Source organism: Chionomys nivalis, chromosome 9, assembly GCF_950005125.1.
Source record: "Chionomys nivalis chromosome 9, mChiNiv1.1, whole genome shotgun sequence".
NCBI classification, from domain to species: domain Eukaryota; kingdom Metazoa; phylum Chordata; class Mammalia; order Rodentia; family Cricetidae; genus Chionomys; species Chionomys nivalis.
The window spans coordinates 64,561,457-64,849,814 of NC_080094.1; the positions used below are offsets into that span (position 1 = coordinate 64,561,457).

Sequence of the window (288,358 nt, forward strand, 5' to 3'; positions counted from 1 at the left end):
GCCAAAATTTTGAATCTTAGCAGTTTGGAAGGAAGGGAGGGAGGGAGGGAGGGAGGGAGGGAGGGAGGGAAGGAGGGAGGGAGGGAGGGAAGGAGGGAGGGAGGGAGGAAAGAAGGGGATGCATGTGGAGATCTCGCCACCCCCAACCCTTGAAACACAAACCTCCATTCTATGAAGCCCCCCTTCCCCATGTAGCTATGCTTTTCCTTGACTGGCAGGAGAGATTTGGTCTTCTGACTTGCTGACCCCCATACTGTTCCTTCCTTAATAACCCTTTGGGTCTGGCCGGGCTTTTGCTCAGGGTGGTCCCGCTGCAGGGCTGGGCTGCTTGGGAAAGTTGAACTTGTCAAAAATCAGTCAGATTCTCCTTGGCAACTGCAAAGGTAAGCTGTCACCAGGGCTGTCAACAGTCACAGCAGAAAGAGCTGTTTATTCGCCACAAACCTCCGTGAGTCACGGTCTGAACACTCCACAAACCTCCTCTGGCAAGTCAGACCCTGCCCCAGTCTCCTAGGAGAGTGCTTCCCACCCAGAGCAGCTTCAACACAACAGACTCTCCGTGTGGCTCTCTCATCTTTGAACTGCACAAGTGGCCATAATATTAATGATTCTGAGTCATCGTTGAGGGCTGTCCATGTAGAATGTGTATGCAGAGAGGAGAAGGAGGGTGGTACCTGCTGAATACTAGGCAAGAAGTAAGTCTTTCCTGGCTGTGGCTCTTCCTCACTATATACCTTTGAATAGGAACCCATGCCTCAAATAATGAGGCTTCGTGGCTTTCCACCTCTTGGTGACCCATCTTTTAATACACTCTTGTTTGCTGGTATAGTCAGAGCCCAGAGAAGTGTACCACATTCAGCTGGATCTTCCGGGGATTGAAGGTGAGAAAGAAAGCTCAGATTGTTTTTTAATTTTAATCATGAGCTTTAAATCTGACTTTCCCTCTTCCTCTTACACCTTTTCATAGGCCTGATATACACACTAACTGTGACTATCCTGTTTCACATAAGAAAATCCCAAGCCTTGGTTAGCACAATTCATGGAAAGTGTCCCTTCCTGCTGACCTTTGTGCATGTGATCATAGTTCAAATTTTACTCCTTCCAGGAAGTCTTCCATGTTTGCATTAAAGAGTGCCTCATTTATACCACCAGCAACTTCCTGGATGAGACAGTTTATCATACTGCTAGTTCTACCTACTCTGTGAGACAGTAGTGTCTACTGATGCAGGGGCTATCTCAGGCCATCTATGTCTAGAATGTTCTCTGTCATGTGCTAGACACCAAAAGTAATATATGGAGTGAGTGGGGTTAATTAAGGAGTTGTCATCTACAGCCCTCCATGACTGAGTTGATCTCCAAACAGGCCCCCAGAGCCATGGAGAGGGGAGGACAGGACAGAGCAGGACCCCTGGAGAAGCAAGGACAAGGCAGAGCAGGGCCACTGGAGAGGAAAGGACAGGACAGAAGAGGGTATGTTTCTGATGTTTTCTCCATCTCTAGCCCAAGACTTTGAGACTATGGACTCTTATGTTTGCTATCCAATAAAAAGGAATCCTGACTTCCTACCTCATGTGGCCTCCTGGAAGAACTCATAAAACCTTGAGAAGGCATCTAGAAAAGCCTTGGGACACACAGCCTATCTTCAGAACACCAAGATAAATATAGAAGAACATGGGTAAGTGTCAAAGCAGAAGACTTCTTGGTGGACAAGCACACTATTCCGTGAAAGTAAAGTCTCAATGTTCTATTCTGAAATACTACTGGTTGTCTACAGTTGGGTCATGTTTGAGACGTACCCACAAGCTCACCCTTGACATTCTAATACTGATTGGAGAAGCCCCTCTAAAGGGACCAGAAAATGAACTCACAAGATATTCAGTGAGGAAGAAAAAAACATGAGGACCTGAGTTCAGATCCTGAAAACCCACATAAAGGCCAGGCATAGTTGTGTAAACCTATAAGCTTAATCCTAAAGGAGGCAGAAAAAATTGGATCTCTAGATCCCTGTAAGGCCTAAGTGCCCCAGGGTTTCTTCTTTTGGCTACTTAACTGAGACTTAGTTATTCCATATTCATGAGCCCCAATTTCTCCATCAGTGAGGTAGGAAAAGCAGTTCCCTGTATTCTAGGACTGTTACAGAGATGAAGAGATTGAATACCCACAGCTTCTAGCCCACATTACTTGTCTAATATAAAACACTATCATTTAATCATTTAACCAAGAACCAGTTAATTCTCCTTCCTGTACAATGTAGAATTCCTACCTGAATTCCTGCCAGTCTGGTGTGGCAAGAGCACCACAAGTTTTATCTGGATGTCTTCCAAATGCCGTAAACATTACCTGATTGTAAATCATCTGAGACTCATATACGCAGTACCATCTTCTCCATCAGTTCAGGTCACATGACTCTACCTTGGCAATTTGTGCCTCTTTAATATTTTGTCATTCAATTCTTCTTGGCTCTTACTGGACTTCATGTTATGATTCTCTGACATATGATTGCAGGGGGCCCTGTAGACTCCCCATATTTGTCTACTGGCTCCCCAGAAATTGTGCTTCTTGGATAGATGCTCTCATAAGGTCCTTAACTTCCCAGCTGAGTCTGTCAAACTTCTAAAGTTCAGGTGCTGAGTCAGACAAAAGTGGTGCCTGGGAAAAGTGAGTGGTACCCACTGGCCCCATGCTCCATGTCCCAAAGAATAAACCTATCTCAAACCAGTCTCATTTAATGGGCACCAAACATTTAATTTCTTAGATCTGTGATAAAAAGAGAGAGGAAGAAACTTGCTTAGCGCCATACACTACGCATCTTGTGTAACCCAAACACAAAGCTCACATCCTTAAGATGCCTGTTTTTCTTTAAAGGGGATTGAGATAGTCCAACCAGGAACTAAGTGCTCAAGCTTGGACTCAATCCGATCTGTCTCCAAGTTCAGAGTTTGTGTGCTTTCATTTTCCAATGCTAGTCATAAAAAATGCAAAGTCCACCTTCTGGGGAAACCATTACCATAGACACATACTATCACCCTTTGGTAGGTACCGTACCCTTCTCCTATCCTCTGAAGACTTGTTAAGATCCTGGTCAGCTGGCAAACAGCTTTCTTTTTCTTAGGGCCCTCCATAGGACAGTTCTTCTAAACCTGTGGGTTGAGATCCCTGGGAGTCAAGCGACCCTTTCACAGGATCACCTAAGACCATTGGAAAACACAGATATTTACATCACGATTCATAACAGCAGCAACAAAAATAATTTTATGCTTTGGGGTCACCACAAACTGTATTAAAGGATCACAGCATTAGGAAGGTTGAAAACCACTTCAAGGCAGGAGAATACAACATACCCATTAGATCTGGCTCCCAAGCCAAGCAGCCTATGTTCAAATCCCAGGTCTGCCATTGTTAGCTAGATGTTCTCAGGCTAAATGTTTAGATTTTGTGGCTCCAGTGAAAACTGGCAGGTCATAGACGGGCTGGCACAGCAAGGGCTAGATAAGCTTTGGCTACCATAGTTGAAAGTTGGATTTATAAAAGAATGGGCAAGGATTTCTTTTGTCTCATTGGGCAGATAAGGAAACTGTGACTGAAAATGGCTGATATTTTGCTAGGGTCACAGCCTCTTCAGTGACAAGGTCAGAAGGCCAGGATTAGCTAGAGGTGGGGATGTCTCCAGCCTCTTCATCCAGTGCCCTGGTGTCTCCTGCTTACTGATCTACATGGCAGGAGAAACATATAAGTTGCTGATCCAAGGCCTGATGTCCCCTGTTCTGTGGCACTGTCAAAAGAACCACGAAGATGGCATCCCAAAGCTCCATTTATTTGTAAACCCGCAATGCTATCCTCTCCACTTAAAAGCTACTAAAGAATTCACTGGTTAAAAGGTGTTTCAGACTCTGTCAGAGATGCAAGTTCTTGACATCTTGCCTCCATATGCCTCTGAAAACCTGCTCAGCATCCCCTAATCCCTAATGAGGTGTGTTCATCTGTGGTCCTTTCTTCTAGGGTTTCCATCATTGGGTGTGGGGATTCTCCCAAAGCTCACTCTTTGAAACCGTCTCCTGCCCTGAGTCATGTCAAAATCAGAGGAAGGAGTGCTGCCAAAAGCTTCAACTTTTACATAAACTCTTAATCAGCCCTCAGGGTCACCACAGTGGACGCATCAGTTACACTGATGTCCTGGCAAAGGACCAGGGCCTCAAACTATGCTACGTTGCCTCAGAAATGCAAGGGGGCCTTGGAAAAATCATGATCTCTGGCTGTTTACTTGAGCTGTGGGAACTGGTTCCAAATTCTCCCTTCTTAAGAGTTTGATCCTGGACAGTATTTGTGTTTATTTGTTCATTTTGGTAAATTTGTGTTGGCTTGTTATGATGGAGGTAAGTGCTGGAGATACGTTTATGAGTGAAATGGATGATCGACACACAGCAATAAAAATAAAGGATGCAAAATGAGTGTAGTGGGGGATAGCAACCTCATCTTAGACTGGGGGTCTCTCTTGTGTTTACATCTCTTTAGTTTCTTCCCAACTCTCCCACTTCTTCTAGCATTTTATCATTCAGGTTGCTGACATACATTATCTCTGTCAATCTTCACCCCAACCCTATCAAGGATGTCCATGATCATGCCCACTTTACATTGAGAAGGATGAGGCTCAGAGAATACAGATGATGTGTCCATCGCCACACAGATGCCATGAGCTTTGATTTCAAGATGCAAGTTTTTCAGCAACTCAGCATTGCAAGTTCCCTGCAGAAGCCGGACTCTGTGCGCTGTTGCTCTCACTATCATCTGACTCAAGAGCATTAGAGATGTGTAGAATTAGGACTGACTCCTGAAATCTCAATGTCCCATGCTCCGCTCCTTCCTGTTCCAAATCATAGCTGACACACTTACGTATCTCCTACTGTACTCCAGGTTTGGTTCCAGCACTTTACACTTCTAAAGTCTTTACCAAAAAGCATGAGGTCACTGTTTTATTGTCTTTCTCTTCATTTAATGACATGAATACTGAGTTATAAAGTTGATTAAGCACTTGGCCCAGGAGACACAGTACTAACTGGCCCAGAGATGCAACTAGACCAGACAGGCTAAGGTCCAGAGACGCTAATCATTACGTCACTCATGTAATCTTACTGTTTCATGGGCCTCCTTTGCATTTCTTTTAAACATTATACCTTCGTTTACACAATCACCAGTTTAATGTCCTCCCCATTATATCCTCTAACCATCTGTTCTCATTCCCCAGGCCTTTGATTAGAATCAGTTGCCTCTGTTGCCATGTTTCCATCACCCTGTGCTCCATTTCCCAGCGTTCTGCACATAAATCCTCAGTTTCACCTGTTAGGTTCAGGCCATCTCCAGAAGTTGACAGGGGTGGTGTTCAAGATTCCCAGGGTAGGGGCTGGAGAGATGGCTCAGTGGTTAAGAGCACGGGCTGCTCTTCCAGAGGTCCTGAGTTCAATTCCCAGCAACCATATGGTGGCTCACAACCATCTGTAATGAGATCTGGCACCCTCTTCGGGCGTGTGGGCATACATGCAGGCAGAATGTTGTATACATAATAAATAAATAAATACATAAATAAATGTTTTAAAAAAATTAAAAAAAAAATAAAAATAAAGATTCCCAGGGTATTGCCGCATAGTGAAACGTGGAACTTGTTAGAGGTGCTACTAAGATGAAATGCTGATATATCTATATCTATTTATCTATATACACACATATGCATGTATATTCATACCCCTGTATCTTTCTCTGTCTCTCTATTTCTCTGTCCCTGTCCCCCTGCTCTGCGTGTGTGTGTGTGTGTATGTGTGCACGTGAGTGTGTGTGACACATACTTGACAAGTGCTCTGCCACTGAGGTACATTCCAAACCCTTCCCATTTTGTTTTCAAGCATGAAAGAAATACGACAGACAAAGACAACGGATTGGCAGTAGATGTTCAGGAAGAATAGAGGAAAGTGGAAATTCTGATTCTTTCTTTCAAATATAGTTTTGGGAGAAAGAATCTAAAATTGTCCTAGGAAATTTAGGGCCTTTAGTATCAGAGCCCTGGACTCCTGTACATGTCATTTGCCTGACTCTTGGAGAAAGCAGAAGGCCCGCAGCTGCAGGCCCAGGAGACTGGAAAATGGAGTCCCACACGGAAGCTGGTACGGAATGTGATTGTTCCTGAGCAGCGGGGACAGTGGCTGCTCTGGGCACTTCAGGAAGTATTTGCTTTAAGAGGCTCTTCCAGCTATTGTTGTGAAGGCCAAGCATGCTGGGCTGGCACCAGGACAGGTGCCCTCTCCAGGCCAAAGTTCTGCCAGGAGTGTTTGGAGGTATTAGGGGCAATAAGACTGAGAGGCAACCAGTGGGAAGAAAGGGAAGGATATAAGAACCAGGATAGAGTTTCCGGCTTGATCTCTTGTCTTCATCTTTAATTCTAGGAAGTACTGCCTCTAGGTTTAGTTCTGTTTCTTCCTGCTTTGGGCTGCACTGATTGAAGAGAAGCCAGATGCTTCTGGCGGTCGCCTGGCTGGGCCAGCAGGATTTATCCAATGCCACTAGGAGCAAGGGCTTGTGAGTCCCAGATCCTGGGCATGAATGCTGCCCTCGCCTTGATGTGTTCCCTTGAGCTTCCTCTTCCTTTTCCATAAAGAAGGCCAATAACCAGCGACCATGAGGGAGAGATAAGCTAAGATTGATGGCCCTGTCCAGAAGACAATGGCAGTGGGAAAATACTAGCTTCCTCCCTTCTCCTAAGCAGCTGGACCAGGGAGGGGCAGGTGTGGGGAGGCACTTGGGCAGTCCATATCACATTTCCCTGGGTTCCTCCCTGCTGAGCCTGCTCCAGCCTGAATTCTCCTGACAGCTGCCCCGCTTCACTGCCTGGCCTTGCCCACGACTCCTAATGGAACAAAGAAAGCCTCCGCTTTGCTCTGGGGAGAAATAAATATGAAGGATGATGCAATATATGTCTCCTAATGCCACAGGCCACAGAGGCAGGCCAGGCTGGCATCCTAAACCCGTGCCAAGAATGCAAGCCAATTCTCTTCTACCCCATGAATCCAAGCAACTTTAGAGCAGCCTCTCCACCTGACTGCAGCTCTGTCTCCTCCCTGTCATGTGACTTAGATCACTAGTTCTGATACTGAGGTGCAAAACCGGCCAGAGGCAAGGAGTGAGTTCTTAAGTACTGGCCTCTAACAAAATGACTTTTAGGAGTAGCGGGTATTTGTACAGAACAAAGTACCACTTTATTTTCATTTTTAAAACATTATTGTGTGTTCGTTTGTATGTGGGGGTGGAGTGGGGAGGGTGCATATCTTCATGTATGTAGGGATGTACACGTATGGAGGCCAGAAGAGAGCACTGAATGTCCTCCTTTGTCACTTTCCGTCTCTCTGGGATAGGGCTCTCCTTGAACCTGGATAGGCGGGAAGACAGTAAGTCCCAGCAATCCTCCTGTTTCTGCTCACCTTCAGAGCTCAGATTACAAGCATGCTCAGAACACATAGCTTACTTACTATGCAGGCCCCAGCATCCAAATTCCCGTCTTCACGATTGTACGGCAAGTGCTGTTAAGCAAAGAACTTTCCTTCCAGCCCTTGCCAGGCGTCGTTATAAAATTAGCTAAACTAAGTGTCCCAAGCACATTTTGAGGAGAGTGTTGTTCACATCTCCATTTTACAAAGGATAAAACTGAGTCTCCACGTTTAGTCACTGGATAGAGACCACAAAATTAACGAGCTGTGGGTCAAATCGAAACTGACTTCCGTTCTAGCATCTTCAATTTTCTCTGTAGTACAACTAGCTCTCAAATCAAAGGACACTTGCAGCCTGGATTCTCTCAGAGAGACACCGCCAAAGAATTTCCCACAGCAAATTCACCTTCAAAAACCACTCTGAGTTTGAAGAGCCACACTGGACTCAGAGTGTTCTCTGAAGGGAAAGAAAGCAGAAAGCATGTATGCAGCCAGTCTTCTCTCAGCTGAATTCAAATCATTCTGGAATGTTCTGTGGCCCTCTTGGGCCCTCAGAGGGCTCATTTGCAAAAGAAGACGAGAAAATTGATTTGACTTTAGAGGAGGTCCCTTCCAGCCCTGGCATTCCAGGATCCCAGGGAACGGCTACATTCACAGAGCGTGTCCTTGGCACTGGCTGGTGTGCTACATTTTTCTATAATCACAGCCAGCATTGGCTGAGCCCTGGCTGTTTGCCAGGCCCTGCTCTAAGGGCCATGTTCCCCCTGTTCATCTCAGTCTACCCACGGAACAGCACTAAGGGAAAAGTCATATTATTCTCTTCTGCTCCCGGGGCTCTACGGCACAGATTGGGGGGTCGGAATACGCTCAGAGTCACCGTATTAGTGAGACATGCTCAGGCCTTGAATTCGGTTTTGTCTGACTCCAGCAACACCTGCTTTTGGTTACCGTGCCACTCACAGTGTGTCCTCCATGTCAGGCAAGGACGTTTGCCAGGAGCAAGCAACGTTGGGTTTTGAATCCCCACTAGCTGTCCATCTGCAGTGGCCTTTTTCCTTCTTCATTCCGATCATCTGTCACAGAGCGTGACTTAAATAGGTCAGGCAGGAGGTGGTCCCCCAGCTGCTGGATGGGGTTACAGTCATGCTCTACCTACAGTCCTTCCTGTTGGCTTCATGGCAACATAATCAATGTCCTATGTATGCGAATAAGCTTCCTCATTGGGAGCAAGGCCCATAGGGTTAAGCGGTGGCCGACCAGCTATGAGTATTTTCTCTGGGGGTGGAAAGCCAATTTCATGTATTCGGAGTCAACAGGTTGGGAAACTTGAGAACCATAAGGACATCAGGGGAAATTCCATGAGTGGTTGCCTGCAAGGAAAGGACAATATGTCGCAGATTGCACTCAGCAAATACTTAGGATCTGCTTCACACTCCCCTCCTTCCCGACTCCAATCCAAGGAAACCAAGAGGCCTTAGGAGGTACCCTAAGGCTTCCCGTGGTGGAGGACTAGGGAAGGCCTGAAGGCTCCAGGACTGTTTGTCTCCGAAGGGAACCTTGTAATGGCTGACTAAGCTTGCCAGGGCAGGTCCCCCTGGCTCAGACACAAATCCCACTAATCCCACGGGCTGACTACAAATGGGTCAACGAGGGAGATTCGCTCAGCCAGAGGGAAGGGGTCCAGCAAGACTTTCAGGGCAAGCTGCTGAAGCGGGGCTCTCAGAGCAGTCATCCGGGGCAGGCGGCTTGAAGTGCAAGAAACTTCCAATAAAAATGCCTTTCCATGAGCTCACTCACCGCAAGTCACCACATTGCCCGGTCACTCCCCGAAAACAATTTCTGCCATTCATTCGCGGCCTCTTCATTCTATCAAGTGAAACTGAAGGGGGGGGAGGGAGTAATTTCTGGAATAAAACCACAAGTGTCCTCAGTTAGAAAACAATGGAAGTATGTTAAGAATTCCGCTCCCCGACCCCCCACCCCCCAGAAACTAGTCTTGACTCCTTCCTCTGTGTATTTGGTGGAACGGGACACTAAATTATTGCTGGTTGCATTGCAGTATATCTGTCTGTCACTTGGTAAATGCTTGCTGGCCTTCACTCACACTCATGGAGCTGTGTTTCTGGGCGCAGTGGGAATCTTCAGTCCAAAGGCACTAACTGGAAACTTCAGATTAGCCATTCTGTGCCATCAAGATGCTTCCAGGGCCTTGGTGTTCCCCCCTAAAATGGGACAAGTGCTAGCACCACCTACCTACCTCAAAGTATTGCTATGTGATCCAGAGGAGATATTTATACAAGATACCTGGGACAAGGGAGGGGGGTCTTCCCCTCCCTTCTCACACAAAGCAATGGAAATATTGTAATGAAGAACAATGCAAACCTGAAAAAGTTGGTTGCCCAAACCTCCTTCTGCTTAAAATAATTGCAGCTCTTTCCTAACCCCACCACTTACCCACATATGCCCCAGATTCTCACACTGAGGTTCCCTGTACTGAAGGCTTTTCCTTCCCGAAACCTACCCAAGGTGTCTGAACATCATCAAGGACAAAGTTGTGTGGTCACCTTGTCAAGTGCCTGAGCCCACACACCAAATCACCATGTGACTCAGTGCCACTGAACTCAATAGTGGTGCCCTCGTAGCTGGATGCCATAGAAAGATTTATTTATTTATTTAGCTGTTTACTTATTTAATGGGCACTGGTGTTTTGACTGTATATATGCAATGGGAGGGAGGGTTCAGATACTCTGTAACGAGAGTTACAGATAGTTGTGAGCTGCCATGTGGGTGCTGAGAATTGAACTTGGGCCCTCTGGAAGAGCAGCCAGTGCTCTTAACCACTGAACCATCTCTCCAGCCCCTCAAGTACAGACTTTAACTTTTATTCTATTATAAAAATTCAAAGATTTATAAGTACCATAGTTTTAAGTTCTTAATTGCATAGTCAAACACATATGTGCTATAGTGTTTTAAAGGGACCTGGTAAGAAATATCTATTGTACCAGTGAAAAAAAAAAAAAAAAAAAAAAAAAAACCTGCAAATTATCTATCAGCCAGATAGAAAAAAAAAAAAAAAACAGAAAGATTGGAGGAAGAAATACCAATATAATTCAATTACTAACATTTAAAAATTAAGAATTAATGAGATTTGGGAGAAAAGAAACTTAGAAACTTTAGATGGCTCAGGTTTCAAAGTGTCCTTCTCTGGATGACCACAATATATCCTTTCTCCTTCTGCCCACTCTCACCTCCCACACTAAGAAATCTGTTAGAATGACATCTTCTAGCAAAAGTGACTAGGATTCAGGCTCTGATCACACAACCTCATTTTAAACTGTGGCTTTATGAGGACTCATTAAAATCATTCATTTAAAATATGTACCCCAGTACCTGGGACATAGTAAAATGACAATACTCTATTGTTTTTTTTTAATGTCATGGTCACTATAGGTTTATAGATCATTTGCATTCCTAAGAAGCAGCAGACTGTTTTTGCAAGCTTGTCATCAAGAAAGAAAAAAAAAGAGGATTAAAAAACCTATAAAATTTAGAAAGGAAACTTTCTAAGATTTTTTTTTTTAAGAAAAAAAGTAAAACACATGAATTGGTTAGATTTTGTTAAATTTTTCTTCAGTCTTCATCACACCCTTTGGGTTAAATGTTTGCTTCCCTGAAGTGGAACAGACCAGCTGAGTGTTAATGCTGCCCACTGACCAGAACTTACTCCAAATCAATCAGACTTTCAAAGCCAACCAAGTGTTTGTTATATTGCGGCTTCTCATATACCTAGTAAGAAAATAATTCTCAGCAGAGTGGGCAAAGAAAGTGGAGGCTGAGTTAGGCGTTCATGCCTGTGATCCCAGGATCTAGGAGGCAGAGGCAGGAGGATCGAGAGCCAGGGTCATTCTTAACTACATAGTAAGTGCTGGCTCTTGGACCTCGTCTCATGTAAATAACTGAGAGGATGTTGGGCATTAGAAAAGCAGTAGTGTCCCTGGCAGAACTAATAAAGCAACAGCAAAGGAACCGGTTTGGGAGGGAAGGCAGTCATCAGTATAATGGCATCAGCAGCTCACTCAGCAAACACAGCAGCGTTTTGGGTCCTATTGCTGCCTGTGAGTCCAGCTGGCATTCACACTAGCCTGAAACCCCCTTTGGAAGGGTGCCAGACATCTTGTTTAAATTCTGCTGAGTACAGGGAGGGACGGTGGTATCCCCTGTGTGTTTGAGATGCTGCTTCTCCTGGGTCCAGCCCTCAGGGAGGCATCATTCCAAAGCACTAAAGTAAACATGCCTGAGCCTCTCACAGGCCTCCCAAGCATGGAGCCTGGGAGCAACACTGAAGTGAGCTAAGCCTCTAAGCAGCGGGCTGGACAACAAAGGGCTTCATTGAAGCCTCATCAGCTGAGGAATTAGCTATAACTAACTTCTCTTTCGGGTTTGCTAGAGCACTAAGCACACATTGCTTCAGTGACTAGAGAAGAAGGCAAATGTGGCTTTTGTTTGTTTGCCTGTTTGTTTTTAAACTAATGTGGTCATTTCTGAGTTGGGGGATTATACGTGATTTGAGTGGCTTCCTCTTGCGTTTGTGTGTTTTAAATTTTACTACACTATCCCAGCCCCCACTTTGAACACATAATGCATTAGGGTTTAAAAGCAAAGAAACACAAGCATTATGAAAAACCAAACACTAACTCCGTGCGACTGAGTTTTAACCCCCTCAGCCTGTGTGTCACCTATCACAATGTGTTAAGTAAATCCTGCCAGGAGGGGTGGCTGTCCTCCCAGGGTGGGGGTGTGGCTGTCCTTCCAGGGGCATCAGACCCAGGTAATTCAAATCAACTGCACCCCTAAATGAACCAGAACACTGTCTAAAAGTTACTGATGTGTTCAACTGGTTCACCTTATAATTGATTAGTAAATGGTGAGGGTTTGGATGTGCTTCCCCCAACCCAAATTCATGCTGTCAGCTAGTTCAGGCTCTTTCGAGAAACCTTAGAGGGCTGTTGACTTACATGTGAATGTGAACGAGCTTCCCAGTGGTAAAACTGCTGCCAGGAAAGACTAGACTTGGCCAAAGTCAACGTTTTCATTTTTATGTTTGTTTGCTTGCTTGCTTGCTTCCCTCCATATAGAAAGGGAGAGACAGACAGACAGACAGACAGACAGACAGACAGACAGACAGACTGAGCAAAAAGAGAGGGCTGAGAGGATGAGTTTTAAAAATAGTGCTGACAATTAATCTTCTGACAATACCTAACAAAAAGAAATTCGAAATGGCTCTTTCTACTTCTCCCCATTTCCACGTGAGACAGCAAGTCCCAGAAAGTTTGTTCAGAAATTTGCCCTTTTAGGGCATTTGGTGATAGAAACAAGACTGATAGTCACGTTTCCCGATTCTGAGCCTGGCCTACTGACAGCTCTATCTCTTTTGTCTTTGTGTACAAAGAGTTTTGTGTGCCCTGCCCAGTTCCTCACAAAGGCCTGCACGTTTAAAGGATTAAAGATTTGGATAACTACTTGAGAATATTCCTTCAAAGATATTTCCCTCAGAAGAGGAGGATCAAAGAAGGTTGGTGGCCAGAGGAGGCTGCGCCCATTACAGCATCTTCACCTGGCATCCAGAAAAGCTGACTCAGAGCCACTGAAGTCACAAAGAAGATTTTGTTGAAAGTGCATTGAAGTGGCCACCTTTGGGGACACTTTATAAATTAAATCACCAGTGATTCTGTTTCTTCCTGTCTTGTATCTCTCCCTGGGTTGATGCTGTCATCCCCTTTACACACACATAGGTCCCTATGTAGCCCAAACTCAAACTCTCGGAGCAAGTCAAAGCTCCCTATCCCTGGGCTTCATCTCCCTGACCTGACAAAGAAAAGGCCTAGTTACTAAACAAACCTCTTTGAATCCTTCCACCTTGGACAGTGTTTCTCAAAAGGTGGACCAGAGCAATTTGCATCGGAAATGCCCTTCCTGGCCAGTAGTGGAAATTAACTTAGTACTTATTGATGTTTAAACCCAGAAGCAAGGAAATCCTAGTTAGTGAGTCTTACATTTAAAAAGGATTGCTGAAAAAAGCAAAAGCAAAACTCCACAGAAGTCAAACCTCACATAAAGAAGAATATGAAACAGAGAGGCCGTACTTACATAATCTTAAAATAGTCGTTATTAGGATCTTTACAGGAGGCATTTGCAGCCCCTTACCTGGAATGACAAGATCACTGAATGACAGAAAGAAAAGTGGGAGGGGGGATATCTGAGCAAGTGACGGGGCTGATGAGACCAAGAATTCCCGGGAGCAGGAGTTTTTAAAGTTCCATCAGCTCCATGGTCGAGAAAATATACCAAAATATGCTCCAGCCCTGAAATTTAGCTTAAAACAATAGTTCTCCAGCAGACTCTGCCTAGCTCACCCACAGTCTGATACTAACATAAAGGCCAGCAGGATGCTGTAACTGTTCTGGAATGACAAGGTCTTCCCCCATTCTCTTTGCCCTGAAAGCAACCAGTTGGGTCTCACATCCACCACGGGGAGTGTTTTCAACGCCTGCTGTGCCCCGTTTCCATTCATTCATTTGGGTTCTTAGTGCCATCCTAGCTCCCAGGGTAATTTCCCAGCCACTTGATCAGGAAGATATCACAGTCCTTTGGAGAGCATAGGCAAGAAAAATCTCTGGTCAGAAAAAAAAATAGACAAAAATCATAGTTTTGTGAGTTGGACAGACCTGGGACTAAGCCTTGCCCATCACTTGCTTGCTCTAGGATGTTAGGCTTGCATTGTCAAAAAGGGCATCTATTTATCTTTAAATTAATTAAACTATTAATTCCATTCTTCCATCACACCACAGATACTCATCATGTCAGACTACACAGAATGTATAAATGTTTCTACCAGAAGTCTAGACAAGCTTCCAATAAGTCATTATAACCCATCCTCTTCCTTTCTTTGTACCACCCAACGACTTCATTATTCCAGGTCCCAAAGGCTTGTGAACAAATAGGTATCAAACTTCAGTGTAAACCTCAATTTTCTCACCTGTAAAGTGAGTGTATCACTGTATCTCACCGAATTAACATATGGATCACAGGCGCCTGCGAAGGCAAATACTCGGCACAAAAATAGATGATTAGAAATATCTCAATAAATGTGCACAAAATCTTATATGTGACCTTTGCTAGCATATACCCATCTTCCTCTAGACTAGAGGTTCTCAAGTCCTAAGAGCGTGAGTAAGTCTGGAGGGCTCATGAAACCCCAGGGATTCTGATTCAGTAGAGCTTGGGGCAGGCCTGTGGGACTCCAGTTTTTGCAGGTCCTGTAGCCAAGGCCCTGGGAGCCAAACTTCAAGAACTGCTTCTCCAGGCAACTCCCTCAACCCCCTGCTATCTCTCTGGGAAGGAAGGATCTGTGTGCTTAAATGTTATTCTTTCCTGTTAACTTACTCCCCTGGCTCTGAGTATGATAATACGTCTAGCCTCCTGGGGCAGCACTGGGTACCAATTTTCCAGCCCTAACTGATGAGATGGGCCAACAGCTTCCTCCCAACTCACATTAAGCTTATGGCCCCTTTCTCTGTTTGCCCCCTCCGAAATTTTGCTTGTTGTTTATGCTCTGTAGTGCAACAGTCACTTGTCAACGCTACCCTATTTCACAACTACAGGAAATAGCCTCCTGGTGACACCCAAGGGACATAAATGTTTAATGACACACACAGAAGCAAACAACACTAAATCACATAGTAAAGAAGTTGTCCCTTTTTGATTCTGCCTGCATGCTGCTGAGGAGAGGTTCTCTCTCAGGCTGACGTATCTTTCATCCCTTTGCTCAGAGCCTGAGTCGATAATGCCATTTTCATCATCTTCACCACCATCATCATCAGAGCAATGGCAGCTTCATTCCATATGGGGCATTCTGTGTGCCTGGCAGTGTTTTAAATCTTTAAAAGTATTTATAGACATAGGTTGACTTAATGTTCAAGACTCTATGAAGAGACAAATCATTATTCCTAAGCTACATACAAAGAAATGGATGCACAGAAAGCTAACGTTACTTATAATCACACCACTGTGAAGTGGAAGAACCAGAATTCACATCTATGTAGAGTCTCAGGATATGTGTCCTCTCTCCCCAGGTTTTGTCTGTCTTTCTGTCTTCTGACTTTCTGTTACAGGGGTAGCAATGAACCTAAGACCTCAGGTCTTCGAACACTGAGTTCTCCCTGGAGCCCCTGTTTTGCTTTTCCTTTTGTAACAGGCTCTCTCTTAGTTGCCCATGCTGGCTTTCAACTGGCTCTGTAGATTAGGCAAGTTTTGAACCTATGAACCTCCCACCTCAGCCTCCTGAGCAGCTGGAATAGCAAACTGTGCCCATCAGGTGCATGCTCTCACCAATGATAGCACTGAAATGTCTCAGCATCATTTGTGTATTCTTGTCTTATATTTTGGTATCTTAGCTTGCACTGCAATGAAAATAACAACACAAACATCGACCAAGACAATAGAAATATATTTCTCCAGAGTTTTTGAGGCAGAGAAGTAAAAAAAAAAAAAGTTTGAATGCATTAATCATAAACTCTAAGTCACTGATAGTCCATTGGTGTTGCATTTAGAAAAGAAACCAAAGCTTTTCACTTTGGTCTCCTTCAACCAAGACTGAGTCCAAACTGTCTGTTGTATGACTGAATCTGTGCCTGCCTGAAGCTGTCCTGTGAAGTTGTCCCTTTGTCTGTCTCTGTCCCTGTCTGTCTGTCTGTCTGTCTGTGTGAGTCTCACTGCTGTGTCTGTCTCTAATAAAAGGTTTTGCTTTCTCTTTGAACAGCACATAGAGCATCACATGGGGAAGGAATGAAGGATACTTTACAGAAGATTTTTTAACAGTTTTACAAAGTATAAAGCCACCAACCCCAACTGACCCCAGATGACCCATATATCAAACAGTATTACAAACATCTTTGTTTAGCAAGCAATATTTATAGCTAGAGCTGATATGCACATACAAGCCACTTTCAGCCCATTTGTCGTTTCAAGCTAATGATTATCATAAAACATGAATTACTCCCGGGTCTGCGGATGGAGACGTATACAATTTAAGATTACAGTTTGCTTCATTTTATGTTGTAAACGTTCATTACATGGGAAATCGATGGCAAGTAAGGTTGGTTGTTACATTGTTCTCTAAAGGAAGGTTAAACAAGCAAGCTGAGGGCACAGTCAGTTAGCAATCTCAAACGACTTTTTCATTTTGTTTTTATTAACTCTGGCTATGAGGTCAACAAAATTTTCAGCCTTTTGAATGTAAGAGACATTTTTATTATGTTGCCATTGCCACATTGGCTCATAGTGAAGAGACAAGCCAATAATTGTTGGGAGTCTCTCTTATAAAGTCAATAAATCCAGTCAGGAAGACTCCATCATTACACTTCTCTTTTCTAGGGTCACCAATTCCAGTCAGGAAGACTCTATCATGACAGTTCTCTCTTATAGGGTCACTATCGTCAGGGAGCCTCCACCATCACACTTCCCTCTTATAAGGTCACCTATTCCAGTCAGGAAGAATCCGACACCATATTTCTCTCTTTAGGGTCACTATCCAGACAGGAAGACTCCATCATCAAACTTCTTCTAGGGTTACCAATTCCAGTCAAGGAGACTCGACACTTCTCTCTTATGGGGTCACTATCCAGTCAGGAGATATCACCATCATCACTTCATCACTTTCTAGAGCCTCTTCCTCCTACTATCATCACCTGGGGTTAAAATTTCCACCTATGAAACTGGGAGGTACGGCCTATTCAGACTTTAACAGCAAATACATGCATTTTCTATCTACCTGGTGGTAAAAGGGGGTTTTGTGTTTCTATTTTCTTATTAAACCCGAACTATGGTGTGTGTGTGTGTGTGTGTGTGTGTGTGTGTGTGTGTGTGTGTGTGTGTTGTGGTTGTTGTTGCTGCTGCTGCTGTTTTGCATCTGGGGTAGTTCATGGATTCACCAGTCTTACCATCATTAAATTTTAAACTAAGAAGTTATTCATGAACTGATCTCAGATTTACATCCAAGATAGGATTCCCTAAGTGTAGTGCCTAAACACATTAGTCAGGGGTTTATAAAGGATGAAACATAAAGTTATATTTACATGCAAGCAGAAGGTTACATAATGTTTTTGCAAAGTCTTGATTATCTCAAGCAAAACAAGCTTTTGTTTACAGAAGTATAAACAATGGTTAGCCTTGTGACCTATTATCTTGCATAAACAACAGTTTTGTTAAAGTTGTACAAGACTAGGTGATGGAAATACAATCGTGTTTTATAGTTCTTTTAAGCACAGTAATTTTTAACCTTTTAAACACAAAGTTAGCCACCAACATAACGTTTGCAGTCAGTGAGAGACAGCCGGCTGTAACCATGGAAAGGAGTACCCAGCACAAGCTGTAATCTCGTCAGACCAGCTATGAGAGGGGAAGCCAGCCAGTTTCTGCTCTGCCCTCCAGCCTCCATCATGGAGGCACCTGCTGCAGATAGAATCCTACTGGGGTGCCATCCGTACAAAGCAGCCTCAGAGCAGCAACCCCCTCAAAGCAGAAATGAGTTTTGAGCCGCCATCAGGGCATAAGCAGCACAATAGCAGAGGCAATGTGGCCCCAGAGGGGATGCTTCTAGTCAGAGCTCATGACACATTTGCTACTTTGAACTGCACAGGCCAAATGGGGGAAGCAGTTCAGACTAAAGGGAATGCAGAAAAGACAACTGGACCCTGGACCTCTAACGTTTCACTTCCAGCTTATCTAGGCGAGTGAGTCATCCGATTTCACAGCCCTCCCGGGACTTGAGTCACACATGTGCTGCAGGAGTTGCCCCGCTGGTGCCTGCAAAGTGCTTCAAGCTGTAATTATATCCTCCACCTCCTCAGAATGTCTAGACTAGATTGCAAGAACTGAGAAAAACATGACTGCAGATTTCTGGAGCCCTCACACCAGTGAGAATTCCTTAGTGGGACTCTCTTCCCTGCGTACACAGGAGCAAGTCCCCAGAAGTCACAACAGTCTCAGCATGGAGACTGAAGACAAAAATGGGAATTTCCTCTTCAGAGGAAAGAGTCTCGTCAAACATCAACAATAGAAACACCAAGGAATGCTGCCAGAGATCTCCAGGGAAAGTTTTTCAGTGACTTATCATTGCGCTAGTCGTGATTACACTTCATCTTTATAACACATTTGCCATGTGCACTCTACTACGGCAAACCTGTCGCATGCTTTATTGCATCTCGCCTCCATATCTGTGTGATGAGAATGAACACATTTCTCAACTCCAGGTGACTGGACTTTTGGGAAGCATCTGGCGCCATCTTAGGTGCTTACATTAAGGTCGGGTACCACAGAGATTCTCATGTACTCTTCTGGGTCCCCAAGACTCAGATGTTAACATTAAGAAGTTGTTTTCCCTTTCTGTTATATTTACATTTGGACTGATAGTGACAAGGAAAGATAGGAAAGCCGCCAGCACCAGAGCACGATCAAGGCCATGTCAAAAACCGCACCAGTGGTATCTATGTCTTCATTGCCACCAACCTGCGGCAGACAAAAGTGGCACCTTTCATAAGCATATATTTTACGAAAGGGAGTAATTATCCTTTATATTGCTTTTCAACCCTTGAATACCTGACTTTCTATCATTCTGTGTGAGGAAATGAGAAGTTCATAATGCGTCTTGATGCCTGTCTAAGGAAAGGCACCTGACTGAGCATTGTAGCTGCAATTAGACTTACTCGGCAGAGATTACCATTAGTACTCGCCAGAACAGATGGGCGTCCACGGCACTCAGACCCAGGTACTATGCAGGCTGTATGATTATTAGCTTCGAAGCACAAACTGCCTCACAGTGTTGAATATAGCATGAATTTTCCACTGTGCTGACTTCTGATTCTATATTACAGATAACGTTCAAGAAATTTGCATTCAAAAAGTTGGGGAGTTCAATCTGTAAACTGCTTGTTGCAAAAGCCTGAGGACCTGAATTTGATCTCCAGCACCTACAGAAAAGTTAGACATGGTGACTTTATATTCTTGTCATCTCAGTGCTATGTAGCCATGCTAGCTTAGTGAAGGCAAAAAATTCTGGGTTGTCTCAAAAAATAAACAAAAAGCAAAAATAAGGTGGAAAGCAACTGAGAAAGACTCAACGCTGACTTTTGGCCTCCAAATACACATACATCTATGTGCGCAGACACGTACACAGACGCACACACAGATACATACACACATATACAGATATACACACAGACACACACGTACAGAGACACACACATACACAGACACGTACACAGACACACACACAGAGACACACACAGAGACACAACATACACATAAACACACACACACACATGTACACACACATATACACACAGAGGCACATACACACAGACACACACACATATACAGACACACACAGAGACACACACACATATACAGACACACACACATGTATACACACACATACACACTCAGATAGACACACATGTACACAGACACACACACAAGAAAACCTATTAACATATACCCCTTTTTTCTACAAACACGTATCTAGATGAAACTAATTATTTTAACCACAACTAAACCAATATACAGGAACGGGTTAAGTTCTAAATGAACTAGGAGAACATGCCTTCCACTAAGTTATCTGTCAAAGAGATTCACAAAATGTCACTTTTCTAGCTATGCTATTTAAAGAAATGTAAATGTTTATCATAAAAAATATTAATTCCAACTGAAGGCTATTGTTGAGCATTCAAGAGGCTGGACAGGATAATTGCCAAAAGTTTGGGGCCAGCTGCAAAACTGTTACAACCAGACTAGATCACAAAGTAAGATCCTGTCTCTCAAACTACCAAGCTCCAGTTGAGACATCTGCAACAATCACAATGGCAAAGACTCAAAGAGCAGCTCAGAAAGGGGGCAGAGAGCCAAAGGACCAAGACAGTGTCTCCCAGACACAGTAAGGACATTACTCCCGTGAACTCCCAACGATATGGTTGCCTGAAAAAGATCACATCTGTTGACATGTCAAAATGGATAGGGATAAATTTTTAAAAGCTCACCTCTAGATGAAAAGCTACCAGCAGACAATGACTGCAGAGGAAGGGAGAATCAGTTTTCTTCAATGATGAGTCTCCTCATAAGTTGTCCAATTCTAAGTGGTCAGCCCTAAACCCATGTACATAGAGGCAACACTAGTTAAACTAAATTGTAAGCATATGAGTATGTATATGTGTGAAACAATAATAATTGTAAGAGAAAACATGAATTTGAGAGGGGTGGTATTGGGATGGGAGGAATTGGAGTATGGAGAGAAATGGAAATGATATAAACACAGTATACTCTTACGTAAAGTTCTCAAAAAATAAATTAAAAATGTCAATTATATAATCAATTTATTATTTTAAATAAGTTTTCTCAGTTATAACTTCTAGTACAATAAATAGCTATTTATAGAATCCATATTTTAAGATGTAAAGTAAAAATAAAATTTTGGGAGGGATTCTCAATAGTTTTTTAAGAGTACAAAATGGTGCTAGAGTCAAAATCTTCTGAGAAGTGCCATTGTACTGAAGCCTCGGCAGGGCAATGGAACTCCAGAACTCAGAGCTTGTTGGGGTCCTAGAAAATCTGTAAGGCAAATGGGTAGAAAAACAGTTACTGACTTCAGAACTAGCAAAAAAATTACAAGAATTAAAATTAATAAATATCTAATTAAATGCCTGCAAAAGGTCACCAGCATGCCGATGTTATTAACTGTCTTAGTTAGCATTCATAAAGATTTCACTATGTCTACTGCAATTTAATGGTTCATTTTTGTCACTTCACAGATCTCCTAAAATACTTATTGGTTATAGAGAACTCATAAACCAATCACAAAATTAAATGAAAGTTTACATAAAGCCAAATAAATTATAAAATAAGAATATGAAAATCCTTATAAAGTTTAAAGGTGAGGGTTTTTAGTGTGGTGCCTGGGCACAGTTAATGTGTTTGACGTGCTGCAGAGAGAGGCCTCCAGATGACAGGATACGGAATCCTGTGAAGGCCAAACCTTAAATACAGCATCACTTTTCCTTTGAGTTGTACTCATCCTAAGAAGCATTTTGATAAAAATAAACATCTTAACTATGGGAAAAAAAAAAAAAACATCTTCAACAAGCCAAACACACTGCCCTGACCTTTGACAGAACAGGAGTAGGAAAGAAAAGCACAAAGACAATGCCATAAAGTGCTCAGTACAGACAGAAAGCCCTAGCGGGGAGAGAAAGCAGACGCTGTTGTTCAGGTACAAGCAATGACACAGCAGGTCAGGCCCAGGGTGCCTCACACCCAAACTCTCATCCTTCTGAGAGCAAAGCAGGGCAAATTATTTCACTAGGGGCATTGTATTGTGTCAGGGACAGAGAAAGTCTCAGGGGAAAGGCATGCTTCCCAAAGGCTGAGTGGTCAAGGCAGAGTAACCCAGCCTGTCCCACCGCTGTTTGTCGGTCATGGGTGTCTCCCGTACCTCAGGAGCACGCTCCCTGACTGACCAATAGTGCCCAGAATTGCAGAAACCTTTCTCAACTTCCTCATTTGAAAAGTGTAGGCTTCAATTTTCCCCGCCCCAGTGACCAAGGAGAAGCAATGCTGGCCCGCACTTAGCTTTATGGTATCAGACTTGGAGACAATACGTCTGCCTCTCTGCAGAGATCTTCTACCATATTGAAACAGCTTACTTTCCTCTTCACCTGACATTGCTATAGTTGCTGCTATAAGTGCATTCTCCTTTTTTTTTGGTTTTTCGAGACAGGGTTTCTCTGTGGTTTTGGAGCCTGTCCTGGAACTAGCTCTTGTAGACCAGGCTGGTCTCGAACTCACAGAGATCCGCCTGCCTCTGCCTCCCAAGTGCTGGGATTAAAGGCATGCGCCACCACCGCCCAGCTTCTCCTTTTTTTTAACATTATTTTTATTTCATGTCATGCATCTCGATCCCACAACTTTCTCCAACCCTTTATATCTGCTTTCTGCCCTTGCAACCCCAACTCCCATAATAAAATAAAATTTAAGAGAAAAATAGAAGACAGGAAAAGGAAAGGAAAAAAATGAAAAATCTCACCATGTAAGCCGTAGTGTGACACAGTGAGTCACACAGCAAATCCTTTTGTCCATATAGCTTTGCTTGCAAGTGTTCATTGCAAAGAGTCATTGGTTTGGTTCGAGGCCTCTGTTTCTTCTATACTATGGATACTGGGCCCTCACTGGAACTCGTCTTAGATAACATGTTGTTGTCCTGTGTTGTGGTGATTCTGCAGCTTTGGGCCTGCAGGACAGGCCACTTCATGTGCTCCCCCAAATCATAGATGAAGTAGATGTCGCGGATGAGGTAGATGTTGGGGGGGGCCAACTCATACCCCTAGTTCTGGGCCTGGGTAGTTGCAGGGTTGGTCAGTCCTTTCTCCTCCATCCTCACGACCAGCGTGAACTCTCCAGCATTACCCCAGCTAGTTCACCTCTAAGCAATGAGCAAAGGGTGGATCCAATTCTCCTGCTTTCACATCCTCAGGCTCAGCATTCCCATACCAGGACCATCAAGGTCAGCTCTACCTGCTACCCAGGAGAGGTTAGGTGCAGCTGGTGAAGGGCAGGGATAGCTCTTCTGCTCTTATGACTTCAGGGCCAGCTTCCCAGCAGTCACAGGTGACTAGAGGGCATCTCTCCCCTGCCCACACCACCATATGGCAGACAGGGGTGAAGTCAGATCTCCAGTACTCATGTTCTCACCTGCTTCACCAGTACCCTACAATAGGGTCAGCTCTGCTGTGCGGCCCAGATGAGGTGCAAGGCCAACTTTCCCAAGCGTTGCAGCTGGTAAAGGGGAGGATCCCTTGCCAGCTGGAGGTGGTATGCGTGAGGAAGGAGGGTATCATTTCTTCACTCCCTTCACAACACCACAGACTAGGGAGGGAGTACTAGCTATGCCCTCTCACACCTTCAGGGCTGGCTCACCCTGTCTACAGAGTCAACTCACTGTACTTCCCAGGAGAGGTGCAGGGTCTGTTCTCCCAAGTGTTGTAGCTGGCGAGGGGTAAGTCAAGTCCCCCACCTTCTGCAGCCAGTGAGGGTTTGGTCAGGTCCTCCACCATCTGCAGCTGGTGATGTGGTGAGAGGAAGGCATCTTTCCTTCACCCATGCCACTACATAGCATATAAGAGGGGCACGGCCTTCTCTCTCATTCTCTTGCCCTAAGGACCATCTCACCCATACACCTGTGAACAGGGTCAGCTCTATTGTGCTGCCCAGGTGAGTTGTAGGGCCCTCTTTCCTGAGTGATTCTACCAGGACCAGTTAGTTCTCCCTAGTGTTACAGCCAGTAAGGGGAGGGGCCAATTCTGTATAGCCCTATCCATTCTGCATCAAGAGCTATCAATAGCAACAGAGACAGCACAGGGGCTGCATCAGAGACATAAAACCAAATATGAGCCCCAGAAGCAGCCCTGGCTCAGACATTACCATGACTTGGGGTAGCAATCAAGCCACCTACCTCAGTCTGCTCCTCACCTCTTTCTTCTCTTCAGAGATGCCCCTGTTCTACAAACCATTCTGTATCTCTCTCCCATACCACACCACACATTTGCTCACCATAATAGTGACTGCCTGGTGCCTCAATGTGCTGGGTTGACCCATGTTTTCTCCTCAGAACCTGGCGTGAATCACTCCTAGACCTGCCTATGGCTCTCCTTGTCCCGCTCAGTCTATCATAGTGCCGAGCAGGACCATGCTTCTTCATCACAAACAGATTATAATAGTGACCAACTGCCAGGCGCCCCTGGCATGCGTAGGCTCGTGGTTGGTGCAGAGGTGTTGCTGGAGTCTTCTCGCCAGCTAGAAACCTTGGGCTGCATTTGGTTGAGTTCTGCATACCCCAGTCACATGGCTTGGAGTGGAGGTGTTCCATTCTTTTTATTTTTAACAATTTAAAGAACATAAGTAAAGCCAGTAATCAATTGTCCATAAATGGCAATTTCTTAGCTGACCACTAGTTATATAGTTCTCTGATTTTTCCTGAATCAAAGTTAGGATTTTCAAGAGAAGACAGGCTGAGCAGTGGTGGCTCACACTTTAATCTTAGCACTCAGGAAGCATTGACAGGTGGATCTCTGTGAGTTCAAGGTCAGTCTGGTCTACAGAATGAATTCCAGGGCTTCATAGAGAAACCGTATCTCAGAAAATCAGAGAGAGAGAGAGAGAAAGGGGGGGGGGAGATTTGCTTTCATTCTCTGGAACAACCTAGTTTATTAAATTAACAAATAATAAAAATAGAAAATGAACAAAAACCATGAATGTTAAATATGGAATATAAATTTGAAACATTTCATTCAGTATATCAATGCTTTAAGCACATGCACACAGAGACATTGCAGCAACACAATGCAGTAAAATTATGCAGTTGATGATAAAATTTCAGCCCAGTACAGAAGCCATGTGACTGAGAAGGTGACAAAGTGATGAGACTCTATAATGTGTAGAAGTCATTTTGAATCAAGTCCACTTGTACTTAAAATAAGATCACCTGGAGATTTAAAAAAAAAAGTCTATAACTAGGCCTGAGGCCCAGTTATCCTCCTTTAGACACCTCTTCCTTCTAACACCACCAACAGGTTCCAATTTATCTAGCCTTTGTTCTTTGTATGAATAGCTGCATTTTCCCATGCAAATATCCAGGCTTCCAACCAAAGCAAAGGAAGTCCACAGTCTTCTAGGAGCAATTTTTATTCTTGTGACATGCATGTAACATACTATTCTAACTTCTGGTATTTGATGAATACAAATGTAGATGATAGAGAATAGACGATAAACAGACAGATAGATGGATAGACAGACAGACAGACAGACAGACAGACAAACAGACAGAAGATAGACAGATATCCTAGAGGCTTTTTATCTACTCCAAGCCTGCACTATCACATATAAAGAACTACACATATTTTCTTTGCTTTCTCTCCGAACCTCTTTGAGTAAGTATGCTACCTTTTCCTACTTTACCCTCCTCAACAAGTGAACATGAATTTCCTAGCAAGTGCTTTTTTCATACCTGCTTGGGCAGACGACTTCCTCTTTGTTATTTCAGTTGGTCCAGTTGTGACTACAGCATCATATGCACTTACTCTGAACATTTAACCTTTGATCACGAAAAACAAAGCAAGAGATTTGGATGATGTCTCTGGCAAGACTCCTCTCCCATCTGCTTCTGGTTCAGTGCTGGCCTTTGACAGCGCTGTGTCTGATGCCATGACTCCGTGTGGGTGTGGAGACTGCTCTGGTCTCTCTGAAGCTGAATGAATCCGAGGAGAGCTGATTTTTGCTTCAAATGAAGAAAAGTGTTTTTATACTCTGACATCATGTAGACATAAACTTATCACCAACTTCTCCAGGGTAGGTGAATCTCATTTGACATTAGGGAAGCCTGCTTATGAGACATGAAAGTCTTTTAAATCCTGAGTTTGCTCCAAGAAGACAACAAAGGTTTCAAAGATAAATGATGCTGGGGTCTTCAGATCTCCTTTGGGGATGTCCTTTGAAAGATCTTAACCAGCCTCCCATTTCTCTATTTCATTCCCTTTAACTGAAGTCATCATTTCTTGCCTACAAAACAATGGCTTAATTGATCTCCCTCCTTTGCTGTCCCTTGCTGTCATTGTTCAACTTACTTCTGGCTGGATGTTTTTAAAGTACAGTATTCTTATTAATCTAGTGTAATCTCTTTGAAATACAGACTTAAGCAAGATTAAATACCTTTGTCACATACCTCCAACAATCCCTCATTGTTTATAGGAAGCAAATAAGTTTGCTAACAAACACCTACAGCTACCCAGCCTCAAGGTCCACACTAAACTTTTCACATTCTCTGTGTTGCCCTGAACAAGTGATGTTCTCTGGCCTGTTAGCCATGAAAGCAGACATCAGGACCAAGGGGAGCAGGTGAAAAACAGATCTGGATGAGGTAAACTATGGGAACTAACAGAATCTACAAACACAACACCCCCGCCTCCTGATTAGGGCAAAGCAGGTATAAATTTGACTTATTGTGATAGCTTTTACTCAGGCAAACTTAAACATCCCAAAAGTCTCCTGGGCTCCTGGCCACTCCTGTGTCTTTGCACAGCTCATTACCTCACAGAGTTCAGCTTTTAACACTGTTTCCTTCTGAACTCTTTTTCCGGATAATGAGTTGCCATCACTGCCTAGCATGATGACTTTCCAGGTTCCTTTTTAAGACTAAAACTTCCTTGTTGAGTGAGTACACGGAAAAAATGCTTAGAGTAAACCTGTGTTCTGTGCACCCAAGATCTCTTTTTCCTTTATCAGAAATAGCAGCTACCTTTAAGGAACTTCTTTCTGTAAGATTTTACTGTAGTTAATTTGTTTTGCTTCTGAGATGAGATTTCATTATTGAGTCTATCCTGGCCACGAACTTGGGATGGTCTTACCTCAGCCTCCTGAGATTACTGATGTATGTCAACAAGGATTTTTCCTTTATACTTGTCCTCTATCCTTTATAACCAAGACAATTCTGCTAAACCAGTTTAGTCGATCCTATTTAGGTTAAGGTCTCTGACCTAAGATCAACCAGTTAACATATTTTGCTCAGGGATGAATAGGGTTCAAGAATGATGAAAACCATCTCAAGTGGCGTATCTATAGAGGAGTCACCAGGGCACTGTTTCCCAAAACACTTACCCTTCTTTGTAAGCTTTTGCTTTGCAGCCAACAATCCTAAAACTCAGTAGCACTAACCTATCTCAAGAGTCTGATAATGACCATGTTAGTCTTCTGTACACATGGCAACCTTCCTGGACATCAGAGGTGTGCACGTAAATCTACAACAGGCTCAGTGAACAGGAGGCTTATTGGGCTAGAGTTCCTTGAGCTGGGATTTGCTGTTCTTCACGACATCTCTTCTTCCATACTTCTCAGCTGAATGTATTCACGTTCAGCTGGGCAAATTTCCAGACGAGAAAGTAGAAACTCACAAGGCTCACTGAAGCCCAGGTTCTAACTTGTCCCTTCATGGTATACATGCATTCCTTTGAAAGAAGCAAGTCACAGGATCATTCCACATTTACGGAAGATAAAAACTAGTCTTTCTTACTTGATAAGAAGCTATGAAAGCATGCTGCAAAGAATGTGGACACAGACAGGTAGAAAAGTATAGGCAAGTCCTTGAAGTACTGTAGCCTTGCTATTAAGTTCTCAGTTAATTTTCCTATAATTTCATTAAAATTAAATTTAGTCTAAGCCAGTTTCTGTTGTTTGCAGTTGAAGAACTTCAATTTGAACCTGTTTTGGAACTAATGAATGATTTAATAGAATAGTTGGAGAAATGGCCCAGTGGGTAAGATCATCACACCCTTCCCTTGCAGAGGACCTGGGCTCCTTTCCCATCACCCATGCCAGATGGTTCACTACACCTGTAACTCCATCTCCAGAGGACCCAGCACCTTCTGACCTCACTTGCACTTATGTGCACATATCCATACACAGACATACACTCATATACAGAACTAAAATAAACTTAATCTTTTGAAAGGAATGTTTTGGTGAGTCAAATTTAATTCAAGCACAGTGTTGAAGGCGGTACAGCTTGCACTGACTGATTGCAATTGACATAGCATGCTCTTTTCCTATTCCTGAGTTACACCTACAGCCACAGCCTGCATTAGCTTGAAATGCTGCTAAGAGCTAGGCCTAGGACAAAAAGCCATTCAGTTTTAACTGCTCTCTGGTCACTGGTTAAGCTGGATTTGTATTTATAGTCTGGAACAGTCCTCAGGGGTGTACTAATAGAGCCATATGCTATACTCCAGATTTACTTAAATATAAAATGTATTTTAAAGATAAGGAGCCATTTTAGAAACAGAAAATTTTAAAGCTGAATGAACCTCAAGATATGGTCCATTGTTTTCCAATTTGAGCCTTTCACACCCCAACTCTCACTAACTACCCCCCTTGCAAAAAAACTTCACTGCCTTTTCCAGAAGACTTTTAAGAAAATAGTAAGTACATGACCAACAAAGCTAATGCAGAAATGACATATCTAACATGTTTCCACATAGAAAATTTGCAATTTTAGAAGAAAAATAATGTCCTTAGAAAAATCTTTTATGAGTCTAATCACATAAAATACATGAAGCATTTTTAGGGAGGTAGAAGCAGCTTTGTTTCCTTGGTGGAAACAGTGGTATAGACAATAAAAATTGAACCTAGTTATACACATGTTTAATATGTATTCTATCGGCAACTTGTCATATATTGCTTATACTTGTTAAAAGCAGACTCTGGGGATGAAGAGGATTCTCTTGTTTTGAAGGCCAGCATATTTATTTCAAAACTTCCTGTCCTGGGCACCTAGCTCAGTGATGATGACAAAGGAGAACAGCAAACATCTAAGGGTATTTTAAAAACAAAGCAGAAACAAAAAACAAAAACAAAACAACATCAACCAAAAAATCAAACGTCGTATTTGAGAACTGCCAGAAAGTAAAACCATTCATAGCCAAGATTCCTATTGTTCCCTCCCATGGTATAAAAAGCCGTAGCAGAAAACCTCAAACCAGAAGCTGATGCATAGAGATGTTGTGTCCAGGAATCTCACCATCAGTCACTCCAGCGTGATGGTTTCGGTGGGGCTCCCCAACTCATGGTACTTTTGCTTGTACTCTCAACTGTGCTACTCCAATCATTGCTACTGGATATTGCAAATGCCCACCTTGATAATGTTTTGCAACCTATCTGCCTATGTGTATCTTGCTGTCTGCTAATTGCTCATTTTTCTCACTTGCTATATTCTTAACAAACTCACTCATTCAAATCTGAAACCATAGCTATCAAAGGTCACATTGCAGAAAACAAGATGGCATTGTATTCTCATGACAGTTACACTTCCTTGGTCTTTTCATGGTATGATTCCCTCAGCCTACAGAAAGTTCCAGATGCTAATCATTATGGTGATTTACCACAAAGAACTACTTCTGAAAGCAAGAAAGTCCTCAGTGTTTTACAGCCCCAGAAGACTCCACATTGGAGTTTCATGAAGTGCCCTCAACTCAAGCACCACTCCTTCCATTCCACCAACATTTCTCACCATTTGTAACCGCCAAACCATCACTCAAAGTGCGGAGATTCCCATCTTTGTGGGTGAGACAAGAAGGAGCCATATCTGCTCTCACCACAGCTCAGGCCTGGGCCATGTGCCAGGACAAGCAGATAGCATCTCCAGGGCTGAGACGATGGTGTGATGATCCCTGTGCGGGAGGCCTCCCAGGGAGGCAGAGCGCTGACATTACTGGGAAAATGAAAACAGTTCAGTAGAGAATAGTTATCTTAGAAATGATCTGCCTGAATTTGAGAGCAGTAAAAGGATTTTATTTCCAACACCCTTTCCAAGACAAAGGGTATTTTCTGTTAATCCTATAATCTTATAGTTCTGCTTCTTGAATGAGAGATTCCCAATTCAAGCAGAAAGGATCTCAACTCCAGCTCTATAAAAAGACCAAGTATGGGAAACAGCCCTTGGAGAAACCAGTTATGAAGTTTTCCTTCAAAATAAGAGCAGAGAATGCTTCTCGAAAGTTCTGCTCTAAGAAACACCCAGCCAGAAGTGAAGCTTCTAATATCTGATCATTTTCTTCCTGTTAATGTTGTGCTGACGTAAGAAACTGGGTAGTTAATAATGAACAGAATTGTATTTCTCAGGTGTCCGAAGGTTGCAGATCCCAGGACCAAGGAAACGGCATGTGGTGAAGGTCTTCTTGCTTCATCAGCCCAAAGTGGAATAAAGGTCAAGGGGTGTACATGCAAAGGAGAGGCAGAAGGTCTATCAGTCATCCCAGCATTCAAGAGGCAGAGACAGGAAAAGTGAGAGTTCAAGGCCCGTCTGTACTACGTAATGAGCTTGGGGCAAATATAGGCTGTATATAGGCTATATAGTGAGACCTGGAAAGAATAAAAAAGGACAAAAAGAAGGACTGGAAGAAGGAAAGAAAATAAAGAAAAGCCCAGTTGATAAAGTATTAGCTGAAACACGGAGGGCGTGCGTTCTGATCTGTAGTATCCACGTAAGAGGCAGACACAGCAGCGCTTGTCTGTAGTCGCACACTTGGAAAGTGGCAATGGAGGACCCCGGGGCCTGGCTGGGGAACCAGTGTAGCCAAAGCAGCAGGCTCCAGGTGCAGTGAGAAAGCTTGCTCTGAAAACTAAAGCAGATAGAAATAACGGAGATACCCGTTATTGACCTCTATTCTCCACACATGAGTGCGTGGGTTAATACACTCCCATAAACGTGTGTGTATACACACACATGCCACAGACACACACACACACACACACGAAAGTGAGGAAGGAAGAAAGGAGAGAGGGAAAGAGGGAGAAAGGAAGAGAAAGGGTAGATTAAGGGAAGGATGGCATAGGGAAGAAAGAGAAGGAAGAACTAGGGGAGCAGGGAGAGAAAAAAACCTAAATGGTAGCACTATAGAGTTGTCAAAATTTTATAGACTGAAACTGGAAAGATGGCTCAGCAGTTGAGAGCACCTGTTGCTTTTCCAGAGGACCTGGGCTTCCACCCCCTAGACAGCTGCTAAAATCGTCTGCAATTCCAGTTTCAAGGGATCTTCTTCCGGCCTCCTAGGCCATCAGGCATGCACATGGTGCACAGACATACATGTAGACAAAACATGCACACACATAACAGAAAATAAAAATAATTTGTAAAACTCCATACAGTACTTCAGTACAAAGACAAAAGCTTAATATGCGCAAAGTAAAATCAGGAGAATCCCGGATGGAATGCAGAATGAGACAAAGGAACTAAATGACGCTCGAGCACAGGGAACAAAGTTCCCTAAAAAAGTTAAGAGATGAGCAGAAATCGGGAGACTAAGTGAAAAGGGAGCTGCACACAGCACTGGACTCGGATCGATCAAGCTGTTTCCCATGGGACTAAATGTTAGCAGTTCTGCAACCATGGCACTGCAATTCACAGTCAAGTAAGTAGGTGGTAGGATTCAGGTTTCTTTTTTCTTTTTCTTTTTTCTATTATTTTACATCCCTAATTCAGTTTCCCTTCCCTCCTCTCCTCCCACTCCCTCCCCCTACCTCCCCTCCCCCACTCGATCCCCTCCTCTATTGTTTCTGTTCAGAAAGGGGCAGGCCTCCCCTGAACGTCAACAAAGCCTACCATATCAAGTTGCAGTTGCAATAAGACTAAGCACCTCCCCATGTATTAAGGCTGAACAAGGTAATCCAGTATGAGGAATAAGTCCCCAGGATCCAGACAGAGCCTTAGAGGCAGCGCCTGCTCCCATTGTTAGAGTCCTGCAGGTAGACCAAACTACAAAGCTGTCACATATATGTAGGGGACTTAGGTCAGTCTCATGCAGGTTCCCTGGTTCCGACTCAGATTCAGGATTCTTACTGTGAGTAGTAGATGTACCAATAAAGAGAGAGAGACTTGATTAGAATTTGAAGAGGAATTAATGGATATTCTTATAATGTAAATATTAATAATTTTTTTGTGTTTTAGTACACGTTTCTGTTCTCACGTACCGAAGATGCCAAGAAGAAATAACATGCTAGAAGTGATGAGAACGCTAGACCATGGTTACTAACACCTATCTCAGAGCCGGGGATTCCTTAGAAATGGTTGATTATATAATATGACCAAAATTATACAAGATGAGTCTAATGGATATTGTTGTTCCAGAAGCTAAATGGAATAAATACCAAAAAAAAAAAATAGATAAAGCTATGCTCAGGGAATGTAGGAACCATGTGATAGCACTCCTAGGAACAATGTCAGCAATAATAAAGAATGGTGCTGCATTATAACTTAATGTATTGAATGAATATAAAGGGTATTTGCTAATGCAAGTGATCAAATACAAAGCAATTCCATATAATCCATGTAGCTATCCCTTCAAAGAGGAAGACATGAAGCCATCATTTCTAAAGTTGGTCTTACAAAAGTTATAATGTGGCCACATAACCTTCGATCTGTCCTGCCTATAGGATTTGCTGGGGTAAGGATGACCTAGAGACTGAGGGAGTGGCCAACCAATGATTGGTCTAGATTAAAACCCGTGCCAACCAGGAGAGTAAGCCACCCATGACACTGCCTGGAGTGCCAGAACCCACAGGCTGGATGACCCAGAGATCTAGGATAGAGCCAAACGTGAGGAGGGGGAAAATGTTAATGTAATGACGCCTAATGATATTCTGCTATACTCATAGATTGGTGCCTAGCCCAATTGTCATCAGAGTGCTTTCATCCAGCAACTGATGGAAACAGATGAATTTCCATAGCCAAATAATAAACAGAGCTCAGGGAATCCTGCAGAAGGATTGTAGGATCCAGAAGGGTCAAGAACACTGCAGGAAAACTCACAGAATCAACTAACCTGAGCTCATAGGGACTCGCAAAGACTGAACTGACTGACCTAGGCACTCTGCATATATGTTACAATTTTGTAGCTCAGTCCTCTTATGGAACACCTAAGAATATGAACAGGGGCTGTCTCCGACTCTTTTATGGGCTTTTGGGACCCTATTCCTCATAATGGGTCACCTTTCCCAGCCTTGATACATGGAGGAGTAGCTCAGGTGTTTAGTCTTCCTGCAACTTAATATGCCATGTCTTGTTGATATTCATGGGAGACCTGCCTTTTTCTAAACAGAAATGGAGGGGGAGTGGATTGAGAGTTGGAGTTAGAAACAGAGGGGTTGGGGTGAGGGACTGGGAGGAGAGAAAGGAGGGAAATTGTAGCTGGGATGTAATGTATGTATGTATGTATGACATTGCCATTACCCAATGGAATATGAAGCTGCCATTCCTAGAATTTATGCAATGTTAAGAAGAAAATGACCACCAAGGAAAACCAATGGTCTTCATCACTCCTAGATGAGGTTAAAGAAGTAGAAAAATTTAGATGATAAATCTCTGGGAATTCATCTCTTCATGCTCTTGAGGGAGTAACAAATTTTAAGTAAGAGTGGTCACTTCCAGGCACAGACTGTTAAATAGAAGAACACAGCAGTTGATGAGATCTCCACCACTGTCTGCCCTGTCTACAAACAGGAGTTCCTGGAGCTAGTCCCTCTTGAACATGAGAACAGGCTTTATACACAGACTTTATACAGAGCTGTTAAAAAGGTCGGCTTCTGCAGAATAGCCATGAATGGGAGAGTCTGGATGATCTGGGGCAAGTTCTGATACTTAAGGCCTGAGCTACTCCTCCAGGTTTCCTCAGGACAACTAGACAGAGATTTCTTGGAATTATTTATGAGGTAACCAAAAGGTCAGCCAGAGTTCTCAGTTCTGAAAGCCATCCATTCCTCTCCTTTTACTGGGATAACAATATCATATGCTGTTTCCAAGAGGCTGCTTGCACACACTCATGTCTAGTGCCAACCGCCTGGGTGAAGGATGGGGCACAGGGAATGATTCAGAAACAAATAATCATTATGATGATGACTATGTAATAGCATGCACCCTAACAGGCCAAGCACTATGTTACAAGTAGTGACTGACTTAATCCTTAGAATACTTCATTGAGATTAACTTTCATTCATCCCCATTTTCCCTCCAAGAAGCTGAAAATTATAATGCCTTACTTAAGGTCAAGAAGGACATGATCCATGAAATTCAGGAGACAAAGTCAATATCTAGTTGTTTCATATTTGCTATGCAACCTTGGACACCTAATTTTACCTCTTTTTCAATTGGTTGTTGAGTAAATGATGAAGTCCACTTGACTCTCCCAGTCTCTTGCTCCATGAAGTATCTTCCGTAAATTTAGAGATAACAAGGATTCACATATGTCTAAAATTTGCCAAAATATCTTCAATGTGTTGGTGAGATTTTGTGTTACTATGAGAATACACCTGATGTAAACATTAAAGAGAAACGTTACTTAGGGGTCATTGTTAATGTTCATTTATCATAGAAAGAAGGGCGTGGCAGATCAGGGTAACTTACATCATGGTAGCTAGGAAGCAAAAAAGGGGATAGGAGAAGGGACCAAAACAATATACAACTTGCAAGGACGCAGCATCAATGACCTGGATCCTGGGGTTGGTCCTGCTTCCTGCTTGTACTCCTCAATAAGGCCATCCCATCATGAATACATTAAAAGATTGATCCTTGATCAGTTCTTAAAGCCCTCAGGATCCAATCATCTGTTGGCTGACAACCAAGTCCACAATTCATGAGCCTTTAAGGAACACCTCATATTCAAAACAATGCTAAATGCCATCTTAAATGTAGGAACTGATTTTTATCCTCACAGTTTGAAATGAGGGCTTATTATTTCTCTCAGTTTTACTGACAAGAAAACAGATCCTTAAAGAAATTTAATTAAATTATTGAAGGACACTCAAGGAAATGAGGCAGCTGCAATCTGAACAGTTCCATTCGCCCACCTATGCTGTTTGCACTATTCTGCTCTATCCAGTCAACACTACATCAGGTTCAACATGATCTCAGTTCCTTCTAGATAACTTTTGTTTTCATTTTAATGGAAGCCTCTCCCCAAAAGTTCTCTGTAAGTGATATAAATTCCAGGCTGATGAGTCTCAGTTGGATTAAACAGACCTTTTCATCACTAATATTGGATTCCATGGTAACAAGTACATTGGAAAGCAGGGAGCCCTTCCCAAGAAGCTGTAATACATTTCAAAGGAAAGGAAGTGTTGTGGCAGATGGGGAGGAAGAAAAGGAAGGCACAAGAAGCTTGAAAGCCTAAGATGAAAACATTTGGCATCTGGAAACAAACCTATGATTTACCCGATTGACCTTGCCCAGGGCTGAGCCTCTATCACTTAGACAATGTCTTTTGAGCTTCGGGGTGATTTGGGACAAGAACAAAGAGGTGAAATAGATTCCAGGCCTGGAGTTGCAGTGATTCAGGTTGAAGGGGTGGTTATATTAAGAAGAATTATAAGACATCCCATGCTCAGAGGGGGGTAAAGTCTTTGGCCATTAGTAATATCTGCTCCACCTTAGGGAATCAGAAGAGCCGTACATATATCCAGAGTTTGTCATTCTTGCTTAAGGGATGTCACAACCTGGTCATGTTCTGCAGGGAAGAGTTAACAGTTAACTGGGCTCGTGTCTTAATATCAAGCCAAGATGTCCCCATGGCATCCTGCTTTCCTTTTTGAAAACAAGGGAAGAACGCCATTGACAGCAAGAAAAGACCTAATTTGAATTTATTTGGTTTTAAATATTTTGAAAAGAGAGACAGGCCTCTCTCTTTTGTTCTTTAGAGAGACCTAAAACCCGAAGAGAGCCAGGCCAGCTGGAGAAAGCGATGGGGGAGTTCCAGCCAATTGGCCTTCCTCTGTGACAAGGCCATTTTTTTCTCACCCTCAAAACTTTAAAAACACTCAAGTCAACAGGACTTCAGAAAAAGAGGGAAAGCAGAACGCCAAACTTCAAAAGTTGAAGGAGCAGAATCTGGAATTTCAACCCCAAGCCAGACCCCTGACTGGTTTAACTGCTGCCATTATCTCTTTACAGGGCCCACAGTGGGCTTTCCTGACCACCAGGAATGAGACTCCAAGGGTCTGGCCCACCCCCTCTGCCATCTTGCTCTGCCTTGCCAAGCAGGCTTGTCCACTGTCTCCAGGTCTCTAGCCTTCCACCTCCAAACACTCTGAGTGGGTCCACTTTCCATGGCCAGACTATTAAAAGAAAAGCGCTCCTACTGTTTCCTTTAATGGGCAGCTTTTACAGGGTGCCAAATGCCCTTAAAGGAGCCCAGAAGCCCACAGAAATGCCCTAAGTTTCAAAAACCTCAGCCTAACCCAGAGACAGCAGAAGACACAGAGATCCAGATCCAGTGCAATTAGTCTCCAGGAAATCAGCTTGATCCCGTCCATTAGGAAAGGCTTGGAATGCTGGAATTGCCATTCATGTTGACCCCAGGCTCCACTAAATCCTTGCAGAAATGGACCCGCTCTGCAAGGCAGTGCCTCTTGATTGGGCGGGACATCTCTACCCTTTGTCTTCTAAGATACTGTCTGTTAAATGGAAAGACTTGTTCTATTGGGTTCTTTGGTGGATTTAGGTGCAGAAAGAAAAAAAAGAAAGACCGCGAGGGGTGCACCCACACACGGAGACAATGGGCATGTTCTATCGGGAACTCACCAAGGCCAACTGGCCCAGGTTTGAAAAAGCGTGGGATAAAACCGGACTCACAGAACATAGCGGACAATGAGGACTATCGAGAACTCAAGAACAATGGCAATGGGTTTTTGATCCTATTGCACGTAATGGCTTTGTGGGAGCCTAGGCAGTTTGGATGCTCACCTTACTAGACCTGGATGGAGGTGGGTGGTCCTTGGACTTCCCACAGGGCAGGGAACCCTGATTGCTCTTTAGGCTGAAGAGGGAGGGAGACTTGATGGGGGAGGGGGAGGGAAATGGGAGACGGTGGCGGGGAAGAGGCAGAAATCTTTAAGAAATAAAAAAAGACGGAAAGTGAAAATGAAGTGGCCAGGGAAGGGGATAGACAGCCTGAGGCAAAGACAAAGTTCTCCCACAAAGTGTGAGGCTAGGGAATCTGGAAATTGGTACCTGATGCTCCCATGAAAGTCCTTTGTTCTTTGTTGTGTCTCTGTCTCTCAACTTTTACTGAGCTCTTGCTTTGGCTTCTTCTCCATCCACCAGTTCTTGTGATCTCCACTGATCGAATGCAAATGTGACAAAGAGTTGGGTAGAGTTGGGTGACAGCAGTCAACGGCCAGAGAGACCATTGTGCAATCTTGCATTTTTTAAAAAAACTTTACACTATTACTTGAAGTCCCCAGAATGAATGGTTTTCCTAAGGGCATTTTCCTGTCTGGCCCATTTTGATGAATTCTTAAGGGAAGTTACAATAGTATATCTTTGTTCCTTACCAGAAAGTCTTTGGCTAGAGAGCAATCCTATGATCTTTTGGGCAGTTCACAAGGTCTCCACCCAGGACCAGAAAAAGGACTCAGACCTCTTTCTTTTAACCAGGAATCAAAGTCCTGCTGCTTCTGGACCTGGTTTTATAACAGAAGAGTCCATCCTTGACTACCTTCAAACTGTCTAGTATCTGACTAGCTACATAACACATGGCTCAATTTTTCAGTAAATTTTACAATGTATGTATATGTAGGGAGTATGTGGCAAGAGAAAGAATGCTTTGACTGTGTAGGACTTTTGTGCAGACACAGAAAAGACAAGTTTCTAGGTAAGTGTGGAAAAGGCAAAGTTTTGAGTGTTAAGATTCGCAGGGTTGAGGACAAGATGACCCTGGGTAACTCTTAAGAACTGACCAGACCATCCAATGACTTCCACACATTACTCTAAATGGAAACGGGACTGAACTGTCAGCTCTCCTCTCTTCAATTTTTCCTTGATTTCTGAATATTAAAATGTTTTTTAAAAGTAGTAAAGAATTCACATTTCAGATTTAAACATAAATGGTTCTGAATTCTAGATCTACTTTAGTGGCTATGAGAGTTTAAGCTTCCATGGCCTAATCTATAAAATGAAAATGGCGGAAAAAAGTATGTTTTTGGTGTCAAAGAAACACACAAACCATTTTGTAGTAAAGGTGTGTCAAGAGTCAAACCAGACAGCAAGCAGCCTGGGTGGTGACTGTGTCCCTTCCCTGTTGGGTGGGGTCGAACCTCACAATCTTCTGAGACTCGCTAGCTTTAAGGGAATATGTGCAAAGGAAATGGAGAAAAAGGAGTGGGGTCAATCACTTCGGGTCATCACATTCCTGGGATACAGAGGAGCCTTTACGCAAACAAAAGTTTTACCATGTTGGAGACAGTAAATGATTTATATAAGAGTTTTACAAGGTGGGGAAGACTCATGGAATTTTGGCCTTTGGAGGACTAGCTAGCTTTGATATGAAAAATGAAAGCATTCTTTTCACAAGAATCAATAAATTATCTCTTTTTTTTGAGGCATGGATTCATTAATTAGTACAGACTGTCCTCAAATTCAAGATACCCCTGCTTCAGATTTCCCCGTTGCTGGGATTACAGGCACGCCCAGGTATTTTAATGGTCTTTCTTTATAAAGCATTATAATGTATACCAGTCATGCTAAATGACTGACTCCTACTTGAACTTACAAGGTGCTAAAACAAGAATGAAAGTCTGGTTCTTCTGCTTTGTTCCACAGCTCTCTCCTCCACACAAATGTGTTAATCCCTCAGTTCATCTTCACAACTGGTGATCATTACCTGCTGTGTAAATTTTCCTCAGGGAGACACGAGCAACTATGTATTCACCCCAGAGGGACACCAACAAAACCCAAAGGAACAATTTCATCCAAGTCCACTTTGGACAGCCAGTGACTAACTGGGGCTACTTTCCAGAGCATACGCATCTTACGAGCAGCTAGACCAGTGACGTGAAGCCACCCTCTGAGAACACTGGAAGGCATATATACCCACTAAGGGGGCGTGGGGGCTCTCCTGTTCTTGTGAACCTACTCAAGAATGCTCCTTTCTTCAGTGAAGGAATATTAATAGGTCTCATCTTGGGAGCATCTCTTGGAAGTAGTTATGCTGCTCTGATTTTGAGATACCAGCAGCCCCGTAGCGATCCAAGGACAGAACTCACAATGCTATCTTATCTTACACCCCTCCAAGGTTGAAAGCACAGAGACTAGTTGTCCAGGAGCCATAGTCACCTTGGGTTCAAGGTAGAACAAAGTAGAACAGATAACCACACAAATAAGGGGGATTATCTTGGATGGTGAGGTTGTACCATCCAAGATTAAGGGAATCAGATCACTCCCCATCATCAACAGGGACTTATTGGTCTACCTTTTAGAACCAGGACTAAGACTGTGAGCCATCAGACAATATTTGGACCAAGACTCTTGTTCATTTGCTCCAATGCTTTCTCTAAAGTTTACATTATTCACTTGAAGATGTACTTGCATGTCTGAGCGTCTTTGCACAGTATCAGAATTTATTCCATAAAAATAAATTTGTACTGTTTGGCAGTTTTAGGGACAACAACTTGTCATATAATGTAGTAACCTTGGTAACCTGACATAGATGCATGCTAATTTTTCTTTCTTTCAAAATCTAATTGCCAATATTAATTCATATCACAGAGCACACATTAACCATATCTACATATTTAAATGTATGTATATGCATTACAAAAGGAATATAAGTCAATGTGGCTGCAGCAAAATGTAAGAGGATTTGGAGGTGGGTTGGGTGTATGTTAGTAAGATAATAAACCACACCAGAGCTGAAAAGGTGGTAGTGATGGCATTGCTAGAGTTAGGGATTGAGAGAGAACCTACAGAGTTCAGCTGAGAGGTGAAAGGCAAAACCATATTCCAAGAGCAGGAAAATGGCTCCAGATCAGGAAATGAAAGTCGGGTCAAAATGGGTAAACAGGTGGCTAGGCAGGCAGTATATGTCTAGCAGAGCCACACCCATGATGCAGGGACAGTCAGAAAATTCACAGTTTACTGATTCATGACACACAACCAGATATCAGATAAGCAAGTGCTACCCATTCCTTGGTCTGGCATGTCTGTTAAGACCTTGGGCTTGGTTTCACTGAGTTGATTATTGCCTGATCTTAACAAAGTTGCCAGATACCTTTATCATCTGGTCTCAGCATGGTCACTGGATACCTTTATCTGTTCCTCTTTGTTTCTTTGTCCTTAATGATGTGCTTCTATATGACATGTGTACTGATGTACTGGAGTTGTGCACTCTTAATGAGCCACACTGATGGAGCCGCCTTTCTCTGCTTTTCGCCGTTGCTCATCTTTTAACTGGTGAACTGGGATACACGGCCAAGCCTAGACCTTGAGGATTCCCAGACTCAAAACTTTGCCCTAGAACTCCCTCAAAAGAATCAATAGGATGTTTTTTATTGAACTGTCTAATGTGGTGACTCCCACAAGTGTTAGTTCTTGATCATCTTTTCTTTGTCTGTTTATCAAGACAGGGTTTCTCTACGTAGCATTAGAGCCTGTCCTGGAACTTGCTCTGCAGACCAGGCTGGCCTTGAACACACAGAGAACTGCCTGCCTCTGCCTCCTGAGTGCTGGGATTTAAGGCATGCACCACCACCACCAGGCTCTTGATCTTGATCATCCTTTATGGTGGTGGTGGCCACTCTGATAATGGAAATGCCTGATTGTTTAGCTCCTGAAGTTGAAGGAAATGATAAAAGGAACTGATTACACAGTTCCTCAAGAAAAATTCTAGAAGTCTTTACTGATCTTTACCCTAGAAGTGAGGTTGTCAGTGAGCTGTGGAGAATGTTTCCTGTCACAATCAGCCTACGTGTGCTGATGTGCGAGTCCCTACACACTGACAAAGCGCGGTGGGACTAGTAAAAGCAGTGAGTTTGGTGAGTTGGACCTGTCCACATCCTTACTAAAATCATTGAAGGCTTAGCATCTCTCCCGTGCCACCTAACTGACTATGGTCCCAAGTGAGTTCTTTTTCTATGTGGAAGATTATAGAGATACATGCACATACACATAAGCTCATTTTCTGCAATTTGGATCTAATCAGTTCCTAATTTTTTTATCTTTGGTGTGCTTCCTTTACATCAACATTATTTTCCGAACCTCTGAACGATCTCCTGCTGCAGCGCTACCGCTGCCTGTGCTTCCTTCTGATCCGGCTGTCTTCTCACAGCCTGGAGTGACTAGTGACAAAGACACAGTCCCAGGTTATCTTTCTCTGGTATCCATCATCTTATTTTCAGTCTGAAAAATAACACCTCTACTAAGCTGTAGAAACCAAGAAGAATTTATTTCTCTCAAAACAAGTTTCCAGCGAGTCTGCCCCGATAGATTAGATAAATCCAACTTAATCACTGGCATTGTCTGCTTGTCTCTCCTCACACCGCAGTTGGGTTCTTAAAGGGGGTTAATGTGAAACGGAGGTAATCCAGTTTCCCTTTCTCTATCCAACCTTCAGGAAAGAGCCCTGCCTTAGAAAAGAATGAGAATTGTTTAGCTAATCGCAGGATTTCACATCTTTCCAAGCAATGAGGAAGATGAAAATCGTCATTTCTAGAACTAAAGCTTGAAGGCTTCGGATAGATGCATACATAGACAGATAGATGAGAATGGCAAGCATTCTTTGAGAAAAAACCTGAAACACCATATTCCACGGCATGATTGGCATGGCACTGGATCAACATTTCAGTGTCTCACGTCCCTTCTGAGAGATTAGTCTCTTCAGACACGAAAGCAGACAACACTCCATCATCACTCCAGTGCTTCATCATGTTTTTGTTTGCTCTTAATCTTACCATTTTGTTCTCTCCCTTGAAGCTATGTGGGAACCCTCACTTTACAGAACAATGTAAATAGATGTAGCTTCCAGATAGATCTGTTCCCTAAACTCCATCATACCTACACTGTTCATTTGTTTTAATGATTCCATGAGAAACTGTATTCACAAGGGGATCTAATGTTTGTTATATGCAGAGCACATTAGGTCTGTCAACTTATTTCATTCTGAAGTAATCAATCGCCCAATAATCTCATTGTCAGTTTTATTTTAAAAAATTAAAACACAGAATTACAAAACAAGTCAAGTTTTCATGGTCACACATTGAAACACTCTGGTACTGCAATGGACTGAACACCTAGGCAACTCACCCCCAATTTATGTGTCAAAACTCTAAACCCCAAAATAGCAGTAATGCAACATGAATGCTTTGGGTGCTGATCACTAGTTCATGAAAGCATGGCTGTAAAATGACATGAGGGCCCTTATAAACAAATGAATAACATCCTTTCCTCTTCTACCACTCAAGGACACAGCAAGAAGGTACTTTTAGTCATTAAATTTACCAGCATCTATTTTTTTTTTCGAGACAGGTTTGTGTGTGTGTGTGTGTAACAGTCCTTCCTGTCCCGAAAATCACTTTGTAGACCAGGCTGGCCTCAAAAAATCACAGAGATCCGCCTGCCTCTGACTCCTGAGTGCTGGGGTTAAAGGTGTGCATCACCACTACTTGGCTGAATTTTCCAACATCTGTATCTCGGCTTTGCTGGACTCATGTGAGAATAAGTTTCTGCAATTTATTAGCCACATAGTTTAAAGTATGTTCGTTGTAGTAATAAGAAGAACCTTAGATAGGGAGGCAGGGATATATTCAAAGTAGGAACAGAGAATACCAATAAAAGTGTGGCTAGAGGCTGGGAAATAATATGGTTGCAGGGCACTTGCCTTGCTTCCTTGAAGATTTGGGTTTGATCTCTAGCACTATGGAAAAAAAATATGGACTTTTAAAAATTGAAAATAAAGTATATATAGAATCAAGAAAATAAGAATAACAGATTGAGGGACTCCACCAAAGAAGTATTATCCCCTTCCAACCAGTTAAGACAAAGACAAAGACAGACATAGTTAAAACCAGATGAGGACTATGCATGCATGAGAGATGGTCCTGACAGAGACAGTCAGCCACAGGCCAAACCACAACAAGACAGGAAAGGAGGAGATTGTTGTCCTGACTTCCCTTACTTACTTTCCTGTCAGTACTTGCTTTGATCACACACGAATGGAAGTCAAGAGAGTTTGGGAAACACAGACATAGAGAGACAGATAAATCTGACACCACACAAGGAAGAGCTATGGAGGAGAGCTGAAGGAAGAAAAACCACAAACGTTTAACCTATAGTCTTAACCACTAGCTGCAATGCCTCCTATATTAGGCAGGATTCTGTACTGATAGAACTTATAGAATATAGGAAATGTATTAGAACGACTTACAGGCTGCGATCCAACTAATTCAACAATGACTGGCTATGAATGGAAAGTTCAAGAATCCGGCAGTTGTTCAGTCCATGAGGCTGGATGTCTTAGATGGTCTTCAACATACTCTGAAATTCCAAACTAGTGGGCTCTAATGTCCGAGAAGGAAGAACTTGCTATCAAGATGAAAACAAGCAGGTAAAGGGCAAAAGCTTCTTTCTTCCATCTCCTTATAAAGCTGCCAGAAGTTACGGCCCAGATTAAAGGTGTGTGTCTTTCCTCAAGATCCAATTAGAAGTGGACCTTCCTACTTGAAATTAGCAAAAGTCCCTCACTGGAATGTCTTCAAATTTTGGATTTTAGTTAATTACAGATGTCCCCAAGTTGGCAACCAAGAATAGCCACCGCACCTCTTGAAGGTTTGAAGCAGCCGTTAGCTTTTCTCCTTCATGTCTGCACAGCTCAGAATGCTTCAGCTACCTCTAAAGTAATACACTTTTCTCTGAAACTCAAAACCTCACCAGGAATTGTCACTGCACAAGAGACAGGACTAGTTCACCTCAGCATTCCCATTGGACAGAGAACTATATTCCAAAGTAATTCCTTCTGGAGGGGCGGGCAGCAGGCCATCTCTCTCCTCACCCTCCACATACAGCAATCCTGAGACTCTTCACCATACATTTGCTTCATTGTCTAATTCAAAGAACCTTCTTTATTTCTAAAGTGGGGCATAGTTTGCTCTCCCATGCCCCTGAGGTTTCCCTCCATATCTAAGTGGGCTTGCTTTTTGTTTTGTGGTTGTTGTTTTTGTTTGGTTGATTGGTTTCGGGTTTTTTTTGTTGTTTTTGTTTTTGTTTTTTGAGACAGGGTTTCTTTGTGTAACAGCCCTGCCTGTCCTGGAAGTAGCTCTTATAGACCAGGCTGGCCTCAAACTCACAGAGTTCCTCATGCCTCTGCCTCCCGAGTGTTGGGATTAAAGGCATGCACCACCACGGCCCAGTAGGGCTGTTAAAGGCTAGACTCACAACCAAAAATATAAGGATTGTTTAAGTGACATTTTAGCAAAAGCATTCTTGCCACAAAAAGCTCTCACATCACCTACTAAGGAAATATGTGTTCTTTAGCATTGTATATCTGCATATATAGCGAGATAGAACACTCACACAAAAGAAGATTCATCAAACAGAAGTCATTATCAGCAGTAGCATTGTCACTTGCTTAAAGCAGGGGAAACAGAAAGCTTCCAGGGACTATGCAGGGTGGAAAAAACAAAGATCCTGTCTTGGGAGAGAGAGAGAGAGAGAGAGAGAGAGAGAGAGAGAGAGAGAGAGAGAGAGAGAGAGAGAGAGAGAGAGAAAGGGAGGGAGGGAGGGAGGGAGGGAGGAGAGAGAGAGAGAGAGAGAGAGAGAGAGAGAGAGAGAGAGAGAGAGAGAGAGAGAGAGAGAGAGAGAGAGAGAGAATGCTGCCAAGAGAACAAACCACAGGGCTTTGCAGAAGATGCACGGCTACCTCTGACACCAAAAGATGTCTCTCAGTTCAACATCTCCACCTGGGCTTTTGCCAACATCATCTGGAGTGGTCTTCACTAGAATAACCCTCTTAGGCACCTCCAGCCATAAGGCAGTTTCTGTCTTGACAGCTTGCAGATGTTCCTCTTTTCCCAAGACATGTCCTGATGTATATTATTTTTCCACAATGTTGGATTTCATGCTACGAGAATTATGTTCCTGGCTTTCGGTTAACATGATATAAGAAACTTGAATAACCGTGACCAATGGAGGAATAATCTTTTGTTTCTTAACCTTTAAACAGACATTTCTGATGTTGCCCATTAGTTTCCCACTCTTTCAGAGATTTGTCTAAACTAGAATGCACTTTAAGGTCCCAATCACAACAAGCCCAAGCTTGTTCTCATTGCCTTGTTTTCAGATGATTCTATAATCAATCAAACACATCGCACTGAGAATATACCTGAAGCTGTACACATTTGGTTGTAGGGTTTTAAACCATTTAAAATTAATTATTGTTATATTTTTTTAAGACAAGGTATAGGTTGGCCTTAAATTCACTGTATAGGCGAGGATGTTCTTGAACTTCTGATCTTCGTGTCTCCTTCTCCCAAGAGTTGAATTATAACCATGTGCTATCTGCTACCATGCCCAGTTTGTTCAACAGTGGATCTCAGACCCAGGGATTTGTACATGCTAGGCAAGTGGTCTACCAACTGAGCCGTATACTTAGCCCATGTTAAACTATTTTTATAGAATATGTGCTAAGTGTGTGTGTGTGTTTTGATATATGTAACATATCCATCACCTTCCCCCTTATATTATTATATCTCCATCCATTTCTTTGCTTCAGATAGTAAACTTTGATGCAAACTAAATAGGTAAAAGTACTTGGGAATGGCAATATTACCATGAACTGATGCTAAAGCTAGAGGCAAATTGTCATGAAATCAGTGACCAATGTTTACTGTAGAAAAAATAGATACTCCTATCCCTATAAGAATTTTCACAAATCTATTTTAAAATGACTCATGGACCTGCCTCTCTCTCGCCACCTCATATTGTCATCCAAATATGACTTCTCACCATGTGCCTGTTCTGCCATATCTACCAAAATCCTCTATGGTGTGAACTACCTTCAGCTGTCCCTTTCTTAAAGGGGAGTGCTCTGTCACTCTTCCTCAATCACAAACTTGGCAGAGAGAGAGAGAGAGAGAGAGAGAGAGAGAGAGAGAGAGAGAGAGAGAGAGAGAGAGAGAGAGAGGAAGCGCCCAAAGGGGAACCTAACACCAATAGGAACTGGGAGTTGAACAATTTAGGTGCATTCCTAATGAACTCTCAGCTGGTCTACAGTGGGATGGAGTTTTAGATGACTACAGAATTGATCATTGTCTTTCACATCAATAGGTTTTGCCTCCATTCCTTCCACCTTAATGTGCCTTTTTTTTCCACTTATGCTCCCTTAATTCCTATACAAAATGAGTTGCCTACACCCAAGCCTTCATCTCAGACTCAGTTTTGTAGAGGAATCATGCCTGAGAGCTTCCTAATTTCCCCAGCTATCACTTTAATCTTCTATAATTTGTTCTACAGAAACCAGAATAAGTCTTCAAAGTTACAGATCACAGTATGGCATTTCTAGCTCAAAATCTCCTAGTAGCTTCCATTACATTTAGAATAAAACTCCAAGTCTTCTGATGGAAGTACTAAGCAGGCCTCACCCCCAGTTTACTCTTGAGATCAGACAAAATAGAACATGTTCAGGGGAGTAGTATATCTAGAGACAAAAACAAAAGCCCTTCAACAGTTCCCAGAATTCTCTATGATCTGGCTGTTACCTGCCACTATTTCATTTTCTCTGCATACTAACTACCTTGTGGTGTTACCCCACACTTTTGTTTCTCTTTTTCCAGGTCATCTACCCTATTGGAATGCATACCCTACTATAGCAGAGGTTTTCCATAGTATGTGCCACTATATCTCCAGTACCAAGTTCAGGACTTGGTATTAGGCAAATATCCAAAAATATCGTTCAACTAGGCAATGACCACTGCAATTTAATTGTGCACATGGCTATACTATTGAAACTAACATTACATCAGACAGGATGGAGGAATTTTGTCAACTTCTTCACTTGAGAACTTTTTTGATATATTTATCTCAAAATTGAGAAAAATGTGATAAAAGTGAGTAAAACATGATCATCTTAGAGAATATTTTTAAAGGCCATTCATTTTAGTCAAAAACTAAGTACAATGAAGACTGAATTTGCCAAGGGATGTTTAGCATTATAACTATGGGTTTAAAGCTACAAAAATACCAGTGGTTATTTAAATGCCTGCAGGCAAAATTACTCCATTGTGTGAGTCTAAATGGTACCGCTCCAAATTTTTTATCCCCTCTTTGAAATAACTATTTTTGGTGTGAGCTATATAAAGGAACTTCTCAGGAAGGCAGCTACCACGCTACAGCACAGAGCACACCAACCCCACAAAGGAGAGACAAATTGGCATCTTGCCGAGAAAAACATTCCCCTTGACCTAGCAAGTGAAATCCTATAGAGAACAAATGCCAAAATGTCCTCAGAGAAAGAGAACTTTAGAGAAAAGTCTGCCATTGAAGATATAATTACTAAAATTAAGAGTATCTAACAACACAGGTAGATAATTGTGTGTAGATGGCAATGATCAAGGTACCCTGCTCTCATGTACATCCCAAATCTGTCACTCGGTAGCTATATGAACCAAAAAGTAAGACAGTTAACATTTAAGTTAAATTTTCTTGAGGGCCAAGAACTGTCTCATTCATTATATATTACTTAAAGTCTACCACATTGTTTGGCACAAAAAAAGTGCCCAGTCAATGCCTGCTAAATTAGTACTGAGAGAACCATGATTTGTACTTTCCAAAGGATAGGAAAACTTTTAGCAAGAATCATTATGCAGTATTTCCTTCCTCGGCTAGTATCTTATTTGTATTTCATAACTAAATTATCATGTGATTTTCATGTCCAATATGACTATTGTTATATATCAATGGGAATATGAGTACTGGCACTTGAATCCAGATCCTCATTCATGCTAGGAAAATATAGTAGTGTTGAACCCTTCCTTTTATTTTTGAGGCATAGTCTCAGTAAATTGTCTAAGCTAAATATGAGTTCATACTGTATGCCAGACTGTGTTGTTAGAAGTTTCTATCCTGCCCGATCCTGCAACCATCCAGTTGCAAAGAAAACACACAGAGGCATACATTAGTAATAAACTGGTTGGCCTAACTAGCTCAGGCTTCTTTTTTAACTAATTTCTACATCTTAACCCATAATCCTTATCTGTGTCAGCCACATGGCTTGGTTTCTTTTATCAGTGAGGCATTCTCATCTTTCTTCCTCTGCTTCTGGGTTACGACTGCAAGACTGAGTCTTTCCTCTTCCAAGAATTCTCCTGTTCTCGTCACCCTGCCTATACTTCCTGCCTGATCGCCCTGCCTATACTTCCTGCCTGGCTATTGGCCAATCAGCATTTTATTAAAACAATACAATACAAGTGACAGCTGAAGAGCTCAAAAGCTAACTAGCAAAAATGATCAATGGCCTCAAAGGGGATACAAACAAGCAGACAAATGAATCAAAGAATCAATACAGTACCTTAGGGGAAATTCAGAAACAAAGAAGAAGAAAGCTACCAAAATGGAAATGGTCCACAGTGATGAGACCAAGCTTACAAATCCCTAAAGTAGAAGAAAAAAGTGAGATTAAAAATAAAAGTCATTGAGAATTTGTTTAATGAAATTATAGCAGAAAAATCCACAACTCTAGAGAAGGAGATGGGTATAAACACACAGGCGATATTTAGAAGTCCAAAAAGACAAAAAAAAAAAAAAAAAAAAAAAAAAAAAAAAAAAAGAACCTCTTAACAGCATCTCATGCACAAGATGCTAAAACTACAAAGCAAAGAAACAATAGAAAAAGCTAAAGAAGAGTATGGCATCCTATGACTCAAACCCTAAGTCAGAATCTCCAGAACCTAACCATCTACCTGACTGCCAGATACCCTATTATCTTCTACTACCTTGGAATTGCATGGCTTTTTGTAACTTTGACCACAGGAAGGGAGCCCCTGAATCTACCTGCCACCTCAGCTGACAAAGTATTTTAGGACTGCATTGTATTCTGTGCCTTGAACCAGCCCAGCCTCCACCCCAAACACCTCAACCTGAAGACAGTGTGGCAGTCTCTATGCTGCCTTCAGGGAGCACTGTCCTTGCTTGGTGGTACCCAAGACCCTGCCACTTAAGGACCACTGAAGAATCTAGTAAACCCTTTACACACTTCTGAAGATCAGCAGCAAGATCTTCTAACACTACAGAAGTTTAGTTCCTGAATTCAGAAATTGCACCCATCCCTAGCTGAGCTGGGACCACCTCCAACACCCATGCACACATCAACAGAGAGTTGTACAAGGACCATGTATCTGGCTTATAGCCTCTCAATCAATAAAAACCCAAATACCTATGCAATAAAAGTGAGACCAGATAGCAATACCAGGAAACAATGCTGAGAAACTAGTTCCAGATGCCTAAGTCTGACAATAAAAATACAAGCAGCATGAATAAATAAGATACTATCTTTCCTCCAGAAATTAGTACCTCCATTATAACATTCCATAACAAAAACCACTTTTGATACACAAGACAATTGTTTCAAAATAACAAGTATAAATTTGTTCAAGAAACTTAAGGAGGAAATGAGCAAGTTCCAGAATGAAGGTGATAAAATAAGAAAGACCAAACTGAAATAATACTTGAACAGAAAAACTCAATCAGCAAAATAAAAAAATTCAGTGCAAAGCTTCACCAAAATAATGGACAAAATTGAATAAAAAAAAACTAAACGCTTTGAAGACAAGGTAGAGGAGTTAATCATTTAGTCAGAGAACGAGTTAAGTATAAAATCAGCCAGAAATGAGCCACATAGGGATTCTGGAACTCCATACAGGATCAAATCTATGAGTCATAGGAAAAGGGGTCCTTTTAGGGAATAGAGACAAAATTCAGTAATACAAAGGGGAAAATGGAGATAGTGTAACAGAAAAGAGTAGATGGAGTGGGGATGGAAAGGCAAGAGAGGTGAAAGGATACAAGGAGAGATAAATGAATACTAATGGTCATTTGAAAAGTCATATGGAAACCTACTATTGTAGGAGCTTCCTAAAACATATTTTTCCTAAAATATATAATATATATCTATATATACATATGAAATGAATTTGAATGGAGCTACCTTATAACAGAAGGATGGTCTACCAAATAAAATGTAGGATGTATAACCTCTTTTGTAGTTAATAACCAGTGGGGTTTGATAGACCCCTAAATATTATAAGTTATACTTATTGTTCTTAGTTACCCCCCCCCAGAATTTAATGGTAAGACCCTGTTGCTAAAGATACCACATACTTGAATGATGAAACATAAAGAAATCAATCTGGTGCTAACCTATAAGCTTTGTAGTTCTAGAAATGCCTTGTGGTTAGCTTTCAGGTACTAAAAGGTACCATGCCCACTACCAAAGAAGAAAAATAGTTATCAGTTTTACCCAGATAAGAACCCTGTAAGCTACAATAACAACTTCTGGCAAGACAGGCCGTCTGGTGTGTGAATATGGTACAAATGTTATGGGAGTAACCATTCACTTCAGATTGAATTTAAAGCCCTACTTTGAGATTCCATCTCAAGTAAGTTAGAATGGCTATCATTGAGAAAACAAGTAACAAATCCTGGTACAAATGTGGAGAATGAGGAACATTAATACCTTTGTAAACTACTCTAGTCATAGTTGGAATCACAATGGGAATTCCTCTAAAATATTAAAAACAGAACTCATGTGTTTAGTTTATACCACTCCTAGGCATGTAACCATGTAACTAAATGAGTCAATAAAACACAGAAATATGCCTATGATATAAGTAGCAATTCTAGCACAATAGGAGTTACTTGATATTTTTCATAGATGAAATATTTTTCCTGCATGAACATCTTGCCACAATTATTTACTGTAATAACTTTATGGCTAATAAGAAGGCTATATAGTTTGAAGGGATAAATAAAATTAAACAACTGGGTTTACATTTTGCCTCTGGAAGAGCATAGCAACAAACATTTACTACAGCTGTGTAGTGTAGTGTATCCAGACCTATATAAGCAAACAGACTACAGCAATGTATAGGAGGGAGAACGAACACTAGAAGTAACGTGAAATTGTTGGCATTCCACAGTAGTAATAACAACAATTATTCCTGAAATACTATTATTTAGCAAATTACTTTTGTTAAAAAAAAAAAAACAGATCGCCTATGTTTACATGTATAACTTCATTTAATCCTCATAGCTCTTCTATGCAGAAAATATTATCAATCCACTTTTACAGATAAGAAAACTAAGACTTACAGAGACAATGACTATTCAAAATTACTCAATAAATTATAAAGATGGTATTCAAATATGTGTCCTAATAGATCTAATCATCAGTCTTCACTGTCTGTATTTTCAACAGTTTCTCAGATATATGTACAGAGGAACAAAAAGAGAATGTACGAGTAGATGCTGAAGATCTGAAGGAAACAGCACAGTGAGTTGCTATCTGAGATCTAGTATTACAAAGAACCAGTCTCACCCTGTGAAAGGCTGCAAATGAATTATTCTTCTGCATTCAGGCATATTCTCATGTATCTCCCTCACCTTGGTCTCCTTGATATCACCTGAGGTCCTGCCATGACTCCTTTGGCTTTCCTGATGTCATCATTTACCATCACTTCTTCTGACTGAACACCTAAGTTTGGGTCAGTGACTGAAGTTCAGGTTTTAGGGATAAAGTTTGAGAACAATGATAAAATGTTGTGTCTTATATGCTAGCTCCAGATGTCAAGTATTAGGACTAGGAACTTTGTTCGATTCTGAATCTGTGAGTTCTTCAAAGGTATATAAATTTTCATGATTTCCTCCTGTGCTTATTGGGGAAATGCAAAAAGAGAGTAAGTTATCTTAGACATACTATAAAAAGTCAGACCAATTTTGAGTACATATTTGCAATCAAATTCCGCAACCCTGAGGTCCTCAAGCATTCTGATTAAGTAGAATTTTCCTGAAATTTGGTCTAGATACAAAGCTGGCCATCTTTACAAGAAGCAGGAAGGGAAACAGCAAGGCTGGAAAGAATCAAGTAGGAAAGACAATAAAGTGCAATAGGAATTCAGAAGAGACACAGTGACTAGCTGGGTGGCCTGTCCCTAATAAATATCACTGGGAACTGGAAAACTGCCTAGGAGTGGGAAGTGAGGACCATGAAGAATAACTGAATAAAGAAACAGGGGAAGAATGTTAAGCTCTTCTCCACGTGGGATCTTGACTATATGGGGTGTATTTCTTTTAAAAATGGAGTAAGTGACTGCTTATAGACAATCAGTCCCGTCCATCTTCCTGGACTTCCTAAGAAAAAACTCCTGAAGTTCCATGACAGTGAGTTAAATGCCCACCAGTAAGTCCCTTTTCCTGGAATTTAAAGACCATGGGTTAGCTTCCAGTGACAAACACAGGAAGAGGAACAAAGGCATGCCACAGAAATGCCTCTGACAATTCTGTTTTGTCTCCTATTAAATAGAGGAGACTTTTTTAGACTGAATAAAGATTGATGTCTTCCTTCTTTACATTTTATGAAGTTTTCTATTCTCAATATTACCTGAAGAGTATGTTAAAACAGAAATCAAGAAAAGGCAATGTTCCTATAAGCCAGGAGAATTTAAAAATGTAAAGTTAGAAGCTGTGGTGGAGACACTGTGACATCAAGATGTCTAAGGAAGGAAAAATGGCAAAGTCAGAAAGGAAATTTAGAAAAATACACTATATATATATATATATATATATATATATATATATATATATATATATCACATTTCTAACTTTTTCCACTCAGCAATTGAAAGCAGTGCCTGCTCTTCCAAAGGTTCTGAGTTCAATTCCCAGCAACCACAAAGTAGCTGACAACTATCTGTAATGAGATCTGGAGCCCTCTTGAGGAAGAGACCTGGTCAGTTGTCGTCATCAACTTAGACCATAAAACCCAATATGGAGAAGTTCAACAGAACTGCCATATACGGGCTGCCCATGCATGTTTCAGTATTGCCAAGGCATAAATTTCATTCTTTTCATTTTCTGAGAATAAGTTTCGTTGAAAAGTAGTACTGTAAATCTTTGCTTCCTGTTGCTTTGTCCAAATTTGATAGGTTAGCTTTTGTTTTATCTATTATATTTTATTTTGCTATGCTTGGTTGTTATCTCTTAGAAGATATCTCTTTTCTAATGAGAGACAGAAAAGGGGTAGATCTGGAGAGGAGGAGAGATGGGGACCAACTAAGGGGAGTAGAGGTCAAAAACTGTAATCAAAATGTATGAGAAAAGAATCTATTTCCAATAAAAGTGGTATTATTAAAAAGAAAGAAACCACAAAAACAAAACAAGATTCAAATATAATTCTAAGGCCTCTGACTGGTTACTACCGAAGGGAGTCAGGGCTTAGCTCATTGATGGATCACTTGTCTTGCACATACAAGATACTGAGTTCAATTTCTAGAACCACAAAAAAAAAAAAAAAGAGGGATCTGATTGCTTCAATCCATGAAAGATTGCATGTTTCTTATCACTTATCAATCAAGTCTTGACTTCTATTTCTGTGGAAAAATCAAGGTTCCTGAATAGAAACTACTTTTGCCAGAGGAATGTAAGTATTCTTATGAATATGTGTTTTTATTGTAAATATGAAATGGTATATACTAAAATAGAGAAGAAGATGGCATTGTACACTTTCCAATTGTCATATAATTACTGTAGAATGAGCTTCGGGCTGCGATCCTGCCACCCGGCTCCTGGCTGCCTGGCTAGTTTATGCCCAGAAATAATTACACAGAAACTGTATTCTTTCAAACACTGCTTGGCCCATTAGTTTTAGCCTCTTAATGGCTAATTCTCACATCTCGCCTAGCCCATAGTTAGTAATCTGTGCAGCACCAGTCTTACAGGGAAAGATTCAGCATGTCTGACCTGGCGGCTTGCTTCATCGCGTCTGCCCCAGAGAGGAGCAGCATGGCGTCAGGCTCACTTCCCTTCTTCTCAGCATTCTGTTCTGTTTACTCCACCCACCTATGTTCTAACCTATCAGGCCAAGCAGTTTCTTTATTAATTAACCAATGACCTTCCTTTATCAAATTACATTGTAGAATCATGAGTCTCTGCTTCTAGTCTTCATGAACACCATATAAAGTGACCCCAACTATCACGTATTATGATTTGCAAGTTTACTTTTAAAATAACTTGACTATATGAAAGAGTCAGGATTTCCAGTTGAAAATGTAATCTAGACAGCTCTAAAAATCTTCCTTTACTGGCTGATGCATTCAGCTCTTTCCTCTCATTTTAATGCAAGCATCTCTGTAATTTTTTTTCACAGATTCACAGAAAGGATTCTCCCTAGGAGCATTCAGCATATTTGCTTGTGAATTGCATGTGAGCTTACCTTGCATGTTTATCAGAGGAGATGGGTTCATAACCACTGTTAGACTATGAAAACAAAATCTGTGGGATAAGCTGAAAGAATAGTGAAATGCATCAAATAAGATGCCATTTCTGATGGTAAAAAGGAAAGACTGTGTTCTCAGCCCTGGCAAGGTTCAGGCAGAGCCAGGGCAACTACAACTGTGACTAGAAACGAGTGATTCCAATCTTCAAGGCTCTGTGAAAGACAGAAGAAATTCTGGAAAAAAACACAGGCATGTGAACAAAGTCCCTTGTGAGTTCAAAACCTGTTTTCCATTGGTTCACATGCACAGGCCGGATTTTTCTAAAATTTTTAGCATCGAAAGACACTAGGTTGGACCAAATTCCTCCACTGAGTTAATTACTGACTGGCCACAGGGGGATTGAAATAAAACAGGAGCATGTGGAAGGCATCAAGCTTACAACGTGAACATGAGCAGCGCTAATGGGAGCAGTTCACTGCCAGGCACCATCCCCATAATGCTACAAATTAGCGAGAGTCTCAGGAATCCCAGCTCTGCAGCTGCTGCACAGATGTATGCTGAGCACTGGGACAGGAGCAGGAAAGGAAGGGGGAGCAGAAAGAAGATCTGTAACAAACCCGGCATCTTGGCATGTAAGGAAGAGGCTACCATTCCGGTCCCAAAGGAATCACCAGAACAGTCTTTTCAGGATGCAGATGTGGCCACATCCTCACTCTCACTCCAGGCCCTGAACTCCACAGTGGTTTAGCATTGCTTCCAGGAAGAAGAACAAACTCTCTAGGGAAGAGACCTCATGTAAAGTTTGCATATGTCATGGCTTGCTCTGGATAGTGGAAGTTTATGTGTATTTTGGTAGTTCCTCATAGTTCCTTGTTTTACTCAACAAGTATTCCAGTGTCGATAATAAATTAGAAAGTCCCACATGTCCTCGTGTTTTTTCTGTGGCTCCCTCTTCACCTCCTACCATTTAAGTCCCATTGACCTTTTTTTCCCTCCAGTCTCCACCATCCTCTCTCTAGCTGTCTTTTCAGCAGCCTCTCACTGTAGCAGATTCCCCACCAATCCTCCTCCTTCGGGTCCTTATGGAAAGGGCTCTTCAAATGCTGTTCCTTAACTTTGAGGCTGTTCCTCTCCTCCACAGTGCTGACTGGGGTAGGTTCTCCTTAGGTCTGGTTTGGTCTTTACATTCATTTAGATGAGTGTTTGATTAATATTAAACTGCTTTTAACATTTGAATGAAGGCAGTGACAATCTCCTCTTTGCCATTAAAGATTCAGTTGCCAGGTTTCAATTTAAGATATGAATTAATTTATGGTAAAAGAATAAATAACTAATTACTGGCTACTTCTGCCAAACACACACACAGACACACACACACAGCCTTTATTAACATTGATAGGAAATAGAAGGAGGTAGCATCAGTAAGAGCTTTAGTACACACTTATTTATAATATATATATTGAAGTGAATATAGACTTGTATACCTATAATACCAATTAATAATGTTTTTAATACCAATTAAATGTTTTTTCTTTCCTTGGGATTATATTTTCAGCATGTTTCTTATTTTTTTTATAAATATTTATTTATTTATTATTTATACAGTTAGCCAGAAGAGGGTACCAGACCTCATTACAGATGGTTGTGGGCCACCATGTGGTTGCTGGAAATTGAACTCAAGACCTTTGGAAGAGCGGGCAATGCTCTTAACCGCTGAGCCATCTCTCCAGCCCTTCAGCATGTTTCTAAAACATCCATTTTGTACTTTCAGAATACTCCAAGGAGAGTCTATTGAATTAGATTTCCTTACCAAATACTAAATCTCAACTCTTAGACAGATACTTAGACTTCCAGAAAAAAACAACATCTAATATGAAATCTGATGAAGATTTTGGATACAAGTTGGAAAAGAATGTCACAGTCAAGAATTGGATGTAACTTTATTTATAGAGACCAGACTTGCAGTGTGTCTCCGAAACTGCCCATGAAGGCAGGTTCAAATACCTCTGAGCTCCAGCAGAAAAAAATGGAAGAAAGAGGCTGTTGTTGAAGGCTGCTTGTTCGTTTCCTGGACTCCCAGACTCCCAAAATGATCACACAGAAACTATATTATTTGCAATAATATTTGACCAATAGCTTAAGTGTATTGCAGCTAGCTCTTACATCTAGAATTAATCCATTTCCATTATTTTATATTTTACCATGAGGCTCATGGCCTACCGGCAAAGTTCCAGCTGGCAGCTCACGTCATTCCTCTCTGGTGGCTACACAGTATCTCACTGTCTCCACCTTCTTTCTCCCAGCATTCAGTTTAGTTTTCCCCACCTAGCTCTATTCCACCCTATTACAGTCCAAAATAGTTTTTTTTTTAATTCATCAACCAATAAAAGCAACACACATACAGAAGGACTTCTGACACCAAGAGGCAAGCTTCAAGGTGACCATTTTGAAGTACAAAGCCTGTGGTTATGTGAAAGTATGCATAAAAAAATCAACCTCTAGAAACAAACGCAACCCCACCTCTAGAGTGTGTGGCCCTTTATCTTATAAAGTGCCTTCTCAAAACTCATCAGTGAAAGATTTTCCAAAATGGGAACATTTATTCTTTCTTTTTCTTTTTTTTTTCTTTTTTTTATTGAAAAAAAAATTTTCCACCTCCTCCCCGCCTCCCGTTTCCCTCCCCCTCCTCCCGCCCCTCTCCCCCTCCCCCCACTCCTCTTCTCCTCCCTCTCTAGTCCCAGGAGCAGTCAGGGTTCCCTGCCCTGTGGAAAGTCCAAGGTCCTCCCCCCTCCATCCAGATCTAGGAAGTTGAACATCCAAACTGTCTAGGCTCCCACAAAGCCAGAACCTGAAGTAGGATCAACACCCCGTGCCATTGTCCTTGGCCTCTTGTCAGCTCTCATTGTCCGCCATGTTCAGAGAGTCCGGTTTTATCCCATGCTTTTTCAGTCACAGTCCAGCTGGCCTTGGTGAGCTCCCCATAGATCGGTCCGACTGTCTCAGTGGGTGGGTGCACCCCTCGTGGTCCTGACTTCGTTGTACATGTTCTCCCTTCTTCTGCTCCTCATTAGGACCTTGGGAGCTCAGTCCGGTGCTCCAGTGTGGGTCTCTGTCTCTATCTCCATCCATTGCTAGATGAAGGTTCTATGGTGATATGCAAGATATTCATCAGTATGGCTATAGGATAGGTTCATTTCAGGTTCCCTATCCTCAGGTGCCCAAGAAACTCATATCTTAGTTAAGGGAACCACCTAATTTCTCATTTTGATAGCAAGGCTAAAGTGGGTTAAACAGGTTGAAAAGTTGAATCTGAGCTCATAGAGCTCATGAGTTACAAAGGTTTTAGAGAAAATATCTCTGCAAAATAAGCTTGGTGGAAAAATAAACACCTTTTCCCTGGGGCAACATCACAGTAGGCTCCATTCAATTATTCCCATCTCCCAGAGACCACAAGTTATATTCCTGGTCATTCAGGGCCTGTTCCAGGACTGACAAAACCTGGTGTTGATATTTCTTTAGAAGCAGCACAATGAAGATGCTGTGACTTCCAGGTGGGAAAGGACAGAAAGTATTCCTGAGTTTCACTTTATCACACAAGGACCAGACACAGAAGACCAGAACTTGTATAATCTGCTCTAAGGCAGTTAGAAGACATCAGGGTGGATAGAGAACACATAAGCTGGAGATTCTGATAAAACTGTGCTTTCAGGGATCACGATTTTCCCATTCTTAACCATCTGTGTCAAATTTAATTTCAATTTCAGAATGCCGATGTAATAATTTCATGTAAAAGTGGCTTAGCTCTTTATTGTACTTATAAAGTGGGGTTCTACTTCTGGCCTTGGGTGCCACACCACTTTAAGTATTTTCTTCTTTGCTCTCACAATCAATCAAGAGACACAATGAAAAAAATTAAAATTCATAGAAATGTATACTGGTATAAGTTCAAAGGTGTAAAAAATGTAATCTGGACCTGGCGGGAGGCAGAGTGATGGAAACAGCAACTAAGGAGAAGTTGGGCATCAGATGAGAATGTTGGGGCGTGAACTTTTAAACGGCAGCAGTCTGCTAGTGTTAAATGTATGCCAGGTTCCTTAGGCATTCAGGAAATTCTTTCTTACTTGGATGAGTAGCCTGGAAATATCTGTTGGGAGGGAGGATATTTGTAAATTGTTGATGAAAATGTATACCACTTTAGTGATCATGGAAAACAGTGTAAGGGCTCCTCAAAAGCTAGAAACGTAACTACCTAATAATGCATCAGTCCAAATATTGGCCATTGAAATCACAATTACATGTTTAGTGCATCTCAATTCACAACAGCTAAGACATAGATTCAGTCAACATGTACATCAACAGATGAATAGGTACAGGCATAGACACATGATGGATCTCTATATTAGGCATAAAAAGAATGGAACTCTGCCATTTTCAGCAACATACACAGAACTGGAAGACATTGTGCTCTATAGAATAATTCAGACACAGAAAGACAAATACCCCATATTCTCCCTTCTACAATGGCTAAAGCTAGAAAGTCAATTTCAGAGATGTAGACAACAGAAGAGTAGTTACGAGAGCCTGGAAAATAGAAAAGAAGTGAGAATCCAAATAGGGCCAGCTAGTGGCTGTGAGAGGCAACTGGATAGCGCAATGGGATAACTAGTTGACAAGCCATTGAAATTTTCAAAACAGCTAGTAGGAGAATATTTCTTACAAATGTACAATAAGCATTGAGATGGTGACTGTGCCAATAACTATGTGCTGATAACATGTATACACCTGTTGATGCGTTACATTATACCCCATAAACACAAGCAATGCTATGTGTCACTTATAAATACAAAGATGGGGCTAGTGGTGCAGGCCATTAATCCCAGCACTCAAGAGTCGAAGGCAGGGAGATCTCTATGAGTTCAAAGGCAGCCTGGTCTAATCTACATAGTGAGTGCCAGACCAATCAGGGCTACACAGTGAGCCACTGTCTCAAACAAGCTATAAATATAATTTGAAATCCAAAGTGATCAAAATAATCTCAAATATCCAGTTTCAGGGGTATTGACTGAATGAGCACCTTCTTTCTGGCCCATGACCTTAGCAACAAACAGAATCAGGGATATTTATCTCCTTTATTAGATTCGCTTTTACTCATTCTCTAAGAGATGTCAACTTGCCCCCGTGGAAAGTGTCACAGTCAGTATGAGTACAAGTTATTGTTAAAAGTAAGACATTTTTCAAAGTAAAATTGGCAGCATTATCATTTTTTTCTGAGGGGAACCATCCCAAGATCTCCAGCCCTTGCTCCCTTCTCTGTGAACAAATGCTTTCTCAGTGGAGAGCTTCCAACTCACTCCGAATTTCCCAGAAAAGGAAAACAAGCCAAACGATGCTCTTTCCTCAGGCAACTGAAACCAACACATCCTTGGACTGGCGTCTGACAACATGCATCAGGTCCTGAAACCACAAACCACATCACCTACCATTACTTGAAAAACAAGAAGAGACCAGATATTTACCAGGACAGGCAGACATTGGCCCCATGACTAAGTACATTAGGGAAAGCCACTACCGCCCATCCAGACTTCCCATGTGTTTTCCAAGGGAGGGCAAAGCCTGCTGTAACTATGCTGACGGGAAGTATCTGTAGATAACTGGGTTCTGTGACAAGCTTTCTTTCTTCACATTTTTACTATTTTTTTTAATTATGTAGTGTCTATTGGGTTTGTGCAAATGAGCACTGAGGCCAGAGGAGGCCAGAGGTCTAAAATCTCCATGGAGTTGGAGTCCTAAACAGTTATGAACCACCCAACATGGGTGCTGGGAATTAAACTCCAGTCTTCAAGACCAGTACATGGTGAGGCATCTCTTCAGGACCCTGTCAGATTTTGCCAAAGGGTTGTTTGAGTGAAGAAGATCAAAGTAGCAGTAAGATTTTTTTCCCCTTTCATGATTGTCTATAGGAACTTTAGAAATCCTGCTAAAAGGCAGATTCTGTTTCAAGGGGTGCTAACAATCTCTGGACATTCTGACATTGTGGCCTGCAGGATTATATAAGCCACTGCAAATAAGTCAGGGACATCCCCAAAGCAAGTGCCAACAGGATTTAAGATGGACCTGTCAGGTGTGCACCTCCAGCCTTTCTCTCACCTACACAGGGGTATTTCATAGGAAGCAACAGACCCTGACACAGGGGATCAAGGGAGGAAGCGCAAAAAAATCTCAGCAGCAGGCAAGGTACACAGAAGACCAAACAAAGTCTAGATTGTTCCAGGAAAAGAAGCCAGGACTTTAACAATGTTTAATATTACACAGGATCAGGCACAGCATCACACACACACACACAAAAAGATAGTTATCACCATGGCTCAAATTTAGTTTCTGCACACATAAGTCAGCGGCTCAGAAAAAGTTGAATTAATGAGAAGGGACCAAAGGAGCTAGCTAACACAGCTGTGGGGAAACAAACACCCAGCCTACACACTACTTAATAAATCACCACCCTACCCCACCCCCAACTAGAGCCTCAAATGTGTGTTATCATCAGTCTAGTTCTGTAGACTGAGATTTTCTGGGTTGTTCTCAGTTGTAATCATGACTGTATTAGCACTCATGTGTCAGTCTGATGGCCCAATGGTCTGATCGCTTCAAGTACTGAAAGTTGACCATGAGCGTGGACAGAATCTTGACTGCTCTTCTAGTTGATTTCACATAACTTCTTCAGTTAGGCAAAGTGGCAAAAACAAAACAAAACCAAGTCATTCCAAAGGTCCAAGTGGGGGTAGATGACCTTGACCTTGTATTTCCTGTTCTAGATTGGCCTCTTGTTGAGATTCAGCTTCTATTGCTAATGAAACTAGTTCTCAGGAAAACTAGGCTTGACGGCAGGTGCCTATAATCCCAGCTTTCATGAGCAGAATCAGCAGAGTCAAAAGTTCAAGTTCATCCTCCCACATAAAAGGTAATGTCAGCCTGGGACACATGAGACTTAGTCTCAAAAATAAATCAATTATCTTTTTTTTTTGAAAGGGAGAGTTCTAAAGTTGCCCTGTGGATCTTCATGAGGAAGCACACAATACCTGTCAATCCTTTTAGGATCTTAACAGCTATTTATGATCAAGTATATAGATAAAAATCACTCATTAATACTTCAAATTTACATTCTTCTGAGATCACTTTGTCAACAGTAAAAAGTACCTTCAGAAGGAGCAAATGGGAGAGTCAGTCAATAGTGACTCTAAGGCCATGAAGATGATAGGAAAGACCACGTAGTAAAAAGTAGAGATTCTTATTAGGTGTCTCACCTTATTATCCACTGGAAAATTAAGTAAATTTAAAAGGAATACATCCTCTTTCACCAATGCTGTTCAATTAGTACAGAAAGATTTCTATTATTAAGAAAAGGACAGTGATGCAAGGTAGTGCTGGTGCAAGCCATTAATTTCAGTACTCCAGAGGCAGAGGCAGGCGGATCTCTGTGAGTTCAAGGCCAGCCTGGTCTACAAAGCAAACGCCAAGACAGCTTGGACTATTACACAGAAAAACCCTGTCTCGAAAAACAAACAGCAACAAAAAAAAAAAAAAGAAAGAAAGAAGAGGACAAGGAAAACACCTTAGCCCTTTGTTATTAACAGAAAATTTATTTATAACAAAACCAGACTACAAAAGTAAAAATTTTGTTTGCTCAAATGCCTGGTTTCTTTCTTCTCTTCTTTTTTTATATCTTTTATTTCTCTTTCTCCTTGAATATGGAAATAATTTGAGCTTTCATAGCAACAACAGTGGCAATAATAACAGGCAGCAAGCCAAGTGTCACAGAATTGTAAGCACTGTGATAAAAATTACGTTCATGCAAGAATCTTTTGACTTGCAGACTATGTAACTCAGTGCAGCAGCAATGGTCAGTTCTTCACAAGGGTGTTGGGCTGCATCTAACAATAACTCAGACCCTAACTGTAGCAGAGCTACTAAGAGTGGCTTTTTAGATAGAGAATAGAGAGGGGGGAGAGTATGAGGCACCTCTCCTGGATGCTCGTTTTCTCAGGGTTTCAGTTTTAAACAGAGGGATGCTTCTCAAGTTTGAATGGGGAAACTCAGCACCATGGGCATTGCTAGATTGCAGAATCTGTCGGTAGTTCAGAGTAGTTCAGGGTAGGAGGGAAGCTGAGGTCCTGGGCTTCTAAACTCCAAGCCAATGCATTACCTATGCTGTCAGACTGTGTGTGGACCACATCTGGAGAGCGAAGCTCTAGACTCCACTAGAGCCTCTGTCTCTGCCTTTAAAATAAGTTGATCCTCTGTACATTTTCCCTATGTGTGATAGTTTCTCCATGCTGCACTGTAAATACATCAAGAGATGTGGTCACTGGCTCCATAAATCCTAATAAGTTGACAGTGTTTCCCAGGAACTTTAAAAGGAATGAGATCACGCCTTGACCACACAGGGCATTTGTGGGAACTCACTGCAAGTACTGCCACTGCCACATGTGGAGATATGGAGAGAGAGAGGGAGAGAGAGAGAGAGAGAGAGAGAGAGAGAGTTAGTTCTGTGTGCAATGAGCAACATTTGGAGGTCCACCAAGAAGTGATACTCTTAACTGTCTAGGAGGAGCCAAGCTTTTACCACAGGGATGAAGTCTGGGTGGCCCTTTGGGTTTCTAGTTTGCATAAGCAGCAAAAGAAAAAAGTAGCTTTATGATAATTAACTTGCACAACATCCTTTCAAGGGAGGCATTATTAGAGCCATGTAATAGGTGGAGAAATTAGAGACATGGGGAAATTATTTTGCTCATATATAAGGCCACCCAAAGTGTCAGGGATGAAAATCAGGTTAAGAACAAAGGAGAAGCATAGAGATGTCTGCCCTTGGCACAAACCAGGAAAGACTTTATAGTGAATGTTCATGCACGAGTACAAGAACCATATTAAACACAAAAGGTTAAAAAGGTATAAAAGAACTCTAGGTAAAGCAGCTTGCTATCTAGTATAATTTGTTATATAATTTGAACATTCACTTAACACAAGCACTTTTCACGTGCGTTTTTCCTTGAATGCCTTTTAGTAGCATGTCTAGATATGGCAATCTCCCTATGCCTCTCATCTGTGAAAAACTAGGGTAGTGGTAAGACTTCTAAAGAATTTAGTGAGATAGACAGATGGAGAGAACTTTAGCAGAAGCCAGCATGTATGAGCATTGTGTGTGCTAGTCCCTATTCTCTATACAGACAGTGCAAATACGTGGTCTTGTCACGACACAAACTTAGCCGTGGCTGGAACCTCAGTCCTCATTTTCCTGTTCTTGTGATATTGAATGGTACTGACATCAAGAGCAAGTTTTACAACAGAATCCCTGTGTGAATCCCGAAGATAAGTCTCAGGCCTCTGTATGGCTCTGTACAGGCATGCCCTTCTAACTTTCCCATAATAAATCTTCATAATCATGTAAATGACATGCCCACTTTCTTGGACTATTCTTTAACGGTCATAATTTTCCTTGCACTCAGCAAGAAGGTGGTATCTTAACACATCCATTTTATGGGTGGAAAAGTTAGACTCTCTGAAGTAATTCCTTTAAGGTCATACTGATTAATAATAACAGTTATTATTAGTAGTACCAACATCTTAAAAATCTAGTATTGGGCCAAACATGTGAAACTGCTGATATTTTAACATTTTTAACTTATTAAGAAAAAGTATTTTTAGGCAGAGTTGGTAGTACAAGCCTGTAATCCTAGCCCCGAGGAAGCCGCAAAAAAAAAAAAAAAAAAAAAAAAAAAAAGGAACAAAAGCATGTTTATATTGTACAAACTAAATGTTAAATGCATTATGTCATTTAATCCTCAATAAATTTACATTTTTTTTCAAGAAGGAGAATGAAGGCTCAGAACTAAAGATATTTGCCAAAGTCAGACTGGGGTGCTTAAAGTCAAACCAAGGTTTATAAGACTCTCAAATTCATACCAGCAGTGACTCTACCATGCATAGCAAGTTACCAGGAAGTGGCACTGTTCTCGGGCTCTCTCATGTGACACTCTCAGAAAAAAATCCACTCATGCTATGCTCCTTCTTCTTGATAGCTGCTTGAGGGAGAGAAACCGCCCCCATAGGAAAGATGAGAAATGAAGGACCCACACAGTAGTTTCTCTTCTTGTTGTTAAGACAAAGTACCTATCCCCAAATAAGGTAAGAGCAGAAAGACTTTCTTTTGGCTCACAAGAAAAGAAGGGACGTCAACAGGATCATGAGATTGCTGCTTACACTGGTCTGCACTCAGGAAGGAGTCAGCAAACATCAAGTGGGGCTGAGCTATAAAACTTTGAGGGTCCATCCCCAGTAACACAGTTCCTCCAATGAGGTTCTAACTACTGAAATTATAGCAACCATCCAAGCCAGCAGCACCAACTAGGTACCAAGTGTTCAAGCATGAGCCTGAAAGGGCAGACCATATACAAACCAAAGCACTCAGAAAGGTCACGACTTAGTGAAAACCACACATCTGCTGAGCCTTGAAGTTGGTATTTAAGACCAAGTTATTAAACTTCACTTTGTGCCCTTGACAATTACATCAGTGGGTCCCAGATCTCACGGGACTCCCTTAGAACTTCCAAAGTCAGGGCGACTTCCCAGCACAAATTAGTCATGGCTTCTTGAAGGGGAATGACAGCTTTTGGGAGTTTCTGGCAATCCCCAGCTGTCTCCACATGCAGAGAAGCCTGGGACCATAGTACACATTGTCCCTCTTCCCGTCGCAGCCTACTGTCTCTTCCACCGCTTACATCAACAGGCTTGAAGCCCCTAGCCCTCGGGTCCCTTCTGCCAGTTAAGCCCAATGTAGTGATTGTATAGTGTTCTAGAGAGTAGAGGCTTGTTCCCTTGACACACGTTCTGCAGAGAGCTCAGAGCAGCAGCCAAAATAAGTCACTTCCGTGGAATAGTCAATAACAGAAGGTTCTTGAAAACAGCCTTAGGATGAGAAACACTTCATCAGCCTTCATAAGTTTGTTCGCCAAGATGGAACACTAACCGAGAGCTGAGGTTGCCTGGAGAGCCAGGAGCACGGTTCTAGTCAGGCTTAGACCTCATCTGTTACTCACATTCAAAACGGGTCAAGGCCAAACCGCTTGATGAAAACTGGGAGGGTAGCATTGCCTGTGTGTCCATTCATCAGCAGTTCCGAAATTTCATCTTTACAAACTTCACTTATTTTTTAAAATGAGTTTATTTTTTTTATTCCTATAAAGCAAACCCAACAAAAAAAAAAATAACAGAAACCAAACGCCAGGGAAAGGAAGCCAAGGCAAATACATGTAAGCCCTGAAATAACAGGAGATACAGTGGTCACATCTGACCTTCTGAACGCTGCTCTGAACTGGAGAAAAATCAGCCCTTTTGCTGCTGCCTGGGAGTATGTGGTGATAGCTCAGTTGTAATATGGGAGACTAGAAACTGACAGCAGACACCTTTTCAAACTGTGGAGACTCAACCAAAGCACCAGAAACAATATCATCTCGAGCAATGGTGTTTTTTGTAATGACTGCACATCTGTGATCAGTGTACCCTCAGAGTCAGCTGATTTGTATATGTCAGACCTTGAATACCTAAGACCTTCATAGCTTTAAAATCTGATTACACCAATATGTGGGGGCAGTCTAGCACAGAACCTAGCAGTCTGCAAGATAGATGCATGGAAAAGTCCAGGTGGAAGAGTCAAATGATGACCCAGGGCTCAAAGAGAGAACAGAAAAAGTTCCAGGTTTTCATGATAACCACGTTAGTCCCCAGCACTAAGGCAACATCAGATCTGCTGATGGCACTCCTATGAGGCGTTGATAGCTGCAGTTTTGAGAAATCAAAACAATTCACCGGAGTTTGCTCCAGGTTAACGCCATCAAGAAAAGACAACAAGCTATGAAAATCATGCAAGTAAAGGTCTCGAGGAAGACATGTTCACCTGAAGTTAATTGTGAAATTAATATTTTGTTCATAAGAATATAATATTCGGGGGTAGCTCTTAAGAGCACGTACTTGATCTTCCAAAGGACCCAAGTTCAGTTCGTAGCACCCATTCATACTACACCAATCCCAACTCTAGTTCCAGGGATCTAATGCCTTGTTCTGCCCTCAACAGGCACATGCACATACTCACACACATACACATAATTAAAGGTGATAAGTGTTTCAAAAACCGAAAGACTTATTTTTGTGTTGTCATGAACTAATATCCTCTTCCTTTAGTTGCTGCATACTGGAAGATATTCTTTCTCTCTCAAAGAGAAAAAAACATTGTAAATAGTTTTATTATAGCTATAATTTAGTACAATAAAATAAATAAAATAGTAAAATAAATAATAAAAGGACATACCTTTTACATAGTAATAATATATATTATCTATAGTAATTCTATATGTATGTAATTATGTATATATATCACTATGCTTTCTATGTGTTCAGGAAGGGTAAAGCTAACCCCCCATTCCATGAGTCTTATTTCTCATAGTGATTGCTATCCTTGTATAAGAAGTTCATTTTTCTTTATTAAGACTTTTTAAATAAATTAAATGTATGTGAGAATAGTATGTATGAGCGCAGGTACTCACAAAGCTAAAAGGAGGCGTTGGATCTTCTGGAGCTGGAGTTACACATGGTTGTGAGTCATCAAACAAGGATGCTGAGAACTTAGGTCCTCTTAAGAGCGATACATATTCTCAATTACTGAGTCATCTCTCCAGCCCTGATTTTATTTTCTTAATGGAGTTTGTTTATTCATCATTTCATTTATTCTTCTCTTGCTTAATAATATTTAAAAAAAATACTCCCAAGAATAAGAAAAAAGTCCTTTGTTGGCTTTTCATTAAGATTTGATTATTAATTCTCATTCAAATTTTGAAATTTATCTAGGTTAACATGTGATAGTCATTTTTCTTCAAATGAATTTCTAGCATCCCTTATTCCCAATGAGATCATTCTTCCCCACAATGGGAATACAATATTTGTTGTATGCCACTTTTACATATTTAGGTGGGTTATTTTTTGTTTGTTTGTTCTATTCTGAACACCACATCCATACATGTATGAAGTCTGATTTCAGAGCTCCAGCACACATGAGAACATAACACAGCAGCACATATCTGTAACCTCAGAGCCAGGAACTGAGACAAATGAATCCCAGGGCCTCACTAGCCATACCCAGTCTATGGTGAGCTGTAGGTTCAGAGAGAGACCCTGTCTTAAACACAAGGTAAAGAGTCAGTGAGATGGCTCTCAAGGTAAAGGCACTTGCCACTAACTTGAATTCAGTCCCTGGGTCTTACATTCTGGAAGGAGAGAACTGACCCAAAAATTCTCTCTCTCCCTTCCCCCTCCTCTCTCTCTCTCTCTCTCTCTCTCTCTCTCTCTCTCTCTCTCTCTCTCTCACACACACACACACACACACATACACAAAATTAATTGGTTAATTAATTATTTGACTAACAATAAAGGAAGAAACCTTTATTGAAGTGTTTCTCTGGCCTCCACATGTGCACACTTAGACAGGCAAGTGTATCTGAAGGGCACTAGCAAGCCTGAGCATGGCAAGAATGAGGTTGACAGGCCTTTGGTGTGGGAGAATTATCTGTATCCTGTCAATCATGTATTTTAATAAAACGCTGATTGGCCAGGTGAAGTAGAGGCGGGAAGATGAGAACAGGAGAATTCCGGAAAGGAGGAAGCCCATTCCTCCCAGTCAAGCCCAGACCATCGAGAAGCAAGATGTAACCTGCTGGGCTGAAAGGTACTGAGCCACGTGGCTAACATAGATAAGAATAATGGGTTAACATAAGCTACAAGAGCTAATAAGAACACTGAGCTAATGGGCCAATCAGTTTATAATTAATGCAGACTCTGTGTGATTTTCTTTGGGGCTTGCAGGCTGTGGGGTACTAGGCAGGATAGAAACCCCAACAAGCAGGCCCCTCATGTTACAGGCCTCGCCCTTCGCCTACTTCCCTCTCCTTTGTAAACCACAGATTACATCCCTAAAGCTAGTCACTAAGGTCTGTTTCCTGATTTGGACACTTTCTTATGCCAGACTCATTCCTAAGATTGATTACCAAGATCCAGCAATCAAATACCCACTTTTGACTACCCTAATTATCATACCCAATCCAAACAAACCTAGACATCCTAACATGGGGTTTCCTTTTTTTCCCCTTTATAAACTGTCATTTGCCTATGAACCCGGTGTCTCCTCTCTATCTGGAGGCAGTCCTTTGTCCCTCTAGGACAAATATCCCCTCCCACTTTCCTTCATTTCTTTTCCTTTCTCCCTAGTCTTCTGATCCAATATCTACTTAGTCATGAATCCTCTTTTCTTGGCACAGGATATTGTGTAAACATTTCTGGAGGCAAACTCTTTACTATGCCTCTGGCCCCACTGAGATGACACCTCTTACAGGAGGCTCGTGGATGCCTGCAGGCTGACTAGCACCCTTCCACAGCCTCGTCATGTGCACCTGTGAACTCACGTTACTGAACTCAAGGCTCTCTCCTCAGCTGTGAGCTTTTTGGAATAGAAGTAGTTTCATTTCTCACACATCTCAGTCATACTGCGTAGATCACGGTTCATAGGAACATAAAGTAAACCCTTTCTGAATGAACTGAATGTTTGCATGAGTGAATGGTAATTACCTCGGCAATGAATAGGGTTAGGTTAAATACAGAACAAAACAAGAATGAAAATATTTCTTTACTGTTGTTGCTTGACCACATCTTACTTTATAGGCTAGTCTAGCTTAGAATTCACCATGTGGTCCAGGTTGATCTGGAACTCATGGTAATCCCCCGCTTCAGTCTCTGAGTAATGATATTACAAGTTGTCATGACAAGTTTTACTAATCTTGAAAAATACTAATTTATTCTGTCTGTGACCTAAGAAAACCTAACAGTCTCTGTAGGGGTTTGGATTTTTTCAGAATAATGTGTATATCTACTTCAAGATTGCTGAAGAGTCACAGGATGGGTGTGAACACATTCTCTGCTCAACACTGTCTTGGCTGAGGTGATCTGTTGCCTCACGGGTCCAGTCTAACTACTTGTCTTCCTCCAGTCATGAGGACCATTTCATTTTGCCCCAGGCCCAAGCATTGCTCTCCTTTGCTGGGATGGTGCATCGACCAGATGTCCCTTCCTCTGTGGGTGGCCACTCTGGGAAACTAAAATTTTGCAAATTAATATGTTTATCATGATTGCAGCTTTCTGGTGTCTTTTTATTCTTTTTTCTCCAAAAGGGAATGATTTCCTTTCATTCATTGGGATGTTCTTATTAACAACAACAACAACAATAAAATCCAGGCATAGTACAGATCCACCTGCCAGTAACTAACACTGTAGAGAAACTTCATGTTTCATTCAGTGAAGGTGACAGAGCAGCCTGCGTCCTCAGAAACAACACAGTGTTGTCTTCGTTCCTGGCTCCCATTAAACAACGCCATGCTTCATGCATCAAAATGTTGCTGGATCCATTCCCCTCCAGAAAGAAAGAAACAGCACAGTATTCAGGAATACAGTTCTTTTTAATTAGCCCAGATGGGATTTATTAGTACCCCTCCTCCAGTTCCATAATAAATCCTTATAATTAAATAACAGATACTTGTTATTCTTCTGCATGCAGAAGCTGGGGGAAGCTGCTCTCGGCACAGAAAAGTGGAAGAGCGGAGAGCAGAGAGGAAAAGACGAGCAGGGCACTTGGGCTTTCTTGCTTCCGTAAGTCTAGATGGACTTATCTGGACTTAACGTACAGAGTGGACACACCATAGCTAGCCTGATGAGACTGCCTGATCTTGGGTTTTCTTCTCGTTGATTGGCTAGACAAAGAAGGCTGCAGAGGCCTCAATTAGAATCTGTTACCCCTAGACATATTACCTGGAGCGTGGTAAAAAGATGCAGTAACTAATTACAAGTAATAAGAGCCGCTGTTATTAGTGTTTATAGAGAATAGTACTGGACTATGTAATGAGAGAAAGGTGGGTGTGATATAGAGTTGTACTATGGGACCCACAGATCAAAAGGGTTTCCAGTCCATGACCTCATGATGACACCCACTCCTCCAAACTATAAACCATTACCTAATGGCCATCTGGAGATAAGTGCTTGGCAGAATTTAAAAATATTGATGCTGAGGCTGGCAGATAAGCTCTATGGATCTTGCACCTTATGAAGAATTCATTAAAGAGCACATACCCTATTAACAGCCAAGGTCACACTAGATAAATTCAGCTGCCAAGAGGATCAGACAGAAAACAACAGCAAAGTATTGATGATGGAAAAGGCCCAGGAAAAGCAATATGCAGTTCAAGACAGATGACCGTTACAGAGGAGGATTGCAAGTTTAAGGCCTGCCTGCATTGCAGAATTTCAATACCAGCCTAGGCAACTTCAGGAAATACTGTTTCAAAAACTTAAAACAAAACCAAAAGTAAATGATCAAAAATAAAAGTTTCTGAAATACAACTCAGTGGAATGCTCACAGAGCACACACAAGTGCCCTATATCCTATCCTTTAATTGATGATAGAAAGAAAGAAAGAAAGAAAGAAAGAAAGAAAGAAAGAAAGAAAGAAAGAAAGAAAGAAAGAAAGAAAGAGAAAGAGAGGAGGCAAGGAGTATGCAGGGCCAGTCTTATCAGTAGTGACTGACTTCACCTGGTTTAAACAATGGCCGATCATGCAGTTTGGACCTTTCTTCCTCACATCCAGAGTTTAATGGTACTCTCCTGCATGAGGATGGCTAGAAACACAGAGAAGCCTGTACCTTGGGCTCAGGCATCATTTCCCTAATGGTGTGCATCAAGTGTCTGAAATCCATTCATGAAAGTAGAATTGCCTCTAGAGAATAAGACTGACCTAGTGAGCAAAACTCTGAAAACCCTGACTACACAAACACAACCTGCTCAGTGAGTTAGTGTTCCTTATCTGCATATGATTTCAGCGCTGACCCGTTGGTAAGGCAAGACTATTCCCCTCATTGTCAGCATTTCTTAGTTGCCTATAAGTTCTTAGTCTATGATTGAGGCCCCTGAGATTTCCCCCTGTCCATATCAGTGTGTCTACCAGTGTTGTGTTCGTTCAAGTCTTGTTTGGGCAGGATGCACAAAATTGTTCAAAAACTCTTAATATAAAATTCCTCCCAAGTACGTTTCAAGGAGAGACAACTTTGTAAAATGCAAGTAGGGAAGAGGAAAGGGGGTTTAATGAGTTTAAAGTTAATTTCTAATCTGATCTTCAAGTCCATAAACCAGAAGTCATGACCTCCAAAACTGCATGGTTTAACTAAGAAAACAGACATTGTGTAAATAATTAGCAAATCTAAAGTTACATGAGAGCCAAGTTGGTGGTCTGAAAGTGGTGTAGCAACTCTAAAATGCAAGATAGACTACTCAAGAAAAACAAGAAATTCCTCCATACCAGAAAAAAAGGCTCATCTTTACCCAAAAGCAAAAATGGGACTGGTTTCCCGGTGATAAGGGGGAAGACAAAAATACATGATTTAGAGTCAAAATGGGGCAAGTCAATGACAAGATGATTGCCTAGAAAGAGAAAAACAAGAAGGGAGTAAGGGAGGAGGAGGGAGGAAGGGTGGGAGGAAGGGAGTCAGGGAGGGAGGGAGGGGGAAAGAGGGAAGAAGAAGCAAAAAACACTGGCTGACAGAATTTCATCCAATCCTTAGCATGGTCCTGCTTGAAGGCTGTACCTGAGCATGCTCACCAACAATAAAACCCTCAAACTGCTTCACAGTTTCTTTGGTGTGTGTGGGGGTGGTCTGCTGAATTCTGTTTGTTGTATATATGTGTTTTACAGGTCTGCCTTCACTATTTTCATTTCTAATAAATTAGACTTCAAAGATATGGCTAGCCAATCATTACTTAATTCAGAAGTTTGAATTTGTGACCTCGTGATTTTCCATGAGCCCTAAAATCATGGCATGTTTATTCTCAATTTCTAAGTCCCAGGTGATCAGATTAGAAAAAGTACTCCTCATCATACTAAAATTATGCATCAGTCTGAAACAGGAAATAAAGATTAAATCACTTGAAACCTGCTAGTCCTGATCCAAAGACTAACTACCTTGGCATCTGGGAGAGCCTTAGCAATACAGGATCTCAGCTCCATCTCTAACACGACATCCATACCTACAAAATCTGGGCCTGAATTTTAAGAAGATCCCAGGGATCCCCATATATATGAAAATACGTTAAGTCCCGACATTGGCAACAATATCTTATTGCTTCCCTTCAGACTTTCACTGTTCAATAGCTTTACAAATACATGCAGATGAAAAGGTGAATGATGGAGGAAGGTCATTGGCTAATAAAGAAACTGCCTTGGCCCATCTGATAGGGCAGAATTTAGATAGGCAGAGTAAACAGAACAGAATGCTGGGAGAAAGAAGAAGTGAGCTCAGAAATCATGCAGCTCCTCTCAGAGGCAGATGCAATGAAGCTCCGACCCAGGATGGAGGTAGGCTAGAATCTTCCCAGTAAGTGCACCTTGGGGTACTACACACATTATTAGAAATGGGCTAGTCCAGGTGCGAGAGTTAGCTGAGAAGAGGCTAGATATAATGGGCCAAGCAGTGTTTAAAAGAATACAGTTTGTGTGTTGTTATTTCGGAGCATAAGCTAGCCAGGCGACCAGGAGCTGGGGCGGCAGGAACACAGCCCGAAGCTCCCTACAACAGGTGAGTAAATGTAAGAGCTTAGTGCTCCTGCCACAAGTCTCCATCCGTGATGTGGGGATGCGGTCTAGTCATTGGGGTTCCAGTCTACACACAGAAAGCTCAGGAGATATTCTCTCTCTCTCTCCTTCCCTCCTTCCCTCTCCCTCCCTCCTTCTCTCCCTCCTTTCTTGTCTCCCTCCCTCCCTCCCTCTCTCTCCCCCCCCGTGTGTGTGTGTGTGTGTGTATGTGTGTTTGTGTTCGTGTGTGTAAAAATGGAGTAGATGTGTGTCTATCTGAATCAAAGAGAAAAAAGTGATACCTCAAAATGGCGTGAGTATCACCCTCCCAGCCCGTCAAAGTCAGTGAGATTCTGATTGCCTAACAAGTCTGGTGTCTTTCACCTCTTCCTTCAAACTATCCTGGTACCTGGTAAAGTAACAGTAACCCCTCTTTAAGTTACTCCTCCATCAGACTATCCTGGTACCCTGCGATGTAACTCTCTGTTAAGGAGCTAAAAGTCTCGTCACTTTGGGTCTAACATGCCAGTTAAGAACCTCATGGGGGCACCACCAAAAAAGGCAAAGTGGAAGTTTGAAAATGTACTTTCTCTTTTTGCTGGGTACAGAATTCCTGAAACATTGCCACAGACCGTCGAATTAACCATGAATAGTTTCAGCAAAGAAAGTAACTTTTTTCTCATCCACTAACTTTCTGCAAAGTTCCATTTTCTAGTCTTATGCTAAAATTGATCCTCCGGGCTGATGAAATGGCTCAGCGGGTAAAGGAGCTTGCTGCCAAACCTGACCACCTCAATTTGATCCCTGGACTTCACATGCTGGGAGGAGAGAACCAACCCCAACAAACTGTTCTCTAACCCACACATGCGTTCCACAGTTCATGGGCACATACACTAAATAAAAAGTAATAAAAATATTTAAATTTATTTTCCCCAAACCAAATTCAAATTGACCATTAAAAGTTGGAAGAAAGAAGCCAAATGGCAAAGTTTTTTTTCTACTAAAAAAAAAGTATTAATGTGTGACTGGAGAAATGGATCCCTGGTTAAGAATGTGTACCGCTCTCACAGAGGACCTGAGTTCTATTCTCAGAACCCACACTGGGAAACTCATAATTGTCTGTAACTCCAGCTCTTTGGGGAATCTATTGCCTTTGATCTCAGTTGGCACTGCTCACCACACACATGCACGCACGCATGCACACGCACACACACACACGTGCATATATCGAGGGCAGAGGAAGACTTTGTGAAGTCCATTCTCTCTGTCTTCATGTGGGTTCCAAGGACTGAACTAAGGTGGTGAGGCTTGCTTGGCAAGTGCCTTTGTCTGCTGAAACACCTCAGTAGTTCTAAAACAGATTTTGTTTGAAGAAAGTGGTTGGAAATCAGTGTGGCAGTTTCTCAGAAAATTGGGAGTCAACCTACCTCAAGATCCAGCAATGCCACTCTTGGGAATATACCCAAAAGATGCCCAATCATACTACAAAAGCATTTGTTCAACTATGTTCATAGTAGCATTAATTGTAATAACCAGAACCTGGAAACAACCTAGATGCCTGTCAACTGAAGAATGGATAAAGTGTGGAACATCTACACATTAGAGTACTACTCAGTGGTAAAAATCAATAACATCTTGAATTTTGCATGTAAATGGATGGAAGTAGAAAACACTATTCTAAGTGAGATAACCCAGACCCAAAAATATGAATATGGTATATATTCACTCATTAGTGGATTCTAGCCATAAGCAAAGGACATTGAGCCTATAGTTCATAATCCTAAAAAAGCTAAGTAATAAGTTGAATCCAAAGAAAAACATATATAGAACCATCTGGAAATTGGAAGCAGACAAAATTACCTGGCAAAAGTTGGGAGCATGGGGATGGGAGGAGAGGGGGAGGGAGAGGGGAGAAGGGGAGGGTTGGGGACAGCTTGGGGGAGTGGGATGGTTGAGATGGAGGAAAGATGGATATGGAAGCAGGGAAGGAGATATCTTAATTGAGGGAGCCATCTTGGGATTGGTAAGAAGCCTGACACTGGAAGGGTTCCCAGGAGTCCACGGGGATGACCCCAGCTAGGACCCTGGGCAGTGGAGGAGAGGGTACCTGAACTGGCCTTGTCCCATAGTCAGAATGATGACTATCTTGAATATCACCATAGAACCTTCATCTAGTGATGGATGGAGACAGAGACTCACATCGAAGCACTGGACTGAGCTCCCAAGGTCCAGTTGAAGAGCAGAAGGAGGGAGAATCTGAGCAAGGAAGTCAGAACCATGAGGGGTTCACCCACTGAGACAGTTTGCCTGAGCTAATGGGAGCTCACCAACTCCAGATGGACTGGAAATGAACAAGTATAGGATCACACTAGTCCCTCTGAATGTGGTTGACAGTTGGGGCAGACTGAGGGGCACTGGGATTTGTCTCTACTGCATGTACTGCCTTTTGGGATCCTATTCTCTTTGGATGCATACCTTACTTGGCCTGGATGTAGTGGGGAGGACCTTGGACTTCCCACAGGGCAGGGTGCTTTGACCTCTCTTAGGACTGGAGAGGGTGGGGGGGGCATGGGAGGGAAGTGGGAGGAGGGGAGGAAGTGGGAATTTTGATTGGTATTATTTTTAAAGTAATAAAAAAAAGTAATTGTAAAAAAAAAAAGGATGCCAAAGTGAAACCTAACTGAGTATAGTAATGAAAATTATCATTTTAAAAAGGAAGAAGAATTCTGTGGGCTAATGGGGGAGGGGTGCCACAATAAAAATTATAGCCATATTTGCTTTTACAGATTTTTGACTGAATTCTAAAAATCTAAGTGCCTTTTTAATAAAATGTATTTTTCTTTTTAAAGAAGTGATTCCTCGTAACGCCTCAAGCTGTTGAGAACTGATACCGTTGGTTTATCTCTCCCCTGAATCCTAAAGCTCCCTCTAGTGACCATGAACATATGCCAACAATAGGTCTGGACATTAAACACCTTCTACAGCTTCCTGCCTTAAATAACACCTCGCTTCTCTGGCATTTCCACAAATGTCAGCTCGTTTGACACAGGTCTTATGAACTGCCATTTCCCCTGGAGTACAGCAAACAGAGGTTGGAATGGGTCTGGTTCCGCACGGGTACTTGGCTAGTGGCAAGGAAACTGGCGCTAGAAGCCAGGCCTTCTGGAGTCCGCCATGCTGCACGCTCTGTTAGAACTAGAAGCCAGGCCTTCTGGAGTCCGCCATGCTGCACGCTCTGTTAGAACTAGAAGCCAGGCCTTCTGGAGTCCGCCATGCTGCGCTCTCTGTTAGAACTAGAAGCCAAGCCTTCTGGAGTCCGCCATGCTGCGCTCTCTGTTAGAACTAGAAGCCAAGCCTTCTGGAGTCCGCCAAGCTGCACGCTCTGTTAGAACTAGAAGCCAGGTCTTCTGGAGTCCGCCATGCTGCACTGCTCCGTTTTCCACATGCATTGTGTAAGGTCACCCGTGGATATTCTCACAGACACTGCGATCCTTTCTCCTTAATGGGAGCCCTTCTAAGAGAGTTACAGGAGTGATTCTTGACTTTCAAGACAAGGAATTATGGACCTCTACTTACAAATGATTCTATGCAGTATCAGGAATTTCAGGACCATGTAGGACTCCAAGGATCCCCTGCCCCAAGTTAAGATTCCTTCAACATTTCAATGCAATCTTGGGATACTGAGAACTTAAGGATGATGAAATTTGAAGTTCTTCACTCTTTCCCTTAATTAGAATGTTTTCCAAGCTCATTATTCAGACCACTTAAAATGATTAAGCAAATTAGTATGTATTTGTTAAGAGTTAAGAAAAAGTGAGTGGATGTTGCCATCAAAGAAACCAACATTCCCACAGGCATGTCTAGGATTAGGGGCAGACTAAAATATTTCAAGAAAAGTAGCAATTTGAAAGCATTTTTTTCAAATACAAGAGCATACAATAGTCTGGCTGGCTGGTGCTATCTAACTGAAACAGCAACATCTCAAACACAAAAGGGCTTTATTCAGTGAGGAAACAGTGTTGTCTTTAAATTCTTAGCTCTTTTCAACCTGCTGTTTCCCACAGTTCTGTAAAAGGCAGAATTAACAGGCAAGGCTCACCAGTTCACCTAAATGTCTGCCCCCACAAGCCTAAACCCCATTTTAGTTTTTCATAAGGGGGGGGCAGGTTTTTGCCACGTAGCCCAGATTGGCCTCCAATTTGTTGTCCTATTATCTCTGATTCCTGAGTGCTGAGATCATAGGTGTGCCTTCTTCCTAAGTCTTTCCATGTAGAGTCCAGGAGAGGAGGGGCAGTGTCTATACTACTCATTCGCATTCCTAACAGCCAAAAATGTCTCTGGCAGCCGTACACATCCAACAAATTTTTTTTTTTTTTTGATTTTTCGAGACAGGGTTTCTCCGTAGCTTTTGGTTCCTGTCCTGGAACTAGCTCTTGTAGACCAGGCTGGCCTCGAACTCACAGAGATCCACCTGTCTCTGCCTCCCGAGTGCTGGGATTAAAGGCGTGAGCCACCACCACCTGGCTCCAACAAATATTTAATGGCTGAATGTGTAAATGGCCTTTAAGGGGTCAGCTTCTCTGGGAGACTGCTCATTTCCTTTCCTGTAGTCAGGCAGTGGCCCCTGATTACCTAAGGCATTCCCCTAGAATCCTCCACATAGGTTGTTAACCTCAGGATACAGATCAGTGGTTCTCAACCTTCTTAATGCGGTGGTCCTTTAATACAGTTCTTCATGCTGAGATGAGCCTCAACCATAAAATTATTATTATTATTATCATTATTATTATTATTTTGGTTTTTCAAGAAAGGGTTTCTCTGTGTAGTTTTGGTGCCTGTCCTGAAACTAGCTCTTGTAGACCAGACTGGCCTCAAACTCAGATATCTGCCTGCCTCTGTCTGCCTCCTGAGTGCTGGAATTAAAGGAATGCGCCACCACCACTCGAATCATAAAATTATTTTCATTTCCACCTCATAACTGTAATTTTGCTATTGTTGTGAATCCTAATGTAAACAGCTGTGTTTTCCAATGGTCTTAGGCAACCCCTGTGGAAGGGGGTCATTTGACCCCCAAAAGGGACCACGACCCACAGATTGAGAACCATTGATACAAATACTTGGTCATGTTTATAAAAAGGTCTGTTCTCAAGCCAGAGAGATGGTTCAGCAGATAAAGGTGATAGTTATGCAATCCTAAGGACCTGAGTTCAATCCCCAGTATCTACATGAAAAGTTAAATATGGTGGCATACGTCTCTAATCCCTCCCCGCACTCTATAGAAAGCTGGGAGGTGAAAGCAGAACTTCCCAGGCACTCAAGGGCTGAGAGGACCACGCAGATGCCATAACAAGAGGCTCAGTCTTCTGTTGGCCTCAATTTTAGTTTCCTGAGACAGCAAGAAGTTTCTGAAAAAGACACGAACAAAGGACAATCTCTAACATCCTCAACAGCAAGGACAAAGAGGCAAGGTTGCCCAAGTCATAACCAAACAATGATAACCAAAGCTCAAGATGATATCCAAATAAGGACAAAGCCTGGGACTTGTCCAGGGCTGCCCCAAAATGGAGAACTAGAGCCCTGAGCGGATGCGCTCAAGGACATATTTGTGTGGTCATTTTGATAGATGCTGAGTTTTTCTTTTTATAAAATCCAGTATCTCTTCATATTCACCTGAGTTAACCCATAATAGAATAAATATGCCTCAATATAGTAGAGGCAATATAGGACAAACCTGCAGCCAGTATTGTGTAATTTGAATTTCCCCTGAAATCAGGAGTAAGAGAAGAGTATCCACTTTCTCCACTCTTATTCAATGTAGTATTAGAATATTTATCTAGAACAAAATGCAACAGAAGCAAATAACAGGAGAACAAATCTCCCAAGCACCGGGATTCCGAACATACACCATTCTGGCTGGCTCTTTATGATTTTAGGGATTAGATTCATGGCCTCATGCTTACAAGGCAAGCACTTAATAAACTGAGCAATCTTCCCCGTCCCTACACCTTGGAGTTTTGTTCAGATATAAAGATATAAAGAAAATGGAATTATTTCACTTATTGGAATATGGATATAACTAGAGGCCAGTTTATTGAATGAAATAAACCAGGCACAAAAAGACAAATACTGTATCTTTTCTCTCCTTTGTAGAACCATGTTGCGTATAGACATATATAACCAGATTCACATGAAAACAGAAGGGATACCCCTTGAAGGGGAGAGAAGAAACCAGCAGAAGGGCAAAATGGAAGGAGAGGGAAATGTCAGGTCTTGGGGAATGAGAATGGAGGGTCTAGGGGGACGATGAATGTCACTGAAGTACATTGTAGCATGAGTAACAAAAACCCAGAGACAGACCATGGGGTTCAATCTGAAGATCATTAAAGCAAAGCAGCCAAGCCACTAGAGAGCTTTTAACTCTGTGAAATCTTCAGACTAAAAGAGAGTGAGTTTCTGTCTCATCCTGCCTTATATTCCTCTCTAGTGCTAAACACGCAAGGCATGCACCACCACCACCTGCCTCTATAGTTAACTGGTGTGGCCGCTGGGATTAAAGGTATGTGCCACCACTCCCTGGCCTGTATGGCTGACTGTTGTGGGTGTTTTACATTCTGGTCTTCAGACAAGCTTTATTTATTAAAATACAAATGAAATATCACTACGGTACATGATATACTTCAAACAAACTGTCTTCATGAAACTCATTCCATTGGCATGATATGATGCAGAATATTCCTCTACACTGTGTAAAGATGTGTCACTGTGATTGGTTTAATAAAGAGCTGAATGGCCAGTAGCTAGACTGGTGAAGGTTAGGTCAGACTTCTGGGAACAGACAGGTTTTGGGGGAGAAGAAGGGAGGAGTTGTTAACCAGATGTAGAAGAAGCAGAGCGTGTAGGAGGAGAGGTAAAAGCCATGAACTACATGGCAGCACATAGATTAAAATAAATGGGTTCATTTAAATTATAGAGTTAGTGGGACAAGCCTTAGCTAAGTCCAAGCTTTCATAATTAATAAGTTCTCTGTGTTGTATTTCATGAGCTGTCAAGCCAAAGAAAAGTCCAACTACACATGGTGGCAAAATGTCCGGCCACATACTTCCATATAAGGCCTAAGAAAGTTTATTTGGGACATTGAGTGAAACACAGCATCCTGGTAACTGTGGTCTTTCAGGTAGGCTCAAAGGTATACAGAGAGACAGCTACCAACTGCTGCCTGCTGGCTTGAACCACCCACCAACACCAGGTACTGGTGCCATGTACTAGGCTGAGCCATGTGGCAGCTGACACAGCAGTTTAAGATTGTCTCATGTGGTCAAGGAATGCTACAGGTGCTCAGTAAAGACAAATCCAAGCAGAAAAGAAACCTCTAAAAAGGTTACAGTATATATAAAAAATGTGTGTAGGCTTAAGAAAAGTGTGTAGGCTTAAAAAATGGATATAGACAGTCATAGAAAAAGATAGTTTATAAATAAGAAGATAAAGCCTTTAAAGAGAGAATAAGATACTATTAAAGGGATAAGCCACATAAAGTTAGAAAATACAGAAAGTCTGGATCCTATACAGTGTCTTGTTGACTTTAAGCTTTTTGATTGCTGATGTGTCTATGACAGTTGCTAAGGGACATGGAATCATAAGAATTGCTGAATTAAATCAGCCTAGATACTTTAGGAATACCTTAACTTTAAAATGAAATTTTAAAAATGCATAATGTTGGGGAATAAGTTATGCTTTTTTTCCCATAGGAAATGAAAAGCTGGGATTTTTTTCAAAGTTAAAGAGAATCAGGTTTGATCAAGGGAGACCTCTTGAAAATCTTGACTACAGTTATAACCTAAAAAATCCTACAAAACTGCTCAAACATAAAAAAATCTATTTTGACTGGCTTTTGTATATTGCACAGTTCATTCTTGGTTAATGCAGGTATGTATGTTACTTTTAAAAGTTTGTATATTTCCAGAGCAAGAGAAACAGATACCAATGAAAACAGGCAGCCCAGATGACCCAGCCTCTCAGAGTGCCTCTGTTGACATTTTCTCAGAGTTCTGCATCTAAAACAGCTTCAAGCTTCCTGGTGGCTGAGATGGTCTAGTCTTACAGACTATTCTAGCTAGGACTGCAGATAAGCCTTATGCTTTTTCCATTGCACAGAATCTGAACAACAAATGTTATGGATAGCTCCCCCAAGACTTGACCATTATTCTAATTTTCTCAGTGTCTCCTAAAGATGCCATCACCTCAGACAGCAGAAACCAGTTTAGACAACATGGCTCCCACATTCCCAAGAGGTAGGGTCAGTAGTTTTTGGGAATTCAATAGGTTATGAATGTTTGTTATTGTTTAGGGGCTTGGTCATGGTCAGGGAGAAAGCTAAACAAAGGGGATCTCTTTCTAAAGAGATAAAGGGGATAGTGTATAAAAATAGATTGGATAAAATGGTGCACTGTTGAGCCTACTTTTGAATAACCCAGTAGTCTCAAATATTTTATATTGTTATGTATTTTTGTATACTGCTATAAATTTAAGTTTATTTTTGTTATACTATATATATGTCCCCATTCTTGTTTAAGTTATAGTACCTATGCAGCTCATTTAAAATATAAAATTTAAGTTCTTGACATCTATTTAGGATAAAAAAATACAAGCTAATAGTCATCTATAACATTGAAGTTCATAGTCATGCTAGGTAAGTTTTCAAAATTATACAGACATATATTTTACGTAGGTGATATTCAAACACTTAAGACCTACAGAATAGAGCATTTTAAGTGTTATGATAACATAAGGCTTTTCATGATAATGAGATAGACACATCTGTTCCTGGCAGCACCAATCCACTTCAAAAAAGGATGATGGACATCAAAGAACCTCCATATGAAGTTTGCTCTCTCTGTGGTAAAGAGACTACCCTTGCCTCAACTGCTGACAGTATGCTGTCCAAACTGGACAAACAGGACATCAAAGAAAGTTTCTGCCAAACTTTGCCAATACAGAGTAGCACAGTCCTTCAAGGATCTTGTTTCACAGTCTGTCAGATACTCTAGGCCTGTAGGCCAAATATGGATTCCCTAATGTTACAGAGGAATCTTGGGATGACTGTCCAAGCAGCCCGATGTCTCTGTCATTTCTTAGTTTTGGAAGTCACGTGCTCTGCAGTTCCTGTTTACTCAGGTAACCCCAGTTCTTTCATGGGGTTGAAGACTAGATAGTTACAGTTTCCCTTAGTCATGATAGAAAGTAAATTAGATGTGAAATTTTGGACTCATCAAGAGAGGATAGACAATGGGGTATTTTCTCTGAATTTGTCAAATACAAATGGATTGGATGTTGTAAATGTAATTCTTACCTGATAATTGTTCTTACTGTTCATAGTTTTATTGTATTAGAGTTAAAACCTTTCCTTTTTGCTTATACAAAAAGGGGGAAATGTTGTGGAATATTTCTTTACACTGTGTGAAGATATGTCACTGTGATTGGTTTAATGCAGAGCTGAACATCCAATAGGTAGGCAGGAAGCAGTTAGTTGGGGCAGAGCGGTCTTGGGGAAGAGAAAGAAGGAGTCACCAGATGGATGCAGAGAAAGCATGACATGTAGGAGAAGAGGTAAAAGCCACAAGCCATGTGGCAGCACATAATAAAATAAATGTGTTAATTTAAGTTATAAGAGTTAGTGGGACAAGCCTAAGACAAGGCCAATCTTTTGTTATTAGTGTTTCTGTATTATTGGGTTTTTGTGTGTGTGTGTGTGAGCTGGTGGCCCAAAGGAAAGTCTGACCACACCAATAAATATACAACACTAAAACTAAAATATAAAATACAAGAGCTGACTTTGTGCTTTTCTGACTTCACAAATCACTTGCTCTCTATGAGAGACCATTTCATATACTTAACTCTTGTCTTTTAAATCCCAATTCTTGTATTAACTCACCCAGCCAGTTTGCCTTGATGTCTAACCATCCCTCCTCTCTGCACTTCTAGACAAAACCATGTGCTAAATAAATGAAAATACATGTTGAGAAAATAAATAAGTGAAACATAATAGTTAAAAAAATTTTCAAAAAAGCATATTTTATTTTACAACTGACAAGTCAAAATGTATTTAAACAGTTTCTGGCAGATAAAAAATTTCTAATCCAATGAACAGGCAAACAGTAGAGAAGATGACTGAATGGCACGAACTATGCAAAGTTTCTCAAGGTTCTTGGAATATAGTAAAGCTCCTGCTAATTTTAGTTCTCACAGCAATTGATATTATTAATGTATTACAGAACTCCTCTGGTGGTGAGAAGAACAAATGCCAAGACAACTTAAGACATGACAATGACAGGAAATTTGACACATATGTGACTACCAGGGAGTTTCCTTCCTGAGGATGAGTTCACCGCATACTTTCCCTGCATCACAGACGCTGCCTGGCACTGGAAGATAGCTGTTCACTGGGCTAGAGAAACATGGCTCGCAAAGCTATGGCATCTTCCAACTGAAGATCCAAAAGTCTGAGTCTACTCCAAAAACTCCCTCATTTCAGCTTTGGTGCTTTTGTGCACTTTACATAAGTACATGTCTAAGTGGGGTGATGACGGACATGGGAGGAGTACACATAGAGTTTCAAACAACAGACACATTGTCTAGAGTTTTCCTTGGTATGAGAGCAAAGGAATGACGGATAGCAGCTTTACACACACCGCATGTTGGCACAGTAATTATCTTAATGATTGATCTTGGGTTCTTCGTTAATGCCCAAGATTTTTTTTTACAGGGCAGTAAACCTTTTTGGCTTCTACATACTGTTTCCAAATATTTCTTGGCTTTTGAATTTCTTTTTTAGAATCATGTGTTTTTAAAACCTTATTTTTGCATAGTTTTCTCCTCCTTCTTCCCCCTCTTGTGTGTGTGTGTATGTGTGTGTGTTATTAAAACTATAAGAAATGCCCAAATAAAAGATAGGAAAAAAGAATACGGGTCTTAGAGAATAGTTATGTTTTAAATGTACACTCATGTGGCAATTATTCATGAACAAAAGGACAGATATAAAAATCTGCCAAAGGAAAACAGTCCCCAAATAGAATCAAGATCCTTTACTGGCTCAATTCATGTAAGTGACAGTGGCTGATCACACACAAGTGTGTAGGCATACGCGTAGATATGGTTATCTGTTACTCACTGTGTTTTACTGAGCTGTGCACTCTTGCTTTGCCCCATTGATGAGAGACAGTGGTGACTGCCAGAGATAAAATAAGATTTGCTAAAAGGTGCTATATTTCTCTCTGATTTCATCTTGATAGATAGATTTCTATCGCCCAGGTATCCGGTGTTTTCTATATCCATGTCCAAAGGTTATCCTTGTGAGTAACTGTGAAAGACCATGACTCTGCTATGTCCAAGCACTTCCCTCCCTGGCTGCTGCTGACAGTGACTGTTATCAGGTGCCTTTAGACATTGGGTGTTATGCTAGGCCCATGGAAACCCAGTTCTGCTATTAACTAGCAAAATAATTTCTCTGTGCTAATGTTTTCATGTTGCCAAAAAATACTGATAATAGAAAATGCCTATGTAATAGGGTGATCATAACAAGTAGTACCAAGTGCTTTAAGTAAAAGAGGTATGTATTAAATAACAAGTGTACAGTGTTCAGACATCTAGGGAGCTTGCATGGGACCTTCTGTATGTGGGTGACAGTTATGTAGCTTGATCTATTTACAGGACTCCTAGTAGTGGGATCAGGATCTGTCCCTGGCACTTGGGCTGGCTTTCGGGAACCTATTCCCCATGCTGGGTTGCCTCACCCAGCCTTGATGCAGGGGGCAGAGGGAGCTTGATCCTACCTCAACTTGATGTGCCATGCTTATTGATGCCCATGAAAGGCCTGCCCCTTTCTGAGGAGACAGAGGAGGAGTGGATGGGGGAAAGGGTAGAGGGGAGGCAATTGGATGCAAAATAAATAAAAATTTTAATTAGTAAAAAAGTGTCCAGTGTCACTATTACTTATAACTATTTAAGTCAACCACCTTTTGATGTAGGAATAGTGATTCTATTTTATGGATGGGAGGCTATCTAGCTTCAAACTCCCATGAAACGTGCTGTTCCTCAGTAAATGATGGGTCAGTGAGAGTCTGATCCGTTCCTCTTTGCTTCTGAAGCTCTTTACTGTTACACTGCCTCTTCAGTCTGATACATTTTCATTCTTACTCTGGATAGAATGACCTGCATGTCTATGTCTCTGTTTTCTCATCTGTAGTACTGGCACAATACCAGTGCCTAACTCCTGCGTCTATGAGTGTCACTTAATAAATATTCTGAGGTCTGTCCTATTGACATTCCTTTCTGAACTTAGCACCACCTTCAGACTTTCTACACAAGAAAAACAAAGGTTTTGGCCGCACAGTAAAGGCATGACCAGCTTTAACCTCATCTTTTACACGGTGACAGGAACGTTATATTGAAGGTCCTTTTAATCTTTTTAACATTTTACTTCTAACTCTCTCTTTGAACCTCTCTTGGAAAACTCTTACCATCTTTATGTAAGAACAACAGACTCAAACCACCTGAAATAACAGAAGTGGGGATTTTTAAAGGGAGATCTGTTTGTTCTGGAATACCATGAAAGCAGTCAGCTAATTCGGCAGATTAATAGCTTCAAAGCAGTTCAATTGGACCAACTCAAAGCCAAAACAGTCCTCACGGTCAGCATGCTAATGTTAACTAACGGTTGCCCTGACCAGTACATCATAAAGCTGCCTAAAATACAAGAGTGAAGTGGGGCCGAAGTTTGTACGCGGCTGTTCCGTGTTTGATTGTCTCAGCAGTTGTGTTAGGACTTGATGATCTGCAGCCCAGCTCAGGTTGTTAGTCCCGGCCAACTCTTTCTTCCCCCTCCTCATTGGAGAATTTCAAATGCTTTTCTGAAATTCAGAGGACTAAATAGGAATCCTGTAAAAATACTCTTGTCAGAACTAGCAGAATCTCTGCTTCTACAGGAATTTAAACTCCGAGACATGACTCAAAGGGCCCACTTATACACAGCATCATCAGCATTAGATTGAAAACATGAGTGGAGGTGACCAGTGACCCAGATAATCCACAAATAGTTGATTCTGGGATGTATCCTGGTATTTGCATTTGATCCTAGATATATCTAGAGTTCTTGGAATTGAGAGCTGAACCAAAACAATGAGCTCACGCTGTTTAACTCAAAGAACCAGGAAACACAGTTTTGATTCCCTCTCTACCTTGAACTTGACCTCACCTCTACCCGCTTCCATGTCCATTCAGAGTTGAGTTGCCCTATTCCAGACCACCAACTTAAGTAGCCTGGGTTTTTTGTTCTATTTTGTTCTGTTTGTTTGTTTGGTTTCGTTAGCCTTCAAACTTTGTAGCACACAGGAGAGGGAAATTTGCAATCAAGAGAGGAAAGGTCATTTCTCATGGCCCACTAATATGGCTGCATAGTGTATAAAGGGAGAATCAGACAGAGAGGGGTGATCTTTGTTGGGCTTCTGTCTTTGCTTTTCTTTCTTTGCATACTGATTGTGAGGGCTACACTAGTGAAGGTTCCACAAGATGGTGAGGCACTCAACCTATGGCTTGTTACACATTTAATTTTATTAAATTAAAGGATTACTCCATTGTCTTATCTTGAGGTTAAAAGCAACACTGCTCTGTTATGTCACAAGATCAATTGTCAGTACATAAATGCAAGTTAGATAGGATCTAGGATCCCATAAGAAAATGTTCTAAGTGTCTTTTCTGGAGAAAACACAAATGATTCATGATCCAATGACAAACTATAAAAGGTTACTTGCTGATGTTGTTGTCGCTGTTGACAAAGTCTCACGTGTACTGGAATCTCTGTCACAGAGGATGTCCTTGGACCCCTATGATCCTTCTCTCTCTACCTGCAGAGTTCTGGGGTGATAATTATTTGCCACTGGGCTTGAACACAGGGTTTGATGCGTTGTTGGCAAGCACTCTACCAACTCACCTGCATCCGTATCTCTAAAGCACTGTTTTTAAAACTTTTTTTTTTGATTTTTAGAGTGTATGTTTCTATGTGTGTGTACACATGGACACAGATGGATGCCTGGATAAGTCAGAGGGTCACTTGTGGGAGTTGATTCTCCTACTGTTTGGGTCACAAGAATCAAACTCAGGTTGTCAGACTTGGCGGTCAATGCCTTTTCTATTAAGCTATCTCACTGATTCCCTAAGGATTATTTTCAAGAGTGTGTGGGTGTTTCTGAAGGCCCTCGGATCTCTTGAAGCAGAAGTTATGAGCGGCAGGGACACATGGGCACTGGGATCTAAACTCTGGCTGTGTGGAAAACCATGAAACACGCTTAACTTTGGCTATCTCTCTGGCTTCAGTTACCAAGATCTTAACTCTTTATTATCAAAACTATATATTAGTAACATTTATTTGTATACTAATAGCAAAAATCTAACTTTCCAAAGATCAATTTAAATTACTATTTATTAACATGCAATTAATTTTTCTATTTTCATCCATACAGCTTATGTTGACAATTTAATGTATCCAGATCATTTCAAATTGAGCTGACATAGTGGGTAAAAGTTCTTGCTGTATAAGTGTAAGAACCTGAGTTCAACTCCCCAGCACCCATATAAAAAGCTAAGCAAAGCCGGGCGGTGGTGGCGCACGCCTTTAATCCCAGCACTCGGGAGGCAGAGGCAGGCGGATCTCTGTGAGTTCGAGACCAGCCTGGTCTACAAGAGCTAGTTCCAGGATAGGCTCCAAAACCACAGAGAAACCCTGTCTCAAAAAACCAAAAAAAAAAAAAGCTAAGCAAGTGTGGTGGTTTGAATAAAAATGGACCCTAGGGGCTCATGTATTTGCATGCTTAGTCCTCACTGGACAAACTGGGAATGATTAGGAGGTGGGCCTTGTCTGAGTAGGGGTGGCCTTGTTGGAGGAAGTGTGCCACTGGAGGTGGGCTTTGAGGTCTTTAAAAGCCCAAGCCAGGCCTAGAGTCTTTCTCTTCCTGCTGCCTACAGATCAGGATGTAAGCTCTCAGCATCTTCTCCAGCATCATGCCTTCATGCTGCCGTGCTTCCCACCACGATGATAATGGATTAACCCTCTGAAACTGTAAACAAGCCCCCAGTTAAATGCTTCTTTTTATACTAGTTGCCTTGGTCATAGTGTCTCTTCACAGCAGAGAACACTAACTAAGACAGCATGGTTGCATATGCCTGAAACCCTAGCATTGGGGAACAGATACAGGCAGATCATTGGCTAGCTAGATTAGCCTAAAAACAGCAGACTTTCAGCACAATTAGTCTGTAAAAGGGAATAAAGCAAAGAGCAACAGAAGACAACATCTGATGTTAATCTCAGGCCTCTGATGTGCATACATGGACAAGCACAACTACACACTCATGTGCACGCACCATACACATACAAGCACATAATTTCTTAAAGAGTATCCCTTTCTTAAGCAATACTTGTCATTCTCAAAAATTTAGAATATAGGACTCCATGATAGCTTTTTTAAAAATGCAGACTTCTCAGTTCTAATTATCACGGTATTAGAATATAAGTTCAGGGATGGTGTTTAGGGCCCCACACTTTAAAGCAACACCACAGGCAATTCTGATGTAGGTGTTTTGCAACATGTGTTTAGAATCACAAATGCACAGTAATAGATTGATTAGGAATTAAAAAGTATGTTAGTTGTTCTACCACAAAACTTGCATTTTCAAATTATTGTCTTACCAAACCTGATTATAACAACTGTATTAAAAATAATACCAAATACTTTAAAACTTTTTAAACTTTATAATGTCAAGAAATTAGGTACACTGTAAACTGGTATTTTCTGATTTGGTGAGCCACTAATGTGAATATTTACTGCACACATGTTACTGTTTTTTTTTTTTCTAAACGGAATCATTTTTAAAAATGGGAACAAAATCAGATTCTGTTCAGTGGGTTTTGTAATCTAGCTGGGGAGACAAGCTATAACCATACAGAAGTAAATGAATGAGAAAAAGAAATTGAAGGAGTGACTGATGAGGGATGGAGAAAAGGGGAAAGCAAGGGGGGCAAGACTTTGAGGTAGGGGTACAAAAGACCGGAGAAGTGTATCTACATCTGAGTGACCAGATTCCTGAGCTGCCACAAGCACGTGTGTCTGAGTCCAGAGATGCTAATTATAATTCAATCAAATGTATCTAGAAAATTATCACTTAGCATAAAAGGGAAAAGTGCATTCCCAGTTTTGGATCTCAAAGTACCTAATCTTTTAATGTTAAGTGGAGAAAAATAAATTTTACCCACAGTCAATATTTATCAGAAAATGACTAAAATTGGGGTGAGAAATAAAAAAAAAAAACTAGCACTGAAGCACAGTGTTAATAAAAGTTATATGCAGGTTTTTAATAATTACTTCAAGTCTGTCTGCGAGAAAGTGCAGGAAATGAGGGGAGATGAATATGCCCAAGCCTGTACCAAAACAGCAGAGCTGGTGGGGCAGGAGACATCAGTGGGCTGAGCATGGGAAGGGGGCAAGCAAAGGCCATGCTAAGAACTGTTGGGAAAGAGCTCTCTAAACCCTCAAAAGCTGATACTTGTTCACTGTGTCGGCTACTTTTGAGTTACTATGATGATTAGCTATACACTGAAATACTATTCAGTTAGAGAAGACTGACCTTCTCATGTTACGACAAGGATCACCCGTGAAGACAGGGTGCTAAGTGAAAAATCTGGGGGCCAGAGGTTGCCTACTGCCTGATTCCATGAAACATCCCGAACTGTAAGCAGAAAGAAAGTTAGTGGTGTGGGGCTGGACTTGGGGAGCAAGAGGAGGGGACTTCGTGTGGAGCTTTTTTAGGTGTTGAAAAGTTTGGAACTAGGGAGGAATGTGGTGAGTTATGAAGTATCATTGCCTTGTTCACATGTAAATGGTTGTTTTGTTTAATTATTTTTAGGAGCTCAATCCATAAACAATAATACAAGCAATTATAGCAAAGTAGAAAAGTCATTGGAATAGTTTATCTGCTCCTTCACTGAGTGCTGGTCGGGGTGGGGGTGTTGTACATGTGGATGTCAGAGGACAACTTTGGGTGCTGGTCCTCACCTTCTCCCTCTGTTGAAGGACAATCTCTTATATGCTGGGTGTAAACACCAGGCTGTCTGTCCCTGTGAGTTTCTGGGGCTCTCTTATCTCTGCTTCTCATCTTGCTATAGGAGAGATGAGAGATGGAATGACAGCTGTGAACTACCCTGTCCCACTTTACATGGGTCTGGGGATCTAAATTCAGGTCCTCATACATCTACTGCCAGGGTGTCACCCACTAAACCAACTTTTCGACCCTTGAGTCAGATCTCATAAGCTAAAAGACAATAGAAATGCAACCCCAGGGTTCTGTGTAAAAATCCACTATTTTGAATATTACCAGTTAATACAAAAAATTTCAAGTTGTGTCAGTGGGAACATATTCCAAGGTTAAATGCAGCCCAGAGGTCCCAACGTCTAAGCTCTGGCAATCACCAATAGTTTTTGTGGTCTAGAGCTCATTTACATTGTTTATGATCTCATATTTTTAGATATGGAGTAAATAAACTAAACTTGATTTTACATGAAAACACACTCATGTGCTGGGCTTGTATTATGGGATATTTGTACACTTTGTGAAGATGTACTTGTGGTGATTGGTACAATAAAAAGCTTACCAACCAATAGCTAGGCAGGAGGTATAGGTGGAACTTCCAGACAGAGAGAGAGAAAAAAAAACTGAGAGGAGGAACCTAGGCTCAGGGATGTGGCCAGCAGACTCAGAACAAGTTGGACCTGATATACTAAGAAAAGGTAACTGAGCCACATGGCAGAAAGTAGATTTAAAATATGGGTTAATTAAGCCAAAAAGCTAGTTGGGCAAAGGCCTAAGTCAAGTCCAAACTTTCATAATTAATAATAAGTCTCCAGCTCATTATTTTTGAGCTGGCAGTCCAGAGATAGATGGACAAGAAAGCTTACCATGAACTTTAGTTTATTTTTGTTTTGGCAGTGTTGGGAGCAAACCAAAGTCAACCTCCGAACACGTCCATTTCCATTCTCTCTACCATCACAGAAAAATCATTTCAAAGCTTAACCAAGAAAAAAAGATCATATAAATGGATCCAAAATAAGTTTACACTATATCTCAGACAAACGTGGTAATTTCTAAATTATCAACCAGTGTTTTGAACTTCCTGTAATACATTACTACTCTTTTCAAGAGCTAAGATTGACTAAAGCTATCTACAAATCTGCATCCTTCTCTCAGAAAAACTTAAATCACCATTTTCTTATTTTTGAAGCTAGAACATTTTCATTACTTTCCAAAAATTCTTTAATTTGAAAAGGGAATAAATGAAGAACAATAAGAAACAGAAGCCAGAGTAAGACAGGTGGATGAGGTGAATCAATTGTCAGCCACCGTTATTGAGGGAGGCAGCTCATAAGTCACTGTGGACGGGCACAGTGGCAAACAACCCCAAGTTAGTAACTTGGTTAGTCCATAGGCAGGAATCCAGGATGTGTTCAGGCCGAAAACATTTGGAAGCACAAGGGAATACTTCTTATTGCTCTTTAGGAGGGGAAAAGAAAACCAAGGGTTTTTTTTTTTCCTAATGTCTTCATGAGTTTAGGCCTGCTAAGACCTGAGCAGGGAGACAGCTCTTATCTGTCAAGTATGTCACTGTCCTCATGACCCGAGCTAGCTTCAATATCTGACAGTGAAATCATGTACTGATATAAAGGTGAGGGGATAGGAGAGTGTGTGAAATTGAATGCTCACATGCAGTTTTCTGAGAATACTGTCTAACTATCAAGACTTGGTGATTTTCTAAAAGCTGTGCTCTCAAAAATTCAAGTCACTCAAGTGTAGGTTATGGCTGAGAGGCTGAATGTTTCCCTAAATATCTCTAGCCTGATTCCAAGAGGGTTAGAATCCTCTCCAGTGGATGCTCCTTCTTGGAGCAGAGTCACAGCAGAGAGGAACTATATCACACGGTGCCTTATCTAAGCCTCTTCTGGAGAATTCACCTAGTTTTTGTTTTGTTTTGTCTTGTTCTATGAGACAAGTTCTCCGTAACTCAGGCTGGCCATGAACTTGCAATGTTCTTACTTCCTCTGAGTCAGGTATTGTAGGTATGTATCACCAAGACAAGCTGCTCCCTGCTTCTTAAAACACCCCTTTCACTAGGTTTTTTTTTTTTATTTTATTTATTTATTTTTCTTTTTGAACTGTGCTGCTCATTCTTCTGTGTTCTTAACCACTTCTCATCATTTCTTGTTTCCTAGACACTGGTCTAAAGATAGGTCTTCTCACTTTTGTTTGTTTTTTCATAATCTTTCCCTTGGATCTTGAACTACATTTCCTTTTCTCTTTTTGTCTTTATGGTCTATGGTTTTACATGTTTACATAACAAATTTGAGCTGTTCTTACCCACTCTCCTTCCTTCCCTACTGAAACCCTTCTTCCCAGTGTTTCCACTCTACTTTTATGCTTCTCATGTGTGTGATGCAGTAGGTTTAGATAGTTTCTCGATGGAACACAGGTGAAAGGTTGTTTACTAGCACAAGGGCAGCGTATCAGTGGCTACACCACTGAAGAAAATATCACTGCCACTCCCCTACCCCCAGATCTCAACTGGCAGTAGTCCTCCGGGACAGGAAGGGCCTTATGGGTGGGTCCCTCTCCCACCTACAATAAGATGTTGATGTGCAGAAAACTATATTGGATACATTTTATTAAGTTCAAAATCAGCAGTACCAGGGCACTGTGCTGTGTTGTACTACACCGCCATTTAAAGCATGACGGGATCTTTCCATTTGGATGGCATCCTCCTCACACGCACATGCATACACCACTTTTATGATTAAATAAAATTATGTCAAAGTCTCTTCTAGTCTAAGACAATGCTGATGTCATAGAATTGACGTTAGGATCACAGTTACCAGATGCTGGACCAAATACGTAATCGATAAAGGGTATTGTGCTACTTAGGAATTGTAGTTGGTATTGTGTAGGTGGTGACTATAGATCACAATAATGTAATTTTAAGATTTTGAATAGATTTTGAATGTTTTCCTCAAAAAGATAGTGTTTGATGCAATAGAAATATCTACTAAAACTGGTGTCGTGTTGCTCTTGGTGGTGTTGCATCTGTTCTTACCTTGTCTACTCATCTTTCCCTCTAATTGGTGTGGTTGGGGCTGTCTTTGACTCTGGTGATTAATCTTCTAGGTGCCAGTGAATCCAAGGCTCAGGTGGTTGTTTCTCATAGTACAGTCAGTGCCATGGTTCTAGTTACCCTGTTGGTCACTTCGTGTTCCTGGAGGTGGCTCAGCACTCCTGGGTTTTGCTCAGCTCTCATGGAATTTGCTGTCTTGGACCTGCTCTTGTCTAGGTTGCAGGCTCAGACCTGTTTCTGTAAATGTCCCTGGTCTGGATGTGCTCCTACGGAGGTCCCTGGCTTGGGGTTGGTCCTGCAAATGTCTCTGGCTCAGGCCTACTCCCTCTGAGGTCCTAGACTCAGGCCTGGACCCACAGAGGTTTCTGGTTTTTGCCTACTTCCTCAGAGGTCCCAGATCCACGCCCAGACCCACAGAGGTCCCACCCGGCTCAGGCCTAGTTCCTTGGAGGTCCCAGACTCACTTTCAGACCCACAAGCGTCCTGGCTCAGGTTTACTCTTTTGGAGGTCCCAGATTCATGCCAGAACAGGCAGCAGTCTCTGGCATGCTACAGTCCACTGACCCAGAGAGGCTAAGTAACAAGAAAGGTCCAAGGAGGGCCATAAAAATCTTCCTGGGAAGGGTAAATTGATTTCACAGGTGGGCTGGGGGAGAGTGGTGTAGGGAGCAAGAGAGATCCAGTTTTGGGTTGAGGGAGAGAGAAAATACTGGGAGAAACAGCTGGAATTGGGGACATTTGGGGGGTAAGGTGGAAACCTAGTGCAATGGAAACTCCATGGATTCCACGAGAGTAATCGTAGCAAAGACTCCTAGTAGTGAGGAACATAGAGCCTAAACTGGCCATCTTCTGTAGCCAGGCAAGGCCTCAAGTGGGAGGACTGGTACACCACCCCAGTCACAAAACCTTTCACCTACAGTTTGTTCTGGGAATTTGTCCTCAAAGAAACCAGAGAGACTTCACCCAGTAGCTGTTGGGAACGGATGCAGAGTCTCATAGCCAAACATTAGGCAGAGCCTGGGGAGTCCTGCAAAAGAGGAGGATGGATTGGAGGAACCGGAGTGCTCAGCGATACCACAAGAACACAGCCCACAGAATCAACTGCAAAGAACTCATGAATCAGGGAACCTGTAGGGGTCTGACCCGGGTCCTCTACATATGTTACGGCTGAATAGCTTGATGTTCTTGTGGGACTCCTCACAGTGGGAGCAGTGACTGTCTCTGACTCTTTTGCCTGCTTGTGGGACCCTTTTCCTTCTCCAGAGTTGCATTTGATATCATGGTATGTACCTGGTCTTATTGTAGCTTGTTATGCTGTATTTGGTTGATATCCCTGGAAGCCTGCTCTTTTCTGAGGGTAAGTGTGTGTGTGTGGGGGGGGTCTGGGATGAGGAGAGGAGAAGGAAGAAGGGGGAAGAGGTGGGGAACTGCCATCTGGATGCAATATATGAGGGGAAAAATCAAAAAATTATACATTTAATCAAATATTATTTAAAAGTGTTCAGCTTTGCCAAGCTTTGTCTAAATATTATATAGTAGCTAAAACAATCAGGCTAGTGAAACTGACCTCGGTGTCTCTTAATCATATTTGGAGGCCTATACTTATGGAGTCAAGAGGGATCAAGAGAGACAGTCTTTGCACCTTCCCCTCTGTGGTGGTTTGAGTGGGTATGGCCCCCATAGGCTCATTTATCTGAATGTTTAGTCATCAGGGAGTGGCACTATTTGAGAAGGATTAGGAGGTGTGTCCTTGTTGGAGGAAGTGTGTCATTGGAGGTGAGCTCTGAGATTTCAGGGACCCAAACCAGGTCCAGTTTCCCTCTCACCTTTCTTCCTTTCCCACCACCCTCTCTGCCTGACACCTTCAGTTTAAGACGTAGAACTCTCAGCTCCTTCTCTAGCACCATGTCTGCTTGTGTACCACCATGCTCCCCTTTATGAGGATGATGAACCACTGGCTTGGTTGACTGATGTGCTTGCTGTACAAATATGAGCATCTGAGTATGGATTCCCAACACTCAAATAGAAAGTCAGGCAAGATGGCATGATCCCAGTGGTGGAAAACAGAGACAAGAGAGGGCCGCAAGCCTCACTGGGCCTGGCCAGTTCAATTGGTGAGCTCCCGGATCCAATTTCAAAATGATTTGATAAGGTGGAGGATCAATGAGATGGCTGAGAGTAAAGGCATTTGCTGTCAAGGCTGTTGGAGCCAATTCTGGTTTATCCTAGAGTCCACATCATTAAAGGAGAGAAGTGACCTCTACAGGTTGTCCTCTGACCTCCATTCACATTTGTGGCTGTATGTGTGTGTGAGCACGCACACATACACACATGTACATATATACACACATATATACAAGATTTAAAAATAATAAAATAAATAAAGCCTAAAGAAACCACAAATAATAGTTCAGAATATAGATATCCCTACTCCCATCCTAGGCACTGAGGAGACCATAGCTTATACACTACCTAGAAAGAAAACTGGCAAAGTGAGTTTGTGTAATTAGCTATGATACTCACAAACACCTTCTTAGGACAGCCAGGCTTCTACCGCAAATGAACACCCTTAGGAGGAAAGGATCTCGGCTGTCTGAACGTCGCCAGCAAAACGTGAAGTCCAGCATCAACCAACAGCTCCCATGCCTAGACACTTCTGTCCAGCTCTTCCATTATTCCATTTGGGTACAGATTTGCACTGAGAGCATCAAGTGAGGCAGGATTAACAAATCTTTGAGGAAAATCTCCAAAAACAAAAATAAGAATGGGGAAAGAAGAAGGGTGGTTCCAGAGGAAACAGAAATAGAGAAATAAAAAGGTAATTTTAGGGGGCTGGAGAGATGGCTCAGTGGTTAAGAGCACTGACTGCTCTTCCAGAGGTCCTGAGTTCAATTCCCAGCAACCACATGGTGGCTCACAGCCATCTATAATGAGACCTGGTGCCCCCTTCTGACTTGTGGGCACACATGGAAAGAATCCTGTACACATAATAAATAAATAAATAAATAAATAAATAAATAAATAAATATTTTAATTAAAAAAAAGTAATTTTAGCTAATGTCCTTAGAGAAGGTATGTCCACAAAGTAAGTAGAATACAAAAAAGAAACAGAAAAAAATGCCTAGAATTTAAAATAAGGATCCATCAGAATTACTCAAGAATTAGAATGACCAAGTAGTCTCGCACACCAGGGTAGAGGATGGGACAGTGAATGCCTGGGTTTTCTTCTACTTTATTAGAGGCTCATGTTTTAGGATCTTTGCTGGCTACTTAATGTCAGCTCCTTTTTACTGCCTAAATTCTTCCTTGGGAACCTGGTCAAGTTCCTTGTTGATGTTGGTATTGCAAATTTAGCAATATCTACGACAGATTTCTTAAAGACCTCCCTAACTCCCAAATCAATTCCTACTTCTTACCATGTCTACGACAGATTTCTTAAAGACCTCCCTAACTCCCAAATCCATTCCTACTTCTTACCATGTAGCTGTTGCCACCTTAATCCAACCATTATGACATATTTGGTAGATAATGCCAAAATCTCTCAAATGTGTTTTCCTGCGTCTGTGCTTTGTCCTACTACAGGCCAACCTCCCCACAACAGCCAAAATAATCACAAAGTATAGACGAGATCTTGCCAACACCTTGCATAATCTTCCAGAGACTTCCCATTACAATTGAATATAATTAAGCTTCTGATTCAGTGACTAATCGCTACGTAACTTCTTGAAAAGTAGTATGATTGATACTAAAGAGTTAGAGCTAATAGCTAATCTTGTCTGGAAATAGGTTTATAAATGTATCTAAAATGTCTAGGAAGTCAGTGTAGCCATAAGAATATTGCCACCATGGAAAATTATCCATCTTCCATATTCTCTATAAATGTTGGTTCAAATAGAATGATCAGGACTCTAAAGCTTTTGACCTAATAGAACTGAATCTTAATTATCTGTCCCAAATCTATGATGACACAAATACTCTTCAAAGATGTTACTGGTATTTCCTTACCAAGTACTACTATCAACCACCAGAAACTTGATACTACAAATCTAGCAAAAATCGATATATTTCAAATAGAAATCATATTTAAATAAATTTTCATTTCTTGATCATCCCCTGAAAATAGACATCTAAAACAAATGGAGATTTTGAGAACTTATCAGAAAGTTCTGAGTTTTACTTAACATATAAGGTGGCTAATATTACAAATAATCTAAAGTTAATACTAATTTCAAAGCTAGCAATCCAATTATAATTAGTATATGAAAAGGGTTTTATATAGTGTGACAAAATATTATCAGTGCCTCGACAGTATGAAAGCATCAGTCTCAAAGCTATAGCACAAAACAGTATTTTAATTTTCTCTCAACAACTCCAACCCTTATTTTTGTGTTGTAGAGAAGTCTTTCAGTTAGTTTTTAAAAAAATATCCGCACAAGGGACCAGTGAGATGACCTGCTGGTAAAGGCGCTGCCGTGCGAGCCTGGCGACCTGAGCCCAGGCCTCGGGGCCCACACAGCCCCCAGTCGTCCTCTCGTCCCCACACCCGTGTCGCAGCACACGCATGCCCACAGTATGAACACACCTATAAAAATAAACAAATGTAAACAGAAAGGAAAAGCTTAAAAATACCTTCATGGAAAACTGTACTAAAAACCATTAACAGACATTGTAAACACTAAAGTATATTACTCTTGGTTTCTACCACATTGAAGTAAGCTTTAAAAGTGTTTGTTTGAACAAATTAATCTCATGTTCATAGGTATAAATCACAAGCAAATAACAAAGAGTACAAAAGAACACAAGAAAAACTGTTGGTTTATTGATATTACAGTTAGTTTTAATAAAAAGTAAAATACAATCATTAGAACAACCATAACGACTTATAAAAACCAAAAAGTAAAAACTATCTTTAGCACTAAGTATTCCATATACAAATTAAAAATTTGGTACCTGTCAATTATCACATCAAATGTTGACTTACTGTTTGAGAAGTGCTAAGCAAAACTGTTCTGAGTTTCCTAAGAAGCTCCAGGTAGAAAGATATGCTATGTCCCCATGCTCTATCTCTGTATCTGGCACAGAGTTCCAAGGCAAAGGTTGTTCTTAGCTTTATGAACCACCAGAGACGATGATGTGAGTGGCTGGCTCGTCACAGGTCGTTTACTCTTCTTTCCCGTTCCACTCTTAGCTTCTTTTGGAGGGGGCATATGAATTGGTTTCCATGGAATTGGGTTATAAAAAGTTGGTTCTGGGTAGGAATTTCCACTGTAAAAACCTATAATCATTAAGAAACGAGAATAAACAATAAATAAAATTCTTAGATCAAAGAAATCAATTATTTTTAATTGCTAAAAATATTAAAATGGCAACAGGGCAAAGTATCATTGATACATCGATATTCTAACTTAAAACTAGAAGCCTGAAATGTTTTAAAAGAAATAATATTGTTCTAATATAGTACTGTGTAAACAGAGACTCCGCTTTCATTTCCTGGCCACCCAGACCCGAATAATCACACAGAAACTATATTAATTACTACACTGCTTCACTCAGGTGCATTCCTAGCTAGCTCTTACATCTTAAATTAATCCATTTCTATCAATCTGTGTATCACCACAAGGCTGTGGCTTACCAGTAAGGTTCTAGTATCTTTCTCCTTCGGCAGCTACATGGCGATTCCTTGACTCTGCCTACCCTCTCTCTATATCTCTGTTCAGATTTCCCGCCTGGCTTTACTCTGCTAAGCCACTGGCCAAAACAGCTTTATGCATCAACCAACAAAAGCAACACATACACAGAAGGACATCCCACATCACCACTGTAGCAAACATTAAAAATTGTGAGCATTTGAATAATACTGTGAAAACGTACCTAAATAAAAATGTCTACAAAAGTTTTACTATGTAATTTCTTTTATAACTCTTAAAACCTTTAGGCAAAGACAGAAACAAACAAAAACCTTTATGCTTTTAATTCAGTCTTGGAAATGGCTAATTGTGTGATAGCTTCCTTTATCAGATACTAAAGTTTATATATTAAAAAAAAAAGACTTTATTTCATGTAAGTGCCCACAATAGCTCAAGATTCCTACTTAGAACCACTCAGCTTGTACATTACTGTCAAATTAGGATTCTGACCACTAGTTGGCATTCATTCTGCTAATGCACGCCAAGTGTTTACAGAATGGTGACATCTGACAGCCCATGATGGGGTGCAGGGAGAACACATCGGAAATTGCCTCCGAGTCCTCCACTCACTGTGGAGACAGAAATTTTTCTACTGTGTAATTTGTAACAATGATATGGACACAAAGAATGGAGATGGGAGAAACACAGTGTTTGCTGAAAAACAAGCTGCGTGTGAAAATTAAGCTCATTCAAATTCAAAAGCATTGAGATAATAATCCATTATTTTGGTAATTAACTTCTAGTCAATATCTCCATTCTCACTTTACTATCTGGTCATTAGGTTAAAATAATTGCTTATCACCCTTTTTCCAAACAATTTTTTTTTTAATTTCAAGGCATATGTCATGCCAGTGCTCAGTATCCATACTAGATGATCCTGTGACATCTAGAGAGGCCTAGCCCTGACAGCAGGAATGTGTCTTTCAGACGCTCCCAGTCCTCTTTGACTGCAAAGATATGTCAACACACACTTCACCAAGACAGTCAAAACAAAGTCTGCAGTATGTTCTAGTGTGTGAACAAAACAGAATGGGAGTATTTAATAATAAATCACTTAAACAAGTGAAGGCAGCTGTCAGCAAGGTATGAATTTCCAACATGAAGCACAAAGAAAAACATGCATTGCCATTATAATCAGACCAAGTCAAAGGGCAAACTGGGTACATTTGGTCATGTGCTGTCTAGTATTCTGCTCTTCAAAATAAATGCACTGGACCCTGGAAGCTCTGCTTTAGATACTGGTAGAAAGAGAAACAGCAAAATGACCCTGTGAACAACCTCAGTTGAGGTTCGATGATCCAATAAATAAGATAATTTATTTTGGAGTCCTGGGGTCTGAGCGCAGAGTCAGGCATATGCTAAAGTACTGAGCTACATTGCCAAGCATGAGAAATTTTGTTTGCTAACATTAGAAACGATTGCTTTAAAATGTAGGTTTGTGGCTGGCCAGTGGTGGCACACAACTTTAATCCCAGCACTCGGGAGGATCTCTGAGTGTTTGAGGCCAGCCAGTCTAGTCTACAGAGTAAGTTCAAAGAGCTACAAAGAAAAATCTTGTCTCAATCCCATCACCTCCAAAAGTCTGCAAACTGTAATGATGGCTGCTGGGGAAAGGGTTATACAAGCAAAAGAATAAAACCACAACCCCTTTGCACACCTTGAAAAAAAATAAAACCAAACTGGGCCGGAGGCTTTAATGTCAAACCTGAAACTTTCAAAACTGCAGAAGAAAATGTCTACAACACATCAGGGTACAAGCCCAGGCAAGGACTTTCCGAAAATGATGCAGCAGCACAGGAAACAATCCCAAGAATCAACAATTGGGATGACACAAAATTAAGACACGTCAGCAGAGCACAGGAAACAATTACCAGAGCGAAGAAACAACAAGCGGAGTGGGGAAGCCTTTGCCAACAACACAGTTTTACATAAAATACACAATCTTAGTCTAAAAAGAATTACAAAATGAAACACCCAAAAAACAAAACATCCCATCAATAAATGGGCTGATGAAATGAAAAGGGCATTCTCTAAGTATAAATAGCCACAGGGATTTGACAGAGCTGCCAGCCAGGCTTGCTAGTATACATCTTAATTACAGCACTTGGGAGGCAGAGGTGGGTCATCTCTGTGAGTTCTAGGCTCACAATGAGACTTTGTCTCAAAAATGTACAGTTTTTAAGTTCTCAGCATCCTTAGTTTTGAAGCAATTAAGATCACTTTGAGGTCTATCTTACATTAGTCAGAATGGCTGTCATCAAGAAAACAAATTCTGGCAAGGGAGTGGGGAAAGAGGAGCCCTCTGAGGGAGGCAATGTAAACTGATACAGTCACTTCAGAAAGCAGATTGGAGGCTTCTAAAAAGGAGAGAGAGACAGAGACAGAGAGACAGGGAGAGAAAGATAAAGAGAAGGAGACAGAGAGAGAGAGAGAGAAATAGAACTTCCATATGATCCAGCTCTGGAGTATATACCCAAAGGATTTAAAGTCAGAATACCATAGAGAGACCTGTACATCATGTTTATTTTTGCATGAATCACAATAGCTGGGAAATGGAATCAGCTTAGATGCCCATCAAACGATGAATGGATAAAGAAAATGTGGTTCATATGCATAATGGAAATTTTATTCCAGCAGAAAGAAAAATGAAATCATGACCCTTTGAGGAAAATAGCTTGTTTCACTTAATATGACTTCCAGTTTTATCCAAGCTATCTTTAAATCCTTAAATGTGAAGCCTAGATTTAGAACTCTGTAGATGTACATGCTGTGTACACATCCTGAGAGGTGATCACGAGAGGGAAGGAATACATCAGGGGTGGGAGAAAGACAAAACAGTAGAACACTTGTAACACAGAAGAAAGAAGGAACCAGGAGCAAGGCGGGAAGAAGACCAGCGGGAACTGGGTATATGTGTGTGAGTACCTGTGAGCCCAGGACTCAGGAAGGTGAGACAGGAAGACTGGAGTCTGGGCAGCAAAGGAAGATTGTTTCAAAGAAACACAAACAAACAAAATGTAAAATAAAGTGTAAGTATGCGGTTTTGCAACTGTTGCCTTTAAGAAATATATTTATATATGAAATGCAGAGAATAATAAATTTACAGCACTTCTTTAGCAACACACAGTTACAATATTCTAGAAAATACTTTTACACATTTCTATTTCTATCAAAGGAAAAAAAACATTTATATAGCATTTCCTTCTGCAACCATACTTATGCAATCCACACAACATAAAAACTAACCTGTAAGCTTCCCACTGGCATAACCATAGCTCTTTGCAGCTGGACGAGGTTTATTTTTTGCATTTTTCAGCCATTCCTTAAACTTCTTTTCTGCTATTTCCTTTTTCTCTTGTAATTCTGCTTGCCGTTGCTTTTCTTTTTCCTTAAAATGACAAGACCAAAGAATTCCCTGGGGTATTCTGTAACTAAATATTCTAGCCCAGTCTTAACTGTTTGTTTGTCTTCCCCTCGGTTGCTTTCTGCCCCAATGACACACTGGCCATAAAACTGAACTATGTTTCTATAATCAAAGAGCAAAAGTAAACATGATCAAGGAAGGCATTAAAGTGTCTCCCAGTGAACAACAATAAGATAGCAAATCCATAAAACAAAACAATGCCAGTCTGTTTTAGAGGAACTTACAGGCAGTAAAACGTCTACTATAAACTGTCAAAAATGGTTAAAAAAGCAGTAATAAAAATTTTGAGCCTGGCTGATGAATATCCACAGGCTTATTAATAATTTTCAAAGAATATCACAAATGCATATTCATTTTTGAAGCTTAAACATAAAATAACAGAAGGCTAGTTTGTGTATTTTATACTGAAACAGTGTTAACTAATTATACTTTTGTTTCTAAAGTACACATTTAAATACCAAAGTATGCATTCTGACTGGTCACTTTAATTAAAAATACCTTCTCTTTTTTCTTTTTCTCACATTCTTCAGCATTCTTTTTCTTCAACCATTCTTGGTATTTTGCTTTTGCTTTTTCTTGCAAATGTTCTTTCTCCAGTTTCTTTGCTGCTTTTTCTTCCATTTCTTTATTAATTTTTTGTTCCCTTTCTTTCCTTTCCTTAATAAAAATGAAGGAATTTTAATTGAAGTATTTATAATTACTTTTATAGAAGGAAGGCTCCTCAGAGCTTGGAACAGTGACTGATAGGTACTCAAGAAAGACTAGCTGCATTACCACATAAAAGCGACAATCTACTGAATTTTAGCATGTTTTCATGGGCATCCCTTGCACTCTGAATATGAATCACACATGCACACATTTCCTCAACAGTCTGCCAGTGCAAATACTTGTATAAATCATCACTGTTAGCAAGTTACAGAGAAAAAATCCACATTGCTTGTTTGGCTCCACAATCCCTACATAGATTCAAAGTCAATAGTCAGTTCACACCCATCATCCCAACATTTAGGAAGCAAGGGTAAGACTAACATGAACTTGTAAGTCTCGGCTACAAAGTTAAGTTCTAGGCCAAGCTGGGCTAGAAAGTGAGATAGAGAAAGTAGGGGAGGGAAAGAGAGGAGAGTTTGGCAAATGAAGGCATAAAAGTCAAATCTGGTCTACAAGCCCCCTACAATTGTTTTATTGAAAACGTTGCTAACACAGACAAATCAAAACAAACAAATAAGCAATCACCAGAGTGAAGAGACAGCCTGCATAATGAGGAAAAACAAATTTTGCCAACTGCACATCAGAACAGCTTCAAATCTAGAATCTTTAAAGAAGCGCAAAAGTGAAAAATTAAAGAATAAATCCAATCAATAAAGGGGCTGATGAACTCAACAGACAGTTCTCAACAGAACAAATAAAAGTGGTCAATAAAGACCTGAAAACAGTTTTAAGCATCCTTAGCCATTAGGTCAATGAATTAAAACTTATTTGAGATTATTTTATTCTCGTCAATATGGCTGTCATCAAGAAAACAAATACTAGCAAGGATGTGGGGAAAGATGAACCTTCCCATTCTGATGGTGGTAATGTAAATTAGTACAGCCACTATGGAAATCAGCTTGGAGGGCTCTTAAAAAACTAAAAACATAACTAATATGACCCAGACCTCTAGCTGCTGGGTATATACCCAGAAGACTAAGTTAAAATACCTTAGAGATACTTGTACATTCATGTGTATTGTTTCACTACTCACAATAGCTGGAAAATGAGACTAGCTTAGATGTTTCTCAAATCATGAATAGGTAAAATGTGGTTCATAGAAACAGTGGAAATTTTATTCTGGCATAAAGAAAAGAAAAATGAAATATAACATTTCCAGAAGATAGAATTGGAAGTTACAAGCTAGATTTAGAAAGGCATCTATCACACGACAACTCTTATAACTCTAGATGTAAAATCAAGTAGGTAGGTGTGTGTGTGTGTGTGTGTGTGTGTGTGTGTGTTTGGTGAAACTAGAAAAGGGATCATGAGGTGGGAGAAATAATCTACAGGAGGAAGACGAGAAAGAGCAATGACTACATCTGACACGAAACAGAAGTGGATAATATAAAGAAAGCAAAACAACAGACTGATGTGGGATTCACCTCTGTATACTGTGGATACCACCGGTAAATAAAGAAACTGCTTTGGGCCTATAGCAGAGCTATAGGGGAACAGAGCAAGGCAGGGAAAACTAAACTGAATGCTCTGAGAAAGAAGGCCGAGTCAGAGAGAAGCCATGGAGCCACCACAAGAGACAGACATGAGCTGTTAGCTGAAACCTTGCTGGTAGGCCACAAGCCTCATGGGAAAATATAAAATAGTAGAAATGGGTTAATACTAGATGTAAGAGCTAGCAATATGTTTAAGTGATTGGCCAAGTGGTGATTTAAATAATATTGTTTCTGTGTGATTACTTAGGGGGTCTGGGCAGCCAGGAAACGAATAAGCAGCCTCCTACAACACCAGAGGAGAGGCTTAGAAGTAGAGGGAGAAGTTAGGCAATGGGAATACATTAAAACAAAAATACATTGACTCTACATATGAAAATACTGTCATGAGACACATTATTTTGTATGCTAGCTTTAAAAATTAAATACAAAAACCAGGGGCTAGATAGATGGTTCAGAGGTTAAGAGCAGTGGCTGGTCTTCCAAAGATCCTGAGTTCAATTCCTAGCAACCATATGGTGGCTCACAAATGATCTATAATGAGATCTGCTAGCATCTTCCAGTATGTAGGTATACATGCATGCAGAATACTGTATACATAATAAATAAATAAATCTTAAAAAACAAAAACAAACCATAAACATTAAAATTTGGATCTGGAGTCATGGCTTAGTGGTCAAGAGCACTAGCTATTCCTCAAGAGGACTCAGATTCAATTTCAGAACCCACATGGTAGCACACAACTGTCTATATAAGTTTTAGGAGATTCAATTCTTTCTGCTGGCATCTGTGGGCACCAAGCATGCATGTGGTGTACAGACCTATATATGTGTGTGTGTATATATTAATTTTTAAAGAACAATTAAACAGTAAAAAGTATTTTCAGCACATATATCCGCCAAGGGACTTGTGCCCGGATAAAAAGTTCCAGGGCCAGAGATCTCTCTCAAAGCCCTATACTGGCTGGCATATCCATGTTAAATTACCAGTACTATAAAAACAAAATCTAGAGACAGCTGTGGCGGCACAGATGTGAACAGCAGTAGCTGCTCAGAAGAGAAAGAGAACTGCTTGGGTGCAGGAGTTCAAAGAATACGTGGACGGTATGACAACCCCATCTCAAACAGACATGAAATCCTATTTTTATATCTTTAGAAAGAGGATGAGGCTGGGATTAAGTCTAGACATTTATGCATGCTAAGTAGAAGCTAGGTCACTGAGCCAAATTTTTGCATGAATAACAACTTCTTAATACATTCCAAAAACAGGCAAAAGATACACAAAACAAAACAAAAGCCAACTACAAAAGAGACAGCCAAACAGCGCTACTGACCCATTTTGCTCCTCTGCATTTCTGTGCTGCTGTCACAATTCCCAGCATGGCTACATTTAAGGTAGCTGGACTGAACTCAAGTCATAATGGTGGAATCTGTATCCTCCAGTATTAGTGTCCTTATACGAAAAGGAAGCGATATGGGAGTATCCCATGCAAGGAACAAAACACAACTGTTTTTTGTTTTTTTTTTTTTTCTGCAAACCAAACATTATGAATAGTCAAACCTGTATATCCTTTCTTCTAGATTTTAGGCTCCCAAGCTTTAAGAAACTTAACTTCTATGTTTAAAAAACACCTAACTAGACTAGTAAAATAAGTCTCCCAGTGAGATTAATACAGTAAGAAAAAATGCTAAACATCATTCATATGTTAATAATGAGAACATAAATAATGAGAAAAGAATACAAGCATTTCAGAAAAGTTTGATGATTTCCATAAAGTTTAAACACAGCTTCCATGTAGTCTAGTAACTGAGCTCTAAAGCATTTGCCTAACACAAATGGAAACAAACTTCCATTTGTGTGTGAGTACAAACTGAAAACACTCCAATTTCCTTTAGCTAGTGGATGAATAAGTAATTTGTGCAATTCTACAGGATATTAGAATAACAGGGATCAAGAATATATAAAATACTATGATAAAATTAAAAACATAAGAAAATTAACTCAAAGGAATGTATAACCTATCATTTTATTTAAAGAAATTCTAGAAAAGGCAAATCTGACTTCCAGAACAGTATTAGTTCGCTGCCTTGTTGCTGGGGCCTATCTGGGGTAAGGAGCAGGGTGCTGAGTGTAAGTGGACATAGGGAACTTTCCGGAATGACAGCAATGCTCTTATCACTGACTATGGTGCTGCTGGTTTGCTTGCACTGGTATGTAGGTTTATAAAGCTTCACAAACTTACAACTGATATACTACACGGAAATTATAGCCTAAAGATATGAGACTGCAGGAGAGGTGACAGCAATGCGAACGGGACAGGGTCAAGTAGATGACAGGCATGCAGAAAAATGACACCGTGAATCCACAACTCTGAATAAACATGCTAATAACATTGGATGTTATTGGAGGTAAGGAATATAAGCATACATACGTTTTTAAAAATTAGACAGGCTGTCACCACGACCTAAAGAGAGAGCAGAATGCAGAGGAGCAGAGAGTGAAGCCCACTAAGGGACTTCAGCGTTTTCTAGCACACTGAATCCTACATAACCAGGCACACAAGACAGTTTACAGAAGAAAACAATGAGACTACCTACAACTTTGTGGTTGTGAACTCTGCTTCCTCTAACAGCGCCTGCCCCACACAGAAGAAAGGGTGAGCAAACATAAGCTGACAGCTTGAAGGACACACTGATAGCACCACCATCAGTCACAGGTCTCGCTGAGCTGCAATTCACACAAAATATCACTTGTGCTGGAGAGTTAAAAACTAGTTTTATTTTTAAGGTACCTTAAAGCACTGAAAATAAAGTCCTTTCTCACAAAATATGTATTAATGCTAAAAACTAAGTCAAGAAAAAGAACTAGCACAACACATATACAAAAGTTTCCGATGAGATATGCCCTTTGTTTAAAAAGAACTTAGCAATTTACAGTTATAAGGAACCAACTTTGCTAATGGATTCATAAATTCTTTTTGTCTGATTTTCTGATAGAGTACAGTGAAACAACAGAGCAGGCAGCGGGCTAGGGCTGAGCGAGCCTGAAGCTGAGGCAGCAGAGGACCACACACCATGAAATGTAAACAGAGGAGCAAATCCTAGATGCCAGACTGGAAAAGAAGCAGGAGAGTGTCTTTCCAAACAGAGGTAAGTGAAGGGAAGGCTGGAAAAAGAAACTTAGTAGTTTTAAAAGGAAAAAGGGGTCGGGGAGCAGAAGGAGAAGAAGAAATGAAAAAGAAAAGAGCCATCAATTATTCCTTAACAGGCACAAGTCTGCTATAGAATACTGGTTAAATACAACTTTTCAGGGTTTATTTTTTAACCAGTTCTCAACCTTCTGGAACAGCAGTTTTATCAGGGCAAGTTTCTTTATCACCCTGCTCCTCACCAAAAAAAAAAAAAAAAAAAGGAATTATTTTTTTTCCCCAATAATTGGATTAGATCTTCTATCACGAACTAAAACAGCAAGTATATCATTGCTCTGTCAGTATTTCCTCTATTCTTAGACAAATAACAACTATGCATGATTGGCATGGCAAAATTAGCTTAAAGGAGTTGAATACAAGAGAGGCTTCTAGGTGAGAACACAGCACTCTGCACAGGTAGAACTATTCTGACTCATATCTATGAACTTCTAAAGAGTATCACCCAAAGTTTTGTTCCAGTCACATACTTCTGTTGATCTTAAGTATTCACAGAGAATATCTTTTGCTATATTATGGAAGAAGCAAGCAAGCAAAATCTACAAATGACTTCTGAAGGAAGGCAGAAATTTACAGGTATACACAACTAACCAATTCCTTCTTATACTCATACCCATCTGCAGCTATTGGTCTTCTTAGTAACACAACTAGGCATGAAAGTTAACAGTAAGGACAGAATTATAATTAAACATTTTAAATCTATGTCCTGCAAATTAAATATTTGTTTTAAATTAAATATTCATAAAAGTAGATTATAATCAGTACCATTATAAACAAAGAACTACAAGACAAATTTACAATAACATTTTGTTCATTTATCTCCCTGCGCCCCCATTTGACTGCTTGTAAGCTTGCTTGCTGAGGAGTTAACTCAGGGCCTGAATACTCAGGCAAGCATTCTGTTACTGAAATACACCCCCAGCCCCAGTAGCTTAAACCTTTCTGACATATGATTCAACACAAGTGTGTATTAAATTGAAATAGGGGCTAAGAGTACACAGCTCAATGGTTCAGTGCTAGCTTAACACAAAGCCCTGGGTTCAATTTTTAGGGCCTATTTTTTATTTTAAAAAATAATAACAAAAAATGAAAGGAGAGCTGGGAATGTAACTGTATAGTAGAACACTTGCCTAGCATTCTTGAGGCCCAGGGATTTATACACACATAACATAACACATACACATACAAAAGAAAGAATATAACCATTAGTTTATTGAATAAAAAGCTCATATATCATAACCAAAGCATTATGCTAAATCTAATAATGGATAAAAATTATTCATGTTTTAAAGGATCTTGAAAATAAAAGAGAAGTGAAGGCATGTATATAATATAAAAAAGCTTTTCTGGCAAATACAGATATACACAGGGAGAATATATAGCAGTCACTAACAGGGCTGCAAATTTATCAAATTCATAAGAAAGAACTTTGAGCTGGGCAGTGATGGCACACACCTTTAATCCCAGCACTTGGAAGGTAGAGGCATGTGGATCTCTGTGAGTTTGAGGTCACCCTGCTCTACAGAGTGAGTTCCAGGACAGCCAGAGCTGATACAGAGAGAAATCCTGTCTAGAAAAATCAAGGAAAAAAGAAAAGAAAGGAAAGGAAAGGGAAAAAAAGAATTTCTACCATATCAAAGGAGCGTCCACCTTGGTGAGGTACTATGTACAGGAAGAATGTGCTGATCCCAGAAGCCTTGGTTATTCTAAGAAAATCCCAATACCAGGTGGGAGAGGCCTTCAAACAGTACAGATTATACCCACCAGAGTAGGATGCTAAGACCCCTTTGCTGAAGACACCATACATCTTGGTTGTGGAAACCAAGCAGCCATAGCAGAACTGAGGTGGAAGTGTCCTCCCTGCTGTCTAAGCCTCACAGTGCTAAAAGCTGCTCTGTAAGTAACCGGGGGAGAAAAGTCAGTAATGGCCCTCCCCAGTGCAAGTCTTTACACGCTACATTACTAACTTGTCAGGTAAGATGTGCTTACTAGTACAACTGTTATCGGGGTAACCAACTTACTTTATACTTTATCTGAGGCTTGCTCTAAAAGAGAAAGCTGTGGACCTGGTCAAAGGCCTATGGCTGGAAAGTTCATAGGCACTGGGGATGAGCCCATGACTTCTGTCATATTAAGTGGACATGTTATCAAACTAACTCTTAAATATATATGCTCATAGTTATGTGCTAGTGCTGTCTTCAGCCTTCATCCAAAAAGGTTTCTCAGCGGCGCACGCCTGTAATCCCAGCACTCAGGAGGCAGAGGCAGGCGGATCTCTGTGAGTTCGAGGCCAGCCTGGTCTAGAAGAGCTAGTTCCAGGACAGTAACTAAAAGCTACGGAGAAACCCTGTCTCAAAAATCCAAAAAAAACAAAAAAAAAAAAAACAAAAAAAACAAACAAACAAAAAAAAAGGTTTCTCTTTGTAGCTAATAGCAGTTAAGGCACTATTCACTAGTCAAACTGCTGAGAACAAATGACGGTGTGCTCAGCATTAAACAAGGCAGTCATTTATATGCACAGGGAACACTGAGCCAGGGCTGAAAAGGATGTACAAGGTGAACCATAGTTAGGAGTGCTATGAAATGCTGTCTTATGAGCATAGCACGGCTGTGACATGCATGTACTCACAGCAGTTGCGGTTGCCTACATACAGTCCACACAAGACTAAACCAGTAATAGATGAGGGCAGGGTTCAGGAGGCCTGTCCCACCCTGCCCCAGGGAACTAAGAGCAGTCAAAGGACGCGGAAGAGAGGAAATCCTTATTTCAATGATAGCAACTGGCTAGTTACTCATGCTTCAAAGGACAGTGTCATATTCAAGCCCATTTGAGTGACCCTTGTCAAACAGTGGGAAAAAAGCAAAAACCAAACAAAAAGACACGAAAGAGGGATGAGAATTTGGTGGGACAGAGAGCTGGTGAGGTGGGGAAAGGATAAAAGAGGGGAGAGAGATGAGTGTAACGAGAATGGGTTATCATCTATAAAACTGTCAAAAAGGAAATAAACTGGAAATAAAAAAGCCAACTCAATAAAGTCTGTTCTATAAGTGCTTAAAAACAAACACAACAATAAAACCAAGGGGCCTAGAAAGATGTCTCAGCAGTTAATAGATTTTGTTACTATTTCAGAGGGCCAGAATTCAATTCCCAGCACCTATATCAGCTCTATCAGGCAGCTCACAGCCACCTGGTTCAAGGGTTCCGATGATGATCATCTTTTAGCTATGAGCATATGTGTGTGCACACACACACACACACACACAAATCAATCTTAAAGAAAAAATCCTAAGGAAATGAAAAAAAGTAAGAAATGATGCATTCTCAAAATCTCTCAGGGGTATGTATTTATTCCTGGAAGCTAGAAAACACAGCCAAAGCTCTATACTAATCCTATAAGGCAATGCTCTTGTACACTGTAAAGATTTATCACTTATATTGGACTAATAAAATGCTGATTAGTTCGTAGTTAGGCAGGAAATATAGGCAGAATGACCAGACTAGGAGAATTCTGTGAAAAGACAAAAACAGTTGCAGGCCAGACGTAGAGGAAGCAAGATGAAAATGGCTTACTGAGAAAAGACACCAAGCCATGTGGCTAACCATAGATAAGAATAATGGGTTACTTTAAGTTGTAAGAGGTAGTTAGTAATAAGTCTGAGCAATAGGTGAAACAGTTTATAATAAATATAAGCCTCTGTATGTTTATTTGGAACTGAACAGCTGCGGGACCAGGTGGGACAGAAATTTCCGTCTATAAGACTAAGTTTCTAGAATAAATAAATAAATAAATAAATAAATAAATAAAATGCTTATTTCCTTATCTGTGTTTGCTTTCATATAAGCCATTTTCTCTTCCCTCAAAATTTTCAGTAAAACTATCCTAAAAGAAGATGGGCTGTGGCTATCTCATGTGCTCTCCAACAGAAGCCCAGCAGAAGCAAATCATAGATAAAAGGGAAGCACACATGGGAGAAATGCTTAAGGAGAAATCTGGATCAGAGAGCACAGTGCAGTGTATTAGCCAGCCAGGCTGGAGTTCCAAAAATCTCAGAAGACAGAGAGGAGACATGAAAACTAGGGGATGTCATTCAGACTTCAACAAAAATAATCCAGCAGGGACAGATGATTCTATTCACTCAGTACTATTTCCGGGTAACTCATCTGCAATGCTGACCTGCACTACAGTAAAAGATGCTGCAGAATGAGACAGAAGACCTTGAACTTGTGTTCTAGAGCAAGGGAGGAAACAATGATGTTCAAGAGGCAATGAGACTACTCAGAAGCAATCATAAAAAGGAAATGTTTAGCAACAAGAATTATGATTATGCCTCAGTGACTGAGACAGAAGTAGTAAGAAAAATAAAGAAGCTGGAAGGTTCTTTATTGGGATAATCTTTTTGTGCACTGTATGAAGATGTCTGTTTAACCTCACTTGCCCAAGGCACCTTCTGATTGGCTTAGTAAGAGCTGAATAGCCAATAAGTAGGCAGGAGACGAAGATAGGTGAACTTCCAGGGAGAGATAGGAACTCTGGGAAAGAACTGGAGGTGCAGGAGATTTGCCAGATGTAGAGGAAGTTGGACATACAGTATTGAGAGGAGAGGTAATGAGCTGCATGGCAGAATATAGATTAATTTAAATGGGTTAAATTTAAGTTTTAAGAGTTAGTTGGGAACAAGTCTAAGCTAAGGCCAAGCTTGCATATTTAACAAGAAGTCTCTGTGTCATTATTCAGGAGCTAGTGACACAAAGTCCAGCTATAGCTCTATGAAGGGACAATGGCACCTTGTCATTGGTTGCTTCAGGTGTTACAACTTAGAAGTGCCAGTTTGAAAGTCCAAGACCATGAAATTCCACTAATTCCACTAGAAATAGCCTTAGTCATGGCAGGGACATACTAGTGGAAGTCACAGGAAAAGAAGTAGGAGGCAAAGGGCAGAAGATAAGACACTGGATATCTATCTATGAAAATAGGGGGAAACCCAACAAATCAAAAACAAAAAGCAAAAGATGACCAATCTTAGATAATGGGGGAGGAAGAAAGACATTGTAAAGATGTGAAGTGTGTACATGTATTTGTATTTCTTTTTACCTGTTCATTTTTCTTCTGAACCCATTCCTTGTGCTTTTCTTCAGCGATTATCTTTCTTTTTTCACGTTCTTCCATTTCTTTTCTTTTTTCTATTTGTTGATTTAATTCCTATGGGATTTTATTTAAACAAGGAGCAGCACTTAATAGACATACCCAAATCACATAATTGGAAAAAAGGCTGAGACTAAATTAAACATGAACATAATTTCTCTTATAGAACATATACCATAGTGACAAGATCTTATTTAAGTAATTGTAGGATAAAAGAAAACACTGGTACCACACATAAGTCATTCTGCAGGAACACAAACAATTGGTTGGTGGCAAAACACTAGTTTCTTAGACTAACCTTCAGCAAAATTACCCGAATTGAAATACTTTCCCATGCATAAATTTTGGCATCAACTGTGAGCTACTGGCTGTAGCTCAAGAGAATTATAACTTTCACTTTACAGTTATTTAAAAAAAAATAGATTCTTGATGAAAATAAAGGATAAGAATGAAATAATCCTTAAATTTTTAATTCATAGCTACACTAAAGAAATGTAAAGAAGCTATTTACTTTCTTAGAGGAAAAAAAAGGAATCTGGAGTTTTCTTCATTGATTTTCCAGCTGCTAGGATATAAAACAAAGCCATGTTCAGATCCCAGATTACTCAACTGCTTTGCTGTCACTAAAATCAACGTGTCTGGGCATTTTCCTCAGGAGAAAGAAAATGAAGAAACTCTGGCCAATAAAATACCACATAACCTGCTACTCATCAGTTAAATCTATGCATTGGTTAAGAAAACTGCTCAAACTAGACTTCTCTAGGATTCTCCACTCAATCACTGCTATCTGTCCTCTCTCCTTAGTTATTAATAATCAGATACATTCACACACCTTCCATTGGTCTACTCTCTTACCCAGCCTCCCCTTTCCCTGAGACCTACCTCTGTGAGCATACAGACCAATAAGAAGGGCAATTTTCTCCCAGACTAATTCCAGTATCTTAAATGAAGATAAGATGTTGACAGAAACAAAGGTTTTGGACTTCAGAACAAAACCACAAGCTGTCTATCACGAGTGCTTGTCTAAATTCCACTGGATAGAAGACAGCTGCCTCCTTCACTCCATAACTCTCAACTTTTAAACAATGCCCCTCTAAAAGCAAATTTTTATCTTGGTATTAAGACTTTTTTTTACTGACTAGCTATTCCTTGATTACTCATGCAATACATTTTTATAGAATGTTTGCAATATAACAAGAACTGGGTGGTGGTGGTAGGCTGTGTGTGTGTGCGTGTGTGTCTGTGTGCTCATGCACATGTGTGGGCGCCTACATATATGCAAGTGCTCACGTAATGCATGTGTGTGAAGTGTGGGCACAAGCACACCACTGTACACATGTGGAGGCCAGAGGACAGTTTTCAAGAGTCGGTTTACCCCTTCCACTGTGGGATCTGAGGATCGAATGTAGGTCATCAGGCTGTTAGGCAAGCCCCTTTACCCAATGAGCGAACTCACCAGCCTCACCTTGCCTTTTTAGGTCCCAACTCTGCTTCCCTAGCACTGGATTGATAAGCACACTCTACCACAAGTGGCTTTTTGTTGGTTTGTTTGAGATAAGGTCACTTTTAAAATCATTTATTTCATTTTATGAGCACTGATTGGTGTTTTGCTGGCATGTATAGCTGTGTTGAGGATGTCAGATTCTCTGTAATTGGAGTCACAGGCAGTTGTGAGCTGCCTTATAGTGCTAGGAATTGAACCCTGGTCCTCTGGAATTACAGAGCCATCTCTCCAGCTCCCACGTGTAATCGGAGACTGCGCTTTGTTTCCTGGCTGCCCAGACCCGAATGCCCACACAGAAACTATATTACTAACAACACTGCTTGGCTAACTGCTTAGGCATATTTCTACCTAGCTCTTGTTTTTCGAGACAGGGTTTCTCTGTGGTTTTGGAGCCTGTCCTGGAACTAGCTCTTGTAGACCAGGCTGGTCTCGAACTCACAGAGATCCGCCTGCCTCTGCCTCCCGAGTGCTGGGATTAAAGGCATGCGCCACCACCGCCCGGCTCTACCTAGCTCTTATATCTTAAATTAACTCATTTCTATTAGGCTGTGGCCTACTTTAAGGTTCTGGCACTTGTCTCCTTCAGCAGATACATGATGTCTCCCTGACTCCGCCTACTCTCTATCTCTCTGTTCAGATTTCCTACCTGACTTTGGACAAATTCCGCTAAGTCAATGGACAAAACAGCTTTATTCATTAACCAATAAAAGCAACACATACAGAAGGACCTCCCACATCACCTATGAGTGGCTTTTCCTTTTTTTTTTTTTTTCTTTTCTTTTTTTCTTTTGGTTTTTTGATTCTTAGAGATAGCTCTGGCTGTCCCGAAACTCAATCTGTAAAGCAGGCTGACCTCAAATTCACAGAGATCCGCCTGCCTCTGCCTCCCAAGTACTGGGATTAAAGGTGTGCACCACTAGCACCAGCACGAATGGCTTTTTAAAGGTCTGGGAAATTACACTTAGGCCTGGGTGTTTGTACAGTGCACTTTGTGGACAGTGCTGTCTCCTCAACCAATAAATTACTCTTAAAAATAAAATCAGGCATGTTATGGAAAATTATGTTTACATAACTATCAGATCTATATGTAAAGACTTGTATATGCATATGTATTCGTATGCATATACGCATGAGTGTATATACTGTATATTTTCTCCTGTTTTCTGACATAACTCCAGATGGTCTTCCCCTTATAATATGTACTTCAGTAATTTCCTAGTCAGTTTTCCACAGAATAGTTTTCAAGCCATTAATCACTGTCACCAGCCTTTGTCATTGAGAACTCTAAATCACCCCTTTGCCATGAAGTCTTGCTTCATAGTGTTCAATTTATGCCAGTTTTCTCAAAGAGAAAAAATTGATACCACTCTGTACTCTTCTAACATCTCCACCCCACCATCTTGCCCTGTAAAGCCATGTCCCCACAGTTAAAAGCAGTTTCACAGTGTGGATGTACAACTAGGTATGAATGATCATACTTATACCCTTTTAAAGGTTCTTTGAATAATGAACAACTGCAGAGGGGGTTACTCAGATCTTATGTCCTGTTTTATAGCTGTCAATTTTCAGTTAATTTAAGGGCTAAAGAAGACCCAGTAATACCTAGAAAATGCTACCACTGACCTCCCTCGTGGTCTAATTCCAGAGGGTCTGTTTTAATCGATTTGTTTTATACAAATTAAATAATTAAATAGTTAAGCTAACTGTAGGAGCTTACTAATCGAAATCCCAACATTTGGGAGGTGAGGCAGGAAGAAAATTGAGTTTGGGGTCAGGCAGGATGATCAGCAAATTTGAGGACAATCTGGGATATAAAAAAATACACTGAATATTAAATAAATATTAAGGCTGACTCATTTACTTTTAAAATACATCTTGATATTGTAGGAAAATGCACTTATATTAGTAATCAATTCCAGTCCTAACTTTAATACTAACTGAAACTTCAACCAAGTTACTTCTCTATCTTCCTGATTTTTTTTAGCTTTAGTAGGGTCGGCCTACATGTTGATATCCCTGGCATGCCCGGAACATAAGATTCAGACAAAAATACCTTAGTCATGTGAGAGTTAAGTAATAAGGTAGCATGAGAAAGGCCAAATAATTCAAACCATGAAAAGGATTTAATCCTTACAAATAATTATACCCTCTGTATGCTTAATCATTGTGGCGTGGACTTTATATTAATTATCGCCTTTCATACTCAGTAACAGCTAACCTGTACTGAGCGCTTTCTATATATCTGGCCATATCCCAACAGCCTGTGCTTCCCTTTCACCAGAGCACTGAAGAATATGCTCAAAGTCTAAGTTTTGAATGTAAGGCTCAAATGTATGCTATTAACCAGTCCTCTATTGCTAATGTCTGATTTGCAGATGAAGAGCCCAAGGCCAAGAGAATGTAAACAACTTTCCCAAGTTAAAATTTCAGCCTTAGCCTTACCAGGTAAGACTTTCAGTGAAAGGACTGGGAAACTAAACCAGTCACAAAGCCTCTGACCTAAAATTTGCCCTGTCTATAAGATGTGCTAAGGTAAAGGTGGCACAGAAACTGTGGGAGTAGCCAACTAATGACTGGTCCAGTTTGAGAGCATACCATGAGAGGAAGCCCGTCCCTTATACTGCCTGGAGGGCCAGGACCCAGAGCATGGACAGTCCAGAGACCTATGAGAAAACTAAACATGAATAGGGGAAAAAAGTCAGTGTCCTGATTCCCAATGATATTCTGCTCTACTCATAGACTGATGCTTTGTCCGGTTGTCATCAGAGCTTCTTCACACAGCAACTGATGGAAACAGATACAGACACCCACAGCCAAATGTAAGATGGTGCTCTTTGGGGAATCCTCCTCAATACGGGGAAGAAGGATTGTAGGAGCCAGAGGGGTCAAGGAAAACCTACCAAATGAACTAACCTGGGCTCACAGAGACTGAACCACAAACCAGGGAGAGTGCATGGGTCTGACCTAGGCCCTCTGCATATGCATTACAGTTGTGAGGCTTGGTCCTCTTGTGGGAATTCTAACAGGGGCCAACTCCGACTCTGTTGCCTGCTTTGAGAACCTTTCTTCCTACGGGATTGCCTCATCCAGCCTCAAAAGGAGAAAGAGCATAGTCTCACTGCAACTTGATATGCCATGGCTGGCTGATATCCACGGGAGTGCTGCCCTTTTCTGAAAAGGAGGACGAGTCTATGACGGGGAGGTGGGGGTGGTGGTGGTGTGTGCAGTTGGGATGTAAGAAGAAAAAAAGTTCAGCCTAGTTCTATATGACTCCACAGTTCAGATTTTCTTACTAATTTTCTCTAATTTAAGAAACTTCTTGCTTTGTATACTGAGTAAAAATAATTTGAAATAACTCCTTTTTTCTTAACAAGTAATTTGTTGGAGGGTCCAGACAAAGTCATAAATACCTCATTGACCTCTGTTTTACCACAAAGTCATAAATCAGACCGTGAGTCTAATATCAATTCAATAAGTTAAAAACAAGCAAACCCAAAATACATTATCAGCTGTTGCATAAAACTGAGACATTTCAGATACATATGTATACACACATTCATTTTATGTGCGACAAAGAGAATAGATAAAAACTACAAAAACCCAACACCACCACTAACAACAACAAAAACCTCCTCCAGATGACCTTGAACTTCTGATCCTCCCAACTCCACTTCCTAAATACTGGAATTATAGGTTGAGAAACAGGCACGTGCCATCATCACACCTGCAGAGTGTATGCCATTCTGGGAAAGGACCCCAGGGCTTCATGAATGCTAGGTAAGTAGTCTACCAATGAAGCTACATCTTCAGACCTGAACAAATATTTTAAGGGTTACTGTACTGAGACTCTGGGTGTGGGTCGGTAGCAGAATCTTTCCTAGCATGTACAGGGTCCCAGTACTGTGAGGGGAGGGGAATATGCTAGGCTAAGAAGGTAAGATAAGACTCTCATCTGGGGTCTCAAAAATACAAATTAATATGCAAAATAAATAAAAAAGCATTAAGATCATGATGGCAATGATACAAATAATACTAGTAAAAACAAAACCAGTCACCTTCATATTTGGTTTCATTTAATCTTCACAAAAGTCCTGTGACAAGTACAATTTCATCCCTTTTGTACAGATGGCGAAACTGAAGTACAGAAGGTTAAAAAACTTAGCTAATGTCAACCAGCAAGTGAAAAAGCCATAACTGGGCTCTAATTAATCCTTCCTGACACTAAACCATAAGGTCCTTAAGTCCTGTTAACAAGGCAGGGCTTCCCTCGCAGAGCACCTTTCCAGGAACAGATTTACATCCTAGAATACAGAGTAGCCTACAATAGAAATCAGCCAAATGGATCGGTAGCTGTAACCATTTGAGTTATGCCAAGCCACCTGAGTTGTGATCGTCTACCTAGTTAGAAATTTAACACAGAAATAATTAGTTTTAAAACTGATAAGGAATTATTCTAATACTATAAAGGCTTTAGTTTCTATGATTTTGATGTTAACATGTTTACTAACAGATGAAAATAAACTAAAATTGCTACATAGTGAACAAATTTTGACACAATAACATATTCTCTATATAATATTATCAGGAAACCACTTTAAAATGATACTAAAATTATTAAATAAGGACTGGGAGTGTAACACAAAGGGAAGAGGACTTGGATAGCATGTTCAATGCCCTTGCTTAAATTCTCAGAACAAAGATGTATTTTCAATGATATGGAAATATACTGATATCTAACAGGCAGAAAATGCAGGTTATAATTTGATTCAGCCAGGCAGTGGTGGCGCATAAATTGGGTAGTGTTGGTGAATGCCTTTAATCCCAGCATGTGGGAGGCAGAGGCAAGCAGATATCTGTGAGGCCAGCCTGATCTACAAAGAGAGTTCCAGAAGAGCCAAGGCTGTTTCACAGAGAAACTGTCTCAATCAAAAAAAAAAAAAAAAAAAAAATCAAAAAGAAGTTTGATTCTATTTCCTTAAAAATCAGAAGTACCCTTTAATATTCTTTGACCTCTGTTTAGATATGAAGAATTAAGTAAAATAGAAAAGTTGAGTGGGCATAGTTGTGCATACTTTTAATTCCAGTACTCAGGAAGCAGAAGTAAGTAGATCTTTGTGAGTTTGAGGACAGCCTGGAGCCTGGTCTACATACTGATTTCTTGGACAATCAGAGCTCTATAGTCAAAAAAAAAAAAGGATAGAAAGTTTGGATAATGAGTTTGGAGAATGTCAAACTATACAAATCTAAAACTAATTTGTTTTTTGAGTCTAGACAGAGTTCAAAAAAAGATTCGCACACAGAAAAATGTCCATGAGCAATGCTGAGAGCAGAGAAACATGAACACCTAACAACCAGCAGGTGCCCAGAACACACTCACTTTAGGAAACGCTCTTTGTAAGGTGAAGGGTGGTTGCCTCTGCTTCAGCTTCTCTGTCATTTCTGTACTCATTATACAGCTAGATTTCTACCAGTTAAATGGACATACACTAAGGTTCTATTGGATGTGCCTGTTTATACACATTAGTACATAGCTTTATATCACTGGTTTTATGAATTCAACTAAGAATGGATCAAAACTATACAGAGAAAATTGTGCTCATATCTATTATAGACAGTTTTTCTTTTAACAGCCCCTAAATACTACAGCATAATAACTACTAACACAGTATTTACATTATATTCAATAATATAAACAATCTAGAGATGATTTAAAGTATGAAAAGAGATGTGTATAGGTTACTGAAAAGTGTTATGCCATTTTGTATGATGGGCTTCCATATCTGTGGATCTGGACATCCTTTACAGCTACCAATGAGTTACTCTTTAATTTACAAAAAGAAAATCTGGACTGCTACATGCCATAATATCAGACTATTTATTCACAGGTGCTGAAGAAGCCTCATTTCTTAATGGTACTTAGCTTGTTTTCAGACCCTCTCCTAATGAGAAAATAGTCTTTCTCCCTTTCTCTCTTTCTCTGGATTTTTGAGACAGGGTTTCTCTGAGTAACAGTCCTGGTTGTCTTGGAGCTCCCTTTGTAGACCAGGCTAGCCTCAAACTCAGAGATTTGCCTACCTCTCCCTACCAAGTGCTGGAATTAAAGATGTTTGCTACTACCAACTGGTGAGAAAATACTATTTCTAAACAAGATTTATTAAAACTGACATAGTACTCCCCATGCAACAGCACAAACATAATTTCAAGGACAACAGCATTAACACTGATAAAAGTAGTCAGTCTATGAGCTCAGGATTCCATGACAAGATCGCTGTGTAGTTTTACCTCCAGGACTTTCTGTTGTAGTCGGCCACGCTCTTCTTTTTCTTTGCCAACAAACCACATCTCCCACGGTGTCAGGCTGCTTTCCCGTAACTGTATCTGCTTCTGCTCTTGTGTATCCTGGGACCCAGCTTCACAGCTACAAGAGAACAAAGTGCAGCACTCGCCACAGAGAACTTTTCTTTTCTAGAGTACAATTCACTTAGCTGTACAATAGAAGCAAAATGGGACATGGCTAACAGCTTGATTTTTACAAATCCATATGAATTACACATAATTTCTATTAAAATTATAAAACTCAATCTTTGAATTAGTTTATCATCAAACTGCCTTTATTTCTAAACCACACTATTTAAGAAGCCATAGGAGTATCCCAAACCCAATCCATCTGTCTCAAGTCCTATTTAGACAGCTAATTACTACATGTAATCCTAACCAGACCCTTTCCCTTTTCCTTCCTTAAACCGTACAAAGAAAAAAATAATGTGCACACACACTGAGCAAGCATAAGGCAAATGTGCTAACAATCAGGAATTCTGTGTATAAGGTAAATGGAAAATTGTAAGATTCTCTTTCAACTTTTTGTAAGTTTGAAAGTGTTTTAAAATACAAAGTTACAAAGAAAATGACAATTCTCTATTACTACGCACTTTTCTGTTTTCTCTAGCTGCAAATTGAACCCAGGGTCTGGAGCATACTAAGTATGCAGCATGAGCTACAAAGAACTACACCCAAGTTAATATTATAGTTGATTCCCTTTGCCAATTATCTTAGAGCATCCATAACTCCCCAGCCTAGTGGTCTCCTGTCAGTTTATATTTCCACCATATACATCTTCTGTAACTCTTCTGGGCAAGGATATCTAAGAGCAGAGCAACTTGGCTAGATGCACAAAGCTCACAAATCTTAGGGAACGCTTAACAACCAGACTCCAGTGAGAGACTGCTCAGGATCCAAAGCAGCTCCAAAGGCTAGGCTATTCTGTCTTTGTTGTTGTTAACGTACTGTTTATGTGTATGTGTCTGTATGTACACGTGAGTGCACATGAGCAGAGTGCCAAGAGAGGCCACTGGATGCCCTGAAGCTGGGCAGTTGTGATTCAGCTGTGAATGCTGGGTACTACACTTAGATCCTTTGTAACAGCAATGTGAGCTCTTAACCACTGAGCAATCTCTCCAGCCTCCTTTTTAACTCTGTGTGTATGTGTGTGTATGTGTGTGTGTGTGTGTGTGAGAGAGAGAGAGAGAGAGAGAGAGAGAGAGAGAGAGAGAGAGAGAGAGATGCTGATGATTAAATATAGTGCTTAGATAGGCATTCTGACAGACCCATCTCCTTCACTCCTAAAATCAAGTTTATTATAGACTAGTTCCTTGTCTTTTATATTGTTAATTCTAGCAAACAATGGCTTTAACAACTGCTTAATATAATTTTTTCTACCTCATAGATCCAGTTCACTCATTTTCCTGATATTATTCATTTATTCACACCCTTATAGAATCTGCATTCTGGTAGGAAAGAGGTATCGCTGATGTATTATTTATACACCTCCTGCTTTCTCAGTTTTGCAGAATGACCTTACCTTGTCCTACATCACCAATATCACACATCTTCTTAGTCCCACATTGGCAATATAGCTCTGCCTTTTACCTTGGGTTCCAGACTTTTCCAATCACCAGACTATCAAAATCAGTATAAAATAAACTCAGTCATTGGAGCATTCACCCTTCAGTCTCCCAATAAAAAGTTCACTTCTCTTAGAACCCTTAGCGAGAGTACCAGCACCCCCGATCAGTTACCAAAGCCAGAAATTCACCCACTTGTTATGTCGTCTCTACAGCCTTCATTATTTTCAAGTCATTCTCTTCTCTAACCCTATAATTGCTCTAAATATAAATGATCTCTCCTCTTTCTTTCAAACCACTCACCAGCTATATTCTGGTTCACCTCTTAAACAAACCCTTGTATCATCTCAAAGTTCTTCTATGTACTGTATTACCTTCAGCATACAATCCAAAGCACTAAGCCTGACACTCATCAATTGGTTCCTTCTCTTGTAGCAAACTGATGCAGGCTTCCGATTTCAGGCTTGCTGAACTGCAGGCTGATGATGTGTCATATCATTGTGTTCTCTATAGCTTTTCCCTCAAAGTGAGATTCCTTTCTGTAACAAGCTTTCTTGTCATACTATCTCTGGATCACCAGCCCGCAAATAACCCAGAGACATATTATCAATTATGAAAGCTTGGCCTTAGATTAGTTTTTTTCCCAACTAGTTCTTATAATTTGATTAACCCATAATTCTTATCTATGTTTAGCCATGTGGCTTGGTATCTTTTCTCAGTAAGGCATTCTCATCTTGCTTCCTCTGTACCTGGCTTGGGACTGCATGTCTGCCTTTCCTCTTCTCAGAATTCTATATTCTATCTTTACAGTGGAAACAAATATTCTGCAACACCTTTCCTTTGTCTCCACAAGGCCTGACGAAGTCTGCATTCTTTTTCCAGATGCAGTCTTAACTAGTCCTTTGGCCCAGGGCTGACGTGTGAAAGCAAGCTAAACTTAGGTGCTATCAGCTCATTCGGTTTTTAAATGAGAACCAAATATGCCTAATTCCTCCCGTGCACGCTCCCTTTTAGTTTTCTGGCTCTTGGAAGCTAATGCAAATCTTAGTTGAGCTGTATTCGGATGGCCTTTATTCCTCCTGCTGCTCAACTATGACATGCTGCTTGGTTCTTTTGAGTATTATTACAAAGTATTTATCAAAGCCTTCAAATTGATTTTTTTTATGTGCATTGGTATTTTTGTTGCCTGCATGTATGTCTGCGTGAGGGTGTTGGATCCCCTAGAACTGAAGTTACAGAGAGTTGCGAGTTGCCACATGAGTGCTAGGAATGGAACCCAGGTCCTCTGGAAGAGCAGGCTGGGCTCTTAACCACTAAGCCATCTCTCCAGCCCCTCAAATTTACTTATAAAATAGGTGAAACCCACTCTGTCCTGAAAGTTCCCATGAAAAGACTCCTAAAATTCTAATTCAAAGTTCTATCAGGCTAATCAGAGAAGGCCTAGTTCCTGTTGCCATCAGCAGTCTGGAGAAGTGGCTTCCTTGCTTACTCTGTGCGACCACCATCCTCACCAATGCACACATTCACCTCTCACCCTTCCCAGGCTGTTCATGCATTTGAGTGACTTCATGTGGGCCCATATCTAGTCCACTCTCATATGGGTGCCTTATACTGAAGGGAGCTATCTTGCTGCTTATACAAAAAGCCTGGGCTCGCTGGCCTGAGTTTCTTAGCTCTCCCCTACTGTGCCTGACACCCCTTGACATTCAGAAACTTGTAAGTACTTCCTGAAGAAAACACAAGGAATATATCCTAAAATGAAGCTGTCTTCAAAATACTGCTGCAAGGACAGGGCCTTTGCTCCCGTTTCCACACACCCAAGAATGAGGACATAAGGCAAAGTGAACCCGACCAGAGAACCTGAGTACTGAGCCCTGGGCTGCTTGTAACTGTTTGCCTTTGAGTCAGGCCTAGAAACACATTATCTTCCTTTGCCTTTTAAAAGGCTTGCTTTTATTTATGTGTATATATGTATACGTGTAAGTTTATGCGCATCAAGTGCAAGCACACAGGTGCCAGCAGGGCACCAGATGGTGCCAGATCTCCTGGAACTAAAGTTATGGGTAGTCATGAACCACAAGTCAGACCTTTTATCTGTATTCAGACACAGTTCTGTTGTTTGTAAATGGATCGATTTGGGCTTTCATTTCGATAGTGAAAGCCTTGTATATCTCGTTTATCGTCCCTATACCTACACTAGTATGTGGCAAGATGGTAAATGTTTGCTGAATTGATCAGTGTAAATAAAAATATTAAGATGGTGTTACACTTGATGAACATACACTATTCCATTAAATGTCCCTGTTCAGACAATGTTAACCTGTCCCTGCAGAGTAAGCACATTACTGGCTGGTGATCATACTCAGCTCTTTATATAAAAGCACCTACTTACTACAACCTCGTACCTACTACATATTTTAACAAGCGCTCTGGAGTCAACAATATGTGCTTTGAGGATTTTTAAGACTCCTGGCAGCAAAGTTTTGTGTGCTCGTTTCTATGTACAGTAAGTTTCCATGGAGATTGCAATAATCAGTCTCAGGAGGAGGGACGAAGAATCATGGGAAATCACTGGTCCTTTGTAAGAATTTGCCCAGCACTCCAGGATGGAGATGCAGACTTAGAAGACAGGAGGCGGTGGGGGAAGGGTGGGCGGTAAAGGGTTCTGAGCACCAACTCTAAGGAGTCTTGACAAGGGCTGTGAGGGCCGGGCCTTGAGATTACCTGGAGTGCCCCTGTAACTCCGTTGTTCCTTCCAGGCTCGCCACCTTGTCCTCTGACTCAGGGGCATCTTCGTCCACTGCCTCTTCATCCTCCCCTTCACTGTCGTCCTCGCCAAAAGGAAAGCTCTGGTGGCCAAGGGGAGACAACAAGGACAGGGTGGAGTTGCTGCAGCTCAGAGGCGGCGATAAGCACACGGTCAACGCCACGTCCTCCAGTCCTGGGCCCTGGGAGTCCGCTATGAGGTCGGCGACAGAGCTCGAAGGGGGCCGGGACTCCGGCCTGCACCGGCCCAGGAAGCGTGTGCGCGGGACGGGAGAAACCGCCCGCCATGGCCCCGCAGCCCGCATCAGGCCCGCCAAGTTCAAACGGCCCGAGCGGGACCGGAGGCGACTTCTCCCAGCAGGCACCGCGCGCGGCCGCTGGCCAATCAGCGCTGGTCTGGTCCCGCGTTGTCATAGCAACGCTTGGAGACAGCGAAGAGCTTTGTCCCAGTCTATGGTCCAGGACTTCCGCAGTCTAGAGCGCCAAGGTTCTCACTGATAGCGTCAGCTCAGCGCCTCCCGGGTCGCCTGCCAGGTCCTGGCGTCCTCCTGACTACTGTGTTTGCTGTGGTGCTGTAGGCCATTTGGTTCCTACACGTGTCGGTGTCACTAAGGCAGATCCTTTTAAAGGAAAAGGCAGAAGCGGGAAGCCATGATTTTCCCCCCTCCCTCACAGAAGGTCAAGATCATAAAAAATTAGCAATCGTGATTATCTGTATTTGTTTTGTCTTGACATCAGGCTGCATTTTAGGGAAGAGAACTTTATCCGAGACTTGTCTTTGAGCACCGTCTTTCACTGTATTGACAGCGACTGTCAACGCAGTTTGTCAGGGTGTGTGAACTTTCTGGCCTTTAAAAGCGTTTGTGTCCACACTCCAACATGTTCACACCTTAAAATCCCTCGTTCTTTTTATAACAAAAAAATCCACAAACTGTGCTGCAAGGTATTTTTCTTTCTTTTTTTTTTTCATACAAAATGTTTTTGAATTTAATGAAAGCAGACAGGACTCATAGAAATCAAGAGCCTAAGGCAGTTACCATCTTCATACAAAATAATAAAATGATACACACAGTTGTGATAATTCAACTTCAAGATGATGTTTACAATACTCAAGTATTGCATGCAAGGTATTTTTCTAGGACCTTGAGGCACGCTCCTTTTAGGGATTGGGGATCTAGATGAAGCGCTCAAGGAAAAACTGGCAGACACTGAAACTGGGCATGTTATTCAAGCTCGGAAAAGTGCACACACAGCTTTGTCTAGCTCCCGATGTACATTACTGTCGGAAACAATGTAAGTGAAAAATGAGACTGACACAACATACAACTTTAATGCTCAAAGATACAAAATCGGATGGAATTTATATGTGTAGACTTTTTACAGGGCATTGAGATATGATAAAAATACCAGCACGCAAAGGTGAAGCAAAGGCCACAGTGAATACAATATGACATACTAGCAGGGTCATGTAGCCCTGGGGCACAGCACTATTTGTGCAAATTTTCAGTAAAAAGACAGTGACATTGGAAGACAATTGTACAGCTAAGGAAAATGACTTAGTAGAATTATTTTCATGCTTGACTCGTTATGGAGTACTGGAGTATTGGCATATATAGTTTTCATCAGAAAACACCCTTAGTATCAGTAACTCTAAACACTGACTGCCTTACAGCTTCACAAAGATTGAGAAACAATCTCCTAACAGAAATTACTTAATGGTGTTGGGGAAAGGGAAGGAAACTGGCCTTGAACAAGGAGTTTCCCTCTTAATAAGTGTCCTTAAATAAGTTATTTGACCTCAAGGATCTTAATTCAATTGTCTCCAAAATAAACTACCCGACTACCTTATTTTTCTCATTAATCCTCAGCTACCTCAGGACCTGGCATCTATAACGGTAAACCTTTTAAACCCTGGCAATTTCCCACATTAAATCTCTTGGTGTGAGAATCTTATACACCTTCTTACCCACTTAATGTTTTATTAAAGCATTCTTGATGGTCTAGGATCACTGTGTCCACCAAGTACAGTATGTTTTAGAAATACATGAGCCTTAAAAGCTCCAAGGCTGTTACATGGCCCAAGGCTATGGTTGTGTGCCTGTAATAAAGGCCCCTCTATGGTTTCTGTTTACAGTGCTATTTGTTACTTGGGCTGAGAGGCAATAGTCAAGATGGGTAGGAGTATACAAATGCACAAATTAGCTCTCCCCGGAAGTTATAAGGTTCAGACTCAACAATGTCTTCCTCATATTCATTTATTTTCACTTTAATCAGCTTCTGTAAAAGTGACTTTTGCTTAAAAATATGTCACTATGTTACAAAACTAATACCTTTGCCAGTTAGCCTTATGACAATTCTATGCTATGGCTTCAAAATGTCTTTCTGCACACGCTGAAGTATTAACTAACAGATGAGGCAATATGATGTTTTAGCTTGTCTCAAAAGAATCCCGGAGGCAGAGGGATTGAAGGGGTTTAGTGAATGTGAAGATGCAAGATTTATTGTGTGCTGTGGAAAACTCAGAGCTGTAGTGGGTACTTGGTGAAAGGTGTGGGCGAAGGGTAATTAATTATACTGTGCTTTCTGCTATAGAGCTTTCCAACATTCAGAGTTTAACTCAAACTCACTACTAAATCCAGAATTAGGATGAATGGGACTAGGGAAAGGATTCGGTCAGTAAAGGGGCTGTCTACCTTGCAAGCATGAGCACCTGAATTCAAATCCCAGCACCCACTTAAAACTCCTGGTGTGGCGGCAGAAGCTTGGGCCAGTCAGTCTGGTTAACCACTCAGTCTAGCCTAACCAGCCAGTCTCGTTAATCAGCCAGTCTACCTAACCAGCCAGTCAAGCCTAGTCAGTCTAGCTAACTAGCTAGTCTAGCCTAATCAGTCAGTCTAGCCTAATCTGTCAGTCTAGCTAACCAGCCAGTCTAGCCTAATCAGTGAATTTCAAACTAATCAGAGAACCTGTTCCAGCAGCCTCCCCAAAGATGTTAATCGAACTTTTCTCCAGGCAAGAGTACACCTGCATGCACCCATCCTTATAAGATAAAATAAAAACACAGAGAGAATTGGGTTTGGATCTTATGCTTCTCAAGGATTTACTGAAATTCTCTGTGATTTGACATTTATCTTCTCATTTGAAAACTGAGGGCTGTCCTATGCAGCTAGGCAAAAGTGATTGCATTTAGTATCATGCAGGTTGTTAATCATTTGCCTTTAAATAAAGATCTAATTAACAGTATTATCGTTAACACCATAATGTGTTTTTAACTGTTTTCATTGAGCTATACACTTTTTTTCTGCTCCCCTTCCACAATTTGTTTTAAGCTGTTCTTTGGATTTGGGATAAAACTTTTAATTTTTCTAAATTTCAATACAGTGTTTTAGACTTTTATAGACAGCATGAAAATTTTGTTTCCAGTGGTTATCTCCAATAATTCTTTAGTATCCTCTACTTGAAAACTTTATGTAGCTGCTATCCTCTTTTTGTTTTATTTGTTTTGTTTGGTTTTTTCTTTTTTTGGTTTTTTTTTTGTTTTTGAGACATGGTCTCTCTACATAGCCCTCTGGCCTTGAACTCTCAGAGATCTGCCTGCCTCTGCCTCTGGAGTGATAGGATTAAAAGCGTGTGCCACCATGCCTGACCTATTTCTTAAAAGAACAAAAAAGCTTTCAATAACTTGAATTTTAGGAAGAAAGCCTTTTCCTTACCAAGTTATGATTTAATATTTATCAGCTGTGTAAATATATTTTATTTAAGTTGTAAATAGATGACCTTACAAAATTACAACACACAGTAAATAAATCCCTCCCACATTTTATACAAACTACATGATTTTGATATACAAAGATTCTGTTTTTATTCCACTGACAATGTACAACCAAGACTATTTACAATGTCAAAAAAAAGAAGGGAAAATAAAAACCATACACACAAAAACACGTTTATAAACCACAATTTAACATTCTGCTACTGGCAGCCACTATAGTTTAGGAGGTAGCTTTAATTAAACAAAATGAACAGAAGCCACATTTCCCAACCTGTGTTCTAAAAATAATTTACATAAGATAAAAATTCATCATATGCACAGTATATACAGTTTAATCATCAAACTGCAATCTAGCTTAAGTTTTTGTGTAACCAGGATAATTAACATGGCAGTGAGTTTGCTACTGACTTAACACAGTGTTAAGTCTCCTTATAGGAACACATCAGAAGCCTACAGGTAAGAATCAAATCAATTAAAAGAATTTAAAGACATAGGACAAGCTTTGATCTCCCCACTCTTAATGGGTGTTCTTGTTTAACCAATGCATCTGAGCTACAAGGTGGGCTTAAAAAAAAGATTACTGGGTAGAAAAAATGTATTGAAGTTTTCATGTAACACCATAGCAGACTAGCTCACTACAAAATAAATGTAAGTGCTTTGTGTCATGATTACTACCAATTTCTTCCAATTAAATAAAAGTACCCAAATTTACATTCTGTATAATCCAAACTACAGATAACATGTCAACAAAATTGGAAATGTCAGAGCAGCCAGTGGCATTAGGAAGTGTCTATTAATGGGAACATTACATGGAGCCATCAAACCCCTTGGATACATTAAAATCTCAGTATTACTTAGTAGTTTGTCATCTCTACGAGGGCCACATAGCAATTTGCCTTTTGCCTTGTCCTAGTACTGAAGGGGGAACAAAAAATCACTGATTTCACCAAAGTAATATATAATAAACAAAAATAAATGTTCTGCTATTTTAAAAAAAATCTAACAGCTGTTAATATTGTCTTTAAAACATCTTCAGGTTTTAGATTTATAAATCATTTGAACAAAACCTTTGATTTATGGACACAGAAAACACATGAAGGTAATGCCTGTTGGAGCTCTCATACCTCTAACTGGGAGACAATCCCTTTTCTGGCCCTGAAGTAAGTCGTCCTGAGATTAATGATGAAACATTAGGTAAAATTAGCAAGACTTTTTCTCAGTTTTATAAATTCACATTTTCAATTAAAAAATATTAACAGCTGTCCTTTATCTTGTGCTTAATTCAGAAACAGGTTGAACTTTGCACCTGATGAATCAGAAAAAAAACTAATTTTATATTGCTATGCCATATATAAAATTGTTTTAAAGTTGTATTTATTTCAAATAGACCACACATCACCGGGGCATGGCAATTTTTTCAACAATACATAATGTAGGCACCCATTCTTCACAAATGTCTGGTTTGAGAAATAAACTGCCACCGTCCTTCCTCCTCTTCTGAGTGACCCCAGGCAGTGATTACAGAAGTGCTTCCCAGATGAAAGGTCAAAAGACAGACAGCTCTCTCCATGAGCGCTGCGATTTGGTTGGCGGGGGAAATGGTCAGGCACAGTATTTCAGTCTCTGACTCTGGGTAGGTTATAAGCATAGCGCACCAGAGGGAAGCCACGACTCTGGTAGAAGCAGGCTCGTCCACAGGCCTGCACCTGGTCAGAACTGTCGGAGACAAAGGAATCCTCTTCATCCGCATAGTCAGAGTGGGCCGACTGTGTGCCGCAGTCAGACCAATAGCCCTCCGGTCTTTGGCAAGAGGCCACTGTCAACACAGGGCAACTGTGTGATTTTATTAAGTGTTTGCAGGATACTGGTTTTGTCAAGAGAAATGACTCACAGCAGTCGCACACGGTCAGGTTGCCCTGCAAGTGGGAATACACGCCACAGTCATAGTAGAAATCCTGTTCCCCACAGCCCCCTTGGCTGCTGATGGAAACCGAAACAGATCCGTGTTTCCTGGTCACGCGCCGTTTCAGTAGCTTCCAGTCTTCCTTAAACTTTGGGTTGAAGAAAACATAGAGGACTGGATTCAGGCAAGCAGGCAACGGGAAGAATATCAGTGTAACAGACTTCATTATTTCGGGGCTGATCGAGATTGCCGTGATCAATGGTGCAAATGAGAAAAATGCAACAGGGCAGAAAAAGATGCAGTTGGTGAAGATCAGCCAAGCCACGTGCTTAATCATGCTTGACTGTGAATTTTCCGACAGGTCTTCCTTCTCCAAGTTGCAATACAGTTTCGTGTAGATGATGGCCATTAATAAAAATGCTAGTGAGTTTAACAGCACTAAGGTCACGGTAAATCCTAATGATGATGTTTCCCCGGTAGGGAACGGCAAGCACAAGGGAGATGCAGAATATTCCCCTCTGTGGAAAAGGGGGAAGCAGCCTGCTACAGCAGCACCGAGCAGAGCTAAGAGGGCGGCAATCCGAAAGTGTTTAAGGTGACTGCTTTTCCCGTTTTTCATTATTTCCTTTGCAGATAAACTCCTCTCCACGGCTGCCAGCGTTAACAGGAACACGGCGCTCTCTGAGGAGAAGACCGCCAGAGACCCAGCCACCTTGCAGCCACTGCCGGTCTCCCACCAAATGCCAAATTCCGCAAATCGGCCCCAGGACACAGCATCAAGAAAAGTAAGGATGCCAGTATAGATACCCATGAGTAAGTTGGACACAGAAATCAAGCCTATGAAGAGTGTGGAGGCGGGCAGTGACGAGCAGGACACAAACACGGTTACAATGACCAGCGTGTTGAAAAGCAAGGCAACCAGGAAAATGAACCACACTGTAAGGCGGATCATCCAGCTCCCCAGGAGATATTCACAGGGCTTGAAAGCACCTAGAAATGAGAAAAAAAAAAAAAAAAAAAGGATACAATGAAAGACAGTTGGAGAACACTGTGGATCACATAGTCTGGTTTAGCAATTAAATCCGGAATAAGCCTGCCACCTGCAAAGTCAAAGATTACCACTTCTAAGATATTATAGTCACAGACTAGCTCCTTTAAAAAATAAACTGCCCTTAATTTTTGAAACTAAATATCTGGTAAAGTCACATGACCAAAAGAAATTTTACTTTATGTAAAATTAATACACATAGCGCAATGTCCAGCTAATAAAAGGTACTTGGTACAAATACTGAAATCTTTAATCAGAGGGCTTGTATCTTGCTGTCCTTCCTCTTAGACTGTACAGATTCCATCCTATCCCTTGTGGACCATAATACCTGTTTCATAGAATGTGCAGCTTACACAGAAGCATACTGACTAGTCTTAATCAGCTGCAAGGTGTATTGTTAACTTCAGTAAATACTGGCTCCCTCTTTTGCTGGTCTCTACATATGTACGCACACATATTTTGCTGACACATTTCTACCTATTTCCCATGGCTTTCAAAGGCAACCCAGAGGGGCTGGAGAGATGGCTCAGCGGTTAAGAGCATTGTCTACTCTTCTAAAGGTCCTGAGTTCAATTCCCAGCAACCACATGGTGGCTCACAACCATCTGTAATGAGGTCTGGTGCCCTCTTCTGGCCTTCAGGCATACACGCAGAAAGAATATTGTATACATAATAAATAAATAAATAAAGGCAACCCGGAGAGGAAGATTAAGTTAGGTACAGTTAACCTGATTTTCAAAGAAACTGACATTTGAAAGCCTTTAATTGGCTTGATGAAGGCTACTCACTAAGCTAGTAGAGCTAAGATTAAATCACACATATTAACTATTTATAAGTAAGCTTGGTATAAAAACAGACTGGGTTTCAATGAATACTCATTTAGTAGCTGAGCTGTTTGTCCTTTTTTTCCCCTTAGCCCTAGATGTCCTGGAATTTGCCATATAGACTAAGCTAACCTTAAACTCATAGAGCAGCCTGCTTCTGCCTCCTAAATGCAGGAATTAAAGGGATAAGCCATCATTCTGGATGAATTATTTATCTTAGTTGTTAATTTTCATATGCTAGTTATATCACAAATAATGAGTGTTTTGTTTAAAAATTCAAAATAAAAAAATCTGACTAGGGCCGGGCGGTGGTGGCGCACGCCTTTAATCCCAGCACTTGGGAGGCAGAGGCAGGCGGATCTCTGTGAGTTCGAGACCAGCCTGGTCTACAAGAGCTAGTTCCAGGACAGGCTCCAAAACCAGAGAAACCCTGTCTCGAAAAACCAAAAAAAAAAAAAAAAAAAAAAAAAATCTGACTAGGAAGCTGAGCAAAAGTATATACTGTAGCTGGTTAAAGGTGTATTTAATTTTCCTGAGCTGTCATGGGAATTTATACATCCAATAAAGTGTCTTATTTTAAACAATATATTTAAAAAATTACATGTGCATTTATTTATCTTGAATCTAGAGTGTATATATGACATGGTGCATGCTTGGAGGTAAGAGGACAACTTGCTAGCCTTGATTCTGTCCTTCCACGATGTATATCGTGGGGACTGAACTCAGGTCATCAGACTTAGCAGTAAGTCCCCTTACCCCTGAGCCATTTAATCATCCCCATCTTAATTGGATAAAGTCAATTCTACACAGTTTTTGATTTCCATGTAACAAAAGCTTTTGAAATTGTGTTGTACTACCCTTAGAAAGTTCTACAAGAGAGAACTTTTTTTGCCTTTATTTCTCCATATCAGAATTCAGACCTCTATAAAAATAAGAGCCGATCTGGGCAAGATGGAGCACCTTTAATCAGCAGAGTAAGGTGATTTCCGAGTTTGTGGCCAGCTTGGTCTACACAGTGAGTTCCAGGCAACCAGAGATATGTAGTGAAACCTTGTCTCAAACAAAACAAAATAACAAACAGGAAAAAAAAACAACAACCACCACCACCACCAACACAAGCCAGAAGAGAGCTCGTCAGGCAAGAACACCATCCTTTGGGAACTGCTTCTCAGACGGGTGGGGCTACTTTCCTAACAATTGGACTCCGTCTTTGGAAGCCTACTGCTTCCTTCAGAAAGCATCTGATTTCACAGAAGGATCTGGAGTTTATTGCAAACTGCTTTTGTCTTAGGGTATCTGTCAGAATCTCTGTGTTTCTATAACTCAGGTAAGGAGAAGTCCATCTTCTTTGGTATATTAGGCAGAATATGCCACTATAATCGCGACCAAATAAATGGCAGCACTTTGGTAACTTTGGCAGAACTAATAAGATCGAGGAAGTAAGTCAGAAAGAAAGGCAAATTTGCATTTAAAAAATTAAGACAGACTGTGGTGATGGCGCAAGCCTTTTATCTCAGCACTTGGTAGGCAGAGGTAGGTGGATCTCTGTGAGTGTGATGCCAGCCTGGTATACAGAGTGAGTTCCAGGGCATCCCGAATTGCTACACAGAGAAACCCTGTCTCTGAAAACAAGCAAACAAAGAAAGAAATGAAGGAGCAAGGGAGCTAGCTCCTCTGGTAGAGTGCCTGCAGCACAGGAACAAGGAGTGGGATCTGTATCCCAACATCCTCATAAAAAGCCTGGTATAGAGGCCCTTGTCTGTTACTCTCGCACTGAAGGAGGTGGTTGTAGACAGGTGGATCCTTCCAGCTCAGTGGTCAGTTGGTTGAGCCAAATCAATGTATTCCAGGTTCAGTAAAAGACCCTGACTCAAAAAAACATGGTGGGGTAATTCACACACATACATCCCTTGAGCACATCCCTGTTGAACCCGAAGTGACTTTCCAAACTAGTTAGGCTGAGTTAGAAAGAGGGTTTTTATCAGGTCACCTAACCCCTCCTCTACCTCCGTCCATACCCAGACATTTAGGTCTATCTACCCAGTGTTACTTAAAGTGAGCAATGGCAGCCACATAGGTTGGACACTACCTGTTGAAGGTGTACAGTGGATGATTATCTGGCTATGCTCTTCATTTTCAGCAGTGCTGGTGACATTTGCTGCGTCAGCGGCACCTGAATAGAAAACAAAGTACATCCAACTCAAATGATACACAGTTCAGCAGAAACCAACTTCCTGACAACTTTCTCTGGTGTCACTAGTGCAAGATCAGCTTATAGATAAGGCTTGATAGCATTAAAGACGGAGGTAAAAAGTATTGGGGGGAGGGAGCCAGGGGGAATGGGGAGGGCACTAGGGTTGAATATCTACAAGATACATTATATACATGTATAAAATTGTCTAAGAATACATAAAATAGGGGCTGGAGAGATGGCTCAGAGGTTAAGAGCATTGCCTGCTCTTCCAAAGGTCCTGAGTTCAATTCCCAGCAACGACATGGTGGCTCACAACCATCTGTAATGGGGTCTGGTGCCCTCTTCTGGCCTGCAGGCATACACACAGAACATTGTATACATAATAAATAAATATTTTTAAAAAAAGAATACATAAAATATTCTTTTCTTACGAAGGTGACACAGTAAATGCCACTTTCCTCACATTTTGATCCTTTTCAAACTGATTACAACACAAGACAGGCTGATTAATGCCTTAGGGAGTTCTCTGTTTCTCAGAGTGGACACACTTGCCTTTTTCCTTTGTCACACTGTGGTCTTGGAGGTTGTTATCTTCTGTGTTTAAATTTGCATAAGAGTCACACCCCCAAAATGCACAACACTGATAAGCATAGGGTACTGATAGAGACCTGGGAAAAGAATCATAAAACACACACTGAATTCCAGATTCGCAGACAGGACTTAGTCCTGCAAAAACACTGAGCCCAGCCAAGGCACCAGAAACACCTGGCACATGCCTTCAGTTGGCTATGTACCCTCCCAAGACCAGTTTCCTCATCTGTGAAAAGAGTTCTGGTAAACCTCAAGAACACAGCTGAGAGGTCCCTCTTTTATGAGTTGTTTCTTAATATCCGGATGCAAATCAAGCCATAAGCTAAAATTTCACAGCCATGCAGCAATTTAAATATTTCAGTGATCCTTTTATACATGTCTGAACCATGCCCAGTGTGTCATAGGAAATGAACAGTCTATTTAAAATCAATACCCCAGGTCATCTGTTACTTTGCTCATATAAATGAAGTGGACGTATTCTCTGTTTGTGCAAGAATATGCTCAAGCCCTCTGTCTGCTCCATCTAAGGAGCCCCAAAATTTGCAGACTCTAGGACAGTTTTCCTGTCAGTTCGCACATAGGACATTTCACATATCTTGTTGCTGATGACAAGTCCATTTAAAAAAAAAAACCTGACAAACATTATCTGAGAGTATTCAGAGCTTAATTCATGCTCTTGACAATGATGGGACACTGCTCATGTTCTATTTTCACCAAGTTTGCAAGGTTAGAGGTAGCAGAGATAGAAAATACTCCTAAATTACAACCTACCAGAAAAATCTGGAAACCACAGGGGGAGAGAAAAATAGGAGGCTCAGTAATTTGGGGCCTACTATAAGTAAAAGAAGGAAGAGTGGGCACAAACAAACACACCTGAGATTAGCAAAGTCTCTTGCTGCCAGGGCACCTTTCAGCTTGAAGTTGCCCACAAGTTTTAGTTGATTGAGCCCATTCAGGCCTTCCGTAGGAAGCGAAGTTAATTCATTGAAACTTACATCCCTGAAATACAAAAGATACTTCACGTTAACCCTCCAAGACACAAGTCACATGCAAAGCTCTCTATCACGTTGCCAAGACAGCTCAGCTGATGGGGCACTGTGAAGCCTGGCAACCTGAGTTCAACCTCCCAAATCCACAGTAGGCGAGGACCCACTCCCAAAGTCGCCTTTTAACCTCTACATGCACACTGTGACACGCACACATGTGCACACGCACGCACAGAGGACATGTTAAAATAATAAAAGGAAAATCTGTGCATACATATTAACATCGTAAATAGATATTTATGATATAAAATTTTATCTTACTTAGGTATAATACTCGAAAACTATTAGTTATATTTTAGATAACTAAAATGAAGCTTAGATGTGTTAAAAAGATAGATCTAGCATGGGTCTTGACATTTAAGAAGCTGTGACTATACCATCACAGCTTAGCATTCAGATAACGAAAGAACTAACTAAATATTTGACCTGACCACAGGTTTGGTAGGCCGTTCACTCCTCATGACAGTACTGCACAGACCATTCGTTTACTCACAAGTTAGTAATTGTCCCAAGGTTTGCGAAAGCTCTGCTGTGAATCTCACTGATTAGGTTTCTGCTCAGATCTCTGCAACGAAGAGCAACATGTTAACTATTTCAAACAAACGCTCCAAACTCCAGGCAGTTACTCAGACTACACTCTTTAACCTGGAGCAGCAACAGAGTATCCCTTAACCAGATCTTCCATCTTGCCTATCAACCTTTTGTAAATGTTTACAGTCTCTTTCACAACAGTCTTCTTAGAATGTGTTCCCTGTCGCATTAATTGTACCTGGCACCCCTCTCGAACCAGTTGTGAATTTTCTCACTTTATCATCCTGGTACCCGTTCCAAAACAGTGTGATATGATATCACCTTTGATACTATTAACCAGGCAGGAAAAGCCCAAGTCCTGACAAAGCTTTAAAAAAAAAAATAATAAATGGGCTTCATATTGTTTGCCTTCCCGAGGCCTAGTTGTGAGGCCACAAGAGAAGACTAATAATCAATAAGCAAACAAGAGCACTCAAAAGAGCTTCCGATATCATTCTTTCCCAAAGCAGGAAATAAAACGCCTATCAATGTTAGCGCCAGCCCTGCTTTACAGGACACACCCTGAAAACTTCTGATACCACAGCACTAACAAGCCAGGGAAAGAGTGCCACATTTAAATCGGACCTTATTGTTAATTAAAAGACTGAATAAATGTGTAACACATGTCCTGTATATCAGAAACCCATGAAAAGACCAGCTTTCAGATGTCATCTACCAGCGCTCTAAAAGTGCTGGCAGATAGGAGCTGGTCCTGTACCCTGAAAAATGAACTCAGTATTGTGTGTAACAGGCAGATACAATGCCACCAAGCCACAACTCCAGTTTGTTTTTTTCTTAAAGGGAACCCACTAGAAAAGCAAATTCAATACGTGTAATTTCTCCTTAGTGCCAATTTTTCAAATCTTTTCTGTATTTAAAAATTATGCATTAACTGAGAACATTATATTTTCTGTCCTTAGCCACCTCTATATTCCCAGGCTTAGTAGAGCGCCAGGCACAAATATGTCCTTAAATTTAGGTAGGTTTTTAAATGGGTACATCTGCTGTGAATGTACTATCTTTAACAAGACAGGTACTCCAGAACAGGACCAGCAAGCTACTCTGTGGAATGCCAAAGAGTGGATCTTTTCATCTTCTGGATGACATGGTTTCTTCTGCTACTGCTCAATTGTGCCTCAGCATGAGAAAAGCAGCTTCAGTCAACATTTCAGCAAGAGGCCTGACTGTGTTTCCACGATATTCCTGACTACAGGAGGCAAGCTGCAGATAGCACATGGGCTGGGGTCAGCCTTCCCTCACCCTAATGATGCACCAAACCTCGCTGTAACTTGAACACAAACAAGTTCCTACTTTGAAATTAGAAACATTTCACTGCTGAGGACCAATATCATAAATAAGCTATGAGGAAAAGTACATTCTTTATAAAGTATCACAAGGTAAAGTCTAAATATTGTTTACAAAATATCAAACACATTTTAAGTGTTTTTATTAACACTTAAATGGAAATCATTGTGACAGTTTTCATTGTCAACATGACACAATATGAAATACTCAGACAAGAGTGTCAATGAGGGATTGTCTACAACACATTAGCCTCTGGGTGTATTCATAGGGCATTCTCTTGATTCAATAACTGAGGTGTGAAGAACCACTCACTGTGGGTGGCACCATATCCTGGGTAGAGGATCCTGGACTGTAGAGTGGAAGAGACTAGCAAGCAGGTCAAGCATATATCAACATCTCTGCCCTGGATTGTGATGTCACGTGACCTGGACTGTTATGTCACATGGCTTGGACTATGGATGTCATGTGATGTGGACTGTGATGTCATGTGACCCAGACTGTGAGGTCATGTGACCTGGACTGTGATGTCATATGACATGGAATGTGAGGTCATATGGCCCAGACTGTGACATCATGCGACTAGCCTCTTTCAGTCCCTGCCACCTTGACTTCCCTGCAGTAACCACAACCTGGAATTTTGAGCCAAAGAAACCTTTCCTTCCCTTTGTCAGGGTATTTTACCAGAGCAGAAGGAAACCTAAGATAACCATGAAATGTAAATTTATAACTTGACAAAGCTTTTGTCTTTAAATATCACAGAAAAACTTACAGAATCCTTAGGGATGATAGGCCTTGAAAAGTGTTTTCCTTTATCATGTAGATTTGATTACGTTGCAATGAACTAAAACAAGGAAAGAAAGAAAGAATGGGTAAAGAGAGGGAAGGTAGGGGTTAATAAACAAGAAGGAAAAATTCTATGTTGAAAAATAATGTTCTCTGTGAAGTTTTTTGTCTTTAAATTTTAATATTTATGTATAACACTGACCTTGCGATTTCTTGATCTAGAAAATGAAAAAGTTAGACTAACTGATATTACATCTCAAGTTATACTGGGAGTTAACTGGTACCCTATCTAAATTCCCACTAATCTTATTCAGATATGAGAGAAGAAAGATGGCTAGTGAGAAAAGATTTGAGAACTTGCATAATAAATAGTATAGGAAGAAAAAGTAGGAGAGCAAAAGAGGAGGAGTAAAGAGATGAGAAGAGGAAGGGGTGAAAAGGGAAAGGGGAAGGGAGGAAGGGGAACAAGGGGAGGAAGGGAGGGAGGGAAGAGGAAAGGGAAAGAAGAGAGGGGAGAAGAGGGAAGGAGAGGGGGAGAAAGGAGAGGGAAGGAGAGAAGAGGAGAGAATGCAGGAGAGGGGAGGAGAAGAGAGAAGGAAGAAGAGGGGAGGGGAGAAGAGAAGACAGGAGAGAAGGGAGAGAGGAGAGGAGGGGAGGGGAGAGGGAGGGAAGGGAAGAAGAGGAGGGGAAAGGAGGGGAGGGGAGGAGAGGAGAGAAAGGGAGAGAAGAGAGGAGAGGAGGGGAGGGGAGGGGACAGAGGAGGAGAGTAGAGGGAAGAAGAGGAGAGGGGATATCTTCCAGGTAACAGAAAACGCCCCCATTGTTACAAATCATAAAAGAAATGTTCACTGCAGTAACACATTAGACACAGGACATTTTATTTACAAGAACACTCGACTATATAAACTTCTGATTTCTTGTAACAATTCATTATTTGAACTGACTGGTGACCTAACAGTATACCACAGTAAAATAGAATAAGTCAGAGTCAACTTACATTTCTTCCAAAGCGTGACAACCATTGAAACTTGGAAGGTCTCTTATATTGTTGTAAGACAAGTCCCTAAAAACAACAGAACAACTTAATGCCATCATTAAAACACTACATTAAAAGTGCTGTGCCTAGAAGCATTGAAAGCAACACTAAGGTCTTCCAGAGAGGATAGCCGGGCAAGATAAACCAGCTTGGCTTTCCCAGATGCTTGTAGGCCTCTAGCACAGACTTGAAATTTATAAAGTTAAAGGATGCAGCGCTGATGTAGACAATATAAAATATGTTAAGATATATTAAGTTCTGCAGCATACATGCAACACAACAGGTGCATAAAGGTGTGTTGAGTAGTAAAGCAACAGATTTCTAGAAAAGTTCTATTTTTTCCAGTACATTTTTATGTCATAGGCTGTTCTTTAATTAAAATGCTTTGCTGCATCTTTTAGATCATTTATATGAAATTATGTCAGAGTCGTTAACGTTTGGTGTCACTGGGTTTTCTGCCCATCGCGGCATCATGTGTGAGTTAGAGAATGTACTGTAACATGTAATTACTCAGCCATCCGTCGTTTATTTTGTTACCTCCTTTAAGTACTTACAAATCAGGATCCAACTGTTTGTTGGGGTGAGAGTTTTACACCTTCGCTTTTAATTTCTAGGTCAGCTTACACATCTGTGAAAGCTACAATTGGTCCATTCCTGACTCAATGCTTTGGGATCTGCTTAGTTACGGATGAGAAAGAAAATGTATGCGCATGTGCCCGGGGGTGACGCCCAAGTGGAAACCAGAACAACTAGTCTTCTAGTTTACCTTGCTCCAAATAAAGTAACCAAACAATTCATACATAATAACATAATACAACAATCCCAAAATCAAAATTCAGGTGCATACTCCCTGCGCTGTGAAATAGTCAGCTCCTTACTTACATGAAAGGAACCAACAATAAATAATCAAGCATGAAGCCATCTTATGAACATAGTTCATTCAAAATAAGTGAGCGTCTGTAAGATGCACAAAAGGGAGGCATACGGAGAAGGAGAGAATCACCCAACTCACAGAGTTCTCAGCATCTTTTGGTTCTGGCACAGATTATCAGGTATGCTGCTTATCTTTGTCCCAGTCAAGGTTCTGTGGGGAAACAATTGTTCATCTAAGAGACAGTTCAAGTCAGGACAGTAAATGAAACGTAGTGAATGATCGTACTCCAGTGCACTGCTGCCCGTGCACCCCGCTGCCTAACTACCAACTGAAGGTAGGCACGGGGAAGGTGGACTAACTCTCAACACATCTCCACAGAAATGAAAAAGACTGTGTTAACACTGTCCAGGTAACGGGTTTGATTTCCTCCAACCTGTCATCTCTGCTCACACCTAGCACATTTGAGAGCACCCTGAACCCAACTGCAAATCACATTTCTACCCTTTCCTTCTGTCAGCCAGCTCTGCACTCTGAAATATTCTTGCTCTTTCCTCTGCCTCTCTTGCCACTTGTAGTCGATCAGCAGCTATTTCTTCTAATAGAGTATGCTACTATCTGACCTTTCCTCTCCTTTCTTTTTGCTGCTATGCAGATCAAGGGTGAAATATTTCAGTATTTCAGAAAGCAAGCAGTAAAAGAATCTGATCATGCCCTTTGTCCAGAAGAACTCCAATATGGACTGAATGCCTGGAGCACAGCTGACTGGTGTTATCTAGTTCCTGGGCTTTAGGCATGACATCATTGCTCTAGGCCTTGATCTCTTTACTGTACACTCTTTCCAGTCTACTTGGCGCAATATTCTCAGCAAGCACAAACTACCTTAAGGACCAAATTGGAACTCTTTCTCGGTGCTTCCCAACTTCTTTTATTCCCTACATGAAAATCTTAACACTAAAATAGTGCACCAGAGTAAAGCTTCTACAGATAATAGCCCTGGGCTACAAAGGCCCAAGGTGGCTGGCTATCTGGTAGGCTGAGGGCAAAATCTCAAATGTACCTCTACGCCATTCACCGGCCACTGACTAGGAATCTTGTTTGTAGTCAGATGTTCAGGGGCTCAAGACTTGGTCATTTTAAAATCTTGTCCGAAATAATTTTCCAAATGTCTCATCCTACATCCCATTCCATGTGATTTTTATCTATATTTAATCATCTGTATGCTGCCTTAGTATATGTTTTGTATTCATAGTCTAATTATAAAAATTTAATTCTGAAAGACTTGACATTATTAATTTTCATATACTGCAACTCTTCCATGGTGGTTTTGTTTTGGTTTTGTTGAGATTTTTGTTTTATTTTGTTTTTTATTTTTTTGGGTTTTTTTTGGGGGGGGGGGGGATCCTGCTTTTGAATTTCTGAAGTTCTGCTTCTAATTAGCCATTTAGTTGCTACTTCTTATTCTCAGCAACCTTTCCAGATCTGTCTGCAATGGATGGAGGCTGCACTCTGTCTGAGCTACACAACCTCAAGCCTAATACACTCATCTTGACAGTCACAAAAGTTTGTAAGAATGGCCATAAATCCACTGCCATCAGTAAAAAGCACTGGCTCTCTGTTAGCACACTGGACTGCAATGACATCTTTCCATGACCCGGCTTTAAAGCACCCCACATACAGACTCTCCAGATGGCCCGTTCCGGTCAGATTGGGGAACCACTGCACCAGGCTTGCACCACGAATGACTCTAAGAAATTGGAGAGAGAGAAAAAAATTAATTTAAAACAAACTTTTCTTTCATAGTATTTTCATTTTGTAATCTCAAAATTACATAAATTACATAAACATATATAACTGGTTTCATCCCTTGAAGGTTCTTAAACATGTAAAAATTTGGTGAAGTGCTCACATAAATAAGAATACTGTTATGTTGTTAAAAGTTATCCTCTGAAATGCCACATAGAGGGCAGGGAAAGGGTATTTGCTTTATGAAGCTACAACAATGCTAATTCTTGCTTTTTATTTAACAAGCTGCATAAATATTCAGGTGTGTTTTTAAACTTGCATAATACTTACAAGGAATGCAGTTCAGACAGGTTGTGAAATGCTGAATTCCCCACAAAAGACAGAGGATTATCATACAAATGGCTGTGAAAACATCCAAAAGAGGCAACGTTTTCATATGCTGGTGAGCTCTCAGAGATTAAATCTATGTCCCCTGTGTCCATATATCAGAAAGCCCTGGTTTTTTTAATTTTGATGCTGATATCTGGCATTTCTAGACATAGCCGCACGTATAGCCGTACGTGATTATATATTCAAAGAAACTTTCAAAAATACTTACATAGTTCTTAACAGCGGATTACCACCAAATGCTCCATCGGGGATAACAGAAATAGAATTGCTGTGAAATCCCCTAGAAGGACAGGAGAAAAACACTTAGAAACCAGTTAAAACCAGAGTGCCCACTGCTGTTCAGCATCACATAAAACAGAACGGGTAATGCTAACATAAACATCGTTCAAACTGAGAAACATGAATTTTGAATTCCAGCTCATCTTTTACTTCATTCTTAAACCCTCTCTTTAGCCTGGTTTCTTACTGGTCTCTTGTTGCTTCACCATCAAAGAACTTTATAGCATGAAGATCTATGAAGAAATAAGCTCCAAATCTCCATCACAGAGGCCTGTATTTTACCTCTGCATTAGGACTTTTCAACTTGTGACAGTCTCTGCTGTTCCATATACATTATCATCTCCGTTCAAGACCAACCCAGCCTCCAGGCGCTCTCATCCCTTTCGCGTCTGGTCAAATTCCTTTCTTTCAGTGATTTATCTTCCAATGACCCCAGGCTTCAGTGAGATCTTTCTGTGGAATGATCTGTCTTATTTGTTCACACCTGACTTCTCTATGGAAAACAGTTGTGTGCTGATATTTAGGTCCCCCCTTTCTAGTGATGCTAAGACTGCAAGGTCATCCAGGCAGCCTGTACCTCACGCTTGCTTTTTAGTTTCTATAGCCAACCATTTGTGCTGGCTAATACCAGTCTGATTTGTGGCCTGACTGTGTATGTGTCTGTGTGTGTTATAGATCTAGGTAACGAGAAGGATATACTCCAAGACCTAATTACTAGATCATTGAATGGTGAGTTCCAGGATGCTCAGCTTAAGGGGAAAAAGCAACACTTACAGCTCTTTCAGGCTGGGAAGGGCTTTAATAGCCTGAGGAAATTCATCCAAATTATTATAATTCAAGTCCCTAGGGAAAAAATAAGAGAAAATATCTAAGTATAGTGATTAGCTGTTATAATTCATCAGACATTCTGGTATAAATGCATGTTAAATGATCACAACCCATAGTTGGGAATCTTTCTCTCCCAACTACATTGTCATTTAAAACCATATAAGAGCTTAATTTAATTTACAGATATTTAGAAAATATTAAACAGGAAAAATTATCTTTGTGTTTTTAAGTTAAAACATTCACAAGCTCAGGGAACTGTCAGATCATATGCCACGGAGGACTAACCACAAGAATCTCGTGTCCTTTCTTGGAAAATTTACCATCAAGTAGAATTTATTGAGTATCCATGTAAGAGTATGAACTGAGGCTTCCCTTGGAGTAGACAGCAGATCCCTGCAATTCTCGTATAAGAACTTGAAATGAGAAGCCATTGGAAAGACCAGCATTGTTCTCATTCAGGTCATGAATTACTGATAATGATATATATATTCAGTAGGGAGAGATTAAGCCACGGTGGTTTATAACAAAGCAGGTCTAGTTCCGAAAGTAACTAAATTTTAATTTCTCCTAACATAAAGAACATGATGGCATTTGGTGACTGTGGATGATTTCAAAATGAGAGAAAAAAGAAATTAAAGAGCCCAGCTCTTTTGAAATCTATTGTTTTCCTTTTCTACATAGAAGCGAAAATGGTGAGCCGGGCGTGGCGGCGCACCCCTTTAATCCCAGCACTTGGGAGGCAGAGGCAGGCGGATCTCTGTGAGTTCGAGACCAGCCTGGTCTACAAGAGCTAGTTCCAGGACAGGCTCCAAAACCACAGAGAAACCCTGTCTCGAAAAAACCAAAAAAAAAAAAAAAAAAGAAAAAGAAAAAGAAAAAGAAGCGAAAATGGCAAATAAAAGCTGAATTAACTGAAAGAGATTTAATTTTAATATAATTTGAACAGCATGCATGGGCTAGCTTTTATTACTACCTAGGTGAATACACCTAGCAGAGGAGACCTGAGTTTAGAGATTTCTTCCTCCAGTTTTAACTCAAATATCCACTGGTGTTTATTATGTGTTTTGACAGGAAGGTTGATTAAGGTCCTATAAAACTTGAAGTCTTCTCAATAGCTCACAGTTAACTAGAAATTTCAGGATATAGGTTATAATGCAACTAATATAAACTAAAACAAGAAAAACAGTCTAGTCTCAGTTACACATAATTATCCAAGGTCTGTTACTGTAAGACTGGAACAACATGCAGCCCAAATAGTCAGAAATCCTTCTTCAGCTAGAGGGAACACGGGATCATGCAATATTTTAAGATATTATTTTGTCACATGTCAGCATTTAAAAGCAGACACGCTGTTCCAACCCAGTTTAAAGAATTAGCTAGGTTACTAAAATCATGGAGAAAAGTCAACAATAGCAAACTATCCCAAATAAAATTGGGTTTTAGAAATGTCAAAGTTCCCAAACTGTCACCAATTTAACAAAATTAACGTTTTGGAAAGGTATAAATCTTTAGGGGAGGGTTTGAAGTTCACATTTAAGTATCAGTTTTGAATCACAAATTGAAATTATTTTTCACAAGTGGTTTATTAGATGGTGAAAACTGAACTGTTAATTGAAGCGAATTAATAATGAGCTACTCTCAACAAGGTCCTCCCTTTAACTGCAGTAAGTTTTTAAGACTGTACTATCCCAATCACAGTGTGATTGTATAAAATGTAAATGTACTCACAATGTTTCCAGGTTATCTAGTCCATCAAAACAGTGTTGACTGAGGCTTTTAATTTTATTGTTATGAAGATGCCTATGGGAAAAAAACCCACCAAAATGACATTCACATCTCTCAAATGCAACTGCTATAAGCTTAATGTGTCTAAACTGGTATGGCTGAAAGCAGCCGGATAGCTAAACACTTCCACACTCAATTACAGAAAGCTGACAGTGGCCTACTACACAGACGCCCTGAACACAGAATAGCAACATTTGGGGAAAGCTAATGCAGAAAATGGCGACACATTGAAGATTACTTGATTTTGGCTCATATCAAACTAAAACTTTAGATTAGCTCCTTCATATGAAACAGAGCACTGGTGCATTCTCTGAGGTAAGAAGGCAGTATTATGGACTTTACATCACTGAGGATGGAAATAGATTCTAAAAGAAATGAGACCGTCAAAAACAAAAAAGGGCAAAGGTGGCACACGCCTTTAATCTCAGCACAGGCAGGGGAGTCTCTGTGAGTTCAAGACCAGCCTGGTCTACAGATCGAGTTCCAGGACAGCCAGGGCTTTTACACAGAGAAACCTTATGTTGAAAAACCAAAAAGGAAAAAAAGATAAAAAAAAGAAAAAAGAAAGAAGAAATGAGACTGTATTATGTCTACTGAGCTTTGGAAGATGAAAGATTTTATGTGTTTCAAGAACTTTCTGAATAGAAAAGTTGGAAAAATACAAAACATCCTTTGAACTCATTTCTCTGAGCATTTTAAAACAGTTTCCCTTCTTTTAATACTGAATAAACAAATGTACTATTAGATAGAAACAAAGGTTTTACAAAGTTATAAAAAAGTACTTGATGAATGATCCAATTATTTTTACAAGATGAATACAAGTGGCTACTTATTTTTAAAAGACTCAACATCTTTGACTAGATATTATTCAAGAAGTTAGCATGTTTGAGCTTATCAAAGGCTTCTCCCCCAAACACTAACTGTCCAGAAGCAGGTCCACTGGGTCACTTTTATAATGTGTCACAAGAAATCCATCTTTCCCCCAAATTAACATAAAGACGCAATAGTAAAAGGGTTGGCCACATACAGAACCACCAGGCTGGAAAGGTTGGTGAACGCAAAGTCAGGAATGCTGGAGATGTTGTTGAGGGCCAAGGTCAGCGCCTGAAGAGTGGGCAGATTGCTGAGAGGACGCACAGGCACTTCCGTCAAGCTGTTGTCATCCAGCCACAGATGCCGTAGCTGCACAAGCCCTTCAAAACTGTCCTCGGGGACTGAGGTAATATGGTTGGCATCTAAGCGTCTGAGAAACAGAAACATCCACAGTGAGTAATGAGTTCTACTGGAAGGAGTCAATCCAAAGAGCATAGCTCTAGAGCTTCCAAACAGAAAGGAGTCAGAAAACTAGGCAGAGCCATGGTGACCTCTCTTTATTCAACAGTAATAGAAGTCTGGAAAACCAACAACAAACGGAAAACTTCCAATGCCAGTACATCAGAGTTCTTTCTGGGCTAACTTCATTACAGAAGGGTGTCCTTAAAACTCACCAAGCTCACGCTGGGAATTTATGTTTCAGAGTACACCTACCTGAGATACAGAAATAAGGCTAAAGAGATGGTCTGGCAGTTAATGTGTGTGCCCACACACATGTAAACACACACACCCCACATGAAAAAAGATACGGAAAACGAAAAATGAGGCTAAGCAAATAATCTACTTTACCTCCAATGTTACAGTATAGCTAATATTTTAGACTGGATTTAATTGCTACTCTAATTTGATACCAAAAAGAAAAATAAGAAAATATTTACAATTTTTAAAATAGCAACTAACCCATTTCAGTAGATTCTCAAACTCTCTTACCAGATCAGCTAAAACATGTCCTATTGGTGAAAGTTCTCTCTTAAGACAAACTTCTCTCTTAGCATTAAATATCTAAGCTTGCCAAAGCTAAGTTCCTCACAAAGGGTCAGATTGTTCACAGGAAAAATAAGTCTCTCCAATCAACGCTACTGTGGCTTTAAGGTTTCATCTTTTTCAGAAAATTCTGGAATTAAGGGGCACCTTATTAACAGGATTATTTAGTGTTTAAGTCTCCATCTAAAACCCTGGAAACTAAATCCCAAGTATTTCTTTCTGTTGCCATAACCAAGTATAATTGTTATAATCACTTTTCAATATAAAGGCAGCCTGACGTTAGCAGGATGAGGAACTGTACAAGCCAGGAAATCCCAGCCTTCCTCATAATCTCTTGCTGATGTTTATCACGCGCATTCCTGCCTCATAGCCTTGGACCTCTTGGTGAAAGTTAGGGAAGAGAAAAAAAACTGATAAGAACTCAGAATGGCAATTTTTTCTTTTTCCCGGAAATGGCATCTGGCAACTTTAAAGTTCAAAACTTCTGCATTTTAAAGAGATTTCCCTGCCTTCTGTTTTTTTATCCTGTTCCAACTTACTGGTCTACCTACCACTCCCAGCCTCCTGCTCTCAGCCCCAACGCATTTTCTCTCCTGAGGCATGTTAGCAAGGGCTAATGACCATGGGTTTTTGTGGATATCTAATGGGTATTTTCTTCTGATAGCATCAACACTGAAAAGAGATCTTAGGAAATTGCACAGCTGCCTTATGACTCCACTAGCCATAAAAATCTTTAGGTTTGTTTGTTCCTTGGGTATTTCTAGAGCTTACCCATGAAGAGAGACTAGCATCTTCAACATAACAGACTGGCAATGTACTAGACACAGAGCTGTTTAGTTGGCTAGCTGTTACTTACGCTTTAACAAATAGATGAGAAAGTGTTCAAACACACAGATACAAGTCACAACCTCCAGGAATCCATTTCTTGAAAAGAGACACTAATCATAATCATACAGATTCACCACACAGTGTAACTGAATTACACTTGTAGATGATTTGATTCTCTGCAATTCACTCTACATTCAAATGGAGCATCTTGTTAGACATAAAAGATTTCAGAATGGCATAGGGCATTCCCTATGGGAGATGCTCAGAGTAATAAATTACAAAGTGAACAGTGTTTACAAAGTGTAGCCAATTAAACAGTAGGGATGAGGATAAAAACTGATGGACACTGGGGGCAGAAGGAGCCACCAAAACTGTACATGATCCAGATAATCATCTTTTAAAAGATGATATTTCAACTGGAGCCTAAAGAATTAGCAAGGGCAAGAAGAAGCAGTAGTTGAGCAAGGAAGCTTTTCAGGCAAAGACCAAGGCCAACAGCAACAAGCTTGGTGAGACCACACTGCTCCCAGAAGGTCAAAGTGCTGAGAACACAGGAGTGGAAGGTCCAGAGAAACAGACCTGTGACTGTAAACAGGTCCAGACTCCACAGGCCTCACAGGCCAAGAAAGAAAGTTGGATTGTATTTTGTTTACAGATTAAAATTCTTCCTCGGTTTCTCAGTGTCACAGCAGTTTAAGAGTTAAATAGCTCATTTTATCACTGATGCTCATTTGTATTTCTATTTAATAATGCCTGGAGGCACTTGCAAGAGCAACAATGCTCCTCCACATTGATGTATTCTTGTAATTGGTGGACTCTTGTAAAATAAAGGACTCAAGAGTTTAATCTTTGTACTCAATTCATGTGGGCATCAGCAACACACCTATAACTATGAAGACTAATACTGGGATCAAAGCTTTAAGGAAAAACTTTAAATATGGTTTTGTGTAACTTGCGGGTAGACCACTTGGCAAGCGTTTGAAAGGCTCTGGGTTCAAACCCTAACACTATAACCAAAACAGAGAAATGGGGCTGCATCCCAGTGACCTACACTATTAACAACCCTCCTCCCAGACCAAGAAGCAGTACCATGGACTGTTACAGGATGCTAAGCAGCACCCAATCTCACACAGCGAGAGATTGCAGGAGCTTCTGCCACATGTTCTACCATCAGAACTCCATACAGTATGTGTGTATTAACTTTTAAGTCTTATAAACATCAACAAAAACCCTTTTTAAAAGGTTAGCAATCTAGTCACCGTGTTTTATCTTGAAAATGTATATTATCAATTCTCAGGAATGCATTTTAGCCCTAAAACTCAAACTCACATCTTTTAAAAAAATTTTTTGCCTTAAATAAAATTATAGTGTTAAAATATTGCATATAGTTCTGTAAGGAGCCTGGCAGATTTCACACAGTTCTAACACCAGGATCTGACCAAAGCCCAAATGATGTGGGTCAGTGAAAGGCAGGAGCACACCCTGAGTCTGACTGCTTGGATGATCACGTCAGCGGCCTTTCATTCAAACTTTAATCTCACTTCAGGATCCCAAAGACGGGGCTTGTGGGTTCACTAGATCTCTATGTTCCTGTTTCCAGTGTAGCCACATTGAATAAACCTCCTTTTTCTGCTTCCCACTCTTGACTCTTAATTGGATTATCAAGGACAAGTGACTGAATCCGGCTTGGAGCACAGTTTGTGACTCCATGTTCTATAACTGTTCTAGTGCTGAAAAATTTGTGATCAGTAAATATTCCATGTAATCAAAATCTCTATTTTCTAACCTTTCAACAGAGCAAAGAGTATAGTCATAACATACTTTTAAAGTATTTAAGAAATTCAAGTCCATTTACTATTTGAGATCCTTTAATATTCAACATAAATTTGATGTGAAGGAAAACTATCATAGGGCTCATTCTGATCCCTATTTTGATATTCTACTCTGGTAAAGAGTCTGTGAGAGGCTGCTACACTATCTTTTTATTAACACCTAAGCACACACTTATCTCAAACACCTTCTGGTCAATTGCAACGCCTAATGAACTTTGTTCCTTTTAAGGTCTGTGGCGAAACCACAAGGAATTCCTTACCGTAATTCGGGTCTGAAGATCAGATTTGAAAACTGACTCAAGTACTGATAAGGCTGTTTTATACCAGGGTAGGATTTCAATGATATCTCACTTGACCACAACACCCACTATGCTAACAAACCTAAGAACACTTCTTAAATACAGCATGCCCGCCCGATGCAGAGCTCCTCCTATAGTTTCTGTTACATATGAAAGCAGACCAGAACACACACACACACACACACACACACACACACACACACACCATGTATGCCTTAGTTGCAAGAGCTTACTTAGCCAATCTCTGTATTTTTCTGTAAAATTTTGTATATTTCTATAGAAGCAACTCATTCTGACTCATTTTGAGTCAAATGTGCTCTGGTAAGCAACAAATCCTTCTACTCCGAACTTCCCACTTTTGTAAGGTGAGCTACTTAATACGCATAATCTTAACTTCTATTTGAACTAGAACTTAAATGGCCAACACCCAGGATACTACTCCTTGTCTGTGACAGATATGATTTAAAGTTTAACTTTTACAACGTATGTTTTATTAGTAGGTTTCTACCCTAACACTCACTTCACACTGATTACTAGAATCTCTGCTAAGAAATTCAGATTAATTAGGATTCTAAACAGGTTTGTCTGGTTCTGAATCCCCTCTGTGCCTTTACTAGCTGTGTGCTGTTAGGGGAGTTACTTGAACTTCTCGCCACAGTCATCTGCTCATTACTTATCAAAAACGCCAATGTAAGAAAAGCATTTCGAATCCATATAAAAGCCAAGTTCTTTGTATGTAAAGAACATAAAAAAGCAAATAAAGTGGTATTTGAAAAAGCATTCAAAGTTAATGACTGCTCACAGAAAAAAAAATCCAAGTATTCAAATCCTAAATATGTCTAAAAACCAAAATTTCATCAAAAAGAAAAAATATAGGAAAAGGAGGCAGTTCAGATTGCCAAGTTATACCCAATAAGTACTTCGAGCCCACAGGTCAGATACTAAACTCAATGTATACCACTTACTGCTGCCTAAACCAGAATCATAGTGGCTGTTAGGATACAAGACCCCAGAACTCCTGCTCTCATTTAGCCCTGGTTTTGAAGGCATCGGCAGCCATGTACACACTGATAGCAGTATACTTACAGATGTTCCCCAAGCCTCTGAGTCAAGAAAGAGAGTAACCTGAAGGATCACCGTATGCCTCACCATGGCCCGTCCTAATACCAGCAACTGGCCATCCCCCTTGTCAGACCAGGGAAGAGGAGAAATCTCCTCTTTCAACTATCACGGCTTTCCAATGACCCAAGGAAACAGAAAACAAAACACTACTTACAAAGACTGCAAAGCACTCAGTCCGTGAATGGCTTCACTGGGTACTGTTTTCAGCTGATTATTCTGGAGTGTTCTGGAACAAAATTATTGGTTTATAATTAATAAGCCATTGTTACCATTTTTCTTTTCATATAAGAATATGAGCCATTTTTTTTTTCCCTAAAAAAAATTTCTAATGGCATCAGAAGTAGGATGTGTGGGGTAAAAAGCATCCAAGGCAAGAAAACTGTAAGATGTCAAGAAGCATTTGCTCTAAACTCCAAAATGAAATTTATACAGCTATCCTAGGTCATCTCTTAAAACTACTCAGCAGTTCCCATTTCCAGGGCTTGTTTCATTTCTGGGTGCCTAGTTAATGTTCACTCTGACGTATGATTTCTAACACCTTCTCACACCGGAAGGAAGCAGAGCCCAGAAAACTGGACATTGGCCAGAGAAAGGCAGTTTTTGCAAGGAAAGCAGACATTGGGCCTTTGGGGAGCAGCAGCCATGTCTTCAGGGCCTGCAGGATGGGTAAAAACATAATTACACTTCAGTCATTGTAAAGCTGGGGAACAGGGGCAGGGAGCTCTAAGGAAAAACAAATCTTTTCCATTTTTACCTAAAGTTACTCTTGTCACGCTCATGACTATTTAACATGAATCATAACCACTGAATAACAGAAGTAACAGGATCACCTAAAACCGAGTCAGGGAGGCCTGGTGACTTTGCCTAGAGCAGTGGTGGCACGGGAGGGAAAGTGGTGGCTGTCAACCCTCCAAGCTCATGCATGGCCAGAAATTTCTCTTCTGATCTCTATCTTTATAAAAAATGAGCACTTCAATTTCTTTAGCTCTAAAATGCTTTTAACATGCAAAGTGCTTTTCTCTCTCTCTCCCTTTAGGGCTAATTCAAAAACCCCTATAGCAGCCATAAAGTAAGTAGAAAGAAATCCCACCAATAAAGCTTAAATATGGTTTCCATCGAATACATTAGCAGATCAGAATACTCACTATTTAGATTTTAACCTTTATTATCTAGACCCAAGTTTGCCCAGACCAACCTCCAGCCTGCTCCACACTACCCATTGGCCAGGCCTTAAATCTTTTAATCCTCAACGAAAAGAAAGTGTGCTTAACCTAGCTCCAAGCATGTTGGCTATGCAGGAAAGAAAATACACAGTCAGCTGCAAAGTTCGAAAACTGCATACTTACAGGACTTTGAGCTCCTTCAGCCCAGACAAGGCTTTTGGGTGGATAAAAGAAAGGTCGTTGCCAGCCAGTTGTCTAGAAAAAAAAGTAACAAGGGGAAAAAAAATAGTAATTCAAAGTTAAAATTCAGAATCCACAGTAACCTAACTGTGATTAAAACTCTATACTAAACATTTCTCAAGACGAAATAACATTAAATAGGGACTTAGACCTTTGCTAAAGCAGTCCCAAGACTCTTCCAGTGAATTAAGTATCTCTAGATTTTTTTTTTTTAAACTACCAATACAATAATTTAAGTAGGCACATTTTTTATTCTGGTGAGGTCAAGCCAGCCAAAACACATTACGCCAAATGAAGTTTGCTATTCAGGGTCACTGTGCAGTGTTTTCTGAGGGCCTCCTGAACACAGACTACTAGTCAGCAGGCAGGGGTGTTTACAGAGTGGGCCAAACCAGTCTGTCAAGGAAGAAAGCTTTCAGGAGGCAAGTCAGCCTGCTATCTCCACAGACATCCAGGACATGATACTCCAGACAAAAAGGAAGCGTTGTTGGGAGCCTAGATTTCAAATGAAGGCCAAGAAATGCACACTTGAAGAAATATTTTCCAGAAAAAGAAATGTGAAATAGACATTTAAGCGGGGGTAAAGTGAAAAAAAGGATAGGAATTCCTTGGGTTCATTCCTCATTTTCCTCCCATTTCCTCAGGCCTATAGCACAAAACTTTCAAAAAAGTGTGTGTGCGGGGGGGGGGGGGGGGGTAGGAAATAGGAAAGGAGCTCATATCAAATCACCTGCCAACAGGTGACCTAGAAAACTGTTGGTAAATATGTACAGCTAACTGGCAGGGGTGTGTCCCTGTCATGGGGCAGAGTACTAAGACCTCTTGGTTCTAACCAGGGTTAGTCTTCAAAGTAGCTGGATTCTATAAATTGATTTTTCCCCAATTTATTTATTTTTATTTAATGTGCATCGGTATTTTCCCTGCACGCATGTCTGTGTGAGGGTATCAGATTCCCTGGAAGTAGAGTTACAGGTCCTCTGGAAGAACAGCCAGTGTGCTCTTAACCACTGGGCCACCTCTCCAGCCCCAATTTTCTTTCTAAATAGTCTTTCCACGTATTTAAAGGAAGCTTTAACTACTCTCCTATTTACAATTTAGTTTCAATTAATTTTCAATTGAATAAAATGTATAATTTCTCCTTTAAAAGGATCTATTTCCAATCAGACAGTACATTCCTATACTCAGGAGGCTGAGACAGTACAATCTCAAGTTCAAAACCAGCCTGGGATATATAGTGAGACTCTCTCAAAATAAGAAAACAGGAGCTGGACAGATGGGTCAGTTATTAAAAGCACTGGATGTTCTTCCAGAGGACCCAGGTTCAGTTCCCAGCACCCACATGGTAATATTCAACTATCCATAACTCTAGTTCCAGGGGATTTGATGCCCTTGTCTGACGTCCACCAGGAAGACATGTGGTACACATACATACAGACAAAACACTCATGCACATTAAAATAAAGTATCTAAAAGGAAAACATTAACTCCCTCTGTTCTCTATAGTCACTCTATAAGCATCCCACTTCCCTGGGCCTTGTTTAGGTTATTCATTCCCTATCAAGTTCTAGTTGCTACTCAGTGCCAAACACTCAACATCCTTTCTCCCTTCCTAAGCTGCTACACTTACCTTGGTTTTAGGGACACAGGGAAAACATCTTTTCTAACTAATATTCCAAGTTAACGAAGGCCTGAAGTTCTGCCATAGGAGCCTTGTTTTCTGCTAAAGTTCTGTACCACTTGAAGTGCAAACAGCGTGAGAAAACCTGACTCTACCTGAGCTCTGGTCCACAGCAAACTTCTGTTTTGAAGATGAGCAGAGTGAAACGACTCAGAAATCCCACAGATACACATGATAAATAACTTCATTCAGAGAAAAACGTAACAGCGCAGGATCCTCAGTTCAGTTACAAGTTTAACACGGGGTCTAGACGCTGCCACTCACCACGCCCTTCCAGTCTGGTAACTGTACTTACTACATGCTCTCTGGGGCTTCTCATAATTTTGCATCTCACAACATATACTCCGTAGCATCAGCCTTTTAAATGTCGTCTAAAATGGTGTCACGGCCTAAAGAATCTGAGCAGGCAAAGCCAACCAGCTGCTTCACCAAATAAGAAGTGACTTTAATTTTGCTTACTTTGCAAACATTAGCAAAACTTGAGCTATATTTTATAAATGCCTAAATTAAAAGACAACAGTACTTAAGCTCAATGCATCAGAAGTAGTCAACAATAACTGTGTAGGTGTTCGGGATTTGAAAAAAAAATTTCTTTGCTTTACTTCTATGCTGGGCCAATGAGATCTCCTCTTTTGCATTTCCTCAGTGGGGCTTCAGAACCGTTTCCAGTGGGTGGCTACCTAATTTGTGAATTGTTGTTTGCTCAAAACAATGCTTTAAGGGGTTGGGGAGATGGCTTCGACGTTAAGAGCTTGCATTGCTCTTGCAGAGAATCTTAGTTCAATTTCTAGCCCTCACTGGGTATCTCACAATCTCCTGTGACTTCAGTTTAGGGGGAGCTTACACCTCTGACCACCACAGGTACCTGCAATTCATATGCTGCACCCATATTCAGACACATGCCTGTATGCACAGCTGGAGAGAATAGAAACAAATCTTTAAGAATTCACTGTACATTAGTTTCCCTTTTAAGAGCATCATGGCCATTCACCTCTGAGAATTAGTATACAAAAGAAAACGCCCTTTTCCATGCAACCACTTCAAAATACTTCTTCTCTTCTTATTCCCAAACTAGACAGTTTCATGTAAACCCTTCATCTTGTAAGCTCATTGCCATTCTTTAAATACCCAATGGTAGTGTTTCTTCCCTTGGCCTGCAGAAAAATCCAGCACAAAACTAAACATTGCTACAGGCTACCTTCTGGCTCTTGATTGCACATGAGTCTCACGGGCCAAGTGCAAATGCTGCTCAGAATGGAGTCCACATCCCTCCCGTTCATTATCGCCTATGAATATGCTGACCATTAGCTACAGACATGTCAGCTAGGACTTCACTAGCTGTAGTGCTCTCGGATGGCCCCTCACAGCCCCAGAGATGTAGTTGAGAGCTTGCCTGACAGGGGCAAGGCCTTGGGTTTAATCTCCACGATAGCCAGCAGAACAAATAAAAGGCAGGGAAGGTCTCTGCAAACACTCCTTGTGCCGATACACAGCTTCCTGTGGCCCACCTCTGTGCAAGCCCCACGTGAGCAATGAAAGGGTTTGCTCCACTCGAGCTCCCTCATTAACCTCAACCGAGGGTGCTCGCAACTGTAACACACAATATTTAAAAGACCACATTTTCAAGGCTCAAATTGTACCGTAAGAGCCTTAAGTTGCAGTAACCATCTTTCCCCCAAATGCCTCAAATAGTCCTGTAACCCAGCTCCTCCCAGCTGTCCTTAAAACCTGTGTTAAAAGCTAGCATCTGCCAAAAAAGACATTCTATAAACACAGTGAGCTTTCCAGGATCCTTCACCCCTTGTCTCTGACATTAGTTTTTGCCATCCTGATATCTTTGGGCCTTCCTTGAAGAATTTACCATTCTGTGCCCTGACCACGAGAAAGGGTGCTTTATTAAGTAACCAAGGAAGTGGCAAAACACAGAACACCTGATTATCTTAACTTGTCAACAAAGAAGGCTGTTTAACCACATTAGTCAAAATATTTGCTTCCTTTCTCCGACATCTCGGCCCCTTTATAAACTATGTGAATACTAAAATAACCTGGCTTCCAAAAGCATTCCGCTTCTCCTCGACTTGTCGTTAATAGAAATGACACAAAGAGCTCTGAGCATGAGGCTTATCCTGAAACACAAGCCAACGATCCGGACAACTGAAATAAACACAAATGTGCAGAGGATGGGTGACAAGGCTGCACAGGAGGGCACGCTACTAGACAACTTTATTTACCCGGGGGGGTGGGGAGTGGGGAACACACCACGTGGAGCCTTCAGGAAGGCATCTCCCTGAAGTTTGCCAAACTGCTGTGTAAAGAAAGGGCACACTGGCGCTTCGACAGTCCCACCCTCCAGAACCTTTTCACAGACTGCTCCGTATTCAGTCTTAACGAGCCAGCACTTCTCGAAGCAGCACATCTTGGAGGTGCTTCATGTCTCAAAGTGCAGATCCAGTAAAAAGCAACATGAATAAATGACAGGCTTAGGGCCGAGTCCCCAAATCCTTAGGAAGCAAACAACTAGGGTCTTAGCAGATGCAGGGGTCAAAACAGATGGTATACATAGGTCATCTTTCACTTATCACAGTGCAACAACAACCCGGCTTTTCTAAAGCACCCAAGAAGCTAAGTGACTTGGCAAAAATCGCACAGCTACAAAGTAGAGCGTTCTAGTGCTGGACTCACATCTTGCAATGTTTATCAACTTCCTGACCTCAGGTGCTTCTGCGGTGTCACCAAAAGATTAGGAACTCATTCTCCGAGAGGAGAGGTGGAGCGCTATGGACTGGGGCAAGCTAAACAGCTTTGTTTGAGCATCAACAGCTCTCAGGTGGCAGCCAAAGCAGACAAGCTCTGCGGGTGCATTAGGAGCGTGGAGCTGCAATTATGGGGGGATTTCCCAGCAGACTCACAGAACATGCTTCTCGCAACCAAAGATGCCCAGAGGGAAGGAAATGAGAAAGGGATCCCTTGCATTGGGACTCTTCCTGGAACTATGCAGAGTTTAGAGCAGTCTATTATCATTTTTGTTTGTTTTAGTAATTTTCAAGTAAAAAATGAGGCAGCTGGTACTCAGGAAGAATTAAAACCAGTGATGTTTTCTTTAGCAAAGTCCAGCTATTTCCCATTCCATGCCTGGGTTTGTACTTCTGTGCCACAGACAACAGTTGTCTTAGAAGCAACTTGGTGGGGCGGACGCACTGGCTGCATGTCTCAGAAAGCCTTCTCAATTCACTAAACAATGGCATTCATAAATTTTATCCCACAGGTCTCAAGCCATGCACTCACAAACTTTCTGTTGTACGACTTTAGGCTCTCATGGCTTTTTACCTGGATTATTGCCATGAGCTTCCACAAGATTTCTGCCTCACCCGACTTAATTACAATACTGGGGGCGGGGGGGGGGGGGGGAGCTGGTGAGATGGCCGCAGTTAAGGGCACCTGTGGCTTTTTCAGAGGGCCTGGGTTCAGTTCCCAGTGCCCACACGGTGGCTCACAAACATCCATCCATAGCTCATTACAGGGGATCAGACTCCATCTCTGGCTTTGTTTAGCACTATGCAAACAAGTGGTGCATATATATCCAAATGCATAAAATAGATATTTTTAAACTATATAATACTATGAACTCTAAATCTTCAAATATACAATTCTGATAAATTTCTCAAAGCCTCATTTTCCTCTGCTGAGTTTTCTGGACCTTCAACTAGCTCTCTCCTTTTGCACCTTAATCCAGTATTCTTACTTCCTATAGTTTCACACTGACTGTTACACACCCAAACAGGCCAGGTTTCCCTATGGAGCTCACCACTCACACTATTTTCTTCACTGTAATCCCCCATGTCCCAACCTTAGGCAACTGAAATAGTGCTGACTGCCTGCGTTGAGTATTAGCAACATGAAACCCTATGACATCACCTTCCTTTGGTTCCACAAGAGTCTTAAATAAAGCTTTCTCACCGGTGCCTCTTAGCTCACCTCTAGTTACTGTTCACCTCCCCCACCTTCCTCTGTGGCATTATGCTGCTCCTTATGAGTGGGGACCAAATCACATTCATTTTGTATTCTTACATGAGACCATGCACATGGTAGGTATGTTGTAATACCTCAACTAAGGCCCAATATAAGACTCTGAGAATCTAATACTGGTGCTTAAATAAACTGGAGATCTACCTGATTATATTTCCTATTCTGTTCTTTTTTTTTTTTTTTTTTTTTTTTTTGGTTTTTCGAGACAGGGTTTCTCTGTGGCTTTGGAGCCTGTCCTGGAACTAGCTCTTGTAGACCAGGCTGGTCTCAAACTCTGTTCTTTCATTTCTACTCCCTCACTCTCTTTCATACGCTTCACAGAAAAGACGTACTTGGCTAGCCTTGAAGGGAGCAGGTGCCACTCAACTATCACCTGTCTTAACACATGCGGCAAATGCTAAGAGGAGCTTCAAGTTGGAAAGAGCGGTCCGCAGGTCAACAGTAGTATCTCAACTCACTGTACTGTGTACACAAACACGAAGAATTGAAACAAGTCCGACAGCACTTCAAATAGTGAACTCAAACAGTCTACTTCAGGGCAGGTCTTGTTTACCCTGCTTACTACAAGAGTCCCAGCAGCAAAGAAAGCAGAAAGAGAGAGAGAGAGGGAGAGAGAGAGAGAGAGAGAGAGAGAGAGAGAGAGAGAGAGAGAGAGAGAGAGAGAAGAGTTGAGGGAGGGTTGATGGAAGAGAGACATCAGGCCACTAGGCTTATGCCCTCCCAATATACCTGGAGCCATTTCATGGAACAGGGGTCAAGTGATGCAGCTGTGAATGTCCTTATGAATCTGTTTTGTGTTTATTACTCATAAGCACCATGGGTTCATATTAGAAACTTCTTAGAGGGGGCACAAGAGTTTTCCACAATGCTATCTACTCTTAATGTATATATTACATAAAACTTCCATTTGCCAGAAGGGAGAGAACAGAAATACTGAAGGTTAAATATGGGTAATGGGTCAATGAAGAATAGGACTAAACAAGACACATGTCAGAAGGGAATGTAGGCCAAGGGACTGATACCTTCATGCAGTGCACCCACGTGTCTGGGATTTCTTCACTTGGAAAGCAACTGAGACAGACAGGAGAAGTTGGAGCTATGGAGAAGGCTTGGCAGTTAAGGGCACTCACAGCTCTTGCCGAGGACCCGGTTTTAGTTCCTAGCACCCACATGACCGCTCACACCTTTTAACTCCAGTTAATCCAACACTTCTTTGACGAAGGCAGGTTCTTCCACACATGAATGTATACACACCCAGGCAATACACACACACATATTTTTTTTAAAGAAAAGGAGAGAAGCAACTGTGAAACACAGAGCAAAGCAACTGGAGTTATCTGCACAAAAGCACTGCTTTGGGGCCATCATATAAATTTCATGGTGGCTAGAATTCGAGTCAGGAGTTAGGAGAATAAAGACTACAATCTGCACAATGACTAGACATTTACTGGGTTGAGGGGAGTGTAGCTGAGGGCTTCTAGCAGCTGCTCTGAGGCGACATGGGGTGAAGAAAGGACAGTGATACCACAGCAACTGTGGAGGGGAGGCAGGAAACGTGTTCGCTGCACCAACAAGAGTTCCAAAGACAGCTCTTCTCATATCATGGTGTGGCTGAGAAGCAGGCCACAGAGCCTGCCAGCCACTCATGCCCCGAGTCTTCATTCTGCAGTGATTACAAAATGGCCTGTGGTTGTGCTCCTGTTACTCCTTACCAAGAGTACCACAGTACTGCCCCTCGGTGTCATCAACACTCTCCTCCCCTCAGCAACGTCTTCTCTCCTCCTCCACCGCTATGCTCCACACTACCTTTGAAGCTAAACAAAAGGAAGCATTACAGCTCATACCCAAACGTGTCCAGGCTGCCTCCCCTCTAATGCCATTGATTCCCTCAAGTGGGCAGATGGCCAGTGTCAGTCATTCTGCTTACAAAGGACAATAGACCAAGCCATCAGTCTGTGATGCTTCCTGTAGAGAAGGCCGTTCTTAGTCAAGACTGAACTAGGCAAGCAAGGCCACCAGAAAACGTTTGAAGCGAGTATTGTTCTTCTGAACACTATTTGAAAACAGGATGTAAAATGCTAGTGACCATTTCCAACAGCAAGAAACATTCCTATTATTAATCCTATGTCATATATGAATTTGCATGTGAAGGTGTAACTGTGCTTTTAGAACTACGGGGCTTCTGTGAAAAATAAAACCTTGATGGATTTGATGGCTCCCAAATATACCAACATATATTAGGTATATATTTTTTTAAAAAAGCTGAAGACTCATTTACCCCTTTGCATTTTTATTATCTGATTATAGTGGCCCTTAATATACCTCAGGAATTTATCACCAGTGGCTCATTTTTTAAAAAACGGAGAACATGAGCTTCTGTCCCTGACATGCCAAACCCAATGTCCTACAATACCGCTAAATAACGCAAGTCCCAGAAAACAATGTAAATCCCAGAAGCTGAACACTAACTGCTCTTTGGTGTTTTCAACCACTAACTTCAAGACAGCCACAAGAAAGAAATACTTTTATAGTGGACAAAAAGGCTAGTAATTAAGCAACATTCTTTCTCGATCCCTTGGGACCTTCTTTCTCCCAGTGTCATTGGATACAGTACATCAGAATTTTCCGAAGCCCACTAACTACGCCTGGTTTGCTCCCCTACTGCCTTTTCTTCTTTTCTTCTTTATTCACCCCAATCCCAGTGCCAGGGCTTACACCCAGGGCCTCGGGCATGCTGAGTGACAACTCTACCTCTAGCTGTCATCCCCATTTTTCACATCTTAGGAAGGATTTCAGATCATCATGCAACTATTAAAAACATGTAATCATAATATGCATAGATGAATATATATATATAAGCTCGAGGTGGTGCATATGTATATAAAATAGGTGGCTATAAAGTATATGTGCATTTGTGAATATGTACATATAAGCTGGAAGTGGTGGCGTACACCATTAGCCATTGAGAAGTTGAGGCAAAAGAATAAGAAGTTTGAGATGGTCTTGGAGGAAAACAAGTACTCTGTAGGGCATCCTGGGTTCTGTAATGAAGCTCTATCACAAAAAGCAAGAAAACAAGCAAAGCATTGTAAAAATGCAGTTTTAAGAACACATATATATTTAGATCCTTTTCATGAAGGATTGCTTATATTTTTAAAACAGTTTGTCTTTGCAAGAAGAAATTTTCTCTCATTCTCTCTCATACACACACACACACGCACACACACACATGGGGGGGAGGTAAACACTAAGGTAATCTATAACAAAAATAATTACATCCCTGCTAAAACTTGGTATGAAGGCCGTCTAATACTCTTCCACATACTAAAGAAGTTTACTTAACTAAAATTTAAGCTTCACCTGTGCCACATTGGCCTCTTGTGTCTTGCACTTCCCCAGAGGAAGCACAGCAGACTAGTGTAGAGGTAAGTCAGTAAGAACCATGGCAATGGTCGTGGTTCCGAGCACATCTCTTCTAACCATCTCATCATTTGTCTTTTGATGATAAGCACATATGACACTCACCCAGGTGAGGAAATAACCCAAGCTTGAAAACTATGCCTATCCCTAGCATCAACAGCACGTTCCTACTGCTCGTCTACCACAGGAGAGCAAAAGAAGCACTGTTCTCAGTTTCTCATTTCATTTAAGTAGCAACAAGTCCATCAATCATGAATAAATTAAATTTAATTCAGCAGAATTAAATTTCTTGCATCAATAAATCCAAAATGAGAAGAAATTCTTTTCCTTAACATCTCCCCCAATTCTAAGTTTAAAAAAATATGATTCCTGAGCCAAGAAGATGACTCAGAGTGTAAAAGCACTTGCTGCTAAGACTGACGCCCTGAGTTCAACCCCTGGATCCCATGGCGGTAGGAGGGAACTGATCCCAAGTGTAGGCCTCTGACCTCCAAACGTAAGCTATGATGTGCACATCCAATACTTGCACATGTACATCACATACTTATGTACATAGTAATAATAGTGAGTAGATCTGAATTTTAAAATGCAGTTGTTGTCACTATGAGTCATACAGAAGTAAGAGGGCACAGTACATACTGACTTCCTGACTTACCTGGGTCACAAAATGGCAAGACACACAAAGCTAAGTGGTGAGCAGTGGAATACCAGGGCAGGCTGGGAAAGGAAGGCAGGGAGTGCTTTACAAAGCACATAGAGCTCAGAAAGAACTGCATCAAATGGTTCAGACCTAGAGCCTTCCTCTACTATAAGAGTGCATCTCCTGCTGTTTAAATAGGAAGTTGAATTCTGCTGCTTGCAGTCAAAAGTTTGCTTTAACTAATTGCATTGCCAATAAACATTCTTCTTTCCTTACCTAGTAACAGAGTCCTGTCTTGAGTCCAAGAGTCAAAGCTCTTTGCCAGCATTCCCTGTTAAAACCCAAGTTACTAAGTACTGGCCAATGAAATGTCAGAGGTCCTGCCTGATATGTTCAAGGTGGCTTCTTAAAAGAAATGACCTAGTGGGACATGACCACTGCCCCCTCCTTCCTCCCTCCTACTCTGAGAGGTGAATGTTGATGGCTCCAGCTCCAGCCACGATCTGGACGTGAACACTATAAACACAGGACTGCAGACTAGAGTGCTAAGGTCTGCAACTCTGCAAATGTTGTGATTCTCAATAGCAGCTCCTGGTTGCTAGGCTGCAGATTTCAGATGCATGCAAATAACAGAAAGCATTACGTCTTTAAGTCTCTGTTACTTGGAACTTTCCACGACAGTCAAAGATATTTCCAATTCAAGAAATTTAGGAAAAGAGCATGCCAGGCTGTAACAAAAACAGCACAGTTAAAGACAGTAAGTAGATTAAAGGCTAGGGAGATGGCTCTGTGGCTGAAGAGCACTTGCTGCTCTCTCTCATAGGGGACCTGAATTTGGTTCCCAGCACTCACATCAGGTGGCTTACAACTCCAGTTCCAACTGACCTGATGCCATCTTCTGGTGTGTTTGTGTGTGTGCGCGCACGCAAACAAATATATTAAATAACATATTTTGAAGGACAGTACCTTAAATACACAAAAACTAGGCAAAGAGTTTCTAAAATTATTTACAATAGATAAGCACAGGAACAGTAGGAAATTTGTTACATAAAATGCGAAGCATTGAGATGAAAATATACTGTATATTCATTAGTAGTAAAACCTAGATCTATCAGAAAAATGAGCATAAATAGTAAAATTCTATTTTTTTTTTTTTTTTTTTGGTTTTTCGAGACAGGGTTTCTCTGTGGTTTTGGAGCCTGTCCTGGAACTAGCTCTTGTAGACCAGGCTGGTCTCGAACTCACAGAGATCCGCCTGCCTCTGCCTCCCGAGTGCTGGGATTAAAGGCGTGCGCCACCACCGCCCGGCTGTAAAATTCTATTTTTAAAAGAAAGTATAATCCAGGCGGTGGTGGTGCGCACCTTTAATCCTAGCACTGGGAAGAAAGAAACAGGCGGATCTCTGTGAGTTTGAGGACAGCCTGGTCTACAAGAGCTAGTTCCAGGACAGGCTTCAAAAACAGAAACCCTGTCTCAAAAAGCCAATATATATATATATGAATATATTGAAAACATCTAGGATACATAATAAAATACAACAAAAGTTATATCTCAGGGGTGAGATAATGATTGGTTAGTCTTCCTTTCTTTTCTATATCTTTCTATAGGTCCATGTTTTAAACGCTGAGTTCTCATTAATTTTATAATCAGTTTCAAAAATCTAGCTTTGGACAAATTGTTTCATGCTTTATAGTTTTATATCCATATATGTCTTCAATTCACACTTGCAATGCCTCCAACATGACCATCTTCAAAGTACAGATAGCGCCCACAGTAACTGTTGGTGAACAGAGAAGGTAAAATACAAGTGCTGAGCCAAAGTTCCTAGAATGGAGTACAGTATTAATAAACAATATACTGAATAAGAATGGCTCATGTAAGAGTAGACAATGAATAAAAGAAATGGTTCAGCTTATTACCTTGTTGGGAAACTTAATCATGTTACTAGAAAATCAATTTTTTTTTGTTTTCTTGTAACCCCTATTATATTCAGACAAAGAACAAATAACCATCACTGATTAAAATACATAAAGAAACCAACAAACTGCTTTTATGTGCTTCTCTACAACTTCCATATCCAATGTCACTTTACCAGTGAACTGCTTGCAATTGACGTTTGATTTCTTCTACCTCTCTATTAATTTCTGATTTACTGTCCCCAAAGTCAGACAACACCACATTGTCATCACCTCTATTCATGGGCTACAAAGCACTTACCACAAAGTTACAGATGTAGTTTAGTGGAATTAGCTAAATTGATACCATTTCCTATTTAAATAGAATAGTCTCCAACAATACTTTGTTCATTTCAGATAGATGCATTAAGGACACATTGCCTGCAGTTGGGTTTTAAAAGGCTGAGATAGATATACTTAGCTTCTCTCTCCCCAATGTATCTTCCTTCCTGCTTTCTCCTGCTCACTTTGGGGAACCACGTCTACAGTCTAAGTAGTTCTATTAGGGATGGGATGAATCAGGTTAGACTATACCATCAAGCTTTAAGAATGGGCAAGGGAGGAAGACTGCCAAGTCAAGACCTCCCAGGCCTCTGCTCAGAGCAGCAGGAGATCCTTCTGATATTCATGTGGGATTTTAGGATGCAGAGGCACAGCTGGGACTACTGACCGAGTTACAGTCCCCACTCTATGAAGACAGGCTATTTACAACAGGAAAGGAACCAAAACTGAACCACAGAAGACGTGTGAAAATTCTAATAACATTTAAGCCTCAAGCTCCAAAGCTAGCTGAAGCAACTCCATCTTTAGACATTTCTGTTCTCCAAGAAACAATTCTCTACCGTGCCTCGGTTGTGCCTGTGTCTTAAACCCAATGACCTCTGCTAACATACAGACCATATAAAAGCTTTATTCACTTGCCAAAGCCTAGAAGCTATCTGCTAACAGTTCCCCAAAATCTGTCTCTTAGAGAACTCCTTTCCCCAAATGGCACTGTTCCCTCTCTACTGAAACAACCATAAAGCTACTTAAGGCGACTGAAATCATCTTTCAGCGTCCGGCCATAGGCATCTCTCTCTAGCACACCAAAGCTGAGCCCTTGTTTCATTGTAGAGACTTCTTCTTCCACAACTCCTGGGTCTGCCCCAGTTCTCACCTGGCACTTGTCTTCTTCCCACACCTTGTGTCAAGTGTTTCCCGAGGAGTTGTCTTTGGCCCTCTTCCCTTCCCTTTCTTCTGCCCTCTATCCCTTGGCAAGCTTTCGCAATCTCAAGTTTCCATTGATCATCTCAACATAAAAGACTCTCAACTCTACCCATGAATCTCTATTCTGGATGCCATTCACCTATTTCCATAGGCCCCTATCTATAGTCTATGTAACTCAATGTGCTTCCTTCAAATTAAATTTGATATTTTCTCTTCTGGAACAATTTCTTTTCATGTTGTCTCTAATAACTCCTGGAAATACTAAAATGAAGTACCACTGGTGCTGGCGTAGCTCACATAACCTTGACTCTATTTTGCCTCTCATCTGCCCTAATACAGATTTACACACCACACACACACCACACATACACACACACTCACTCACTTTTTAGACAGGGTCTCTCTTTATAGCCCTAGCTGGCCCAGAACCCACAGTGTAGAACAAGCTATCTGTGCATTCTCAGAGATCTACATCCTGTGTGCTAGGACTAAAGGCATACACCTCCATGATAAACACAAATTCTGGTAACTCTCACCTACACTTTTACAGTTAGATTGCTCCACTATCTTCCTATCTTCCCTAACTCTCTCAATTATAACCTCTCTGCTATGAAATTACATTGATAGAAGAACTGATTGAACTAGTCCCTGGCTCAAAACAAAAACAAAAACAAAATGGTCACTTAAGAACCCCTATGTCTGGCTCAAGTAGAGAGTCCTCAGTCTAGCTCCAAATGCCTCTCTAAATTTCCCTTCCACATCTGCTTTCGGCAATCCAGCACTACTTCCCCTAACATTGTGCTACCTATATCAGTCCCTGTTTCTTGACTTGAGTTTCTTTGCATATCTCCTCATAAATAACTCCCACCATCCCTCAAGGGTCCCCAGAAATGCCAGCTCTTTGATGAGGTCTTCTTTAATCTTTCTTGCTAAATGTAATTTCCCTTTTCCTTTGAACTCTCCTAGCTGGAGTACACTATTCCTTTCCCTTGAAGCCAAGAATCTCATTTAACTCACTGCTGAACTGTGCTTAGCTGACAACGGGTTACTGAATTAGTGAATGGTGTACTAAGTCTTTCTCTGGCCTTCCCATTTGTACAGAAGACATAGTCAGTCTTATTACCCATAGCAGGTTGATTGACTAATGAATTCTGTCACCTAGCAACCTCCTCAAAGAGTTTTATGAGTTAAAACAAAACCAAGAAAACATTTTGTTATTGTTGTTTTGTTTTGTTTTTCTGAGAATGGGTTCTCTGTGTAATAGCCCTAGCTGTCCTGGAACTAGGTCTTGTAGCCCAGGCTGGTCTTGAACTCAGAGATCCACCTGCCTCTGCTTCCTGAGTGCTGGGATTAAAGGTGTGCACACCACCACCTTCTCAAAGGACATAGTATAACTATTAGGCCCCAATCAGTGCAATCTCCCTTCCCAGATTCACTTTCTAGTTCTCCAAACGACCCCTTATAGAAAATACTAAGGATCAGTCAGGTAGTAAGGCTTCGTGGGCTCACCCTACAACTGCCATCATGGTGATTTCAAGAATGGTCCTCCCACTGGAGTAGGCCTGGACTCCAGCAAAGGGGAACAAAGGAGTGCTGCTAAAGAAGGGAATCTATTGCCAGGCAACCGAGGACAGCTTTTGTTTTATCTGGGATGTTCCTACAGTCAACAAGGCTTATCTGGAAGGTTCTATCAAGGGAGTGAATGTGAAGTGAGTCACATGCAGTTTAGAAGCAAAGGTAAGTTCTTTTGAGTACAATAACAGAAGAGAACACTAGTCAGTCACTAACTCCACCTGTGAGCCACACAGTGAGATAATTTGACAATAATTCACTTGCCAGTCACTAACTCCACCTGTGAACCACACAGTGAGGTAATTTGACAATAATTCACTTGATATTTCTTAAACTATTTTTTCATAATTTCAACCTGAATCCAACTATAAATGTAACTAAAATTGTTCAATCTTGGCAAGAGGCGATTACTGCAGGATAAAATAGAAATAATAATAACAGGCTACATTGACTGAGAGCTTATTATATGCTAAAAACTTAACTAGTGTTCGCTATGAGGAAACAGAACATATTTTCATGGGTTACAGATGAGAACATGGAGGTTTCATCTGGTGAATCTGGTGAACAAGGTGAAAATCTTGCTGCCGTCAAATACTCTGTATTTGATTACCCATCCTTGTTAGAACTGCTCACCCCTTTATAAAGTAGTGGCTCCATTTAGTATGGAATGAATTAAACAAAACAAGTAACAGTGACCTGGGACTCAAAGTCTTGCCTTCACTTTAGTATCATGAAGCCTTCAGAGTCGAAAAATTTGGAAACGATAGAATTATCTTGGTCACAGAGTGTATTCAATAGTAACTGACTGAGTGCATTGTTGGCAGTGCTTCGACTGCTGTTGCTACACCCCTGTAATATCTCCAGGGATGTTTCAGGGACAGCCTGTGTTGTGCTTTGCTGTCCCTTTAAGGGACAAGCCACGCCCACTCCCATTACCTCTGACCTGCCCATGCCATCTTGCTCTTCCCTCTTTTGTTTCTTCAGCATGCGCACATGTTTCTTCTCTTTCCCTCTTTCTCTCTTTCTCTTCTCCCTCTCTCTCTCTGCCTCTCTCCCCCAATAAAATGCTTTATGCCTATCTCTGTGTTTACGTGTCTGTTACCTGCCACCACAGGCCGCACGGTGCGTGCCCTCCCGCTGGTGGGAAACTGTCGCCGCTTGTCGCTGGCTCCGCCAGCCCGACTCGGGGAACGTTTTAAGAATAAGAGCCTGTGAAAAAGGAATTGGTATTCTTCCTCTTGTTTCTAACTGAATCATTTTCACAATTCTAAATTTCAACCATTCCCCAAATGGCTACCAATGCCTGACAAGTCCAAGGCAACCAGAAGCATTTGTGGCTTTATAGATGGTAGCAGGTGATATAGATCCCGATACTGCTGCATGAACGCTTCCCCAGAATCTCAGTTTTATTTGAATATTGGTAAAAGACATACCAACCTACTGCAGTTCCTTCCTCCAAGCAAAACTACCCTTGTTGGGGCTGGAGAGATGGCTCAGAGGTTAAGAGCACTGACTGCTCTGCCAGAGGTCCTGAGTTCAATTCCCAGCAACCACATGGTGGCTCACAACCATCTGTAATGAGATCTGGAACTGTCTCCTGGAAAGTGTATAAAAAAGTATGGTTTTAGAGTAATTCCTGTGTTTATATGAGCAAAACAACAGAGTTATTTCTAAGTCCATGAAGGGGTTGTTGACTTATTTTAAGCATGGGGACACTCTTTTCATGTTACAATTTTATGTACATAGCTTTGTTTTAAAAATAATTTTCCACATGACAAATTTGTTATCTATTGATAAAGCACATTAAAAATATGATGTCACTGGAAAAAAAGTGTATAAAAATAGAGAGAGAGGGCTGGAGAGATGGCTCAGAGGTTAAGAGTACTGACTGTTCTGCCAGAGGTCCTGAGTTCAATTCCCAGCAACCCACATGGTGGCTCACAACCATCTGTAATGAGATCTGGTGCCCTCTTCTGGCCTACAGCCATACATAGAGGCTGAACACTGTGTACATAATAAATAAATCTTAAAAAAAAAAAAAGAAGAAGAAAAATAGAGAGAGAAATAAAAAGAGGGTGGTCGGAAACAAACAAAAACGATTTATTTAAAAAAAAAATACTACCCTCGTCTCCAAATTTTTCAATAAAAAGACAGACATGTTTTCAGTAACTCTTGAAACTTCCCTACTTCACACGTGCATTCTTTTACATGTCGTTCAATATTCCTTTTAAAGGAGTTCTGTAAGGATTCTCATTTTAAAGACTATAAAGATGAGACACAAAAATCAAGATAATCCTGAGAACCTTGCGTGTACTGTGTCTAGGGGAGAATAGTACTGAGTAACAATCTTTATGAGCCATAAAGCTTTCAAAAGCAGATTAAATGTGAAAATAACTGAAAACAAAATTACTTAATGTATCTAATCCACATAGAAAAAGGTTAGATGGAATAGTTCTCTAAGAGTAAGTCAACATTCTTCAGTGATTAAGGAAGAATGGGCTTTGGAGGACAGACTTTGGGGCCTAGAACAATGAAACATCAGACTCACGGATGTGAAAAAGACCCAGAGCCCTTTCAGCTCAGCCTTTAGAAACCTTACCTTCGTGTTGTTGAGAAAGAACATGCACACAGTGAAAGCTTTATATGTGTGCTATTAACCACTGTAGGACATACACACAGTGAAAGCTTTATATGTGTGCTAATAACCACCGTATATTTATAAAATGGAACTCTTTAGGTCCCAAGCAGACTGGCTGCTAGTGTCTCTAGTCGTAGTAACCAGCACCTAAACATTCTAGTCTCTCCTGACAAACCTATCACCTATCAAACCAAACATCTTTGGGAATCATTTAACAGGCACAGCTTGGCTCAAACCATTTCAGGACGTGGGCAAAATCTGAGAATTGTTTTTAGAATCATCATGCAATCCTGTCAAAATAAGTCACTTCACATATCCTGATTCTTCTGAAATGTCTGCCCCCATACCACTCGACAGTCTAGAAAGTTTTTATCCCTCTTCCTCTAGCTAGTCCCTACACCTACTAAACTCAAGGGAGATGATTATAGGAAGCAAAAAAGCTTTCCACATTCTACAGCCTCTCATGTTATACATCTCCTTTAGCGCAATGCACAGACCGTTAGTTTCATCTCACTCTGGAAATTAGATCAGCTTTGTCCAAAAGAATCTCCCGCAAGAATAGATATTATCTGTCTCTGCTTAGATGGTAGTCACGAAGCAAAGCTAACTTCATTCAGTGGCTCTGCAGAACATTTGTGTGGCATGTATGAAGCCTTGGGTTCAGGAACCAGCCTTACAAAAAATAAGAAATAACTTGTGTGAAATGTGGCTAGATCAGCTAAGAAGCTGAATTTTTTTTTTTTACTTTCATTCATATCTTAATTTAAATGGCTACCTGCTTCGAGTTGGTATGGTATCAACAATTTAACTCTAGGGATAACATCGGCTCCCCCACAGAAACTATGCTGGTGTCTGTATTCCTAACAAGCACCACAAGGACTGGCAAGTAACAGGACTCGATGCCTGTTGAAAGAATAAGCAGATGTGTAGATATCTAAGAGCATTTCCTCTGTATTGTTGGGCAGTGAATCTACCCCATGCTCTAAGCGTTCCAGATCCCTACATGAAATTTGGCCAAACCGAGACATATGTTATAAAGAACACCTCATTAGCTCACACGGAAAAACCCAGGCAAGCCACTCATCTCTACTTAGGGCACTCAGCTTCACAATCACTTTTAAACCACTTCCAGATGACTTCTGAACAAATGGTTATGCTGTTTACGAAACATTACAACAGCCAAGGCCGCATCACTTCGGAATGTTAAAATCAACTACATTGTTTTAAAAAGCAAAAATCAAGGTTTTGAGTGTGTATATTAACCTTGAAAATAAACTCCCTTGAATGACTAAATTATTGCCAGAATATTAAAGCTATTTTGAAATATTCTTTGTAAATAACTTCCAGCTCTAACTGAATTTTTTTTTTTTGAAATCGTATACAGTATTCAGGGTGAGTATAACAGCTTGATTTGATAGGCTTCATTACTGTGATAGTGGCATAGACAGAGAACATGACCTAGCTACAAAAGAACTACCAAGCAAACTCAGTTTGGCTCCAATTAAAACTCTTAGTTGACAGAGCTCGTAAGGTTCACAAACGCTTGCTCATTCGAGATTTTAAGACATCTAACATGTGACATTTCACGAAGCAGAGATTAGCCAGGTTCCCACTCCGAAATCCTTAAAAGTTTAACTGGGAATTGCAGGCATCAGGAGAGGGGGTCTGCACACAGCAGCCCCCTCCAGAGTGCGAGAAGCCTCTCCGTTTCCTGTCTGGAACATCATTCATCCCACGGTGGCTACACAAAGGCTGAGCAATTACATGTCCTCTCACTGAGGGATCATGTCTGTAAGGAGATACTAACCCTGAAGTGTAAAACTACATGTGAGAAAAAAGAAAGCAGACCAGTACCTTAAAGACTGATCATAGTGGTGAAAATAGAGACTTCAAATGCAATTAGCTCAAACATTATTTAAAGGCAATTAATATTCACCCCATAAAAAGGTATAAATAAAACGCACCATACACACACTACCCGTAAATCCTTTTACCTGAACATAATTTGTTCTTTATGCCCTTTAAAAATACTAAAATACTAGCTAACATGTATGTAACATTCTGAATCATACACCATAATAAACATTCGAGATATACATTTTGTATGCACCACAACAATACAAATGGGGGGTTGTTATTAATCACACCTTATAGTCAAAGACACCAAGAGAGTCTAAGTAATTTGACCCAGTTTTCAATCTTGTGACAAATGATCTCTGTTCAGCTTTTGATGTGAAAGCATTAGGTTCCACTAAGCAGTGTGGGAAGAAAAAAACTCCCTTCAATTTTATTAAGTCTTTAAACTTCTATTTCAATGAGATAGGAATACAATCTGGGTCTTACTCGCCTCTGACTCTGTGTTGTCAGGGAGGGGCTGAGTTCAGGGAGGCAGCGTCACTGACGGGCTCTAGTGAGAGAGCACAGGACATGATGTATTGCAGGAACTCAGATCCCTCAGGCCTGGGTCTTTTTCAGCTCTTCATATCAAACTGCAACCTTTCTACCACCACAGACCACTGAATCTGTGAACTGGGGCTTATATTAACGGACTCAAATCTAATTTTACTTTCCACCAGGATTCCAAAAATATAATGTATAGGTTCCTATTCTTTTAAAAACTACAGGTGCATTCTTTTTCTTATGGACATAATAAAAGCATATGGAAAGCACAACCAAAGGAAAGGTTAAAAACACATCAAAAACTTGCAACTAGGAGACGTGGTTGGCTGCTGTCACACACTTTTGCCCCCAAAAGGTCATGTGCAAATAGCCAAGGAGATCTATTACCAGCTTCCTGCTTGCTGTCCACTTGCTGTCAAAGTGGCCTGCTGCATCACGACCCTGGAACACCTTGTGTTATTCCTCCCAGTTCAGTTACCCATACAGCAGCTCCTCCGGCAACAATGGTAATTACGCAGGAGCCATGTTATCTCAGGATCACACTGCAATTAGCTTGTGTCACTGCAGCAATCATGGTTATAATAATTGCGGGGGGGGGGAAATGTCTTATGGAAGTAGTAGTTTTTAGTTTTGGCTTTCAAAAATAACTTCAGTAATTATACTGCTTTAAAAAGCAAGTTTGTTCTCTCCCAACTCCCAAACATAACTGCTCTGGACAAAATGCACTGAAACTAAGCTCTGAGACGTTCTCAGACAGGAAACATTAGGCTCTCTCCACAGAAAAAGCTTCTAAAAAATGAGTACAAAACACATGGATATGCAATTCTCAAAGTAGTACTTACAGCTCCTCTAGAAAAGGGAAGTTCTTAAACGCATCTTCTGGCAACTGGGTGATATTGTTCATACTGATATCCCTGCAAAACATGAAGTTAGGAACATGGTTAACTAATGGTCATTGTCAACTGTCTAAACTAACAGAAAACAAACTGCCTGCTGTTATTTTGTATAGATGCTAGAAAAATGAGCATAGAAAACAGAAGGGAATAGTCATAATCTGATTTTAGAATCCAATATTTAACTTAGAAACATACACCAATTCTGGAATTTCCCCCTTTAGGTATCACTTAAAAAAAAGTTTTACACTCCCTAGAACAAGTGGGCTAGTGTAAGTTCCCGGTGGCCTTGGCTGCAAAGGTAGTCAAAGCCCTATACTTGATCAAAATAAGTCAACACACCCTTCACGACTAGGTCACACAGACCTGCAGATGGAAACGGCTTCCGAATTACAATCAAGGACAGGGCAAACAGGCCCTAGCTCCATTCTAGTCAGATGTTCTCTAACAGCTCTGAAAGTCCTCCAGGTAAGAGTTGTCAGGGGATTTCATTTTCAGCCTATGAGCAGATGCCGGCTGGAGACAAGTGCATACACGATAGGTATGTAGTCAGTTTAGAAAGGAGGGAACTCACTCAACAGTGTAGCTCAACAATTAACCGGTTCTAACAGCTAAAACATCCTTTATTAATCATTCCCCGCTCCCCTGGCAGCTGCCTTTGAATTGACTTTTTCTTCCATACTCCACTGGATATCAAAACTGTGAAAGACGTAGTTAGTAACAGCCCTTCTGAGGGAAGTCCTGGCATGCACCGGGCCGGCTGAGCAACTCCCTCAGTTTCTTCCATCTCTTATCTGGAGGTAAAGGCAGTGAACCCCTTGGGTCCCTCTAATGCCAAAATCACCATCAAGTTTAAGCACGAGAAAGTTCCACTGATGGATGGATTGTCAGGATGGTAGGAAGAGGCATTAGAAAAACCATGCACAATATAAGGTAGAGCTGTCATCACTTCACCCAGATCAAATCCCTTCAAGGTAAGACACTTTCCGCTCCCCGGTACAGGCGTCACTGTCCAACCTTTCCTCTAGCGAAGACTGACACATGGGAATCACAACCCTTTCTTCCTAGCCTTTCCCAAGGCAGGTGGGGAAAACATCTTGGACTGGGAATGACAGGAACAGCAGTAGGAACAAAGCCAGCAGGAACAGAAGCTGCATAAAAGGAGTAAATCCTCTCGGTCTAAAATTGCACCTACAACCACCCTTTGCTAATCAGAAAACCGAGGCTTACTGTGGGGTAAAATGACCTCCCTGATGCCAACAAGAGGAAGAAAATGCACACTCTATGATCTTAACTGCCAACTCAGCCTCCCTGGGTTTGGACTTAATTCTATAACTCCCCTCACTGCTAACCAAGACAGAAAGCAAAGCCTGAATCCTGACATGGTTAAAAACGAGGAAAGAAGGAGCCGCTGAGGAACCTCAGTGACCAAGCATATTTAACATGTGTAAGGTCCCAGGTTCATGCCTCAGCACCAAAAGGAATGGGGGGGGGGGGACGGGGGTTAATTATGCTCTCAAGATCTTGGCATAATCATCAAAGAATCTTAGGCAGTGTACTCTGCTTAAAACCGAATAGAAAAAGAACTATAAATAGGTCACCAGTTGAGGAGTCAATGTTCCCATAAATTTCTTATACCTTGAAATTTCCCTTTAAGTAGATCTATTACCACACAGGCTCACAAGCATCCCCAATTTTTATCACTGAAAACAACTCAAATCCAACTAAAGATAATGTAGAAGAAATTGTATCCTTCTCAAGGAAGTATTGTATTTTAAACCCAGCTCCCAAGACTATCTACAGTAGCAATCAACAGGGAGGAAGGGGGAAGGACCCTTTCCCCGAAACACTTCAGCAAGAAGCTGTCTCCGTGAGGTCCCCAGTTCAGTTCCCAGCACCCACACAGCACTTCACAACCCTCTATAACTCCACTTCCAGGGGATCCAATGCCCTCTTCTGTTCCTCTGAAGGAACCAAGCACGCAAAAGGTACACAGGTATACATGCAAGCAAAACATCTATACATATAAAATTAGAATTTTTAAAATAATCATTTGGTAATAATCATTTGGAGAAATACCATCAAAATAGGGGACAGAAAAGGCAGGCCCAACCCTGGTTCCTTATACCCAACTAGTTTATCCTGGGCGTCTCTGCTCAACAGTAAAATGAAAGCATTGAGCTAATCAGTTTGGGCAGCATCCTAATCTTTATTATAATATTACATATCATATAAAATTATATTATTTTATGTTTTATCTTTTGCTGTAAATTTATTTATCATGCAGGAGCACTTTTTATTGACAATATACAAGTCTCACTTATGGAACTTTTTCTGAACAGTTTGTTGTGATGTACAACGTAAAGGCTATATATTACTGTTCCTTTAGAAAAACCACTCAATGACTTCAGCTGGAAATACACGAGTCTTAATCACCAAATCCATTCTCTCTCTTTTTTTTTCCAAAACCATTCTTAAAAATACAGACAAATTTTAATTTGAAAGACAAAGCAAGTCTCATACTTGTAAACTGATTCTGTAAAGTCACACATTGTTTCATGCTTTTTAGCTACTCTAATAAAAGGAGAAAGGGGGAATAAATCTATGATTTACTACTTTACACTGAGGCACCCCAAACTAAGATGGGAGTACCAACTCAGGTGAGTCCCACAGTATCGGAAAAACTGACGGACTGCTTCATCAGAAAAGGTCTGGAGTGAGTCAATTAACCTCACGTCAAAGGTGGGGGACACGTAATGTAATTAGAAACCATTTATTCCAACACGCTTCTCTACATTCGGCATTTTATAACACACTTCTCACTTTCCCCCTCAGAGTAACAAGACACAACAGGTAGTTTGCTATGAGCTGTCAAGGCAATTAGTGAGACTTGGGGTTTACAAACTCATGTATGTTACACACATGGGAGGTTTGTTTCTATGTCCTTTGTCAGGAACAAGACTCCCAATATTTTAAGAGATTTTTTATTTCACACTCACCCTAGCAAGAGGCTCTTTATAAATGTTTTCTCTCACACTGACTGAGCTACAGTTAGAAAAAAATAGTTAGGAATGAAGTAAAAAGAGGTGAAAGGGGTAGACCACAAGATACTATCTCCAGAGCAGCCTGGAATCCTGTGGTTACCGAGTATAAAGTGGGTGGGTACCCATTTAAAATAATGAGAGCTAATGGCGATAAACAACCTACAGACAGCACAAAGAGTGGATTCTAGACCTGACGTCACCAACACCGGCAAGAGAACCCCAGGTGTACAGACTACAAAAATAAGAGGTTAGAAGGCACGCTGGCTGATGAGTTGCCTCTAACAATTCCCAAATGGAAGCCCTGGCCAGTAATTACAAATATATGAACCTCATATAAAATACATAAGAAAAAGCTACGGAGAGATCTTCAACTAAGGCTGAAGAGATGGATCGGTGATTAAGAGCACTGGGAGCTCTTCCAGAGAACCCGAGTTCCATGTCCAGCACTCACGTGGTTTATAACCATCTATAACTCTAGTTGCAGGGGACATGACCCTCTTCCAGCCTCTACAGTCACCAGGCATGTGTGTGGTGTGTTGACACACACGCAGGGAAAACACCTCCACACACAAAATTACAAATAAATAAATAATGTTTTAAGAATTGTAAAGAAAGAAATCTTCAGCTACAAAACACCCAGACACTCTCACAAGTTAGTCAGTAACTTTTAATTTCCTTGAGCAGCTCAGTCTACTAGCAAGCTACATGTTACCGAACCTAGCGGTTCGCCACTCTAGATTCCTACCCCAAAATAAATGCAACGGAGAAAACAGAACAGAAGTCATACCAGGTCAGCAACTAGTCACAAACATCACTGAAGGGTAACTTCAGTGGAACAGAAGGCACCAGAGCCAGGCTGCTGGTTAGAAATACACTGGCTTCCAAGGCCAGAAGCCTGGGATTCACCCATACTGTACTTGCTGTGTGACCTTTGACAGGCTGTTGAGATTTTGACATCTGGCTACTTCATTGCTAAGATAGAGGCAGTAATCAGGGAAATGTACATGCTGTAAAAAGCTAGAAGATGTCGAGTCAGACCCATCATCTGTTCTGGCTTTTTCTAGAGATCCTCTGAAGGCAGCAGGCTGAGACCGGACTAAAAGGAGGGGGAAGCAGCACATGGTTAGTGCCCTCCCAGGAAGAAACCCCCTTACAGAAGTGAATAAGAAACTCTAGAGAGTAACACCTAGAACGGAGAGTTGATCCCACAGGTTCAACAAAACTCCAAACTTCAAACACTTTACTGAAAACCAAAATTCTGACTGCCACACCTTAAGAAGAAATCATACTTTTAAAGGAAACAGTTTCAGTAGGACAAAGACAAGATCCTCTCTCAACAAGATTAGGATGACTTCAAGCAGCTTGGTGAGAACCCTGCAGACAGAATTGTAATACGTGGTCTGGCAGGATGGAAGAAAAATCTTTTCTGTACATCTTTTGTTTTCATAACAGACAGAACACAAATCTACACTGTCCACCCACACAGCACAACGCTCCCAACTCTTCACCACAGAGAGGAGACGCACAACAGCACAGCATTTCACTAAAAAACACACCTTAACTCCCAACCACCAGCGGTCACAGATTTCATCATTACTGTTTAAAGAGTGCCACTGTTTTCATTGAAATCGACAAAGCTCCCCATGGTTAAAACCTCATCTTTTTTTTTTTCCCCATCCCATAAAACTCAGTAATGTTGAAGCATCTCCACTGTAGAAATCATTTTTCCACATTCCTAACATCTCTGTAAGTGCTTCACAGGGCACTTCACCTGTTTGTTGGTGGCCTGTTTGTGTATACACTGCTGTGGCCTCTGCCACTGTGTCCTCAAAGGGTCTGGGACTTCGGCCTCAGCATTATTTAATTTTAAACAGACTGTGTGTTATCTAAATTTGAATGGGCATCCTATTTGCATTCCTTAAAACTCCTCTGTTACTGTCATATTGTTGACTATGAACCTCAAAACTCTTGACAGTTTAGGAAAAAAAAAAGTCGCTAAACCACAAACAGGATCTATGGAACACAGTTCTTCAATGTGTTTTTGTTGGGGGAGGGGGTGCACAAAACAAATAACAAAACTGGTTCATGGTGTCTCTCAACTCAAATAGTATGTGTTGATTATGATAAACTAATAGTCTCCCAATAGCTTTTCCAGAGTCTCTGGTAATCAAGCAGAAATAACAGGCCAAAATTTCTAGATAACAAATGTCTACAGTATGACTCCAAACTAAAAGCAACTTTGAAAACTTCTTCATAGGCCATAGACCAGTAAAATGGCTCAGCACCTGAAGGCCCCTGCCATGTACATATTGGGCTTGAGTTAAATCTCTGGGACCCACCTAAAGGGAGAAGGAGAGAACCAAACTCACAAAGTTGTCCCTGACCTCAACATACACACACACACACACACACACACACACACACACGCACACACAATAAAAATAATAAACATTCTAATTATTTTTAAATGCCTCCAGTTTAAATATTTGGAAAGAAAGCGTTTCCCATGAAAACACTCACATAGCAACAATTTCCTATTAAAGTTAACCAAGTTTAATTACCTTTCTGACACTATTCGATATCAACAGGCAAATAAGATTTCTCTCCTAATAACAAAAGTAACCTATGTTGTTTTTTTAAAAAAATAAAATATAAATAAAAGCATCCACGCTATCAACACCCACATATAACCAATGCCATATTTTATGGGTATCATGACAGATTTTCTTTTCTAAAAGTTATCACATAGTTCTAAGCATTTTCATCTCTTGGTATCTATTTTCATTTGCAAAATGAATGTTTCCGAAAAAAATACCTTTCAGTGTTTGTAAACACTAAAGCTTAACATACATCGATTTTTCTGTTTTTTTTTCCCCCCTGCAGCCTATATAAATCACAGATCACAGAATGGGCACATTACTGAAAGCCAACAGAATTAAGAGGTTCACTAATGGTTTCATTAGAAGTACGAAAGAAAGAAAGAAAGAAAGAAAGAAAGAAAGAAAGAAAGAAAGAAGGAAGGAAGGAAGGAAGGAAGGAAGGAAGGAAGGAAGGAAGGAAGAGAAGAAAGAAAGAAAGAAAGAAAGAAAGAAAGAAAGAAAGAAAGAAAGAAAGAAAGAAAGAAAGAAAGGGGAAAAGTGTGTTACCCATTCACCATACTGCTACAAAGTTCCTACTAAGTGCACATGTGCAGACACCTAGGATGGTAAAGCTGTCATATCAAATAATATGTTGACAGTTTTTACTGTAAAATCCATCATCCCACTCTGTTCTTAACTTGCAATTATATAAGGTATAATTTAAACATTTAACTAAACTTAACTTTAAAAACTTGCATTATTGGGTCGGGAAGTAGGAGGTAGTGCTTGCTGCACAGACATGAGGCCCTGCGCCCAATCTCCATAACCCAGCTTTAAAACTTCAGTGTAAGATGCAGTTCTCTTGGGAGAGAACTTGCCTACCATGCCAAAGCCCTGGGTTTGATTCCCAGCACCATAGGACTGCAAACCAGTACTTCAGAAGTACAGGTAGGAGAATTATCTTTGGCTACACAGTGAGTATTTCTACTACAAACAGCTTTGGGCAGTGGTATACAAGGCTTCTGCACTGTCCAGCCTCTTCCCCGATGTTTCAAGAACACTCATTTCTCTGTAGTCTTTGTATCTTTGGAATGCCCCTCACAATCACCATGCTGACACTTATAAATAAGTGCTAATTGCCAGAGAGAAAAGTTAGTCACTTGTAAAGTCATTTTCTACTCTAGGCCCCTGAATGTGCCAGGTATAAGATTTTTCTCCCAGCTCATGCTTGAGAAAATGCCAGGTGCAAACACTGAAAACATGCCAGTCTTCTCATCACAGAGGAAGAGGGATTCATTTATTTTGTCATCACTTATCTTCAGAATGTTTTCATTGAATGCTGCAAAAGTGAATTGCCATTATTAATATATTAAGATGCACAAAAATACCAAGAAGACACATTAGTAAAACATGAGGAACATGAATATTTCCCTCCTTGAGGTCTTGCCAAGGTCCTACAGACACACAAAAAAGAAAAAAAAATTCTCAAAATCGGTGATGGGAAGCAAACCCAACTTTAAAATAGAAAAAAGAAATCTTTGAACAGATACTTTATCGAGGAAGATCTACAAACAGCGAGCAAGCGCATGAAAAATTACCTAGCCTTAATTACTAGGAAAATGCAAAATGTGATACCACAGAGCTATCAGAATTTTACAGAGCAGTGGCAGCCATGACAAATGCTGATCAGGCTGCAGAGGAACTGTAACTTCAAACACTTACAGAGCTCTTGCCAAAGGCACAGCTGCTTTAGAAAACAGCTTGGTAACTTCTTATATGGCTGAACATAGACTTATGATCAAACTGTGCAGCAAGTCTAGGTCTGAATAATATCACCGCCAAAAAAACTGGGAATGACTCAAAGCCTTTTGTACTGGTGAAAGCCATGTGAATCCCACGTGTGTGTATTCAGTGGAATGTGATCTAGCAATAAGATGGGACAAACTAGGGGTGCAAGCAATGATGCGGACGAATCTCAAACACATTACACAAATACAAGAAGTTATGAAGACTGAAAAGAGATCAGTAGTGTCAGTAGGTGACATCTCTGGCTAAATCATTCATTCTTTCCCTAAAGGCTTTCTCTCCCATCTCTATAAAAAATCCAAAAATGTGATTTACACACTGGCTTGAGAATCAAGAAACTAGGTTCTTTGGTTCTAGGTCAATCACTTTGCTCTTGTTGTTTTGTTTTTCTGCTATCAACTTGCATGAGGACATTTAGCTAAACTCACTTATTCTCCTTACTGAGCAACTACTGTGTCTGTGTTTGGAGACACGCAAAACATGAACTTACCCTTAAAAGCATCACAAAGCAGTACAAAGAAATGACAGAATGAGAAGAAATTACCAAGTTAGATCAAGCACTCTAGGAAACGCTCAGTGAATTCTGGCTGTCCACTACAAAACAGAGGTGTTGGGGTAGACAGCTTGCTCCAATGAGTAGAGCATTTGCCGCTCTTGCAGAGGATCTAAGTTCAGTTCCCAGCACCCAAATCAAGGGACTCAAACCATCGGTAAATCCTGTTCAAGGTGATCTTACGCTCTCTTCTGGCCTCCATGGTACCAGAGATGCACATGATACAGATAAAATTACACACACACACATACAAATAAACAAATATTTTTTTTTGAAAGCAGAAAGGAAAGAAGTGTTACTTCATAGAGAGCTCTTGTTTAGACTTGTGGTCTCACTTATTGGGTTGACAATGTTTCAGTAAAGACAATGTGCATGCTGAATGCATGGGCTAATTCTTCATTAATTAAGACACTTGTTGACCACTCCATCATCAGCCATTCCTGACACACCAGTCCAGTGTAGCCAGAAATTCTCCCATACTTTCTAAGTTGGCGGCACAGGAAAAGGAATAAAATTTATTTAGCTAGTGATAAATACCATTGTTTCAAAGAAACACAGTGAATAGCCACCACTGGAGTTAAATATACCTACACATAAACTTAACTATTGATATATGAAAATTACTTATGTCTGTATTTTATAGAGCTATAAATAATATGCATACAGATATAAACATTTATAAAATGTATATTGTCACAATGTAAACCATAGTCCACATTGGGTTTCTTTGCTTTTTTTTTTTAAATGCCACTGAACTAAGTAACTGGTATGAAGTGTGTGAGGATATTTTCTAGGAGGAAGGAGTAATATTAAAAAATCATGGCCAAATGAGATAAAATTAGAGTTGCTGAAGGTACAGAACAAAGAATGAGAGGATTCCAAGTAACACAATGAAAAAATATGATCATCAGGAAACGTGAATATTACAGCAGGATAGCTACAGATCATAAGAGCAGTGACCACGGTAAGCAGAGGTACAGCCCGAGGCATCTTAAATGACCTTTAGAAATCACAACTTTAATCACCTGAAAAGCTGCTGGCATTTAAGCATGCCCAGTTTGCTACAGAAAGATCATATATAGGGCAATGAGACAAGAGCTGGAAAGAAGGCTTCCGGCTCTCTGAATTTCAGCTTTGTCCACTGGGAAACACTTGGTACTCAGTAACATCTGAGGCTAGAGCTATCATTACGACTCCCACTTTAGCCTTCCTGATCCTGCACATTCCGTGCATTAGTCGAAAATAAGAAACCTTCAGATTCATACTTTTCCTCTCTGTATGTGTGGGCTCCTTTGCTTGTGTGAGCAAGTTGTCTGAATGAATAGACAAACACACCCCCTTTAAAATTGTAAGAGTTCAGCAATTAAGAACGACGCATGACTTCATTCCACACAGAATATATTATGCTGTAATTGTTTATGCTCCTGATGAAGCAACAGAGCCCAGGAGACACTTAGGGTGTGTTCTTCAGGGAGGTGCAAGCCTGTAAGTTAGGGAAGACAGTGAACTCCACATTAGTCTGCAAATATTGCCACAAAGAAGAGGCATGTGTGGCTTAAAAGGCATGTGCTTAAAGGAGCAACTAAAAATAAATAGTAAAACTGGTGAAGCGAATTCAATACTTCTTAACAGTAGACGTTCAGCTTCTTCTTGGTTAGTTTTCTGTGTTTCTGTGTGGGATATACTCTAAAGAGAAAAACATAATGTTCTAACACTGGAGAATGTTTATTATACTGAAGCATGAATGTCAGAAACAGAAGAACCTTAGTTTCTACATGATCAAGTATTCTACCATCTGGCATCATAAAGAGCAGTAAAGGGTTAAAACTATGATTTCTTTTTTTCTGCTACTTAACGGGTGTTTTCAGGCATTCTTTGGGTGTCAACAGCTGTTCTGGTAACCCTACGATGACAAAACAGTGTTCATTACCAGCCAAGACACACAGACAAAATGCTATTTCAATAGACCATTTAACATCAACAAGAAGTATTGTAAGGATTACCGTCTAGGCAGATTGGAAACACTCAATTACTTCATCCACGCAGACAAAATGCACTATTCATAAGGAAAGCAACCCAACAGCATGTATTATGGTAAATATTCTAATTAACTAAATGGTTCATGCTTTATTATGGCTCATTATTTATTATACTTATTAACAGGACTGATAGGAAAACATTACTTCATGGTCCTTGCCTTCAAACATGCATACCCACACACACAAAAAAATCTATTTAGACGTGTAGTTTTAAACTTCAGCTCACAATCAATTAACGGGTTGTGAAATCATCTTAATGGTTCAGAGCCAACTTTTGAAAATGGAAATAGGAAAAAAAAAACAGAGCAAACAAAATAAAGGTAAGAACGGTTTCCAGAGACTTTGTTTTAGCATGTATGGGTGTCTCTCTCTCTCTCCAACTGCAAAGTGAAACCTGAGGCCTAGGCCTCAACGTCTCATGTAGCCTCTCTGACACAGTCCGAATCAAGAGCTCAAGGAAACGGCGGTTCAGATCCAGCCGTGCTGATTTCCCATTGAAACTGAGTCAAAACTGCAGCTGGGTTCCCAGCACACAGAGTTGCTCCAGTGGATGAGTTAAACCTTTAATGCCTCCCCATCTCAGGACAATGCTAAAATGGGCTGACCCATCTAGAGTCTGGGGTATTGCAAAGACTTTAATCCATCGTTACTTTCAGGTGCTTCCACAGAACTGGCAATAAACTCAGCCAGCTACATTTTCATCCTGCTACCCTGGGCTGTGCCCACATTGTTAGAATTACAGGAAAACATCTTGCTGGTGGGTCTTTCCCCCCAACATACTGGTCATAAGTGGTGGTAGACAACATCGACAAAAATCACTCCTAGATAACATAATGATTTTTGATGTTAAAAAAACAAACAAAAAGAAACAGACCCCCCCCCCCTCTCCCTCTCCCTCTTTCCCTCCTTCCCTCCCCGAATCCAGTCCCTAATCCAAAGGGGAACTACTAAGTAAGTGGCCTGGGCAACAGCTCTAATTTCCAAAACTCTAAGACCCTAACCTCATTCTTGAGGGGCAGGAAAATTATCCCAAAGGATGAATCAGGCAGTACCCTGAAGGTCAGAGGTCAACAGGGATGGTTTAAGCCTAAAACCATGGGATTTCAACACCTCATAACGCCGGCGATGGAGCAATCCCTTCAAGCCATGAGGAGTCAAGACACCCCTCCCAACAGCCCCCTTCTCCCCTGTCCTGTCTCCTTTTCCCAGATAGGGACTTCTGTTTCAGTTTTTGTTGGTTTTGGTGGCCATTTCCCAAAACTTGTCCCATCCTTTCAACAATTACTCAAAACCAGAAATGAGAGGACACTGTCTGTTAGTTGGAATACAGGCACACACTGCTAACGCTAAGTTATAAAAACTCACTCAAATGATTTCTTTGAGAATTACTTACAACTCTTTAAAAATCACTCAGGATTTATCCAGGATGAAAGAGACCCTGAATTTCTGGAAACAAAAGTTCTAAAAGCTGGGTCTGCAAAATGACTCAGCTGCTAAAGGAGCTTGCTGCCAACACAGAGCTAACTCTTGCGATTGTCAGCTGACCTCTATGAACGTACGATGACACACACATGCAGATAAATAAATGTAATTTTTTAAAGCTCTCAAAGCTGGCTTATGATATCCCTAGGTTGTTCTGTTTGTGACAATTAAGTTGTAAATGTTACCATAAAAAACAAAAAGTTATTTTTTTACTTTTACAATGAATACGGGTTCAATATTTCTGTTGCTTTATCAGGACAGAAAACTATGTGTTGCCATGAAATTTGGTTAGCAAGAATCTCTTCCTTCCCTCCCTCCATCCCCCCACCCTTCTCTCTCTGTTGCCCTGACCCTCTTATTATTTTCTGTCCAAAGAAAGACTACTCAGGGTTGTTACTTTATACTTTAGTGAGAGTTACTGCTTTACCAAGAAAGTCTCTAAATTCTGTAGTAGACTGGGAAATAAACTTCTGCAAGGAAAACCATACCTAAGCCTACCAACTCACAAAACCCAAGGGACCACCTCTGATGTGTGTGCCATACACTAACACCAAATTCAATATAAGTAAAGGATGTTGAACGTAGGGCATCCATTTAGATAACCAGAATGAAAATACATTTCGGTCAACCTGGTACAATCCTGGCTTATATTTACTGTCCCAGAATAAATATTAATGCCCCCCCTTTTCACTCAAGAGTATCTAAACTGAAAAATAAACTGACCATCCTAGCAACAGCAATAGCTATAGCTGAATGATGGAGGATGGGCTGTAATGGAAAGAGTTCAAAGTTTTGATTTGGGTCACACTGGGAAAAGGCTTAAATAAGACTAGCTCCTCCTATGTATGATAATATGACAGTAGCTAAGTTTGATAACCACGAATCGAGTGTCTGTAGAATTTCTCAGATCTCTCCTTAAGACCTATGTTTGCTATTTCATGCCAAGGCTCTAGCACAGTCAGTGGTTATAGTATCTGTGGAGTGAATGACAATGGACAATCCATCAAATACTTCACATACTGATCTGACGAAATACTTAGTACTTCTAAAAAAATTTCAAGCTTGACCCTTCTGCAATGCTGCATAGAAGGTCAAAGACGTGGCTGCAGAAAGAAAAAGCTGAAAAAAAAAAAAGTAGGTATAGAAAACATTCTCCTAGGGGCTGGAGAGATAGCTCAGTGGTTAAGAACACTGACTACTCTTTCTGAGGACCAGGGTTTGATTCCCAGCACTCACATGGCAGCTAACAACTGTCTGTAACTTCAGGATCTGACACCCTCACACAGACATACATGCAAACAAAACATCAATGTAGATTTCTATATATATATATATATAAAAAGAAAGAACAAACATCCACCTAAGTGATGCTGGATCTCCTGTCAAACAGACACTAAGATCACACCACTGAATTGGATGGCAAGACCATCAGTACCTGACTTCTTCCCTGTTGCCTGCTGCTAACAGTCAAATAATCTTGCATGCAAACAAATTTGGGAACAAGCAAGAAAGAGTAATGCTTTCATTCAAATATAAGTTACAGGATTTAAAAATAACTTGGGAGGAAATTAATGCAAACCTGGATTTCAGTAAAACTAATTTTACTGCCTCAAAATTTCAAAATACAGGCTTTGCCCTATAAATAGCACATCACAGAACCACTGAACTAGAAAGCATGGTGGTTAAGGGTTTCTCCCAGAAGTCAGGCCAAGAGTCTGTCCGCTCACTGGCTGTACAACCCTGTCCAAACCCTGTAATCTTTGTCCCTCAGTCCCTACTTGGGTAAACAGAAATGACAATTCAGACTTCACAGCTTTACTGAGAGGATAGAAGGCTTTACCTGGGGCCAAAAGTGACCTCTGATGATGTGTCCTGCCACCATTCCGTCACTATCTAACCATCTCATTTTAATAACAAGGTAACAAAGTACCAGGGCATTAAGTAATTAATTAAAGGATCAAGATGAGAATCTAAATGACAAATCTTAGGAATCTTTTAAGTGCGCTTAGCTGGAGTATTGGTTTTTTGTTTGTTTGTTCATTTTATAGAAATATCTTAGAACTATGATCCAGAATGTGAAAAGCAAGCAAACAAACAATTTCTCTCAGAAACAACGTACTTAAACTCTTGAAATCTGGACCCTACCTCCTGTATCCTTGTAACACGACAAAGGTAAACATCAGTTTTGCCCCTCCTTAGGCCTCCTCATCAAAAGAATGGAATACCTCCATCCCTGGATAGAGATAGGATCTATACTAAGGATTAGGATAAACCATTGTCTCCTCTCTTTAAGAGTTAATCCAATTGGGCCTATCAGTTAACTGATCAAGAGGCCACCCCTTAGGAAGCTGACTCACCTAAGCCAGAGGAAGATGGGAGGAATAATTATTCCCTCAATGAGATAGTCTCAGAAACGTGTTCTCTATGCAGCCCGTAGGCTCAGAGCCTCTGCCATGGGACCTGTTTATTTTACTTCTGTCCCTTTTCTCTATGCTGACTAAAGTTCTAAGCATGCTTTCCCTGGGTTTTCTCATTCTTTCTCCGAAGAACCCTTTCCACTCTTCTACTACACGTATGTGTGCTGACCTACATGCGGAAACATGCCAGCTTTGTAGGACTCTAATTCAAAACTTAAGGCTTTCTCTTTTCTTCTCCTTCACCAGGCGGCTGCTGATTCTCAGCCTGTCTGCCCTATTGCTTTTTTCCACAAAAACTAATATAACTGTCTTCAAGTTTCCTTCTGAATTCGTTTCTAAATTCTATTATTAACAAGACTAAAAATGGAGCCTGTTTCCCAGTAACAAATTATTATTATGTACAATGAATATGTGCTGGTAAAAAATGCTTTAAAAAGTGCCAGCCTGACTCTAAGAAGTAAACAGATACAGTTTTACAAAATAACACAAACACATCAAAACAAATGGGAACAGGACTAGGAAATTTCTTGTTAAAAATACTGCCTCGCCCTACACATTAAATATAAAATGAGACAAAATTTCTACTAAAGAATTCCGTTTTGTTGTTTTTAATGGGTTAATGTGTTGGTGGTGGTGTATTCAGTTTTAATTAAAGAATTTCTTTGAGTTGCTGATCAGCAAATCCTGTTACCATGGCAACTTCCTTCTGATCTGGATTCTCAGGGGTGGGCAGCAAGGTATAGGCAGTGAGGGCAGGCAGATCCAGGGACAGGGCCATTCAGGAACAGCTTAGGAGATAGGCAAACAAGTCAAGAACAAGATACAAAGATAACAGCTTCAGATCAGAAGTCAGGAGATCTGTGTAATAATGGGTTTGGGGAATGGAAAAGGAGTTGAGGATGTACTGTGAAGGCTGCTTGGCAAAGAGCTCCCCACACTCTTTACTTCGGCTGGACTTACACACTGGCATTCCTCTGCTGGCTCACACTGAGCACTGTTAGAAGCAGCAATCCCACAAAAGTGATCGCAGTACAAATGCCAGTGAGATTATTCACGAGGTCACAAGGAATTCCCTTTATCAGAGAGCCCTTGGGGGAAAAGTTCTCTCTGACCTCCATTCCAAGAATAGCTGCATTTCTTCTGCAGAGCTTATCCTATTCTCTGGACAGCATGGAATGACAGAAATGGATCCTCCTTCCCTTTTTCAACAGTCACTAAAATTCTGTTCAGAAATGCATGCATTAGGCGGGTGCTTCAGTTAATTCTGATTTCTGATTTATCTGTAGAAGATGTCTCTGGTCCTCTCTTTCATTTACTTTGTATTTTATCATAACAGAGCTGTTGTGAATTCATGTCAGAAGCAAGAGGTAGGAGTCTTCTGAGAACTCTCCCATGTGCATGTCACATATAAGCCAACAATTGTACAAACATGTGTTGAATGTATAAGTACGTATGAGTAACTGAAAAGTCAAGAAGGTTGGGGACGCATGGATGAGGTCTGAGGTTTGATCTTCACCATCAAAAATTGGTAAATGATTAACATCCAAAAATAAGGAAGCTGGGTATGGTAGCACACATCTTTAATCCCAACAACCAGGAAGCTGAAGCAGATAGATTTCTGAGTTTGAGACCAGCCTGGTCTACAGAGTGAGTTCTTGGCCAGCTAGGGCTGTTACACAGAGAAACCCTGTCTTAAGGAGGGAAAAGAAGAAGAAACTAGAAAAGGGGGAGGAGAAGAAAAGGAAAGGGAGAAGAAGGCTGAGTGGAAAGTTCAGCCTTAAGTGTTGATAATAAAGTCTTGAACCACCAGGCGGTGGTAGCGCGCGCCGCCTTTAATCCCAGTACTCAGGAGGCAGAGGCAGGGGGCGGGGGATCTCTCTGAGTTCAAGGCCAGCCTGGTCTATGGAGAGCTAATTCCAGGACAGTTAGGACTGTTACACAGAGAAACCCTGTCTTGAAAAACCAAAATAAAATAAAGTCCTAAACCACCAGACTAGCACATGGGACAGAAAAAGATGCATTGATGGATGGATATATGGAAAGACTGATAGGCAGACTGACCTAAAGCTAGACTGATGAACCAGAGACCTTGCAGTGTAGAAGTTGGAAGAAACTTATGGTGAACCCTGAAGATGGCCCAGGGTTTCTCAGAATAATCTGTTATCCTACAGAGAGACAACAGGAAAGGAAACGAGTTGGTCGCTGAGTCTTATAACATTATTAACTAGGAAGCAGATTTCAGTTCAAGCCAAGAACTGAGCAGCAATGTCAGAGAGCAGCTGATGAGGAGGGCTATGTACTGAATTAAGGGGAAAAAATAAGATAGCTGAGGAAACATTTTAGACAGAATTCAATTTGAAGTACAGAAAAGAAAGGGGGAGACAACAAGCATGAATGATTAGAATTGGGGAGGGGGAACCACAAAAGAAGAGATTTAAGCAGAGAAAATGCTGCACTGACGAAGACAGCCAAGAAATTGGTAAATACAACAGCCACAGGATTTGGTAATAGGATCATTTGTCAATATGATTATCCCAGCATGAACCTCATGTATATTAACCATGACTAGGATCCCCCCCGCACACACCTTATTTTGGCTCTAGAATAGAACAAAGAAAAAAAAAAGAATTTCCTGAGGTAAACTGGGCAAGATTTAAAAGAGCAAAGGAAAAAGAAACACACAGTTTAAAGAGGATGTGTGTAAACATGTAAGAAAGAGACCGCCTGAGGTGGAATTGACTGGGCCAGAATCCCAAGAAACAGGAACGGGGGACCCACTAGATGACTGCTTTCTTACAAAGGACACACTGATCAGGGGAGCTAGCTCCAACATCGGCGAACCACTGGGACTAAGAGCTGACCACACCTCCATGCAAACAGACAGAGCCCTACTTGGCATCTTCTCCCGCCTTTCAGCTCTGGATAATTTATTCTAGGCTCACTCTCACACCGAATCTTTTCCTCTCCCTCCTACATCACAACTATCTATTTTTTTTCCTAGTGTGTTTTCCCAGCTCTTTCTCAGCTGCAGTAATTAATTCGAATACACCATCACTTAACTGCCAATCAAAGCGCCATCGAGATCTAAGAAGAACAATAGTATGCCTATACGCTCAGTCTACTAATTTAAATTACCAGTTGAGTCACTACATGCCAACAATTAAGCAATGACACACACACAGATTATACTCCCCAATATAGCTAAACCGGAGAGCTCAGAGAACAAGTTGTCCTGGCCAGCCAAGCTTTCCAGATAGCTTAAGGTTTGCCTGCAGGCAACAGAGGAGAAGGCAATGACACAAGTTAAGTTTTGATGATGAATGTTTTTCCAAACTGTTCTCTGCACTCATCTCCTTTAAAACAACACATATAAAGTATAATTTAACCTTTCGTGGGCTTTTATTATGAGCATTCACTGCCGTGATAAAACACTGGATACAAGGCAGATGCATTCTTTTGGCTCACCTCTTTATGTTTCTCCGCCTTACCTCTACCGTCTGAACACACACCCTCCTCCTTTCCCAGTCCCTCTGGACTCCTACTACACTCTCCTGTCCGGTCTTCATATTCCCACACTTCCTACCCCTCTCCCATTCGACCTACACGTAGCTGCCAAAACAGTCTTACCAAAACCAACCAACAAACAACAAGAAATCAAAACAAAGCAAGCCATAGCATTCTAACCTTGGAGCTCTATTTGCTTTCCATCAAGCCCTTCGAGCTTGCTCCTGTATCTTCCCAACACCATCCCACACCATGCCTGCATCCCTACCTAACTCAGGTCGGCTTCCTCTGTGGCTAATGCTCAGACTCTTTTCTCCCCCAGCCTTAGATCTCATTACCTGCCTGGATTGCTCATCCCTCACTCCTTCCACAGCAGCCTCATCCTTCGCCTTCTTCCTTCGTCCCTTTAAAGTGACCTCCATTTCTGTCTATCTTATTATCCAGCCCATTTCTTCTCTGCATATCATTTAAATTACCCTCCCTTGATTTTACTTGGGTAGAAGAAAATTTCTAGGGATGGAAAGATAGCTCAGTCAGTAAAGTGAACAAATAGGAGGAACTGAGTTTGTATTCCTAGCACCTAGGTACAAACCAAGCATGGAGGTGTCATCCCACTACTGGGTGGAGGAAACAGGAAGATCCTTGGGGCTTGCTGGTCAGCCAGTCTAGCCAAATGCATGAGCTCATGGCTCAGTGAAAGACCCTGCCTCAAAAACAAAAACAAACAAACAAAAAAGGTAAAGAATAATAGAAGACAGCTGCTGTTGATCTGTGTGTGTGTGTGCGTGTATGTGTGTGTGTGTGTGTGTGTGAGAGAGAGAGAGAGAGAGAGAGAGAGAGAGAGAGAGAGAACTCTCCTGTAGCACATTCTGTTAACCAGCACTAACAATTCAGAAAGAACTTCTCAAAATTGCTTTAATCCAAGTGGGATTTGATAGAAATGCAAATTAGGGGCATTTACAAGTTCAAGTGGTTCTGAGGCATACTCAAATGTCAGAGCCCTTTGGGTTATCACCTTCCATGTAATAGTCTGGGCATTTATAGCGGTAAAGCTCTAGTCTGTCTGCATCACTGCAGGCATCTCACTCCTAGCAGACAGCAGTGAGCTGGAGGTGTGGGGTGGGCTTATTCCTGTCAAGCCGCTGAACTTTTATGGGTGCATCATTCTGCAAAGAGATTTTCTCCCATGGCATGGATGGCTCTTCCTGTGGGTGGTTGGTTTCTGTTTTGTTTCGGTGATTTCTTGGCTCGCTGTTTCTCTTCCACATTTCTCATCTTTAGGATAAAATAATTGCACATATAAGATGAATAATCCTCAGAAAACTATATAGACACTGAGAATCTTTCCATCTCAGGCAGAACTAACTTAATGAAGGAAAACCCTGGCTTTGCTTCAAGGTTGCTATGTTCACACTCAAACTCCATTTCAGATTAGCTCTGTGTGTGGTATCATTACCAGAGGTTGAAACCAGGACCTCATGAATGCTGGTCAAACACTCTATCTCTGAGACACATTCCCTACGGGTGGCTACATCGGTCATTAAGAAACAGACTGACCTCTGGGCCTGCACTGCATCTCCAAAATAATGAAGCATGCTGTTTATTTTATTGCTCTGACAATAAGTAAAACAACTTGTGACAATTACTTGGACATTGCTGTCATACAGTAAGGACTTCTGTGCACTCTGATGGTAACTTAGGTCTTAGGCAAATTCGAGGCCCAGGTGGCCCAGGATGAACAATCTGGCTACAGTTGAGCATTGCTACTCAGTCCCAGACAAAGAATTCAAAAGGCAAACAGCAGGTAGGAGCACCAACTCTACAGAAGGTACACTGTAATTTTTAGTTCCCCAAGGTTTCCTAAACATTCTGCTAATATTTTTCATGTAAACCCCTCTTTCCTCAGCCCTCATGCTCATCTTGCTTTGAAAATGCTCAAAAACAAAACAATATTTTAAAAAATAATAATAATAAGACATTTTCTGAGGGACAGTGTAGTAGACAGGAGAGCAGGAAGCTGGCTGACCTCGAAACAAAGTATCCAAGCTGAGAATGCCTAACATCTAACACAGTAACAATAGAGAAAACAGTCTATTTCTGCTCTTGAATGACATAAACAAGAAAATGAAAAAAAAAAAAAAAACATGACACAACAGTTAACACAAACCACAGCCTTTTCAGAGGTACACAGAGTTTATAAACAGGCAAATTTACTAGTAGTGCCCTTGAATGCCACCCCTCATGGTATTCGTCAGCCTAAGATCTTTAAGTAGTTCCCTCCAGTTGCTGGAGTCACAGGAAATTCCTCCTCACACCACTAGAAGAACATGAGCTTCTTTAGCAGCTAACCCTGATGGGGCCTTGGTTTGCCTCCCATGCCCCCTTCAACTGATATGCTCTGGTTAGGTCCTCCCACAACAGCTGGTTTCTTCCCCATGTTCTGAGCCACTAGACCAGAGTCACACAAAACACCAGGCTGCTCTGCAAGCTGTTGGCAGCCAACAGTGAACCAAACAGAAACACTGAGTGCCCCTGTCACCCTAGTCTGGCCAAGGCATTTTATGTGTTCAAAAGAAAAATGCTGGGATTTTTACTGTATGTATTTTCTTTCCTCCATTTCATTCCTCTAAAAAGTAATCCTTACCGTATTTTACAAGCATATTAAATAATACCGAGTCAGATAGATATTTTTCAAAAAGATCTGACCCATCACATTACTTTTGCTATTAACCCAGACATCTCACACTGAACATTTTTCCTCGCTTCTCCCCCACCTGCTCAACTTGGTGCACATCTTTTCCCCACCCGTTTATAAACTGCAGCTACTGCATCGCTGCAGCCACCTAGAAGTTATTCACAATACTAAACAGAAAAATTATTCACTTTCTGGTCGTGCAAACCCTTTGTATTAAAGGGACCCATTTCCTTTCCTCCCAGTGTGCCCGACGATGTGGTACACAACAGAGACAGGACCTTAGTGTGGTTCAGCTTCTGACTTAAAATGGGACTTCAACCTGGAATGTGGCTTCCAAGGGCCATAGCCAACGTGGGTCATGTGGCCTGAGGCAAGTCCCTTAACTCTTCTGAGCGGCTAGCTTGTCTTCTGGGACGTGAGGCCAGCATGGTATGCAAAGCCTTTCCAACTCTAAAATTAAATGATGGCTGTTGTTCTTAGAAAGGCTCTCAGGTTCTCCATGGGCAAATTGGGAAACATCTGTTCTACCACAAGGCTGGGAAATAGGAAAGCAGCTTCTAAACAAGAGCCCTCTGTGCCCTTCAAACACTGCTGCTTCTACTCTGCATCTATGGGGTGAATGCATGACCCTGATATACAAATTCCAAATTCTGCTTGTATGACAGAAGACTCAACAGTGAGAGGCATCACTGGAATAAGGGCACTGATACAGAGGATCTGCGCTGGAAAAAACTGAGATTGAAGAAGAGGCTTCAGAACTCAGCTGTAGGAAAGAGAATAGTATCTTCCTGACTGTGGATCTGTTAATTAGGCACCATGAGCAGAGATGACACACAGCAAAGAAGTAAGAGCTCCAGAGTGGCTGGCATGTGCTCGCTGTTCTTATCTGGATCTTCCTTTATTTCTTTAGTTGTCCTTTCATTGAGACAAAGTCTCACTAGATAGCTAAGGATTGGCCTTGAATTCTTGATTTTCCAGTCTCCACCTTCTAAGTGCTAGAATTTACAGGCTTGAGCCACCATGCCTGTAACATGCATGTAATATGCAATGCCAAGATCCGAACCAAGGCCTCATGAATAATGGACAAGCATTCTACAAACTGAATTACACGGAGTCTTTTTTTTTTTAAGCTAATAAATTTGGTCTTACTTTCTCAAAGGAAAATAACAACAGATGGAATAGAAATCTATGTTATTCCTATTATACTGAGCTGTAAGGCCAATTATATCACAAATATAACAGAAAAGAACATCATTAATGCCTCTCCAGTTTATATATATTGTTTAGTAAGGAAAGCCGAAGCCTTGCTAGTGGCTTCAACAGCATCATCTTCCAAGGACTGTGGAGAAGGGGTTCCTATTATCCATCTCTTTCCTAAAGCTGCCATTCGTTACATCAATGCAATGCTCACTCCTATCCACAAAATCCCATACATTCAGCAAGACCGAAATCAGACTGTGGGGGCTGGAGAGATGGATCGGTGCTTAAGAGCACTGACTGCTCTTCCAGAGGACTCGGTTTCAATTCCCAGCACCCATAAGGCAACTCACAGCTGTCTGCAACTCTAAGATCTGACACCTTTACACAGACATATATGCAGACAAACACCAACCCACATAAAATAAAAATAAGTATGACAGACAAATCAGATGGCCATCTTTGTAACATGTGAGAAACAACCCCATGAGACCCTTTTTAGAGGGGAGATGGTGCATAATGACCCTCAAAACGTTCTGGAATTAAAGATGGGGGTCAGGGGTGCAGTTCAAGGGTACAGTCCTTGCCCAAGCATGGTTGAGGCCCTAGATTCAGTCTCCCACACACATGCACGCAGACACACACACACACACACACACACACACACACTCACTTTTCAGAAATAGATGATTAAAAGTAGACTTTCTTTAAAAATCCTAACGTTATCCTCATTTTCATCACATAAATCATCACATCGTCAGCTAGGAACTTACACCATTATACCAAATGACCCTCTACATACTTAGAACATTAAAACCCAGAGACCATGATGTGACAACTAGATACAACCTTCTCTAGCCCACTAAAGGATGACATTCTAATAGCATGGCCTCTTTAGATAACACTTATGAGGCCACATGCCACTGCTAACCAATAATACTAGTAGCAATAATAAAAGGAGCTAGTACAAGCGCAGGCACTGTGGCAAGCAATGCACAGACATTAACCTCACCGCAACGTTACGAGGCCCCACTGCCCCTCCCTCTTCATAGAACTGTCCAGAGATACCAAGCAAGATTTGAACATCACACCAGTCATTTGCTGAATGTTGCTTCCTCATGGCACCATGATGCCAAAAGAATAACAAAAACAAACAAAAGCCAGGCACAAGCAATCAACTTAACTGTTCCAAAACCATCACGTTTCCAGAAGGTTTGCCCTATTAACAATGGGAGTCTCATTTGGTGTGGTAGAAATAAAAGCTATTTATATAACTACAATATATATATATATTCCATAGTTCTTTTTTTTTGGTTTTTTTTTTTTTGTTGTTGTTGTTGTTTTGTTTTTTGTTTTTCGAGACAGGGTTTCTCTGTGGTTTTGGAGCCTGTCCTGGAACTAGCTCTTGTAGACCAGGCTGGTCTCGAACTCACAGAGATCCGCCTGCCTCTGCCTCCCAAGTGCTGGGATTAAAGGCGTGCGCCACCACCGCCCGGCTCATAGTTCTTCTACTATAGTTTCTCATTATCTACATAGAAGAAAAAAATGAGAAGGAGCTGATAAAAATAAAATCATGATGGCAGTACAGAGATCTTCTTAGAGCCCTGCTATTTTTACAGTGACCTTTTATCAAATGGTAATGAAAACAGTTACTGAGCCACTCGTTCTTGTCACGGGTGTTCATACTATTTGTTCATGATATTTCTGCATACCCATCACAGGCCTATCAGTCCCTCTAGGCCTAGACATTATATGTTTGCAGCACTGGGCTACATTTTACTTTGACATAGGATAATATTTACAAAACAACCAAGAGACTATTTTCAGAAGAGAGATGGTACTTAAACCCTAAAAAGATATAATCTTAGAAATAAAAGATGAGGGGTGGAGGTGCAGGTTACTTAGCTGAGCCTAGTCAGTCTCTGGCCTGCATGGGTGAGGAGAGAATGAAGGAGGACTGTGGATAAAGAAAGCTGCATCGGGATCTCTGTGACCTCAAGGCCAACCTGGTCTACATGATAAGCTCTATGACAGTCAGAGCTACATCCTGAGACCCTGTTTCGAGAAAAAAAAAAAAAAACAATAAAAATAAAGCTGCATGCATTTGCCTATTTGTTAATAACCAATTTTAACTCCAAACAACTCCTTCCTCCCCATTTTATTTCAGCCATTCTGTTGTTTTCCACCCAACATTTAGATAGCATCATAACCCATAAAAATGGGATGGATGTAAAATTTGAAGGCTGGCATGCTAAACAGCTTGACCCAGAACACAAACCACCACTTATGTGGCTACACTGGACAACCAATGTAAACATGTATGTTACTCCAAATACATGCAAATTTGTTCTTATTTTAAAACTTAGATTGTATCTTAGCAATTTCTTCCTTAAAAATAGCCAAGAAGCCCACTGCTTAAGATTTTTTTAAATAAATTACTATTTTGAAAAGAAATCATACTTATCCATGCATAGCAGATCGATCAATGATATGCTATTTCCTACAGTTAAAAAAAATTGTAAATGCTGCCTAGAAACAATCATTAAAAGCATTGGATCTCCATAATATTCTCTTTGTAAATAGTAAATTGGGGGGGGGGGTCTATTTTTACTAATCGCCCCTAGTCAGGTATTTAATAAGAGCAGCACCAGCTCTCTTCTGGCTATGCTAGGCCAGAAAAGAAAGCAGTCGTGCCTGGGAAGTTGGTCCATCATCTCTTTTCTTTTAAAGGACTGGAAAGGTGTGTGTGTAAGCATGTCTGCCTGCCCCTCCTCTCTCCCTCCCTTCTTCCTTTCCTCCCTCCCACCCTCTCCCCTTCCTTTCTTTCTTCTCTCTCTCTCTCTGTATGTGTGTTCATATGTTTAAAAAGCTATAGATATTATCTCTATCAAGTCTTCCCCACTGATGTGGGTCAATTTCTCTTAATGAGTCTCAATAACACACACACATACACACGGGGGGGGGGGCAGATAGATAGACAGACATGCCATATACTTAATCTAATATTTCTCTTTCTCAGGAGAACCCAGACTATCATAGAACCATACAACAATGAATTATCCAGTCCCCAAATGTCAATGCCAAAACTGAGAAACTCTGAAATACAAGAATCTTAGCATTTCCACCGTGGGGCCACATAGAAGACCTATTACTTACTTATACAGTTCATAGGCATCAAGGATAATCAGACTAGCACACAACCATCTCCACTCTACATCCACAGAGCTTTCTATCTTGCCAAAGTGAATGTCTACACCTGTTTAACAAATACCTCCCTATTCCCCAATCTGGCCAGCCAACGGCAGCCACCATTCTACTTCCTCTGTGTATGAATTTTACTACTGTAAGAACTATATACAAGTGAAACCAATGTTATTCTTTTGTAACTAGTCTACTTTCCTGAAGCAGTAACTTTGAGGTTTGTCCATGTTAAAGTGAAAGAAAGGATTTCCCTCCTGAGACTGAGTGATTTATCTCATTACATACACACCACATTTTACCATTATGGATGTTTACCATTCATCTGTCATGGCATTTGGGGTTTATCTATCTATTTACTATTAAGGATAATGTGGCCATGATGAGACTATATGTTGTAATATGATCGGCGGGACTGTGGGGTTGCGTCCCCGGCACCCAGCCGCCTGCCCAGCTAGCTCAGTCGGTAGAGCATGAGACTCTTAATCTCAGGGTCGTGGGTTCGAGCCCCACGTTGGGCGCCACTCTGTTGTATTAAGAGCGGTGGGCTAAGTTCCTAGCACCCGGCCGCCCGCATTGCTAGCTTATGCCCCGAAATAATTACACGGAAACTGTATTCTTTTGAACACTGCCTGGCCCATTAGTTCCAGCCTCTTATTGGTTAGCTCTTACATATTGATCTAACCCATTTCTAATATTCTGTGTAGTACCACGAGCTGGCTTACCAGGAAAGATCTTAACCTGCGTCTGTCTGGAGTGGGAGAATCATGGCGACTCCTTACTCGGCTTCTTTCTCCCAGCATTCTGTCTGTTTACTCCACCCACCTAAGGGCTGGCCTATAAATGGGCCAAGGCAGTTTCTTTATTAAATGAAAGTAATTCCTCCATAGTGGCACCCAACGTGCTAGTGAACTCCACGTAAAACCTGAGAGGGCTTAAAAAGGAGAGAGAGAGAATTTAAGACAGCTTTTTGCTGTTTGTGGGTTGCATGCCGCAAAGAAATTGTCCTGACTCAGCAACAGGAAAAAACTGGCTGTTTTAAAATGCTGGCTTTCTGGGCTGTGCCGCCATCGCGATCTCTGTCTGGCTCCTGCAGGAGACAGAGCTTTTGAATGCAGCATTTGGAGTAAAGTGCTAGGATTTGTTTGATGGCAACTAGACTCACTGTGTGCCTAAAAGGAAGTCATTTTGTGCAACGGCTCAGAGGCACATGCAGCTCCACCACGCTACTGGTGCAATGTGCAAGGGTCAGAGGCACGAGCGGCTCCGCCATGTTGGACTGGGCGGGGCAAGCAAGCAGTACCTGTTTTTGTTAGCGATTTAAAAGCACAAAAACAAAGTGCTCCTGGATAGTAAAAAAATTACAGATTCACAATAGAACTGATTCAGACACTGTTGGATGAATATATGTAGGCTTGAGAGAGAGAAAAATATATATATAAAGAATAAAGTTAATGTCTTAAAAAAAAGGGTAAAGTCTTTAAAGAGACAGAGTACAGATAGTTATAGATTAAAAGAAATAAAGAAAAATAAGCCACGTAAAAATGGAAAATTCACAGAGAGTCTGGATTCTTTGTATTATTGTGTTTTCTTTAAAATTTTTGACTGTAAAGGAGCTAAGTACAGAGAGACATTTCATTATATGGGCTGCCAAGCTAAACCAGAATGGATATAAGGGTATTATGATTTCAGAATATGGGTCTAAGGATATGATGCTTTGGAGAGGGTCTTCTTTTGTTTTCACAGGATGAGACTCTGTGGATTGCGTCTATCCCGATATGGTATGATAGACCACGCCCTCCTGAAAGGTTGCTGTGAACACCTTCAGAAAATTACTTCACTCAACTGCTGACTGAGATGACCCTGACACACAGGTTATACCATGAAAGATCTGAATACAGCGCCCCCATTCAGCAGGAAGCAGTTTGGAGAAAAAAACTGCGCCCATATTCCCAAATATTGTTTATAAATGTTCTTTTACATTTAAAGGGGGATATGATATAGATATGAATAATTTGCTTTGGTGTGGATTTGAAGGTCAATTTTGTTATATGTATATGCATATTTCTAATCTTGATTAAGGTATTGTGACTGTATAGTTCATTTAAAAATGTAATGTATAAGCCGGGCGATGGTGGCGCACGCCTTTAATCCCAGCACTCGGGAGGCAGAGGCAGGCGGATCTCTGTGAGTTCGAGACCAGCCTGGTCTACAGAGCTAGTTCCAGGACAGGCTCCAAAGCCACAGAGAAACCCTGTCTCGAAAAAACCAAAAAAAAAAAAAAAAAGTAATGTATATAGGTTGTTAATGGATAATCATCGATAATTGTCAAGCTTTTAGTCATGTTAGTTAGATTTTCTAGATGTGCATAGATATATTTCAGCTAGATAGGCATTCTTCATATCTTTCAAAGACTGCAGAATATGGCATTTAATGTTTTAATAACTTAGGGCTTTTCATGACAATGAGACACGTCTGCTCCTGGCAGCACCAATCTACTTCAAGAGGATGATGGGCATCGAAGAGGCTCCTTATGGAATTTGATAGCCATTTGGGCAAGAAACTGTTCTTGCCTGGACTGTTGCATAAACTGGACACAAAGAACCTACAGAGAGAGGACTACTGAACTTGCCTAAAGGTGAGATGGTCTTTCGGGGTTCCTGACTCATGAAAGAGTCTGCGAGACATTCTGCAGGACACAGCAAAAAGTGACTGAACTGTCTTTGGAATTTCCTGCTTCATGGAAGAGTCTGCTGGATACTATGGGCCTGTAGGCTGAAGATGGATGCCACAACGGTACAGAGGAACTTTGAGTGACTGTCCAGGCAGCGAAATGTCTCTGTCATTTCTAGAGTTTTGGATTTCTTGTTTACTTAGGTAATATTATATCCTTCTGGAGTCTTTGATGGAGTTGAAGAATGGATAGATAGTTATAGTTTTCCTTAGTTATGATAAAAGATAAAATAGATATAAATATTGTAACTGTAATTTTTGCTTGATAACCGTTTTGTTATATGTAATTTTACTATGTTAAAGTTAAAGCCTTTCTTTTTGTTTAAACAAAAAAAGGGGAAATGATGGAGGAATTACTTTCATTTAATAAAGAAACTGCCTTGGCCCATTTATAGGCCAGCCCTTAGGTGGGTGGAGTAAACAGACAGAATGCTGGGAGAAAGAAGCCGAGTAAGGAGTCGCCATGATTCTCCCACTCCAGACAGACGCAGGTTAAGATCTTTCCTGGTAAGCCAGCTCGTGGTACTACACAGAATATTAGAAATGGGTTAGATCAATATGTAAGAGCTAACCAATAAGAGGCTGGAACTAATGGGCCAGGCAGTGTTCAAAAGAATACAGTTTCCGTGTAATTATTTCGGGGCATAAGCTAGCAATGCGGGCGGCCGGGTGCTAGGAACTTAGCCCACCGCTTTAATACAACAACTATACAAATATTTCTTAAAGATTCTGCCTTCAGCCGGGCGGTGGTGGCGCATGCCTTTAATCCCAGCACTTGGGAGGCAGAGGCAGGCGGATCTCTGTGAGTTCGAGACCAGCCTGGTCTACAAGAGCTAGTTCCAGGACAGGCTCCAAAACCACAGAGAAACCTTGTCTCGAAAAACCAAAAAAAAAAAAAAAAAAAAGATTCTGCCTTCAGTTCTTCAATCTGGAGACTCCATTTCAACTTTTTGAGGAACCATTACACTTCTTTCCACATACCCTCAAGAATGCTTCTGACTGACAAAACTCCCAATACCAGAATTTTCTCCTGTCTGCTGTCCTCTGAACCTTCCCTCCTGCACCTGTGCCCTGTCATCAGGCGCACAGCAAACAAACCCCTGAAAAACTGCAGGAAATGGTATTTTTATGTCAATAGTTACCTTTTCATGTCCCTTGAGGTACAATCTCTCTAATTCATCTTAAGCAAGATAGGCGGGAACAGAGAAGCCCAGAGAACGTGAGAAGAAACACACCTGCCTGCCCAGCAGGTGACCCTTCTTTAATAACCCTGCAAGTCACAATGACTCCCACCTATGAAACCTGAGAGACATAATCCCCACGTCTCTTGGGTTTTCTACGGGCACCTGTCTGTAGTCTTCTGAGTATCTTCCTGTGTTGGAGATCGGTTATCAACACGGACTGTTTCAGAAACAGGGACCGGTTGTATAGGGCACAGAACTACTATAGAACAGACTGTCAAATTCAAGGTAGAGCCCCAGCAGTTCATTTTGAGAAAGATACTGTTTTGCATACCTATGCAGAAGGAAATAGTACAGTTCAATATATTCAAAATAAGTTTGAATTTCAGTAAGGTTTCTGTAACATTATTCCCCAAGAGACCCTTGGGTTTTGACAATAAATGGTGACTTTTCCGGAACTGTCTGGAAAGGCAACAAGGTAATATTCCACACACATAGAACTCCATAAACAGTGGTCTTCATGGCTGGGGTGAACTCAGAAGTACTGCATCTGCTTAGCATGTGAGAGACACTGAGTTCACACCTAGCACACCTGGTGGGGTGAGGGAGCACAAACTTCACCCTTATGACTAACAGCACCAAGATTACACAGGAATTTATGAGAAATCCGAGTTCCTGAGCACTACTGCAGCTTTGCTAACCCACAAGCTGTGGGGGAGGGCCCAGGAATCTGTGTTCCCTCCTGGTAATTCTGTGCACAATGAACTGCACACTGGAGAAGTCCTACCCAGATATCACAGAACACTTTGTGTCCATATTGCTTGGGTTTCACAGGCAGGCCTGGCACAGAGTCCTTTCAGTCACCCTGGTGGAATCTGAACTCAGGATCTCAAATACAGATAGGAAGTGTTCTACCATGCTATACCTCCAATGCTAATGTCCCTTTTACACACAGTTGCCTCTAAAACAAGAACAAGAGGCTCAGGGAAGTTTGTTTGATTGGTTCTTGTTTTATGAGTATTCATGTTTTGACTGCAATGTGTCTGTATACCATGTTTGTGACTGAGGCTCAAGGAGGCCAGACAAGGGCGTTGGAATCCTGGAACTGAAGTTACAAATAGTTGTGAGCAGTCAGGTAGGTTCTGGGAATCAAACCTGAGTCCTCCGGAGGAGAAGCATGGCTCTTAACCACTGAGCCATCTCTCCATTCACCAAGAAGCTAGTTTCAGTATGCATCATGAGGAAGAATGCTGGGAATCACTGGGCCAAAGAAAGTAACATGATCTGGGCAAAAGTCACACAGCGTCAGCATGAAGCACAAACCAGAACATACAAGCGGCCTATGTCTACCAGTTAACCTCCTGAAGCCAGGATTGCCTGTGGCAGGCACTTAGTTTGGGATACATTAGGTCAGCACTTGTTAAACTTCTACGCTCACAACCCCTTTTACCCAAGAAATTCTTACATGATCTCAGGTACATGGGCACACAAATCAAACATTTGTTGATAATAAATCATAATACATTTAATACCAATCTTTTTAATGTACAGTTCTGCCAGTTATTAAAGACTAAATTTGCATACTAGCAAGATAAGTGTGTTTTCCACTTAAAGAATTAAATCTTTGCTAAATATTTGATACTGTAGGACATAGAGCACCTTCAACATTGTTTTTTTACAGTTGATCAATATTTTAATTTTATATTTATCAATACTGAGATAAGCATGTAGTCTGAAATAGCAGAAGTATATTTAGGGACAACAGAAACTCCTGGAAGTTCTACCCCAATGCTAAGACAAAATTCATTAAATGATTTTTCTTCAGTGAAACTCCATTTATCAATACAAACAGCGGGTTTTTGGTTTGTTATTGAGACACGGTTTCTCTGTGTATCCCTGGCTGATCTAGAACTCACTTTGCAGACCAAGCTGGCCTTGAACTTGCAGAGATCTGCCTGCCTCTGCCTCCAGAGTGCTGGGATTCAAGGCGTGGTGGTACACCACCATGCCCAGCTCACAAGAAGCAGTTCTTAAGATCAAAATTCTGCCTAATATAGCATAATTCAAAGACACACTAATCTAATATTAACACCATGGTCAATGGCAGTAGGAAAATTTGAGGTCTTAGTTTACAGAATTAACCCAGTATGTTTCTGTAAGGGTTGACATATTTGTACATATAGTAAAGTCACTACAACTCATACCACACAAAAGCCTCATATCTGAGCCAAGGTGTTTTAGATAGTGTTCTTTGTGCTACATGGCGAAAACCCATGGTTATAGTGATGGTGTGCAAATATCTTGAATACATCGCACATTTAATTTTGAATTAATGTTTGATTGTCACCCACCTAGAAATCTTTTACAGCTGACAAAATTTTCATGACTTCTACATTCGGTTATGTGACCCCATATGGTCACACAGTTTAAGAAGCAGGGCAGTAGGGCATTTCACAAAACAGTGGCAGAGATCACCTAAAAGGATGGATGTCATTACATAAAAAGTGGGCTTTGAAGGAACAATAGAGTAAGAAGGTTAAGAATATTGGTGAGGAAAAGTAAAGAACAACAGCAGGCTTTAATCTGACCAGAGAAATAAGAGAAGTGTAAGGATTCATAAATTGACAGTTTAATGAGGTTGAAAACTATGAATTTAGAATAATAAAGAGATGAAAGAAAAAAAAAGTCAGAAGTCGCTGGCAGTTACAAGTTTTATGCATTCCAAATGTGTCCATGGGGCTAAATGTCTGGAGCAGGCTTGAAGCAGAACTCCTAAGAGACAAGAGTGTTGGAAGGTTTATCTAGATGAGGTGAATGATAGGATCTACTGTAGGAGACATGACAGCAACCATGACTGGACCATGAGTCCGGCTTTAAAGACAAGGGCAGAGAAACTAGCTGATGACAGTGGGTGAGGAACGGACGGGCCGGGCTACAGAAGGAGCAGGGACCAGAAGATAGAATCCTGACGACCGGCAGGCAGAAAGGGAAAGGGACAAGAACACCAATGCGTGGTCAATCTCTTAACAGTGCAGGGAGATGAGCGACCTCAATCCAGGTGCCTGCAAGGAAAAATGTCCTCCAGCCTGAGGATGTTAGAAAGTGCATCAGCCTGAGGAAGAGTGTCAGAGGGCACACAAGCAAGATGTGGGACAGAGAAGCAAGGGAATGAACCCAAGGAGAAGAGACACACAGCTCAGTTCTAAGTCCTTTATATATTTTTTAAAAGTCTACAGAAATAAGACATGTTCTCTAGTCTTAAATGAACTTCAATGTTTATTCAAATGACAGTCAGGCCCACGAAACTGCACAACCAAGCTTCTTACCTTGCTGTAAAAATGTGCTTAGTTTGTTTTAAGGCTTTAGGGACTGTTACTCTTTGGGTTTGAAATGGTTCCCAAGAGCTCTTGTATCTGAACACTGGTTCCCTGCTGGTGGTGCTGTCTGGAGAGGTTGAGATCTCCGCAGAAGTAGCACCTAGTTGGATGAGGTGGGTTGTTAGGGATGGGCCTGTGATGGTCACAGTCCAAACTAGCTGCTTCCACTTTCCAATTAAGGATTAAGCAAAGTCACTACCTCCTGCTCCTACAAACCAGGCTGAGCTGCTCTCTCAAGCATGCCTTCCGCACTATGACAGACTGAAATGTCCTGAAACCATGAGCCAAAATAAGTTGCTTCTGTTCCGTTTTTTGTCACAACGATGACTAAACACATAGACCACACTTTCTATTCATGCAGCGATAGCAACAGGGAGCTTAAGAATCACTTAGGATGTACTCATCTTGAGAAGACAACTGAAGAGTGAGTACAGGTTCCGCTGATTTGTTGCTGCCAATCAATACAGAAAGGTCCAAGAAAGACTACAGCAGCCTCTCAAATGGCTTTGGAGAACTGGTCCCAGAAGCAAGACAGGAATACACATGTCCTTCTCTGAGTACATGGTGGAGCTGCTTTTAGATCACCCTTGGAAACTAAAAAGGCTTAGAGTTTTTACTAAAGGGAACCATGACTGTCCACAGCCCTCAAAGCTATTGCATGCTCACAGCCTGAAAACATATTAAAATGAAATCTGCCCTGACAGTCCTCATGCCCTGAGCCAGGTGCAACTCTTACTGTATATTCATTAATACCAAGACACAAGGGAGAGCTCCCCAGGCTCATTTACCACTGAAGGCTAAGCCGGAACTCTGCACTAATGGTAGGTGGTCTCTGGGACTCATCTGTCCCACCTAAGTAGTCTGTAGATCAGAGTGGCTTGAAGCTTACTCAAGACCCATTCAATCTCCCACTAATTGCTTCCTAACTTTAATAAATTATGAGCGCTCATTAAAAGTAAAACAGGAAAAGGCTGAAGGAGCTACAAATGTACAGAGTAAAAAAACAGATTTTTACCATTGAAATCCTTACATTAAAAAAGATGTTAAAATATGCACATGTGTATCATACATGACAAATATGCTATTTTTACAGAGAACTACAAGACAGTTCGACAAACTCACCCTTCCATGGTAAATTCCAGGGCATATTCATAACAAGAGTCAGACGGGCTTTGTTTTCAGTCACATAGTTCTATAAAAATAAACTGTCATCACAACATCCCTGCAGTAGTAAAAGGCCATATTTGCCTGCAGTTAAATCCAACAGCAGCTGCTCTATGGAAAAAGAGGGCCCAATAATTGGCTTCTTTCACCTCTGTTAATCACGAACAAAAGTGTCATTCAGTTTCAAAATGGACAAAATGCTCCAATGGATGGTCAGCTAGCTGAGCCAATGGGGTGGAATAACAATAACCCTGTAGCATTTTCCTTTTTCCTTTTGTTTGGTCTTTCAAAGCCCTTAATTAAGACCTGCACAAAGCACCCCTCCAGGCTTTTCTCAATGAGGCATTACATGCCTGTTTTCTAGTATTTAAAGAAAAAAAAAATGGCAGGGATTTTCTGAAACACATTAAACAGAATACACAATTTCCATTTATTTGCAACTGAAATACTGTTAAAATTTTAGAGCTTAAATATTATCATAAGTAACAAAGCAAGTTCTTTTTATTTCGGGCTTGGGACTGGAGGGTGAAAGAAGGGTTGGTTAGAAGCAGTGGGAGGGCAGGGTCAGGGGCTAGCAAGGGGAGTGCTGAACCCAAAGTATTGTTCAGCCATTTCTCCAGAAATAAAAACTGCAAGCAGCCATAATTTAGAAAGATCTAGAGCTGTCTTCTCAACATTTCAATGACTTAACACACACGAATGGAAAGAAATAGCAAAATATATGAGACAGTCTTACAGCAAACAACTAGATGACTGAAATAAGGGAGATTCAAGCTGGAACCAAAGCCTCTTCTTAGAAACTAATTTCTTTAAAAAAGATTACATAAAGTATTTTTAGAATTAAAAATGCTCGATAAGAATAGTGTATGAGTCTATAATTGATTTCTTTTTCTGTCCTAGCCTGAACAAAGATTCATCTAATTATGGTGGATAAGAATCAGAATGTCTAAGCTTTAAAAATATCCATGGCCTAATTAACTTTTCATTATCCAATTTTCTTTTTGCACAGATTAAAAAAAGGGCTGTTGTGTACGTTTTTAAATGCTCTGAAATATAATCTTTCCGGGTTGTAGGCTGTTCTGAAAATACCTACTCCTGCCCATAATTTGCCACCACCCGCCCCCCAATATCCTGAATGACAGCTTAATGTGACAGCTTTCTTGCCACAATTCACCAAAGGGGAGTGGCAGGTAGAGTTCTCAGAGAACAAACACCTAACAAAGCCATCATTCTGGGGAGTTACCTTCAATCTGTCAATCTAATCCGTCAAGTGGAATGTGCCCCGCTATTCTCGTGTAAATGTGCTTATTTCAAACAAGGCAGAACCTGGCAGCTGCCCTGCAGAAGACTAAATGACCCAGCTCAAATGTCACCTCAGCTGGGAAGGCTTCCCAGTCCCAAAGCAGAGTGAGTTCCTCGGCCTCCTCTTGTTCCCACAGACCTCGGTCTATGATTCTGTGTGGTGCTCTCACACTAATTCTTCACGTACTCATTTTGTCTTCTTCATTGGTAACCACGTGACCAATGGACACTTGGTGAGCTAGTGTGAGGGAAAAGGGCACAGGCCCTAGAATCAGAGAGAATGGGTTCAACTCCTGGTTAGAAACTATAAAACATGGCCTTGGATATACACTACTAATGTATTTAGCTAATTAAATGTTTTATAACAGTGGCTCGCTTTAAAAGGGCATAAAGACCTCTCCAATACAGTCGAGATGATCAAGTGAACTAACAAGTGTACGCTCTGAGTTTAAGGCATGGCACATATGAAGACCCTGGTTCCAATTAAACCAGGAAGCTCCGTCCTTACTTTTCCCCTTGTCTGCCCTTGAACACAGCAACACACCCGAAAGAACACCAAGCACAAACTTGTTGATGGTATAAACTCTGGCTCAGCGGGTTAACTTATAAAATTTCTCAAGTAAAAGACAATTTCCAAATGTCATACTTCTGTGCCCTTTAATTTCTTCACCATAGATCAGTACACATGTTCCATGCGAGAGAAAAATTAGAGCAACAAAGAACTAAAGTCAGGAAGCAAGCAAGAACCAAAGACCCCAAGTAAGATCTGATTCAAGCTCGTGGACTCAGCCAAATGTTGACTGTCGTGTTGGCTACGATCGCATTTTCCCTCTAGCTCACATGCATATTTCCTCAAGAGTGTATCAAATCTTCTTCTTCTTCTTTTTTTAGGATAACCAAGGCTCATCCTTTCTCCAAAGAAACACAGCGAACTTTCTTTGCAAGTGTTGAGGCTCTAACTCAAGGCTTCGTGAAAGCTAAGCAGGCGCTTTACAGGCAGCTGCTAGTGGTCAAGTTAATGGACCTCGATGGCCCGTATTGTCATCCTCATCTTCCCACTGGTACTGCACCACACATGTGCTCCAGACCCTACATCCTGTGGTTCTGTGATTACTGTCACTGTTCCCTGTAGTGCTTGCAAGAGTCAAAGCCACTGGTATTAAGAAATTAAAGAGTTTGGGACATGAACAAAAAGTAAAGCAAAAATCACTGTTTTCTTAATGCGTCTTTCAAAGACCTTACCATTAAATACAGGAACATTTGATTATATGTAGCAATTCCGCTACACCCTAATTTAATGAAATCATTACTAAACTAGGACCATCATTGCATTAAAATAAATCATTTGGACTTCTGTTAACTAAAAAGGAACTGCAGAAACAAAGTGAACTTGCTGTGCAATTTATTCATTGTGCAACACATTTCATGAATCTGATTTAAGTATTAAAACCATAAATAGATATTTGCATTTGAAAACTCAAGCATCGCACGCTGTTTTTCAAGGAGACTAAGAAAGCAATAGTGAACCAACCACTGTAGCAAGGCCCCTGACGACAGGGGGCTTACTTTTCTTCTACACTCTAAACAAGTCGGAGACCAACATACGACTTTTCTCACTCAAATTCAAATAAAAGGAAGGTCATCGCCATGTGAATGTTTTCTTTCCAGGGATCAACACGGAAAGGAACTCACCTAACTGATGCTATCTGACCAGCATAAGTAATTAAGTTGTTAACAGGTCAAACTGTTTACAATCTTTTTCTAAGACAGGGTTCTCAGCATGGGGGTCACAAACCCCTATAGGCCCGAATGACCTTTTCACATGGCTCGCCCACGACCATCAGAGAGAAACCCTGTCTCGAAAAACCAAAAAAATAAAAAGAAGAAAAGAAAAGAAAAAAAGAAAACACAGAAGATGCTTCCATCACGATTCATAACAGTAGCAAAGTTACAGTTATAAAGTAGCAAAGAAAATAATTTTATGGCTGGGGTCACCACATGAGAACTGTGTTAAAGGGTCACAGCATTAGGAAGGCTGAGAACCACTGACCTAAGAAGACGGCTCTGCCATCTTAACACTGTCCAGATAGTTCTCACAAGTGTCAAATGATCAATACTTACTTAAATTCAAAAACAAACAAACAAAAACTCCTGACAGCATGAGGACAATCTATTTCAACCATGTGTGAAATGTCTCATCGATGAGGGGTTGGTACTTGCCATATTACTTAAAGAATTCAAGGGCTGGCCAGAGGGCTCAGCTGAAAAGTGCAACCGGAATTCAAACCCTGGAACTCGCAGGGAGGAAGGAGAACCTACAAGCCGCCCTCTGACCTCTGCACAAGCGTAGCACATATTCAGCTACACACACACATGCATGTGCATACACCATCAAGCATTCAACGGGTAGGTGTAAGAAAGAAATGTGATTCAAGTAACAGACATCTGTAGGCTGGACATGTTAGGCACATTAAAATGACTTTTGAAGGGTTCAATAGTACTCCTATTATCCTCAGATTCATTGTCATGATTTCAGTTATCCATGGTCAACCATGGTCCGAAATCATTAAGTGGACAGTTCGAGAAGTAAACAACTCACCCTTACTTTTTTACGTTCTTTGGCCACTCATGGTAGGACGATAAACCCTCCTGTTACCCTGACCCATTCTGTCCAAGACATACGGATCATCCCACTGTCCATAGGAGTCACACCATTTTGGTCGCATAATAGATAGGTAATGAGACTGACCTTTACTAAACAAGGGCTTATGCCTCAACTCTCACACACACGCCTCTCCTACCAAGTACTGTATGAAAAGCTAAAAGCTCCTGATTTAATATGGATAGGGAGAAAAAAATCGCATGCTGTGGTGAGAATCTGTGAAATTATAACAGACCAAAAAGGAAATTCATTCAACTTTTGCTGTCAGCTATCCAGCTGCAAAAGTTAATGTCACAATGCCACAATGGGGGCCAGGCTAAAGAGAAAAGGCACTAAACGTGTGTAGGTTCACATCGGAGTGTGTGTGTAAATGTGCGTGTACCCTATTATATCTTCAGAGGTTCCTGCTCTGCTTCTTCTTCAACCCGTAAATGGGTGGAGTTCTTTATGCTGAGGAATAATCTGTAAAGATGTGTCTCTGGCTAAGGCCTCTTCTGATAGGTTTAATAAAAACCTGAACGGCCAATAGCTAGGAAGGAGAGGATCCACAACTAACCACTGGGCCGAATTCCTGGAGTACAACTGAAGAGAGGGAGGAGCAACATGAACAAGAGGTTCAAGACCATGATGGGGAAACCCACAGAATCAGGTGACCTGAGCTAATGGGAGCTCACTAACTCTGAACTGACAACTGGGGAACCTGCATGGGACTGAACTAGGCCCCCTGAATGCAGGTGACAATGGTGTGGCTTGGGCAATGAAGCCTCTGGCAGTGGAACCAGGATCTAACCCTAATGCATAAACCAACTTTGTGGAGCACATTCTCTATGGAGAAATACCTAGGCAGGAGGGGGAGGGGGGGCTTGGTCCTACCTCGAGGAGGTGATGGGACAGACTTAGTTGACTTCCCAGGGGAGGCCTTACCCTCTCTGGGGAGCAGATGGGAGGGGGTGAATGGAAGATGGGGAGAGCAGGAGGAGAGGAAGGGGGGGGGACTAAAATTAATATGCAAAATAAAAATAAATAAAATAAAAACTTTTAGCTTTCCATCTAAACACAGCACTTCACATTGTTTCTATCGAGAGCACCTAATTATCCCCAGCATACCACTGTTGTTCCCCCTACCTTCACCCCATAGGAAATGGAGCGCTTAATATCCTTGAAGGAAATTGAAGTGGCACAGGTCTTGTAACTAAAACTATGCTGTAAAAATAAAACCTAAAAAGTAGTGTTTAACAACCCTTACAACCATGTCTACAGAGACATGGCTACTACTACTTGAAACAGAGTCTTGGGTAGAATGAAGTTTTTGGTTTTTTTGGTTTTTTTTTTTAAAGAAAGAATACTTTTAATTTTTCCTGGCAGAATACTTTCCTGGTGGAAATACACTTTCAATCCACAATCTTCAACTCTGAGAATCAAACAGAATTGGAATTAAAGTCATAGCCATACAAAATTATTTTCAGAAAACAAATTATCTCTTCTCCATTCCTTGCTTTCAGGCCATAAATGTAACAACTATATTTTAGAACTAAGCAAAATGAAAACTACCTCTTTGGTAACCTTAAATATAACCCTAAATATAAACCTCTTTGCTGTTCATAAAATAACATCCAATGAATGGGATAACATATAATGATCTTGTCTCTACCATATAACTAGGATTTCACGTTATGGCCTTACAAAAACAGTTCTTACAAATACTAAAAGTTTTCACGTTCAAACTGAAGTGTTTTGTGAGTCTTTAAAACGCTGTTTTAAAGAATCTAGTTTTATGTCCAGAGTTGGCATAATTTCTCACTTAAAATTAGGAAATAACAAATTTTCAAATCAAGGCCTTCGGGAACTGTTTAGTGCTATTTAGCCATGAAAAGCACCTTAAGAGGAATGCCTGGCAGACACTGCTACCCTCTGGAACACCCACCCACCAGCCATCACTTATGAACCAAGGCCTCAGTCACTATGTCAAGGGTAGAAATTATGATAAAGACAGCTCTGGACACTGCCGGGCTTGGAACTGCTCACTGAGCAGTCACGTTCTTCCAAACAAACTAAACATTTAAGAGGCTAAAGAGCAGTGGAGGCAATTATTGGAGGAAATTTCTAACTAAGCCAGAAAGGAATAATTAAGTCTTTGCATGGTAAATCACATCACCGGGGTTAGCAATGAAGTAATCAAGTGTAAATGGTGACAAAGCCCATCCGTACGACTCATGAAAGGGAACTGAGGTTGTGGGTAATCTGGACTATTGTTGCTTAAATACCACAAAAATTAGTGCTTAAAACTTCATTCATTCACCCTATCTCTTTACAAATGTGTGCACCTTTTGTGGGAGGCAAAAAAAAAAAAATTGGTTAATCTAGCAATTAAGGCAAATATCCTGAGACATCAGAAGCAAAACTGCTACTAATTCACAGGCAGAGAGACCCACAGTGCCTAGACTGGGTGCTCAGTAATGAAGCATTGCCTTTAGTAAATAGGAAGTGAATAGGAGTGCTCCATCCAGAAGACATGACTGTGGCCATTTAAATGGTAGACCTAACGTGGACTTAAAGTATTGTACTTCCTCTGTTTCAGAACACATTAATGTACATGCACGAACGCGTACACACACGCGTACACACACACACACACACACACACACACACAAGACAGAAACAGAAAGAGAGTCACCCAGAGACACACAAAGGCAGGAAGTTGGGGAGAAAGAGGGTAGCCACTTACACAACGGCTGCTCAGTAACAAATCAACTTCAGTGATGCTCTCAGGGAGCAAAACAGTGTTGACCCTGAAGCCAAAGGTACAGAGCCTTTGGCTCCACAGCCACACATTTGTTGCCCCACTTTGGAGTGCATTTCCTACTCCCACTTAAACGTTAAAATCAAGACTAAGACTCCAGGACTCTAAACGGTACGTTTCTTACCACTCTTGTTTGAAATACTTTGAGGCTCACTAGAAGCCGCAAAAATACTACAGGAGCCCCTATAAATCTTTCCCCTTGCTCTTGCCAATGAGAATTTTACATGTTCATAATGCAGTAGTTAAACTGGGAAGTCTACTTTGGTATAGTATATTTCCTAAACTAGGGCCTAACAAGGTTTGACTAGTTTTATAATGCCGTTTTTTTTTTTTTTCTTTTTGCAGTACTAGGGACCCAGATGGGCCTCCATGACATACGTCAAACAAGTGTTCTACCACTGAACTCGAACCCCAAGCTTTTAAAACAATTTTTGTTTTGCTTTTTTTGTTTTTGTTTTTCAAGATAGGAACTCACTAAGTAGTTCAGGCTGGTCCCCTGCCTCCACAGCGCTGGGATTAAAGGCATGTGCCACCACTGCCTGACTTCAATTATTGTTTTTTATATTGAGACATGGTCTATTTAAATTGCCCAGGCTGGTCTTGAACTCACCATGTTGCACAGCAGGCCTCAAACTGGCCATCTTTTTTGTATTAGTCTCCTGAGTAGCTAGGATAATGGGCCTGCCCCACAGCAAATCTAGAGACGCTCATTTCTTAACTCACATGTATACTCACAATACTGCCTTGTCCATCATCACAAGGGAATGCCCCACCCCCATCGCATCATTTCTTCCCTAACTGTAGCTGCCATGGATTTGCTCTCCATTGCTACACGTTTGTCCTCCAACCCTCGAACATCTGACCCCCTGCTCTTGAGATCCACCTGTGTGCTTGCATGTATCGGTTCCTTCACTCCTGTCTGATGCTCTTCCCCTAGTTTTCCCTGCTACACTGATTCGTATTCCTTACATATTTAAATCAAATTGTTGCCAGCATGGAGAATAACTTTTCTTTCCCTAAAGCAGAAAAAGGAGAATTGTTCAATGTCACCACATTGGAGGAGGAACAAGGAGGTCCCATGACTCCGCACATCAACTCTGGCTCCATAACATGAAGCTGGGATTTCCAGAGAGGGCACAGCTGAGCAATGCCAGCCAGGGAGGGTCCCATCACTCTCCTTACGTCCAGAGCCTCCAGCAAGATGGTCTGGGAGAAAAAGTCCCCTCTGGCTGGCACCTGGCCTCAGCAAGAGTCCTAGGGATATTTAGGGAGAAACTTTATAATATATTGCTTTTCCAGTGTGGAAGATGGATTCATATTCCCAGAGATGTTGGCTGACCATCTTTACTTCTTGCAAACCTATTTTGACAAACCTAAATAGAAACTTCCTTCATCCTCCTTTATTTTGAACAGTATTTAATAGTACCAGATCTTATAAGATTTGCTGTGTTTCATGACCTTTGTCTAATTAACTACCTCCTTCCTTATCCAGCAGGTAAGTGATATGAGTGTGGTGGGGGCATGATCAGGCATCATTCAGTTCTGTGTCCCCAGCACCAAATACGACAGACATATCATAAACATGCTGAAGCAATTACTTTCTAGCACTAACTTGTTATCTGAGTAACTCTCCAAGTTGGAGAACACTGATGCCGTTCCATAAATACTGTTCTCAAAGCTCAATTATCTTCTCATTCTCTCTCCCAGTTAAATCATCTGTTGCTGCCCAAGGGTGGTGGAACACACCTTTAATCCCAGCACTTGGGAGGCAGAGGCACGTGGATATCTGTGAGTTTGAGGCCAGCCTGGTCTACAGAGTGAGTTTTAGGACAGCTAGTGCTTTTACACAGAGAAACCCTGTCTCAAAAAAAAAAAAAAATCAAAGGAAAAAGAAAGAAAGAAAGAAAGAAAGAAAGAAAGAAAGAAAGAAAGAAAGAAAGAAAAAAAGAAAGAAAATAAGAAAGAAAAAAAGAAAGAAAGAAAGATCATCTGTTGCCTATGAGACCAAGCGTACCAGGCCCATAAAGGCTGGACAGACAAGGGGGAAGCACTCACCATCTGGCAGCACAAGCTGTATCAACACAAGTCAGAAAGTCTTACTGGATGCTTGAGATTTACCAGGTCTAAAGAGGATGGACGCCTTTTCTGACATTGCTCTTTCTGCTTCTGCTCTTGACTGCTCTGATGGTTAGGAGCGGTTCTGGGACAGCTGGTAGAAAATGGTTTCTTCCCTCTGGCAGGAATCTGAGCCAGATCAACTAACTACTTCCTTTTCCCACTCCCTCCATCATTCCCTCCCTTTTTATTTTTTGAGATAGTATCTTACTACACACACAAACACACACACACATACACACACATACTAAAGCCAGCATAGCTATAGAGACTCAATCCTTCCCTCAAAGAAAAGGAAAAAAAAAAAAAAGCCAAGGTTATTTGGCTGAGAAAGTTTTATAACAATGCCCTTCTGTGCCTTTTTGCAGATAACCAGTCGCCCACCTTATGTGTATTAGATAGTTGGAAGAGTTCATTTCATAGAGCAGGAATTACTTCTGGAGAGGTTTTTATTTGGTCCTCTGCTTGAAATGTCCAGAGCAACTTAGACTTGAGATTGTGAAGGTTGTGTGGCACAGAGAATGTAAACGACCTTGAACTCACACCCTTCTGTCTCTACTTCTCAAGTGTTTGGATTTATATCCCCCCCAGGCCCAGCTCCAGCTCAGATCTACTTCTTCTTCTTTAGAAGTGCACTCAGAAGGAAGAGAAGTTCCAGAAGTACCAACAAAAATGTGGCATTATAGCCTGGCGGTGGTGGCGCACGCCTTTAATCCCAGCACTTGGGAGGCAGAGGCAGGTGGATCTCTGTGAGTTCGAGACCAGCCTGGTCTACAAGAGTTAGTTCCAGGACAGGCTCCAAAAACACAGAGAAACCCTGTCTCGGAAAAAAAAAAAAAATGTGGCATTATAATTTATGTAATGAAAGTTTTAATAAAGAAAAAAAATCAAGTCCACAAACAGGTAGGTATGAACATATGCCCTCGGTGTGTGTGTGTGTGTGTGTGTGTGTGTGTGAGAGAGAGAGAGAGAGAGAGAGAGAGAGAGAGAGAGAGAGAGAGAGAGAGAAAAGAGAGAGTTTTCTCCACGGACCATCATCATTTGGGGGTGAGGCTTAGAACAAGAGAAGGTTTACATTCTCTGTGCCACACAACCTTCACACCCCTTCACAATCTCAAGTCTGGACATTTCAAGCAGAGGATCAAATAAAAACCTCTCCAGAAGTAACTCCTGCTCTATGAAATAAACTCTTCCAACTATCTTATACACATAAGGTGGGCGACTGGTTATCTGCAAGAAAGCACAGAAGGGCAGTGTTATAAAACTTACTCAACCAAATAACCTTGGCTTTTTTTTTTTCCTTTTCTTTGAGGGAAGGATTGAGTCTCTATAGCTATGCTGGCTTTAGTACTCCAGGTAATCTCCAGGGTCACCTACCAAGTGCTGGGACTGGAGGCACAAACCATCCCTGGATGTACTCTGATCTAGAAAGCCAAACCCAACACCTCCTCTGCAAACCCCCAATCCTTAGCTGCAGCAACAGCCCTCACACAAGCACGCCCGCTAGGTTTCTCCTTTTCTAGATGACCGAGAGCACGTAGGAGTGTAACTGGAAGATGCCACACGAGAAGCACTGCACGCACGGCCTGGCACCTGGTAACATTCTTCCCAAGCAAGTGAATAACAAGAGGATGGTGAGGATTTCTCTGCAAGACCAGAGAGACCACAAAGCTCTTCCTGGCAATGCCATGTAAGCGAAAGGAAAAGGGGAAACACTTCCCGGAGGAAAACAAAACAAAACGACCTTTATAATCAACAAGCAAATGGCTCTCCAGGACGGCGCTGGCAATCATCAGAACACTGCAATTACAGCCACAGACTCACTCATGAATAGCCCTGCTGCTAAAGGAAAAAGTGTGCATAGATCCAAGCGGGAACTCATGAAGTCTGTAAAATATTAACAGCTTAATAAACATCAGCTCACACTATCAACAAACACAGTGTTCAAGTCAACTAAAGAGTACCAACTAAATTAATACCAAGTTGAGTAAATGAAATGCCTTGGGGGAAAAAAACGGCTCATGGGTGATTCACTTTTATGCTGGCCTCCCTATAAAAACATCTTCCACAGGAAGGGCAGGAAATTCCAGGGAGTGAAAGGGGGCAGCTATATGGAAACCATCACACTGAACACTTGGTTTTTTAATCTTCCTCAAGGCTTTGCTTTAAAGGAGCACATGGAGAGACTTGCTCCTTGAGAAACAGAAAAGCGAGCCTGCTAGCAGATCTGATCCTCCTATTCCATATCCACGCAAGAGAGAGGAAGCTACCACTGATAGATGATCCTGGCACTATTAAGAGAGGTGGTGTGCACATCAAAGTCCTTCATTCTTTCAAGTTTTGTTTCTTTTATTAACCTATACTCCTGTACAAAGTAACAGATTTCGTTATGACATTTTCATACACGTATGTATTGTACCTTGATTGTATTCACCTTTTTCCTCTGCAGACCAATAACAAGCAGGAGTTTATAGTGGGGGGTGGGGAGTGAGGGAGACTAACACTTTTCCCCTAAAAGGTCTGCTATAAATAAAAAACTTCGTTTTACACCCAGAGTGCACAGACTTTAACATTAGCTGCTTCAATCAGGTCAGTCTCGCACAAACAGAGATGTGTGGCTATACATGTGCTTTAGAGCATGCTGTATTTTCAGTCCTGAGTTTCTCTTTTCCTCTAATAATCTAAAACTTCCCGCTATTCTTTTTTTTACTTTTCGTGTGTGTGTGTGTGTGTGTGTGTGTGCATGCACACGCCATGTGTCATGGCTCACATGTGAACACCCAGGGATAACTTGCAGGAAGGACTTGGCTCTCTCCTTTCACCAGTGGTTCAATGGATGGAACTCAGGCTCTATGTAAGGTGTCCGCCTGCCTCTGCCTACCAAGTGCTGGGATTATAGGCATGCTCCACCACCATCTGGCAGCTCTGATCTTTTTTTCCGCTCTTTTCTCTTATGATAAACTCTCAAATACCCAAGCAAACAACACAGATGAGCAAACTGAAGTACAAAACACCTGAGTTTCCAGACAAACCATCACCCACTAAGTGTGGGTGTTTGAGAAAGTTACCAAATCCTTGAAAATCTTACTTTGCTTAGTCATACAACAGGAACCCAGAAATGGACCTAAATACTTATAAAAATAACTAGCAAGCATAATATGTCTAAAATAGAAGAAAGGGGGCTGGAGAGATGGCTCAGTGGTTAAGAGCATTGCCTGCTCTTCCAAAGGTCCTGAGTTCAATTCCCAGCAACCACATGGTGGCTCACAACCATCTGTAATGAGGTTTGGTGCCCTCTTCTGGCCTGCAAACATAAACACAGACAGAATATTATATACATAATAAATAAATAAATATTTTAAAAAAATAAAATAGAAGAAAGATCCAGAAATTCCTCACCAAATTTCTATTTTAAAAAAAAATCATGTTTTAAAACACATATATCCAAACAATTCAAAGACTTTACTTTTGGTGAAACGTTTTACAATAGGTCGCTTCTGCAGGTGTCTTCAGGGTATCAGGGTAAATGCCATGGATAAAAGGGATGCTACAAAATGTTCTTTTAGAACTGCAAACTTCTAAACAAAACCAATTTTTAACAGGTTCAGCTAATGCTGGATACTAAACTAACTAGGCTTAAATAAATAATAAATGGCAGCCTTGCCATAGTTTGCAGACATTCAAATTGAGACTAACATGTGCCTATAAATCTACACTTAATTTACCCTCAACTCGAGACCTATGTACTGCTAGGGGTGGGGCTCAGTCATGCTTGGGATCTTCACATTCAGGAGGCTGAGGTTGGAGGATTTTTTTCCAATTCAAAACCAGCCTGGGCTACATAACGAGTTCCAAGCCAACCAGAGCTATATATCAAGATTCTATCTCAAAAATGTGTGTCCTAAATAACAAATTGGGTGCTAAAAAAAAAAAGTGAGGGTCAATTTTAACACAGGGATGAGTTTTCTCCTCATTATAAATTCATAATTATACACTAAAATGGAAAATTGAGTAGACTCATTTGTGAAGAGCAGAAAACAAAGTTCTAAAAATTTTGGTACTCAGAGCTAGAGAAATGGCTCAGCAGTTCAGAGCACTTGGAGAGGCTTGGGTTCAGTTCTCAGCACCTTCACAGTGACTCACAAGCATCTGTGGTAACAGTGTCAGAAGACCCAACACCCTCTTCTGAGCTCCCCGGGTACCAGGCAGGCAGGCACGTCGTGCACATATAAACATTCAGGCAAAACACACATACATATAAAATGAATAAATAAATAAATACGTATCTTAATTTAAATTTAGCCTCCAAGGTCAAAAAATTTAGGGAAAAGCTTACCAAGAACTATAAAGGAGCTGAGTGGTGGCACATGTCTTTAATCCCAGCAGTTGGGAGGCAGAAGTAGAAAGATATTTGTGAGTTCGAGGCCACCCTGGGTTACAGAATGAGTTCTAGGACAGCCAAGGCTGTTACAAAGAGAAACGCTGTCTCAGAAAATAAAAAAAAGAAAAAAAAAGAACTACAAAAGGATAGGACTGCCTTAGCAGCAGAGCACACTGCTGAGTGTGTGCAAGACCTTGGGTTAAAAACTACAAAAGAGATAACTCTTACAGAAGAAAGTGTGAAAGACATTAACTTCTATGAGTTAAACTGTTATGCAGCTTGCGCTCAGTTATGATGCCAGGAGCCATGAGAAATAACTTTTAGAGAAGCTGTATAGATAAATTTAAATATTTGGTTTTATGTGGCATTAAACAATCAGCAGGAGATGACATCCCTTAAGATAAATCATGACCATTTGTCAAAGCCAGCCCACATGCAGGGGAAACAAAGAAACTAGAAATTCAGGCTGGGGTATCTTAGGGATTGGAAAAGAGCTGATGACATGGGCGTCATTGTTTCCTTCAGCAAAGCGATGAATCATCTCATTGGGGGATATCTTGGGCTTTCTTTTGTTATTTATTTATCATTCTATTACTGAGTACCACTTCAAGGAGAGGGGGTACTAAGGGCAAGTTCCCAACACAAAGTAAGCCTAGTAAATCCAGAAATTAGCTTACCCTTTCTTTTCCATATTCTTGGCTCCTGTTTAGCCGGTCAATGAGCCTCTATACCCTGTAGATCCAGAGAGCACGAAGCAAAGCCCTTCATGCTAGCAGAAGGCTGGTAGTGTGAAGAAGAAAACCCTTAACGGCCCATGCAGCAGTGTTAGGCTAGCACAAGGATGATCAATTGATCTCTTTCTTTAGACTGACAAGAAGAAAAACATACACACAGTTAGCCCTCCAGGCATGGTCTACGGGGAATTAAGGATCCCATTCCCTTTACAAATCACATCAAATCTGGAAAGACAGTCCCCAAATGCCGTGTGTGTGTGTGCGCGTGCATGTGGACATTTCATTCCCTTTCGTGAAGTGGATGATTCAGTGGGCACCCATGAAAGCAGACAATACAACTACAGTCAAATCGATATTAGAAACTGACTTGGTCAAAGCGTGGAATTTCCTTTTCACACAGGTATCCAGGCTTTGCAAGCGTGGCTTGCTTACTAGTAGCAGAGTCCATTATTAATACGAAGTGTACCAACCTATCATGAAGATGGAAGCGCTCTGCTGCGTGCCCTCACAAGCCCAGATTGTTTGTAAAGGGCAGGAATGAAACATTCCATATGTTTTCTTTGTCAGTGGCAAGCCTATTGAAAGCCAGACCATACTAGTCTCCCTGCTGAGGGATTGGATTGGGCTATTCATGTGTAACCAGGCAAATGTCAAGATGGCAATGGCAAAAACATCTCAAACTTTTTTTTTTTTTTTTTTTTTAAGAAAGCAACCCAGGGTAGAAAATGCAAACTGTACTTGAACCACTCAGCCAGTTTAAGCAGGTTGTCGGCACTGCAGCCACTTTTAGCTGCTGCTCTGGCTTATGAGTCATTTCAAAGCAGGACTTAATCAAAACGTCAAAGTTTTTAAATTTTCTGAAAAAAAAAATCAAAAGCAAACAATAATGCCAGGGACAAGGACACAATTTAGCAGCCGAGCATGTGCTGAGCGCACACACAGTTTAAATCCCAGTATCAAAAATGAGTGAAAAAACTATACAGCATTTTAGAAATGACATATCTTTAAAAAGAATGTCATTTCTAAAATTACTTAAGAGAATAAGTGTGTCTTTATCTACAAAGCAATACACACACATGTGTATATATATATGTATGTGTGTGTATAGAGAGAGCCAGTAACCAGTATGTATGTGTGTGTGTGTATATATATACATATATAGAAAGAGCCAGTAACCAGTATGTGTGTGTGTGCGTGTATATATATATATATACACGCACACACACACACATATATATATATATATATATATATATATATATATATATAGAGAGAGAGAGAGAGAGAGAGAGAGAGAGAGCACCAGTAACCAGGAAAAAAAAAAACCTTTTCAAAATACTTCTTAGAAAAAGTTCTAGCATCTGAATATTTCTAGAAACACAGTCGACAGAAAGGAATAAGACTGTGGCTAAAATATGAATTTTGAGTTACTCTTGGCCATCTCAAACATTAAGTGACCAAACAAATCTGAGAGACCATAGTTGAGAGAATTCCTGGAGTTGAGTTTGCTCAGTGAAAATCCTCAGTGTTGCAAAGTCTGGCTATATTGAGCAAGGTCACACGCTGTTTGCAGAAAGATACTTTGTTTCTCTATTGAGACAGCACCCTGCTATTTGATCACCTGTGTCAGGAAAGCAGCATCAAGTCCCAGAGATCAAGGTTAAACTGCCCTGTTTTCTCTGGATTCCCTCTTCCAAAGAGCGCCCTCCCCCCACCATTACAGACCTTCCTGTTAGAAGGTGAGCAGCCTTACCTGTAAGACAGCAGCATCATTATAAAACACACCTACTAATGTTTCTTCACTGGGTTATTGTCAGAAACGTGGTAGTTAAGCAGACTTTTCCACCAGCCCAGTGGCTCACCTATGAAATCTAGAACCAGCTTTCAGACTGATACCCACCCAAATAGCCAAAAGAGATGGATACAGAATCTTAAATCACAAACTAATGGTACACATATGCAGTTACCTATTAACTCCCCCAAAGAAATGACAAAACATGAGGTCCTCACTCGGTATCAAAGAGACCAAGATAAAGTAAAGACCAAGTAAAGACTGGAAGTAAGGCAACCTCCCTCTTTTTCCAGATGGGAAGTCCGAAGCCCCAAGTGATGAATTGACTTGCTTGACCTCTTGATCCCTTTGCAACCCAAAAACTTAAAACACGAAAATCATTTCGGAAAGTCTGTTCATGACAGCATGCCTAGCAAAGACGACTGGAACCCTACAGTGACAAAAAAGGCAGATGATGGTGGCATGCCTTTAATCCCAGCATTCAGGAAGCAGAGGCAGGAGGATCTCTGTGAGTTCAAGGCCAGCCTGGTCTACAACAGCTAGCTCCAGGACAGGCTCCAAAGCTACAGAAAAACTCAGCCTCGAAACCGCCTCTCCCCACAAAAAAGGCAGATGATATGACCATGGACCATGACCAAGGAGAACTGAAAACCAACAAGGTAAATATTCTTTTTAAGAAAATACTAGGGCCTTTCTCTTTCTCTTCCAGTCGCAGGCGCTTCGGGAGCCGCCGATTACAGTCCAGCCATGGCCAAGTCCAAGAACCACACCACACATAATCAGTCCCGGAAATGGCACAGAAATGGCATCAAGAAACCCCGGTCACAAAGATATGAATCTCTCAAGGGGGTTGACCCCAAGTTCCTGAGGAACATGCGCTTTGCCAAGAAGCACAACAAGAAAGGCCTGAAGAAGATGCAGGCAAATAATGCAAAGGCCATGAGCGCACGTGCGGAGGCCATCAAGGCCCTGGTGAAGCCCCAGGTGGTGAAGCCCAAGGTGCCAAAGGGCCCCACCCGCAAACTCACCCGCCTGGCTTTAATTGCTCACCCCAAGCTTGGGAAGCGGATTAGAAGCTACATGGCCAGGGGTCGTAGGCTCCAAAAAACAAAGCCCAAGGTTCAAGCCAAGGCAGAGGCCTCAGCTGCAGCTCAGGCTCCCAAAGGTGCTCAGGCCCCTGTGAAGGCCCCATAAAAAAGGTCTCAGTCTGCCAATGTGAAAACAGATGGACTGGTGTGAACACCTACACAGTATTTGCAGATGTTCAGGACCTTATGCTGTTTTTACAAATAAACTTGAGGCAAGTTCTGTTAAAAAAAAAAAAAAAAAAGAAAAAAAGAAAATACTAGAGCCAAGTATGTTGGCACAGACCTTTGGTCCAAGCACTTGAAAAACAGAGGCAGACAGACCTCTTTGAGTGCACAGTGATTTCTAGGCCAGCCAGGGCTAATTAGATGAGAGCTACAGAAAAGCCCATCTCAAAAAGAAAAAGGAAAAGGAAATATTGGGGATTGAGGAGACGGTTCAATGGATAAAGCACTCGTACTGCAAACATGAAATGCAAGGCAGAAACAGGGGGACCCCTAGAAGCTCACAGACCAAGTAGCCTGATATACAAAGCAGAAAACAAATCCTGTGTTTTTTTGTTTTTTTTTTTTTTTTTGGTTTTTCGAGACAGGGTTTCTCTGTGGTTTTGGAGCCTGTCCTGGAACTAGCTCTTGTAGACCAGGCTGGTCTCGAACTCACAGAGATCCGCCTGCCTCTGCCTCCCAAGTGCTGGGATTAAAGGCGTGCGCCACCACCGCCCGGCACAAATCCTGTTTTAAATGAGGTAGAAGGCAAGAACAAACACCTCAGTTTGTTTTCTACTCGCACACACATGCTGTGGCACATCTGTGCTTTCGTAAATGCACATACATACACATCACACACACAGAGAAATTAAAATTAGGAAAAATTTATCAAAATAGGTCAGCAAAAGTATCGGAGGAAAAAAAATGGGTTTATGCTAGGCTGCTAAATGTCAGTGAATGCCAAATGTATCCTATTAAAAACCATGGTACCAAGCCAGGCAGTGCTGGCACATGCCTTTAAGTCCAGCACTCGGGAGGCAGACGCAAGTGGATCTCTGTGAGTTCGAGGCCAGCCTGGTCTACAAGAGATAGTTCCAGAACAGGCTTCAAAAACTACAGAGAAACCCTGTCTCAAAAACAAACAAACAAACAAACAAACAAATAAATAAATAAAAACAAAAACTATGGTACCAAAATATGTTAAATATACCGAATTCATTGAATATTTGCTTCCTATGAATCTAACCCACATTGTACCAAGAAGTCTGTGAACATTTCCACTATATGAGGTAAGAGAGCTCAATGAAGAGCCAAAGAACAATTGTGACACTTAGAAAATACAAATACTAAATACATCCAGCAAGTCAAACAAAAGGCTGAAGAGCACAGGACAATAACCTCAAGTCCAGAGCTGGCACTACTTATTTTTCCTCTCCCCCAACTACGGAATAGATACTGACACACTAGGAGATGCTTGCCGAGCTATACCTGGTTCCGGAGATGCTGCCCTCTCCTTCTGTGGAGAATTCTCCTGCACACATGGGGAGGGTGTCAATCTAGAGTAACTATGGGCTTCCATGCTCCTAAAAGTCGGTGGTGGGTCAAGCCTTCATGAGGTATATACTTTATTCAAAGCTTTTGCTCACACAGAGTACCCCTAAGAGAACCAGCAAAAACCCAGAAGTTCATCAGTGCCATGGCCCAACCCGAGTTTCACGGAAGAGACCGCCAATGTGGAAGCAAAGCTCCCACTCAGCTCCTTCAAAACCAAAACCCTGAAGAGAGCGAAGATGTTGAAATTCATCCCCCTTAGCTTAGAAACAACTCTAATCTAGTTACTTGGGGGAAGTCTAGATGTCATCTCTTGTACTAAATTATTCTGTGGTCTATGGCGATCACTATACCATGAAATCTAACGTACAGGGAGAATGGAAAAGTTAGGCTTGAGTCAGTTTTAGATACATCCCTTAACCATGCCTAGAACCATTCCAAAGTAAAGGAGCCAAATGTTTGCCAAACTTCAGTCCATCTTCTGGAGAAGGAAAATGTCCCTAAATAGAGCTTTGAAAACACAGAGGGTATGAACATACCTGACAATTTTTCTAAGGATTCTACATTATGATTTAAATAATGTATCAAAAATGCTTTGTAGTCAGAGCATAATGAGATTTCATTCTTTCAATGGCCAATATTAAAAACAAAAACAAAACAAAACAAAAAAAACATACTTTATTCTTCTAGTAAAACAAAATCACTCTGAAGGCTGGAGGAAGAGGATCACAAGTTCAAGAGTTCAAGGCCGACTTCAGCTACACTGTAAGATCTTAACTTTGTCTCAAAAAATAAAGAAACAAACAAATTAGGAAAAAAACCAGCTAAGAGAGCTCACACCACAGCCCTTTGCTTATCTTGATTCAGAATATGTAAATACGAATTTCATATGAAGGACGGAGCATCACTGAGTATCTTGCCATCTATTAAATTTGCATCTTCCACATGTCTCATTACGACCAGACACAACACTAGCTCGAAAGCTAACCATACACACAGCTGCCTCTTAAAATATCTTTGGCCAGCCTTCCCTTAGGAGATATTTTCATATTGTATGGCACAATATGCTACCACAGGTGCATGATGCAGTGTTTGATTTGCCCATAAGACCTTTCAATACAAAAAGTTAAGAAATGCATGTAGGTATATACTTAACGTATTTAAACATTCATTTCTTGGGCCCAGACTGGTAAAAGAGCACTTCCCAAACCTTAACCACTTGCACCTAAAGAGGCAAAATAACTGTAAATGAATAAACAAACAAATAAGGTACGTGATCCCAAATATGGTGGTTTAGGGGGACCTAGCGGTTGTGCCTTTATGACACTAAAAATACCCTTAATGTAAAGACATGTTTTACAAACTTAAACAACCCAAACATTGGAAAGTTTAATTGCCAGACCATGGCACACAACACCTTAGCACTTTAAGAATCTTGCAAAATAAGAGCCCGCCCCCAAAGCTTAGTAACGTTTGTCTCTGAATGAACACAGTGCATACTGCACACAAGTATACAGTGCAACTTAAAAGAGGTATTTGATCTTGCTACAGTCTTTAGGAAGTTGAAACACCATTAAACATCTACAAACTATAAAATCATGGTCTCTTTCCCTCTACTACCGGTTTTTAACTCAGTTTAGGAACCCACTCACTTTCAAACAATAGACTGAGAGCTGATGTGCAGTTTGACCATTAGGTGCTTAAAGATACAAAAGAAATGTCAAGAAGGCAGACAAATTAGCCATTGTGTCTAAGAGTACTGATTGATTGCATGCCCTAGATGTTTCTTTTTCACTGGCAGTATTTAAAATTGGAGCATTTTATCACCTTCAGTCGAGCTATTACAAAAACTATACTTCACTAAGCAGAAGTAGCCAAAAAATAAAAACCAAATAATAATAATAACCAAACGAACCAAAAAACAAAACTTTCGTTTCTATTTATTGAAAACAAACTTTGATACTGCCAAACATGGGCCATCCACGACTTCTGAGGAACAGCCTAGATAATATACTTCTAAACCTAAAACTTTTAACACCTACTTTTACAGAAGGAAAGAGCAATGAAGTCCACCATGAATACAGATGTTGACTTACTCAAATTTTTCAAAGTTGAAGGCATATTTGGTGGGATTTACCTTTTAAGCTATTATATTAACAACCCAAAAGTATTTTTGTTGACATGAATTGGTTCCCAGGTACAGGAACCAACGCTGTGGCTTTTCAACAACTGCACTACATGCTGATGGAGACAAAAGTAAGAGCTGGCCTCAGATTCTAGGATTCACCAAATGATCCTCACAATTTTATGTTCTACACACACACACACACACACACACACAACATGAATAGAATAAGCTCAATCAAGGAGACCAGGCCGGGCGATGGTGGCGCACGCCTTTAATCCCAGCACTCGGGAGGCAGAGACAGGCGGATCTCTGTGAGTTCGAGACCAGCCTGGTCTACAAGAGCTAGTTCCAGGACAGGCTCCAAAACCAAGAGAAACCCTGTCTCGAAAAACCAAAAAAAAAAAAAAAAAAAAAGGAGACCAGAAGCTAAAATCCAAACTGGAAGGCTGTAAGTACTTTTACCATTATAAAGACGACTAAAATACAAATCTGAGAGACAGACTGACAAAGGCAGAGGCCAAGAAAATGCCTAAACTTGCCTGGATCCACCTACTAAGACAGATCTTTGATCTTTCCTGAGAGATTAAGCTGTCAAATGTTACGTTACAATCCCAAAGCTAAGAGCCAAGTACTTGGACAGTAAATACTTGTGACACCAGAACTGGCTCAGCCGCCAGCTAAGCTGCAAATTGTGAACTCGTATTGGTTACAGCAAGTCTTAAAGAAGTACAGAAAAAGTAAATCCCTGGTATAAATTCTCAGCATTGTCCAGGCAACAGCTAACACATCCCTGCTCGGGAAGACATGGATGCCCTGTTCCATGGAAGTACTCCAGTCGAATCTACCGGGTAGGTGACTGGCTTGAGAAACGTATAAAAATTAAAATTCGGAGGTAATGGGTATCGCTTTGTGGTAGAGTACTTACCTAGCATATGCAAGGCCCTAAAGCCCCCAGTTCACTGAAAATTATTTACAATAAATAGAAAGAAAACCCTTGTCAGTAAGAGTTGTTGCTGTCTCCGTTTGTCTAGACTGTAGGAATTAGGGCCCTCAAGGGGTAGGCACATGACTCACTCAAGGTCACTCCAGTGAATTATTGACAGATCTGGAACCCAGCTTCTCGTGTTTCTCACAGAATGCTCTTTCCTCTGGTGTAGTTCACTAGTTTGTACAAACAAAGGATCCAAACTGAAAGATGTTCCTGTATTGACCTTGCTTTGCGCATAAAAATAACACATCTCTATCAGTGATGTGAGCATTAGGAAATCTAAAAAGATATCAAATTTTATTACTAATAGAGTATTAATGTCAGATACCGATTACTGATTTGGCCTATGATGGAGTACACAGTAGATATTGGAAGTTAGGAAAAGAAAATACTTCCAACTGCTATCTGTAAAGGAAGCTGTGTGGTATACTGAGGAACAGGCATCTTGGAGAAAAATCCGAGATGATACCAATAAAAGGAGAAGAAGAAGCAAATGGCTCTCTAATAAGTACTTCAAAGCCTTCAGGTAACTGTCAGTTCCATAAGAAAGGCTCGATAAAGCTGCCCAGGTACAGACTATGCACGCTGTGAAGGTTTGAGTTATGACTAATTACATGGAAGGGAGGACATTGAGCAACTTTCTGTACAGTGTCCAAATTAGTGGAACGGAGGGATTTTCGTTTCCAAGTGTTAAGCCATACACACAGGAAACAATCAGGGCCATTCTAGCCTAGCAGAGCGCCTTGCTACTCTTCAATTCTGCAACAAGTCTCCATGGCAAGTTTCCTCACACACAATTCTAAACACAGACAAGGACTCCTCCAAGTGAGGGGGAATCAAAAGGCTTGTGCAGCTTCACCTGGAAGAATGTTCCCTGCTCCTGAGATCTTCGCAGGAGGTCACCCTAACATTATGACCAGTGCACCATCCTCAAGTCGAGTAAGAATTACATAAAATCAGCAACGTTGGACAAGAGAATAAGCAGCTTAGATCTGGGTAATCTAGGGGGTGCAGTTACTTTATTTTTTTCAGATAAGGAAATTGTCACATACTCCAAAACGGTTGTGGAATGACTTGCCCAAGGCCACACAATTACTCAGAGGTGAGCTAAGTGGTGATCAAAGGCTTGGATCCACTCTCTTCTAGGAAGCCAAAAATACAGACTTTATCGGCTTAAAGTTAGGAATAATTTAGATATAAATATTTGTGTCCCAGATCTATAGTTTTCAAACTTCGCTGCAGAAACACAGGAGCCAGAAAACACACATTGAAAGCTCCCCTCCACACCATCAATGCCACTTCACTCCTCTCCCCAAGCCTGGAAGGTGGGTGATTAAGACTGACTTTTTCCGCCACACGCGGAGGGATAACCTTGAACCCTTTCATAAAATAAAAGGGAATTTGAATATTAGTAAGATTATTTAACTGCGATAGACCCACATACATTGTGGTATAGGATTCAAAATAGTTGTTCAGAAATACAATCACTAAAAATGGTATCAATGCAGGAGCTCCATCAAGGATTCTGGGGATTACATCTGGTTCTGTCCCCCAAGTCTTATAAGGTACCTTCAGCAGGAAATAGACAGCTTGACTGGACAAGTTTAAGCCAACCTAAAGTAGGAACAGTGGGTATGTAATCTCTGGGACTTCTGAGTTCTGGACAAAAGGCAAAGAAATCCAAGTTTGTCAAACTCCCATGGGATTGGCGTCTGGATTTGAAGCACTTTAATGTGGCCCTGTGTGCTCATTTATTCACTCCAGAATCTTTAAGTTTCTCCTGTGCACCAGACTCTGTGGACTGAGTCAAATAAAATCCCCTTTCTCTGATGGTCCTGTGGTCTCCAAGGTGAGCTGTGCACCCACCTCAGGGGTAGGTGTCACTTGACAAGTCAATGAGGAATAAACAAGAACTCTGAGAACTACAGTTGCCATCTTAAGGCTTCTGTTTTTCTGTTTGTAATTTCACAAATGACAAGACCCAGAAATTAGGAATATATAAACAACGGCATAGAGTCTGTAGACCTAGTCTCTTAGTGTACACTGTTCATGGAAGCGGCAATGGTGCCTCAGAATGGAAGCCCTGGACTATCCTAAGTTATCCTGTGAGAGCCAACAGAGTATAGAGCTTAGGCATCAAGCCCTAAATCTGCAGAGGCAGCTGGTTTCCTCACACGTTAAAAGCAAATACACTGGGCCGGGCGGTGGTGGCGCACGCCTTTAATCCCAGCACTTGGGAGGCAGAGGCAGGCGGATCTCTGTGAGTTCGAGACCAGCCTGGTCTACAAGAGCTAGTTCCAGGACAGGCTCCAAAACCACAGAGAAACCCTGTCTCGAAAAACCAAAAAAAAAAAAAAAAAAAAAAAAAAAAAAGCAAATACACTGTCCTTCAAAACCCTTTAAGATAGAGTGGTTTTATAGTTATATACAGTATATGTGTGTGCGTGTGTGTGTGTGTGTACTGAGGGTGAAGCAGAGGGACTGGGGAAAATGAGCTCTCAGCATGTGTAATCACTCTACCAACTGACCATGTTTGACCACTGCTGCTGTTCAGAAACAATGTTATCTGTCCACACCACAGCTATGCACAGTTACTCCCTAGGGCTCCACGTTGAAGATAAGGTGTTTTCTTGTCTCCAGTGAAATCTTCAGGTTGTACATTGCTCTCTAGAAGAGCATGTTCCCAGAGAACATGACATTACTCTCTGGTTTTAGGTACTGTGGTAAAACAGGTCCTTTTTCTTATAGGACAAATCTTGTTAATGCTTGGGGAATGTGCTAAACAAAGTCTTTACAAACCAGTTAAACAGTGAAATCCTAGTTTTTAGCAAATGTTATTATATATAAAGCTTTCTAAGTGGTTCAGGTAGAATCACCTCTCTTTCTGCCTGATTTCTCTTAACGTTTCAAAAGGGTTTGAGAAAGTAAAAACCTGCCTCCTCTACCAAAGTCTTTTCCTCATCTCCCAACCCTGCTCAAATTTTGCCCTTAATATACCCCTGTGAGCAAAACGCTGCGTGCTTCCAACTGAACTCTTTTGGTGAAAGGTTAAATATCATTTTGAAAGAAAAGGTCTTTCGATGCATAAGTAACACCTGAGACTGAGACAAAAACAAAGACTAGGGTGAAATACTCCCCCGAGCTGTAAAGCCACAGGCCTCAATTCTCATTATCCCCAACCTACAGGGCCAGCGAATACCTTGTCACCACCCACCTGGAAATACAGCAATGTCCTGGCTTGCCTAAAAGGGAGTTTTTCCTTCACAAGATCTGTTATTCCTTTAAAGCTGTGTCTAAGAGGTCTTTTTTGGTAGCTCGTAGGTAAAAAGGAAGTTTCCTTTGCCCGAGGGCCTCTTGGCCCCTTCCTTTCCAACAGTTCTTCCCCTGCTCCTGATTTAATCGTGCACTAGGCCACACAACACGGCAGGAGGAGGATGGAAGGGGCACACAAGCTACCCTTCGCTCAATTCCCCCATTCTTTTTCTATCGCTGGCATTTGCTACCACCACCTCCAACACCTAGTTCAGATTCCTCCTCTTTCCTGAGATGTTGAAAGCGCTCAGGGTCTCTGGGGAACCTGGGGGTCAGAACCATTTGTGCGACGCTTCCTGACCTCAGGCAGCTCGATGAAAGGTTCTACCGGTGAAGATACAGGCAGAAAGGGTTGCCCACCTCGCCCAGCATTCTCTAGCTTAAGTCAGCATTCCTTCTTTAAAACGCTTTATGCAGTAAGAGTATTCCCGCCGAGAAAAAGCTGAATCTCCCCTCCTCCCTTGTGCCCGGCGTGCGGTAGTGAGTCCCGAGTGGATCTGGGCTAGGGTGTCACACTGCACAGGCAGGATAGGGCCAAACTGGAAAGCGATTCACCTTCTAAGGTACAGGTGTTTCTTCTCTCTGCCTGTGGGAACCCTGGGGGGATCCAGGTGCTTCCCCATGGAACGTGCCTCGCTGGCAAAGGCAGGCCAAGTTCTAGGCGCCCTCATCCGTGGCCAAAGTTTTGCCAGCGGAACAGGGGGCCTCATGGGGGAAGAGGTCGCGTGAAAGGCTGCCAAGGACGAGCGTTTCCAGCGTCCTCCCTCCTTCTTGGCCCTAGATACATTTTTGAGATGGGGGTGGGGGTGTGATTGCGCCCAAAAAGTCTGGGAAAGAGAAAGCTCCTCGAGGCTCAGATCTGGACTGGCCAAGTCTGGAAAGGCCACCGTTCGGGAAAGGGTGCCAATGCCCCCCCCACATCCACAGGTGATCGGTGCACCCTGGACCCTAGAGCACTGGGGGTTGGGAGGCTGGGGTCTAGCTCTGACTCCGCCCCACTGCGCCCCGCGAGTCCCCCAGCCCGTAGCCCGGTCGCCCGCACTCACAGCGCTTGGGTGAAGGCGCTGAGCCCCTCCGGCACGGCCGTCAGCCCCTTCCCGGAGCAGTCCACCCGACGGTCGCCGTCGCAGCTGCAGGGCGCAGCGCAAAGAGGCGGCGCCGCGCCGCTGGGCCCGGCCGAGTCGAGAAGCCCGAGGGCGAGGAAGCAGAGCAGCCTCAGCGGGCCCGGCATTGCTGCGGTCGCCGCCCGCGCCCGCCTCTCCCGCGGCGCTTCTCGCTCGGCTCGCCTCGGCTGCCCTCCGCCGTCCCCCGGGGCAGCCGGCCTGCCGGGCTCGAGGCCCGGGCACCGTCCCTTGGCGGTCCGCGTGCGCTCGCTCCCTTCAGCAGTCCGCCGCCGCAGCGCAAGGACGCGGCGCTCCGCAGTTGCTCCCTTCCCGCTGCTCCATGGACGCGCACGGGCAGCCCCGCGGCTCGGTGGCTCAGGCCAGGCGGCCCGGCCCAGAGCAGCTGCCGGGGCCGCGCGCTGCCATCGTCGCCGCCGCCGTCGCCTCCTGTCCCGGGCCTCCTCCAGACGCACGGCTCCTCAAGGTTGCGGAGCGCAGCCTCCAGCCATGCCGGCCCGGCGCCCCAGCCCCCGCCCCGGCTCTCACAAACACTGCGGCTGTCCGCGATCTCCCCGCCGCGGCTCCCGCTCTGTGCGTCCTTTTCCCTTCTAGGGTTGCACGCTCGCCTCCGGAGCCCCCGGCCGCCGGGTTATGCAAATCACTTAGGTACATGCAAAACTAACCCTGCTCCCGGAGCGCCATTGGTCAGGGAAGGTCTCGAGCTCATTACTATGCAGACAGGGGAGTCACTATTGGTCAAGAGTAGAGGGGCGTGTCTCTCTGGAGTGAGTGACAAGGTAGTGCTGGTGTTGGTGCTGCTGCTGCTGCTGCTGCTGCTGGTGATGGTGGTGGTTGGTTGTAGAGGTTCAAGTGAAAAACCCTGACTAGGCTGTGTCTGCGTTTCAGGTTGTGGATTGAAGGTAGACGTCTCTGAAGAAGAGGAGTCGGCTGGTTCCCTCCCCCACCCAGTCCTTTTCTTCCCTCTGCAGAAATTGGATCTCCTAAATTGGATGACCTGAAAAGTAAAACTCTGCCTCCAGCTTTCAGTCGTTTCAAATGACTCTCCGCTGCTCCTAAGGGCAAGGGCATTGAGAGCTTTGCAAACAGGGGAAAGAAAAGAGCGAGCGAGATTTCGAAAAGGAGTGGGGGAACATTTCTTTCTCTTTGACCCAAATTTCTGAGTTTCCGCGGTGCACTAAATTAAACAGTGTATCCCCACCCGGGTCTCACTTCGCCTCTGAGATCTTAGTACCCGTTTTCATTCACACTTGGGAGCTAAATTAGCGGTTAATCATCCATGACACAAATCAGACTTCTTCCTCCCTTTACAACCCTAAAACACAAGGATTTTGAAGAGTTCTAGACGGTGACGATTGTGAGCAACTGGAACAGAACGTTCAAGTGTCAATTGACTGCCCTCGAGACACTAAAGACAACTTGTGTGCTTACTTACTATCAGCATTCCTTCCTTTTTCTGAGCTTTTATGTCCCTTATGGCCTAATACCCCCATAATCATTATACGAAAAATGCAGCTTTGTCAGTGGGTCCTTTCTCCCTTGCTGCTATGCCTTTGGGTTGTTTTACTCTATACTGTAGACGCTTTTAATTAATTTGCAAAGTTATAGCAAGGAGAGTATTAAAATACCTGTATGGTATAGAGTTAACTAGACATCTCAGGCAAATAAAAAAAGAAAATATAAATAAATTAATGAAGACCTAGACAATATCTTTTTTTTTTTTTTTTTTTTTTTTTTTGGTTTTTCGAGACAGGGTTTCTCTGTGGTTTTGGAGCCTGTCCTGGAACTAACTCTTATAGACCAGGCTGGTCTCGAACTCACAGATATCCGCCTGCCTCTGCCTCCCGAGTGCTGGGATTAAAGGCGTGCGCCACCATCGCCCGGCTCCTAGACAATATCTTAAATGAAAACAATTCCACCATCTTTGGATCCAAGAACTTAGGGTAAATAATAATAATAGTAATAAAGCCAGGTTGGATCCATATACTATAAACTTATGCTAGTGAATCAGTAAATACAAATAAGTTTTAAGAATGATTATTTTCTCGCTACAGCATTGAAAAAGAACTTAAATAAAAGACAAGTGGTCTCCTGGTTTTATTGACAAGGGCATCAGAACCTCTCAGGTGTCATGAAATGCCCTTGGCCTAAGATCATCACAGACCAACTCCCAGCTCCTGAATCCTGTCTGGTCTGGTTTTCAAAAACCTCCAACTTGTTTTTTTTTTTTTTTTGTTTTTGTTTTTTCCTGTTATTTCCAGCAGCTTTCATGAGTGAACAAAGTAAAAAAAAATGTAGTTAGTTTTAATTGGTACTTTGAAGTCATCTCTTTCTTAAAAAAAAAGCTGAAAGGTGACATAATTTCTCCTCCTAAGGTACACTTTCTGCTGTATTAAAATAACTATAGATTTTATGGTTGCTTTCATTTCTAAGGAGTATTTATGTGGTTGGGGTCTTGCTATGTAACCCAGACTGACTTCAGTTCACCATCCCTCTGCTTCATGGGTGGTGGAATAAAAGTATGATAATACTATTATTAATATAATTAACTATTATATTATATTTATGACTTTAACATGTATTATATTATGTAGCATGATTAATATAAATATAATAATAGTATTGCAGACTCATTTCCATGTTCTGCCTCTGTCGCTCTGTCTGTCTGTCTGTCTGTCTGTTTGTCTGTCTGTCTGTCGTCTGTCTCTTTCTCTGAAGAGGTTTTTCCCAGTGACTGGAGAGATGGCCAGTACTAAGAGCACTTGTTTTTGCAGAAGACAGAACCCACATGGTGGTTTACAACTGCCAGTGACTCAATATCCAGGGAATCTGACATTCTCCAGGCCTCCATGAGCACCAGGCATGCATGTGTATGTGGAACACACATGGGCATGAGCATCGGCATGCATGTGTATGTGGTACATAGTATAAATGCAGACAAAAACACAAACACATCAAATAAAAATAAAGTGTTTTCCAAATTTCAATAGTCATAAGAAGCACATGCACAGAATAATTTCATGTGCCTGGACAGGGGCTAGACTGGCATTCTAAAGGTCACGAAATGAAAAAGACACGGGTGGTTCATGACCACCTTCAAGAACTTTGTTTGCTATGGTTGGCAACCTAGGTGAAATAGAGATTCAGATTTTTGAAAAGAGAGAGGTAGAGATAGAGATTTTATTAAGGAATAAATTTTTATTGTTTATAAAGTGAGGAAAATAAATTGTATATAAAAAAAAAGATTCGTGTTTGCAGCTTAGCCAAAAAGACAAAGATCACAAAGGTCTTTGGCAGTAAAGTGAAAAAAAAATCTATTAAGAGGTTCATATCATATCCCACAGACTGGAAAGATGGCTCAGCAGTTAAGAGCACTGGCTGCTCTTCCAGAAGTCCTGAGTTCAATTCCCAGCAATCACATGGTGATTCACAACCATCCACAGTGGGATCCGATGCCCTCTCCTGGCTTAAAGGTGTACATGCAGATAGAGCACTCATACATAAAATAAATCTTTAAAAATTCCTCTCCCTATTTTATTACATTATGTGAGCTTTGCTAAGAATAAATCTATCTTTTAGTTCTCACCTTTTGGACAAGTTATCCTGCTAGAGCATAAAAGCAAAATGAACTAAAGAAACACAAACTGGCCGGGCGGTGGTGGCGCACGCCTTTAATCCCAGCACTTGGGAGGCAGAGGCAGGCGGATCTCTGGAGTTCGAGACCAGCCTGGTCTACAAGAGCTAGTTCCAGGACAGGCTCCACAACCACAGAGAAACCCTGTCTCGAAAAACCAAAAAAAAAAAAAAAAGAAAAAAAAAAGAAACACAAACTGCACTGTCAAAATTACTAGAGAAAAATGGTCAACTTTTACCTAAGCCACAGGCACCAGGAAGATATTGGTAACCCAAGTACACGTTTGGTGCAAGCAAAAGAATCATCTCATCAGTCTCTGCTGAAGACGGGTCTTTTCCTGTGGCCACAGATGGCTACATTTGTAGCACCCACAGGTGAGGTAGGGACTGCAGCCTGGGAAGTGGCTATGATAATAAACACTGTAATTAGACACCTAGAGAAGCTGAAGCTGGAGAATCATAAAGTCAAACCCAGTTTGGGCTACACAGGGAAACGGTCTTAAAAGGAGAGAAAAAAAAATGTGTGACCTGGTCGCTGCACCCTGAGGACACTTTGTGGGGATCTGGGGTGAAGGAGCAGCCCATCTGGTGATACTTACCCAGTGCAAAGGGCACAGGATGGACTGGGAGACAAGTTGGACTTTGACCACATCACCCCATTATCCTGACACTCTTATAAAAAGGACCTGGCATATACCTAGATGCTGTATGTGATAGGTAAGGGTCCAAAGTACCCGATGAAGGAAAAACAAAACAAAACAAAAAATCAACCTAGGACAGTCGGGGATCTCAGTCAGTGCTGAAATGATTAACAGGTTAAAAATCCTCACCTCTACAGAATTTTATTTTTTATGAAATATCTCTAGCTTGACAACAAATGGGAATTTACAGGAAGCTGCTTGTGAGATGAAAAGTTACAAATTAGGTTGAAATTCTCTTTGTCTTTCCATCTAGCCATTCTTTTCTTCTTCCTCTCCCTGCAAAGTAAGCATTTTCCTAAATGTCATTGTTAATTCCCATGCATAGCTACACGGGCTTCATTGTATCCCTAAACAATGTACAGTATTGCCTTGAGAAATATCACTCAATACCTTCTGCAGCTAGTTGTGTTTTGCATTCAATTTATGAGTTTTCTCCAGATTCCTGAAGTTAATAGCTATTCTTAATTAATTTTCATTGTTATATTATGTTCCACTGAAAGAATTTTCCTCAGAGACTGAGAATTTAACTAGGTTCAATGTTTATAGTAAACATCAGTAAATGTCCCGATACTAAGTATTTTGTGTGTGTGTGTGTGTGTGTGTTTAAAGGTATCTCTGTCACAATTCTTCATGTCAGTATTGCAACTCAAAAGCAATCACATATAATAACAAGCAAGCAGTTATGGGTGTGTTTATTTCAGTAACATTTTCTTTGTGGATATATCTACACACACACACACATATATATACATTCATATGTATGTATACACACACACACACACAGTGAGACAGGGTCGAAGTCCTGGCTGTCCTGGAGCTAGCTCACTTATATAGACCAGTTTGGTCTCGGACTCACTGAGATTCTCCTGGCCCTGCCTCCCAAGTGCTTGGATTATAGGCGTGTGACACCACATCCAACTATTATTCCTTTTCAATATACAAAAGCAGTGGGTTTTATTACGACATTTTCATGCATATCCATCACTGGATTTGTTCTTATTCGTCTTACTCCTTCCTTGTCCTTGCCCGTATCTCTCTGTTGCCTTCCTCTGTGCCTCTTTCTCCCTCAGAAGTTCCCCTTCTTGTGATTACCCAGCTCATCACACGTTTCGTTTATCTCATTTTCCCCTTCCCCGAGTCAGGCACTGTCACTTCAGATGTCTTGCTTCCTTCCTACAGTCCCCTTCCTGCTTTCAGCCCCCCCCCCCCCCCCCCCGCCCCATACTTTAAATCTGTAGTTTACATATGAGAGGAAACGGGGGAATTAGTCTCTCAGAGTCTGGCTTCTTTTGCTTAACAATGATTTCCAGTTCCATTCATTTTTCTACAAATGCCATGGTTTCATTTTCCTCTAGGACGGAATAAATATGTATACGAACCACATGTTTTCTGCCCATTCATCTGCTGATGGACATGTAGTCTGGTTTCATTTCTTTGCTAACGTGAATCGTGAGGCCATAGGCATGATGTGCAAAGATCTCTGTGATGTGCTCACTGACTCCTTCAGGTACGTCTCCAAGAGGCTATAGGACACATAGCAAACAGTTCTATTGTCATTTTTTAATTTCATTAATTAATTAATTATTATCATTTTGTGTGTGTGTGTGTGTGTCATTCATGATGGGGGATGGCGGTGGGCAGAATGCCTTGTTGTGCATGTGTAGCTCAAAGGACCAGTTTGTTGAGTCATTTCTTTCCATCCAGATTTCATGGTTTCCAAGGATCTGATTCAAGTCCCCAGCCTTGCATGGCATGCAGCTCTTCCTGTTTAGCTATCTTGCCGGCCTCTGCCTTCAGTTTTTTTGAGACACCTTCATACTAACTTCCACAGTGGCTGCACCAGTTCACATTCCCACTATATAAGGATTCCTCTTTCTCTACATCTCAATCAGTATTTATGGTTGGTTGTGGATAGTCAAACAGACTGGGGTGAGATGACAGTTTGGAACAGTTTTAACTTGTAATTTCATGACAGGTAAGAATGTTGAACACTTCCAGATATTTATTGGGCATTTGTATTTTTCTTTTGAGAACTATCTGTTCCATTCATCGTCCCATATGTTGGTCAGTTCTTCTGGTGTTTTATGTCACAATCTTTAATGCGGTCTAGATGCTAATTCCTGTAGGATGTGTGGTTGGCAGAGATACCCTCACTCTATAGGCAGCCTCCTCACTTTGGGAGATTGTTTTACTGTGCAGAAGCTTTCACATTCCATACAACTCCCAGGGCGGTGGTGACACACACCGTTAATCTTCACTCAGGAGGCAGAGGCAAGTGGATCTCTGTGAGTTTGAGGCCGGCTTGGTCTACACAGTGAGTTCCACGATAGCTAGGGCCACACAATAAAAACCTGTCTTGAAAAAACAAGAATGTAATTGTAAATTTTTTTGATGTGGATTGCGTTGCTTTTCTGCACCCCTTCCAGTGTTAGTCATTTTTACAATATGGATTCTGCCAACCATGATCATGGGAGGTCTCGTTTTAGAATGAGCTCTTCATTCCTTTCTTTGGTATCTTAAAATTTCCACAGTAGACTTCTTCCACCTCCTTGGTTAGGTGTATTTCTAGGTATTTTGCTTTTCTTAAAGTTATTATTTAAAAAAGTTATTATTTTAATTTTTCTGACTTCTTTCTTGGCAAATTTATTATTGTTATTTATGAAAGCTGTTGATGAAATAAAAAATAAAATCTTTTTTCAAAGGGTCCTGGTTCTGTGTATTGACTGTGTCCTTTTCCTTTGCTGAAAGTATTTGTCAGATTTGAAAACTGTCTTGTAAAGCTGCAAGGGCTTTGTAACTATAAGATCATATTGTGTGCAAATAGAGATAATTTGTGCCTTTCTTTTTAATTTTATTTTATCTCTTTTTTTTTCCCATTCTCTCGTCTTAAAGCTCTAGTTAATATCTCAAGCACTATTCGTATTCTTATACTAAATTGCATAGGAACAGTGAGAATGGGAACCTTTGCCTCATTCACAGTCTTAAAGAAAATTAGATAAAACTTCAGTTTTTCTCTACTTGGTAGAGAGACAGGTTTGTTGTATAGACCCTTTATTAAGTTGAGGCATGTCCCTTGTATTCCTAGCTTCTTTAGAGATTTTATTATAATCAAATAAATTTTGTTAAGGATTCTATACCTATTGAGACAATAAGGTGATTGGTACCTTTAAGAATTATATTTATCAGCTTGGAAATGTTGAACCAATTTTGCAACCCTGAGATGAAACCATCTTGGACATGGTGTATGATCATGCGTTCATGTTTGTAAGAATTTTATCTTGAGGGGCTGGAGAGATGGCTCAGTGGTTAAGAGCACTGTCTGCTCTTCTTCTAGAGGTCCTGAGTTCAATTCCCAGCAACCACATGGTGGCTCCAAACCATCTGTAAAGAGATCTGGCGCCCTCCTCTGGCGTGTGGGTATAAATGGAGGCAGAAAGTTGTATACATAATAAATAAATCTTAAAAAAAAAAAAAGAATTTTATCTTGAAAGCTTGTGTCTGTATTCAATAGGGAGGTTGGTTGATTTTTGTTATCTCCCTACCTGGGCTTGGTATCAGGGTAATACTGGCTTTGTAGAATGAATATGGTAGTATCTCTTTCTTTTCTGTTTGTGGAACAGTTTGAGAAATACAGTATTAACTCTTCCTTCAAGGTTTGGGAGAATTTATTGGTTAATTCACTCAGTCCTGGACTTTAATTTCTCGGGATGGTTTTTATAACTGCTTTGATATTTTTGCTTTGCTATGGATCTATTTAAATTGATTGTACACTTTTGATTTAATTTTGGTCATCATGTGCCTTGATATTTATTCATCTCTTCTAAATCTTCCAGTGTTTTAGAATATGTGTTTTCTAGGTATCTTTATCTCGGGGACTTCAGTGGAGTCTGTAATACACTTGTTTTTTTTTAAATCAAAAATTATATTCATTTGGGTTCTTCTTCCTTTCTTTGGTTTTGATTTGCAGGAGGATGCCAGTATTGTTTATCTTTTCAAGGAACCAACATTTTGTTTGATGGACTATATGTATTGTTCTTTTAGTCTCCACTTCATTAATTTCTGCCTTAATTTTTATTTTTTCAGGTTGCTTGCTGCTTTGAAGTTTGGTTTATTCTTTTTTATCTTAGACCTTGAGGTGCACTCTAAGTTATTTATTGGGGACCTTGCTGATTTTGTAATGTGAGCAACCCTTATTATTTTCCCGCTCCATGTTTTTGACAGCTAACTACGACATCACAAAGAGATTCTCTGTTTCCTTGAATTCTTCTTCCCACATTTCTTTCTTTTTTTTTTTTTTTTTTTTGGTTTTTTTTTTTTTGGTTTTTCGAGACAGGGTTTCTCTGTGGCTTTGGAGCCTGTCCTGGAACTAGCTCTGTAGACCAGGCTGGTCTCAAACTCACAGAGATCCGCCTGCCTCTGCCTCCTGAGTGCTGGGATTAAAGGCGTGCGCCACCATCGCCCGGCTCTTCCCACATTTCTTACTTTTTCATCTAAATCGCTGGTTTTTCTCGTTCAGCTTTCTGACTTTCTCTTCAGTGTTGCTGACTTTGCTGTCCAGTGCCTGTACTAAATCACCTGATTATTTCTTACTTTTCTGAAACTTTTTATTAGTAAGTTTGAAATATTCATCCAATATTTTATCTATTGTAACATTTGTGAGGGCAGTAGTTGAAGAATTTAGTTTTGGGGGGCCATGTATTAGTGAGCTTTGGTAGCTGTAATAAAATAGCGTGGCCCAAAGGAAACTTAAGGTAGAAAGTTTCTTTGGCCTCCGGTTCCATGCGGAGATTCTAGACCCTGGGGGAGGCATGGGAGCAGAAAGTTGATCAAGTACTTTATCCACGTGTAGGAAACAAAAAGGGCGGACATGTATGGACTTCCTCCTGCCAGGCTCCAAGTCTGTAAAGTCCATAACCTCTCCAAACAGCGCCACCAACTGGGGATCCAGTGTCCAACTACATGAGCTTGTTCGGAACATTTCTCATTCAAATCACCACAGACTATATTGGATTTTTCGTACTTCTTGTTTCTGTAAACATGATTTGTACACCTTTTGGTTTAGATAGCTTTTCCAGTTTTATTTAAGGATTTTTCTTTTGAGCTGCCTAATTTTGCGAACTCAAACTTACGTCTCTTGAGAACTCACCCTCTCTCGTCCCTCCAGCTTGAAGTGGTAGACGTCTTAGCTAGAGGGTGTCTCCCACTTGCATTGGGAGTGTAAGCGGCAAGCACATCACTGAGACCTGTACAGACATAGGACCTATCTGCATATTCTGAAGGCATCCTAAGAATTGATTTCCCTGTTAAAGGGGTGCAGCTGTGGCTGTCCAATAAACCACGGAAGTGTCCGAGTTTTCAGGCTTTACAGAAGTGGACTGTGGGTAGGATAGATCGGGTGGTTGATTGAGCAGCTGAGCTCTGAAGTGGAGCTACCAAACTCCAAGTTGAGTTTGGGCTGATGAGATCTGCTCCTGGCAGGTGAGGCTGGGACTGCCTCTCCCTGTGCGCCTCTCTGCCTGAGTTGGGTGTCCTGCCGCCTACGCTTTTCTACTTGTATTATCTGGCCATCTTGCTGTCTGCAACTGCCTTCTAGGGCTGACTGTCACCCTGGGAATGTGTTAGATTAAGTTCAAGCTCCCCGCCCTGTGTTTATTTCCTCTACAGGTAACCACAGTGGCTCAGCTAAAGATAATTAGTATTTATTACTAAATAATAAATTCTCTCTCAAGGTAGTGCCGGACCCTTGCCCACATATAGAATGATAACACGGTGTTCAGTCTGAGAAATGAACCATTGTCCCATAAAAACCTGTACTGTGTTTGAGGTTTGTGAGGGCTGTGAACTTGTCCCAAAGGAAAGACTCTTTTACCAGGGCCACTTGACTGACCTTTAATAATCTTCCCCTCCACCCTAACCTCTGGAAGCCACAGAGAGAGCTGTCTTCACCTTGGTTTTTCTGTGAGTTGTCCATGTTTTTCTGTCTTGGTGAATTTCTGGAACTAGATCTCTCTCTGGAATAATCACCACCCCCCACCCCAGTTTCACGCAGAGACCAGCTTGGCCTTAAATTCACTATGTAGTGTAGAACAACCTTGAAGTTTTTTTCTATCTTTTTTTTCATGAGACAGGGTCTCTCCATGTAGCTCTGACTAGCCTGGAACTTGCTATATAGACCAGGCTGGCTTCGGACTCAGAAATCCATCTGTTTCTGCCTCCCGAGTGTTAAAATTAAAGGCATGGACCACTATACCTGGAAACCTTGAACAATACATCCTCCTGTCTTCGCTTTGCAAGGGTTAGTTTGCAGATGTGGGCTGGGGCTCACCATGCCTGGATGGAGAGACTTTTTCCGCCTTTGGTTCTTCTCCTTCACTGGTTATCTTACCTAGAAGTCCTCTCAGACTTCTTATAATAATAATAATCCACATCATTATTATTAGATAAAATAAGTGTTGAGTTAGTTGTGGCTCAGAGGCCCCAACTGGGTTCCCAGCCCAGTTCTGGAAGGTACAGATCCTTCATTTGAACTCTTCTTATCTTTGGAAGCCAATTTATGGGAGATTATGGAACGTTTAGAAGGCTATGCCCCAAAGGTATCCATCTTTTCTGGTGAGCCGAGATCAAACAATGAAAATACGATGTCTGGCAAACTTGTATTAAAGATTATATTGGAAAATAACCCCCAAATAAACCACTATAAGCTTCAAAGTGTCTCTTTTTCTGGCATGAATGACTCAGGGGTATTCTGAACACTGGAATTCATGTCACCTTTTATCCAAAATACACTCCAAATATTTCTTAGCTGATGTAACCTCATGGCCTGTAAGAAACGACTATTGAGTTTAGTAAAAGTACAGGTGCCAAACATCATCTGAAGTTATATGCTAAATATATATACTAAAATGTATGACTGTGTACATCCATAGATACTAGACACACATGCATACAAAAGCATGTTAAGAAACAGTCAATGGCCGGGCGGTGGTGGCGCACGCCTTTAATCCCAGCACTTGGGAGGCAGAGGCAGGCGGATCTCTGTGAGTTTGAGACCAGCCTGGTCTACAAGAGCTAGTTCCAGGACAGGCTCCAAAACCAGAGAGAAACCCTGTCTTGAAAAACCAAAAAAAAAAAAAAAAAAATCAAGTCTAGTAGTTAAAGCTGCAAGATAATGACTGTTTGCTGCCTCAACCACAGTGGACAGTGCCTATGCCCTGACTCTCCATGTCTGCATGTGGGGCTTTGGAATGGAAATGCTCCCACATCGGGGTCCTGAAGCCTGCGGTGCAGTCATGGTCTTATGTAAGCTGCTTTAGCATATTCGCCCTTTCCTCCTGTGTTTTAGTGTCCACAAAGTGTTATTATTATGCAGGAGAAACTGTGTCGAATTTGGGGACAGGATTTAAAATAGCATAGAACAAATGATAATGTAAGATTATTAACAAGTTTCAAATATCTTTTAAACTACACCCGTGACTAAATTTGGTCCTCTGGCTCTCCTGGATGATGCGGGGCAATGCCTGGGGTGGCTGATATCAGTAAATGCCATCTGCACGTGCGTCTTGTTCAGGTTCAGGGTAGGCAGGCTGGTGGTGAAGCACTGGCAGGCTGGCTGAAGGCCATTCTGGGAGCCAGTCCATTTCATATATCACCAATCACTTACTCCAGATAAAACACCCTTTTTAGCAGGTCAGTGGTGGTGCATGCCTTTAATCCCAGCACTCGGGGAGTCAGAAGCAGGCATATCTCTGAGTTGGAGGCCAGCCTGATCTAGTTCCAGGACAGCCAGGGCTACACAGAAACATCTTGTCTCAAAACACCAAAAAAAAAAAAAAAAAAAAAGCTGGGCGGTGGTGGCGCACGCCTTTAATCCCAGCACTTGGGAGGCAGAGGCAGGTGAATCTCTGTGAGTTCAAGACCAGCCTGGTCTACAAGAGCTAGTTCCAGGACAGGCTCCAAAGCCACAGAGAAACCCTGTCTCGAAAAACCAAAAAAAAAAAAAAAAAAGCCAAAAACCAAAAAAACAAAACCGGTGGCCCAGGCACAGGTTACCACTAGGACTTGTACAGAGGCCCTGGATCTGGCCTGCGGCTTGGGTGGAGTCAGGGGGACCATGCCACAGCAGGGGCCATAGAGATATGGCCGGCCTGTGTTACTACTACCCTGGCTGTCTTCTGGGCTTAGGCTGCAGCCGAGGGTCATATCTGGGTCCTTGGCCCAGGGTCCAGATTAACATTCATGACTCTGGTTGCCACCAAGCACCATGAAAAAGTCCAGAGTCAAACCAGCAACCTGCGTCTGGGTTGGTGACCGAGGACCAGGATGCATCCATAGATGAGTGGCCTACGCTGCTACTCAATGATATGATGACAGCTGGGCCAGAGCTGAGGACCATGTCAGGGTCCGTGCTGACGTCCGATGCTCCTGCTACCATGGAAGGCCATCAAGACATACAAGATCAAGGGCCAAGCTAGTCTAGTGCCTCAGGGCCATCCTACTGCTAAAGGCAGTGGGGATGTCCAGATCCAGTTGCTGCTAGGGACCATGTTGGCGTCCATAGTCCTACCGCGGCTGGGGGTCTGATCTGAAGTATGGGTTCTGCACTGCCATGAATGGTCATACAGAGGCACAGGGGTGAGGCTGCAACCTGTCCTTGGTGGTATCCGGCTATCATACGACTGCTGGAACCATTCCCACCTGAGTGGCCATTCCCTCTACCCAGAGCCAGGATGTCGACCTGTCCTAAGCTGCTGCCAAGGGTCATATCTGGGTCTGTGATCCAGCTACAGCTGTGGTCTGTGATAATTTCTGTGGCCAGCGGCCCTCTCACTGCCCACAACAGCAAGAGAGCTGGCCCCTGCACTTGAAAGGGCCCCCACCCCTCACCACAGGCGAGGATGAACCTACCCTGTGGGCATGTATGTAGGGGAGCTGACTCCACCACCGAGGCAGGTGGCTCCATCTGACTGGCCTGGCTAACACTCAGGCCCACAACTGGGCCTTGGCTTGGCCTACCTCACCGTCCACCGCATCTAGGTCTTTCTGGAGCTCCTGAAGGAACTGGTCCTGTGGAATGATACCTGCAAGATCTCCAAGACACAGGATACCCCAGAAGAGCTCCAGCAAACATCCAGTGAGGATGGTGTACCAAAAGACACAGGCCTTGAACCAGACCAAGGACTCATGCCATGTACAGTTGTCAATCGAGCCGATGGGACAACTATATGACACACTGAAGCCTCCGATGCCATCAGGATGGGTAAAGAGGTGATGGAGAGTCAGGGGAGGAGAAGCAGGATTTTTTGCTGTTTCGGGTGTGTTTTTTGTTCTGTTACTGTTTATTGTTTTGTTTTTTGTTCTTGCTTTTGTTTGCTTGCTTGCTTATTTTGTTTTCTTTTGTGTGTGGGGGGGAAATGCAACAGGGATTAGGGGGGCTTTGGGAGACCAGGAGGTGAACAGAATTGGGGTGCATGATGTGAAACCCCCAAAGATTCAGTAAGTTTAAAAAAAAGAAAAAGAATGACTACTAAAAAAGAAAAAAAATCAAAAAAGGTGCCCTTTTGATTCTTTCAAGAGCCACAGTGAGAGACACCAATTCCCAAACCTTCGTAAGTGTCAAAAACACTATACTCATACCTGAATACCTAAGCCTTTTTAGATCTAATCTTCTCTAGATAATCTTTCCTTTCAGTTCCAATATATAAGGAGAATGAGGTTCCAGGGCACAGTGTCTGGACTATACATGAAACACATGTGGGTTCCGAGTCTAGAGCATTTAAGCTAGTGATGAGACACACAGGCCAAGAATGATGTGCATAGGACCTTGGCATTAAGAGAAGGGTAAGGCGGGGAGAGTCAGGATAGGAGCCTAGGACAGTTATCACCTGGTCATGCTGAGACCCTGTGAAGACCAAAATGCCAACCTTGTTTCATCATCAGATCGGAGTCATTTCTTTCTCTTCTTCCTTTGCCTTCCTCCTCTTATTTTTTTCTTCTTTTCAAAGAGTATTTTAATTTTTAAAACGTTAACTGATTTTGGGATTGGGTGGCATGCATGTGCTACACTACTGTGCATGTGTGAAGAACAATGGACCAATGGACAACCTCTCCCCTCCCACCACGTATGTGGATCCTCAGCCTTGGTGGCAAGCACCTTTACCTGCTCTTCCGTGTGGAAAGTCTAAATCGGGTACTCTTCAGAATTCTAAACAAGATTTCAATGCTTTAAAAAGGCCTTAGCACGAGACAATTATTTCACAGATGCACATGTAACTCGTGCACACAAGGAAAAAGCAGCCTTTCGGGCGAGTGATGTCCTCAGAAGACGTATCCTGTCTACATGAGCACAGATGGGAAGAAATCTAGAAAAGGCGGATGTCCTACCCAAGCAGAAGCTTTGAATAGAGATTGGAGAGAGGACTTCACACTCTAAGAATTGCCTTTCCTTTTCTAACCTGGATACTAAATTTTTCACAGGTACAAGAGTTGGGGGTGTGGCTCAGAGGCAGAGCCCGAAAGACAAGTCTGACCTGGTCCTTAGCATTGGGACAAGGACAGTGACAGTGAGAATCATCATCAAGTTTTAAAAGATGTCTTTAAAGTAACTTTTGAAATAAAACATCTAGAGGCAATGCTTTCGTTTTTAAATTTTTTTCTAAAATGATTTGTTACGTGTATTCATGTTTTGCCTGCTGGGTTCCCTTGGTAACCAGAAGCTGTTAGATCTCCTGTACTGGAGTTACAGACGGTCGTGAGCCACCATGGGAAAGCTGGGAACCAAACCTGGGTCCTTTGCAAGCACAGCAAGAGCTTTTAACTGCTGAGCCATCACTCCAGGCCAAGGTGATTTCTTTAAAAAGCACACTACCAAACCATAAATAGTATTATGATTAACTTGGAAAAATGGTGAAGTGAAAACAAAACCTTCCTCTTCCCCACAGACAAAAACAAAACAAAAAAACCAACCCCCCCCCCCCCAAGGATTCAGCCCCTGCTACAGGCTATTTGGATGGCATCAGGATGGAGTTGTTGGGAGCCATGGCTCAGCATGTGCAGAGTTTGAGTAAGTTCTAACCATTCTGTTTTGTTTTTGAAGAGACAAAATACTTATGTGTTTATGTTCTATTGGTGTCTCTGGACCAAGGCTGACTCTGCCCATTCTTCTGCTTGGCCAAACCTGTTACAATTTATCCTACCTGGTGAACCTGCCACTCCCAGCTCCTGCTGATTATTAAGCCACATAAAGTCACTTTGAAGAACAACCAAGAAAACTAAAAATTCAAGTGAAGCAGAAGGGGAGATGCTGAGGTGATAGGGAAACACATTACAGCAGCTTTGCTTGTTCGCTCTTTTTAGTCTGAAATAACACACATTACTTATGAATATTTTCAGAATCCTTAAAAGCTTTTATTCATTTACGTGATTTGTGTGTGTGTGTGTGTGTGTGTGTACGTATATGGGCATGCATATGCTATTATTTAGAGAGAAGATCTAAGGGCAGCTGGCCACACAACATGGGAGTCTCTGGGATCTAACTTAGGCCAAGGTGTTGGCAAGAAGGCACCTTTACCTTCTGGCCCGCCTCTCTGACTCTGGATTCTCTTTGGAGGACCTACTCTTCTGAATCTACGCCTCATGATCTATTCTACTAAGGACTAAGAGTTTTGATTGATACAGGCTGTCTACACAGAAATCACCCTGGAAGATTTTGAAAATAGAATTCACAGAGAACTATTTCCATTGTTTCGGTTAGAATAGATTTGAGATGGACCCTGGATTGTCAATGTTTAAAACTTCCTGATTCTGAAGTAACCTCATGCACAAATGTATGACTTTCTGCTAGACAGCTAAGAAGACTCAAAGTCAAAGATAATTTCCTTTCAATTAACACTGTTCACAATTCCAAAACCATTATTATATATACACTCCACCAAGACTGTAGATATTCACTTCCATTGAAATTTCCTACAGGTTTGATTACTTTCAGGGTATTACAAGGAAGAGTTCTTTGTCTACATTTGAAAAGTTCCAATCTTAAAAAAAAAAGTTTTCAATTTTAGCATGTTTCAAGCACAAATTTCCTTAGTTTGTAAGAACTAAATTCTAAAATAGAAGCAATGGCTCTTTGGTGCCACCTTGTGGCAAAGTAAGAGATGCTCATCCCTAAACTGTGAAGACAATGCTGACTAGCTGCCTACTTATAGAAGGTAGTGAAACATACATACCACACTGGATTGATTTTATTTGGCAAGAAGTTTCCTGAATCCTCTCTTCTAAGATATTTTTATGAGGGTTACCATCACTAGTAGGAAGTATAGCTGCAGAAGTTACAAACGGTGTTAGTATTTCTCTTGAGAGAAGACCCTACCAGCTGTGACTTTGGTCAAGTCAATCTTTCTGTGGCTCAGTTTCCTTATCCAGATCATCTACGGGCATCATGCATTTTAAAGAGGTAAAATGAAGCAGCTGGTATACCATGCAGGAATCAATCATACATGCTCATTAAAAATAAGTAAACAAACAAAAGAACGAGGGAGGGTTTCTACTATTCTGCTACCATGTCTAAAATGCGAAGACAGGAAACTCTATGGACACAAGGGGCCCTACTGTCTGGGTGACATGATTTTACAAAAGGTAGTAACAGCCTTTCCCCCTGTAAATGTCTGCATTTTCAACTGCATAGAAAATTACATACACGCATGGCTGTGCATGCCTCTACTCCCAGCACATGGGAGGCTGATGTAAGATCTCAAGTTCAAACAAAACCAACCGCCACCACCACCAAAAACCCAAAATCTATTACTGCCTCCTTAACCTCATCAGATTCAAGGGAAATATGCATATTATAAAATAATCAGACACTTTGCATTTTAAAGTTCCATGTCTACCAACATCTACAACAAAGGCTTGAAACTGTATTGTACTAGGGACTCAGCTCGGTGCTAGAATATTTCCACAATATGTACAAGATTCAGTTAACTCTGCACAAAGAGAAAAACATCTATTTTATCTCTAGACATTCAACGTTTTACTCAAACAACTGTCTCCCCCAAATTTCTGTATTAATTTGCCTAACAGTTGGATTTTATTCTTACCTTAATGGTCACCTGTGCTCCTTCTGCAGGGATCACTCCCTCCATAGTGAGGAGCTGAGGTCTGGAGATAAGTCTATGGGCCCTAGTCTACAGAAGCTGGTGAACAGTGAAGGCTTAAAGTATGTAAGACCTGCCTATCCTTTAGCAGAATGTGTAACGGTAGCCAGGAATGGTGGCTCATGCAGTACTCTCTTGCTATGAACTGGGGGTCAGCTTAGGTTGCAGTGTGACCTCACTTCAAACACAAACAACCCACCCCCAAATGTGGAGTGGTTAGTAGGAGTAGGTCGAGGGAACTGCAGACATGAGAGGAACTAAGGATGGGTTGGGTCATATTCAAACACCTGCATTTTGCCCTCAGCATAAGGAGACGTTAAGGATACTGCAGTGTCGTTCTGCTTGCACTGATGCTTTTCATCAGGTGGATGAATCTTGGGGGCCTGCACAGAAGAAATATCTCTGGCCAAAGACAAACTCTCATTGTAACTGGAGAAAGGGCTGCTGTAGAACATTCCCCCAGACTAGAGACACTGCCAGCTCTAGACGTTTAAATGAGAAAGATTATGACATGCTGGTAAGAGACTCAAATAAGGAAAGCTATGCTCTATGAAATGGGAGCGCCCAGGCAGCCACTAGGAGGAAAAGCTCCAGACATAGCCGCAAGGTGGATAAGAAGGCATCTCCACCACAGAAAGTTAAGTATAGGCAAGCCTCTAGCTCTCAAGGGTCAGGCATCAAATCCTCTTCCTCAAGATTTCTACTGAAATATTTACTGTACTAGGAAGAAGCCACATTGAATCCTGGTTCAGTGCTGGATCCTGGAGATGATGCCACCACAGGGTGTATTCTCTTATGGATAAAAGTGCTGCCAGACAAAGGATTATAAACTGGTTGAATGAATGTAAGTCCAAGATCGGGGCTGGCTGCTTCTGCATGCTGAGGGACATCTATAGACACCACCCTCCTTGCTTCTGGTGTGGGTCTACCGGCAAACGTGTACATTTGCAACAGCAGAAGCTCCCTGATTCCTGCCTTGTGGTGCCTGTGCTCAAATCTCCCAGAAGAGGATTTGCACTGCCTTGAATTACCACTCAAGTTCACTTGACCACTTTGGTAAAGACCTACCTTCTCCTAAGGTAGGGATTGGGATTCCACAGCTTCTTCTGGAGGGACATAAGACAGCCCATTATGTCGTAAGACACGAAGTAAAAGGTCAAGTCACAGTTACAATGAAACTCTAGGCTTTCAGGATTTAAAAAAAAAAAAAACAAAAAACCAATTTTCATGTTTTCAGATTACATGCCTCACAGATTTTGTTTCATCCTGGCTGCCTGATCATATTTTTTTTCATAGAAACTTTTTGGGGGTTGGATGTCTGGAGTTCAAATCCAGGGCTTCAAGTATGGTAGGTGGGTACTCTACCTCTGAGCTATATAGCATAACCCTGCTATTCCCTACCCTATACCTTTATTACCCATGCAACCCCTTGTCTATAAAGCCAGAGCTAGGTCGCTCTCCTTACAAATTGCCTTCCCATTTAAAAAGTATTGTAACTAAATTTATTTTCTAACAATTCTCATTGACATATCCCTCAAAATGCCACTAATTTTAAAATTTGGCAATTTACTTTAAAAACCTCATTTTGTATGTGTATTTGCCCATATATATAGGTCACAGTACAACTTACAAGAGTGCTTCTCTCAAGTACGGGGACTTGAATTCAGGCCATCAAGTCTGGTGGCATTTATCTTGACTTGCTGAGCCACCTTATTGCCCCAACTACTTCCTTTAGCTAACAGGATCCTAGAGCTACCTAACATATGGGGACTGCATGACTGGTACTTGTAGGCATCCTTCAAGGAGCTTCAAGACAATGACAGAGCAAGACACACTGACTGCAGATGACAGATGAGACAAAGCTCTGCAGGCCATTCCAACTGGACAGAAAAGTACCTTGTCTAAGGTTCACAGTATGGAGGCAAAGTAGGATTTAAAGAGAAGAGCTGGGTATCGGCCTGTGCTGTCAACCACGTCACACCACCTCTTACAATAACTGAAGAGAAACTTTTGTTTAGTTCTATTTTATGAAAGGCAAACAAACTGCAGAAATCTGAAGTTTTATTTCAGGAACCACCATGGATTTGGCTTTTACTCTAAAGGTTATTTTATACACAGTGTTCAGAAATACATCTATTTGTAGTTGTATCAGTTTTGTCAAATGCAAAGGACAAGCATGACTCATACAAATATATTTTAAATAAGCCTTGAATCAGAATTTAATTGCTAAATGACTCATCTATTGGAAAAGTACTGTTTCACATTCCAAATTATTTTCTCAAACTAAAAAGAGTACAAGTGTATCAAACCTTTGCCAGTATTTTTAAAAACCATGTCCAGTTACAAATTGGTTTAAAACTTCTTTAAAATTAATAATCAAGTGATGTTCCCTATTATGTAACTATTATCACTTCAACAACCTTTGAATAAACATTACTCGTAAATTTTGGACAATTAAAAACTATAAAATGAGATTGTTGCCAGAAGAGAAATGACTAAGTTAAAAACGCACAGACATTTATTTAGGAGGTACAATCACTAGAGTCCTTATATGTCAATGATCATTCCACATCATAATCACATGTATTCTTTTAAGTCTATACCAAGTCATGCTGGCAATGCTTTCCAGGTAAGCCATAACAATATCTCCTATTAGATTCTATTCATTTTAATTGTAAACAAAGTACCTGAACAAAATACCTTAAAATTTTACAACAGGAAGACGATCTTAAAAACTAAACCATCAAGCTTTAAACACGGCTACAACAATGGCGGGCACAGTGATGGGCGAAGGAGCTGATGGAGACAGCACACAATCATCACTCAGTGGTTTCGCATCTGACAATTTTACACATGCTCTTTCAAATAACCTAAAAGCATTTTTTTAAAGGTAAATGGGGCAGAAGGAAAAAGCACTGAATTTTACAATTAAATTATTGGTAGGTTCCACTTTAAAGGCCAGCCTGGTTTACACAGTGAATTCCAGGACAGCTAGGGATACGTAGAGATCTCCAAAAAGGTCAACTGTGAATTGTAAATAAGGAAAGCCAAATATCTTTGAAGTCCATAAAGAGGTACTAAGAAATACAATCAATCATTACTTAGCTTCTGATTAAATGTACTTCCAGAGTCCAGTATAATCGGAAATTCCATGAGCGAGTGCTTCTCAAAGGTGGGTTTCCATCAGAACTATACAGAATGAGCTTCTAAAGGCAATAAGGGGTACACTTGGTCAAAACACATTATATAAAATTGTTAACCAACAAAGAAATGATTTTGACTTAGCTGTTCTTGGAAGGGACCTAGGTATCATTAAGTTCTAAGCTCTGCAGGGCATTCTAACATGCAGCTAAGGTTGAGAACCACCAAGTCAACTCAGTCTGAACTATTTAAGAAAATAAATGGAAGACTGGGGCAAAGGGAAATTTGCATTGTAAGTTACAAATGAAACAAACACTATTATATATTTACTGCTCGCTTGGTCTTATTCACAAACCATCCATTTATTAGATAATGCTCCTTCACTTTCTTGTTCACAAGAAGACTACTGTACATCTGCCACGGCATTTTCCTATGGTCAATATTTAAAATTCTGAGCTACGAAAATTGTATCAATGAAAGCAAGCTATTGCTACTCATGCTCAATCATACCAAGCAAAGCTATGCATTTGGCTCCTTTAAGTTACTTTTAAGAATTATAAATAGGTATCAACCCACAGAAAGAACAGATTGTGAATTACTGCAGAAAAGTTTACTCGACAAACTAAAAGAAGAAAAAAAAACCCTGTAACTTGGCTGAAATTGTGCAATCGCTGAAACACGAACCAGGAAGCTGTAATTATAATGGAACGCTGATGCGTCCTCAGGAGCAACTGCAGCCGGAGTAGCTAGGCTGAGACAAGGTTTCCCCTGGGTGTATTTGCCCTGTTAAGTATGAATACAAGCACAACAATAATATTACTGTTCTATATGCACCAACTTTAGTACAGAGTTTTACAACAAATACCTCTAATAATCTTACAATTAAATTAAAATATGTCATACTCTTCTATACTACTTTGGTGTCAACATTTTAAAAACATATCAGCTAATTTTGAAAATATACAATTCAACATGATTCTATCAATATCAAGCACATTTTGTAGTGGACTAAAGACATTCAACCATGCACAATCCAGTGTTCAATTCCTAAATGATAAATAACAATGCTGATTGACTTTTACTCTGAAAACCACTGAAAACTGCAGATCTCTTGTAAGACTGACAGTGCTCACAAACATGCAAAAACACGTACACACTTCCATTTTTCCTGAAGGAATGTTACAAAATGCCCATTTTTTTTAAAAGAAAAATAAAGATAATAAAGTCGTAATTATGATAAATTACTGCATTTCAACCCATTAGTTTCTTTACATTGTCACTTAAACCCTTTACAAATGTTCCTATAGTCTGCGACTGAACATGAATCAACTTTGATTTCAGCTTTTAGAAGACTTAGTCACAATCACACAATAGCTGCCTTTTAGTAAAATGGTGACATCCAGTGGACAAATGGTAAAAAGCTTGTTCAAACTCCCATTGCTATTTGGATCATAAAGATATGAAGCACTCTGAACTCCACTCATTGTGAGACTTAAGAAGCTGCCTGTTTCTAAATCTTAAACAAACCTTGTCTTTCGTTCCTGTCTCAAATCGGTACTGAAGTTGGGTCAGTAATTATGTTGGGCTCTTCAGGCACCACACTTGAAGTTACTACTTTGTCTTGTTTCTATTTCTCTCAGCACAAACTAAGTGACTCATCTCTAGGCATGGAAGAACCGAAATATGAGAAATATATTTAAATACAAATGAATAGCCTAAAAATTTGAAAAGTTGACATCTGAGCTGGTTTGCATTTATAATTTATGACATAGTGCTAAATATAAATAAGGGATTTAGTCATTAATGCTAAAAAATCAAATTACATCCTCTCACCTCCCTGCTTAAATATTATGAAATACATATTTCATCAATGATTGCTTCAGTGTTTAAAAACTTACTTTTACAAATCAGTATAAATGAATACATATACATTGTTTAAATAAAAGTAGAAAGGTTCCACGATGGCTATGATTTACCACTGATTACAGATATTTTATGTATGTTCTAAGTACAAAATGCAGCAGCAATGCCAACACTCAGTGTCATAAACCGCTGAAGGCAAGACTGCTAGGTTTAATTTCTTGGAAAACTGAAAAGAAATTTCACAAAGAAATTGCAATAAGCAAAAGGAAATATTGGAGAACTGTTATTGGTAAATAAGTTGCCAAATGAAGAAACCTCTTTTTAAAAAAAGATTAAGAATGTAAAAGTACATTTTAATATTAAAAAAGCATTTTTAAAAATCTATAACAACTTTGTGACAAACTCTGCATTTGAAAAAGGCCTGTAAAAACAGCAGGACAGAACTGCCCTCGTCACCTTTTACTTTTTCTCGTCAGAAAAAAAGTGTATGCTTCTCTACAACCGTAAGTGATGCTAAAATAGGCATTTATAAAATGGCAAGAAGATTTCACGGAAGTTTCTGGTGTTTTATAATCATTGGCATTGAGGCCATCAGTAGGTCACAAGTAAATCTTTTCTAGCTAAAAGAAAAGAGGAACATAAAGTTTTTAAATGATTAGGTTTGTTGTCTGCGTTTTGCCGATCTCATTTTTTCAAAGCGTGATTCCATTTCTTCCAAGACCTTTGGTGTATATCGTACCACTAATTTAACCTTCCCCTGGGCTGCTTTCAGTAGTTCCACAGCTTTCTCATGATGCTCTCCTTCAACACTCTGGAAAAGTGCACACACACAAAACAACATGTAATTCAACAATTAACAAGTAAACAAGTTCATAAGTAATCCAACCTATAAAAAAGTGTTTAAAACATAATTAAACATTTTAAGCGTTAATTCATTTCAGCATTACAAAAATAATAATCGTACTCCATCAGTTTTAATCAATGCGAAGTCCTATGAGACACATTTGTGCACTCTAGGAATACATACCTCATTACTGCAGTAGGGCAGCAGTAGATCAAATAACTGTCATTCTACACAAGTAAAATGCCGGTTTATTTCTAACCTAACACACTGCTTTAGCTCCTCGAAAGCACTGCTGACTTACACTGGAGTTGCTCTATAGCTCACACTTACAACTCTGGGTTGGGGATCTAACTCAGTGGTCAAGCGGTTGCCTGGCATTATGAGTTAAGTGTTCACCCATCGAAAACCTCCATTATTACTAGCTACCAAAACAACCACACAACACCGTACTGAGCAGTAACACCTGGGCTTCTCTCAAGGGATTTTAAAACTCAGTCTAGGAAGCTTTCCCCTTTTACCTTCTGATTCGATAGCTCCAGTGCACCCCCAAGTGGCTACATCGCATTATTACAAAGAGTAAAAATAAATAGATTTATCTTTACCACTCCGTTAACAGAAAGTAGCTGATCTCCTCGCTTGAGGCCCCCATGTCTGTCAGCAATTCCACCTGGAATTATTCGTGAGATATAGATTGGTGAGTTTTGTTCTTTGCCTCCCATGATATTGAATCCAAGGCCTTCTTCTGTTTTGGGTAACTCAACAACTCGGGGGTGGGAGTGCCCTTCACTGGCAGCAAATGCAGCAACAGTAGCCTGAAAGATATATACACATTTAAGAACAAACTTATTTTTGAGAGGTTGGGGTTTGAACCCAGGGACTCAGATATGCAAAGCACTGTGCATCGTTCTACATCTCTAGTTTATTTAAGCCACTTTTGAATCACACAGCTTTTCATTTGTGAGCTTCCATAACTTCACTGTAAGTTAAACAAGTTTGCAGGAGATAAACTGAAAATATAAATACTCAGAGATCACGTAGGAAGTAAACTTCAGATCACACTAGCTCCTCCAGATCTCAGAAACATGCTGCTGCAGGTGCACAGCGCTGCTCAAGAAGGCATGCGACAAGGCCGGGCGGTGGTGGCGCATGTCTTTAATCCCAGCACTTGGGAGGCAGAGGCAGGTGGATCTCTGTGAGTTCGAGACCAGCCTGGTCTACAAGAGCTAGTTCCAGGACAGGCTCCAAAACCACAAAGAAACCCTGTCTCGAAAAACTTAAAAAAAAAAAAAAAAAAAAAAAAAAGAAGGCATGCGACAGATGTGTAGATATTAAGAGGGAATCCCTGCTTGAGGATGCCAACAGCCCTGAGCTGGTTCCTTCAGGGGCCCCTGGGCAAGGCACAACCTACCTACATAAATGTGTCCTTCTGGGAAGTCATTTTGGCTGCTATATTGTTTGAATCAAATACTAAATAACAATAACTTCAAGAAATAACTCAACATTTAGAAAAGGAAAGATGCATATAACCCATATGAATGCTTTTTGTTGCTTTAGCCAAAGTATCTAGCTACAACTAAAAAGAAAATGATATAGAAGAGATATAACTATGTCTGATTATATTCTAATAGGGGTTTACATTCTGTTTCCTTTCCCATTTAAAGGCACCATTTTCATTATGGATCCTGAATGGAAAATCAAAAATGAGGAGGAGGGAGGGAAAGGACGTTGAGACTTACTGAATACCAAGTACTATCTCAGAAGCACTATAAAAGACCCCAATCTACAAACAACCAAGACTCATAAGCTCTGAGGGCTATAAGTCAGAGAGAACCAATTTCTTTTGGGGGTGAAGGCATAAAACAGGCTAGTTTCAAACTCTTCATGCCTTAGCCTAAAGTGCTGGGATTGCAAGTATGTTGACAAAACTTGTAAAAAATGAGACATGGTCTAATTTAGCCCAGGCTGGCTCCAAGCATGTTACAGAACCAATAACCTTAAATTTCTGGTCCTCCTGCCCCACCTCCCAAATGATGGTATTATAGGTATACACCACCACACCTGGTTTTATGTGGTGCTAAGGATGGAGGGAGCTCAAAGCCTTATGCATGCTAGTCAGACACTATAAACTGAACTAGACCCACACACTTTCCCAAACCCCAAGTGTCTATGAATTTAGTAACTTTGACCAAATGAAACCTACACGTTTAAATACTTGTACTTAATGAAGACTCCGGTACTCCCCTTTGTGAACCAGTAACTAGCAATACAAAATAGCCTGCTATTAAGTACTTGTAATATATGTTAACGTATTCTAAGTACATAAGATACACATCTTGTTGGGGAATATTATTTTAAGGCGTGTTACTTTATGCTGTGGAACATTTTGTTTACTGATGTAAAGATGAGTTGTTTTTGTTTATGATGCAATTTTTTAAATGTGAAGCTGTGTTACTGTGCCTGTCTAAAATACCTGATAGTTCTAAAGAGTTGAATGGCCAATAGTGAAGCAGAAGCAAGGAGAGGCAGGGCTGGCATGCAGAGAGTATAAACAGGAGGAGAAATGAGGAAGAGGAGCAAGAAAGAGAGAACAAGGAAAGGAAGATGTCAGGGCCAGCCAGCCATGGAGTAAGATATATAGTGAAAGTAAGACATACAGAAGTAAGAAAAGGAAAAATTCCAGAGACAAAAGGTAGTCAGAATAATTTAAAAGTTAGAAAAGTTGGAAAGAAACAAAATAAGCTAAGGCTGGGTATTAATAAGTTAGAATAAATCTCTGTGTGTGATTTATTTGGGAGCTGGGTAGTGGCTCCCAAAAAAGCCAAGAGCTAAAGAGAAAAGAGTAAAACACATAACAATATCTAGCTCAATGTCCGAGTTATTTGAGGAAAATAACATCGGTACAAAAACAAAACAAACAAAAACACAGACAAACCCACTCACACACAAACATGTCATGGACAGCCCTGAGGAGGTGGCCTAAGACCAACTAACACTGTCCAATATGTGCAGGGCCAAAGTCAAGGGAAAAATCCAAGAGCAATGTGAGGGCTTACCCTAAAGCCCCCAGGATTATCGTTCATGCATTGCTGTGTGGGGTAAGGAAAGCAGTCTACCTTTATGCTTCTTCATCAACAACAAAGTCATCTTCATTGATTATAATCACAAATCTGCATAATGTACTGAATACAATTATATAAGGTATGCTATACATATTACTGCATTCTCAGTATATTGTCCAAATAGTATCACAAAATCGTATAAAGCCAACGAAACACTCCTATTTCTTAGTACTTGAGATGTACAGCATAGTTTGGAATATATGGTAGTTTTAAAAGATACTATATATCTTATAATTGCATGTTAAATCTTCAATTATGACTTCTGTACTTTATATACACATATATACATATACGCACACATATACAGACAGCTTGTATGTCTCTGTGTGAGCATGTGCTGACTCCCTGGCCAGTGAGCACCCAGGATATTCACCTCTTTATTCCTCCAGCACTAGGGTTATAGACACTGTTATTCTGAGCATTTACTTGGAAGTCGGGGATCTGTACGTATGCCCTATTGCTTCTATAAGCACTTTACCCAGTAAGCTATCTCCCAGGCCATGTTCTAGTTTCTGTGTTTTGGAGCCCCACTTTTGATACCTTTGCAGTTGCATTAGCTCTCACTTCAGGGCTGCTACTGATGTCCACAGTTTCATAAACATGTTCATACACCTGCAAAACACAAAGTTTTCATACTTAAGTTCTAGAGAAGCTAACAAATATGTTAAAATTTCCCAAAGACATTTTTGTAAAATGTAAATGCTTTCCTATTTGGCATTTCAAAAAAAAAAAAAAAACTTCTTTCTTTTTAGTGATGGTACTGTGAGTTGAACCCTGGATTTCATACATGTTAGGCACATACAAAATCCGCAACTCAGTTCTACCACTGAGCTTACGCCCAGCTAAAAATTCCAAAAAATGAGAGACAACACCAGTTCTAATGTATTCTTTTTTCAGGCAGGCTGATCTACATACATATAACTCACTGTGTAGGTCAGGCTGTGCTGTATCTCATGGGCATTCTCCTGCCTCACCCTCCTGAGTGTTGAGATTACAGGCTTGAGCCACCATGTCCAGCTCTAGTTCATTTTCTATTGTATTTCTGAATCCAGATTTCAGTGTATTTCTGTAGCTAATTAACTCAAAATCTAAGCAAATATCAACCATGTTAACTTACCTCCCTCACAGCATTGCAGAACTCACTCTGAAGGACTCTTTGCAAAGCCTGAAGTTTCTGTGGTGGCACCTCTCCACTCCTTTGTAGTTTTTCCAACAATTCAATTGCTCTGCAGATATCTACAGGAAAACAAAACACAAGTGGTAATTCTTGCTAAGAACTCTCTCATTCCGTTAGAACATTGTAGGTGCTAAAATTAATGCAAAGGCTAGCCAGGTGTGGTGCCCAATACCAATAATCCTCACTCCAGAAGCTGAGGCAGGGTGATCACCATCTGTTAAAGACCAGCTTGGGTTTCAATACTGCCTCAAGAACAAAGCAAACAACCCCAAACCCCCCAATTCCCCAAAAGACAAAGAATATATAATAAAAAAGAAAAATCTTTAATCAGAAAAGTTAACAGTATTATCATCCATTATTTAGTCAATAAAAATTTACCTAATCATCTCATTGGTAACCAAAGCGGCCAACCAGTACAAGAGACCGTGTGCTAGTGACTTTGCTGTTACTTCCGGAAGGAAAACATGATACATATGTAATACAGACTGTTCCATGACACATGGAAATGCAATTAGTTGTTAGGATCACTAACACTGTCCAGATACAGTTTACAAAACAGAAAGAAGAAATAGCTTTATCAGCCTGATCCTAATGCTTGTGTGTAACTTTGGATAAGTTTCCCAGATTGTAAAACATCAATAATAGTAACTCATATGGGAAAAAGAAAAGGAAATAAAAAGGCTCAAAGCACATATATGCCACATTGGTGTGGACTAATCTTAAGAAATATTAAGGGGAGCCGGGTGGTGGTGGCACAGGCCTCTAATCTCTGCACTAGGGAGGCAGAGACAGGTTGTAGCTCTGTGAGTTTGAGTCCAGCCTGGTCTACAGAGTGAGTCCCAGCAGACTCCAAAGCTACAGAGAACCCTGCTTGAAAAATCAGTCAATAAACAAACAGACAAACAAACAAATAAACACTAAGGGATCAGAAGTTCTGCAGTTAAGAGCAATTCCAGATTCCCAGCACCCACTTGGGCATCTCACAATTACTTAAAACTCCACTTCTAGGGATCTGACAACCTTGTCTGGTCTCTTACCACCATCTAACACACACAACTTAAAAAGAAAAAAAACTGAAAAAAAAAAAAAAAACGAATTACACACATACACACACACAAATTACTGTGATTGGGAAATGTCCAAATGGGTTTTATGAACAAAGAACTTTCGAAGATGAAGATTCATGTTATAGCAGAGGGGATCATGACCTCTGTTCTGATCCCCAAGGTTTTTCTGAACCCACGCCTAAATGTATTACTAACACTAATTAACCAAAATTTCAGTAAATTTTAATCTTGTTCATTTACCTCCAAAGATTAGCATTCCTACTAGTCTACATATTCTAGTTCTTAAACACTTTTGACTTAGTGGGGGAAGTTTTGGATTTCATGCTACACTAAAGAACCAGATATCTACTTCATAGAATTAGGACTTTTCTTTGCACTTGCAGATGAAAAGTCCAAGTAAACTGAGCAGGGAAACAAAGCGTTGATTCAGTTCTGGATAATAAAAACGCAAACTGTTTTTAATCAAGCAGACTACCTCTGCCTTGATTTTCCACCTCCAGAGTGGCTAGGAAATGTTGTTTCCAGAGTTGCTGGCTTACAAAGTTACGATTTATTATCCACACTAAAATCCTGTAAGTAGGCCTGGAAATGTAGCTCAGTGGTAGAGTGCTCACCTACCATGTGCAATGCCCTCAACTCAGTAGCCAACGTGGTGGAAAGAAGGAAAGTGGAAGGGAGAAGGAAGGAGTAGAGAGAAGAAGTCCAAAATCGTACCAAAAAGCTCACAGAGTTTGTGCTCTGGTGAATTATACTTTGATGAGTTAGAAGACAGACAGGAATTTACTCATAGGGGCTGGTTTACTGTGAACTCTTGAGAGTATCTGCCAGGTCTGTTAGATTCCTCAATCAGAATCTTACTAGATGTCATCTGACTCTGTTACCTGGCCTTCATCCCCACCGACATTTTGAGTTTTCTACTGTATAACTAAAAACTTTGTAACCGCAAACAGCAAATGCCAGAGGATCACGGTCCACATTTTGGGCTTCATTTAAAAGTACCAAGAATGCCAACTTGTTAGAAACCTCCAATTACGCTGCTTAACACAACAGATTTGTTCCTATCCACAAGGCACACTGACATTATGCTCAAGAAGAAAATGTCACTGCTGTAAGCCTACCTTAGTCTTTCCCAAGCTACCCTCAGTCACAGAATGCCGCTTTAATTAAAGCCCTGATAGGTTGGAGAGAAACAAGTCCGCGGAAAGCGGCTCTTTTAAGTGCACCAACTTTAAAATTATTTCCTTCTTGGACAATATTAATATAGAGACTGCAAATACTAATATATGCAAAGTAGTGTCAAACTCCATTCCACGCTTTGTTTGCCAACAGGCACTTCCTGAGTACTCTAACTTGCAGTTGTAAAAAGCTTGCTCCAGTTGTTTGAAATCTAACGATTTGGGCAGGGCAGAGTGCAATGTTGGAAATCTGCAACTGGCCACCGGTAGACTACTTCCACAGCAGGTTTTATTTTTCGTGACTGTTTGCTCTAAGAAGCAATCAATCAACCAACCAGGTTGGCAACTGTAGGGCTTCTTAGGAAGGACTAGTATCGCACTTAGGAGTGATTTACAACTAACTACTACTCCACCTAGTTACGTAATCTTCGCAAGATCAAGCCAGTCGGATTGTTTTTAAAGCATCCCTTCCGTGACGGGAAGGAATGCAAAAGCCAAGAAATACCAACTCAAGGCCCAGGAGGCTGTGGTCAGAGTAATGAAGGCATCTGTGTTGAAATGCGAGCGAGGGAGTTTATGCGGGAATGTGCCGGTGTCTGCCAAGTGTATGAACGCGGGCGAGAGGGCACACGAATCCGTTCACGCACGGGGGGCAATGAAGGTAGATAGTGTCGAACAGCGAGTGGGGCTCTCGCTTTTAGGGTTTATAAAGCCGAAAGCCGCATCTGTGGTGACCCAGGGAGTGTCCGTGCGTGCCGTCGTGAGCAGGTCGTCAGGACTGAGCTGCGCCCACCGTCGGGGTGAACGGAGGGGGTCTGGCGAGCTTTCAAACCGCGGCCAGCGCCTCCCGCGAGCAGCGGCCGGCACGAAGGCCGGGGAGGCGCTCCGGGTGTCAGCGCCCCGGCCACCTCGCCTCCGCTCCGGCCCGCCAGGCGCTCCGTGAGTCCCCACCCGCTCCGCCCACCGCGGTCGCGGGAGCCGCCGCACTCACCCCTCTCCAACCGGACAGGTTCGCCCAGCGCCGCCATCTTCTCTTCGGCGATGCGGACCCACAGGAAGTGACGACACAGAGGCCGCGGTGGGCGGGGCCTGGAAGCCGGAAGGGTGAGGAGGGTTAGTAACGCGAGAGCCCGAAGGATGCGGGTTCCCCACGCAGGGCTGTGGCGGCTGAGGGTTCGCCGTCGAGGTGTTGCTCGCCGTTCGTTCTGTGCTCGTCCACTTCCAACCATCTGAGGTTGAAAAGAACCGATCTCCCGAATTGTTCCCTGCCTCGGGGAAGCCATGTCTTTAGTTACAGGCCCTGCTTGGTCCGCGGTAGCCAGCCTCTGACCTTGGACTTGCACACTGACCGTCTCTCCACGTCCAAGACTCTTAGAAAAAAATAGTAATAATCCACAGTTTGACTCTTTCCCACAAGTCTGTTTGATCAGAAGGGTAGACAATACATAGTAATTGGCTGGGAGAAAAGATGCTTCGATGCATCACAAAGTAACGCTTCTAATTGACCAAAATCTTTTATAAATGAAGTATGAAGTTTATATGTTGTTTTGTAGGTTCAATTTCTATTTGTAAAAACTTTTGGTACGTATAGGTGTTTTACCTGAGAGAATGTATGTGCATCATTTACATGCCTGGTGCCTATGGAGGCCACAAGAGGGCATTGGATCCCCTAAAACTGACATTAAAGATGGTTGTGAGTTGCCATGTGGGTGTTGAGACTCTAACCCCATGTTGGCTGGAAGAGCAGCCAGTACTCCTAATGGTTGTGCCATCTCTCTAGCCCCTCATAAGGCCACTTCTAAAAATTTTGTGACCCCAAGACCTTTTAGTCCCTAATTTAAGTGAGATAATTTTCATGAAATTCGGATTTGACTAGCAAATCCCTTGGATCTGTGTTAGTACCTGACGGTTGGGGATCTACTCCTTCTGTTCAACTACAGTCTTCTACAAATTATTAAGTAGAGCCAATTCAGACTTCTGTGTAAGACTTACTTGAATTCTACCACTGGGTAGTGGTCATCAAACTTCCTCATACTCGATGCAAATTATGTAGGTTTTTTATGCTGATAGGAACTAGTCTTATGAACTTGGGTCACACATTAACTTTTCCTCTCCCTACACTTTTTTTTAGTGCCTGAGAATCAAACCCACAGACTTTTATGTGCTACACAAAGGCTCTGCTGATGTAGCTTGTCTGAGCTACATCTTCTATCCTACCCTCTGCTCGGTTGAAGTAGTCTTTTTCCATGTCTTTGATAATTGTAACATAATCATAAAATTCCAGAATTCCAGGTTTCAATAGAAGACCATAAAGATTTCTAGAGGATAAAAAGTCGCCCTCTAATGACGAGTAATCAGAATCGGATGCACTTTTCATTAAAATCCCTGGAAGAACTCTGTAAGCGATACAGTTTGAAAGAAAAGTAACTCCCAAACTAGAATTCGCTATTTGTTTTCTAGAGCTTCCATAGCAAAGAACAACAAGTGGAATGTCTTAAGACAGCAGATAGTTGTCTTCACGTTTCTAAAATAAAGGCATTGTGTTCCTACTGAATCTACAGGAACCCTTCTTTGTTTCTTCTTGGTTTTCTAGAAGTTTCCTGGCAGTCTTTGGTGTTCCTGACTTGCAATTGTGTTGCTCCAATCTTTGTTTTGTTATTATGTGGCATTCTATTATTTCATCCAGAGCATTTACTGATAAGAACAACAGTTATATTGGACCAGGGACCTACTCCAATCCAATATGCTGTAATCAAAATCATAACTAGTTACTTAAGCAGGGGACCTACTTCCAAATACATTCTGATTCTTAAGTACATGGTTTTTTTTAAAGGGGAAGAGTCCATTTATTATACTTATGAAATTATCCAAAGTAAAGGTATACCAAAAGATGTCTTAGGGCTATGGGTGTAGCCCAGCATTTGAGCATTTGTCTAGTGTGTAAAACACCCTGGGCTTGATCCACAATTTTATATTAAACATGTACATTCTAAAAAATTACTTTCCATGCATAATTTCTCAAAAGCAACTAGCAAATGTGTCCCCCACAGAATTAGGAAGTTAGGCTGCAGCTGTAGCTCAGGAGTAGAGCCTAGTCCATACCTGGCCCCTGAGTCCAATCATCAGAAAAACAGGGAACCAATGAAGATGATTCTAGAATGCTTATTTTATTAGCATCTCAAGAGAAACAGAACCAACAATGTGTATACTCACATGGGTGACCATTCATGGAAACACACACACAGATTTATTATGAGACATTGATTCAAGTGATCATGAAAGATAAGTAGCTTCATGATCTGTGGCCTACAAGAGATGGGGAAATACAAGAAACAAGATGGTAATAGTTTCAGTACAAAGTCAAAGGATAAAAAAAAGATATGTTAACAGTGTAACTCCTAGTCTGTGGTTGGGGACCTGACGCTCAGAACCATTGCTCCAAAGGCAGAAAGCATATAACCTGTTCTAACCTGAGAGAATGCTGCCCTTGTCTGCTCTTTTGTCCTATCTAGGCCCTCACAGGGTAGATTAGATGCTGCCTACCCACATTGCTGATGGTGATCTTTTCTCAGTTTATCAAGCAAATGCTAAGCTATTTCACAAACACCCTGGCCCATCCAAAAGTAATGCTTTATCAGCTATCTGGTCATCCTTTTGTTGTTTTTAGACAGGGTCTCTCTGCAGCCCTGTCTGTCTTAAAACTTGCTATGTAGACCAGGCTGGTCTCCAGCTTACAGAGGTCCACTTGCTTATGTCTCTAGGGTTCTGGGATCAAAGACTTATGCTATTATCCCCAGTCTGAGCATCTTTTAGCCCAGTTAAGTTGATACTTCAGGTTAACCATTGACAGTTTTCTGTTGAGTTTAGGGGAAAGGCTGCGGCCCCTGTGGGCAACAGGCCTTACTCCAAACTAGGCTTGAGGCAGATTATCTGGCCTGGCCTTACAGGTAGCTCAGGTGGAGTGGGTCAGGATCCTAGTGCACCTACAGCAACATTTTTCCCCAGGAAGAAGCCATATTCATTTAAAGTGTCAAGATCATGAAACTCAACTGCGAAAAACTCAAGTTGGATAACTGCCAGGCGCTGCTGGAGCTGGAGATGAAATCAGGCCTCAAGTCAAATCTCCGTGAGCTCAAAATCAAGATCGCCAAGCGAATCAAACTTGATGGTTGCTTGGAAAGTGATCCTAATTGTTGTTCCAGTTTCTCAACTGAAATGTTCCCAGAAAATCCAAGTCCAGTTAGTGTGTGAACTGGGGAAAAGTTTACTGGGAAGCATGTATTCTTTATTGCTCTGGGGAGAATTCTGCCTAAGCCAGCTCAATAAAACCATGCAAAAAAAAAAAAAAAAAAAAAAGCCAATGTGTCCCAGAAGCCAAACACTGACTTTTGTGCATGATGCAGCCTTGAGGATTTGGTCTTCGCAAGTGAAACTTTAAGCAAGAGGATCCACTGAAACTGGGTGGCAGTTGGCTCATTTAGATACAGTGTGTCAGAACAGTGGAGCACAAGGTGAAACTTTTCTTCAGTAACAGGGAATCTGAGGTTCTCCTGATTCTCATGGGCACAAGGCATGTGTATGATGCACATGCATACACAGAGGCAGAGCAGTCATACACACAAATCCCCAAACCCCAAACAACAGTTATGGCCCTTCTTTCTGAGTCTTCAAAGTGCTAGGATGATCTGCACATGCCACCACAAACCTGACTAGATGTCTTTTAATTAAATGAAAATAACGAAAAACAAAAGCAATAATATTAAGTAAGGTAGAACTTGATATATTTTACCTTGGAATCTAAGTTGTTTTAGTCTCATGTTTTCAAATAGAAATAGTCACTCTTGGTTACAGATATTATGAAAAGGTATAGGGGACCTACGTTACAAATACTGTTTGAATGGTTGGAGAGTGCAGACTATAGGACCAAGAAGAGGGCTGGTGGGTGCGTAACTGCAAACCTGAAGACCTGAGTTCAGTCCCTGGAATGTACAGTGTAAGGAAGAACTGACTCGCAAACGTTATTTCTGACCCCCACACACATACCATTGTACTTGCCCTTCCCCCAATAAATAAATGGAAAGAGGAAAGAATAGAACAGAAACACTTAGAGATTTCAAGGGCTTAAAGATTAGATGATTTTCTTTGTTAAATTTATAAAACCACTATTTGGTGTTTGAATCTCACTGAACTGTAGGGGTCTGTGGATTTGCCACCCTTGATTCCTAGTTCAGTTGTCTATGCCTGACAGAGGTGATAACACAGAACTAAGTTCATGCCTTGGCAGAACATCTCTTAAATATGACTAGTGCATGGCGTACAATGTATTTGACTTGTTTAGTATAACACTATAACATTTGGAGGAGCTTTCTAATTCTGTAGGAGTAGCATCCCAAAATTATGGAAAAGTAGTAGCCTACATATCAAGGGCTCTCTTTTCCAGTCAAAACTGGACCACCGTGGGCTTGTGTGGTCTTGGGAATAGTATAGTCTCACTTTTGATGAATTTTCTCATTTATCAAAAACGTTGAAGAAGACCTAAAAATTAGTTGATGATATATACATAATGTATAACAAATAATACAAATATTTATGTAAATATACATTCTTTAAAACTTTTGGAATTTAATAAATCAGAATCTCTAGAAAATCTGGTAATATACATTTTTCTTATGTGTGTACTTATTACTATATAGGTGCTGAGGATTGAACCCAGTCCTTATACATGCTAATAATAATTCTGGAATCAACATTTTTCAAATTCAGTGGTTCTGACACATTCAGAGTGATTCAGTGAACTCTTTTTGGGGTTCAAAAAATTATTCCTGAGGCCTTTTCCAACTAAAATTATTTTTTTAATTACAAAAGCACAGAGGCAAAGTTATCAAGAGAATTACTAGAATCATAAAAAGAATATTCTTGTATGGAGGGCAACATGTCCAATTGATTTTAGAATTTGTTTTATAGTATTTGAGGCACAGGTAAAGAAGGAAAAAGTTCTAGAAACTGCTTCTGCGTGGGATAGGTATGATTCAAGATGACAACCCATTTGTCCTTAACATGCAGAATGAGAGAACCAGCTGTTGTGCAAAGAAAGATCCCTTCTGAATGGGTGGCTCCATCACAGTTGGGGGAGACCTGGAGAGTACAGAAGGCGTGGGTCAGTGTCTTATATCTCAGATGCAATTCTGAGCCTGAATGGAAGACCAGCTTTAGCTCTTATGCCTCTGCTGGGTTAGGAAGTCACCCACTCTGCCTTCTAATCATGACTTTTTCTTCCCATGGAAGAGATCCTCTTCTCCAGTTGCCTCTCCCTGTCACTTTCTGCCTCAAAGATGTAAGGGGACTTTCAAGTTAGAATGAGAAGTCTGCATCTAGGCAAATCTAGTAAAAACTAAATTATGCAAATTTAGTTTTTGAATAACAAACAAGAGTCCTAAGTAAGCTGCCAGGCAATCAGAACTTTTTTACCCTAAGAGATTGTAATCACATCAGTAAAGGGAAGTAGGCAGGTAAACCTGGGGGCAGGAGGCTGTCTAGGGAAAGAGGGAAATTGGAAAGGAATATGATGAGGCAAGATGCTCTAATGGTTTATTATTTTATTGCTTGTAGATCTGTACAGAAATAGTCACGACTATATAAACTGGGAATTGTGGAGGGCTATATCTTTTAAAGGTTTTTGGTAGAGCAATTAAATCCTCAACTAACTGTATTTCCCCCCAGCAGAGTTTATATGTTATTTATTTCTTAGAAAAGTAAAACCTTGGGCAAATATCTTATTTTACTTAATGTGAATGTCATGGTCAAATGCAAAATAGTTGGCATTTAAAATGAATTAAGTGCGCTGAGAATGTAGCTCAGTTTCCTTGGCAGGCAAGAAGCCCCGAATTCCCCAGTACCACATAAACCAACTGTGTTGTTCCATGCCCTTAATTTCAACACTTGGGGTTAGAAGTAAGATCAGAAATCAGAGTTATTTTTGGTTACATATTGAGTTCGAGGCCATCCCAGATGGCAGGAACCCTTCTCTCTAAAGAAGAAGATAAACAAAATTAGTTAATATACCACAGTACTTGGTCTAATCAATTAAACTTGAAAGTGTGGAGAAGTCTCTTAACCTTTTGAAGGGAAACTGTTGTCAGAGAACTTGACTCTCACTCAAAGTTTCAGAGATCTAAAGTAATCTCTGCTTCTCTTGTTCGATGGATTTCAGATTAGAAAGTGTGAGAGTTGACTTTTTAATGTCAATTGTTTCATCATCACTCTGAAGTGCATATAAGACACAGCTTGATGTATTTTTCTGGCATCCTCCTGACGCACCCTTGCCCTAAATAAATCTGTTTGCCAGGATCTTGTCGCTTAAATTAGCTAACTCAAACTCTTGGTCCTGCCAACACAGGCGAACGTGCCAATGTTCTCAGCATCCCCTGGCACATGAGCTGTTGCCTTTTCTTTGGCTCTCCATGAGTACCTGGGGCCATCATACTTCCTTTGCAACTCTGATGGATTTGTCTATGAGTAAGAATTCAGGATTGGTTGGACTTGCTCTGGGGTCTCTCCAGGGTGTGTGTCCTTCGCAAAGTATTTTCAGTTAGACAATGTATATTGTTCAGAATTTATCATGCGCATATTTGCAGACTGGCAGAGCCACCTGCCAGAGATGAGAACCTTTTAAGTTGTTGTCAAACGTCATAAAATATGTTCCATGATTAATTTTGTGGGTACAGACTGGTTTTTGCACAGAGTCCAAAATTTGGGATATGTCACAGTGACTAAATGGCACTGGCATGCTGAATGAATTTGGAATTTGTTTTGTCAAGTGTGGGAGCAGGCACGCAGATGGGCTTTGATCCAGTGGTGCTGCTTGGAATTCTCATTATAGCAATGATGTCACTTGTCACGTGGAGTTGGTGATAATCCTGCTAAATTATGAAAAAAGCATGGCAAGAGAAAGAACTTAGCTTGGAAAGTTTCCCCTATTAGTTGACTTTGACTTAAAGGACATCAGCTTTGTTTTCAGGCCTTAAAAACATACATAGTAGAAATACACGCTGGAGAGGAAACCTGCAAACTTGAAGAAGGACCTACCTCATATGAGTACCTTCTCTTTTCAGAGAAGATGAAATAAAACAGAGTTTTAGATTAGATCAAGAAAAACACCTTTCTATACTATTAAATAAAGGCCAAGAAATTTTGCTTCATAAGAAAAGCTTTGTCTGTTCAAAATAACAGCAACTGTGCTGGGAAATGGAAGAATGCAAACACAACTTTTTTGTGACTAAGAAGTACAGCATATTTCTCACCAAGTCGGTACATCACAACACTTCAGTGTTTAAAAATATGCTCACGATGCAGCTAACAGTGTGCTTAGAGGGAAATTGATAGTTTTAAGTACCTATATTTAAAAAAAAAACAAAAACAAAACAAGATCTCTTGAGAACCACATGCTAAAACCAAACTAAACAGAAGGAAAAGGATGACAAAGGCTTGAGCAGATGTAAAGGTAAATACAGACAACACAGAACAGAAACCGAGCAGAAACCAGAGCAGTGGGAAAACCGAAGCCAATATTTGATCTCTTCTTCCTTTCTTTTCTTCTCATTCTTCTTTCTTTTTTCTTTCCTTCCTTGCACTTCCTTCCTTCCTTTCTTTTGTCTTTTTATTTCCTTCTTTTTTCTGTAACAGATTCTCACCATGTAGCCCTTGCTGGCTTGGAACTCATCACGTGGATCAGGTTGACTCTGCCTCCCAAATGCTAGGACTAAAGACCTATGCCACCACACCTGGCCTGCATTATTTGATTTTGTGAAAAGACCAGCTCAATGGAAATTCTGTAGCAAGGTTGATCAAAAAAAAAGGAATATCAAAATTAGGAATAAAAGAGATGGCATAGCATTACTATCAACCCGTAGGAATACAAAGTAACATAAGGGAACCCTCAACATTGCTGTCTGTCTCCAGACATGCACATAGCACTACATATATTATATATAGTCATCTATAATGCAAATTGTTACCTTTCTGACAGATGCAATTCTAAATATTCATGCCACAGGTTTACAATGTAGATTTTTTTTTAATCTGAAAATTGCCAAATATAACATGAACGTTTATATTTTCTCAAACCTATAGAAATCTGGGGGACATATTTCTGTTTAAAAGTTCTGGTATAAAGCCGGGAGGTGGTGGCACACGCCTTTAATCCCAGCACTCGGGAGGCAGAGGCAGGCGGATTTCTGTGAGTTCGAGGCCAGCCTGGTCTACAAGAGTTAGTTCCAGGACAGGAACCAAAAGCTACAGAGAAACCCCACCCCCCCGAAAAAAAAGTTTTGGTATAGCATTTAGCATAACATATATTTTCAAATTCTAGTTTTATATTAGGTAAAGCTTCATGCATACTCCAGAGTGAAAAACAATGAGAAACAAATCCAGAGATAGTTACGTGGTACACCTATGATAGCCCCACCAAGCCACTGGGGGAAGAGTCCCAGTCACTGTTATTTGTACTGCGGTGCTAGGCTATGGTTTCCATAGTCAAGTGCACTCATGATCTGTCCTGGCTGCTGGAGCTCCAGCCACCACATATAGATTGTACAGTAGGAAAACAAAGACTAAGGCATCGCCCACAAATAAAAAGTTCCTTCCCTGGCGAATCAATGGCCCTTTTTTTGTTTTGTTTTTCCAGTGTGTTGAAATGAGCATCTTACTCCATGACTCTGGCTGACCTGGAACTTGCTGTACATATATGTCTCTGCTGATTTCAAACTTGAGGTGCCCTTGCCTCAACCTTTCCATGCTAGAACTTCAGATAGGTACCACTACGTTTGATGTGAGCCAGCAGGTTTTAAGCATCCTTTTTTGAAATTCCACACCATATTTTAACCTTTGTTTCATCTATCAGGATTTTGTTACATGCCTCTGTCTATTGCAAAAGAATTAGAAAATAAATTTATGTCTATGTGTATTTGTATATATATATATATATATATATATATATATATATATATATATATATTATGTTACATGTTGATATGACAAAATATCTCACAGAAGCAACTTAGGGGAGGGAGGATTTGCTTCGGCTCACGGTTTCACAGGGAAGCACAGTGTAGTTCACGACAGTGCAGTGCATAGCTGGGCTCCTATGTCACAGTGCAGTGTACAATGCAGTCCATGGTTGGGCTCCTATCGATACAGTGCAGTGCATAGTTGGGCTCCTATATCACCATTCAGGATACAGTGGGGTGCGTGGCTGGGCTCCTATGTCTTCACAGTGCAGGATACAGTGCAAGTGCAGTGCGTGGCTGGGCTCCTATGTCTTCACAGTGCAGGATACAGTGCAAGTGCAGTGCGTGGCTGGGCTCCTATGTCTTCACAGTGCAGGATATAGAGAATAGGTCAGAAATAATAACCTTTAAAGACTGACAATACAGAGCATAGGCCAGAAATAACCTTTAAAGACTGTCTGCCTCCCAACGACTTACTCCTTCCCTCTAGGCCCCAATTTCTGAAGGTCCCACAACTTCCCTAAATAGTGCCACTCATCAGGAGCTGGATATTCAAACATACAAGCCCCGAAGGATGGTTTGCCTCCAAACCATGGCTATTTTCTTATCTTCATCTTGGTGACTGACCCCACAGTCTTGTGCATGCCGAGTGCATACCCTACACTGACCTCACATCCAGTTCCAAAGTCTTTTATTTTTAACGGCATGGAGCACAGCTATGAAATCGCAGTTCAGACTACCAAGAACAAGCAGAAATGAATATTGTTATAAACCTCTTGTGAGCTTTCCCCAACATATCACAGTCTTTAAAACAGCCATAAATGCAGTCTCTGGAGTGTTCTAACCAACTGGTTGCTCCAGACCAATCACCATCATAGTATTCAGCCAGGCAACTCTAAAGTATTCACTGCTCAGGAGGTGAGAACTGTCTGATAGAATTCTGTTCTCAAGGAGCTTTCAACCCATTTGGGCAGATGAGAATCCCTAGGATGTTTCCACTCACGGGTTTGGAGTTTATTCCTCTTATGATCTAAAGTGCTAGATACTTTAAACTTCAGACTCATTTAGTTTGCAAACAGACTCACTAAATGACTGAGACAGTGGGGCCGATCTATTGGGAGCTCACCAAGGCCAGTTGGACTGTGACTGAAAAAGCATGGGATAAAACCGGACTCTCTGAAAATGGCGGACAATGAGAGCTGACGAGAGGCCAAGGACAATGGCACGGGGTTTTGATCCTACTTCAGGTTCTGGCTTTGTGAGAGCCTAGACAGTTTGGATGTTCACCTTCCTAGATCTGGATGGAGGGGGGAGGACCTTGGACTTTCCACAGGGCAGGGAACTCTGACTGCTCCTGGGACTGGAGAGGGAGGAGAAGAGGAGTGGGGGGAGGGGGAGAGGGGCGGGGGGGATGGGGAGGGAAATGGGAGGTGGGGAGAAGGCGGAAATTTTTTTTTTCAATAAAAAAAAAATTCAAGAAACCCATATCACTGTGTTAACCTAAACCCTGTTTGAAAGTTAATATTTACTTAATGAACAAAAGTTGCAGCTGGCCATGGTGCACACCTATAACCTAAAGACTAGAGAGGATAGGGCAAGAGAATTAGGAATTTGAGGCTAGCCTAAGTTACACAGCAAGACGCTGTCTCAAGAAAAACAAACAAAGGAAATAGAAGTCCCACGTGTGAAAATTAAAACAAGGAAGTAAATGCCTTCACATCTCTTTTTTTTCCTTCCTATAACTTTCCAGGTATAGAGAAAAATCTTAGCAGTATTATAATAATTTTTAGCTACTCAGTCTTTCCACTCATCCAGTCAATTAAATGGTTAGCCAGAAGACAAACGACTGAGAAACAGCTTGATAATTAAACGTAGCAAGTATGTCTTAATTACTCAGTGTGGTGAGGTACTGTGCAGGGCACTAGTCTCTCAAACAGCTTATACAGATAGTGGGAGGGAGCTGGGACATGGGACAAAAGAGAGATGGTGATAAATGTTTTTATTGGTGTCCTTGCTTTTTTCGTGGATTTGGCGGCAAGAATTTTAATGGAGATGCAAAGTGGTGTTGGACAGAGTAGGGAGAAATGACTTATCAGGAAGGAACCAGGGCAAGTCAGCGAGCAGAGGTGATTACTGGGCAGTAATTCCAGCTCTTCACAGTCCTGCTCTGCAGAACCGCACACGGTTCCAAACAGGCCGCACCTGTCCACCTTCTCACACACTTTTCTTTCGGAGTGATACATTTTTTTTTTCTCCAGCAAACTTTTGCTCATCCTTAAGACCAGTATCAGAGCCAGAGCCTGGGGTACAGTTCAGTGTTGGAATCCTTGCCTCAAATGCATGAGGCCCTGCCCTTCATTTTTAGCATCATTGACATAACTAAATAAATAAAACATATTTCCAAATGTTTTGTTCTCTGGTACATGTAATAAAGATCACCAATATTGTACTGTGTTTGCTCAAGTTCCTTGACCAGAGAAAACCCCACTCTGTGGTGTGTACACATGTGTATGTGTGTGTGTTTGTATATGCATATGTATTTATTTGTAGGTATTCATGTATATATGTGTATTTGTGTGTGTGTGTGTATTCATGTATGTATGTGTATCTTTGAGTATGTGTGTAGGCATATGTTTGTTTGTGTATGTGAGTCTGTGTGTGTGTGATTGCATTTTATTCATCTCTCATTCTTTAGGAGACAGCAAATATTACCTAGGCTTATTTTCTAGGCGAAGTGGTCGCCAGTTGATTGAAGTGTGGGTAGAGGGAGTGAGCAGCAGAGGGGAGAACTGTGCCCATAGAGTCTTTGTTAGGTGGTTGTTAAAACAATATTTTCATCCTTGATAATTTCATGTTTTGAACTTCATCTCCTAGCTTAAATATTTCCTTCTGATAGATGATATGCTATCAGGAAGAACAAAAGGAATATGGCTTCAAGCCTTGGATGAATAAGCTAAAATCATGTTTTAATATGCCTTTTAGAGTACTTCCCTGTTATTAATTTAACATTGACCTGCTTATTATGATCCCATTATCAAGGAAACAATTATAAAAATCATTAAGAGCTTCTACAGATCTCAGCCAGTGACTCATCTTGCTAGTTCTCAATGAACTTGACCTGAACTTCCCTCATTCAGAATATTAGGTAAAATTTTATTTTTTTAAATGTTACTGAGCATTTCTCCTTGGGCTGATTTTTTTGTGTTTTATTGTTATGAATGCAAAGAAAGCTCTATGCAGAAACAGCTGCACTCTTGAGGCTGTGCCAGATATGGGCTAAAGACCCTTTCAAAAACATCCTGCTCCCTAGGAACTAAACAGTACTCTCCTCCAGCGATTCTCAAGCCTGTAAGTCTTTCGGTTGAACCCTGAAGCGTATAACCATACCTGCATCTTTAGGCTGAAGTAAGGCTTTCCTGGCATCAGATACCTACACTTTGACTAAAGATAGCTTACCCTTTCTGCCTGTCATTTTATCTTGTGTTAGCCTCAGATACTTAAACTTCTTCACAAATGGACAAACTGCCTTAGATAGTGACTCTCAATTCTTCTAGCACAAGGTTGGAAGTGAGAGCCACTTATCTTGGGTTCAAGAAGTGTTAAATCTGACATCAAAGTTTCAAAGGGCCCCAAAGTTCTGGTGACTTTCTGGCATAACTCTCAACTCTTTTCTTCCCCACCACAAAGAGCCTCAACAATCTGCCCAAGAGGTAGGTGATCAAGGACAATTCTAACACTTCCTTTCTTATTCCAACTTACCCAGTCATTCTTAAAGCCTAAATCTTTGTGATTAATTCTCTTTCCTGACCACATTCCTCCTTTTTCCTCTCCTATCCATTTCTATGCCCTGAAATCTATCTGAGGCAAAAGCCCTGTGGTTTTAACCTTCTTTATGAGTGTCCATTATACGTTATTATTCTAAATGAAGCCTGGTCCTTCCAGAGTCTTGTTTTCTTGCATCCTAGCCAAGTGGTACTTGGGGTGTGTGTGTGTGTGTGTGTGTCTGTGTGTGTGTGTATGTGTGTGTTTCCCTCTCATGTTAATTTGTGGTAAAGAAATAACACTACCATTTCAGCCCCTTTTCCTAAAAATAAAATATGACTTTTGTGAATTCAGTGAAATAGAAGCTGTTGATGGTATGTACATAAATTTGGGGTGAAATTTTGGACATTGTTTCTTTTTCATCACTCCAACCAGAGCAAGTTCTCATCTCCCTTGAGGAATTTTGGTGTGGAAGCAATGACATCATGACTAACTCTCTTTCCTATTGTAAACATCATCTCCTTTGGGGTCATTTTTCATATTCTATGATGAGTTAAGCCTCCAGTTGACCCTCTCCCATTCCAACAACACATCTGTCTCAATTCTTCATGATTTCCACCTCCATGTAGACCAGAGGATCTTAGCCTTCACAATGCTATGACCCTTTAGTGTAGTTCCTCGTGTTGTGGTGACACCCTACTGTAAATTATTTCATTGCTCTTTCATAATTTTGTTACTGTTATAATCTGTAATGTAAATATTTGTTACACAGGATATCTGATCTACAATTCCCAAGGGGTCTCCATCCACAGGTTGAGAATCACTGATGTAGATAGTCATTTTAATACTCTGACTTCTGAGTACTTGGATCTGTTCCTTTGTAATGATCTCATGCCTTCCTAACCTTGGTCACTCATTCCCATAGGGTGATCCATTTATATACTCTTGTGACACAGACATGGATGCCTGTCCATAATATCAGCTACTAGTATTCCCTTCCAGAACCACCACCTATTTCCAGCTCCTTAAAAGTTCCTTTGCTCACCATTCTTTCATTGTCCTTCATATTCCAAATATCCTCATTACATCCTATCCATTCAAGATCTCAGTTCATGATGAAGCTGGCTTTACACACTCTGACAATTGTCACACGCCCTTCTTTCCTTTGCAGAATTCCATTCCAGTTATTTATAATTGTCTTCTTACTTTACACCTCTCTCTGGTTATTCCTTGACTAAAGAAAAGTACCCAGCTTTATTATGTAGTCTCATTTTAAAGTCATAAACCACGACATTCAAGGGTCCCTAGAAATTCTGATGAATTTCCCTACTCTATTCACTCGTCACTGCACAATTTCAACATTTTTCTCTCTCTCTTCTTTCTTTCTTTCTTTCTTTCTTTCTTTCTTTCTTTCTTTCTTTCTTTCTCTCTCTCTTTTTTCTTTCTTTCTTTCTTTCTTTCTTTCTTTCTTTCTTTCTTTCTTTCTTCCTTCCTTCCTTCCTTCCTTCCTTCCTTCCTTCCTTTCTTTCTTTCTTCCTTCCTTTCTTTCTTCCTTTCTTTCTTTCTTTTTGAGACAGAGTCTTCCTGACTGTCCTGGAACTTGCTTTGTAGACCAGGCTGGCCTCATACTCATAGAAATTCATCAGCTTCTCTTCCTGAGTGTTGGGATTAAGGTCATGCACCACCATCACCTGGCTCAATATTTTTCGTTCTCAAACTTTCAGCACATTCTCCTTCACTCTTCGTTGAAATCTTCCATTTCTGTTTCACTGAAAGCACCAAACAATCGGATGAGACCTTCTACATGGAACCTGTATCCTTCCTTCCTTCCTTCCTTCCTTCCTTCCTTCCTTCCTTCCTTCCTTCCTTTCTTTTTTTTTAAAGACAAGGTTTCTCTGTAGCTTTGGAGCCTGGCATGGAACTAACTCTTGTAGCCAAGGATGGGCTTGAATTCACAAAGATCCACCTGCCTCTGCCTCCTCAGTGCTGGGACTAAAGGCATGTGCCACCACCGCCTGGCAGAGACCTGTATCCTTTCTGACCACTGCCTGCATCTTTGCCATATGTTATACACTTTCCCAGTGGTGGGTGGTTGTGTCTACGTTACTATGTAAAACCTACTCCTTATCTTTAACACCAGGTTCTCAGACCTCAAGCCTTCTCAAGGGTTAGAAGTACTACTCTAACACTTTCAAAAACAAGAGCTTCTCTGTTCTTTCTTCTTAATTTTATTTCCATCAGCATATAAGTACAGTACCTCTCATATTAAAATATTTCCCATCAATTCATATTGCCTTCAAAACAAGACTTCTTCATAGTGTGGTCCATATATGGATAGTATTCGTTTCTTCTTCCCATTCCCTTTTGAGCTACTTAATAAGACTTACCTAAAGCATTTCACTCAAACAGCTCTGATCTGGGCCATTAGTCAATCGAGAGTCCTTCTTCCCAGGTGATTGTGGATTGTATCAAGTTAACAATAAGAGTTAAACAGCACACACGACAAGGCTCTGCAGCTGGCAAGGACTCAGAGGAGACAAAGGTTAGTATGTTCAGAGGTAGAGTGGAGAGAGGATGTTCTATGTTGCCAGAACTAGTCATCCATTCTTAGTCATTATCTCATATGAAACAATTGAGTTCTTCCTCCTTGCCATGCTTACTCTGTTTGACTTCTGGGATGTCATGTACTTGAGTCTTCTCTCATTTCAATGGATAGTTTCCCAGTCTCTTAAAATAGTCCTCCTTTGTCTCCCTGGAGTCTTAATTTTGGAAGACTCAAAGGGCTGCATCCTTATCCCTCTTCTGCTTTCCGGCTATACTCACTTATTGTGTGATTTCATTCTGTCTCATGGTTGTATGCTCTCTACATTAGTACTAGCTAATGAACTACAATACAAGCTCTCATTATAGTTTTGAATTTTCTAATAGTTACATTTCAAAAAGTATAACAAGGTCAGCAAGCAAACTCTGTGGGCAAAGGTGCTTGTCTCTAAGCATCACGACCTAAGTTTGATCGCACATGCACTATGACACACTTACAATAAACAAACATAAAATAATTAAGTGAAAAGGGACAAATTAGATCAATTTTAATAGTACTTTAATGCAATTTTGTATGCTGAAAGACTCAACATTTCAACATGGATCAATATAAAATATTTAATGTTATGTTTCCCATTCTTTGTTCTTCGAAATCAAATATTTGCATTTATGGCTTATCTCAATTAGAAAAGCTTACAAAAGTCTTTGGTAGATATGTGTGACTAGAATGGACAGCATAGATCTCCAAGGTGGACCCTAGGTTTTACTGAATCAAAGTGAAACTGTTGTAAAGTTTGGAGGAGGGAAATGATATGACTAAATTAAATTTTTTTATTTATTTTTCTTCTGTGTATATATTGCTTGCTTACAGGTATGTGAACCATGTTCAGGACTGGTGCCTGTGGATCCCAGCAGAGGGCATTGGATCTCTTAAAACTGGAGTCACTGTTGGTTGTGAACAACCATGTGGGTTCTGGGAACTGAACCCAGGACTTTCTCTCTGCAGGAACAGCAAGTGCTTTTAAGTATGGAGCCATGCCTCCAGCCTCAGCCAGTCTTACATTTAAAAGGCCACTGTGGACATGTTGTTGAAAGCAAACTGTGAGGGAGCAAGGAGGGAGCAGTGAGACCGTTAAGTAGGTGAATTCTGTGAAGTGTGATGGGAGGGAGTTGGTGCTGAGGGCTGGGAGAAGGGACTCTGTTATGAGAAAAAATGAGTAGGATTTCTAGATAGAATTTTTTATTCATTCTTCAGTTGAGGGGTGTCTACCTTGTTTCCAGTTTCTGGCTATTATGAATATATAATATATTATGAATAGCCACAATGAACATAGTTGAACAAGTGTCCTTGTGATAGGATGGACTGTTCTTTGGATAAATGTCCAAGAATGATATAGCTGGGTCTTGAGACAGATCAGTTCCCTACTTTCTAAGGAACGGCCATATTGATTTCCAAAGTGGCTATACAAGTTGGCAATCCCACCAGCAATGGAGGACTCTTCCCCTTGGTCCATATCCTTGCCAGCATGAGCTGTTATTTGTGTTATTGGTCTTTGCCATTCTGAGAGGTGTAAGTTGGAATCTCAAAGAAGTTTTGATTTGCATTTCCCTGATGGCTAAAGATGTTGGACATTTCTTTAAGAGTTTCTCAACCATTTGAGATTTCTCTCTTGAGAATTCTCTGTTTAGATCTGGACTGCATTTTTAAATTGTATCACTTGGTTTGTTGATGTTTAGTTTCTTAAGTTCTTTATATATTTTGAATATTAGCCCTCAATAAGATGTAGAGTTGGTGAAAATATTTTTCCATTCTGTATGTTATCATTTGGCCTTATTGACAGTATCCTAGGCCTTGTAGAAGCTTTTCTGTTTCGTGAGGTCCCATTTATTAATTGTTGATCGTAGTGCCTGCACTGTAAGTATTCTGTTTAGGAAGCTGTTTTTTGTTCTCATGCATTCAAGATTGTTCCCTGCTTTGTCTTCTATCCAATTCAGTGTATCTGGGTTTATGTTGAGGTTTTTGATCCACTTGGACTTGAGTTTTGTGCAGGGTGAATAAATATGAGTTTTTTTGACTCCTTCTACATGCAGATATCCAGTTTGATTAACACCATTTGTTGAAGATGCTGACTTTTCCCCCTTGTATATTTCTGGCTTATCAAAAATCAGGTGTCCGTAGGTGTGTGAATTTATGTCTTGGTCTTCAATTCAATTCTACTGATCAATGTGTCTGCTTTTATGTCAATATCATGCAGTTTTTATTACTATAATTCTGTAGTACAACTTGAACTCTGGGATGGTGATGCTCCAGCAGCTCTTTTATAGTTCAGGATTGTTTTATTCTATTTTTTTTCTATATGAAGTTGAGAATTCTTCAAGATCTTTAAAGAACTGTGTTGGAATTCTCATGGTACTTATTTATTTAGCTTATTTGCTTAATATGACCTCAAGTTGTATCCATTTTTTAAAAGGAAAATGACATAATTTAGTTCTTTTTTTATGGTTGATTGAAACTCTGTTGTGTTTTTATGCTACATTTTCTTTATCTATTAATCTGTCAACGAATCCTGGGTTGATTTCATCACTTGGTTACTGTAAATTGTACTACAGTAAATATTAATGTTTAAGTTATCTCTGATATGTTGAGCTAAAGTATTTTAGATATAGAAGGAGAAATAGTATAACTGGGCAATGGAATATGCCCATCTTGAAAATGCAGTCATAGCCTCTTCAATTAAAATCAATTGCCTCATGGGTTGGGGAGAGAGGTTCCCTCTAACCCTTTGCCCCTCACCATCTGCAACAGATGAGGAAGTCGACCCTCACCCTTACCAGCTGCAGCACTCAGGAAAGCACTTTTTGCTCACCTCACCTGGGCAGCACCATAGAGCTGACCTTGTTGGTGGAGGCTTTGAGGATATGAAAGAGGGATAGCTGGCCACACCCCCTCATCTGCCATGTGGTGTTGAGGGTAAGAGAAATATGCCCTCTCTGCTTGCACCTGCCACTGATGCCCTTGGGAAAGTGGGCCCTGCTCCTTGCCTGGGCAACACAACAGAGCTGACTCTATTGACAGGGGTGCAGGTGGACTGCCGAGAATGAGAGAATGAGAGTATGAGAGATCTGGCTCCGCCCTTCATCGGTCATATGATGGTGTGGGCACTGGAGAGATTTCCTTCCCCCTCCCCCACCCTCACAAGTGGCCTCCACACCTTACCTGGGCAACACAGTAGAGCTGTCCTGGTGGTCTAAGTGTAAGAGTGCTGACCCTGAGGTTGTAAACGCAGGAGATCTGGCTCCACCCCGAGCTCACCCTGGTGGTGAGTCCTGTGGAGATCTGAAAGGCTGACCAACCTTGTCACTACCCAGGCCCGGAACCCGGAATATGAGTTGACCCACCCCAACAACCACCCATCCATGATCTATGAGAACACTTGAAGGGGTCAGTCCTGCAGACCCAAAGCTGCAGGATCTCCATGACACCGGGCAACTACAGGATAACCAAGAGGAGTTCCAGTGAGGGCCCAGCATCAATAGTGCAGCACAAATCACAGGCCTTGAACCAGGCCAATGACTCTTTGAAATGAACACTTGCAAGCAAAGATGTATGGACAAAGAGTTTACTGCGTGACTCACTGTGTCACACTACAGCTTCCTGATGAGATTTTTCTTTCTATTCTATTTTTTTCTCTTAAATTTTATTTTATTGGGGGAGGCATTGCAAGGGCCTAAAGTGGATAGGAAGGGATGGGAAATGAATGGGATCATGGGATCGAGATGTAAAAGACCCAAAGAATAAATAAAAAGAAAGTTTTAAATAAAAAAGAGAAGAAATAAATAGCCTCTCTGGTTCCAGTTATTTGGGGATGTAAAGGGTAGTTTCTAATGGTAGAGTTGGGTAGGAAATAAACAGCAAGCCTAGGGCTTAGTATTATAGTAACAAATAAGATAGAGGAGAAGTAAATAGGAACAGAGCTGGGATGGGGACAAGAAAGATGAGGAAGGAGACAGGCAGCTTTAACTAAAGGCTGGATGAACACAGAGATATGAAAAGCTGTGGGCTTTGAAAACTCCATCAAAACAAAATGAAAATAACAAAAATGGGTAGTGGTGAAGACAGAATAGGGAAAGCTGTTTCACTAAGAGGAAATTGGGTATTAAATAGGGGAAGAATAAAACTGCTTCAAAATGGACAGCGGGGCAAAGTCTCCAGGTAGCGTTAACCCCACAGGTTCGAGAAGAAAGACTACTGACCCGTGTAATAGTACTTTCTCATTGGACCACCAGCTGGCAAATAACAACACAAGCTTATTATTAACTATGAAAGCTTGGCCTTAGCTTGGGATTTTTTTCCTAAGTAGCTCTTACAGATTAATTAACCTGATTCTAATAATTAGCATTCTATCACATGACTAGGTTACCTTTCTTCTGTCCTGTATATCTGATTTGTACCGCATCGTGTTGGCATCTCCGATGTGCCTAGATTCATCCCTCTGATTTCCCCTCTTTCTGCCTGGAAGTCCCGCCTATCCTTTCCTGTCTAGCTATTAGCCATTATGTGTAGCTTTTTATTACATCAACCACAGGTATACATCTTCACACAGTGTACAAATATCCCACAGCAGACCCAAACCATAGCCAAGTTAGCTAAAGCAAGCCTTTTTATTTGTGTATATGGGCTGTCTTCCCTTAAGGCAGGGTTTAAGAGTTCTGCATTGGATGAGGGGAAGATGCTGTTTTCGTAGCTCAGGGGTAGGGGGTTTCCCAATGGGGGATTTGGTAGGCAAATAAGCAGGGGTTACAAAAGCAGAACATAGCATAACAAGCTGGTTATCAACCTTCTGAAACAGGCAGCACAGAACGATTTGTAGTTAAGGTTACAAGTGGGGCATAGCCCAATTCATGAGGAACAGATTTAACCATCAACAGAAATGAGCCTAGTTTGTCTTTACTAGATGGCTTTCTAGCGCCAGATAGAGGCAGGCTTGTCTATCAGCAGTAACTCCCCTGGCCCTGCTTGGTGTGCCTATATTTATGAGACTACCTCAATCTGTAGTTTAGATCACATTTCTACCTTGTGAAATAATGCATGGTTCTGACTCAGGGTTTTCCCCCTCTAGCTAGAGCAGTGGTTCTCAACCTTCCTAATGCTGCGACCCTTTAATACAGTTCCTCATGTTGTGGTGACTCCCAACCATAAAATTATTTTGTTGCTATTTCATAACTATAATTTTGCTACTGTTATGAGTCATAATGGAAATAGATGATGAGCAGGATATCTTATATGCTACCCCTTCAAGGCCGAAACCCACAGGTTGAGAACTGCTGAGCTAGAGGTATTCTATAGGTCAGATATTAGCATATGGTACTTGAAAAGTGTGCCCTGGGAGGAAGGACTGTTGGCTATAGCTGCCAACTCAGCAGGGCTGGATTTAAAATGGTGATTGTTACTGCTCTGGTCAAGGGTCCAGAAGAGAAAATTTTCCTGGCAACTGTCCCTTCATTTACCTTTGCAGCTGTCACAGGGAACTATGGGTTCTCTTTCTCTCCCCCTTTCTCTTCTCAAAATTAATGAAAGTATAAGGTGAATTTTTCGAGGCTCTTTCTTTATCTACACCAGTGGTTCCAAGCACTCATACTGGCGCAGCCTCTTGACTCCTCCTCTGCTTTGCTCTCCCAGTTTCCTTTCTTTCAGTGCGACTGAAACTGTTTTTCCACGGTCACCTACTTGTAGGCTATCTTCTCTCCAGCAATCTTGGATAAACCTGGAGATTCTAGGAGTCCATGCATAGAGGTCATCTGCCATCTTTAGGAATCCTTATCATTTATAGTTCTTGTGCAAAGCATATTGTCTGTCCCTTGCTTAAAACACAACAAATGTTTGCTGGTGTAGGGCAATGCTTGGCTTACTGGAGAGACAGCAAAGGAGAGTCCCTTTTTTGGGTGGAGAGTAGGGAAGGTGGAGCCTGCTGAAAGAAGGGAGGCGAGTAGAGACACCAGTTTTGAGTCAGCTGAGGACAGGTTTGGCCTACTTTTTATTTTGGCCTTGGGCTGGTCTGGTTCCACTGAACAATGATGCTGTTCGCATGTGTGGGAATGTCTGAAATGGTTTGATCATGAAGGGACCTTAATCTATCATCCAAAGCCTTCATTAAAGGGAAATTTCTGATGGGTCTTATGCAAAGTCATGCCCACAAGAATTTGCCATGAAGTGCCTCACCACTGTCTGCTTATACTGAGGCTACAAGTCCAAGCACACGCTAGATGGTATGCTGAACTCAAAATTTCTGATGAGGACAGATGTCCTCAAGCCTAATTCCAGTCTGTCAGAGGGTTAGGTTTAGGGATAGGTCTGTGTTATGCTGTCTGCGCTGGACCTGAGTCTGAGTCTGTCTGGAAAGTCTGTGGATCAGGGAGATGGCATTTGACCGCAAGAAAACAATTTAGGTATCGGGCAGTTTTTCAGATCTTAGAGCCTTGCTCTTTTCCTTTAAGATATTACAGTCACTAAAAGCCATCACTCAGCACCAGCCTTTAGATTAGAGATCCTCACCTAGAAATAATGATCCTCTGGAGATTGCCACACTCGGCATCTGAACAGAGCCAACAGGGATGGTTACAAATTTGTCATCAATTACTGTATATAATTAGATTAGAGCAGGGGACACAGGTTCTTTGCTTTGTTGTTTTAACATCTGGGTTGTATTTTTTAGCAAACTGTTTTAGCTTCCTAATTAGGATAGGGAGATTTGGGATGGTACCCATTGTGTTATTTAATCATACTTTCCCTGGGTAAGGGAGGAGAGGAAAAGATTTTCCTTTTTCTATCAACAATTGCTTTCATTTCTACATCGAGAGGGTGGAAACTCATTTCTCCCTCATTCCCCTTAGGCAGTGAATTCGTGGTTGAAAATCACACAGTTGTTGATTTTGACTTTGGGTTTCCCTGTTTTTCCCCTTCCATTATACCACCTAGCATAATGCATGAATCTTTCTGGGCAGCACTTCCTAAGGGTGGGGCAAGCAAGACAGCCTATTGAAGCTGTCTTATTTTAAGCTTTGAGTAATCTGCTTTTACATTCACCAAAGTCAAGTCAGTGGCATATTATCTTTTGTTCATGCTCCTGACATGTACTTAACATTTAAACGGTGTGAGAATGAATCACATTGCATACGTTTCTTTAATCAGCTATGAAATATCCCAGGCTCAGGCCCAGACACTGAAGGAAGATGGCATGTTGCCACATGTTATCTAGTTTCTGGGCTGCAAACACACTCCATTTTTCATGTACGGCCTTTGGAAGGCTCCTGCCATTTCTAACATTCTGATGTCATTCTTGCCCATCGTCTCCTTTCTGTTGGTGGGACATCAACAATTCCTCTTTCCCCAGTTGCTAGCTTTTCTATCTGCTGTTTGGCCGAAGTAAAATGGAAAGGACTAGAAACACCTGCCTTAGACTGGGGATTTAGTTCAGCAGTATGCAAAGCAAATAAATAAAACAAGTAAGTAAGCAAACTCTGCCTTACCAATGGAATAGACTTATGAGATGAAGTGAGATAGTGATTTTTATTTTTGTCACTGTAGACTATTATCATTATCTTTTATTCTGCCCCATCCTTAGCTGGTTATATGGTTTGTGTAGGAAGAAGGCCTGCTTGTTTGTCCCGACTGCCCAGAACTGAAATAGTCACACATAAACCATATTCATTAAAACACTGCTTGGCCCATTAGCTCTAGTTTCTTATTGGCTAAATTTTATATTAATTTAACCCATTTCTATTAATCTGTATATCACCACATGGCAGTGGCTTACCAGCTAAAATTTCCAGCATCTGTCTCTGGTGGCTCCATGGCATCTCTCTGACTCTGTTTTCTTCCTTCCAGAATTCAGTTCCTTCTTTCCTGCCTACCTAAGTTCTGCCCTATCAACAGGCCAAGGCAGTTTCTTTATTCATTAATGAAAGCAACACATAGACAGAAGGACCTCCTACACCAGGTTTATCCTGCTTTTCACATTTGTTTCAAATTAAAGGGATTTAATGCTCCTGATAAACTAAAGACCATTTCAAAACCCCAAGAAAATGATGGAAATTAATCAGTATAAGAATGTTTTCTTGCTGGGTGGTGGTGGCACATGCCTTTAATCCCAGCACTGGGGAGGCAGAGGCAGACAGATCTCTGTGAGTTCAAGGTCAACCTGGTCTACAAGAACTAGTTCTGGGACAGCTAGGACTGTTACACAGGGAAACTCTGTCTCGAAAAACCAAAAAAAAGAATATTTTCTTGGTAGTTCATACCAATATATATAATTTATGCATATATTTTATTTGGCTATGGGTTGAATTCCTCCGCTCCAGGACTAAAACACAGTCTTATATTACTTTGGCAAACAAATATTTCTATCCAAGTAGCTACCACTCAAAATTTGATTTCCCCTTAATTTTTCACACAAGGAGGGGGTAACCACACATTTCATTCAAATTTGACAGCAACAGGAATTCTAAACATTATTTTACAAAGAGATGCTGTGATGTCAAAATACTTTTATGAGGTGGTACTCTAAGCTTTTAGCATATTCTGTGTTTTTGCTGTTCCTGCCAAAGAAAGAAGATAAACAAACTAGAAATGGAGGACATAAACTCTCTAAAACCACAGAATTTCTGTCTAAACTATGCTTGTTCCTTTTCCCCACTTTTCTTCATTCATACATTCAATATAGTTTCCACATACTTTAAAATAAATAGTCCAGCTATGTTTTCTTTTCACAGTGGCTTTTAATTTTTTGAAGGTACATTTGTGTGTAGTGTGTATATGTGTTTACATGTATATGGGTACAAATATGTGTGCAGGTGCATATACATGCATATATACACACATGGGAAAATCAGAAGTTGTCCTGGGTATCTCCTTTTATTGCTTTCTGCCTTATATATGGAGGCAGAGTTTCTCATTGGAACCAAGAGCTCATTTAGGTAGTCTAGTTGCCTAGCTTGCTCTGGGGATTTGCATCCTAAGATTTAGGTTATAGTTGAGCCACTACACTATCTCAAGCATTTATGGGATGCTGGAGATCCAAATACTGTTTCTTAGGCAAGCATGACAAGTCCCTTAACTATGGAGCCATCCTGAAGCCCTATTTTGGGTTTGATAGGTATTCACCTGAATCATTATTAGAGCTGCCTACTTACAGATGCCTTCTCAGAATCTGCATAGGAGAATGCAAAAGGACCATCCATCCCATGCCGGGATTCATAGTAGACTCTTCACACATACCATCTTATTTAAAATCCTGTTTAATTTTAATTTTATTGATAAGCAAGCTAAGATTAAAGGTTTCATCACCAGGATTTAAGTATTTAGTTCATTGTAAGTTCTATTCTACCGTATTTCTATTTTTGAAATGCTCCCTCAACACTCCTTATCCCC

General features: G+C 41.1%; 3 protein-coding genes and 1 non-coding gene across 4 annotated transcripts; 1 reads left to right on the plus strand and 3 right to left on the minus strand.

Annotated features, from left to right (window-relative positions):
- Nucleotides 1–98,046: 98,046 nt before the first annotated feature.
- Nucleotides 98,047–125,432, minus strand: Ccdc34 (coiled-coil domain containing 34). The gene is made up of 6 exons (XM_057781392.1): nt 125,047–125,432; nt 120,704–120,839; nt 112,867–112,974; nt 102,869–103,027; nt 102,193–102,334; nt 98,047–98,534 (listed from the first exon to the last, which is right to left on the minus strand). The coding sequence occupies exons 1-6, from the start codon at nt 125,391–125,393 to the stop codon at nt 98,320–98,322; spliced, it is 1,107 nt and encodes a 368-aa protein (XP_057637375.1). The 5' UTR covers nt 125,394–125,432; the 3' UTR covers nt 98,047–98,319.
- Nucleotides 125,433–128,818: 3,386 nt separating this feature from the next.
- Lgr4 (leucine rich repeat containing G protein-coupled receptor 4) lies at nt 128,819–233,371 on the minus strand. The gene is made up of 18 exons (XM_057780675.1): nt 232,682–233,371; nt 173,778–173,849; nt 153,344–153,415; nt 152,152–152,223; nt 147,087–147,302; nt 146,003–146,074; nt 144,221–144,289; nt 143,376–143,447; nt 143,108–143,179; nt 142,710–142,778; nt 141,173–141,244; nt 140,122–140,187; nt 139,111–139,182; nt 136,960–137,031; nt 136,294–136,419; nt 135,382–135,497; nt 134,725–134,808; nt 128,819–131,753 (listed from the first exon to the last, which is right to left on the minus strand). Exons 1-18 carry the CDS (start codon nt 232,864–232,866, stop codon nt 130,477–130,479), a joined length of 2,856 nt encoding a protein of 951 aa, XP_057636658.1. The 5' UTR covers nt 232,867–233,371; the 3' UTR covers nt 128,819–130,476.
- On the plus strand, nt 198,791–198,863 carry Trnak-cuu (transfer RNA lysine (anticodon CUU)). The gene has a single exon. It is a non-coding gene; the product is annotated as a tRNA-Lys (tRNA).
- An 18,918-nt stretch (nt 233,372–252,289) lies between the features above and the next one.
- Nucleotides 252,290–263,677, minus strand: Lin7c (lin-7 homolog C, crumbs cell polarity complex component). The gene is made up of 5 exons (XM_057781532.1): nt 263,616–263,677; nt 260,323–260,441; nt 259,746–259,817; nt 256,689–256,898; nt 252,290–256,053 (listed from the first exon to the last, which is right to left on the minus strand). The coding sequence occupies exons 1-5, from the start codon at nt 263,650–263,652 to the stop codon at nt 255,898–255,900; spliced, it is 594 nt and encodes a 197-aa protein (XP_057637515.1). The 5' UTR covers nt 263,653–263,677; the 3' UTR covers nt 252,290–255,897.
- Between the last annotated feature and the right edge of the window lie 24,681 nt (nt 263,678–288,358).

Coding starts and splice junctions, on each gene's coding strand:
- Lin7c (XM_057781532.1), bottom strand. CDS start 263,652: ATGGCGGCGCTGGGCGAACCTGTCCGGTTGGAGAGGG. Junction 260,442..263,615: donor ACCTGTCCGGTTGGAGAGGG/GTGAGTGCGGCG, acceptor GTTTTCCTGTAG/ATATCTGCAGAGCAATTGAA. Junction 256,899..259,745: donor GAGCTAATGCAACTGCAAAG/GTATCAAAAGTG, acceptor TATATCTTTCAG/GCTACTGTTGCTGCATTTGC.
- Lgr4 (XM_057780675.1), bottom strand. CDS start 232,866: ATGCCGGGCCCGCTGAGGCTGCTCTGCTTCCTCGCCCTCGGGCTTCTC. Junction 152,224..153,343: donor CTGAAGGAGCTCAAAGTCCT/GTAAGTATGCAG, acceptor ATTTTGTTCCAG/AACACTCCAGAATAATCAGC. Junction 140,188..141,172: donor CAAAAGATGCTGAGAACTCT/GTGAGTTGGGTG, acceptor TGTTGTTTTTAG/GGACTTGTCTTACAACAATA.
- Ccdc34 (XM_057781392.1), bottom strand. CDS start 125,393: ATGCGGGCTGCGGGGCCATGGCGGGCGGTTTCTCCCGTCCCGCGCACA. Junction 112,975..120,703: donor TACAACAGAAAGTCCTGGAG/GTAAAACTACAC, acceptor AAAATCCCATAG/GAATTAAATCAACAAATAGA. Junction 102,335..102,868: donor AGAAAAAGAAAAAAGAGAAG/GTATTTTTAATT, acceptor TGTCATTTTAAG/GAAAAAGAAAAGCAACGGCA.